Here is a 288,358-nt window from a genome sequence, read left to right on the forward strand (position 1 = left end):
TGTGGCGTCAAATATATTTTTCCCTGGTACCGCACATGTTTGCCACGGACTGATGACTTTCCTCATCGCCGATTTCAGGTTGTTTGCGATGCATTTCGCTATTATTTTATAGTCGGCGTTGAGGAGCGTAATCGGACGAAACTCTTCAATGCGGCGGGCGGGCGGCTCTCTTCTTAGGGATGAGTGTTATGGTCCCTTCGGTCAGCCCAGGTGGAATTGCCGCCCCATCGAGTATCTCGTTCACCATTTCCGTGAATTGCTCTCCTAGCACGTCCCAATATGCGAGGTAGAACTCGAGCGGGATGCCGTCGGCGCCGGGTGCTCTTCCTCTTGCACTGGTCCTCATCGTTTCTTTGATGTCATCCACGTCGACATTTTCTGTCAGCAACGCCCTGTCTGCGTCTGTGAGCACGCTCCTCGTCTGCTGGAGGATTTCAGCAGTTGCCGCGTCGTCTGTCGCTTCTCGACGGAACATGTCTCGGAAATAGTCCTCGATGTGTTTTGTTAACTCCGTTTTCGTCGTGAGCATCTTTCCTTGCTTGTCCTGAAGCTCATTTACACACTTTCCTGCGCCTCTCTCCCTTTCCCTATTTAGGTGGTGCATGGTGAGTGGCTCTTCATCCACATCGCCATATGTTTTACTTCTTGTGAGGACGCCTCTTATTTGCTGTTTCTTTATTTGAAGGAGTTTTGCCTTGATTCTCCTCACTCGCGGCAGGTATTGCTGGTCGTCTGCTGGTGCATCGAGTGCGTCTTTCAGGCACTGCTGGTAGAACTCGGCCGTGGTTCGCCTCCAGAATGACTTTTCCGCGCTGTATCTTATCAACAGGCTGCGCATTGTCGGCTTCGCTCGTGCCAGCCACCACTCGGTCGTGCTGCTGTAGCGTGCGGGACCGAGACTCGAACTCAGGACCTTTGACTATCGCGGGCAAGTGCTCTACCGACTGAGCTACCCAAGCACGACTCACGCCCCGTTCCCCCAGCTTTAATTCCGCCAGCACCTCGTCTCCTACCTTCCGAACTTCACAGAAGCTCTCCTGCGAACCTTGGAGAACTAGCACTCCTGGAAGAAAGGATATTGCGGAGACAGGGCTTAGCCACAGCCTGGGGGATGTTTCTGGAATGAAATTTTCACTCTACAGTGGAGTGTGCGCTGATATGAAACTTCCTGACAGATTAAAACTGTGTGCCGGACCGAGACTCGAACTCGGGACCTTTGCCTATCGCGGGCAAGTGCTCTACCTACTGAACAACTACCCAAGCACGATCCCACGCCCCGTCCCCACAGCTTTAATTCCGCCAGTGCCTCGTCTCCTACCTTCCAAACTTCACAGAAGCTCTCCTGCGAACCTTGGAGAACTAGCACTCCTGGAAGAAAGGACATTGCGGAGACATGGCTTAGCCACAGCCTGGGGGAATGTTTCTAGAATGAAATATTCACTCTACAGCGGAGTGTGCGCTGATACCAAACTTCCTGGCAGATTAAAACTGTGTGCCGGACCGAGACAGGCTGCGGCTAAGCCATGTCTTCGCAATATCCTTTCCTCCAGGACTGCTAGTTCTGCAAGGTTCGCAGGAGATCTTCTGTGAAGTTTGGAAGGTAGGAGACGTGGTACTGGCGGAAGTAAAGCTGTGGGGACGGGGCGTGAGTCGTGCTTGGGTAGCTCAGTCGGTTAGAGCACTTGTCCGCGGAAGGCAAAGGTCCCGAGTTCGAGTCTCGATCCGGCACACAATTTTAATCTGCCAGGACGTTTCAATCCGGATGTTTCTGGATCTGTGGTAATTAAAACTCAGCCATGTGAGGGTGGTTATGAAGCTCCTTGAACATCGGCAGGTGTCATACCAGTGACCTACAAGAGTGCGAAATGTGTATTTGCGTCTAAGCTCTGTAGGATACCGCCAGATGCGGCCTCCTGCGTGAGTGTAGGGCAGACGAGCGGAGGGGTGGTGGGCGGTTCCTGTGGAACGTCGGGGCGCTAATGAGACAACATTCAATTAACAGACATTCATCTTTTAGAGTTTTACATCCACTCCCTCTTTCCAGCGCTGCCTAGTAGCAGCCGTGTTGAGTCCGCATTGCACGAAGGCGCTTGGGAGCACGCCAGCGCCCGGCAAGGAATTCGCAGGCGCAGGCTCTGGCGTTATCTAAGGTGAGCGCCGTGATCCTACGCCCTGTCGTAGGAGGATCCGGCGGTTGGCGCGTCTCTGTAGCCTGGCTTGGCTGTGTACGTCTGTCGGAGTCTCAGCGCGCTCTTTGAGTGAAGCTGCGCTTAGACTCGGCCCAGAGATCTGCATGCCCCTGGTGTCAGTTGCCGAGATGGCGAGCACCCAAGAGTGACCTGAAGGACAGCCAGAGATGTGGTTCAAATGGCTCTAAGCACTATGGGACTTAACATCTGAGGTTATCAGTCCCCTAGACGTAGAACTACTTAAACCTAACTAACCTAAGGACATCACGCACATCCATGCCTGAGGCAGGATTCGATCCTGCGACCGTAGCAGCAGCGCGGTTCCGGACTGAAGCGCCTAGAACCGCTCGGCCACAACGCCTGAGATGTGGTCCCAAATGGTTCAAATGGCTCTGATCACTATGGGACTTAACATCTAAGGTCATCAGTTCCCTAGAACTTAGAACTACTTAAACCTAACTAACCTAAGGACATCACACACATCCATGCCCGAGGCAGGATTCGAACCTGCGGCCGTAGCAGCCGCGCAGATCCAGACTGAAGATGTGGTCCCAGCATACAGTCAGTAAGGTGATATTAGTACTGCCCAGGAGTGACAGTACAGGCGCCCAGCTCCCAAGTTTGACAGCTCGCAGACGGGAAGATCGGTTCCTCATTCACGGAAGATCGTCCTGGCGCTCATCTTCAGTCAGCCATCATTGTGACCGGCAGGAGTGGAGCTCACAAAGCCAGAAGGCTGTAGCAGTGGACTCCAGTGGCGGTGGCTGTAGACACCTCGTTGTATTCACCAGGGCACCCTGCAGCTAGTAGAGCCGACCTTCAATCGGCATCACTCGTGCAGACAGTCTTCGCTACTTTATGCAAAATTTGCAGCTCGAAAGGCATTCTTCTGTCACACCTAAGTAAAGTTACCACACGTAGCCACGTCACAAAAGAGCGTACCTGACGTTCTCTCTCACGCACTCTGAGGCAGTAAGCTATCTGTCTGTACATCAGTTCTTCCGAGTGTTGACAATGGTTACGCCATCGCTACGTACCCGGCAGACGTGTTTCACTTAGCGTCGTCCCAACCGGTTCTAATAAATTTTTATTGCTACTATTCTGCTGTGCAACAATGCTTCCCCCACTTCAAAATGGTTCAAAAAAATGGCTCTGAGCACTATGGGACTTAACATCTATGGTCATCAGTCCCCTAGAACTTAGAACTACTTAAACCTAACTAACCTAAGGACATCACACAACACCCAGTCATCACGAGGCAGAGAAAATCCCTGACCCCGCCGGGAATCGAACCCGGGAACCCGGCCGTGGGAAGCGAGAACGCTACCGCACGACCACGAGCTGCGGACCAAAATGGTTCAATTGGCTCTAAGCACCATGGGACTTAACATCTGAGGTCACCAGTCCCCAGGACTTAGAACTACTTAAACCTAACTAACCTAAGGACATCTCACACATCCATGCCAGACGCAGGATTCGAACCTGCGATCGTAGCAGCAGCGCGGTTACGGACTGAAGCGTCTAGAACCAATCGGCCACAGAGGCCGGCTTTCCTTTGCAGCCGCTGATACCATCATCAAGTAGAGGTTAACTTCTTGCTAACAGCTGTGAAATTATGTTAGCAGTTACTATGTGCTGCATGGATCAGAATGATTACTTCTTTCACTCGGTTAGTGCCTCAGGAGTACAAGCGCTAATTTAGACGCATTAATATAATGATCGCTTTATTTTTTGCTGCTGATGGCAGATACAAATAGATATGTTATAGAGATGTTAATTAGCAACTAGTTGAAGTGGTTTGCCTGTTTTCATAGGGGAGCAACAGTCCCTGACAACTTGTTGCGTGGGCAGTTGCCACACAGTGGAGGGACACGGCACACTCCATTCAAAGCAACTGACGACCAACAGTACGTTTTGTGGCTGTGTCTGAAATTAGTGACCTGGAAGTGGTTGCTATCTAGTATTTAAGTGAAGCAAAGAAGAAAACATGCGAAAGGAGACCCAGACAGCCAGTCAACAAATTTTGTGACCACGAAGGGGCATTTCATGTTCTTTACTGAGAACTGAAAGACAGTTCCGTTCTTCCGTTTTCGAATGTCCACAACCTTATTCGAAAAACTGCTAAACAATTTCATATCTGATGCTTTTAGCTTCAGTATTACGGCTTTAATTATTCAGTAAACCCTACTGCGCAGCCATTGTGGCCGGCCGGAGTGGCCGAGCGGTTCTAGGCGCTACAGTCTGGACCCGCGCGACCGCTACGGTCAGGTTCGAATACTGCCTCGGGCATGGATGTGTGTGATGTCTTTAGGTTAGTTAGGTTTAAGTAGTTCTAAGTTCTAGGGAACTGATGACCTCAGAAGTTAAGTCCCGTAGTGCTCAGAGCAATTTGAACATTTTTTGAAGCCATTGCTGAAAAATGTTTCCATGCGCTTCACTTACGAAACATTCTAAAACATAACAATGATTGTCAAGGTGGTTATAGTGTTGTTGTTGCTGTTGTGGTCTTCAGTCCTGAGACTGGTTTGATGCAGCTCTCCATGCTACTCTATCCTGTACAAGCTTCTTCATCTCCCAGTACCTACTGCAACCTACATCCTTCTGAATCTGCTTAGTGTATTCATCCCTTGGTCTCCCTCTACAATTTTTACCCTCCACGCTGCCCTCCAATACTAAATTGGTGATCCCTTGATGCCTCAGAACATGTCTTACCAACCGATCCCTTCTTCTAGTCAAGTTGTGCCACAAACTCCTCTTCTCCCCAATTCTATTCAATACCTCCTCACTAGTTACATGATCGACCTATCTAATCTTCAGCATTCTTCTGTAGCACCACATTTCGAAAGCTTCTATTCTCTTCTTGTCTAAACTATTTATCGCCCATGTTTCACTTCCATACATGGCTACGCTCCATACAAATACTTTCAGAAACGACTTCCTGACACTTAAATCTATACTTGATGTTAACAAATTTCTCTTCTTTAAAAACGCTTTCCTTGCCATTGCCAGTCTACATTTTATATCCTCTCTACTTCGACCATCATCAGTTATTTTACTCCCTAAATAGCAAAACTCCTTTACTACTTTAAGTGTCTCACTTCCTAATCTAATCCCCTCAGCATCACCCGACTTAATTCGACTACAATCCATTATCCTCGTTTTGCTTTTGTTGATGTTCATCTTATATCCTCCTTTCAAGACACTATCCATTCCGTTCAACTGCTCTTCCAAGTCCTTTGCTGTCTCTGACGGAATTACAATGTCATCGGCGAACCTCAACGTTTTTATTTCTTTTCCATGGATTTTAATACCTTTTGTTTCCTTCACTGCTTGCTCAATATACAGACTGAATAACATTGGGGATAAGCTACAACCCTGTCTCATTCCCTTCTCAACCACTGCTTCCCTTTCATGCCCCTCGACTCGTAACTGCCATCTGGTTTCTGTACAAATTGCAAATAGCCTTCCGCTCCCTGTATTTTACCTCTCCCATCTTCAGAATTTGAAAGAGAGTATTCCAGTCAACATTGTTACAGTCTTTCTCTAAGTCTACAAATACTAGAAACGTATGTTTGCCTTTTCTTAATCTAGCTTCTAACATAAGTCGTAGGGTCAGTATTGCCTCAAGTGTTCCAACATTTCTATGGAATCCAAACTGATCTTCCCCGAGGTCGGCTTCTACCAGTTTTTCCATTCGTCTGTAAAGAATTCGCGCTAGTATTTTGCGGCTGTGGCTTATTAAACTGATTGTTCAATAATTTTCACATCTGTCAACACCTGCTTTCTTTGGGATTGGCATTATTATATTCTTCTTGAAGTCTGAGGGGAATTCGCCTGTCTCATACATCTTGCTCACCAAATGGTAGAGTTTTGTCAGGACTGGCTCTCCCAAGGCCGTCAGTAGTTCTAATGGAATGTTGTCTACTCCTGGGACCTTGTTTCGACTTAGATCTTTCAGTGCTATGTCAAACTCTTCACGCAGTATCATATCTCCCATTTCATCTTCATCTACATCCTCTTCCCTTTCTATAACATTGCCCTCAAGTACATCGCCCTTGCATAGTCCCTCAATATACTCCTTCCACCTTTCTGCTTTCCCTTCTTCGCTTAGAACTGGGTTTCCTTCTCAGCTCTCGATATTCATACAAGTGGTTCTCTTTTCTCCAAAGGTCTCTTTAATTTTTCTGTAGGCAGTATCTATCTTACCCCTAGTGATGTATGCTTTTACAGCCTTACATTTGTCCTCTAGCCATCCCTGCTTAGCCATTTTGCACTTCCTGTCGATCTCATTTTTGAGACATTTGTATTCCTTTTTGCCTGCTTCATTTACTGAATTTTTATATTTTATCCTTTCATCAATTAAATTCAATATTTCTTCTGTTACCCAAGGATTTCTACTAACCCTCATCTTTTTGCCTACTTGATCCTCTGCTGCCTTCACTACTTCATCCCATTCTTCTTCTATTGTATTTCTTTCCCCCATTCCTGTCAATTGTTCCATTATGCTCTCCCTGAAACTCCGTACAACCTGTGGTTCTTTCAGTTTATCCAGTTCGCATCTTCTTAAATTTCCACCTTTTTGCAGTTTATTCAGTTTTAGTCTACAGTTCATAGCCAATAGATTGTGGTCAGAGTCCACATCTTCGCCTGGAAATGTCATACAATTCAAAACCTGGTTCCTAAATCTCTGTCTTACCATTATATAATCTATCTGATACCTTTTGGTATCTCCAGGGTTCTTCCATGTATACAACCTTCTTTTATGATTCTTGAACCAAGTGTTAGCTATGATTAAGTTGTGCTCTGTGCAAAATTCTACCAGGCGGCTTCCTCTTTCATTTCTTACCCCTAATCCATATTCACCTACTACGTTTCCTTCTCTCCCTTTTCCTACTGCCGAATTCCAGTCACCCATGACTATTAAATTTTCGTGTCCCTTGACTATCTGAATAATTTCTCTTATTTCATAATACCTTTCTTCAATTTCTTCGTCATCTGCAGAGCTAGTTGGCATATAAACTTCTGCTACTGTAGTAGGCGTGGGCTTTGTGTCTATCTTGGCCACAATAATGCGTTCACTATGCTGTTTGTAGTAGCTTACCCGCACTACTATTTTTTCATTCATTATTAAACCTACTCCTGCATTACCCCTAATTGATTTTGTATTTATAACCCTGTATTCGTCTGCCCAAAAGTCTTGTTCCTCCTGCCACCGAACTTCACTAATTCCCACTATATCTAACTTTAACCTATCCATTTCCCTTTTTAAATTTTCTAACCTACCTGCCCAATTAAGGGATCTGACATTCCACGCTCTGATCCGTAGAACGCCAGTTTTCTTTCTCCTGATAACGACATCCTCTTAAGTAGTCCCCGGCAGGAGATCCGAATGGGGGACTATTTTACCTCCGGAATATTTTACCCAAGAGGACGGCATCATCATTTAACCATACAGTAAAGCTGCATGCCCTCGGGAAAAACTACGACTGTAGTTTCAAATGGTTCAAATGGCTCTGAGCACTATGGGACTTAACATCTGAGTTTATCAGTCCCCTAGAACTTAGAACTACTTAAACCTTGTAAGTAGGCTGTTTTTGTTTTCTTATTGGCAACGTTATGTAGCGCTCTGTATGAAAATCACTGGCTATGCTGTGTGCAGTCTGTGGCTAGTTTGCATTGTTGTCTGCCATTGTGGTGTAGGGCAGCTGGATGTGAACAGCACGTAGCGTTGCGCAGTTGGAGGTGAGCCGCCAGCAGTGGTGGATGTGGGGAGAGAGATGGCGGAGTTTGGACATTTGTAAGACTGGATGTTATGAGCTGCGGGCCGGTGTGGCCGTGCGGTTAAAGGCGCTTCAGTCTGGAACCGCGTGACCGCTACGGTCGCAGGTTCGAATCCTGCCTTGGGCATGGATGTGTGTGATGTCCTTAGGTTAGTTAGGTTTAATTAGTTCTAAGTTCTAGGCGACTGATGACCTCAGAAGTTAAGTCGCATAGTGCTCAGAGCCATTTGAACCATTTGTTATGAGCTGATATATATAATATGACTTTTGAACAATATTAAGGTAAATACATTGTTTGTTCTCTATCAAAATCTTTCTTTTGCTAACTGTGCCTATCAGTAGTTAGTGCCTTCAGTAGTTTGAATCTTTTATTTAGCTGGCAGTAGTGGCGCTCGCTGTATTGCAGTAGTTCGAGTAGCGAAGATTTTTGTGAGGTAAGTGATTTGTGAAAGGTATAGGTTAATGTTAGTCAAGGCCATTCTTTTGTAGGGATTATTAAGTCAGATTGCGTTGCGCTAAAAATATTGAGTGTCAGTTTAAGCACAGTCATGTATAATTGTTCTGAGGGGACGTTTCATATGTCGACCCTTAGCCGAGGATACCTCACTGGAATCTTCTGATTTTTTCTTGTAGTTTGTGTAATTAGTGTAGCTTTAGTTTATTGCTAGCGCGTAATTGTAGAGAGAATCTCCTTTGTAGTTGCAGTCTTTCATTGTTGTACAGTAAAACAGTTGTGGCATGCATGTAAATTTGCACCAAGTATTTCGCAGCTGCGCTTGAAATCAACTAGATTTTTTTTCAGTGCTATGTTAATGTGTTCTCTTATTTTTGCTCTTCAAATTGTGCTTTTCTGTGTTATCGTGTGAAATATTGTGACAATAATGGCGTGTGAAAAACGTAACACTAGGCTCCAAAGTAAACTGAGAAATAATAGTGACGACGTGCGTAGCTTATCAGCACCACTGTGTAATGAATTAACTAATGTTCAAAGTAGTAATTTGGTAATTGTGCATAGGGAAATGGAGCGGGCGGCATATAATGGTCTAGACAGTGAAACAATTAGTGAACAGGGAAGCATTATCGATCGATCGGTCGGCAACAGCTCGCCTCAGGATTCCGAAATGACAGGACACAATATTGCAAATACTGTAGACTCAGGTTTTGGGTTCTCACCGTTTTCTCAAATGAGTCAAGACACATTTTCCACTTGTCAAAATGTGAATGTTGCCGGTGCAAATTCACTGCTGAAAAGCACTGAAGAACATGTTTCAGACACCAGTGCATTGTTATTACAGTTAATGCAACAAATGGGACAAAGGCCACAAAAGTTAGACACAATGGAACAAAATCTTCAAAAGTTAGACACAACGCTTGAACAAAATCAGAAACAAATGGGACAAAATCTTCAAAAGTTAGACGCAATGGAACAAAATCTTCACACCACACTTGAACAAACACATGAAGATTTAACTACTGAGTTACATAAAATCGAATCGAAATGTCAAAAAGTCCGTAACGACGTAAAAACACAAATTTGTGAGCATTTCCAACCTATTTTTTCGCGTCATGAAAATGCATTACAGAATCACGAAGCAGCCATAAAGGAACTGCAAACTATTGTTCATGAAAACATGAAAATCACGACATCTTGCAAGCTAAAATTGACTCAGCTGCATCTACCGATTCGGTTATGCAGCTTGCAAAAACTCAGGAAAACTTAAAAGACACAGTAGATACGATTTCAACACAAATGGACACTCTGAAACTTGGTTTAGAAAAACACACTGAAGAAATAAGTACACTATCGGATAAAGTAGCCGAACTTTCAGATCAGTTCACTAACTTATCTACAAAGGTAGATGATGATCTGAATGACACAAGACCTGTAGCCATCACTGACACAGAAGAGTATGAAAAAATTAAGAAATTCAGACAAAATCAGAATCAAATTAATACGCAACAGAAAAGAGAAATCCGGGAAGTACAAGATCAGTTGGTACAAGTAATACAAAAATTACATATTTCAGAGGACACTCGCGCACCAATACGGGAAGAGGGACTTAGAAATACGGAAAAGCCACAAAATAATAACACAGGACATTTCGGAAATTATGAAAGAAATTGGCAAGGTGCACCGAATTTTGAGATGGAACCGCCGACACGACGTAACAATGACCGATATGCTACTCGCCGACACGATGATTTTGACTATAAGCTGTTCATTACTATACGTAAATTCAAAACATTTAAGAATTCTGACAACGACATTCATCCACAAGCATTGCTTCATCAATTCTCTAATTGTTTTCCTCCCAACTGGTCATTGGAACACAGGTTAGAATTTATGTGTGGCTATTTAGAGAATGAACCAGCTGTAAGAATGCGATCGGTCATTCACGATTGTCAGCATATTGGTCTCAAGCTACACAAGACCGAGTAAAACATAGCATCATAATGATGAAACGCTTCGAACAATCTGAATTTTCCACTCTTATGAAATATTTTGAAGACATGTTGCATAAGAATCAGTATCTTTCATACCCATACAGCCCCTCAGAACTCATCCACATTTGCTTAATCAAATTGCCTGAACATTTACGACATATTATTTTAGCAGGACGTTGCAAAGACGACATTGAAGCTTTTCAGGGACTATTACAAGATCTGGAAATTGACACCGACAATCGCGGAACGCGAAAACAGGAAAACAACACTTACAGGTCACATCTGTCACAATTCCGCGATGACAGAAATAATACACGACAAGGTTATTCTTACAACGTAAATCGTGACCAAAACAGACACCACCCATATGACAACCACTGGCAGAGTAATAATAGTTACAGAGAAAGATTGCTTTTCCGTAGTAATGAATATGACAGAGATTACCACAGAAACAGACAATATGGGAACAAAAACAATTATTATCAAGGGAGACAGAATAACTTCAGACGCAACAGTTCAGCGCGCAGTTACGATTCTGGGAGAAATTCTCCAACACATGACCGACAAACAAGAAACTATGTAAACTACCGACAAAACGACAGACCTGAATTCCATCAGAACTGGCGGGATTCAAACAGAGCAGGGCACTTTCGACAAGGTGAATTTGTAGAAGTTAAGTCTCCTAATCCCAATAACGCCGCACGCCAACAAAGAGACAGACAATGACTCGCATCGCAGGCAGCCAAGTGCGCCGGCTGGGCTTGAGAAAAATAACATAGACGCTAACCTAGAGAAAAATTCCAGTGTTCCTTATCGACGTATACCGCATGATAATTGCGTTCAGGTAGAAACTCTGCGTACTAGGAAGAGTAAAGGATCGCACCACATTTCACATGTAAAACCGTTTATTGAAAAATAATCTGCTTTTTAACTTTGTCTTTGCCATGTAACTTTTCACTTCACGTTACTAGTACTCTTTGTCAGACTTAGAATCTGTTAACATGCAACAATGTTTGAAGTGAAATATCCAGTCAAGAACCAAGTGAACTTATTTAAACAGAAATTACGAATGCATTGTTATTGTGAACAGACGACACAGTGTTATTGTGTGTGTACATTCTTGCTTGTTAGTTGCACGATTACGTAATGACTATAAGGCTCACATACTTAGAACATTTACCAGTACTGCTAATGAGATTTTAATGCAACATTTTGGTTTACTTGAAAATACATTCTGGATTTAAAGTACTTTCTGTGAGATACCAGATGACACAGTGGTTAGTTTATGTGACAGCTACACGATTTTATCACGACGCTACTAATGAGTGACAATTTACAATGTTGCTTTTGCGGTGTTTCTGTTTCATATCTGCACAGTTTTTCTGAATTATTCTGGAAAGTAAAACATGTTTTAGTAGTAACTTTTGTGGTATAGCTACAATGTGACAGCCTTTTTCGTAGCACAACAATACAGTACAGTATAGTACTTTCTTGATCACGGTAATGTATGTAATAACTACGATATCTATACGCATAACATTTCACTTTTGTTTATCATGAGGTAAGTACATTGACTTCAGCAGAACTTTGCTTACAGAGGATGATAACTACGACACTTCAACAGAATTATCTTACAGCAAGACGCACATTTAGCGCTGCAGGACACGCATTACAGTGATTAATGTTGTACTTAAATCATTTATTTTTAAAGATTTTTGAATTACAAAGAAAGTTTTCCGTGATACATTTCATTCCATTGCTGTAATCTGTAACACCTGAGGGTATAATTACATTAATCCTCAGGGGGGTACACGTTTACTTTGTGTACCATGTGTTTGGCAAGCACAAGGTGCCCTAGCTAATATGGTATTTGCTTATACAACTTTACACAGTGGTACTTTATTTCTCCAACACAGAATTACACAGCTACCTGATTATTTAACAGAGAAACAAAGATTTTTTTTACTACATCAGTGACACATGTTTACGCAATTACACAGTTGGGTAACTTCACACTTACGAAATTGTATTTTGTCTGTACTTTGTGAACTGTTCATATTTTTTTGGACCCATTATGATATTATGAGAGCTTTGAATGATATATTTGGTATGGGATCACGATTTTTAAAGTACGTTTGAGGCAGATGACACTTCTGACATGAGCAGAGAATTTTTTTTAGGTTTTGAAATTATTGGAGGAAGCTACGACGATTTTGAGATTTGACTCAGGTGTTATGGTGTTATTATTATGATGACGATGTGTATTATGCTGCTGAGTTATGTTTATGATTAATAAGCTGATGCTATATGAGTTATTTGAGTACAAAACGTATCTGTTATGATGAAATATTGAAGAAGTGTCGACGAATAAGGTAAGGAACAATGGGTAGTGGTTAGGGACTCTGGTTTGTGAAAAAGGTTGTTGGAAACCAAGAATCGTACTTTAAGAGTTATGAAATGTATGTAAATGCGTGAATGTATTACAATGCCGACGAAAATTTTTTGGACACTGTTATATCAATACGATTGTGTTTCTACAGATTTGTAACGCAAATTCTTGACCTGGGAAATATTTTTATATGAGACTGTCACTGTAGTGGAAACTGCTGTCGTAAATATTTCGGAAAGAAAGTTAAGTGACCACATTCACGTAATGCGTCGTGGGCACCCAGCTGCACGACAATCGCCTGGATAAAAGCCATTAGTGTGTGCCTTTCAGAGGCACAGGTGGAGAAAAAAAAGGGGAGGCCATTATCCTCGCTATTGACATTCCTTTGTAGAAAGCATCGTAAATACGACACTCTCAAACTTGAAAACATGATTACACTGTAGAGTTCTTAATTTATTTCATGTCTATTGTCTTGCTAGTTGAAAGATTGTTTACTGCATTATGAAATGCCATATGGCTAGTGAATGACGTTTCACGCCTTGCTTTGCCTATTTTGTTTAATATCTAGTTTCTAGCTGCACTGCAGCATTGGTTAAAATAAAATTTTATAGATGTACTAATATAAATATTTTATGTCTACAGATCCAGTAAAAAATAACTTTATGATGGATGTACACCAAAAAAATGAGGGTGCACAAAAAGACATTTCCACTTCACAGGAATTGCATACATAATTTTTGTCAGTGACTTGGTAACTTGTCTGCTAGAGCAAGTTACAGTGATGCATCACTCTAGTGTTAAGATGTGACACAGGTATTAGACATGGCCATCTTTACTGTAATATTTTTTCTGCTTGAGCTTTTTCATGATTAGATATAAGTTATTGCATTTGCTGCTGCTGTTTGCCAGGCATAGTGTTATTAAATTTCACTTTGTATTACTCTGTTAATCTAGTTTTACTACTGATTTATTTTCTTGTTTGCTGCGCATTGCCTTATATTAGTTGTAATATTGCATTTGCTTTGCTAATTTTTGCTGCTTGCTTTGCCGTTTGTATTTTTTATCATTGCTGTTTGTGTTAATTGTTTTGTGCTGCTGCATTGCCTCGTTCCTTAGTTTAGCATCTGAGCTCAGTAGATTTAAGTTAGCTTAAGATGGGGTAGGCTGTATGAGAGAACGAGTTGTGATGAATTGGAAGAAATGCATTGAGAAGCTATAAGAAAATGGTTTGGCCAAAAAAGTATTTTGAAAGAGGATATGAGCAAAAAAGTAGGGTTTAGGGACAACAGGTTTACGTAGGATTTTCTTGGAAATAAATGATGAGGTAAGATAATGGAAAATAAATAATGAGGTAAGAAATATGTCAACATATAAATACAGAAAGCATGCTTGGATAGGATTTTTTTGGTGGAAACAAATGTTGAAATAAGACGAAAGATCTATGGAATGAAGTTTTAGGTTGGACTGCAGTACCAAATGTTAAACTGAAAACAAACCCTGCCCTTTCCTCTTGTGTTATTCTGCTATGCGTTTGTGTACTCTTGTATATTTGTGTTTTTCCTGTCTTTATGTGTTTAGCTGATATGAGTTACGTTGTAGAATTTTTCTAATACTATGTTATTTACTTTGTAAAGATGTTTAGACATTGTTTATCTGTTCTGTTTTGTTGCTCATATGTGAAGCTGATGTTTCAAAAGTTATTCTGATCTTTATGTATGTACTTATGTCATAATTCTTGTAACACTGTTGTGCATGTTTATTTCTATTCTTTTGTAAAGCCTGTTTTACTACAAATGTTATCTGTACTATTATGTTCTTTAATGATGTATTTTGTACCTTTGTTATTGTATTCTTATGTTATAAAATTGTAATTGACACCAGTTCATCAAATTAAGTAACTTGTAAGTTACAATTCACTGCACACGTTTCTGTTGGTCATAGTATATGGACAATATGTGAGAAGTAGGGACTGTTAGTGTTTGCACATGTGTTAATAATTCAACAAGGAACTGGATAACAGCATTGCTGGTTCTAAGGACAATTCCAAAAACTGTGTGAGTGCACAAGTGGTGGTTTATGGACTTGCTATATTCTCCGCAAGACTCTTCGATGTTGATTGTGCACCTGCACAGTCGCAGCAGATGGCTGCTGGCCATCTCTACAAGGACTACAGTGGGTCTACACCTTTGATGATCCATCAATACCATTATTTCTACAAGGACTGCAGTGGGTCTGCACCTCTGGTGGCCCACCAATACCGTAATCTCTACCAGGACTACGGTGGGTCTACTCTGTGATGACCTACCTACCGATATTCTTCACAACTTCGACTGACTCTGCGGTGGGTTTGCTCTGTTGTGGCCCATTACCTGTCTGCATGTCAAGAGTCAGCACTGTCTTTTCATTGGAAGGACAATACCACTTCTTCAAGACTGCATGGAAATCCACTACTTCTGTGTTCATTCTCTTTTACTGCTGAGACTTTGAGAAAAACACTGCAATTTTACTGTGATGAACGATCAGGACTGTCTTTATGGACTGTGAGAAAATTTTAGCTTTTGACCAACATTGTATCAATAAGTGTGTGCATTTGATTTCTTTGTTATTGTAATTATGAACAATTTTTTCAAATCTGTATTGGCCACTGCCCAAAACAATTTGTAAAATTTTTTGTGGGGAGCATGGGGGCTATGTAAGTAGGCTGTTTATGTTTTCTTATTGGCAACGTTACGTAGCGCTCTGTATGAAAATCACTGGCTGTGCTGTGTGCAGTCTGTGGCTAGTTTGCGTTGTTGTCTGCCATTGTAGTGTTGGGCAGCTGGATGTGAACAGCACGTAGCGTTGCGCAGTTGGAGGTGAGCCGCCAGCAGTGGTGGATGTGGGGGGAGAGATGGTGGAGTTTGGACATTTGTAAGACTGGATGTCATGAACTGATATATATATATATATATATATAATATGACTTTTGAACAATATTAAGGTAAATACATTGTTTGTTCTCTATCAAAATCTTTCTTTTGCTAACTGTGCCTATCAGTAGTTAGTGCCTTCAGTAGTTTGAATCTTTTATTTAGCTGGCAGTAGTGGCGCTCGCTGTATTGCAGTAGTTCGAGTAGCGAAGATTTTTGTGAGGTAAGTGATTTGTGAAAGGTATAGGTTAATGTTAGTCAGGGCCATTCTTTTGTAGGGATTATTAAGTCAGATTGCGTTGCGCTAAAAATATTGAGTGTCAGTTTAAGTACAGTCATGTATAATTGTTCTGAGGGGACGTTTCAACCTAACTAACCTAAGGACATCACACACATCCATGCCCGAGGCAAGATTTGAACCTGCGACCGTAGCGGTCGTGCGGTTCCAGACTGAAGCGCCTAGAACTGCTCGGCCACACCGGCCGGCTGGATGTAGTTTCCCCTTGCTTTCAGCCGTTCGCAGTACCAGTACAGCAAGGCCGTTTTGGTTAGTGTTACAAGGCCAGATCAGTCAATCATCCAGACTGTTGCCCCTGCAACTAGTGAAAAGGCTGCTGCCCCTCTTCATGAACCATACGTTTGTCTGGCCTCTCAACAGATACCCCTCCGTTGTGGTTGGACCTAGGGTACGGCTATCTGTATCGCTGAGGCACGCAAGCCTCATGGCTCATGTGGGAGGGGTGGAGGGAGTTATAGTGTACTACTGTTACTTACTACGTTTCCCATTAATTACTGCCTTGTGCAGAAGCAACTGTCTATTAAACCACATGATAAATCTACAGATTTCTTAATAAAAAGGTAATCTTCAGAAGACTGTTACGGTAACACACCACGAATATCCTGCTTATCTAAATATACGTGGCTTTACTGCAGTTCACACTTACGAGCCTGGAAACGTGCTCATCGAACCACATTCACTCTCTTTCTACAGTCCCTCTCTTGAACAGTGCGTGGGAAAAATAAACACTTAAAATCTCTCCGTACTAACTCTTATTTCCTTTCTTTTATTACGATGATAACCTCTCCCTGTGTAGATGGACATCAACAAAATATTTTCGCTTTCGGAGGAGAGAGCTGGAAATAGAAATTTCGTAAAAAGATATCGCCGAATCGAAAACGCCTTTGTTTTAATGATTGCCACCCCAACTCGTGTATTATATTCGTGACACTCTATTTCTCAGTGTATTTTCCGCTAATAGGTTCAAAAGGCACACTAAAGTAAATTCAGTATAGTATAATGATGTGAGTTCTCAGTAGTATTTACAACTGTTGATTTTTTTATTAATTACTTTAAATGTGGTCGAAGCGGGCGATAACTTAAAATGCGCTATGATCGCATAGTCATAGCCATCACACAACTAGGAATTGAAGAAATACATGGTCAAATGGCGGAAGATCGATGGCTTCATGAGTACAGATAATTCATATTCTACGTCTCTCACAGAATGAATATAGGCTATTATGTTTTACGCGTAGTTCTCACCATTGAAACTGCTGTCTACATTAGCTTCTGCGACTCCAAACTCTTGACCAAAGAAGTATTTGGAAAAAACCTTTCCGTGCAGAATGTGCCAGTAGGAGAGGTCGCAATATTTTATCTTGTGTAGAAAGGCATCGGCAGAGGTAGGAGTACACTCAAGCGCGCTACAGTGAAGTGTGTTGCGAGTCTTACTGCTCGTGATTGTATAATGATGGCCTCACAAAGAAGAATATTAACAGTATCTTCAGACTTTGCAGGTGATGCACTTATGCATAATGGAGTACTATCTAAAGAAGTTGCAAAAAATATCCTATCAGGCAACTTGATTTAAATGTTCCGTAAGACAGATTCACAAAACAAAAACGTGTGTTGCATTGACTACTATATCCATTAGTCACAAGTACAGTCGGTCAACTCATACAAGTAAATAGGTTAACAGTTTACGGGGATAAGAAATGGAATCGTCATATAGGCTCTTCCATTTAGACCCATTGGCATGCATCAGTTTGTTGGCAGGATACTAAAAAAACACAGGCTGCAGGAGATTGCTTGAAAAACGCTCCTGCGATCCATCCTTGAACATTGCTGAAGTGTGTGGGACTCGTAGATAGAGGACTAACCGGCAATGTTGAAAGCATATAAAGACAGCAAAAGTTTGTTTGACACACGGGACAGCATCACGGAAATACTGAAAAATGTGAACTGGCATAAGGCCCGTGAAAGCTTATTTGCAGTGTTTGAAGAACTAATACTAAGGTAGAAATCGACAGTAGGGATCGCAAACACTAGATTAGACTAAATATAGCGCGAAAAAGGGAATTAAATACTCATTCTGCTTGCGCTCCACACGAGAATCGAACGGGAAGAAACCCTAATTTGTCGTATGATGTTTTTCCCACTTAAGAGCACGAGCCTTGTCATCTACAGGGTGAATCACCTAAAATTTGCACCGCATATTGCGGGAACGGAAAGTGCTATTGGTGTGTGGTTTTCGCAGAATGGATTGGTAGTCAAGGGTTCGTATTGTTAGCCAAGAGATGGACTGTAATAATACTTAGAAAGTGTATTTTTTGTGCAAACATACCCTTTTTGTAATGGAACAATCCCTATGAACATTAACAAACTAAAAGTAGAGTACATTAGGATGTTAGTAGTATTTGTTGATACATACTTGTGCGAGTCGTATTGTGCAAAATTTCCACACCGACAGTTGTTTGTTTCATTCAAGCTGCATAGTTGCTATGTACGATGTTGTTATGTTTGCTTACAGTGTGTTTGTGTGTTCCTTAACTGCACTGAGACTTGCTAGTCGGTGTGTGACAGTCAATAGGTCGTGAGTAGGCTATGGGATTTACCAGTGCAGGAAAAGCCGACATACTCACGGTGTATGGAGAGTGTAGGAAGGATGCAGTTCGTTGTTGTACGGTGTATGCGGCAAGATATCCCAATAGATGTCAACCATCTTGTCAATTACTTATCAAAATCTTCAACCAGTTACGTGAAGGGGGTTGTGTAACCCCTAGACAACGTAACAGAAGGAAACAAGTGATGACAGAAGTGCGGGAAATTAATGTTCTCGCTGCTGTTGCAGTTAATTCGCACGTTAGGTCCCGCGCAATCGCACGAGGAAGTGGCATGGATCAGACAAGTGTCCTACTTATTGTCCATTGACATAGGTTCTATCCCCATCACATCTCTCTCCATCAAGAGCTGAATGGAAAAGTTTTTGAGAATCGTGCTAACTTCTGTACATCGGCATTAAGACAGAATACCTCAAATGTACCAAGTATATACATTAGTGATGGAGCCACATTTACTAATCTTGGCCAGATAAAGGGCCGAAACATGCATTATTGGTCTGTTGACAATCGCCGTTGGCTTCGTCAGGTGTAACATCAGCGTCCTTGGAACGTAAGCGTGTGGCATGGGGTGGCATACCATCAACACATAGGTCTGTTTTTCATAGACGGAACACTGGATGGGCCCAAATATCGCAGCCTCCAAACAGACCACCTTCCACGGATGATAGAGGACGTTCCGCTGTAGAATAGGGGCAACCTGTGGTACCAACATGAGGACTGTCCAGCCCATAGTCCACGAACTAATACAAAATTCTTCAAGAGTCGTTACCAAATCGTTGGATCGGACGTAGAGGACTTGTACCTTGGGCGGCCCGTTCCCTGGATTTGACGCCTGTAGATTTTTATCTGTGGAAAAAACTGATAGACCCTGTCTACAACGACGTATCAACTACATCCGATGATATAAAACGACGTATTACTGTAGCCTGTTCTGAAATGCTAGCACGTGTGCAGCAGTCGTCCCACACCAGACTGGAAACGTGTATTTCCACAGCCAGTGGTCATTTTGAACACAACCTGCGATGGTCAATTGTCTCGTTAGTGGTCAAAATCCACATAACTAGCGTATATAGTTGTGTTGTTCTTTAGTTTGTGTTACCACAGGTATTGTACAAGTGTCGGTATCGGAACTTTTCAAAATACGATATCTCGTAAACGACTCTCACAAGAATTTTGCAACAAACATCACTGCCATTGTAATTTACCTTACTTTTAGTTTATTAATGTCAATAGACATTGTTCCATTCAAGAAAGTGTATTTTTACACAATAATACACTTTCCAAGTATTATTACTACGTGTTGACTGGCTAACAATACGAGCCCCTTACTACCAATCCATTCTGTGAAAACCGCACATCAATAGCTCTTTCCATTTCCGCAATATTTGCGGTACAAGTTTTAGGTGATTACCATGTACATGAAAAACAACAGAATGAGTGATAGACTTGTCGACGTGTTAGTTAGTTAGTTGGTTGCGTGTTCCATTGATCAATCGCACGGTACGGTAGCCATTATGATATGGAACGTGTCAAGTGCACAAGAAACGCACATACGAAAAAAGATTTTTTAGTATATATATATATATATATATATATATATATATATATATATATATATATATATATATATATTACAATCGAGAGTTAAGGATTAATATTTCTGTTATTTACCCCGTTCCCTCAAATGGCACGAAATGCATATACCATATTTATAGATTTATTTATTCCTATTCAAGAATTCATCTATGGTATAGGAGGAGTTGTCATGGAGATATTATTTCAATTTATTTTTGAAGCTATTACTGCTGTATGTCAGACATTTTATTTCATCTGGTAATTTGTCGAAAATTTTTATAGCAGCATACTTTATCCCTTTTTGTGCCAAAAATACGTTGAATAAAAGATAGTGTAAGTCTTTCTTTTTTCTGGTATTATAATCATGAATGTCACTGTTGTTTTTAAACTGGTTCATGTTGTTGAGAACAAATTTCATTAGTGAGTATATGTAATGTGAGGCTGTTTTAAGAATTCCCAATCTTTTAAACAGATGCTTACAAGATGTGCGACTATGAACCCCACACATTATTCTAACCACTTTCTTTTGTGCAGTGAATACTTTTTGTCTAAATGTTGAGTTACCCCAAAATATTATTCCGTATGACATCAGAGAGTGAAAGTATGCAAAGTATGTTAGCTTACTAATTTCTATATCCTCAAAATTGGCAATTACTCTGATTGCAAGAGTTGCTGAACCTAGTCGCTTTAGAAGAACCAAAATATGAATTTTCCGATTAAGATTCTCATCTATGCGTACACCCAAAAACTTAGTATGCTCTACCCTGTCTACTGACTTCTGTTGATGTGTTATATTTATTGAAGGAACTGTACTTCTTGCAGCAGAAAATTGGATGTACTGTGTTTTTTAAAAGTTTACAACAAGTCCATTTGCAGAAAATCTACACTCCTGGAAATGGAAAAAAGAACACATTGGCACCGGTGTGTCAGACCCACCATACTTGCTCCGGACACTGCGAGAGGGCTGTACAAGCAATGATCACACGCACGGCACAGCGGACACACCAGGAACCGCGGTGTTGGCCGTCGAATGGCGCTAGCTGCGCAGCATTTGTGCACCGCCGCCGTCAGTGTCAGCCAGTTTGCCGTGGCATACGGAGCTCCATCACAGTCTTTAACACTGGTAGCATGCCGAGACAGCGTGGACGTGAACCGTATGTGCAGTTGACGGACTTTGAGCGAGGGCGTATAGTGGGCATGCGGGAGGCCGGGTGGACGTACCGCCGAATTGCTCAACACGTGGGGCGTGAGGTCTCCACAGTACATCGATGTTGTCGCCAGTGGTCGGCGGAAGGTGCACGTGCGCGTCGACCTGGGACCGGACCGCAGCGACGCACGGATGCACGCCAAGACCGTAGGATCCTACGCAGTGCCGTAGGGGACCGCACCGCCACTTCCCAGCAAATTAGGGACACTGTTGCTCCTGGGGTATCGGCGAGGACCATTCGCAACCGTCTCCATGAAGCTGGGATACGGTCCCGCACACCGTTAGGCCGTCTTCCGCTCACGCCCCAACGTCGTGCAGCCCGCTTCCAGTGGTGTCGTGACAGGCGTGAATGGAGGGACGAATGGAGACGTGTCGTCTTCAGCGATGAGAGTCGCTTCTGCCTTGGTGCCAATGATGGTCGTATGCGTGTTTGGCGCCGTGCAGGTGAGCGCCACAATCAGGACTGCATACGACCGAGGCACACAGGGCCAACACCCGGCATCATGGTGTGGGGAGCGATCTCCTACACTGGCCGTACACCACTGGTGATCGTCGAGGGGACACTGAATAGTGCACGGTACATCCAAACCGTCATCGAACCCATCGTTCTACCATTCCTAGACCGGCAAGGGAACTTGCTGTTCCAGCCGGACAATTCACGTCCGCATGTATCCCGTGCCACCCAACGTGCTCTAGAAGGTGTAAGTCAACTACCCTGGCCAGCAAGATCTCCGGATCTGTCCCCCATTGAGCATGTTTGGGACTGGATGAAGCGTCGTCTCACGCGGTCTGCACGTCCAGCACGAACGCTGGTCCAACTGAGGCGCCAGGTGGAAATGGCATGGCAAGCCGTTCCACAGGACTACATCCAGCATCTCTACGATCGTCTCCATGGGAGAATGGCAGCCTGCATTGCTGCGAAAGGTGGATATACACTGTACTAGTGCCGACATTGTGCATGCTCTGTTGCCTGTGTCTATGTGCCTGTGGTTCTGTCAGTGTGATCATGTGATGTACCTGACCGCAGGAATGTGTCAATAAAGTTTCCCCTTCCTGGGACAATGAATTCGCGGTGTTCTTATTTCAATTTCCAGGAGTGTATTAATGACTTTTCCAAAGACCTTATTCGTATCATTTTCAATTGGAGTTTCTATTACCAGATTAATAATGACGCTTGTGTCATCAGCAAACAGTGTCAGTTCACCTTCCTGTTTCAGATAGGAAGGGAGGTCGTTCACATACATCAAGAACAGAAGGGGACCCATGATTGAACCCTATGGAACACCTAATGTAATTTCACTCCAGTTAGATGAAGTGGCAAACTTATTTAAATCACCTGACCCATATAAGGAAACTTTTTGCTTCCTGTTCTGTAGGTACGACTTAAACCACTAATATGCTATTCCATTTATACCATAGAACTGTAGGTTCTGTAACATAATGTCATGGTTCACACGATCAAATGCTTTGGACAAGTCACAGAAAATTCCTATTGGTGACATTTTACTACTTAAAGACTTTATTATGTGGACAGGGAAATTGTATATTGCTGTCTGAGTGGAACAGCATTTTTGAAATCCGATCTGTGATATACTAAGTATCCCATTGCTGTTGAGATGGCTAACCACTCTTGAGTACATTACTTTCTCGAAGATTTTTGAAAATGCTGTAAGCAAGAATACTGGCTGATAATTATTGACATCTATGGTGTCGCCCTTTTTGTAGAGCGGCCTGACAATGGCATATTTCAACCTGTCTGGGAAAATACCATGAGTTAGTGATGTATTACATATGTGACTCAGAACATCAGCTGTAATTGCTCCACATTGTTTTAATATCTTATTAGAGGTGTCATTTACTCCAACAGAACATTTGTTTTTCAAAGATTGAGTAATTTTACTTATTTCACAACAGGTTGTTAGGTGAAACTTAATCTGACTATTTTTTTTCCAAACGCACTCTTCCATGTACTGCCTGGCTTTTTCTTTTGAACTGTTCTCACCAGTTCTTTCTCCTACGCTTAAGAAATGGCTGTTAAATACATTAGCTACTTGTGTACTGTTGGTTAGGATGGTCTCGTTCTCCTTAATTGTAATACTACCTACCCCACTGGTTACTTTTACTGTCTCCCTTCTAACAACATTCCATATTGACTTGATTTTACTGCCGGAGTTGTTAATTTCTTCTCTAACATACATATTTCTTGATTTCCTTACAATTTTTCTCAGTGTTGCGGAATCCTAGCATTTACCGTAAGCTCAAAATGCTAACTTATCTAAAACAAAGTCACACTTGTAATAAACTCTGACGATAACGATCACGGGAAGCAGAATTCGCTGTGTTGACGAACGGCCGCAAAGATGACGAATCAAGATGTGCAGATGGATTCGACGTTGATTCATTTCTAGACGCGTTTGATTCAGTTCTGTGAGGGAGCCAGCACTGCTTTAACGCGTGATCTACAGGGTGACAATCATTGAAGTATATGAAAAAAAACGAAAATTAGTTACGAACTACCGCTTGCACATACTTTCTTCAACATGTAAATGTCACTACGGATATTCGGAGTTAGGTTATGACATGTTCGATACGTCTGCCATCATTGGCGACGATGCGGCGCAGACGAATAGTGAAATCGTGCATGACCCACTAAAGTGGCGGAACATCGATACTGTCTGGCTATTTTCAGCTCAGAAATGGTTTAGAGCTATTGCTGTACACCTTGTCTTCAATACAGCTCCACAAAAAGAGTCGCATGTATTCAGATCCGGAGAATATGGCGGCCAATCCAGGCCGGTGCCAGTGGCCTCTGGGTACCCCAGAGCCAGAAAGCGGTTCCCAGAGTGCTCCTCCAGGACATCAAACACTCTCCTGCTTCGATGGGGTCGAGCTCCGTCTTGCATGAACCGCATCTTGTCGAAATCAGGGTCACTTAGGGTAATGGGGATGAAATCATCTTCCAAAACCTTCACGTATCTTTCAGTAGTCACCGATTATTCCGTGACAGGACATTTCACACCACACACTCGCCCGTTGGGGGTGAAGAGACTTCTGGTTCGCGAAATGTGGATTCTCGTCTCCCAACTGCGCCAGTTTTGCTTATTGACAAACCCATCCAAATGAAAATGGGCTTCGTCGCTAAAGCAAACCATTGTATTGTATGTTAACCGGGGACCTAGAATCGACGGAGAGGCTCCGTCCCCGCCGAAGCCGCAGTGGTCCACAACCCCACGACGACTACCGCAGTCCACTTCACCCCTCCGCCGCCCCACACCGAACCCAGGGTTATTGTGCGGTTCGGCCCCCCGGTGGACCCCCTACCCCTTCCTGCCGGGACAGAGAGAAATTCAGTTCCCTCAGAACGAATTATTCGCAAAGAGCTGTAAAAAAGCAAAAGACAAGAGATCGGGAAGTGGGCTGGAAAACGAATATGAGATCAGCATGAGGTACTTCCTGGTTGATCAGAAAAACCAACTGCCGCGTTGTCCTCAGTAGCACAGGAAACTGAACTTTATGGTGTCATGACAATACGCAGAATTGTTTAAATTCCTTTTAGTAGTTCTCAGAACCTGCAAATAAAGTCAGGTCATCTACACAATGGGCATATGTGCTTATTTCTCTTGCAACAGATGTCACAATTCACACACAAGACCATATAAGCTTTCAATCAGCGTAATTGTTTTATTTCGTTTGTGACAGTAGTTTCAACAGGGAAATACGTAGCAAACAGTACATGTACACGACAAATCACACAGTACACTTGTATCGCCGGCCGGAGTGGCCGTGCGGTTCTAGGCGCTACAGTCTGGAACCGCTCGCCCGCTATGGTCGCGGGTTCGAATCCCGCCTCGGGCATGGATGTGTGTGATGTCCTTAGGTTAGCTAGGTTTAAGCAGTTCTATGTTCTAGGGGACTGATGACCTCAGAAGTTAAGTCCCATAGTGCTCAGAGCCATTTGATTTTTACACTTGTATCATTTGTAATTAGTTGTCGTTGACGTTTACGAATTTATGTTGCGTAGCAGAAGAGGAGGAGGAGATAAGTGTTTAACGTCCCGTCGACAACTTAGTCATTAGAGACGGGGCACAAGCTCGGAGCCGGCCGCGGTGGCCGTGCGGTTCTAGGCACTTCAGTCCGGTCGTAGGTTCCAGTCCTGCCTAGGTGGTGGTGGTGGTTAGTGTTTAACGTCCCGTCGACAACGAGGTCATTAGAGACGGAGCGCAAGCTCGGGTTAGGAAAGGATTGGGAGGGAAATCGGCCGTGCCCTTTCAAAGGAACCATCCCGGCATTTGCCTGAAGCGATTTAGGGAAATCACGGGAAACCTAAATCAGGATGGCTGGAGACGGGATTGAACCGTCGTCCTCCCGAATGCGAGTCCAGTGTGCTAACCACTGCACCACCTCGCTCGGTTTCCTGCCTAGGGCATGGATGTGTGTGATGTCCTTAGGTTAGTTAGGTTTAAGTGGTTCTACGTTCTGGGGGACTGATGACCTCAGATGTTGAGTGCCGTAGTGCTCAGAGCCATTTTTGAACCACAAGCTCGGATTAGGAAAGGACGGGGTAGGAAAGCGGCCGTGCCCTTTCAAAGGAACCATTCCAGCATTTGCCTCAAGCGATTTAGGATAATCACGAAAAACTTACATAAGGACCTCCAGACGCGCAAGTGAACCGTCGTCCTCCCGAATGCGAGCGTTGCCATGAGAGCGCTATGTTTCGCTTAAATCTCCACACAAACCTTCTAGCCTAGTACTCGTTACGTTTCTGTTTTGCAAAGCAAGCATTACAGTCACAATACATGCGAGTTCCACATCGTCAAGTGTCTTAACTTTCGCTAACTGACGTGTACCGGGCATAAAGCCGGCCAGAGTGGCCGTGTGGTTCTAGGCGCTACAGTCTGGAAACGCGAGACCGCTGCGGTCGCAGGTTCGAATCCTGCCTCGGGCATGGATGTGTGTGGTGTCCTTAGGTTAGTTAGGTTTAAGTAGTTCTAAGTTCTAGGGGACTGATGACCTCAGATGTTAAGTCCCATAGTGCTCAGAGCCGAGAGCCGGGCATAAATATCGCTCAATAACACTGAGCCGTTATCGACTTTCGCTTAATTTGTTTTGTTGTGGTCTTCAGTCCTGAGACTAGTTTGATGCAGCTCTCCGTGCTACTCTATCCTGTGCAAGTTTCTTCATCTCCCAGTACCTACTGCAACCCACATCCTTCTGAATCTGCTTAGTGTATTCATCTCTTGGTCTACCTCTACGATTTTTACCCTCCACGCTGCCCTCCAATACTAAATTGGTGATCCCTTGATGCCTCAGAACATGTCCTACCAACCGATCCCTTCTTGTAGTCAAGTTGTGCCACAAACTCCTCTTCTCCCCAATTCTATTCAATATCTCCTCATTAGTTATGTGATCTACCCATCTAATCTTCAGCATTCTTCTGTAGCACTACATTTCGAAAGCTTCTATTCTCTTCTTGTCTAAACTATTTATCGTCCACGTTTCACTTCCATACATGGCTACACTCCATACAAATACTTTCAGATACGACTTCCTGACACTTAAATCTGTACTCGAAGTTAACAAATTTCTTTTCTTCAGAAACGCGTTCCTTGCCATTGCCAGTCTACATTTTATATCCTCTCTACTTCGACCATCATCAGTTATTTTGCTCCGCAAATAGCAAAACTCCTTCACTACTTTAAGTGTCTCATTCTGTAATCTAATTCCCTCAGCATCACTCGAGTTAACTCGACTACATTCCATTATCCTCGTTTTGCTTTTGTTGATGTTCATCTTATATCCTCCTTTCAAGACACTGTCCATTCCGTTCAACTGCTCTTCCAAATCCTTTGCTGTCTCTGACAGAATCACAATGTCATCGGCAAACCTCAAAGTTTTTATTCCTTCTCCATGGATTTTAATACCTACTCCGAATTTTTCTTTTGTTTCCTTTATTGCTTGCTCAATATGCAGATTGAATAACATCGGGGAGAGGCTACAACCCTGTCTCACTCTCTTCCCAACCACTGCTTCTCTTTCATGTCCCTCGACTCTTGTAACTGCCATCTGGTTTCTGTACAAATTGTAAATAGCCTTTCGCTCCCTGTATTTTACCCCTGCCACCTTTAGAATGTGAAAGAGAGTATTCCAGTCAACATTGTCAAAAGCTTCCTTTAAGTCTACAAATGCTTAAAATATTGAAATATTAATATACTGAAACGATATTATTACGTCAATACGACTGAGTGCATAATGGGCTCTTTGTGCAGAGTGGTCATCAGTCAAGAAATAAACTGACGGGAAAAAAACGCAACACCAAAAAAATAATTAATGTAGAGTAATAAAATTTCAGGAATACATTTATCTAGGTAATATATTTAAATGATAAACATTGCAAGATCACAGGTTAACGTAAGTGCGAGATAATTGATTGCAAATGTGAAATGCTGGTATATTATCGCTCTGACTGCCAGAATCTTGAATGCAAGCGTGTAAACGTGCATGCACTGTGTTGTATAGGTGCCGAATGTCAGTTTGTGGGATAGCGTCCCATGCCTGTTGCACTTGGGTCGGTCAATAAAGGGACGCTTAATGTTGTTTGTGCACGACGCTGGAGATGTCCCACATGTGCTCTATTGGGGACAGATCTGGTGTTCTAACAGGCCAAGATAACCTGTCGATACTCTGTAGAGCACGTTGGGCTACAAAGACGGTATGTGGCTGAGCGTTATCCTACTGGAAAACACCCCTAGCATGCTGTTAATGAATGGCAGCACAATAGGTCGAATCACGAGATTGAACTACAAATCTGAAGTCAAGGTTCATGAGATAACTACGACAGTGCTTCTGGTGTCATACGAAGTCGCACCCCAGACCATATATCCAGGTGTAGGTCCAGTGTGTTCGGCACGCAGACAGGTTGGTTGCAGGACCTCAACTGGCCTCCTAACCAACACACGGCCATGACTGGCACCGAGGCTGAACCACCCTGCGTCAGAAAACAAAACAGACCTCCACCTGGTCTCCCATGAGCTCTCGCCTGACGCCACTGAAGTCGCAGATGGCGGTGGTTTGGGGGTGGTGGTGTGCACGCTACAGGGCGTCTGGCTCGGAGCTGTCCGTGAAGGACCCGGTTTGTAACAGTTCGTTGTACCAACTGCTGCTCAAATTGCTGCTGCAGATGCAGTACGATGCGCCAAAGCCTTACGCCGAACACTATGATCTTCCCTGTCGGTAGTGCCACGTGGCTGTCCAGAGCCCAGACGTCTTGCGACCGTACGTTATCGTGACCACCGCTGCCAACAATCCTCTATAGTGACTACGAGGGTTGTTTTTTAAATAAGGGCCGTTCGCGCGTATAGTCCCGTAGTTCGCGCGGACGCCGCAACAAGCCACCGCGCCACTTGCCGGCATCCTTCCCGTTCACACTGATGCAAGTTGCAGCTCTGTAGCTGACGTGTACGCATCGCTGTGCTACTTTATAATGTTTACGATTATTGAATCGCCCGCCGCGTGTGAGATACGGTCAGTGATACGTTTTTTGACCGCGAGAAGCCTATCAGCTGCAGAAATTCATCGTCAGTTAACAGAAGTTTATGGCTTGAATGCAATGAGTGAAGGTAAAGTGCGTCAGTTGGTTAGAGAGTTAAAAAATGCCCGTCAAAACGTTCATGACGAAGAACGCTCAGGCCGACCCTCTGTGATCACTGATGATTTGGTGGCTGCAGTCGAAACAGAGATTCGTGAGGGCAGAAGATTCACAATTTCCACAAGTTTCAAGATCGGTTTTGTACAAAATTGTGTCTGAAAACCTTAACTTTAAGAAACTGTGTTCTCGGTGGGTACCCAGACTCCTCACAGAGGACCACAAAGGGAAGAGATTTGCCACTTCATTGGACTTTTTGATTCGTTACGAGGAAGAAGGGGATGACATGTTGAGTCAAATTTTCACTGGAGATGAAACGTGGGTATCCCATATCACTCCCAAAAGCAAACGACAATCGATGGAATGGCGACACACAACCTCACCCGTCAAGGTCAAAGCCAAACAGACGCTGTCAAAGCGCAAGATTATGGCAACTGTGTTCTGGGACCGGCGTGGTGTTTTGCTAGTGGACTTTATGCCACGAGGAACGACAGTCAACTCAGATGCCTACTGTGCAACTCTAAAGAACATAAGGCGCGGCATGCTGACAAAAGGAGTTTTGCTCCTGCACGATAACGCTAGGCCTCACATCATTCAAAAGACTCGGAATTTGATTGATTCTTTTGGCTGTGAAGTTTTGGACCATGCACCATACAGCCCCGACCTTGCTCCTAGCGATTTTCACCTTTTCCGGTACCTGAAACACCATCTTGGCGGCCAGCGCTTCAATGACGACGGTGAAGTGAAAGCGGCCGTGAACTCTTGACTGTCGGAGCAGGCGGCCGAATTCTTTGAAGAGGGAATTAAAAACTTAGTTGTACGGTATGACAAGTGCTTAAATAAGCAAGGCAACTATGTAGAAAAATAGGTAAAAGTGTGTAGAATCAGAAAATAAAAGTTTTTTTACAAAAGTATTTGTATCTTTTTTTAAAAATAAAAACGGCCCTTACTTAAAAAACAACCCTCGTACATTCCTGCCAAGTCTTCCTGCAATGTCGCACAAGGAACATCCAGCCTCTCGTAGCCCTGTTACACGACCGCGTTCAAACTCAGTGTTGATACTAACGTCTTTGTGGCCTTTGACGCATTCTTGACTAATATCAACCCACCACGTCCAATCTCAAAGGTAACTAACGCTCACGACCATTAGAACGTTTATTTAAAGCGTGCCTGATTTTTATCATCATATGCGAGTGGCGCGAAATTTGAATAGACGTCGTCTTTCAGGTGTAGAAGCACCAGCTTTCGTTTATGTCGCATAACTCATTCATTGTATTGTAATTTTTTCGGTCAGTGCTTACAGGGTGTCCCAGGAGGAATGTTCAGTTTTCAGGGATATGGCAGGAACGATCATTCGAAGCAAAAAAGTCTAGTTAGTAAACATACGTTCTAAAGTTCATGCAGCACAGCTCTTAAAGCTGTGAGCGTTTCTGCATCTTTGCAGCTGCGAAACAAATCTTTTTTACTGCAAGTCCTTTGCTTTTCATATTTTGGTCTGAGGTAGTATGGAGCAAAACAAGAAAAAATTGTCAAAGTAAACATGGCCTCTAAAGCGCATACTTTAAGCGTTATGAGCACTTGTCCAGTAGGTGAGATGCGTTTCACAGTAACGAAGACGAACAAGTGGTCACAGCTCTTAAGGTATGCGCTTTACACTCCATGTTTCCTGAACTTTTTTTCTCTGTTTTGGTCCATACTGCCAGTTCTCAAAATATGGAAATCAAAAGGTTTGCAGTAGAAAAAAATTGTTTCACAGTATCGAAGATGAAAAAATGCTCATAGCTGTTAAGGTATATATTTTAGAGCCCATGTTCATCAGAATTTTTTGCTTCGAAAATCTGAATATTGGCAATTTCTCCTGGAAGACCGTGCATAGCAATAAAATTACAAGACATTCATGTTTCGCGAAGGCAGTGTGTCTAGTTTGTGATAGTGAAAAACTTGAATTATTTTTCACACAGTCATCATCGATGACGTCTGTCACGATCACGCACCACACACCTTAGGCCACGTTGTGACTTAGCGGATGATGTTTTTCCGCTTTCCCTGTATGCGGTATAAATCTTCGATAAGGTGCCTCTTAAAATACGAAACGCTTTGGCTGCCTTTGTTACGGGAGTACCCACCATACTAGCACCAACAATTTGCCCACGTTCGAATTCACTTAGCTCCGACATAACGCACTTCACAATAACACAGAACACCGTTCTGACCGCGATTGACACGTGTAACACGAGGACGTTGCGCAGTTTTGCATCACTCCGGTTCCCAGAACTCCTGGATAGACGTTGATCGTGGATATTGTATCACAGACACAGTCCCTTTGACTGTTCAGAGATGTCACTAAACCCGCCCAAAGATGTAAACAACCATACATGAGCAGCGCCCATTACACGGAGGGGGTCCGACAGCCGATCAGTTCCAGTCATTCCACCGGGAAGGAAGGTACACGGCTCGTGCTGTCTGTGGTTCAACCATACCTAGACGGTCAATACCGCGGTTCGATCGCGTCCACATTGTTACTTCGTGTCAGGAAGGACTCTCAACAAGGGAACTGACCAGGCGTCTCGGAATGAACCAAAGCGATGTTGTTCGGACATGGAGAAGATACAGAGGGACAGGAACTGTCGATGGCATGCCTCGCTCAGGCTGCAGTGGATGACCGCTAACTACGGATTATGGCTCGGAGGAACCCTGACAGCAACGCCACCATGTTGAATAATGTTTTTCGCGCAGCCACAGGATGTCTTGTTACGACTCAGACTGTGTGCAGTTGGCTGCATCTTGCTCAACTTCACTACCGACGTCCATGGCGAGGTCTATCTTTGCAACCGCGACACCATGCAGCGTGGTACAGATGGGCCCAACAACATGCCGAATCGACCGCTCAGGATTGGCGTCACGTTCTCTTCACCGACGAGTGTCGCATATGCCTTCAACCAGACAATCGTTGGAGATGTGTTCTTTAGGCAACCCGGTCAGGCTGAACGCCTTAGACACACTGTCCAGCGAGTGCAGCAAGGTGGAGCTTCCCTGCTGTTTTGGTGTGGCATTATGTGGTCATGGAAGGCGCCATAACGTGAATACCGTCCTCCGACCGATAGGGCAACCATATCGGCAGCATACTGACGACGCATTCGTCTTCATGGACAATTCGCTCCCCCATCGTGCACATCTTGTGAATGACTTACTTCAGGATAACAACATCGCTCGACTAGAGTGGCCAGCATGTTCTCCAGACATGAATCCTATCGAACATGCCTGGGATAGGTTGAAAAGGACGTGACCAACCAACCACTCTGAGGCATCTACGCCGAATCGCCGTTGAGAAGTGGGACAATCTGGACCAACAGTACCTTGATGAACTCGTGGATAGTATGTCACGACGAATACAGGAATGCATCAGTGCAAGAGGGCGTGCTACTGGGTATTAGAAGTACCGGTGTGTACAGTAACCTGGACCACCACCTCTGAAGGTCTCGCTGTATGGTGGTAAAACATGCAATGCGTGGTTTTCATGAGCAATAAAAAGCGCAGAAATGATGTTTATGTTGATCTCTATTCCAATTTTCTGTACAGGTTCCGGAACTCTCGGAACCGAGGTGATGCAAAACATTTTTGATGTGTGTACAACAGCGCTGTCTGCAGCCTTGGCTGGCACCTGCGTTTATGTTCAAGCTTGCATTTCTCGCAGTGTTTCCATATATTGTCCAAACCCTGTGTCTGCATCAGCTGTGGAAAGCTTAAAGTTATTGTTAACATGTCTGGAAGGTCACTAATATACAAAATTAACGCAAGGGTCCCTACACACTTCACTGGGGCGTACTTGAAATTACTTTTACATATATCAATTACTCTCCATCCAAGAAAACCTTATTTCTGTCAGAAATTTCGTTGGAGGCCCCATCCGATCGAACTTTCGACAGTAGGCGATGGTGTGGTACTGAGTCAAATGCTTTTTGGATCTACCTGACTGTTCTTATCTACAATTTTCAGCGCGAGTTTGGATACAGACATCAATGTTTTTGGAATGCATGTTGCTGTTTGGCAGGGATGAGGTCATTTTGTTCGAGATACCTCATTACTTTGGAGGTTAGGTATATTTGAAGACTCTGCAACAAATGGATGTAAGAGATATTGGAAAGTAGTTTCGTGGTTCACTTCCGTTATCCTAGTTGTAGACCTGTGCCCTATTTCAGTCACTGGGCACGGTCTTGTGTTGCTGAAGCGTATCTGTTGAGTGCAGGTGACTGCAGAGACTGTATCGACAGTGCAGTGTTGTACTTCCGTTGTTGGGGATTAGAGAAGGGAGTATATGATTCCCGGTGCCAGTATCATAGGCTAGCTTTCTCGATTAGAACCATGTGGATCTCAGGGCTTAGCGTCCTCACCAGAAGAATGAATCAACATCACCGCTCACTTCATGGGACTCTGCAGATAGGTTCGGGATTTTAGTCAGGACAAAGAGGCAACGATGGGTGGTCAGGGACTTTGTGCTACCATCTGTTCTCCCCTTTCTGTCGAAATACTGGCTGTTAAAATTTCTTCCATCGCAAGTATTCGAAAAAATGTTGGTACATCCAGTTTGAAGACAAGGGATGGCGGTTCATAAAACCGACGGGATAAGGAGCTAAAAGATGGGACAAAAATGAGGGACGTAAATTTTCAAGCATTATTAACTGATTTATATGACCTGTTACGTGCAAAATTGGTACACTGGTTTAACTTTACTCAAAAGTACTGTTCTGTTTGTCAAAAGTACCTACTTTTGGCTGATAATAAAAGGTTTTTTCGCAATAAATGAAAGTGGATGTTTCATTCGACTTTGACTCATAAGTTCGTCTACAAAACATCCTGAATACAAAAAACCGTGAACTAAAGTGTTAAAGAAGAAGAAACATACGCTTAATAAAAGACTGTATGCTTTGCATTTCTGAAGAACACTAATGAAATTTGAAAACGTAAGACGGGGATGTTTGGATTTGTTAGCGTAGTTACTTAATATTCCTGACTAGCTTGGAGCTTCGTTCAAATAGTTTGTATTTACGATGTAGACAGGTGTTCTATAAATTAATTACCAGTCATATTTCCACTGACTGAACGAAGTGAGAACATCGACAGGCGTTGTGCAGACAACTACAAGTCACCTGCCTCAGGGGTTTTGTTTCTCACTAAAAACAAAAGCACGAAACGAACAACTGGGCGGACACGAGCGGCGGTGATCTCTATGGAAAGGAAATACAAAACTGACCGTCTCGCGAAGATAGGTATACATATGAGTACATCGGCATCATTTTTACAACAAATGGAAGAAGCATAGAAGGCATCACAAATGAAATTGGGCTAGGAAAAAGAGTAATTTGTCAGCTTAACTCTTTGGTATGGAGTGACAAACTTAATGAGGGAACGAAGGTCATGCTGCGCAACTCAGTCGTAGAGAGTACCGCCACATATGGCGCTGAAATATGGGAGATAGTAAACAGGAGAAAAATAAGTTGGTGTTCCATGAGACGGATTTTTGGCTAAGAAGTTATCGCGTCCCCAGATTGGAACACGGCAGAAATGACTAAATACCAGAGATTATAGAAGGAAAAAAACCACTATTATCGATGCCATACAAGCAAAATATTTACTTGGCACGGCCACCTCCAATGAATATACGATTATACGATAAACGATGGCCAAAAATAATCTACGAATGGACATTAACTGAGCGAAGAAAATGTAGAAGACCACCTAGAAGATGGATGGAAGACTTTAAAGATACGATGAATTCGCGAGGCCTTTAGGAAGAAGACTGGACAGATAGAAAACTATGGAAGTTGAGAAGTGCAATACGACGACCACTGTAAAAAAAGCCAGCTTATTACTTAAGGGCCTATGCGGTCAATGTTAAATAAGCTACGTTTACGTACCTTTATTTGTGGAACAAATTAAGATAAAAATCTAAAATATTACAGATAACTTATCCATTTTATTTATGTGCACTAAAGTAGAATTAATAGATAAGATGCCACAAAACGAGAGATGTAGGCCTAATGTTTTTAAATTATGCAGCTTTTTATTAAGAGTATTTGTACATGTGTGCCTCTAGATTCATATCCATTCATATGACTTCCACCATTGTGCTTCAGAATGTATTGTATGTTATACGAAAACAGAACACACAGTTTCGTTCAGCTATCACAAATAGTTTTTGATGTATAGGTACATAAAGTATTAAAAATAATAATTTAAAAAATGGATTTTAAGTGTAACATGATAAAAAAATCACTTATATTTTTAAATTGTGGTTCAAAAGCATCCAGCAGCATATTCAGCATTCTCTGAAAGCTTCAGCCTTTTGGTTGACCTTGCTTCTTTGGTGGTGAACTCGTGTGCACGCTGTGCCTCAGTAAATCTCGACATGTCTAATAATTTCAACCCCTTTGCAGTATGACAGCCTCGACTGATCTTAAGTTGTGCTAGAACTCTTATTCTCCCCATGTTTCAATCAGTAAATGTTAATACAGCAACACTGACTCCTTGTTTCACTGTGTTTAAACAAGAAAGACATTTTTGGGCACTCGTGTCCAGATAATGTTATTGAAAAACTCATTCAGACTGTGCAGACACTTTCGAAGGAGGTCTGGATGAGTTAGATTCCTATAAATTCGCCTGGTGGCTTCCATAGCAGACTCAGGAAGAAATTTCTTGTGTTCAAAACACAGATTTCAAAAATTTTGATTTTGTGGTGGCAGATCCTCTTAACATAAGTCGCATCCAGTCACTGGGCGAGAGGTAAGCAGAATTGGAAATACTGTTGGGGAAACACAGGGATTACCGTACTAATACAACATGGTAGCCAAGTAACTGAGCGTTTTCGAAACGTACGGTTCCGACTTACCCTGAGGCCTCCCTTTACTTCTGTGAAACAGTTTTCAACTATCCCCGTTGATATTTATCAAGGCCTGTAAGCAGCTAATGGTCTGGATTTCATTGTAATTTCATTCTTCGAGAGTTGTAAGATTCATATATACACTATGTGATCAAAAGTATCCGGACACACCCAAAAAAGAATACGTTTGTATATGTTATGTGCAGTGTGGTTCCACCTACTGGCAGGTACTCCAATCAGCGACCTCAGTAGTCATTAGACATCGTGAGAGAGCAGAATGGGGCGCTCCGCGGAATTCACGAACTTCGGGCGTGGCCAGGTGAATGGGCGTTACTTGTGTCATTCGTCTGTACGCGAGATTTCCACACTCCTAAACATCCCTAGGTCACTGTTTCCGATGTGATAGTGAAGTGAAAACGTGAAGGGACACGTACAGCACAAAAGCGTACAGGCCGACCTCGTCTGTTGACTGATAGAGACCGCTGACATTTGAAGAGGGTAGTAATGTGTAACAGGCAGACATCTATCCAGACCTTCACACAGGAATTCCAAACTGCATCAGGATCCACTCCAAGTACTATGAAAGTTGGGGGGGGGGGGGTGAGGTGAGAAAACTTGGATTTCATGGTCGAGCGGTTGCTCGCAAGCCACATATCACGCCGGTAAATGCCAAACGACTCCTCGCTTGGTGTAAGGAGAGTAAACATTTGACGATTGAACAGTGGAAAAACGTTGTGTGGAGTGACGAATCAAAGTACACAATGTGGCGATTCAATGGCAGGGTGTGGGTATGCCGAATGCCAGGTTAACGTAATCTGCCAGCGTGTGTAGTGCCAACAGTAAATGTCGGAGGCGGTGGTGCTATGGTGTGGTCGTGTATTTCATGGAAAGGACTTGCACCCCTTGTTGTTTTGCGTGGCACCATCACAGCATAGGCCCACACTGATGTATTAAGCACCCTCTTACTTCCCACTATTGAAGAGCAATGCGGGGATGGCGATTGCATCTTTCAACACGATCGAACACTTGTTCATAATGGCCTGCCTGTGGCGGAGTGGTTACACAGCAATAACATCCCTATAATGGACTGGTCGGCACAGAGTCGTGATCTGAATCCTATAGAGCACCTTTGGGATGTTTTGGAACGCCGACTTCGTGCCAGGCCTCACCAACCGACATCGATACCTCTCCTGAGTACAGCACTCCGTGAAGAATGGGCTGCCATTCCCCAAGAACCCTTCCACCATCTGATTGAACGTATGCTTGCGACTGAAAGCTGTCATCAAGGCTAAGGGCGGGCCAACAGCATATTGAATTCCAGCATTGCCGATGGAGGGCGCCACGAATTTGTAAGTCATTTTCAGCCAGGTGTCCAGACACGTTTGATCACATAGTGTATAAGGTTTACCGGCCAATGATCTTCTTCATTGCGAATGCACTCAGATTGCTCAACCTCTTACGGGAATCGGTAGATTGACTGCCGTGAGTAATGAATATAGAGGGCAGGGGCACTACAAATGTAGTGTGTGGACAGTAAGTTGGAAATGTGGGTCTCATGGGGAGCGTGCCAGAGATAAGGCCCAGCAATAGCACTACCCTCTGTGTCCTCGGCGACTCAGACGTATAGAGCGGCTGCCATGTAAGCAGGAGATCCCGGGTTCAAGCCCCGGTCGAGGCACACATTTTCAACGGTCCCCGTTGCTCTTTATCAACGCCTGTAAGCAGCTAATGCTCTGGATTTCATTGTAATTTCATCCCTTTACTTCATCGGCGTTTCGCACCCTCCTGGCGCACAGTATTCTTCTTCGATTAGCGCTATCGAAGAGTTCAGGAAGTCATTTTGTAAATTTCATGTAATCTACCGTTCTTTCAGTGAATAGATATTTCGGATTATTAACAGACCCCAAAAGTCGCAATATTTGGTGTCTCGCGTAAAGCTTACGTGGGACGGATTGTGACATCCCTAAAAATTGTGCCACACCCACGGAAATAGTTGCAAAAATGTTCAAATGTGTGTGAAATCTTATGGGACTTAACTGCTATGGCCATCAGTCCCTAAGCTTACACATTACTTCACCTAAATAATCCTAAGGACAAACACACACACCCATGCCCGAGGAAGGACTCGAACCTCCGCCGAGACCAGCCGCACAGTCCATGACTACAGCGCCCCAGACCGCTTGGCTAATCCAGCGCGGCAAAATAGTTAATCTGGCGACACCAACTCGAAGTGGCTGCTTCCGACCCGAGCACCACTGCACAAACATACGCTATCGAACTGTGCTTCCTGATGTGAACGTGTAATGAGAAGTTGCTGGAATGTCTTCCATTCACACTAACAGTGGGAGATGCTATTTTTGGCCGAACACAAAGCGCCTAATGCCTGTTTCCGCTTCTTACGATTAGTGAAATTCTCTCCATAATTTTACTGGATTTTAAGAACAGATTTCCAGGCGTTTGGAAGGAAGGTAGTGGATACAGTGGATTCGATCACATCTCTGTCTGGGCATCAAGATTTAGGTTCTCCATGCTTTTCTTATCCCTACTACGGCAAATACCGGGATGGCTCTGAGCACTATGGGACTTAACATCTTAGGTCATCAGTCCCCTTGAACTTAGAACTACTTAAATCTAACTAACCTAAGGACATCACACACATCCATGCCCGAGGCAGGATTCGAACCTGCGACCGTAGCAGCCCCGCGGTTCCGGACTGCAGCGCTAGAACCGCACGGCCACCGCGGCCGGCATACCGGGATGGCTGCCAAAAAAGGATACTGCTGGTTTCCTTGATCGTACTACCCCAATCAGAGTACGAGATCTCCCTCTACTGAACTCGTCGTGGATGGCTTCAGAAGCGACATGCTCAAGGTCGTGCAGGGTCTCAATTGCCCCTCGCGTCTAGCTCCTGAGAGGACACATATACTGTCCACTCAGATGAAAAGTACGGATGTATCTTGAGTCAGAAAATGAGCGTGTTTGGAGCGAGACATGTATCCTCTTGACAGTGAGAGGACGTTCGGAGCACTACAGCCTGTCAGCACGGCAACCTTTGTTGCGGCTTCCCTTGGAGCGTACACCGCAACCTTTGTTGCGGCTTCCCTTGGAGCGTACACCGACAACACTGAACACAGATGTCGTCCTTTCAGATGAGCTCGCATTCTGCTGCAGCATCACGATGGAGTGTCCGTGTTTGTTGGCTCCGGCTACAACGAAGTCGCCAGATAGGCATTCGTCATCGCCATGGGGGGCAACACATTGTTTGATGGTTTAGGACGCCATTTGGTACACAAAAAGTTCACTTCTGGTTCACAATAGCTGGCAATTTCGAGGGCAGCCGATACATTTCTTACGTTTTAAGGCCGGAGGCTGTGCCCTATGTCTGAGTTCTTCATGAAGTTATCTTTCGATAAAATAACGCAAGACCTATTGTTGCTCATACTTTGTTGACCTACCTCGACACAGAAAGTGTTAGGCCAGGGGTGGCCGAAATGATTATACCCATGATCTACTGACGAAACGCTGTGCGATTTATCACTTACACACTTCTTGAAATTTTAAATGAAACAGCATAGTTCAGTACGCAATTATGTAGTATTTTTTATTTTATTAAGAGGGAAAACAAAAAACTAACTACAGTAGTGTGAGAATTGCGTCTGAGCATCTCTCGCTAGATTAGCAAAGTCAGATTTGTATATGGAAATCGCCAACCTTAAAGAAGCCAACGTATGAGCGCCTGTCAGTCGAGAACAGTGTTCACTGTTTGTTTGTTTTAAGTAAGAAAATGCTGTTTCACGTAAATACGGTTTACCAAAACACGAATGCAGTTGTTCAACACATTTCTTCAAATTTGGGTATTTATCTTTGGAAACCAATGCCCAGAAATCTGGACCAAAGGATGATCTCGCATTTATTTAGATGTAACGCAGAGCGGAGTAATAATTTCGTTTTGCAGTATCATGTGTTCAATTTGAAATATATCTGCATTTTTAGCCGTTTCATAGACGTCGCTATGATCAATGGAATTATTAAACGGATAACTAATGAATTCCGTCAGATTCTCAATTTTTTTCAAGTCTCTTAGGAGAATTTCGAAGTCTGATACCACTGCCTTAATTTCTGCCGTGTACTCGCCAGGAACAAAATCGTAGGTGGGATATTGATGTTTACAAATTGTAGGAATTTTTTCTTCTCGATGTCACCTATCATAGGTGCTGTTTGACTTTGGGTGATGCAATAGAAATCATCATTTCTGCTGCTGTTTATTCTTGCCTTGTAATTCCAGATTTAACGTGCTCAGATTTTCGGTAAAACCTGCTAAAAGTGCTACATCACATTGCCAGTCAAAATCACGCTGTTGCTGATAATCGTCACCTCTCTCTTCAAGAAATTTTATTATTTCGTCCAATAGATCTCGAAAGTTTGCAAAAACTTGCTTCGACTCAGCCACCTCACGTCAGTGTGCAATGTCAAATCTGATTTCTCCTCGTCTAATTGCTGCGACTCTTTAAAGAGCAGCCTTTGCAGAGATTTTCCTTTTAAGGAATTTAAAATTTTGAGCCAAAAATTCCATTACATGTTTTGTGTTTCTTCTCTTACTAGCCAGTAGTTGTTGATGAGTTATGCAGTGGTAGCTAAAGAAGTCTGGGAGGTCTTCGTTTGAGTGACAAAGAGCGGTAAAACCATTAGAAATACCTGTCATTGCAGGAGACCCATCAGTTGCCACTGATACGAGTTTGTACAAAGGTAGCTTAATCTTGCTAATACATGTTTTGAATTACATAAGTAAATCAAGGTCACAGGTTCTCCCTTTTAAGGAAATCATTCTTAGCAGTTCTTCTTTCGTCGACAAATGTTCAAAGACCATCCGAATAAAAATAAGTAATTATGCGGTATCAGTGATATCTGTTGACTGGTCAAGTTATAGCGAAAAAGCAACGCAGCGGACATCTCTTTGTGGTTGCTCGTTTGTGATTTCACTCATCGTTTCGATCCGGCGCATCACCTTATTTCGAGATAGCTGTGAGCCATGAATAACTCTTCTAATTTCATTTTTATTTTTGAAATTCACGAACAGCGAATCTAAGAATTCTTCGAAAATTTCCTTGAGGTATTCTCCGTGTGAATACGGTTTGCACTTTAGTGCAATTCTGTAACTTACTTGGAAAGAAGCTTCAATTGCAGCCCTACTTTGCTCAATAGGCCTACAAAACATGTTTTCTTGGAGTGTTACTTACGATTTCAATGCTTACAATTTACTTTTTCTTATTTCGCTGTTAGGTGGTAAAGCTGTCTGATATTTACTATGAATTGTGTTAAATTTACCTCTAAATTTCCTTTTTTCGGCGTTGCCACGGATGTTTTGCATATTAAGCAGCAACAGCTTTCCTTAAACATAACAAAGAAGTAGTCTAGTTCCTATTCTTCGTGAAAGTGATAAGTTTTTGATTTTCTTGGAGCACCTTCGCTAAGGATCTACAAATATGAAATTAAAATGTCAGTAACATAATTCGTATAGTAATAAAAGTAGAGATACCCAACATAAATATGCATTAAATTTATTTTCTTAATGATGGCAAAAAGTTAGCGAGTGAATATTATTTCGAAGTTTTTATTTATTTACGCTTTTGGTCAAGCGGGATGACTTCGGACACCGGAGGAATTTCGGACAGTGTGGTTTATCTTCTCTTTCCCGCTGCATAGCAACGAATTGTCGCTAACAGTCGCCTCTGCGCGCTGCTTATGTTAAGCACGAGACTGTTTCCCGCGTTCTGCGACTTGTACGTTGGCCCGATTGTTTGCTTACGTAATTATCTGACGAAAAGTATCACTGTTGAAAGTTCACGCAGTATTATGAAGCGGCAACTTTCTATTGTTGCGGCCGGTGGAAAAGTATTGTAGCTGCTGTTGTCAAGTAGATCAGTAGCCTACGGCATTGTGACAATTGCGGTACGTGTTTGTCAAGATTATCGAGTAAAGTTATGGAATACCGAAGGTTTTTACAAAGTTATGTACTGGATGGAGTGATTTCGTTATAAATATACCTCACTGCTTCTGTAACAATGCAATCCAACAAAACCTGTGAAAGTTATGGTGAAAATAATCTCAAAAAAATGGTTCAAATGGCTCTGAGCACTATGGGACTCAACTGCTGAGGTCATTAGTCCCCTAGAACTTAGAACTAGTTAAACCTAACTAACCTAAGGACATGACGAACATCCATACCCGAGGCAGGATTCGAACCTGCGACCGTAGCGGTCTTGCGGTTCCAGACTGCAGCGCCTTTAACCGCACGGCCACTTCGGCCGGCAAATAATCTCAAAACCGTCTGTAATCACCTCGTTTGACTTAGTGGGTGGGTAATTCGCTTGATCCACCGGGTACAGTAATACTTAAAATATTATCTTACTTTATTTGATGAACCCTCAGAAGCATTTCTGTCTTCATTTGAAGTTCGTTCAGCCGGCCGGTGTGGCCGTGCGGTTCTAGGCGCTTCAGTCTGGAACTGCGTGACCGCTACGGTCGCAGGTTCGAATCCCGCCTCGGGCATGGATGTGTGTGATGTCCTTAGGTTAGATAGGTTTAAGTAGTTCTACGTTCTAGGGGACTGATGACCACAGATGTTAAGTCCCATAGTGCTCAGAGCCATTTGAACCATTTTTGAAGTTCGTTCAGCGTTTCTACTGAAGAGTGTAATCCTGCTTTACATCGGTACTCGTTGTCGTCGTACCTCCGCCAGTCCCTGTCGTCTACTGACGGATTGACACCAGCCCCACCCCCGCATCCCACACGCTTCCCGCCTATTTACATGACGTGCCGAAAATATAAAAGAGAGCTACAGCGTGGAAGAGAGGATAAATAAATAACGTGACGGCACAGCGATTGAAGAATTGTACAGGATTATGCGCACAGCAGTTAGTGATTACGTTGCGCAGTGTGTTCTACGTATTTTTACATATGACTATTGTTATTAGGCATATACATGTCTGTATCTTGTCACGATCGACTGGACTAATAATTAGGCTGACCAGATGCAATTGTTTAAAAACAGCTTCAAAAAGGAGGACAAAGGAAGAAAAAAGAGGACACATGAAACGGGTCAACTGCAGACGAGGATACACCCGTGAGCTTTGGACGGGTCACGTGACTGCCGGGAATTACCGGCAAAACTAGTAGTTAATTGTTACTGATGGTCAGCAACTGAGCAATATAAAAAAAATTAAAAACATTGATTGTGGTGACAGTGTGGCGTCAATTGTTTTTTTATGTCAAGAACACGGAATTGTTTACAAAGCGAAAAACGTAAGACCCGTCATCTGCCTTCATTCGACGCACCACTACAAACATCTACAATTCAAGCAGCAGCTGACGACATGTAAACTACACTTTAACCTTCCGAATACAAATACACTCCTGGAAATGGAAAAAAGAACACATTGATACCGGTGTGTCAGACCCACCATACTTGCTCCGGACACTGCGAGAGGGCTGTACAAGCAATGATCACACGCACGGCACAGCGGACATACCAGGAACCGCGGTGTTGGCCGTCGAATGGCGCTAGCTGCGCAGCATTTATGCACCGCCGCCGTCAGTGTCAGCCAGTTTGCCGTGGCATACGGAGCTCCATCGCAGTCTTTAACACTGGTAGCATGCCGCGACAGCGTGGACGTGAACCGTATGTACAATTGACGGACTTTGAGCGAGGGCGTATAGTGGGCATGCGGGAGGCCGGGTGGACGTACCGCCGAATTGCTCAACACGTGGGGCGTGAGGTCTCCACAGTACATCGATGTTGTCGCCAGTGGTCGGCGGAAGGTGCACGTGCCCGTCGACCTGGGACCGGACCGCAGCGACGCACGGATGCACGCCAAGACCGTAGGATCCTACGCAGTGCCGTAGGGGACCGCACCGCCACTTCCCAGCAAATTAGGGACACTGTTGCTCCTGGGGTATCGGCGAGGACCATTCGCAACCGTCTCCATGAAGCTGGGATACGGTCCCGCACACCGTTAGGCCGTCTTCCGCTCACGCCCCAACATCGTGAAGTCCGCTTCCAGTGGTGTCGCGACAGGCGTGAATGGAGGGACGAATGGAGACGTGTCGTCTTCAGCGATGAGAGTCGCTTCTGCCTTGGTGCCAATGATGGTCGTATGCGTGTTTGGCGCCGTGCAGGTGAGCGCCACAATCAGGACTGCATACGACCGAGGCACACAGGGCCAACACCCGGCATCATGGTGTGGGGAGCGATCTCCTACACTGGCCATACACCACTGGTGATCGTCGAGGGGACACTGAATAGTGCACGGTACATCCAAACCGTCATCGAACCCATCGTTCTACCATTTCTAGACCGGCAAGGGAACTTGCTGTTCCAGCAGGACAATGCACGTCCGCATGTATCCCGTGCCACCCAACGTGCTCTAGAAGGTGTAAGTCAACTACCCTGGCCAGCAAGATCTCCGGATCTGTCCCCAATTGAGCATGTTTGGGACTGGATGAAGCGTCGTCTCACGCGGTCTGCACGTCCAGCACGAACGCTGGTCCAACTGAGGCGCCAGGTGGAAATGGCATGGCAAGCCGTTCCACAGGACTACATCCAGCATCTCTACGATCGTCTCCATGGGAGAATAGCAGCCTGCATTGCTGCGAAAGGTGGATATACACTGTACTAGTGCCGACATTGTGCATGCTCTGTTGCCTGTGTCTATGTGCCTGTGGTTCTGTCAGTGTGATCATGTGATGTACCTGACCGCAGGAATGTGTCAATAAAGTTTCCCCTTCCTGGGACAATGAATTCACGGTGTTCTTATTTCAATTTCCAGGAGTGTAAATTGACTGAGTATGAAACAATGAAATAAAACCATGACAGTTAATCGGTCGAGTTATTTCTTACTTTTATTGGCCACTGAGACGTACGTTCCAGCTCCACATATCTTACATTCCGCTTCAAGTTCATTTCCCCCTTTCTGGAAAGCCAGATATTTGCAGGAAAGGACATCAGAAAATGTACACTTTCGTTTAGGCACAGCCAAATATTTTACGTTACTCACTCGGTTAAAAATTACACTCACAAATCACACGTGCGCTACAGGAAGCCAAGCCAATACAAAGCGAAGATACGAAACGAAAATTTTAAATAATCGATATTTGCATTCGCTTATAGGTCCATCAACGATAACATTGACGATCCAGGTGCCACCTACTAACACAGCCTTCGTGCGTGCTTATCACGAAGGCTGCGCCAATAGTTAAAGTATTTAAGAAAAGAGCAATAGAACGGGACGAATTGTAAATTTAACTGTATTACGCTCAACTTTGCGAAAAAGCCGGACACTGTAAAAATCCGCACGGTCCCGGACTAAGAGCTAAAAAGGAGGACATTTCGGGATTAATCTGGACTTCTGGTCACCCTATTAATAATAAATTATTCAAATTGACAGCCACAACTAACAGTCGCGCTCGAGCGGTCGATCACGCTCGACCGGTTGGCCATCCCTGTAGTTAGGCTCTTGCCCTACAGAGCTGATCAGCACATTCCCCAGATCTCTAACCCATTCATAACCTGTGTTGATAGGTTGGCGAGAGACTCGTCGCCACTACGACTAATGAAGAATCTGAAGACATACAGAATCTGGTAAGACGTACTCGTATCTGTAATCCACTACCAGTTCGATTCGACGCCCAGTCGTGTTAGAACCGTTGTTGCAGCCGTGTGGCAGCGTTCTGCAATATGTTTCACCTCCTTTAAACCCAAAAACACCTACAAATGTTATAACGTATTCTTCGTACTACGCCGTTTACACACAATTAATAACATTTCGTTTCTGACTATCTTTCCTGGTTTTTTGAGGTGGCGTTTTTCTGATGGCGTTGTGGGAGCTTCAGCAACGTCATCTGCAGCAGTCGACCACGAACGGAATTCCTAGTTGAATGGACGGTAAACTCCAATTTTGCATCCTTCATTGCCTGAGGTCAGCCAGTTTTATGGTTGACGTCACGGCTGTGGGCATCGAAGAGTGGGCTGCGGTGTGGCTCTGCTTCCTCGTGACTGGCTCTATACCCGTGATGGAGGAGAGCCTGATTTCATCACATGACTCTGTTTCCTCGATGTGGAAACCACAAACTTTTTCCTCATCATTTAACTTAAGTTGGTTGGTGCTATAAGGGGCGATGAAAACATTTCCGTTTGAGGGTGTTGCTGAATCGTGTATGCAACGTAGCGTGACCCCGATGCGGGTATATAAGCACCGACGTATAGGTAAAGGATTAGTGAGGCATTCGCGTACGGTACATGCGGGAACGTGATATGTGGCCATGTTATTGTGATGTTATTACCAAATGCGTCTAAACAGAAGCAACGTGCTGTTATCCTGTTCTTGGCTGCCAAGAGACAAACACTGCTTGACGTCTATCGGAGAATGAGGCAACTGAGGCGAAACGCTCGGGAAAAATTGCGACAAGGGTGCTCCTGCTTCGTGATATCGTATCTTTCCATATCATAAATGTCGTAACGGAGAAGTTATGCCAACTCAAGAGGGAGAGACTCGAGCACACGCCCTGTAGTCCTAATCTCTCTCCATGTGATTATGAGGCCTTAGGTCCCTTAGAAAAGGACCTGAATGGTCGACGATTTCTGTCGGATGAGGATGTGCAGCAGGCAGTTACCAACTTCTTCAGGCAGCAGGGCACGATGTTTTACCAAACGAGTATCTTCAGCCTGATTCTTCGGTGGGATGATTGTCTCAATGTTCACGGCTATTTTGCCTGATTGGACTGTACGGTCCTCGACCAGAAACTTCCTGATCGTCTCTTACATTTCAAAAAATAAATAAATAAATAAATAAATATATATATAAATAAATAAAAAAATAATAATATAGTACATCTTCCGGTGAATTCCTTGAAAATAATGCATAATGAGGCACGTTAAGTGTCATCTCCTTAAATAATGACTTTATGATAATAATAATAATAATAATAGTAATAATAACAATCTCGTGTGGCTCAGTGGCCATGTGCAGGACTTTCACTTGGACACCACTTCGGCAAACTGCATGTCTCTAATCTACCCCTATTATACAACTGGGAAATGGGGGCGCACAGTTTATCATGAAATCCGAACCGTGCCTTTACTGGCGACTACTCTCATCATTGAGAAGTGAAGGCTAGATTATCGGAAGACTGAAAACTTTCGTGGTCCAGCAGGGATCTGATCCCGCTATCTCTCGGTTACCAGGTACATGCTTTACCACTAGACCTACACGCCTGACTGTTTGTGATTGATGACCAGTTATTTAAATAAATGTTGTAAACCGTTGGAGTCAGGTATTTTTTTAAATGTTCAATATCCTCCGACAATTGTCCTTAGCCAGACGAACAACAAAGTCAGCACAGATGGATTGTTCTTTTCGAGAGTCTTCGTTTATACTGGATACTCGTATACGGCAAAACTTCACTAATTCGGACTTTACTGTTCCGGAATTCGCGATAATACGGACTGGCTTTTTATCGTGGAGTGAAGCCTTCCTGTACTGCGCGTCATTCGTTCCAAGCGCATTAACTGTGAAATACTGAATGCCTCTTCTCCCTTCTCATTTGCTTCAGATGTCGTCAATGTTGGTCATAGGCACACAACGAAATCAATGTTTACTCTAACCGCTAGCTGAAGCTTACATAAATTGTTTAAAATTCCATGTGTGTCATCGCTTAAAATGTCATACAGTACAATACAGTACCCAAGATGAATGTTAGGAGTTAATATAAATCGTTATGTTTAGGAGATAACATGAGAGTGATCAGTAGAATCCAGAGTGCTATGAGTTTATGACAGAATTTGATGGTCTGAGGGGTGCTGCTCCCCCCGTCGGAGGTTCGAGTCCTGCTTCTGGTATGGGTGTGTGTGTTGTCCTTAGGGTAAGTTAAAGTAGTGTTTAAGCTAAGGCACCGATGACCTCAGCAGTTTGGTACCACAGGAACTTACCACCACCACCACAAAGTTTGGCTGCTACGTCGATTTTCTACGACATTAAAAAGAGTTTCAGTAAAATTTGAAACTCTGTACTAAAAAAAAAAAGACGAACTAGCCGGAAAACTAAAATGGACACCTGGATCAAAACTGACAGCCATTGATAGATCTGATGCAAGCAACAATGCTCTGTCGAAGTTCCTGCAAGATGATGCGAACTACAGGCTACCACGGAAAGATTTGTAGACAAATTTGGTACAGGATTTCACATAATATTACTGTTCATCAATATTTTAACTTCCGATCAGTATTCTTAAAATTTTGTAAATATTACTGAGCTTTCGCTGTATTTCGTGTTAAGCTATTATGCATGAATGTCACCATATCTACGACAGCTGCCTCTGTACTGTGATCTCCCTCCACTCTGGCATCTGTGTAATGAGCTACTTACAGACCCACACACAATACGACGTTATTATTTGCTCTTCAGTGAGCAGTTCCTCTGTACGGCTCGATATTCAGATGAGAATCACTCTGTCCATGCTTTCATAGTGTAGGATGTGGTGTTTCAAAAGTGTAATCAGGAAACATCGCGTTTCTTTACCGCTTGAGCGACACCAGGTAAGAAATGTTAATATATATATATATATATATTATTTAAAAAGATTTTGTTTCTTTTCTTTCATGTCGAGCGTGGCAGCAAGATGAGCCAGTGGGGACTCCAGACGAGAACTAACCACTATCGCATCGTGGACGACGGCCGGCGGCTGGAGGAACCGTTGAAACATCATGCTGACCATTATTAATAGATGTTTTATGTTTTTTTTATTAAAGGAAAAGGAGTTGAATGTTGAATGTGGAATGATAAAGTTTGTAAGTGGATGTCAATTGGTTATCAACTGTTAAATAAACTTCGAGTCGGAAGTTAAAACAGTCAGTTGACATACATCGTAAATATTACTTACGTGTGAAATTTGCAAATTTTATTAAAATGCAGACTTCTTGAAGAGATTCTGGCAGAGTTTTATCAGGAGTGTGGCGATCTTCAATAGCTAACTAGTTTAAAAGTTTTATTAATGAGAACTCGACACGTATTGACATTTTGAAAATAATCGATACTGTGAAGTGTATTAAAATTCTGTTTTAAACTTTATCGGCGATTGTGGTCAAGAAGATCGGTTTTAAAGTGGAATATTTCGTTAAATGAAAACAAGATTGATTCTTTAGTGACATTAACTAATTATTTAAGGAAAAACTAGGAGAATTTCAATTTATTCTGGCAAAGATATCAAGGAGTGTCAGACCGCACAACGAACATATAAAAACTCTGTGACTTTGCAGAACTGTCAAAAAAATTTTTGACGGTAAAACTTTTCTACAACTAGGACTGGTGAATATTGCTGCGTCTTTCCTTATCTCATAGGTTGAATCTGCTACAGCTTAATGTTTTCCTTTATGGACTTTTCAAGTAACTGGGAAAAAAACTTACAATTTGATCTGCGGCGGACCGTCGATATTGGGTACACGGCTGTTATGAAGCCTGTTGGTTTGCAGATTACCTTTCTTTCCCCTGCTGCAGACATCGTTGCTGAGTTGCTGCGACAGGATCGGTGGTTCAGCGCAAGGATAAAATGTGTTGTAAACTTATTTCCTAGAATCTGTTACTATTATATTTCCGATTTTTCAGCAGACCTCTGGGATCTGCAGTCTACTGATGAACGGGACAGTTTCTAACAGAGACTCCAAATCACTTCTTTATCCTGTCCTTGTGTCATCCTGACTATCTGTTTTGTCATAATTCAATGCGTGGATGGCACTTTTCAGGTTTTTCATGGCAAACAGGTTGCGAAGAAACACTCTGAGTAAAATGTAGCTTCAATCAACGTGCGACTTCATTTCATTGATTGATTGTTTTGGGGAAGGAGAGCAGACAGCGAGGTCATCGGTCATTAGGGAAGGACGGGGAAGGAAGTCGGCCGTGCCCTTTGAAAGGAACCATCCCGGCATTAGCCTGGGGCGGTTTAGGGAAATCACGGAAAACCTAAATCAGGATGTCCGAACGCGGAATTGAAACGTCGTCCTCCCGAATGTGAGTAAAATGTATAACTTCATTTCATAGGGTCTTTTTGTTTTTTCAGTTTTCCTCCTGTAACAGCGCGTACCTTATTTAATAAGCTTCTAGTAAGTTAGGCCAGGAGCGGTGGTGTAATAATGAGTTAGGGAAGTAAGGAACGGAATTATCACAGTGGGTTTGCAGTTTGTAAAGCAACCGGTGGGCCACAACTTATTGATAAGATCGGGGGGAAATTTTGGTTTGCTTGCGAAGATTTATTTGTAAATCTTTATCCGTAGTTATTCTCAAATATTGATCAGCTGTATTAGGATTCTGAACAGGATGGATGTACCTTCGGAAATTGAAAAAACAATGAAAACGTTGATCAAAGCGACATTTCGCTCAAAGTATATGTGCTACCAAGATAAAGGTTCGGGGTTCAGTCCTCATTGGTGCAATTTTTTCTCTCAAATTTGCCTTGTTTCACACTTGCTAATTACATGGCTGTCACATTAATGTTTCTACTTGTCAAAAGACTGAAGTACATATGCTGCCATTCCAAAGGTTCAGGGTTCAGTACTGATTGATGCGATTTTTTCTCTCAAATTTGCATTGTTTCGCACTTGTTAATTACATGGCTGTCAGGTTAGTGTGACTACTTGTCAAAAGACTGAGGTACATATGCGGCCAGTCAAAAGGTTCAGGGTTCAGTCCTGATTGATGCAATTTTTTCTCTCAAATTTGTCTTCTTTCACACTTGTTAATTACATGACTGTCACATTAATTTGACTACTTGTCAAAAGCCTCAAGTACATACGCTATCGAACCAAGGGTTCGGGGTTCAGTCTTCATTGATGCGATTTTTTTCTCAAATTTGCTTTTTTCACACTTGTTAATTACATGGCTGTCACATTAATGCGACTACTTGTAAAAAGACTGAAGTACATATGCTGCCAATCCAAAGGTTCGGGATCAGTCCTCATTGATGCGATTTTTTCTCTCAAATTTGCCTTGTTTCACACTTGTCAATTACATGGCTGTCACATTAGTGTGACTATATGTCAAAAGACTGAAGTACATATGCTGCCAATCCAGAGGTTGGGGGTTCAGACCTCATTGATGCGACTCTTTCTCTCAAATTTGCCTTGTTTCACACTTGTTAATTACATGGCTGTCACATTAATGTGACTACTTGCCTAAGGACTGAGATACGTATGCTACCAAACCAAAGGTTCAGGATCTGTCCTCATTGATGAGATTTTTTCTCTCAAATTAGTCTTGTTTCATACTTGTTAAGTACATGGCTGTCACATTAACGTGACTACTTGTCGAAAGACTGAAGTACATATGGTGCCAATCCAAAAGTACAGGGTTCAGTCCTGATTGATGCGATTTTTTCTCTCAAATTTGCCTTGTTTCACACATGTTAATTACATGTCTGTCACATTAATGTGTCAATTTGTCAAGAGCCTCAAATACATATACTACCAAACCAAAGGTTCGCGGTTCGATTCTGATTGATGCGATTTTTTCTCTCAAACTAGTCTTGTTTCACACTTGTTAATTACATGGCTGTCACATTAATGTGAACACTTGTCAAAAGCTTCAAGTACGTACGCTACCAAACCAAAGGTTTGGGGTTCACTCCTCACTGATGCGATTTTTTCTCTCCAATTTGCCTTGTTTCACACTGGTTAATTACATGGCTGTCACATTATTGTGTCTATTTGTCAAGAGCCTCAAATACATATTCTACCAAACCAAAGGTACGCGGTTCGGTTCTGATTGATGCGGTTTTTTCTCTCAAATTTGCCTTCTTTCACACTTGTTAATTACATGGCTGTCACGTTAATGTGACTACCTGTCAAAAAGACTGAAGTACATATGCTGCCAATCCAAAGGCTCGGGTTCAGTCCTCATTGATGCGATTTTTTCTCTCAACTTTGCCTTGTTTCACAATTGTTAATTACATGGCTGTCACATTAATGTGACTCCTTGTCAAAAGACTGAAGTACATATTCTGCCATTCCAAAGGTTCGGGCTTCAGTTCTGATAGATGCGATTATTTCTCTCAACTTTGCCTTGTTTCACACTTTTTTGTTGAATGGCTGTCACATTAATCTGACTACTTATCAAAAGACTGAATTACATATGCTGCCAAACCAAAGCTTCGGGGTTCAGTCCTGATTGATGCGATTTTTTCTCTCAAATTTGCCTTGCTTCACACTTGTTAATTACATGGCTGTCACATTAATGTGACTACTTGGCAAAAGCTTCAAGTACATACACTACCAAACCAAGGCTTCACGGTTCAATCCTCATTGAAGCGATATTTTCTCTCAAATTTGCGTTGTTTCACACTTGTTAATTAGATGGTTGCCACATTAATGTGACTACTTGGCAAAAGACTGAAGGACATAAGCTGCCAAACTATAGGTTCGGGGTTCAGTCCCCATTTATGCAATTTTTCTCTCAAATTTGCCTTGTTTCACACTTCTTAATTACATAGCTGTCACATTAATGTGACTACTAGTAAAAAGACAGAAGTACATACGCTGCCAATCCATAGGTTCGGGGTTCACTCCTGATTGATGCGATTTTTTCTCTCAATTTTCCCTTGTTTCACACTTGTTAATGACATGGCTGTCACATTAATGTGACTACTTGTCAAAAGCCTCAAGTACACATCCTACCAAAAAAAGGTTCGGGGTTCAGTAGTCATTGATGCGATTTTTTCTCTCAAATTTGCCTTGTTTCACACTTATTAATTACATGGCTGTCACATTAACGTGACTACCAAAACAAATGTTTGGGGTTCAGTCCTCATTAATGCAATTTTTTCTCTCAAATTTGCCTTGTTTCACACTTGTTAATTACATGGCTGTCACATTAATATGACTACCTGTCAAAAAGACTGACTACATATGCTGCCAATCCTAAGGCTCGGGGTTCAAACCTCATTGATGCGATTTTATCTCTCAAATTTGCCTTGTTTCACAATTGTTAATTACATGGCTGTCACATTAATGTGACTATTTGTCAAAAGACTGAAATCATATGCTGCCATTTCAAAGGTTCGGGGGTCAGTTCTGATTGTTGCGATTTTTTCTCTCAACTTTGCCTTGTTTCACAATTTTTAATTACAGGGCTGTCACATTAACGTGACTACTTGTCAAAAGACTGAAGTACATATGTTGCCTATCCAAAGGTTCGGTGTTCAGTCCTCATTGATGCGATTTTTTCTCTCAAATTTGCCTTGTTTCACACTTGTTAATTACATGGCTGTCACATTAATGTGACTACTTGTCAAAAGCCTCAATTGAGTACGCTACCAAACCAAAGGTTCGGGGTCCAGTCCTCACTGATGCGATTTTGTCTCTCAAATTAGCTTTGTTTCACACTTGTTAATTACATGGCTGTCACATTAATGGGTCTACTTGTTAATAGCCTCAAGTACATACTCTACCAAACCAAAGGTTCCGGTTCGGTCCTGATTAATGCGATTTTTTCCCTCAAATTTGCCTTCTTTCACACATGTTAATTACATGGCTGTCACATTAATGTGACTACCTGTCAAAAAGACTGAAGTACATATGCTGCCAATCCAAAGGCTCGGGTTCAGTCCTCATTGATGCGATTTTTTCTCTCAACTTTGCCTTGTTTCACAATTGTTAATTACATGGCTGTCACATTAATGTGACTCCTTGTCAAAAGAGTGAAGTACATATTCTGCCATTCCAAAGGTTCGGGCGTCAGTTCTGATAGATGCGATTATTTCTCTCAACTTTGCCTTGTTTCACACTTTTTTGTTAAATGGCTGTCACATTAATCTGACTACTTATCAAAAGGCTGAATTACATATGCTGCCAAACCAAAGGTTCTGGGTTCAGTCCTGATTGATGCGATTTTTTCTCTCAAATTTGCCTTGTTTCACACTTGTTAATTATATGGCTGTCACATTAATGTGACTACTTGGCAAAAGCTTCAAGTACATACACTACCAAACCAAGGCTTCACGGTTAAATTCTCATTGATGCGATATTTTCTCTCAAATTTGCGTTGTTTCACACTTGTTAATTAGATGGTTGCCACATTAATGTGACTACTTGGCAAAAGACTGAAGGACATAAGCTGCCAAACTATAGGTTCGGGGTTCAGTCCCCATTCATGCAATTTTTCTCTCAAATTTGCCTTGTTTCACACTTCTTAATTACGAGGCTGTCACATTAATGTGACTACTAGTAAAAAGACAGAAGTACATACGCTGCCAATCCATAGCTTCGGGGTTCACTCCTGATTGATGCGATTTTTTCTCTCAATTTTCCCTTGTTTCACACTTGTTAATGACATGGCTGTCACATTAATGTGACTACTTGTCAAAAGCCTCAAGTACACATCCTACCAAGAAAAGGTTCGGGGTTCAGTAGTCATTGATGCGATTTTTTCTCTCAAATTTGCCTTGTTTCACACTTATTAATTACATGGCTGTCACATTAACGTGACTACCAAAACAACTGTTTGGGGTTGAGTCCTCATTAATGCAATTTCTTCTCTCAAATTTGCATTGTTTCACACATGTTAACTACATGGCTGTCACATTAATGTGACTACTTGTGAAAAGAATCAAGTACATACGCTACCAAACCAAAGGTTTGGGGTTCAGTCCTCATTGATGCGATTTTCTCTCTCTAATTTGCGTTGTGTCACACTTGTTAACTACATGGCTGTCACATTTATGTGACTACTTGTCAAGAGCCTCAAGTACATATCCTACCAAACCAACGTTAGGAGTTCAGTCCTCATTGATGCGATTCTTTGTCTCAAATTTGCATTGTCTCGCACATGTTAATTACATGGCTGTCACATTAATGTGGCCACTTGTCAAAACACTTAAGCACATGTGCTACCAAACGAAAGGTTTGGGGTTCAGTCCTCATTGATGCAATTGTTTCTCTCAAATTTGCCTTTTTTCACACATGTTAATTATATGGCTAACACATTAATTCGACTACTTGTCAAATGAACCCAAGTGCATATGTTACCAAACCCAAGATTGGGGCACTGTCCTCACTGATGCGATTTTTTTTCACAAATTTGCCCTGTTTCACACTTGTCAATAACATGGCTGTCACATTAATGTGGCGACTTGTCGAAAGACTGAAGTACATATGCTGCCAATCCAAATGTTCGGGGTTCAGTCCACATTGATGCGATTTTTCTCTCTAATTTGCCCTGTTTCACACTTGTTAATTACAAGGCTGTCACATTAATGTGACTACTTCTCAAAAGACTGAAGTACATACGCTGCCTATCTAAAGGTTCGGGGTTCAGTCCTGACTGATGCAATTTTTTCTCTCCAATTTGCCTTGTTTCACACTTGTTAATTACGAGGCTGTCACATTAATGTGACTACTTGTCAAAAGCCTCAAATTCATACACTACCAAACCAAAGGTTCGGGGTTCAGTCCTCATTGATGCGATATTATCTCTCAAATTTGCCTTGTTTCACACTTGTTAATTACATGGCTGTCACATTAATGTGACTACTTGTCAAAAGCCTCAAGTACATAAGCTACCAAAGCAAAGGTTCTGGGTTCAGTCCTCATTGATGCTATGTGTTCTCTAAAATGGTTCTTGTTTTACACTAGTTAATTACATGGCTGTCACATTAATGTGACTACTTGTCAAAAGCCTCCAGTACACACGCTATCAAACCAAGGGTTCGTTGTTCAGTCCTCATTGATGCGATTTTTTCTCTCATATTTGCCTTGTTTCACATTTGTTTATTACATGGCTGTCACATTAATGTGACTACTTGTCAAAAGACTCAAGTACACACGCTACCAAACCACGGGTTCGGGGTTCAGTCCTCATTGATGCAATTTTTTCTCTCAAATTTGCCTTTTTTCTCACTTGTTAATTACATGGCTGGTCACATTAATGTGACTACTTGTCAAAAGCCTCAAGTACGTTCGCTACCAAACCAAAGGTACGGGGTTCAGTCCTCATTGATGCGATTTTTTCTCTCAAATTTGCCTTGTTTCACACTTGTTAATTACATGGTTGTCACATTAATGTGACTACTTGTCAAAAGCCTCCAGTACACACGCTATCAAACCAAGGGTTCGTTGTTCAGTCCTCATTGATGCGATTTTTTCTCTCAAATTTGCCTTGTTTCACACTTGTTAATTACATGGTTGTCACATTAATGTGACTACTTGTCAAAAGCCTCCAGTACACACGCTATCAAACCAAGGGTTCGTTGTTCAGTCCTCATTGATGCGATTTTTTCTCTCAAATTTGCCTTGTTTCACACTTGTTAATTACATGGCTGTCACATTAATGTGACTACTTGTCAAAAGACTCAAGTATACACGCTACCAAACAACGGGTTCGGGGTTCAGTCCTGATTCATGCAATTTTTCAGTCAGATTTGCCTTGTTTCACACTTGTTAATTACATGGCTGTCACACAAATGTGACTACTTGTCAAAAGCTTCAAGTACGTACGCTAACAAACCAAAGCTCGGGGTTCAGTCCTCATTGATGCGATTTTTTATCTCAAATTTGCCTTGTTACACACTTGTTAATTACATGGCTGTCACATTAATGTGACTACTTGCCAAAGCCTCAATTACGTACACTACCAAACCAAAGGTTGGGGGTTCAGTCCTCACTGATGCGATTTTTTCTCTCAAATTTGCCTTGTTTCACACTTGTTAATTACATGGCTGTCACATTAATGTGACTACTTGTCAAAAGCCTCAAGTACGTACACTAGCAAACCAAAGTTTCGTGGTTCAGTCCTCAATGATGCGATTTTTTCTCTCAAATTTGCCTTGTTTCACACTTGTTAGTTACATGGCTGTCACATTAATGTGACTACTTGCCAGCCTCTAGTACGTACGCTACCAAACCGAAGGGTCGGGGTTCAGTCCTCACCGATGCGATTTTTTTCTCTCAAATTTGCCTTGTATCACACTTGCTAATTACATGGCTGTCACATTAATGTGACTACTTGTCAAAAGCCTCAAGTACATAAGCTACCAAAGCAAAGGTTCTGTGTTCACTCCTCATGGATGCTATGATTTCTCTGAAATGGGGCTTGATTCACACTTTTTAATTACATGGCTGTCTTATTAATGTGACCACTTGTCAAAAGACTGAAGTACATATGCTGCCAATCCAAAGGTTTGGGGTTCAGTCCTCATTGATGCAATTTTTTCTCTCAAATTTGCCTTTTTTCTCACTTGTTAATTACATGGCCCTCTCCATGAACCATGGACCTTGCCGTTGGTAGGGAGGCTTGCGTGCCTCAGCGATACAGATAGCCGTACTGTAGGTACAACCACAACGGGGGGTATCTGTTGAGAGGCCAGACAAACGTGTGGTTCCTGAAGAGGGGCAGCAGCCTTTTCAGTAGTTGCAAGGACAACAGTCTGGATGATTGACTGATCTGGCCTTGTAACAATAACCAAAACGGCCTTGCTGTGATGGCACTGCGAACGGCTGAAAGCAAGGGGAAACTACGGCCGTAATTTTTCCCGAGGGCATGCAGCTTTACTGTATGATTAAATGATGATGGCGTCCTCTTGGGTAAAATATTCTGGAGGTAAAATAGTCCCCCATTCCGATCTCCGGGCGGGGACTACTCAAGAGGATGTCGTTATCAGGAGAAAGAAAACTGACGTTCTACGGATCGGAGCGTGGAATGTCAGATCCCTTAACCGGGCAGGTAGGTTAGAAAATTTAAAAAGGGAAATGGATAGGTTGAAGTTAGATATAGTGGGAATTAGTGAAGTTCGGTGGCAGGAGGAACAAGACTTCTGGTCAGGTGACTACAGGGTTATAAACACAAAGGCAAATAGGGGTAATGCAGGAGTAGGTTTAATAATGAATAGGAAAATAGGAATGCGGGTAAGCTACTACAAACAGCATAGTGAACGCATTATTGTGGCCAAGATAGATACGAAGCCCACACCTACTACAGTAGTACAAGTTTATATGCCAACTAGCTCTGCAGATGACGAAGAAATTGAAGAAATGTATGACGAAATAAAAGAAATTATTCAGATAGTGAAGGGAGACGAAAATTTAATAGTCATGGGTGACTGGAATTCGTGTGTAGGAAAAGGGAGAGAAGGAAATGTAGTAGGTGAATATGGATTGGGGCTAAGAAATGAAAGAGGAAGCCGCCTTGTAGAATTTTGCACTGAGCATAACTTAATCATAGCTAACACTTGGTTTAAGAATCATGATAGAAGGTTGTATACATGGAAGAACCCTGGAGATACTAAAAGGTATCAGATAGATTATATAATGGTAAGACAGAGATTTAGGAACCAGGTTTTAAATTGTAAGACATTTCCAGGGGCAGATGTGGACTCTGACCACAATCTATTGGTTATGAGCTGTAGATTGAAACTGACGAAACTGCAAAAAGGTGGGAATTTAAGGAGATGGGACCTGGATAAACTGAAAGAACCAGAGGTTGTACAGAGTTTCAGGGAGAGCATAAGGGAACAATTGAAAGGAATGGGGGAAAGAAATACAGTAGAAGAAGAATGGGTAGCTCTGAGGGATGAAGTAGTGAAGGCAGCAGACGATCAAGTAGGTAAAAAGAAGAGGGTTAGTAGAAATCCTTGGGTAACAGAAGAAATATTGAATTTAATTGATGAAAGGGGAAAATATAAAAATGCAGTAAATGAAGCAGGCAAAAAGGAATACAAACGTCTCAAAAATGAGATCGATAGGAAGTGCAAAATGGCTAAGCAGGGATGGCTAGAGGACAAATGTAAGGATGTAGAGGCTTATCTCACTAGGGGTAAGATAGATACTGCCTACAGGAAAATTAAAGAGACCTTTGGAGATAAGAGAACCACATGTAGGAACATCAAGAACTCAGATGGAAACCCAGTTCTAAGCAAAGAAGGGAAAGCAGATAGGTGGAAGGAGTATATAGAGGGTCTATACAAGGGCAATGCACTTGAGGACAATATTATGGAAATGGAAGAGGATGTAGATGAAGATGAAATGGGAGATACGATACTGCGTGAAGAGTTTGACAGAGCATTGAAGGACCTGAGTCGAAACAAGGCCCCCGGAGTAGACAACATTCCATTGGAACTACTGACGGCCTTGGGAGAGCCAGTCCTGACAAAACTCTACCATCTGGTGAGCACGATGTATGAAACAGGCGAAATACCCTCAGTCTTCAAGAAGAATACAATAATTCCAATCCCAAAGAAAGCAGGTGTTGACAGATGTGAAAATTACCGAACAATCAGTTTAATAAGCCACAACTGCAAAGTACTAACACGAATTCTTTACAGACGAATGGAAAAACTAGTAGAAGCCGACCTCGGGGAAGATCAGTTTGGATTCCGGAGAAATACTGGAACACGTGAGGCAATACTGACCTTAGGACTTATCTTAGAAGAAAGATTAAGGAAAGGCAAACCTACGTTTCTAGCATTTGTAGACTTAGAGAAAGCTTTTGACAATGTTGACTCGAATAATCTCTTTCAAATTCTAAAGGTGGCAGGGGTAAAATACAGGGAGCGAAAGGCTATTTACAACTTGTACAGAAACCAGGTGGCAGTTATAAGAGTTGAGAGACATGAAAGGGAAGCAGTGGTTGGGAAGGGAGTAAGACAGGGTTGTAGCCTCTCCCAGATGTTATTCAATCTCTATATTGAGCAAGCAGTAAAGGAAACAAAAGAAAAATTTGGAGTAGGTATTAAAATCCATGGAGAAGAAATAAAAACTTTGAGGTTCGCCGATGACATTGTAATTCTGTCAGAGACAGCAAAGGACTTGGAAGAGCAGTTGAACGGAATGGATGGTGTCTTGAAGGGAGGATATAAGATGAACATCAACAAAAGCAAAACGAGGATAATGGAATGTAGTCGAGTTAAGTCGGGTGATGCTGAGGGTATTAGATTAGGAAATGAGACACTTAAAGTAGTAAAGGAGTTTTGCTGTTTGGGGAGCAAAATAACTGATGATGGACGAAGTAGAGAGGATATAAAATGTAGACTGGCAATGGCAAGGAAAGCGTTTCTGATGAAGAGAAATTTGTTAACATTGAGAATAGGTTTAAGTGTCAGGAAGTTATTTCTGAAAGTATTTGTATGGAGTGTAGCCATGTATGGAAGTGAAACATGGACGGTAAATAGTTTGGACAAGAAGAGAATAGAAGCTTTTGAAATGTGGTGCTACAGAAGAATGCTGAAGATTAGATGGGTAGATCACATACCTATTGAGGAAGTATTGAATAGGATTGGGGAGAAGAGAAGTTTGTGACACAACTTGACCAGAAGAAGGGATCGGTTGGTAGGACATGTTCTGAGGCATCAAGGGATCACCAATTTAGTATTGGAGGGCAGCGTGGAGGGTAAAAATCGTAGGGGGAGACCAAGAGATGAATACACTAAGCAGATTCAGAAGGATGTAGGTTGCAGTAGGTACTGGGAGATGAAGAAGCTTGCACAGGATAGAGTAGCATGGAGAGCTGCATCAAACCAGTCTCAGGACTGAAGACCACAACAACAGCAACACAATTACATGGCAGTCCCATTAATGTGACTACTTGTCAAAAGCCTCAAGTACGTACGCTACCAAACCAAAGGTACGGGGTTCAGTCCTCATTGATGCGATTTTTTCTCTCAAATTTGCCTAGTTTCACAGTTGTTAATTACATGGCTGCCACATTAATGTGACTAATTGTCAAAGACTGAAGTACATATGCTACCAAACCAAAGGTTCGAGGTTCAGTCCTCATTGATGCGACGTTTTTTTCTCAAATATGCCCTGTTTCACACATGCTAATTACATGGCTGCCACATTAATGTGACTACTTGTCAAAGACTGAAGTACATATGCTAACAAACCAAGGGTTCGGGGTTCAGTCCTCATTAATGCGATTTTTTCTCTCAAATTTTGCCTTGTTTCACACTTGTTAATTACATGGTTGTCACATTAACGTGACTACTTGTCAAAAGACAGAAGTACATACGCTACCAATCCAAGGGTCAGGGTTCAGTCCTGATTGATGCAATATTTTCTCTCAAATTCGCCTTGTTTCACGCTTGTTAATTACATGGCTGTCACATTAACGTGTTTACTTGTCAAAAGCCTCTGGTACATACATTACCAAACCAAAGGTTCAGGGTACAGTCGTCATTGATGCGATATTTTCTCCCAAATTTGTCTTGTATCACACTTGTTAATTACATGGCTGTCACATTAATGTGCCTACTTGTCAAAAGACTGAAGTACATTAGCTACCAAAGCGAAGGTTCGGGGCCCAGTCCTCACTGATGCGATTTTTTATCTCAAATTCGACTTGTTTCACACTTGTTAATTACATTGCTGTGACATTAATGTGACTACTTGTCAAAGCCTCAAGTAAGTACGCTACCAGACCAAAGGTTTTCGGTTCAGTCCTCACTGATGCGATTTTTTCTCTCAAATTTGCCTTGTTTCACACTTGTTAATTACATGGCTGTCACATTAATGTGACTACTTGTCAAACGCCTCCAGTACACACGCTATCAAACCAAGGGTTCGGGGTTCAGTCCTCATTAATGCGATATTTTCTCTCAAATTTGCCGTGTTTCACACTTGTTAATTACATGGCTACCACATTAATGTGACTACTTGACAAAAGACTGAAATACACATGATGCCAATCCAAAGGTTCGGGGTTCAGTCCACATTGATGCGATTTTCTCTCTCAAATTTGCCTTGTTTCATACTTGTTAATTACAAGGCTGTCACATTAATGTGACTACTTGTCAAAAGACAAAAGTACATACGCTACCAATCCAAAGGTTCGGGGATCAGTCCAGATTGATGCAATTTTTTCTTTCAAATTTGCCTTGTTTCACACTTGTTAATTACATGGCTGTCACATTAATGTGACTACTTGTCAAACGCCTCCAGTACACACGCTATCAAACCAAGGGTTCGGGGTTCAATCCTCATTAATGCGATATTTTCTCTCAAATTTGCCTTGTTTCACACTTGTTAATTACATGGCTACCACATTAATGTGACTACTTGACAAAAGACTGAAATACATATGCTGCCAATCCAAAGGTTGGGGGTTCAGTCCTCATTGATGCGATTTTCTCTCTCAAATTTGCCTTGTTTCATACTTGTTAATTACAAGGCTGTCACATTAATGTGACTACTTGTCGAAAGACAGAAGTACATACGCTACCAATCCAAAGGTTCGGGGATCAGTCCAGATTGATGCAATTTTTTCTTTCAATTTTTGCCTTGTTTCACACTTGTTAATTACATGGCTGTCACATTAATGTGACTACTTGCCAAAGCTTCAAGTACGTATGCAACCAAACCAAAGGTTCGGGGTTCAGACCTCACCGATGCGATTTCTCTCTCAAATTTGCCTTGTTTCCCAGTTGCTAATTCATGGCTGCCACATTAATGTGACTACTTGTCAAAAGCCTCAAGTACACACACTACCAAACTAAAGGTTCGGGGTTCAGTCCTCATTGATGCGATGTTTCTCTCGAATTTGTCTTGTGTCACACTTGTTAATTACATGGCTGTCACATTAATGTCCCTACTTGTCAAAAGACTGATGTACATATGCTACCAAAGCCAAGGTTCGGGGTTCAGTTCTCATTGATGCTATTTTTTCTCTCAAATTTGCCTTGTTTCACACTTGTTAATTACATGGCTGTCACATTAATGTGACTAGTTGCCAAAGCCTCAAGTACGTACGCTACCAAACCAAAGGTGCATGTTTCAGTCCTCACTGATGCGATTTTTTCTCTCAAATTTGCTTTGTTTCACACTTGTTAATTACATGGCTGTAACATTCATGTAACTACTTGTCAATGCCTCAAGTACGTACGCTACCAAACCAAAGGTTCGGGGTTCAGTCTTCACTGATGCGATTTTTTCTCTCAAATTTGCTTTGTTTCACACTTGTTAATTACATGGCTGTCACATTAATGTGACTACTTGTCAAAAGCCTCCTGTACACACGCTACCAAACCAAGGGTTCGGGGTTCAGTCCTCATTGATGCGATTTTTTCTCTCAAATTTGCCTTTTTTCACACTTGTTAATTACATGGCTACCACATTAATGTGACTACTTGTCAAAAGACAGAAATACATATGCTGCCAATCCAAAGGTTCAGGTTTCAGTCGTCATTTATGCGATTTTTTGTCTCAAATTTGCGTTGTTTCACACTTGTTAATTACATGGCTGCCACATTAATGTGACTACTTGTCAAAAGACTGAAATACATAAGCTGCCAATCCAAAGATTCGGCGTTCAGTCCACATTGATGCGATTTTTCTCTCAAATATGCCTTGTTTCACACTTGTTAACTACAAGTCTGTCACATTAATGTGACTACTTGTCAAAAGCCTCAAGTACGTAGGCTAGCAAACGAAAGGCTCGTTGTTCAGTCCTCATTGATGCGATTTTTTGTCTCAAATTTGCCTTGTTTCACACTTGTTAATTACATGGCTGTAACATTAATGTGACTACTTGTCAAAGGCCTCAAGTACATAAGTTACCAACACAAAGGTTCTGGGTTCAGTCCTAATTGATGCTATGTTTTCTTTGAAAAGGGTCTTGTTTCACACTTTTTAATTACATGGCTGTCACATTAATGTGACCACTTGTCAAAAGACTGAAGTACATATGTTGCCAATCCAAAGGTTTGGGGTTCAGTCCTCATTGATGCGATTTTTTGTCTCAAATTTGCCTTGTTTCACACTTGTTAATTACATGGCTGTCACATTAATGTGACTACTTGTCAAAAAACAGAAGTACATACGCTGCCAATCCAAGGGTCGGGGTTATGTCCTGACTGATGCAATTTTTTCTCTCAAATTTGCCTTGTTTAACACTTATTAATTACATGGCTATCACATTAATGTGACTACTTGTCAAAAGCCTCAAGTACATACATTACCAAACCAAAGGTTCAGGGGCAGTCGTCATTGATGCGATATTTTCTCTCAAGTTGGTCTTGTGTCACAATTCTTAATTACATGACTGTCACATTAATGTGCCTACATGTCAAAAGACTGGAGTACATATGCTGCCAAACCAAAAGTTTGGGGTTCAGTTATTATTTATGCAATTTTTTCACTCAAATTTGACTTGTTTCACACATGTTAATTACATGGCTGTCACATTAATGTGACTACTTCTCAAAAGACTGAATTACATATGCTACCAAACCAAAGGATCGGGCTTCCGTCCTCATTCATGCAATTTATACTCTCAAATTGGCTTTGGTTCACACTTGTTATTTACATGGCTGTCACATAGATGTGACTACTTGTGAAAAGACTAAAGTACATACGCTGCCAATCCAAAGGTCCAGGGTTCAGTCCTGATTGATGCGATTTTTTCTCTCAAAAAATGACTTGATTCACACTTGTTAATTACATGGCTGTCACATTAATGTGACTACTTGTCAAAAGCCTCAAGTTCGTGTGCTAGGAAACTAAAGGTTTGTGGTTCAGTCCTCATTGATGCGATTTTTTCTCTCAAATTTGCCTTGTTTCACACTTGTAATTACATTGCTGTCACAATAATGTGACTACTTGTCAAAAGACTGAAGTACATTTGCTACAAATGAAAAGTTTCGGGGTTCGGTCCTCATTGATGTGATTTTTTCCCTAAAACTTGCCTTGTTTCACATTTGGTAATTACATGGCTGTCACATTAATGCGACTACTTGTCAAAAACCTCAAGTACATACGCTACCTAAGAAAATGCGATGTTTTCACTCAAATTGAACTGTTTCACACTTTTTAATTACATGGCTGTCACATTAATGTGACTACTTGTCAAAAGACAGAAGTACATATGTTGCCAATCCAAAGGTTCGGGGTTCAGTCCTCATTGATCCCATTTTTTCTCTCAAATTTGCCTTGTTTCAGACTTTTTAATTACATGGCCGTCGCATTAATGTGACTACTTGTCAAAAGACTGAAGTACATATGCTGCCATTCCAAAGGGTTGGGGTTCAGTTCTGGTTCATGCCATTTTTTCTCTCAAATTTGGCTTGTTTCACACTTGTTTATTAAATGGCTGTCACATTAATGGGACGACTTGTAAAAAGACTGAATTACATATGCTGCCAATCGAAAGGTTCGGGGTTCGGTCCTCATTGATGCGATTTTTTCTCTCAAATTTGCCTTGTCTCACACTTGTTAATTACATGGCTGTCACATTAATGTGACTACTTGTCAAAAGCCTAAAGTACATACGCTTCCAAACCAAGGGTACAGATTTCAGTCGTCATTGATGCGATTTTTCTCTTAAATTTGCCTTGTTTCACACTTGTTAATTACATGGCTGTAACGTTAATGTGACTACTTGTCAAAAGACAGAAGTACATAAGCTGCCAATCCAAAAGTTCAGGGTTCAGTCCAGATTGATGCGATTTCATCTCTCAAATTTGCCTTGTTTCACACTTGTTAATTACATGGATGTCACATTGTGCTTACCAAAGTAAGAAAATGTATCGTGCTCCGCAAGCTCCTCCCTCCACTGTGATGCAACAGATGTCTTTTTCTCCAAAAATGTACTCAATGGGAGTGTAATGTTGCAACCACACACAAGTTGACCTACTGTGAGGAAATAACAAATTAGTACATTTCAAACATGAAAAAGGTCATTTTAAAGTCAACATAAAAAACCAAAATTCCAAAAGTATAAACCACAAAAAAATGCTTACCAATGGAAGAAAATGTGTCGTGCTTCTCTCCCTCCTCCCGCCCTGTGGTGCAACAGATGTCCCTTTCTCCAAAAATTTACTCAATGGGACCGTAGTGTTGCAACCACACACAAGTTGACCTGCTGTGAGGAAAAAACGAGTTAGTACATTTCAAACATGAAATAGGTCATTTTAAAGTCAACATAAAAAACCAAAATTCCAAAAGTATAAACCACAAAAAAATGCTTACCAATGAAACAAAATGTGTCGTGCTCCTCACCCTCCTCCCGCCCTGTGGTGCAACAGATGTCCCTTTCTCCAAAAATGTACTCAATGGGGCCGTAGTGTTGCAACCACACACAAGTTGACCTGCTGTGAGGAAAAAACGAGTTAGTACATTTGAAACATGAAATAGGTCATTTTAAAGTCAACATAAAAAACCAAAATTCCAAAAGTATAAACCACAAAAAAATGCTTACCAATGGAAGAAAATGTTCAGGCTTCTCTCCCTCCTCCCGCCCTGTGGTGCAACAGATGTCCCTTTCTCCAAAAATGTACTCAATGGGACCGTAGTGTTGCAACCACACACAAGTTGACCTGCTGTGTGGAAAAAACGAGTTAGTACATTTCAAACATGAAATAGGTCATTTTAAAGTCAACATAAAAAACCAAAATTCCAAAAGTATAAACCACAAAAAAATGCTTACCAATGAAACAAAATGTGTCGTGCTCCTCACCCTCCTCCCGCCCTGTGGTGCAACAGATGTCCCTTTCTCCAAAAATGTACTCAATGGGACCGTAGTGTTGCAACCACACACAAAATGACCTGCTGTGAGGAAAAAACGAGTTAGTACATTTCAAACATGAAATAGGTCATTTTAAAACCAACATAAAAAACCAAAATTCCAAAAGTATAAACCACAAAAAAATGCTTACCAATGGAAGAAAATGTGTCGTGCTTCTCTCCCTCCTCCCGCTCTGTGGTGCAACAGATGTCCCTTTCTCCAAAAATGTACTCAATGGGACCGTAGTGTTGCAACCACACACAAGTTGACCTGCTGTGAGGAAAATACAAGTTAGTACATTTCAAACATGAAATAGGTCATTTTAAAGTCAACATAAAAAACCAAAATTCCAAAAGTATAAACCACAAAAAAATGCTTACCAATGAAACAAAATATGTCGTGCTCCTCACCCTCCTCCCGCCCTGTGGTGCAACAGATGTCCCTTTCACCAAAAATGTACTCAATGGGACCGTAGTGTTGCAACCACACACAAGTTGACCTGCTGTGAGGAAATTACGAGTTAGTACATTTCAAACATGAAATAGGTCATTTTAAAGTCAACATAAAAAACCAAAATTCCAAAAGTATAAACCACAAAAAAATGCTTACCAATGGAAGAAAATGTGTCGTGCTTCTCTCCCTCCTCCCGCCCTGTGGTGCAACAGATGTCCCTTTCTCCAAAAATGTACTCAATGGGACCGTAGTGTTGCAACCACACACAAGTTGACCTGCTGTGAGGAAAATACGAGTTAGTACATTTGAAACATGAAATAGGTCATTTTAAAGTCAACATAAAAAACCAAAATTCCAAAAGTATAAACCACAAAAAAATGCTTACCAATGAAACAAAATGTGTCGTGCTCCTCACCCTCCTCCCGCCCTGTGGTGCAACAGATGTCCCTTTCTCCAAAAATGTACTCAATGGGACCGTAGTGTTGCAACCACACACAAGTTGACCTGCTGTGAGGAAAAAACGAGTTAGTACATTTCAAACATGAAATAGGTCATTTTAAAACCAACATATAAAACCAAAATTCCAAAAGTATAAACCACAAAAAAATGCTTACCAATGGAAGAAAATGTGTCGTGCTTCTCTCCCTCCTCCCGCCCTGTGGTGCAACAGATGTCCCTTTCTCCAAAAATGTACTCAATGGGACCGTAGTGTTGCAACCACACACAAGTTGACCTGCTGTGAGGAAATTACGAGTTAGTACATTTCAAACATGAAATAGGTCATTTTAAAGTCAACATAAAAAACCAAAATTCCAAAAGTATAAACCACAAAAAAATGCTTACCAATGAAACAAAATGTGTCGTGCTCCTCACCCTCCTCCCGCCCTGTGGTGCAACAGATGTCCCTTTCTCCAAAAATGTACTCAATGGGACCGTAGTGTTGCAACCACACACAAGTTGACCTGCAGTGAGGAAAAAACGAGTTAGTACATTTCAAACATGAAATAGGTCATTTTAAAACTAACATAAAAAACCAAAATTCCAAAAGTATAAACCACAAAAAAATGCTTACCAATGGAAGAAAATGTGTCGTGCTTCTCTCCCTCCTCCCGCCCTGTGGTGCAACAGATGTCCCTTTCTCCAAAAATGTACTCAATGGGACCGTAGTGTTGCAACCACACACAAGTTGACCTGCTGTGAGGAAAATACGAGTTAGTACATTTCAAACATGAAATAGGTCATTTTAAAGTCAACATAAAAAACCAAAATTCCAAAAGTATAAACCACAAAAAATGCTTACCAATGAAACAAAATGTGTCGTGCTCCTCACCCTCCTCCCGCCCTGTGGTGCAACAGATGTCCCTTTCTCCAAAAATGTACTCAATGGGACCGTAGTGTTGCAACCACACACAAGTTGACCTGCTGTGAGGGAAAAACGAGTTAGTACATTTCAAACATGAAATAGGTCATTTTAAAGTCAACATAAAAATCCAAAATTCCAAAAGTATAAACCACAATAAAAATGCTTACCAACGGAGGAAAATGTGTCGTTCTTCTCTCCCTCCTCCCGCCCTGTGGTGCAACAGATGTCCCTTTCTCCAAAAATGTACTCAATGGGACCGTAGTGTTGCAACCACACACAAGTTGACCTGCTGTGAGGAAAAAACGAGTTAGTACATTTCAAACATGAAATAGGTCATTTTAAAGTCAACATAAAAAACCAAAATTCCAAAAGTATAAACCACAAAAAAATGCTTACCAATGAAACAAAATGTGTCGTGCTCCTCACCCTCCTCCCGCCCTGTGGTGCAACAGATGTCCCTTTCTCCAAAAATGTACTCAATGGGACCGTAGTGTTGCAACCACACACAAAATGACCTGCTGTGAGGAAAAAACGAGTTAGTACATTTCAAACATGAAATAGGTCATTTTAAAACCAACGTAAAAAACCAAAATTCCAAAAGTATAAACCACAAAAAAATGCTTACCAATGGAAGAAAATGTGTCGTGCTTCTCTCCCTCCTCCCGCTCTGTGGTGCAACAGATGTCCCTTTCTCCAAAAATGTACTCAATGGGACCGTAGTGTTGCAACCACACACAAGTTGACCTGCTGTGAGGAAAATACGAGTTAGTACATTTCAAACATGAAATAGGTCATTTTAGAGTCAACATAAAAAACCAAAATTCCAAAAGTATAAACCACAAAAAAATGCTTACCAATGAAACAAAATGTGTCGTGCTCCTCACCCTCCTCCCGCCCTGTGGTGCAACAGATGTCCCTTTCTCCAAAAATGTACTCAATGGGACCGTAGTGTTGCAACCACACACAAGTTGACCTGCTGTGAGGAAAAAACGAGTTAGTACATTTCAAACATGAAATAGGTCATTTTAAAGTCAACATAAAGAACCAAAATTCCAAAAGTATAAACCACAATAAAAATGCTTACCAATGGAAGAAAATGTGTCGTGCTTCTCTCCCTCCTCCCGCCCTGTGGTGCAACAGATGTCCCTTTCTCCAAAAATGTACTCAATGGGACCGTAGTGTTGCAACCACACACAAGTTGACCTGCTGTGAGGAAAAAACGAGTTAGTACATTTCAAACATGAAATAGGTCATTTTAAAGTCAACATAAAAAACCAAAATTCCAAAAGTATAAACCACAAAAAAATGCTTACCAATGAAACAAAATGTGTCGTGCTCCTCACCCTCCTCCTGCCATGTGGTGCAACAGATGTCCCTTTCTCCAAAAATGTACTCAATGGGACCGTAGTGTTGCAACCACACACAAGTTGACCTGCTGTGAGGGAAAAACGAGTTAGTACATTTCAAACATGAAATAGGTCATTTTAAAGTCAACATAAAAATCCAAAATTCCAAAAGTATAAACCACAATAAAAATGCTTACCAACGGAGGAAAATGTGTCGTGCTTCTCTCCCTCCTCCCGCCCTGTGGTGCAACAGATGTCCCTTTCTCCAAAAATGTACTCAATGGGACCGTAGTGTTGCAACCACACACAAGTTGACCTGCTGTGAGGAAAAAACGAGTTAGTACATTTCAAACATGAAATAGGTCATTTTAAAGTCAACATAAAAAACCAAAATTCCAAAAGTATAAACCACAAAAAAATGCTTACCAATGAAACAAAATGTGTCGTGCTCCTCACCCTCCTCCCGCCCTGTGGTGCAACAGATGTCCCTTTCTCCAAAAATGTACTCAATGGGACCGTAGTGTTGCAACCACACACAAGTTGACCTGACGTGAGGAAAAAACGAGTTAGTACATTTCAAACATGAAATAGGTCATTTTAAAGTCAACATAAAAAACCAAAATTCCAAAAGTATAAACCACAAAAAAATGCTTACCAATGGAAGAAAATGTGTCGTGCTCCTCACCCTCCTCCCGCCCTGTGGTGCAACAGTAGTCCCTTTCTCCAAAAATGTACTCAATGGGACCGTAGTGTTGCAACCACACACAAGTTGACCTGCTGTGAGGAAAAAACGAGTTAGTACATTTCAAACATGAAATAGGTCATTTTAAAGTCAACATAAAAAACCAAAATTCCAAAAGTATAAACCACAAAAAAATGCTTACCAATGGAAGAAAATGTGTCGTGCTTCTCTCCCTCCTCCCGCCCTGTGGTGCAACAGATGTCCCTTTCTCCAAAAATGTACTCAATGGGACCGTAGTGTTGCAACCACACACAAGTTGACCTGCTGTGAGGAAAAAACGAGTTAGTACATTTCAAACATGAAATAGGTCATTTTAAAGTCGACATAAAAAACCAAAATTCCAAAAGTATAAACCACAAAAAAATGCTTACCAATGGAAGAAAAAGTGTCGTGCTCCTCACCCTCCTCCCTCCCTGTGGTGCAACAGATGTCCCTTTCTCCAAAAATGTACTCAATGGGACCGTAGTGTTGCAACCACACACAAGTTGACCTGCTGTGAGGAAAAAACGAGTTAGTACATTTCAAACATGAAATAGGTCATTTTAAAGTCAACATAAAAATCCAAAATTCCAAAAGTATAATCCACAATAAAAATGCTTACCAATGGAAGAAAATGTGCCGTGCTTCTCTCCCTCCTCCCGCCCTGTGGTGCAACAGATGTCCCTTTCTCCAAAAATGTACTCAATGGGACCGTAGTGTTGCAACCACACACAAGTTGACCTGCTGTGAGGAAAAAACGAGTTAGTACATTTCAAACATGAAATAGGTCATTTTAAAGTCAACATAAAAAACCAAAATTCCAAAAGTATAAACCACAAAAAAATGCTTACCAATGAAACAAAATGTGTCGTGCTCCTCACCCTCCTCCCGCCCTGTGGTGCAACAGATGTCCCTTTCTTCAAAAATGTACTCAATGGGACCGTAGTGTTGCAACCACACACAAGTTGACCTGCTGTGAGGGAAAAACGAGTTAGTACATTTCCAACATGAAATAGGTCATTTTAAAGTCAACATAAAAATCCAAAATTCCAAAAGTATAAACCACAATAAATATGCTTACCAATGGAAGAAAATGTGTCGTGCTTCTCTCCCTCCTCCCGCCCTGTGGTGCAACAGATGTCCCTTTCTCCAAAAATGTACTCAATGGGACCGTAGTGTTGCAACCACACACAAGTTGACCTGCTGTGAGGAAAAAACGAGTTAGTACATTTCAAACATGAAATAGGTCATTTTAAAGTCAACATAAAAAACCAAAATTCCAAAACTATAAACCACAATAAAAATGCTTCCCAATGGAAGAAAATGTGTCGTGCTTCTCTCCCTCCTCCCGCCCTGTGGTGCAACAGATGTCCCTTTCTCCAAAAATGTACTCAATGGGACCGTAGTGTTGCAACCACACACAAGTTGACCTGCTGTGAGGAAAAAACGAGTTAGTACATTTCAAACATGAAATAGGTTATTTTAAAGTCAACATAAAAAACCAAAATTCCAAAAGTATAAACCACAAAAAAATGCTTACCAATGAAACAAAATGTGTCGTGCTCCTCACCCTCCTCCCGCCCTGTGGTGCAACAGATGTCCCTTTCTCCAAAAATGTACTCAATGGGACCGTAGTGTTGCAACCACACACAAGTTGACCTGCTGTGAGGGAAAAACGAGTTAGTACATTTCCAACATGAAATAGGTCATTTTAAAGTCAACATAAAAATCCAAAATTCCAAAAGTATAAACCACAATAAATATGCTTACCAATGGAAGAAAATGTGTCGTGCTTCTCTCCCTCCTCCCGCCCTGTGGTGCAACAGATGTCCCTTTCTCCAAAAATGTACTCAATGGGACCGTAGTGTTGCAACCACACACAAGTTGACCTGCTGTGAGGAAAAAACGAGTTAGTACATTTCAAACATGAAATAGGTCATTTTAAAGTCAACATAAAAAACCAAAGTTCCAAAACTATAAACCACAATAAAAATGCTTACCAATGGAAGAAAATGTGTTGTGCTTCTCTCCCTCCTCCTGCCCTGTGGTGCAACAGATGTCCCTTTCTCCAAAAATGTACTCAATGGGACCGTAGTGTTGCAACCACACACAAGTTGACCTGCTGTGAGGAAAAAACGAGTTAGTACATTTCAAATATGAAATAGGTCATTTTAAAGTCAACATAAAAAACCAAAATTCCAAAAGTATAAACCACAAAAAAATGCTTACCAATGGAAGAAAATGTGTCGGGCTCCTCACCCTCCTCCCGCCCTGTGGTGCAACAGATGTCCCTTTCTCCAAAAATGTACTCAATGGGACCGTAGTGTTGCAACCACACACAAGTTGACCTGCTGTGAGGAAAAAACGAGTTAGTACATTTCAAACATGAAATAGGTCATTTTAAAGTCAACATAAAAAACCAAAATTCCAAAAGTATAAACCACAAAAAAATGCTTACCAATGGAAGAAAATGTGTCGTGCTTCTCTCCCTCCTCCCGCCCTGTGGTGCAACAGATGTCCCTTTCTCCAAAAATGTACTCAATGGGACTGTAGTGTTGCAACCACACACAAGTTGACCTGCTGTGAGGAAAAAACGAGTTAGTACATTTCAAACATGAAATAGGTCATTTTAAAGTCAACATAAAAACCCAAAATTCCAAAAGTATAAACCACAAAAAAATGCTTACCAATGGAAGAAAATGTGTCGTGCTTCTCTCCCTCCTCCCGCCCTGTGTTGCAACAGATGTCCCTTTCTCCAAAAATGTACTCAATGGGACCGTAGTGTTGCAACCACACACAAGTTGACCTGCTGTGAGGGAAAAACGAGTTAGTACATTTCAAACATGAAATAGGTCATTTTAAAGTCAACATAAAAAACTAAAATTCCAAAAGTATAAACCACAAAAAAATGCTTACAAATGAAACAAAATTTGTCGTGCTCCTCACCCTCCTCCCACCCTGTGGTGCAACAGATGTCCCTTTCTCCAAAAATGTACTCAATGGGACCGTAGTGTTGCAACCACACACAAGTTGACCTGCTGTGAGGAAAAAACGATTTAGTACATTTCAAACATGAAATAGGTCATTTTAAAGTCAACATAAAAAACCAAAATTCCAAAACTATAAACCACAATAAAAATGCTTACCAATGGAAGAAAATGTGTCGTGCTTCTCTCCCTCCTCCTGCCCTGTGGTGCAACAGATGTCCCTTTCTCCAAAAATGTACTCAATGGGACCGTAGTGTTGCAACCACACACAAGTTGACCTGCTGTGAGGAAAAAACGAGTTAGTACATTTCAAACATGAAATAGGTCATTTTAAAGTCAACATAAAAAACCAAAATTCCAAAACTATAAACCACAATAAAAATGCTTACCAATGGAAGAAAATGTGTCGTGCTTCTCTCCCTCCTCCCGCCCTGTGGTGCAACAGATGTCCCTTTCTCCAAAAATGTCCTCAATGGGACTATAGTGTTGCAACCACACACAAGTTGACCTGCTGTGAGGAAAAAACGAGTTAGTACATTTCAAACATGAAATAGGTCATTTTAAAGTCAACATAAAAACCCAAAATTCCAAAAGTATAAACCACAAAAAAATGCTTACCAATGGAAGAAAATGTGTCGTGCTTCTCTCCCTCCTCCCGCCCTGTGGTGCAACAGATGTCCCTTTCTCCAAAAATGTACTCAATGGGACCGTAGTGTTGCAACCACACACAAGTTGACCTGCTGTGAGGAAAAAACGAGTTAGTACATTTCAAACATGAAATAGGTCATTTTAAAGTCAACATAAAAAACCAAAATTCCAAAACTATAAACCACAATAAAAATGCTTACCAATGGAAGAAAATGTGTCGTGCTTCTCTCCCTCCTCCTGCCCTGTGGTGCAACAGATGTCCCTTTCTCCAAAAATGTACTCAATGGGACCGTAGTGTTGCAACCACACACAAGTTGACCTGCTGTGAGGAAAAAACGATTTAGTACATTTCAAACATGAAATAGGTCATTTTAAAGTCAACATAAAAAACCAAAATTCCAAAACTATAAACCACAATAAAAATGCTTACCAATGGAAGAAAATGTGTCGTGCTTCTCTCCCTCCTCCTGCCCTGTGGTGCAACAGATGTCCCTTTCTCCAAAAATGTACTCAATGGGACCGTAGTGTTGCAACCACACACAAGTTGACCTGCTGTGAGGAAAAAACGATTTAGTACATTTCAAACATGAAATAGGTCATTTTAAAGTCAACATAAAAAACCAAAATTCCAAAACTATAAACCACAATAAAAATGCTTACCAATGGAAGAAAATGTGTCGTGCTTCTCTCCCTCCTCCTGCCCTGTGGTGCAACAGATGTCCCTTTCTCCAAAAATGTACTCAATGGGACTGTAGTGTTGCAACCACACACAAGTTGACCTGCTGTGAGGAAAAAACGAGTTAGTACATTTCAAACATGAAATAGGTCATTTTAAAGTCAACATAAAAACCCAAAATTCCAAAAGTATAAACCACAAAAAAATGCTTACCAATGGAAGAAAATGTGTCGTGCTTCTCTCCCTCCTCCCGCCCTGTGGTGCAACAGATGTCCCTTTCTCCAAAAATGTACTCAATGGGACCGTAGTGTTGCAACCACACACAAGTTGACCTGCTGTGAGGAAAAAACGAGTTAGTACATTTCAAATATGAAATACGTCATTTTAAAGTCAACATAAAAAACCAAAATTCCAAAAGTATAAACCACAAAAAAATGCTTACCAATGGAAGAAAATGTGTCGGGCTCCTCACCCTAGTCCCGCCCTGTGGTGCAACAGATGTCCCTTTCTCCAAAAATGTACTCAATGGGACCGTAGTGTTGCAACCACACACAAGTTGACCTGCTGTGAGGAAAAAACGAGTTAGTACATTTCAAACATGAAATAGGTCATTTTAAAGTCAACATAAAAAACTAAAATTCCAAAAGTATAAACCACAAAAAATTCTTACAAATGAAACAAAATTTGTCGTGCTCCTCACCCTCCTCCCACCCTGTGGTGCAACAGATGTCCCTTTCTCCAAAAATGTACTCAATGGGACCGTAGTGTTGCAACCACACACAAGTTGACCTGCTGTGAGGAAAAAACGATTTAGTACATTTCAAACATGAAATAGGTCATTTTAAAGTCAACATAAAAATCCAAAATTCGAAAAGTATAAACCACAATAAAAATGCTTACCAATGGTAAAAAATGTGTCGTGCTTCTCTTGCTCCTCCCGCCCTGTGGTGCAACAGATGTCCCTTTCTCCAAAAATGTACTCAATGGGACCGTAGAGTTGCAACCACACACAAGTTGACCTGCTGTGAGGAAAAAACGAGTTAGTACATTTCAAACATGAAATAGGTCATTTTAAAGTCAACATAAAAAACCAAAATTCCAAAAGTATAAACCACAAAAAAATGCTTACCAATGGAAGAAAATGTGTCGTGCTTCTCTCCCTCCTCGCGCCCTGTGGTGCAACAGATGTCCCTTTCTCCAAAAATGTACTCAATGGGACCGTAGTGTTGCAACCACACACAAGTTGACCTGCTGTGAGGAAAAAACGAGTTAGTACATTTCAAACATGAAATAGGTCATTTTAAAGTCAACATAAAAAACCAAAATTCCAAAAGTATAAACCACAAAAAAATGCTTACCAATGAAACAAAATTTGTCGTGCTCCTCACCCTCCTCCCGCCCTGTGGTGCAACAGATGTCCCTTTCTCCAAAAATGTACTCAATGGGACCGTAGTGTTGCAACCACACACAAGTTGACCTGCTGTGAGGAAAAAACGAGTTAGTACATTTCAAACATGAAATAGGTCATTTTAAAGTCAACATAAAAATCCAAAATTCCAAAAGTATAAACCACAATAAAAATGCTTACCAATGGAAGAAAATGTGTCGTGCTTCTCTCCCTCCTCCCGCCCTGTGGTGCAACAGATGTCCCTTTCTCCAAAAATGTACTCAATGCGACCGTAGTGTTGCAACCACACACAAGTTGAGCTGCTGTGAGGAAAAAACGAGTTAGTACATTTCAAACATGATATAGGTCATTTTAAAGTCAACATAAAAAACCAAAATTCCAAAAGTATAAACCACAAAAAAATGCTTACCGATGGAATAAAATGTGTCGTGCTTCTCTCCCTCCTCTTGCCCTGTGGTGCAACAGATGTCCCTTTCTCCAAAAATGTACTCAATGGGACCGTAGTGTTGCAACCACACACAAGTTGACCTGCTGTGAGGAAAAAGCGAGTTAGTACATTTCAAACATGAAATAGGTCATTTTAAAGTCAACATAAAAAAACAAAATTCCAAAACTATAAACCACAAAAAAATGCTTACCAATGGAAGAACATGTGTCGTGCTTCTCTCCCTCCTCCTGCCCTGTGGTGCAACAGATGTCCCTTTCTCCAAAAATGTACTCAATGGGACCGTAGTGTTGCAACCACACACAAGTTGACCTGCTGTGAGGAAAAAACGAGTTAGTACATTTCAAACATGAAATAGGTCATTTTAAAGTCAACATAAAAATCCAAAATTCCAAAAGCATAAACCACAAAAAAATGCTTACCAATGAAACAAATTGTGTCGTGCTCCTCACCCTCCTCCCGCCCTGTGGTGCAACAGATGTCCCTTTCTCCAAAAATGTACTCAATGGGACCGTAGTGTTGCAACCACACACAAGTTGACCTGCTGTGAGGGAAAAACGAGTTAGTACATTTCCAACATGAAATAGGTCATTTTAAAGTCAACATAAAAATCCAAAATTCCAAAAGTATAAACCACAATAAATATGCTTACCAATGGAAGAAAATGTGTCGTGCTTCTCTCCCTCCTCCTGCCCTGTGGTGCAACAGATGTCCCTTTCTCCAAAAATGTACTCAATGGGACCGTAGTGTTGCAACCACACACAAGTTGACCTGCTGTGAGGAAAAAACGAGTTAGTACATTTCAAACATGAAATAGGTCATTTTAAAGTCAACATAAAAAACCAAAATTCCAAAAGTATAAACCACAAAAAAATGCTTACCAATGGAAGAAAATGTGTCGTGCTTCTCTCCCTCCTCCCGCCCTGTGGTGCAACAGATGTCCCTTTCTCCAAAAATGTACTCAATGGGACCGTAGTGTTGCAACCACACACAAGTTGACCTGCTGTGAGGAAAAAACGAGTTAGTACATTTCAAACATGAAATAGGTCATTTTAAAGTCAACATAAAAAACCAAAATTTCAAAAGTATAAACCACAAAAAAATGCTTACCAATGAAACAAAATTTGTCGTGCTCCTCACCCTCCTCCCGCCCTGTGGTGCAACAGATGTCCCTTTCTCCAAAAATGTACTCAATGGGACCGTAGTGTTGCAACCACACACAAGTTGACCTGCTGTGAGGAAAAAATGAGTTAGTACATTTCAAACATGAAATAGGTCATTTTAAAGTCAACATAAAAATCCAAAATTCCAAAAGTATAAACCACAATAAAAATGCTTACCAATGGAAGAAAATGTGTCGTGCTTCTCTCCCTCCTCCCGCCCTGTGGTGCAACAGATGTCCCTTTCTCCAAAAATGTACTCAATGCGACCGTAGTGTTGCAACCACACACAAGTTGAGCTGCTGTGAGGAAAAAACGAGTTAGTACATTTCAATCATGATATAGGTCATTTTAAAGTCAACATAAAAAACCAAAATTCCAAAAGTATAAACCACAAAAAAATGCTTACCAATGGAATAAAATGTGTCGTGCTTCTCTCCCTCCTCTTGCCCTGTGGTGCAACAGATGTCCCTTTCTCCAAAAATGTACTCAATGGGACCGTAGTGTTGCAACCACACACAAGTTGACCTGCTGTGAGGAAAAAGCGAGTTAGTACATTTCAAACATGAAATAGGTCATTTTAAAGTCAACATAAAAAACCAAAATTCCAAAACTATAAACCACAAAAAAATGCTTACCAATGGAAGAAAATGTGTCGTGCTTCTCTCCCTCCTCCTGCCCTGTGGTGCAACAGATGTCCCTTTCTCCAAAAATGTACTCAATGGGACCGTAGTGTTGCAACCACACACAAGTTGACCTGCTGTGAGGAAAAAACGAGTTAGTACATTTCAAACATGAAATAGGTCATTTTAAAGTCAACATAAAAAACCAAAATTCCAAAAGCATAAACCACAAAAAAATGCTTACCAATGAAACAAAATGTGTCGTGCTCCTCACCCTCCTCCCGCCCTGTGGTGCAACAGATGTTCCTTTCTCCAAAAATGTACTCAATGGGACCGTAGTGTTGCAACCACACACAAGTTGACCTGCTGTGAGGGAAAAACGAGTTAGTACATTTCCAACATGAAATAGGTCATTTTAAAGTCAACATAAAAAACCAAAATTCCAAAAGTATAAACCACAAAAAAATGCTTACCAATGGAAGAAAATGTGTCGTGCTTCTCTCCCTCCTCCTGCCCTGTGGTGCAACAGATGTCCCTTTCTCCAAAAATGTACTCAATGGGACCGTAGTGTTGCAACCACACACAAGTTGACCTGCTGTGAGGAAAAAACGAGTTAGTACATTTCAAACATGAAATAGGTCATTTTAAAGTCAACATAAAAAACCAAAATTCCAAAAGCATAAACCACAAAAAAATGCTTACCAATGAAACAAATTGTGTCGTGCTCCTCACCCTCCTCCCGCCCTGTGGTGCAACAGATGTCCCTTTCTCCAAAAATGTACTCAATGGGACCGTAGTGTTGCAACCACACACAAGTTGACCTGCTGTGAGGGAAAAACGAGTTAGTACATTTCCAACATGAAATAGGTCATTTTAAAGTCAACATAAAAATCCAAAATTCCAAAAGTATAAACCACAATAAATATGCTTACCAATGGAAGAAAATGTGTCGTGCTTCTCTCCCTCCTCCTGCCCTGTGGTGCAACAGATGTCCCTTTCTCCAAAAATGTACTCAATGGGACCGTAGTGTTGCAACCACACACAAGTTGACCTGCTGTGAGGAAAAAACGAGTTAGTACATTTCAAACATGAAATAGGTCATTTTAAAGTCAACATAAAAAACCAAAATTCCAAAAGTATAAACCACAAAAAAATGCTTACCAATGGAAGAAAATGTGTCGTGCTTCTCTCCCTCCTCCCGCCCTGTGGTGCAACAGATGTCCCTTTCTCCAAAAATGTACTCAATGGGACCGTAGTGTTGCAACCACACACAAGTTGACCTGCTGTGAGGAAAAAACGAGTTAGTACATTTCAAACATGAAATAGGTCATTTTAAAGTCAACATAAAAAACCAAAATTTCAAAAGTATAAACCACAAAAAAATGCTTACCAATGAAACAAAATTTGTCGTGCTCCTCACCCTCCTCCCGCCCTGTGGTGCAACAGATGTCCCTTTCTCCAAAAATGTACTCAATGGGACCGTAGTGTTGCAACCACACACAAGTTGACCTGCTGTGAGGAAAAAATGAGTTAGTACATTTCAAACATGAAATAGGTCATTTTAAAGTCAACATAAAAATCCAAAATTCCAAAAGTATAAACCACAATAAAAATGCTTACCAATGGAAGAAAATGTGTCGTGCTTCTCTCCCTCCTCCCGCCCTGTGGTGCAACAGATGTCCCTTTCTCCAAAAATGTACTCAATGCGACCGTAGTGTTGCAACCACACACAAGTTGAGCTGCTGTGAGGAAAAAACGAGTTAGTACATTTCAATCATGATATAGGTCATTTTAAAGTCAACATAAAAAACCAAAATTCCAAAAGTATAAACCACAAAAAAATGCTTACCAATGGAATAAAATGTGTCGTGCTTCTCTCCCTCCTCTTGCCCTGTGGTGCAACAGATGTCCCTTTCTCCAAAAATGTACTCAATGGGACCGTAGTGTTGCAACCACACACAAGTTGACCTGCTGTGAGGAAAAAGCGAGTTAGTACATTTCAAACATGAAATAGGTCATTTTAAAGTCAACATAAAAAACCAAAATTCCAAAACTATAAACCACAAAAAAATGCTTACCAATGGAAGAAAATGTGTCGTGCTTCTCTCCCTCCTCCTGCCCTGTGGTGCAACAGATGTCCCTTTCTCCAAAAATGTACTCAATGGGACCGTAGTGTTGCAACCACACACAAGTTGACCTGCTGTGAGGAAAAAACGAGTTAGTACATTTCAAACATGAAATAGGTCATTTTAAAGTCAACATAAAAAACCAAAATTCCAAAAGCATAAACCACAAAAAAATGCTTACCAATGAAACAAAATGTGTCGTGCTCCTCACCCTCCTCCCGCCCTGTGGTGCAACAGATGTTCCTTTCTCCAAAAATGTACTCAATGGGACCGTAGTGTTGCAACCACACACAAGTTGACCTGCTGTGAGGGAAAAACGAGTTAGTACATTTCCAACATGAAATAGGTCATTTTAAAGTCAACATAAAAATCCAAAATTCCAAAAGTATAAACCACAATAAATATGCTTACCAATGGAAGAAAATGTGTCGTGCTTCTCTCCCTCCTCCTGCCCTGTGGTGCAACAGATGTCCCTTTCTCCAAAAATGTACTCAATGGGACCGTAGTGTTGCAACCACACACAAGTTGACCTGCTGTGAGGAAAAAACGAGTTAGTACATTTCAAACATGAAATAGGTCATTTTAAAGTCAACATAAAAAACCAAAATTCCAAAAGTATAAACCACAAAAAAATGCTTACCAATGAAACAAAATGTGTCGTGCTCCTCACCCTCCTCCCGCCCTGTGGTGCAACAGATGTCCCTTTCTCCAAAAATGTACTCAATGGGACCGTAGTGTTGCAACCACACACAAGTTGACCTGCTGTGAGGAAAAAACGAGTTAGTACATTTCAAACATGAAATAGGTCATTTTAAAGTCAACATAAAAAACCAAAATTCCAAAAGTATAAACCACAAAAAAATGCTTACCAATGAAACAAAATGTGTCGTGCTCCTCACCCTCCTCCCGCCCTGTGGTGCAACAGATGTCCCTTTCTCCAAAAATGTACTCAATGGGACCGTAGTGTTGCAACCACACACAAAATGACCTGCTGTGAGGAAAAAACGAGTTAGTACATTTCAAACATGAAATAGGTCATTTTAAAACTAACATAAAAAACCAAAATTCCAAAACTATAAACCACAAAAAAATGCTTACCAATGGAAGAAAATGTGTCGTGCTTCTCTCCCTCCTCCTACCCTGTGGTGCAACAGATGTCCCTTTCTCCAAAAATGTACTCAATGGGACCGTAGTGTTGCAACCACACACAAGTTGACCTGCTGTGAGGAAAAAACGAGTTAGTACATTTCAAACATGAAATAGGTCATTTTAAAGTCAACATAAAAAAACCAAAATTCCAAAAGTATAAACCACAAAAAATGCTTACCAATGAAACAAAATGTGTCGTGCTCCTCACCCTCCTCCCGCCCTGTGGTGCAACAGATGTCCCTTTCTCCAAAAATGTACTCAATGGGACCGTAGTGTTGCAACCACACACAAGTTGACCTGCTGTGAGGAAAACACGAGTTAGTACATTTCAAACATGAAATAGGTCATTTTAAAGTCAACATAAAAAACCAAAATTCCAAAAGTATAAACCACAATAAAAATGCTTACCAATGGAAGAAAATGTGTCGTGCTTCTCTCCCTCCTCCCGCCCTGTGGTGCAACAGATGTCCCTTTCTCCAAAAATGTACTCAATGGGACCGTAGTGTTGCAACCACACACAAGTTGACCTGCTGTGAGGAAAAAACGAGTTAGTACATTTCAAACATGAAATAGGTCATTTTAAAGTCAACATAAAAAACCAAAATTCCAAAAGTATAAACCACAAAAAAATGCTTACCAATGAAACAAAATGTGTCGTGCTCCTCACCCTCCTCCCGCCCTGTGGTGCAACAGATGTCCCTTTCTCCAAAAATGTACTCAATGGGACCGTAGTGTTGCAACCACACACAAGTTGACCTGCTGTGAGGAAAAAACGAGTTAGTACATTTCAAACATGAAATAGGTCATTTTAAAGTCAACATAAAAAACCAAAATTCCAAAAGTATAAACCACAATAAAAATGCTTACCAATGGAAGAAAATGTGTCGTGCTTCTCTCCCTCCTCCTGCCCTTTGGTGCAACAGATGTCCCTTTCTCCAAAAATGTACTCAATGGGACCGTAGTGTTGCAACCACACACAAGTTGACCTGACGTGAGGAAAAAACGAGTTAGTACATTTCAAACATGAAATAGGTCATTTTAAAGTCAACATAAAAAACCAAAATTCCAAAAGTATAAACCACAAAAAAATGCTTACCAATGGAAGAAAATGTGTCGTGCTCCTCACCCTCCTCCCGCCCTGTGGTGCAACAGTAGTCCCTTTCTCCAAAAATGTACTCAATGGGACCGTAGTGTTGCAACCACACACAAGTTGACCTGCTGTGAGGAAAAAACGAGTTAGTACATTTCAAACATGAAATAGGTCATTTTAAAGTCAACATAAAAAACCAAAATTCCAAAAGTATAAACCACAAAAAAATGCTTACCAATGGAAGAAAATGTGTCGTGCTTCTCTCCCTCCTCCCGCCCTGTGGTGCAACAGATGTCCCTTTCTCCAAAAATGTACTCAATGGGACCGTAGTGTTGCAACCACACACAAGTTGACCTGCTGTGAGGAAAAAACGAGTTAGTACATTTCAAACATGAAATAGGTCATTTTAAAGTCAACATAAAAAACCAAAATTCCAAAAGTATAAACCACAAAAAAATGCTTACCAATGGAAGAAAATGTGTCGTGCTCCTCACCCTCCTCCCTCCCTGTGGTGCAACAGATGTCCCTTTCTCCAAAAATGTACTCAATGGGACCGTAGTGTTGCAACCACACACAAGTTGACCTGCTGTGAGGAAAAAACGAGTTAGTACATTTCAAACATGAAATAGGTCATTTTAAAGTAAACATAAAAATCCAAAATTCCAAAAGTATAAACCACAATAAAAATGCTTACCAATGGAAGAAAATGTGCCGTGCTTCTCTCCCTCCTCCCGCCCTGTGGTGCAACAGATGTCCCTTTCTCCAAAAATGTACTCAATGGGTCCGTAGTGTTGCAACCACACACAAGTTGACCTGCTGTGAGGAAAAAACGAGTTAGTACATTTCAAACATGAAATAGGTCATTTTAAAGTCAACATAAAAAACCAAAATTCCAAAAGTATAAACCACAAAAAAATGCTTACCAATGAAACAAAATGTGTCGTGCTCCTCACCCTCCTCCCGCCCTGTGGTGCAACAGATGTCCCTTTCTTCAAAAATGTACTCAATGGGACCGTAGTGTTGCAACCACACACAAGTTGACCTGCTGTGAGGGAAAAACGAGTTAGTACATTTCCAACATGAAATAGGTCATTTTAAAGTCAACATAAAAATCCAAAATTCCAAAAGTATAAACCACAATAAATATGCTTACCAATGGAAGAAAATGTGTCGTGCTTCTCTCCCTCCTCCCGCCCTGTGGTGCAACAGATGTCCCTTTCTCCAAAAATGTACTCAATGGGACCGTAGTGTTGCAACCACACACAAGTTGACCTGCTGTGAGGAAAAAACGAGTTAGTACATTTCAAACATGAAATAGGTCATTTTAAAGTCAACATAAAAAACCAAAATTCCAAAACTATAAACCACAATAAAAAAGCTTACCAATGGAAGAAAATGTGTCGTGCTTCTCTCCCTCCTCCCGCCCTGTGGTGCAACAGATGTCCCTTTCTCCAAAAATGTACTCAATGGGACCGTAGTGTTGCAACCACACACAAGTTGACCTGCTGTGAGGAAAAAACGAGTTAGTACATTTCAAACATGAAATAGGTCATTTTAAAGTCAACATAAAAAACCAAAATTCCAAAAGTATAAACCACAAAAAAATGCTTACCAATGAAACAAAATGTGTCGTGCTCCTCACCCTCCTCCCGCCCTGTGGTGCAACAGATGTCCCTTTCTCCAAAAATGTACTCAATGGGACCGTAGTGTTGCAACCACACACAAGTTGACCTGCTGTGAGGGAAAAACGAGTTAGTACATTTCCAACATGAAATAGGTCATTTTAAAGTCAACATAAAAATCCAAAATTCCAAAAGTATAAACGACAATAAATATGCTTACCAATGGAAGAAAATGTGTCGTGCTTCTCTCCCTCCTCCCGCCCTGTGGTGCAACAGATGTCCCTTTCTCCAAAAATGTACTCAATGGGACCGTAGTGTTGCAACCACACACAAGTTGACCTGCTGTGAGGAAAAAACGAGTTAGTACATTTCAAACATGAAATAGGTCATTTTAAAGTCAACATAAAAAACCAAAATTCCAAAACTATAAACCACAATAAAAATGCTTACCAATGGAAGAAAATGTGTCGTGCTTCTCTCCCTCCTCCTGCCCTGTGGTGCAACAGATGTCCCTTTCTCCAAAAATGTACTCAATGGGACCGTAGTGTTGCAACCACACACAAGTTGACCTGCTGTGAGGAAAAAACGAGTTAGTACATTTCAAATATGAAATAGGTCATTTTAAAGTCAACATAAAAAACCAAAATTCCAAAAGTATAAACCACAAAAAAATGCTTACCAATGGAAGAAAATGTGTCGGGCTCCTCACCCTCCTCCCGCCCTGTGGTGCAACAGATGTCCCTTTCTCCAAAAATGTACTCAATGGGACCGTAGTGTTGCAACCACACACAAGTTGACCTGCTGTGAGGAAAAAACGAGTTAGTACATTTCAAACATGAAATAGGTCATTTTAAAGTCAACATAAAAAACCAAAATTCCAAAAGTATAAACCACAAAAAAATGCTTACCAATGGAAGAAAATGTGTCGTGCTTCTCTGCCTCCTCCCGCCCTGTGGTGCAACAGATGTCCCTTTCTCCAATAATGTACTCAATGGGACTGTAGTGTTGCAACCACACACAAGTTGACCTGCTGTGAGGAAAAAACGAGTTAGTACATTTCAAACATGAAATAGGTCATTTTAAAGTCAACATAAAAACCCAAAATTCCAAAAGTATAAACCACAAAAAAATGCTTACCAATGGAAGAAAATGTGTCGTGCTTCTCTCCCTCCTCCCGCCCTGTGGTGCAACAGATGTCCCTTTCTCCAAAAATGTACTCAATGGGATCGTAGTGTTGCAACCACACACAAGTTGACCTGCTGTGAGGAAAAAACGAGTTAGTACATTTCAAACATGAAATAGGTCATTTTAAAGTCAACATAAAAAACTAAAATTCCAAAAGTATAAACCACAAAAAAATGCTTACAAATGAAACAAAATTTGTCGTGCTCCTCACCCTCCTCCCACCCTGTGGTGCAACAGATGTCCCTTTCTCCAAAAATGTACTCAATGGGACCGTAGTGTTGCAACCACACACAAGTTGACCTGCTGTGAGGAAAAAACGATTTAGTACATTTCAAACATGAAATAGGTCATTTTAAAGTCAACATAAAAACCCAAAATTCCAAAAGTATAAACCACAAAAAAATGCTTACCAATGGAAGAAAATGTGTCGTGCTTCTCTCCCTCCGCCCGCCCTGTGGTGCAACAGATGTCCCTTTCTCCAAAAATGTACTCAATGGGACCGTAGTGTTGCAACCACACACAAGTTGACCTGCTGTGAGGAAAAAACGAGTTAGTACATTTCAAACATGAAATAGGTCATTTTAAAGTCAACATAAAAACCCAAAATTCCAAAAGTATAAACCACAAAAAAATGCTTACCAATGGAAGAAAATGTGTCGTGCTTCTCTCCCTCCTCCCGCCCTGTGGTGCAACAGATGTCCCTTTCTCCAAAAATGTACTCAATGGGACCGTAGTGTTGCAACCACACACAAGTTGACCTGCTGTGAGGAAAAAACGAGTTAGTACACTTCAAACATGAAATAGGTCATTTTAAAGTCAACATAAAAAACCAAAATTCCAAAACTATAAACCACAATAAAAATGCTTACCAATGGAAGAAAATGTGTCGTGCTTCTCTCCCTCCTCCTGCCCTGTGGTGCAACAGATGTCCCTTTCTCCAAAAATGTACTCAATGGGACCGTAGTGTTGCAACCACACAAAAGTTGACCTGCTGTGAGGAAAAAACGATTGAGTACATTTCAAACATGAAATAGGTCATTTTAAAGTCAACATAAAAAACCAAAATTCCAAAACTATAAACCACAATAAAAATGCTTACCAATGGAAGAAAATGTGTCGTGCTTCTCTCCCTCCTCCTGCCCTGTGGTGCAACAGATGTCCCTTTCTCCAAAAATGTACTCAATGGGACTGTAGTGTTGCAACCACACACAAGTTGACCTGCTGTGAGGAAAAAACGAGTTAGTACATTTCAAACATGAAATAGGTCATTTTAAAGTCAACATAAAAATCCAAAATTCCAAAAGTATAAACCACAAAAAAATGCTTACCAATGGAAGAAAATGTGTCGTGCTTCTCTCCCTCCTCCCGCCCTGTGGTGCAACAGATGTCCCTTTCTCCAAAAATGTACTCAATGGGACCGTAGTGTTGCAACCACACACAAGTTGACCTGCTGTGAGGAAAAAACGAGTTAGTACATTTCAAACATGAAATAGGTCATTTTAAAGTCAACATAAAAAACCAAAATTCCAAAACTATAAACCACAATAAAAATGCTTACCAATGGAAGAAAATGTGTCGTGCTTCTCTCCCTCCTCCTGCCCTGTGGTGCAACAGACGTCCCTTTCTCCAAAAATGTACTCAATGGGACCGTAGTGTTGCAACCACACACAAGTTGACCTGCTGTGAGGAAAAAACGAGTTAGTACATTTCAAATATGAAATAGGTCATTTTAAAGTCAACATAAAAAACCAAAATTCCAAAAGTATAAACCACAAAAAAATGCTTACCAATGGAAGAAAATGTGTCGGGCTCCTCACCCTCCTCCCGCCCTGTGGTGCAACAGATGTCCCTTTCTCCAAAAATGTACTCAATGGGACCGTAGTGTTGCAACCACACACAAGTTGACCTGCTGTGAGGAAAAAACGAGTTAGTACATTTCAAACATGAAATAGGTCATTTTAAAGTCAACATAAAAAACTAAAATTCCAAAAGTATAAACCACAAAAAAATGCTTACAAATGAAACAAAATTTGTCGTGCTCCTCACCCTCCTCCCACCCTGTGGTGCAACAGATGTCCCTTTCTCCAAAAATGTACTCAATGGGACCGTAGTGTTGCAACCACACACAAGTTGACCTGCTGTGAGGAAAAAACGATTTAGTACATTTCAAACATGAAATAGGTCATTTTAAAGTCAACATAAAAATCCAAAATTCGAAAAGTATAAACCACAATAAAAATGCTTACCAATGGTAAAAATGTGTCGTGCTTCTCTTGCTCCTCCCGCCCTGTGGTGCAACAGATGTCCCTTTCTCCAAAAATGTACTCAATGGGACCGTTGAGTTGCAACCACACACAAGTTGACCTGCTGTGAGGAAAAAACGAGTTAGTACATTTCAAACATGAAATAGGTCATTTTAAAGTCAACATAAAAAACCAAAATTCCAAAAGTATAAACCACAAAAAAATGCTTACCAATGGAAGAAAATGTGTCGTGCTTCTCTCCCTCCTCCCGCCCTGTGGTGCAACAGATGTCCCTTTCTCCAAAAATGTACTCAATGGGACCGTAGTGTTGCAACCACACACAAGTTGACCTGCTGTGAGGAAAAAGCGAGTTAGTACATTTCAAACATGAAATAGGTCATTTTAAAGTCAACATAAAAAACCAAAATTCCAAAAGTATAAACCACAAAAAAATGCTTACCAATGAAACAAAATTTGTCGTGCTCCTCACCCTCCTCCCGCCCTGTGGTGCAACAGATGTCCCTTTCTCCAAAAATGTACTCAATGGGACCGTAGTGTTGCAACCACACACAAGTTGACCTGCTGTGAGGAAAAAACGAGTTAGTACATTTCAAACATGAAATAGGTCATTTTAAAGTCAACATAAAAATCCAAAATTCCAAAAGTATAAACCACAATAAAAATGCTTACCAATGGAAGAAAATGTGTCGTGCTTCTCTCCCTCCTCCCGCCCTGTGGTGCAACAGATGTCCCTTTCTCCAAAAATGTACTCAATGCGACCGTAGTGTTGCAACCACACACAAGTTGAGCTGCTGTGAGGAAAAAACGAGTTAGTACATTTCAAACATGATATAGGTCATTTTAAAGTCAACATAAAAAACCAAAATTCCAAAAGTATAAACCACAAAAAAATGCTTACCAATGGAAAAAATGTGTCGTGCTTCTCTCCCTCCTCTTGCCCTGTGGTGCAACAGATGTCCCTTTCTCCAAAAATGTACTCAATGGGACCGTAGTGTTGCAACCACACACAAGTTGACCTGCTGTGAGGAAAAAGCGAGTTAGTACATTTCAAACATGAAATAGGTCATTTTAAAGTCAACATAAAAAACCAAAATTCCAAAACTATAAACCACAAAAAAATGCTTACCAATGGAAGAAAATGTGTCGTGCTTCTCTCCCTCCTCCTGCCCTGTGGTGCAACAGATGTCCCTTTCTCCAAAAATGTACTCAATGGGACCGTAGTGTTGCAACCACACACAAGTTGACCTGCTGTGAGGAAAAAACGAGTTAGTACATTTCAAACATGAAATAGGTCATTTTAAAGTCAACATAAAAAACCAAAATTCCAAAAGCATAAACCACAAAAAAATGCTTACCAATGAAACAAAATGTGTCGTGCTCCTCACCCTCCTCCCGCCCTGTGGTGCAACAGATGTCCCTTTCTCCAAAAATGTACTCAATGGGACCGTAGTGTTGCAACCACACACAAGTTGACCTGCTGTGAGGGAAAAACGAGTTAGTACATTTCCAACATGAAATAGGTCATTTTAAAGTCAACATAAAAATCCAAAATTCCAAAAGTATAAACCACAAAAATATGCTTACCAATGGAAGAAAATGTGTCGTGCTTCTCTCCCTCCTCCTGCCCTGTGGTGCAACAGATGTCCCTTTCTCCAAAAATGTACTCAATGGGACCGTAGTGTTGCAACCACACACAAGTTGACCTGCTGTGAGGAAAAAACGAGTTAGTACATTTCAAACATGAAATAGGTCATTTTAAAGTCAACATAAAAAACCAAAATTCCAAAAGTATAAACCACAAAAAAATGCTTACCAATGAAACAAAATGTGTCGTGCTTCTCTCCCTCCTCCCGCCCTGTGGTGCAACAGATGTCCCTTTCTCCAAAAATGTACTCAATGGGACCGTAGTGTTGCAACCACACACAAGTTGACCTGCTGTGAGGAAAAAACGAGTTAGTACATTTCAAACATGAAATAGGTCATTTTAAAGTCAACATAAAAAACCAAAATTCCAAAAGTATAAACCACAAAAAAATGCTTACCAATGAAACAAAATTTGTCGTGCTCCTCACCCTCCTCCCGCCCTGTGGTGCAACAGATGTCCCTTTCTCCAAAAATGTACTCAATGGGACCGTAGTGTTGCAACCACACACAAGTTGACCTGCTGTGAGGAAAAAACGAGTTAGTACATTTCAAACATGAAATAGGTCATTTTAAAGTCAACATAAAAATCCAAAATTCCAAAAGTATAAACCACAATAAAAATGCTTACCAATGGAAGAAAATGTGTCGTGCTTCTCTCCCTCCTCCCGCCCTGTGGTGCAACAGATGTCCCTTTCTCCAAAAATGTACTCAATGCGACCGTAGTGTTGCAACCACACACAAGTTGAGCTGCTGTGAGGAAAAAACGAGTTAGTACATTTCAAACATGATATAGGTCATTTTAAAGTCAACATAAAAATCCAAAATTCCAAAAGTATAAACCACAAAAAAATGCTTACCAATGGAATAAAATGTGTCGTGCTTCTCTCCCTCCTCTTGCCCTGTGGTGCAACAGATGTCCCTTTCTCCAAAAATGTACTCAATGGGACCGTAGTGTTGCAACCACACACAAGTTGACCTGCTGTGAGGAAAAAGCGAGTTAGTACATTTCAAACATGAAATAGGTCATTTTAAAGTCAACATAAAAAACCAAAATTCCAAAACTATAAACCACAAAAAAATGCTTACCAATGGAAGAAAATGTGTCGTGCTTCTCTCCCTCCTCCTGCCCTGTGGTGCAACAGATGTCCCTTTCTCCAAAAATGTACTCAATGGGACCGTAGTGTTGCAACCACACACAAGTTGACCTGCTGTGAGGAAAAAACGAGTTAGTACATTTCAAACATGAAATAGGTCATTTTAAAGTCAACATAAAAAACCAAAATTTCAAAAGCATAAACCACGAAAAAATGCTTACCAATGAAACAAAATGTGTCGTGCTCCTCACCCTCCTCCCGCCCTGTGGTGCAACAGATGTCCCTTTCTCCAAAAATGTACTCAATGGGACCGTAGTGTTGCAACCACACACAAGTTGACCTGCTGTGAGGGAAAAACGAGTTAGTACATTTCCAACATGAAATAGGTCATTTTAAAGTCAACATAAAAATCCAAAATTCCAAAAGTATAAACCACAATAAATATGCTTACCAATGGAAGGAAATGTGTCGTGCTTCTCTCCCTCCTCCTGCCCTGTGGTGCAACAGATGTCCCTTTCTCCAAAAATGTACTCAATGGGACCGTAGTGTTGCAACCACACACAAGTTGACCTGCTGTGAGGAAAAAACGAGTTAGTACATTTCAAATATGAAATAGGTCATTTTAAAGTCAACATAAAAAACCAAAATTCCAAAAGTATAAACCACAAAAAAATGCTTACCAATGGAAGAAAATGTGTCGTGCTTCTCTGCCTCCTCCCGCCCTGTGGTGCAACAGATGTCCCTTTCTCCAATAATGTACTCAATGGGACTGTAGTGTTGCAACCACACACAAGTTGACCTGCTGTGAGGAAAAAACGAGTTAGTACATTTCAAATATGAAATAGGTCATTTTAAAGTCAACATAAAAAACCAAAATTCCAAAAGTATAAACCACAAAAAAATGCTTACCAATGGAAGAAAATGTGTCGTGCTTCTCTGCCTCCTCCCGCCCTGTGGTGCAACAGATGTCCCTTTCTCCAATAATGTACTCAATGGGACTGTAGTGTTGCAACCACACACAAGTTGACCTGCTGTGAGGAAAAAACGAGTTAGTACATTTCAAACATGAAATAGGTCATTTTAAAGTCAACATAAAAACCCAAAATTCCAAAAGTATAAACCACAAAAAAATGCTTACCAATGGAAGAAAATGTGTCGTGCTTCTCTCCCTCCTCCCGCCCTGTGGTGCAACAGATGTCCCTTTCTCCAAAAATGTACTCAATGGGACCGTAGTGTTGCAACCACACACAAGTTGACCTGCTGTGAGGAAAAAACGAGTTAGTACATTTCAAACATGAAATAGGTCATTTTAAAGTCAACATAAAAAACTAAAATTCCAAAAGTATAAACCACAAAAAAATGCTTACAAATGAAACAAAATTTGTCGTGCTCCTCACCCTCCTCCCACCCTGTGGTGCAACAGATGTCCCTTTCTCCAAAAATGTACTCAATGGGACCGTAGTGTTGCAACCACACACAAGTTGACCTGCTGTGAGGAAAAAACGATTTAGTACATTTCAAACATGAAATAGGTCATTTTAAAGTCAACATAAAAACCCAAAATTCCAAAAGTATAAACCACAAAAAAATGCTTACCAATGGAAGAAAATGTGTCGTGCTTCTCTCCCTCCTCCCGCCCTGTGGTGCAACAGATGTCCCTTTCTCCAAAAATGTACTCAATGGGACCGTAGTGTTGCAACCACACACAAGTTGACCTGCTGTGAGGAAAAAACGAGTTAGTACATTTCAAACATGAAATAGGTCATTTTAAAGTCAACATAAAAACCCAAAATTCCAAAAGTATAAACCACAAAAAAATGCTTACCAATGGAAGAAAATGTGTCGTGCTTCTCTCCCTCCTTCTGCCCTGTGGTGCAACAGATGTCCCTTTCTCCAAAAATGTACTCAATGGGACCGTAGTGTTGCAACCACACACAAGTTGACCTGCTGTGAGGAAAAAACGAGTTAGTACATTTCAAACATGAAATAGGTCATTTTAAAGTCAACATAAAAAACCAAAATTCCAAAACTATAAACCACAATAAAAATGCTTACCAATGGAAGAAAATGTGTCGTGCTTCTCTCCCTCCTCCTGCCCTGTGGTGCAACAGATGTCCCTTTCTCCAAAAATGTACTCAATGGGACCGTAGTGTTGCAACCACACACAAGTTGACCTGCTGTGAGGAAAAAACGATTTAGTACATTTCAAACATGAAATAGGTCATTTTAAAGTCAACATAAAAAACCGAAATTCCAAAACTATAAACCACAATAAAAATGCTTAGCAATGGAAGAAAATGTGTCGTGCTTCTCTCCCTCCTCCTGCCCTGTGGTGCAACAGATGTCCCTTTCTCCAAAAATGTACTCAATGGGACCGTAGTGTTGCAACCACACAAAAGTTGACCTGCTGTGAGGAAAAAACGATTGAGTACATTTCAAACATGAAATAGGTCATTTTAAAGTCAACATAAAAAACCAAAATTCCAAAACTATAAACCACAATAAAAATGCTTACCAATGGAAGAAAATGTGTCGTGCTTCTCTCCCTCCTCCTGCCCTGTGGTGCAACAGATGTCCCTTTCTCCAAAAATGTACTCAATGGGACTGTAGTGTTGCAACCACACACAAGTTGACCTGCTGTGAGGAAAAAACGAGTTAGTACATTTCAAACATGAAATAGGTCATTTTAAAGTCAACATAAAAATCCAAAATTCCAAAAGTATAAACCACAAAAAAATGCTTACCAATGGAAGAAAATGTGTCGTGCTTCTCTCCCTCCTCCCGCCCTGTGGTGCAACAGATGTCCATTTCTCCAAAAATGTACTCAATGGGACCGTAGTGTTGCAACCACACACAAGTTGACCTGCTGTGAGGAAAAAACGAGTTAGTACATTTCAAACATGAAATAGGTCATTTTAAAGTCAACATAAAAAACCAAAATTCCAAAACTATAAACCACAATAAAAATGCTTACCAATGGAAGAAAATGTGTCGTGCTTCTCTCCCTCCTCCTGCCCTGTGGTGCAACAGACGTCCCTTTCTCCAAAAATGTACTCAATGGGACCGTAGTGTTGCAACCACACACAAGTTGACCTGCTGTGAGGAAAAAACGAGTTAGTACATTTCAAATATGAAATAGGTCATTTTAAAGTCAACATAAAAAACCAAAATTCCAAAAGTATAAACCACAAAAAAATGCTTACCAATGGAAGAAAATGTGTCGGGCTCCTCACCCTCCTCCCGCCCTGTGGTGCAACAGATGTCCCTTTCTCCAAAAATGTACTCAATGGGACCGTAGTGTTGCAACCACACACAAGTTGACCTGCTGTGAGGAAAAAACGAGTTAGTACATTTCAAACATGAAATAGGTCATTTTAAAGTCAACATAAAAAACTAAAATTCCAAAAGTATAAACCACAAAAAAATGCTTACAAATGAAACAAAATTTGTCGTGCTCCTCACCCTCCTCCCACCCTGTGGTGCAACAGATGTCCCTTTCTCCAAAAATGTACTCAATGGGACCGTAGTGTTGCAACCACACACAAGTTGACCTGCTGTGAGGAAAAAACGATTTAGTACATTTCAAACATGAAATAGGTCATTTTAAAGTCAACATAAAAATCCAAAATTCGAAAAGTATAAACCACAATAAAAATGCTTACCAATGGTAAAAATGTGTCGTGCTTCTCTTGCTCCTCCCGCCCTGTGGTGCAACAGATGTCCCTTTCTCCAAAACTGTACTCAATGGGACCATTGAGTTGCAACCACACACAAGTTGACCTGCTGTGAGGAAAAAACGAGTTAGTACATTTCAAACATGAAATAGGTCATTTTAAAGTCAACATAAAAAACCAAAATTCCAAAAGTATAAACCACAAAAAAATGCTTACCAATGGAAGAAAATGTGTCGTGCTTCTCTCCCTCCTCCCGCCCTGTGGTGCAACAGATGTCCCTTTCTCCAAAAATGTACTCAATGGGACCGTAGTGTTGCAACCACACACAAGTTGACCTGCTGTGAGGAAAAAGCGAGTTAGTACATTTCAAACATGAAATAGGTCATTTTAAAGTCAACATAAAAAACCAAAATTCCAAAAGTATAAACCACAAAAAAATGCTTACCAATGAAACAAAATTTGTCGTGCTCCTCACCCTCCTCCCGCCCTGTGGTGCAACAGATGTCCCTTTCTCCAAAAATGTACTCAATGGGACCGTAGTGTTGCAACCACACACAAGTTGACCTGCTGTGAGGAAAAAACGAGTTAGTACATTTCAAACATGAAATAGGTCATTTTAAAGTCAACATAAAAATCCAAAATTCCAAAAGTATAAACCACAATAAAAATGCTTACCAATGGAAGAAAATGTGTCGTGCTTCTCTCCCTCCTCCCGCCCTGTGGTGCAACAGATGTCCCTTTCTCCAAAAATGTACTCAATGCGACCGTAGTGTTGCAACCACACACAAGTTGAGCTGCTGTGAGGAAAAAACGAGTTAGTACATTTCAAACATGATATAGGTCATTTTAAAGTCAACATAAAAAACCAAAATTCCAAAAGTATAAACCACAAAAAAATGCTTACCAATGGAATAAAATGTGTCGTGCTTCTCTCCCTCCTCTTGCCCTGTGGTGCAACAGATGTCCCTTTCTCCAAAAATGTACTCAATGGGACCGTAGTGTTGCAACCACACACAAGTTGACCTGCTGTGAGGAAAAAGAGAGTTAGTACATTTCAAACATGAAATAGGTCATTTTAAAGTCAACATAAAAAACCAAAATTCCAAAACTATAAACCACAAAAAAATGCTTACCAATGGAAGAAAATGTGTCGTGCTTCTCTCCCTCCTCCTGCCCTGTGGTGCAACAGATGTCCCTTTCTCCAAAAATGTACTCAATGGGACCGTAGTGTTGCAACCACACACAAGTTGACCTGCTGTGAGGAAAAAACGAGTTAGTACATTTCAAACATGAAATAGGTCATTTTAAAGTCAACATAAAAAACCAAAATTCCAAAAGCATAAACCACAAAAAAATGCTTACCAATGAAACAAAATGTGTCATGCTCCTCACCCTCCTACCGCCCTGTGGTGCAACAGATGTCCCTTTCTCCAAAAATGTACTCAATGGGACCGTAGTGTTGCAACCACACACAAGTTGACCTGCTGTGAGGGAAAAACGAGTTAGTACATTTCAAACATGAAATAGGTCATTTTAAAGTCAACATAAAAATCCAAAATTCCAAAAGTATAAACCACAATAAATATGCTTACCAATGGAAGAAAATGTGTCGTGCTTCTCTCCCTCCTCCTGCCCTGTGGTGCAACAGATGTCCCTTTCTCCAAAAATGTACTCAATGGGACCGTAGTGTTGCAACCACACACAAGTTGACCTGCTGTGAGGAAAAAACGAGTTAGTACATTTCAAACATGAAATAGGTCATTTTAAAGTCAACATAAAAAACCAAAATTCCAAAAGTATAAACCACAAAAAAATGCTTACCAATGAAACAAAATGTGTCGTGCTTCTCTCCCTCCTCCCGCCCTGTGGTGCAACAGATGTCCCTTTCTCCAAAAATGTACTCAATGGGACCGTAGTGTTGCAACCACACACAAGTTGACCTGCTGTGAGGAAAAAACGAGTTAGTACATTTCAAACATGAAATAGGTCATTTTAAAGTCAACATAAAAAACCAAAATTCCAAAAGTATAAACCACAAAAAAATGCTTACCAATGAAACAAAATTTGTCGTGCTCCTCACCCTCCTCCCGCCCTGTGGTGCAACAGATGTCCCTTTCTCCAAAAATGTACTCAATGGGACCGTAGTGTTGCAACCACACACAAGTTGACCTGCTGTGAGGAAAAAACGAGTTAGTACATTTCAAACATGAAATAGGTCATTTTAAAGTCAACATAAAAATCCAAAATTTCAAAAGTATAAACCACAATAAAAATGCTTACCAATGGAAGAAAATGTGTCGTGCTTCTCTCCCTCCTCCCGCCCTGTGGTGCAACAGATGTCCCTTTCTCCAAAAATGTACTCAATGCGACCGTAGTGTTGCAACCACACACAAGTTGAGCTGCTGTGAGGAAAAAACGAGTTAGTACATTTCAAACATGATATAGGTCATTTTAAAGTCAACATAAAAAACCAAAATTCCAAAAGTATAAACCACAAAAAAATGCTTACCAATGGAATAAAATGTGTCGTGCTTCTCTCCCTCCTCTTGCCCTGTGGTGCAACAGATGTCCCTTTCTCCAAAAATGTACTCAATGGGACCGTAGTGTTGCAACCACACACAAGTTGACCTGCTGTGAGGAAAAAGCGAGTTAGTACATTTCAAACATGAAATAGGTCATTTTAAAGTCAACATAAAAAACCAAAATTCCAAAACTATAAACCACAAAAAAATGCTTACCAATGGAAGAAAATGTGTCGTGTTTCTCTCCCTCCTCCTGCCCTGTGGTGCAACAGATGTCCCTTTCTCCAAAAATGTACTCAATGGGACCGTAGTGTTGCAACCACACACAAGTTGACCTGCTGTGAGGAAAAAACGAGTTAGTACATTTCAAACATGAAATAGGTCATTTTAAAGTCAACATAAAAAACCAAAATTCCAAAAGCATAAACCACAAAAAAATGCTTACCAATGAAACAAAATGTGTCGTGCTCCTCACCCTCCTCCCGCCCTGTGGTGCAACAGATGTCCCTTTCTCCAAAAATGTACTCAATGGGACCGTAGTGTTGCAACCACACACAAGTTGACCTGCTGTGAGGGAAAAACGAGTTAGTACATTTCCAACATGAAATAGGTCATTTTAAAGTCAACATAAAAATCCAAAATTCCAAAAGTATAAACCACAATAAATATGCTTACCAATGGAAGGAAATGTGTCGTGCTTCTCTCCCTCCTCCTGCCCTGTGGTGCAACAGATGTCCCTTTCTCCAAAAATGTACTCAATGGGACCGTAGTGTTGCAACCACACACAAGTTGACCTGCTGTGAGGAAAAAACGAGTTAGTACATTTCAAACATGAAATAGGTCATTTTAAAGTCAACATAAAAAACCAAAATTCCAAAAGTATAAACCACAAAAAAATGCTTACCAATGGAAGAAAATGTGTCGTGCTCCTCACCCTCCTCCCGCCCTGTGGTGCAACAGATGTCCCTTTCTCCAAAAATGTACTCAATGGGACCGTAGTGTTGCAACCACACACAAGTTGACCTGCTGTGAGGAAAAAACGAGTTAGTACATTTCAAACATGAAATAGGTCATTTTAAAGTCAACATAAAAACCCAAAATTCCAAAAGTATTAACCACAAAAAAATGCTTACCAATGGAAGAAAATGTGTCGTGCTTCTCTCCCTCCTCCCGCCCTGTGGTGCAACAGATGTCCCTTTCTCCAAAAATGTACTCAATGGGACCGTAGTGTTGCAACCACACACAAGTTGACCTGCTGTGAGGAAAAAACGAGTTAGTACATTTCAAACATGAAATAGGTCATTTTAAAGTCAACATAAAAAACTAAAATTCCAAAAGTATAAACCACAAAAAAATGCTTACCAATGAAACAAAATTTGTCGTGCTCCTCACCCTCCTCCCACCCTGTGGTGCAACAGATGTCCCTTTCCCCAAAAATGTACTCAATGGGACCGTAGTGTTGCAACCACACACAAGTTGACCTGCTGTGAGGAAAAAACGATTTAGTACATTTCAAACATGAAATAGGTCATTTTAAAGTCAACATAAAAATCCAAAATTCGAAAAGTATAAACCACAATAAAAATGCTTACCAATGGTAAAAAATGTGTCGTGCTTCTCTTGCTCCTCCCGCCCAGTGGTGCAACAGATGTCCCTTTCTCCAAAAATGTACTCAATGGGACCGTAGAGTTGCAACCACACACAAGTTGACCTGCTGTGAGGAAAAAACGAGTTAGTACATTTCAAACATGAAATAGGTCATTTTAAAGTCAACATAAAAAACCAAAATTCCAAAAGTATAAACCACAAAAAAATGCTTACCAATGGAAGAAAATGTGTCGTGCTTCTCTCCCTCCTCCCGCCCTGTGGTGCAACAGATGTCCCTTTCTCCAAAAATGTACTCATTGGGACCGTAGTGTTGCAACCACACACAAGTTGACCTGCTGTGAGGAAAAAACGAGTTAGTACATTTCAAACATGAAATAGGTCATTTTAAAGTCAACATAAAAAACCAAAATTCCAAAAGTATAAACCACAAAAAAATGCTTACCAATGAAACAAAATTTGTCGTGCTCCTCACCCTCCTCCCGCCCTGTGGTGCAACAGATGTCCCTTTCTCCAAAAATGTACTCAATGGGACCGTAGTGTTGCAACCACACACAAGTTGACCTGCTGTGAGGAAAAAACGAGTTAGTACATTTCAAACATGAAATAGGTCATTTTAAAGTCAACATAAAAATCCAAAATTCCAAAAGTATAAACCACAATAAAAATGCTTACCAATGGAAGAAAATGTGTCGTGCTTCTCTCCCTGCTCCCGCCCTGTGGTGCAACAGATGTCCCTTTCTCCAAAAATGTACTCAATGCGACCGTAGTGTTGCAACCACACACAAGTTGAGCTGCTGTGAGGAAAAAACGAGTTAGTACATTTCAAACATGATATAGGTCATTTTAAAGTCAACATAAAAAACCAAAATTCCAAAAGTATAAACCACAAAAAAATGCTTACCAATGGAATAAAATGTGTCGTGCTTCTCTCCCTCCTCTCGCCCTGTGGTGCAACAGATGTCCCTTTCTCCAAAAATGTACTCAATGGGACCGTAGTGTTGCAACCACACACAAGTTGACCTGCTGTGAGGAAAAAGCGAGTTAGTACATTTCAAACATGAAATAGGTCATTTTAAAGTCAACATAAAAAACCAAAATTCCAAAACTATAAACCACAAAAAAATGCTTACCAATGGAAGAAAATGTGTCGTGCTTCTCTCCCTCCTCCTGCCCTGTGGTGCAACAGATGTCCCTTTCTCCAAAAATGTACTCAATGGGACCGTAGTGTTGCAACCACACACAAGTTGACCTGCTGTGAGGAAAAAACGAGTTAGTACATTTCAAACATGAAATAGGTCATTTTAAAGTCAACATAAAAAACCAAAATTCCAAAAGTATAAACCACAAAAAAATGCTTACCAATGAAACAAAATGTGTCGTGCTCCTCACCCTCCTCCCGCCCTGTGGTGCAACAGATGTCCCTTTCTCCAAAAATGTACTCAATGGGACCGTAGTGTTGCAACCACACACAAGTTGACTTGCTGCGAGGGAAAAACGAGTTAGTACATTTCCAACATGAAATAGGTCATTTTAAAGTCAACATAAAAATCCAAAATTCCAAAAGTATAAACCACAATAAATATGCTTACCAATGGAAGAAAATTAGTCGTGCTTCTCTCCCTCCTCCTGCCCTGTGGTGCAACAGATGTCCCTTTCTCCAAAAATGTACTCAATGGGACCGTAGTGTTGCAACCACACACAAGTTGACCTGCTGTGAGGAAAAAACGAGTTAGTACATTTCAAACATGAAATAGGTCATTTTAAAGTCAACATAAAAAACCAAAATTCCAAAAGTATAAACCACAAAAAAATGCTTACCAATGGAAGAAAATGTGTCGTGCTCCTCACCCTCCTCCCGCCCTGTGGTGCAACAGATGTCCCTTTCTCCAAAAATGTACTCAATGGGACCGTAGTGTTGCAACCACACACAAGTTGACCTGCTGTGAGGAAAAAACGAGTTAGTACATTTCAAACATGAAATAGGTCATTTTAAAGTCAACATAAAAAACCAAAATTCCAAAAGTATAAACCACAAAAAAATGCTTACCAATGGAAGAAAATGTGTCGTGCTTCTCGCCCTCCTCCCGCCCTGTGGTGCAACAGATGTCCCTTTCTCCAAAAATGTACTCAATGGGACCGTAGTGTTGCAACCACACACAAGTTGTCCTGCTGTGAGGAAAAAACGAGTTAGTACATTTCAAACATGAAATAGGTCATTTTAAAATCAACATAAAAAACTAAAATTCCAAAAGTATAAACCACAAAAAAATGCTTACCAATGAAACAAAATTTGTCGTGCTCCTCACCCTCCTCCCACCCTGTGGTGCAACAGATGTCCCTTTCTCCAAAAATGTACTCAATGGGACCGTAGTGTTGCAACCACACACAAGTTGACCTGCTGTGAGGAAAAAACGATTTAGTACATTTCAAACATGAAATAGGTCATTTTAAAGTCAACATAAAAATCCAAAATTCCAAAAGTATAAACCACAATAAAAATGCTTACCAATGGTAAAAAATGTGTCGTGCTTCTCTTGCTCCTCCCGCCCTGTGGTGCAACAGATGTCCCTTTCTCCAAAAATGTACTCAATGGGACCGTAGAGTTGCAACCACACACAAGTTGACCTGCTGTGAGGAAAAAACGAGTTAGTACATTTCCAACATGAAATAGGTCATTTTAAAGTCACCATAAAAAACCAAAATTCCAAAAGTATAAACCACAATAAAAATGCTTACCAATGGAAGAAAATGTGTCGTGCTTCCGTCCCTCCTCCCGCCCTGTGGTGCAACAGATGTCCCTTTCTCCAAAAATGTACTCAATGGGACCGTAGTGTTGCAACCACACACAAGTTGACCTGCTGTGAGGAAAAAGCGAGTTAGTACATTTCAAACATGAAATAGGTCATTTTAAAGTCAACATAAAAAACCAAAATTCCAAAACTATAAACCACAAAAAAATGCTTACCAATGGAAGAAAATGTGTCGTGCTTCTCTCCCTCCTCCTGCCCTGTGGTGCAACAGATGTCCCTTTCTCCAAAAATGTACTCAATGGGACCGTAGTGTTGCAACCACACACAAGTTGACCTGCTGTGAGGAAAAAACGAGTTAGTACATTTCAAACATGAAATAGGTCATTTTAAAGTCAACATAAAAAACCAAAATTCCAAAAGCATAAACCACAAAAAAATGCTTACCAATGAAACAAAATGTGTCGTGCTCCTCACCCTCCTCCCGCCCTGTGGTGCAACAGATGTCCCTTTCTCCAAAAATGTACTCAATGGGACCGTAGTGTTGCAACCACACACAAGTTGACCTGCTGTGAGGGAAAAACGAGTTAGTACATTTCCAACATGAAATAGGTCATTTTAAAGTCAACATAAAAATCCAAAATTCCAAAAGTATAAACCACAATAAATATGCTTACCAATGGAAGAAAATGTGTCGTGCTTCTCTCCCTCCTCCTGCCCTGTGGTGCAACAGATGTCCCTTTCTCCAAAAATGTACTCAATGGGACCGTAGTGTTGCAACCACACACAAGTTGACCTGCTGTGAGGAAAAAACGAGTTAGTACATTTCAAACATGAAATAGGTCATTTTAAAGTCAACATAAAAAACCAAAATTCCAAAAGTATAAACCACAAAAAAATGCTTACCAATGAAACAAAATGTGTCGTGCTTCTCTCCCTCCTCCCGCCCTGTGGTGCAACAGATGTCCCTTTCTCCAAAAATGTACTCAATGGGACCGTAGTGTTGCAACCACACACAAGTTGACCTGCTGTGAGGAAAAAACGAGTTAGTACATTTCAAACATGAAATAGGTCATTTTAAAGTCAACATAAAAAACCAAAATTCCAAAAGTATAAACCACAAAAAAATGCTTACCAATGAAACAAAATTTGTCGTGCTCCTCACCCTCCTCCCGCCCTGTGGTGCAACAGATGTCCCTTTCTCCAAAAATGTACTCAATGGGACCGTAGTGTTGCAACCACACACAAGTTGACCTGCTGTGAGGAAAAAACGAGTTAGTACATTTCAAACATGAAATAGGTCATTTTAAAGTCAACATAAAAATCCAAAATTCCAAAAGTATAAACCACAATAAAAATGCTTACCAATGGAAGAAAATGTGTCGTGCTTCTCTCCCTCCTCCCGCCCTGTGGTGCAACAGATGTCCCTTTCTCCAAAAATGTACTCAATGCGACCGTAGTGTTGCAACCACACACAAGTTGAGCTGCTGTGAAGAAAAAACGAGTTAGTACATTTCAAACATGATATAGGTCATTTTAAAGTCAACATAAAAAACCAAAATTCCAAAAGTATAAACCACAAAAAAATGCTTACCAATGGAATAAAATGTGTCGTGCTTCTCTCCCTCCTCTTGCCCTGTGGTGCAACAGATGTCCCTTTCTCCAAAAATGTACTCAATGGGACCGTAGTGTTGCAACCACACACAAGTTGACCTGCTGTGAGGAAAAAGCGAGTTAGTACATTTCAAACATGAAATAGGTCATTTTAAAGTCAACATAAAAAACCAAAATTCCAAAACTATAAACCACAAAAAAATGCTTACCAATGGAAGAAAATGTGTCGTGCTTCTCTCCCTCCTCCTGCCCTGTGGTGCAACAGATGTCCCTTTCTCCAAAAATGTACTCAATGGGACCGTAGTGTTGCAACCACACACAAGTTGACCTGCTGTGAGGAAAAAACGAGTTAGTAGATTTCAAACATGAAATAGGTCATTTTAAAGTCAACATGAAAAACCAAAATTCCAAAAGCATAAACCACAAAAAAATGCTTACCAATGAAACAAAATGTGTCGTGCTCCTCACCCTCCTCCCGCCCTGTGGTGCAACAGATGTCCCTTTCTCCAAAAATGTACTCAATGGGACCGTAGTGTTGCAACCACACACAAGTTGACCTGCTGTGAGGGAAAAACGAGTTAGTACATTTCCAACATGAAATAGGTCATTTTAAAGTCAACATAAAAATCCAAAATTCCAAAAGTATAAACCACAATAAATATGCTTACCAATGGAAGGAAATGTGTCGTGCTTCTCTCCCTCCTCCTGCCCTTTGGTGCAACAGATGTCCCTTTCTCCAAAAATGTACTCAATGGGACCGTAGTGTTGCAACCACACACAAGTTGACCTGCTGTGAGGAAAAAACGAGTTAGTACATTTCAAACATGAAATAGGTCATTTTAAAGTCAACATAAAAAACCAAAATTCCAAAAGTATAAACCACAAAAAAATGCTTACCAATGGAAGAAAATGTGTCGTGCTCCTCACCCTCCTCCCGCCCTGTGGTGCAACAGATGTCCCTTTCTCCAAAAATGTACTCAATGGGACCGTAGTGTTGCAACCACACACAAGTTGACCTGCTGTGAGGAAAAAACGAGTTAGTACATTTCAAACATGAAATAGGTCATTTTAAAGTCAACATAAAAACCCAAAATTCCAAAAGTATAAACCACAAAAAAATGCTTACCAATGGAAGAAAATGTGTCGTGATTCTCTCCCTCCTCCCGCCCTGTGGTGCAACAGATGTCCCTTTCTCCAAAAATGTACTCAATGGGACCGTAGTGTTGCAACCACACACAAGTTGACCTGCTGTGAGGAAAAAACGAGTTAGTACATTTCAAACATGAAATAGGTCATTTTAAAGTCAACATAAAAAACTAAAATTCCAAAAGTATAAACCACAAAAAAATGCTTACCAATGAAACAAAATTTGTCGTGCTCCTCACCCTCCTCCCACCCTGTGGTGCAACAGATGTCCCTTTCCCCAAAAATGTACTCAATGGGATCGTAGTGTTGCAACCACACACAAGTTGACCTGCTGTGAGGAAAAAACGATTTAGTACATTTCAAACATGAAATAGGTCATTTTAAAGTCAACATAAAAATCCAAAATTCGAAAAGTATAAACCACAATAAAAATGCTTACCAATGGTAAAAAATGTGTCGTGCTTCTCTTGCTCCTCCCGCCCAGTGGTGCAACAGATGTCCCTTTCTCCAAAAATGTACTCAATGGGACCGTAGAGTTGCAACCACACACAAGTTGACCTGCTGTGAGGAAAAAACGAGTTAGTACATTTCAAACATGAAATAGGTCATTTTAAAGTCAACATTAGAAACCAAAATTCCAAAAGTATAAACCACAAAAAAATGCTTACCAATGGAAGAAAATGTGTCGTGCTTCTCTCCCTGCTCCCGCCCTGTGGTGCAACAGATGTCCCTTTCTCCAAAAATGTACTCAATGCGACCGTAGTGTTGCAACCACACACAAGTTGAGCTGCTGTGAGGAAAAAACGAGTTAGTACATTTCAAACATGATATAGGTCATTTTAAAGTCAACATAAAAAACCAAAATTCCAAAAGTATAAACCACAAAAAAATGCTTACCAATGGAATAAAATGTGTCGTGCTTCTCTCCCTCCTCTCGCCCTGTGGTGCAACAGATGTCCCTTTCTCCAAAAATGTACTCAATGGGACCGTAGTGTTGCAACCACACACAAGTTGACCTGCTGTGAGGAAAAAGCGAGTTAGTACATTTCAAACATGAAATAGGTCATTTTAAAGTCAACATAAAAAACCAAAATTCCAAAACTATAAACCACAAAAAAATGCTTACCAATGGAAGAAAATGTGTCGTGCTTCTCTCCCTCCTCCTGCCCTGTGGTGCAACAGATGTCCCTTTCTCCAAAAATGTACTCAATGGGACCGTAGTGTTGCAACCACACACAAGTTGACCTGCTGTGAGGAAAAAACGAGTTAGTACATTTCAAACATGAAATAGGTCATTTTAAAGTCAACATAAAAAACCAAAATTCCAAAAGTATAAACCACAAAAAAATGCTTACCAATGAAACAAAATGTGTCGTGCTCCTCACCCTCCTCCCGCCCTGTGGTGCAACAGATGTCCCTTTCTCCAAAAATGTACTCAATGGGACCGTAGTGTTGCAACCACACACAAGTTGACTTGCTGTGAGGGAAAAACGAGTTAGTACATTTCCAACATGAAATAGGTCATTTTAAAGTCAACATAAAAATCCAAAATTCCAAAAGTATAAACCACAATAAATATGCTTACCAATGGAAGAAAATTAGTCGTGCTTCTCTCCCTCCTCCTGCCCTGTGGTGCAACAGATGTCCCTTTCTCCAAAAATGTACTCAATGGGACCGTAGTGTTGCAACCACACACAAGTTGACCTGCTGTGAGGAAAAAACGAGTTAGTACATTTCAAACATGAAATAGGTCATTTTAAAGTCAACATAAAAAACCAAAATTCCAAAAGTATAAACCACAAAAAAATGCTTACCAATGGAAGAAAATGTGTCGTGCTCCTCACCCTCCTCCCGCCCTGTGGTGCAACAGATGTCCCTTTCTCCAAAAATGTACTCAATGGGACCGTAGTGTTGCAACCACACACAAGTTGACCTGCTGTGAGGAAAAAACGAGTTAGTACATTTCAAACATGAAATAGGTCATTTTAAAGTCAACATAAAAAACCAAAATTCCAAAAGTATAAACCACAAAAAAATGCTTACCAATGGAAGAAAATGTGTCGTGCTTCTCGCCCTCCTCCCGCCCTGTGGTGCAACAGATGTCCCTTTCTCCAAAAATGTACTCAATGGGACCGTAGTGTTGCAACCACACACAAGTTGTCCTGCTGTGAGGAAAAAACGAGTTAGTACATTTCAAACATGAAATAGGTCATTTTAAAATCAACATAAAAAACTAAAATTCCAAAAGTATAAACCACAAAAAAATGCTTACCAATGAAACAAAATTTGTCGTGCTCCTCACCCTCCTCCCACCCTGTGGTGCAACAGATGTCCCTTTCTCCAAAAATGTACTCAATGGGACCGTAGTGTTGCAACCACACACAAGTTGACCTGCTGTGAGGAAAAAACGATTTAGTACATTTCAAACATGAAATAGGTCATTTTAAAGTCAACATAAAAATCCAAAATTCCAAAAGTATAAACCACAATAAAAATGCTTACCAATGGTAAAAAATGTGTCGTGCTTCTCTTGCTCCTCCCGCCCTGTGGTGCAACAGATGTCCCTTTCTCCAAAAATGTACTCAATGGGACCGTAGAGTTGCAACCACACACAAGTTGACCTGCTGTGAGGAAAAAACGAGTTAGTACATTTCCAACATGAAATAGGTCATTTTAAAGTCACCATAAAAAACCAAAATTCCAAAAGTATAAACCACAATAAAAATGCTTACCAATGGAAGAAAATGTGTCGTGCTTCCGTCCCTCCTCCCGCCCTGTGGTGCAACAGATGTCCCTTTCTCCAAAAATGTACTCAATGGGACCGTAGTGTTGCAACCACACACACGTTGACCTGCTGTGAGGAAAAAACGAGTTAGTACATTTCAAACATGAAATAGGTCATTTTAAAGTCAACATAAAAAACCAAAATTCCAAAAGTATAAACCACAAAAAAATGCTTACCAATGGAGGAAAATGTGTCGTGCTCCTCACCCTCCTCCCGCCCTGTGGTGCAACAGATGTCCCTTTCTCCAACAATGTACTCAATGGGACCGTAGTGTTGCAACCACACACAAGTTGACCTGCTGTGAGGAAAAAACGAGTTAGTACATTTCAAACATGAAATAGGTCATTTTAAAGTCAACATAAAAATCCAAAATTCCAAAAGTAAAAACCACAATAAAAATGCTTACCAATGGAAGAAAATGTGTCGTGCTTCTCTCCCTCTTCCCGCCCTGTGGTGCAACAGATGTCCCTTTCTCCAAAAATGTACTCAATGCGACCGTAGTGTTGCAACCACACACAAGTTGAGCTGCTGTGAGGAAAAAACGAGTTAGTACATTTCAAACATGATATAGGTCATTTTAAAGTCAACATAAAAACCCAAAATTCCAAAAGTATAAACCACAAAAAAATGCTTACCAATGGAAGAAAATGTGTCGTGCTTCTCTCCCTCCTCCCGCCCTGTGGTGCAACAGATGTCCCTTTCTCCAAAAATGTACTCAATGGGACCGTAGTGTTGCAACCACACACAAGTTGTCCTGCTGTGAGGAATAAACGAGTTAGTACATTTCAAACATGAAATAGGTCATTTTAAAGTCAACATAAAAAACTAAAATTCCAAAAGTATAAACCACAAAAAAATGCTTACCAATGAAACAAAATTTGTCGTGCTCCTCACCCTCCTCCCACCCTGTGGTGCAACAGATGTCCCTTTCTCCAAAAATGTACTCAATGGGACCGTAGTGTTGCAACCACACACAAGTTGACCTGCTGTGAGGAAAAAACGATTTAGTACATTTCAAACATGAAATAGGTCATTTTAAAGTCAACATAAAAATCCAAAATTCCAAAAGTATAAACCACAATAAAAATGCTTACCAATGGTAAAAAATGTGTCGTGCTTCTCTTGCTCCTCCCGCCCTGTGGTGCAACAGATGTCCCTTTCTCCAAAAATGTACTCAATGGGACCGTAGAGTTGCAACCACACACAAGTTGACCTGCTGTGAGGAAAAAACGAGTTAGTACATTTCAAACATGAAATAGGTCATTTTAAAGTCAACATAAAAACCCAAAATTCCAAAAGTATAAACCACAAAAAAATGCTTACCAATGGAAGAAAATGTGATGTGCTTCTCTCCCTCCTCCCGCCCTGTGGTGCAACAGATGTCCGTTTCTCCAAAAATGTATTCAATGGGACCGTAGTGTTGCAACCACACACAAGTTGACCCGCTGTGAGGAAAAAACGAGTTAGTACATTTCAAACATGAAATAGGTCATTTTAAAGTCAACATAAAAAACTAAAATTCCAAAAGTATAAACCACAAAAAAATGCTTACCAATGAAACAAAATTTGTCGTGCTCCTCACCCTCCTCCCACCCTGTGGTGCAACAGATGTCCCTTTCTCCAAAAATGTACTCAATGGGACCGTAGTGTTGCAACCACACACAAGTTGACCTGCTGTGAGGAAAAAACGATTTAGTACATTTCAAACATGAAATAGGTCATTTTAAAGTCAACATAAAAATCCAAATTTCCAAAAGTATAAACCACAATAAAAATGCTTACCAATGGTAAAAAATGTGTCGTGCTTCTCTTGCTCCTCCCGCCCTGTGGTGCAACAGATGTCCCTTTCTCCAAAAATGTACTCAATGGGACCGTAGAGTTGCAACCACACACAAGTTGACCTGCTGTGAGGAAAAAACGAGTTAGTACATTTCAAACATGAAATAGGTCATTTTAAAGTCAACATAAAAAACCAAAATTCCAAAAGTATAAACCACAATAAAAATGCTTACCAATGGAAGAAAATGTGTCGTGCTTCTCTCCCTCCTCCCGCCCTGTGGTGCAACAGATGTCCCTTTCTCCAAAAATGTACTCAATGGGACCGTAGTGTTGCAACCACACACAAGTTGAGCTGCTGTGAGGAAAAAACGGGTTAGTACATTTCAAACAAGAAATAGGTCATTTTAAAGTCAACATAAAAAACCAAAATTCCAAAAGTATAAACCACAAAAAATGCTTACCAATGGAATAAAATGTATCGTGCTTCTCTCCCTCCTCCCACCCTGTGGTGCAACAGATGTCCCTTTCTCCAAAAATGTACTCAATGGGACCGTAGTGTTGCAACCACACACAAGTTGACCTGCTGTGAGGAAAAAACGAGTTAGTACATTTCAAACATGAAATAGGTCATTTTAAAATCAACATAAAAATCCAAATTTCCAAAAGTATAAAACACAATAAAAATGCTTACCAATGGTAAAAAATGTGTCGTGCTTCTCTTGCTCCTCCCGCCCTGTGGTGCAACAGATGTCCCTTTCTCCAAAAATGTACTCAATGGGACCGTAGAGTTGCAACCACACACAAGTTGACCTGCTGTGAGGAAAAAACGAGTTAGTACATTTCAAACATGAAATAGGTCATTTTAAAGTCAACATAAAAAACCAAAATTCCAAAAGTATAAACCACAACAAAAATGCTTACCAATGGAAGAAAATGTGTCGTGCTTCTCTCCCTCCTCCCGCCCTGTGGTGCAACAGATGTGCCTTTCTCCAAAAATGTACTCAATGGGACCGTAGTTTTGCAACCACACACAAGTTGAGCTGCTGTGAGGAAAAAACGGGTTAGTACATTTCAAACAAGAAATAGGTCATTTTAAAGTCAACATAAAAAACCAAAATTCCAAAAGTATAAACCACAAAAAATGCTTACCAATGGAATAAAATGTGTCGTGCTTCTCTCCCTCCTCCCACCCTGTGGTGCAACAGATGTCCCTTTCTCCAAAAATGTACTCAATGGGACCGTAGTGTTGCAACCACACACAAGTTGACCTGCTGTGAGGAAAAAACGAGTTAGTACATTTCAAACATGAAATAGGTCATTTTAAAGTCAACATAAAAAACCAAAATTCCAAGAGTATAAACCACAAAAAAATGCTTACCAATGGAAGAAAATGTGTCGTGCTTCTCTCCCTCCTCCCGCCCTGTGGTGCAACAGATGTCCCTTTCTCCAAAAATGTACTCAATGGGACCGTAGTGTTGCAACCACACACAAGTTGACCTGCTGTGAGGAAAAAACGAGTTAGTACATTTCAAACATGAAATAGGTCATTTTATAGTCAACATAAAAAACCAAAATTCCAAAAGTATAAACCACAAAAAAATGCTTACCAATGGAAGAAAATGTGTCGTGCTTCTCTCCCTCCTCCCGCCCTGTGGTGCAAGAGATGTCCATTTCTCCAAAAATGTACTCAATGGGACCGTAGTGTTGCAACCACACACAAGTTGACCTGCTGTGAGGGAAAAACGAGTTAGTACATTTCAAACATAAAATAGGTCATTTTAAAGTCAACATAAAAATCCAAAATTCCAAAAGTATAAACCACAATAAAAATGCTTACCAATGGAAGAAAATGTGTCGTGCTTCTCTCCCTCCTCCCGCCCTGTGGTGCAACAGATGTCCCTTTCTCCAAAAATGTACTCAATGGGACCGTAGTGTTGCAACCACACACAAGTTGACCTGCTGTGAGGAAAAAACGAGTTAGTACATTTCAAACATGAAATAGGTCATTTTAAAGTCAACATAAAAAACAAAATTCCAAAAGTATAAACCACAATAAAAATGCTTACCAATGGAAGAAAATGTGTCGTGCTTCTCTCCCTCCTCCTGCCCTGTGGTGCAACAGATGTCCCTTTCTCCAAAAATGTACTCAATGGGACCGTAGTGTTGCAACCACACACAAGTTGACCTGACGTGAGCAAAAAACGAGTTAGTACATTTCAAACATGAAATAGGTCATTTTAAAGTCAACATAAAAAACCAAAATTCCAAAAGTATAAACCACAAAAAAATGCTTACCAATGGAAGAAAATGTGTCGTGCTCCTCACCCTCCTCCCGCCCTGTGGTGCAACAGATGTCCCTTTCTCCAAAAATGTACTCAATGGGACCGTAGTGTTGCAACCACACACAAGTTGACCTGCTGTGAGGAAAAAACGAGTTAGTACATTTCAAACATGAAATAGGTCATTTTAAAGTCAACATAAAAAACCAAAATTCCAAAAGTATAAACCACAAAAAAATGCTTACCAATGGAAGAAAATGTGTCGTGCTTCTCTCCCTCCTCCCGCCCTGTGGTGCAACAGATGTCCCTTTCTCCAAAAATGTACTCAATGGGACCGTAGTGTTGCAACCACACACAAGTTGACCTGCTGTGAGGAAAATACGAGTTAGTACATTTCAAACATGAAATATGTCATTTTAAAGTCAACATAAAAAACCAAAATTCCAAAAGTATAAACCATAATAAAAATGCTTACCAATGGAAGAAAATGTGTCGTGCTTCTCTCCCTCCTCCCGCCCTGTGGTGCAACAGATGTCCCTTTCTCCAAAAATGTACTCAATGGGACCGTAGTGTTGCAACCACACACAAGTTGACCTGCTGTGAGGAAAAAACGAGTTAGTACATTTCAAACATGATATAGGTCATTTTAAAGTCAACATAAAAAACCAAAATTCCAAAAGTATAAACCACAAAAAAATGCTTACCAATGGAATAAAATGTGTCGTGCTTCTCTCCCTCCTCCCGCCCTGTGGTGCAACAGATGTCCCTTTCTCCAAAAATGTACTCAATGGGACCGTAGTGTTGCAACCACACACAAGTTGACCTGCTGTGAGGAAAAAGCGAGTTAGTACATTTCAAACATGAAATAGGTCATTTTAAAGTCAACATAAAAAACCAAAATTCCAAAACAATAAGCCAGAAAAAAATGCTTACCAATGGAAGAAAATGTGTCGTGCTTCTCTCCCTCCTCCCGCCCTGTGGTGCAACAGATGTCCCTTTCTCCAAAATACTCAATGGGACCGTAGTGTTGCAACCACACACAAGTTGACCTGCTGTGAAGAAAAAACGAGTTAGTACATTTCAAACATGAAATAGGTCATTTTAAAGTCAACATAAAAAACCAAAATTCCAAAAGTATAAACCAGAAAAAAATGCTTGCCAGTGAAAGAAAATGTGTCGTGCTCCTCACCCTCCTCCCGCCCTGTGGTGCAACAGATGTCCCTTTCTCCAAAAATGTACTCAATGGGACCGTAGTGTTGCAACCACACACAAGTAGACCTGCTGTGAGGGAAAAACGAGTTAGTACATTTCAAACATGAAATAGGTCATTTTAAAGTCAACATAAAAAACCAAAATTCCAAAAGTATAAACCACAAAAAAATGCTTACCAATGGAAGAAAATGTGTCGTGCTCCTCACCCTCCTCCCGCCCTGTGGTGCAACAGATGTCCCTTTCTCCAAAAATGTACTCAATGGGACCGTAGTGTTGCAACCACACACAAGTTGACCTGCTGTGAGGAAAAAACGAGTTAGTACATTTCAAACATGAAATAGGTCATTTTAAAGTCAACATAAAAAACCAAAATTCCAAAAGTATAAACCACAAAAAAATGCTTACCAATGGAAGAAAATGTGTCGTGCTTCTCTCCCTCCTCCCGCCCTGTGCTGCAACAGATGTCCCTTTCTCCAAAAATGTACTCAATGGGACCGTAGTGTTGCAACCACACACAAGTTGACCTGCTGTGAGGAAAATACGAGTTAGTACATTTCAAACATGAAATAGGTTATTTTAAAGTCAACATAAAAAACCAAAATTCCAAAAGTATAAACCACAAAAAAATGCTTACCAATGGAAGAAAATGTGTCGTGCTTCTCTCCCTCCTCCCGCCCTGTGGTGCAACAGATGTCCCTTTCTCCAAAAATGTACTCAGTGGGACCGTAGTGTTGCAACCACACACAAGTTGACCTGCTGTGAGGAAAAAACGAGTTAGTACATTTCAAACATGATATAGGTCATTTTAAAGTCAACATAAAAAACCAAAATTCCAAAAGTATAAACCACAAAAAAATGCTTACCAATGGAAGAAAATGTGTCGTGCTCCTCACCCTCCTCCCGCCCTGTGGTGCAACAGATGTCCCTTTCTCCAAAAATGTACTCAATGGGACCGTAGTGTTGCAACCACACACAAGTTGACCTGCTGTGAGGAAAAAACGTGTTAGTACATTTCAAACATGAAATAGGTCATTTTAAAGTCAACATAAAAAACCAAAATTCCAAAAGTATAAACCACAAAAAAATGCTTACCAATGGAAGAAAATGTGTCGTGCTTCTCTCCCTCCTCCCGCCCTGTGGTGCAACAGATGTCCCTTTCTCCAAAAATGTACTCAATGGGACCGTAGTGTTGCAACCACACACAAGTTGACCTGCTGTGAGGAAAAAACGAGTTAGTACATTTCAAACATGAAATAGGTCATTTTAAAGTCAACATAAAAAACCAAAATTCCAAAAGTATAAACCACAAAAAAATGCTTACCAATGGAAGAAAATGTGTCGTGCTTCTCTCCCTCCTCCCGCCCTGTGGTGCAACAGATGTCCCTTTCTCCAAAAATGTACTCAATGGGACCGTAGTGTTGCAACCACACACAAGTTGACCTGCTGTGAGGAAAAAACGAGTTAGTACATTTCAAACATGATATAGGTCATTTTAAAGTCAACATAAAAAACCAAAATTCCAAAAGTATAAACCACAAAAAAATGCTTACCAATGGAATAAAATGTGTCGTGCTTCTCTCCCTCCTCCCGCCCTGTGGTGCAACAGATGTCCCTTTCTCCAAAAATGTACTCAATGGGACCGTAGTGTTGCAACCACACACAAGTAGACCTGCTGTGAGGGAAAAACGAGTTAGTACATTTCAAACATGAAATAGGTCATTTTAAAGTCAACATAAAAATCCAAAATTCCAAAAGTATAAACCACAATAAAAATGCTTACCAATGGAAGAAAATGTGTCGTGCTGCTCTCCCTCCTCCCGCCCTGTGGTGCAACAGATGTCCCTTTCTCCAAAAATGTACTCAATGGGACCGTAGTGTTGCAACCACACACAAGTTGACCTGCTGTGAGGAAAAAACGAGTTAGTACATTTCAAACATGAAATAGGTCATTTTAAAGTCAACATAAAAACCCAAAATTCCAAGAGTATAAACCACAAAAAAATGCTTACCAATGGAAGAAAATGTGTCGTGCTTCTCTCCCTCCTCCTGCCCTGTGGTGCAACAGATGTCCCTTTCTCCAAAAATGTACTCAATGGGACTGTAGTGTTGCAACCACACACAAGTTGACCTGCTGTGAGGAAAAAACGAGTTAGTACATTTCAAACATGAAATAGGTCATTTTAAAGTCAACATAAAGAACCAAAATTCCAAAAGTATAAACCACAAAAAAATGCTTACCAATGGAAGAAAATGTGTCGTGCTCCTCACCCTCCTCCCGCCCTGTGGTGCAACAGATGTCCCTTTTTCCAAAAATGTACTCAATGGGACCGTAGTGTTGCAACCACACACAAGTTGACCTGCTGTGAGGAAAAAACGAGTTAGTACATTTCAAACATGAAATAGGTCATTTTAAAGTCAACATAAAAAACCAAAATTCCAAAAGTATAAACCACAAAAAAATGCTTACCAATGGAAGAAAATGTGTCGTGCTTCTCTCCCTCCTCCCGCCCTGTGGTGCAACAGATGTCCCTTTCTCCAAAAATGTACTCCATGGGACCGTAGTGTTGCAACCACACACAAGTTGACCTGCTGTGAGGAAAAAACGAGTTAGTACATTTCAAACATGAAATAGGTCATTTTAAAGTCAACATAAAAAAGCAAAATTCCAAAAGTATAAACCACAAAAAAATGCTTACCAATAAAACAAAATGTGTCGTGCTCCTCACTCTCCTTAGCCCTTTGGTGCAACAGATGTCCCTTTCTCCAAAAATGTACTCAATGGGACCGTAGTGTTGCAACCACACACAAGTTGACCTGCTGTGAGGAAAAAACGAGTTAGTACATTTCAAACATGAAATAGGTCATTTTAAAGTCAACATAAAAATCCAAAATTCCAAAAGTATAAACCACAATAAAAATGCTTACCAATGGAAGAAAATGTGTCGTGCTTCTCTCCCTCCTCCCGCCCTGTGGTGCAACAGATGTCCCTTTCTCCAAAAATGTACTCAATGGGACCGTAGTGTTGCAACCACACACAAGTTGACCTGCTGTGTGGAAAAAACGAGTTAGTACATTTCAAACATGAAATAGGTCATTTTAAAGTCAACATAAAAATCCAAAATTCCAAAAGTATAAACCACAATAAAAATGCTTACCAATGGAAGAAAATGTGTCGTGCTTCTCTCCCTCCTCCCGGCCTGTGGTGCAACAGATGTCCCTTTCTCCAAAAATGTACTCAATGGGACCGTAGTGTTGCAACCACACACAAGTTGACCTGCTCTGAGGAAAAAACGAGTTAGTACATTTCAAACATGGAATAGGTCATTTTAAAGTCAACATAAAAAACCAAAATTCCAAAAGTATAAACCACAATAAAAATGCTTACCAATGGAAGAAAATGTGTCGTGCTTCTCTCCCTCCTCCCGCCCTGTGGTGCAACAGATGTCCCTTTCTCCAAAAATGTACTCAATGGGACCGTAGTGTTGCAACCACACACAAGTTGACCTGCTGTGAGGAAAAAACGAGTTAGTACATTTCAAACATGAAATAGGTCATTTTAAAGTCAACATAAAAATCCAAAATTCCAAAAGTATAAACCACAAAAAAATGCTTACCAATGGAAGAAAATGTGTCGTGCTTCTCTCCCTCCTCCCGCCCTGTGGTGCAACAGATGTCAGTTTCTCCAAAAATGTACTCAATGGGACCGTAGTGTTGCAACCACACACAAGTTGACCTGCTGTGAGGAAAAAACGAGTTAGTACATTTCAAACATGAAATAGGTCATTTTAAAGTCAACATAAAAATCCAAAATTATAAAAGTATAAACCACAATAAAAATGCTTACCAATGGAAGAAAATGTGTCGTGCTTCTCTCCCTCCTCCCGCCCTGTGGTGCAACAGATGTCCATTTCTCCAAAAATGTACTCAATGGGACCGTAGTGTTGCAACCACACACAAGTTGACCTGCTGTGAGGAAAAAACGAGTTAGTACATTTCAAACATGAAATAGGTCATTTTAAAGTCAACATAAAAAACCAAAATTCCAAAAGTATAAACCACAATAAAAATGCTTACCAATGGAAGAAAATGTGTCGTGCTTCTCTCCCTCCTCCCGCCCTGTGGTGCAACAGATGTCCCTTTCTCCAAAAATGTACTCAATGGGACCGTAGTGTTGCAACCACACACAAGTTGACCTGCTGTGAGGAAAAAACGAATTAGTACATTTCAAACATGAAATAGGTCATTTTAAAGTCAACATAAAAATCCAAAATTCCAAAAGTATAAACCATAATAAAAATGCTTACCAATGGAAGAAAATGTGTCGTGCTTCTCTCCCTCCTCCCGCCCTGTGGTGCAACAGATGTCCCTTTCTCCAAAAATGTACTCAATGGGACCGTAGTGTTGCAACCACACACAAGTTGACCTGCTGTGAGGAAAAAACGAGTTAGTACATTTCAAACATGAAATAGGTCATTTTAAAGTCAACATAAAAATCCAAAATTCCAAAAGTATAAACCACAAAAAAATGCTTACCAATGGAAGAAAATGTGTCGTGCTTCTCTCCCTCCTCCCGCCCTGTGGTGCAACAGATGTCAGTTTCTCCAAAAATGTACTCAATGGGACCGTAGTGTTGCAACCACACACAAGTTGACCTGCTGTGAGGAAAAAACGAGTTAGTACATTTCAAACATGAAATAGGTCATTTTAAAGTCAACATAAAAATCCAAAATTATAAAAGTATAAACCACAATAAAAATGCTTACCAATGGAAGAAAATGTGTCGTGCTTCTCTCCCTCCTCCCGCCCTGTGGTGCAACAGATGTCCATTTCTCCAAAAATGTACTCAATGGGACCGTAGTGTTGCAACCACACACAAGTTGACCTGCTGTGAGGAAAAAACGAGTTAGTACATTTCAAACATGAAATAGGTCATTTTAAAGTCAACATAAAAAACCAAAATTCCAAAAGTATAAACCACAATAAAAATGCTTACCAATGGAAGAAAATGTGTCGTGCTTCTCTCCCTCCTCCCGCCCTGTGGTGCAACAGATGTCCCTTTCTCCAAAAATGTACTCAATGGGACCGTAGTGTTGCAACCACACACAAGTTGACCTGCTGTGAGGAAAAAACGAATTAGTACATTTCAAACATGAAATAGGTCATTTTAAAGTCAACATAAAAATCCAAAATTCCAAAAGTATAAACCATAATAAAAATGCTTACCAATGGAAGAAAATGTGTCGTGCTTCTCTCCCTCCTCCCGCCCTGTGGTGCAACAGATGTCCCTTTCTCCAAAAATGTACTCAATGGGACCGTAGTGTTGCAACCACACACAAGTTGACCTGCTGTGAGGAAAAAACGAGTTAGTACATTTCAAACATGAAATAGGTCATTTTAAAGTCAACATAAAAATCCAAAATTCCAAAAGTATAAACCACAATAAAAATGCTTACCAATGGAAGAAAATGTGTCGTGCTTCTCTCCCTCCTCCCGCCCTGTGGTGCAACAGATGTCCCTTTCTCCAAAAATGTACTCAATGGGACCGTAGTGTTGCAAGCACACACAAGTTGACCTGCTGTGAGGAAAATACGAGTTAGTACATTTCAAACATGAAATAGGTCATTTTAAAGTCAACATAAAAAACCAAAATTCCAAAAGTATAAACCACAAAAAAATGCTTACCAATGGAAGAAAATGTGTCGTGCTTCTCTCCCCCCTCCCGCCCTGTGGTGCAACAGATGTCCCTTTCTCCAAAAATGTACTCAATGGGACCGTAGTGTTGCAACCACACACAAGTTGACCTGCTGTGAGGAAAAAACGAGTTAGTACATTTCAAACATGAAATAGGTCATTTTAAAGTCAACATAAAAAACCAAAATTCCAAAACTATAAACCACAAAAAAATGCTTACCAATAAAACAAAATGTGTCGTGCTCCTCACTCTCCTTCGCCCTTTGGTGCAACAGATGTCCCTTTCTCCAAAAATGTACTCAATGGGACCGTAGTGTTGCAACCACACACAAGTTGACCTGCTGTGAGGAAAAAACGAGTTAGTACATTTCAAACATGAAATAGGTCATTTTAAAGTCAACATAAAAATCCAAAATTCCAAAAGTATAAACCACAATAAAAATGCTTACCAATGGAAGAAAATGTGTCGTGCTTCTCTCCCTCCTCCCGCCCTGTGGTGCAACAGATGTCCCTTTCTCCAAAAATGTACTCAATGGGACCGTAGTGTTGCAACCACACACAAGTTGACCTGCTGTGTGGAAAAAACGAGTTAGTACATTTCAAACATGAAATAGGTCATTTTAAAGTCAACATAAAAATCCAAAATTCCCAAAGTATAAACCACAATAAAAATGCTTACCAATGGAAGAAAATGTGTCGTGCTTCTCTCCCTCCTCCCGCCCTGTGGTGCAACAGATGTCCCTTTCTCCAAAAATGTACTCAATGGGACCGTAGTGTTGCAACCACACACAAGTTGACCTGCTGTGAGGAAAAAACGAGTTAGTACATTTCAAACATGGAATAGGTCATTTTAAAGTCAACATAAAAATCCAAAATTCCAAAAGTATAAACCATAATAAAAATGCTTACCAATGGAAGAAAATGTGTCGTGCTTCTCTCCCTCCTCCCGCCCTGTGGTGCAACAGATGTCCCTTTCTCCAAAAATGTACTCAATGGGACTGTAGTGTTGCAACCACACACAAGTTGACCTGCTGTGAGGAAAAAACGAGTTAGTACATTTCAAACATGAAATAGGTCATTTTAAAGTCAACATAAAAATCCAAAATTCCAAAAGTATAAACCACAAAAAAATGCTTACCAATGGAAGAAAATGTGTCGTGCTTCTCTCCCTCCTCCCGCCCTGTGGTGCAACAGATGTCAGTTTCTCCAAAAATGTACTCAATGGGACCGTAGTGTTGCAACCACACACAAGTTGACCTGCTGTGAGGAAAAAACGAGTTAGTACATTTCAAACATGAAATAGGTCATTTTAAAGTCAACATAAAAATCCAAAATTATAAAAGTATAAACCACAATAAAAATGCTTACCAATGGAAGAAAATGTGTCGTGCTTCTCTCCCTCCTCCCGCCCTGTGGTGCAACAGATGTCCATTTCTCCAAAAATGTACTCAATGGGACCGTAGTGTTGCAACCACACACAAGTTGACCTGCTGTGAGGAAAAAACGAGTTAGTACATTTCAAACATGAAATAGGTCATTTTAAAGTCAACATAAAAAACCAAAATTCCAAAAGTATAAACCACAATAAAAATGCTTACCAATGGAAGAAAATGTGTCGTGCTTCTCTCCCTCCTCCCGCCCTGTGGTGCAACAGATGTCCCTTTCTCCAAAAATGTACTCAATGGGACCGTAGTGTTGCAACCACACACAAGTTGACCTGCTGTGAGGAAAAAACGAATTAGTACATTTCAAACATGAAATAGGTCATTTTAAAGTCAACATAAAAATCCAAAATTCCAAAAGTATAAACCATAATAAAAATGCTTACCAATGGAAGAAAATGTGTCGTGCTTCTCTCCCTCCTCCCGCCCTGTGGTGCAACAGATGTCCCTTTCTCCAAAAATGTACTCAATGGGACCGTAGTGTTGCAACCACACACAAGTTGACCTGCTGTGAGGAAAAAACGAGTTAGTACATTTCAAACATGAAATAGGTCATTTTAAAGTCAACATAAAAATCCAAAATTCCAAAAGTATAAACCACAATAAAAATGCTTACCAATGGAAGAAAATGTGTCGTGCTTCTCTCCCTCCTCCCGCCCTGTGGTGCAACAGATGTCCCTTTCTCCAAAAATGTACTCAATGGGACCGTAGTGTTGCAACCACACACAAGTTGACCTGCTGTGAGGAAAATACGAGTTAGTACATTTCAAACATGAAATAGGTCATTTTAAAGTCAACATAAAAAACCAAAATTCCAAAACTATAAACCACAAAAAAATGCTTACCAATAAAACAAAATGTGTCGTGCTCCTCACTCTCCTTCGCCCTTTGGTGCAACAGATGTCCCTTTCTCCAAAAATGTACTCAATGGGACCGTAGTGTTGCAACCACACACAAGTTGACCTGCTGTGAGGAAAAAACGAGTTAGTACATTTCAAACATGAAATAGGTCAATTTAAAGTCAACATAAAAAACCAAAATTCCAAAACTATAAACCACAAAAAAATGCTTACCAATAAAACAAAATGTGTCGTGCTCCTCACTCTCCTTCGCCCTTTGGTGCAACAGATGTCCCTTTCTCCAAAAATGTACTCAATGGGACCGTAGTGTTGCAACCACACACAAGTTGACCTGCTGTGAGGAAAAAACGAGTTAGTACATTTCAAACATGAAATAGGTCATTTTAAAGTCAACATAAAAATCCAAAATTCCAAAAGTATAAACCACATAAAAAATGCTTACCAATGGAAGAAAATGTGTCGTGCTTCTCTCCCTCCTCCCGCCCTGTGGTGCAACAGATGTCCCTTTCTCCAAAAATGTACTCAATGGGACCGTAGTGTTGCAACCACACACAAGTTGACCTGCTGTGTGGAAAAAACGAGTTAGTACATTTCAAACATGAAATAGGTCATTTTAAAGTCAACATAAAAATCCAAAATTCCAAAAGTATAAACCACAATAAAAATGCTTACCAATGGAAGAAAATGTGTCGTGCTTCTCTCCCTCCTCCCGCCCTGTGGTGCAACAGATGTCCCTTTCTCCAAAAATGTACTCAATGGGACCGTAGTGTTGCAACCACACACAAGTTGACCTGCTGTGAGGAAAAAACGAGTTAGTACATTTCAAACATGGAATAGGTCATTTTAAAGTCAACATAAAAAACCAAAATTCCAAAAGTATAAACCACAATAAAAATGCTTACCAATGGAAGATAATGTGTCGTGCTTCTCTCCCTCCTCCCGCCTTGTGGTGCAACAGATGTCCCTTTCTCCAAAAATGTACTCAATGGGACCGTAGTGTTGCAACCACACACAAGTTGACCTGCTGTGAGGAAAAAACGAGTTTGTACATTTCAAACATGAAATAGGTCATTTTAAAGTCAACATAAAAATCCAAAATTCCAAAAGTATAAACCACAAAAAAATGCTTACCAATGGAAGAAAATGTGTCGTGCTTCTCTCCCTCCTCCCGCCCTGTGGTGCAACAGATGTCAGTTTCTCCAAAAATGTACTCAATGGGACCGTAGTGTTGCAACCACACACAAGTTGACCTGCTGTGAGGAAAAAACGAGTTAGTACATTTCAAACATGAAATAGGTCATTTTAAAGTCAACATAAAAATCCAAAATTATAAAAGTATAAACCACAATAAAAATGCTTACCAATGGAAGAAAATGTGTCGTGCTTCTCTCCCTCCTCCCGCCCTGTGGTGCAACAGATGTCCCTTTCTCCAAAAATGTACTCAATGGGACCGTAGTGTTGCAACCACACACAAGTTGACCTGCTGTGAGGAAAAAACGAGTTAGTACATTTCAGACATGAAATAGGTCATTTTAAAGTCAACATAAAAATCCAAAATTCCAAAAGTATAAACCATAATAAAAATGCTTACCAATGGAAGAAAATGTGTCGTGCTTCTCTCCCTCCTCCCGCCCTGTGGTGCAACAGATGTCCCTTTCTCCAAAAATGTACTCAATGGGACCGTAGTGTTGCAACCACACACAAGTTGACCTGCTGTGAGGAAAAAACGAGTTAGTACATTTCAAACATGAAATAGGTCATTTTAAAGTCAACATAAAAATCCAAAATTCCAAAAGTATAAACCCAATAAAAATGCTTACCAATGGAAGAAAATGTGTCGTGCTTCTCTCCCTCCTCCCGCCCTGTGGTGCAACAGATGTCCCTTTCTCCAAAAATGTACTCAATGGGACCGTAGTGTTGCAACCACACACAAGTTGACCTGCTGTGAGGAAAAAACGAGTTAGTACATTTCAACCATGAAATAGGTCATTTTAAAGTCAACATAAAAATCCAAAATTCCAAAAGTATAAACCACAATAAAAATGCTTACCAATGGAAGAAAATGTGTCGTGCTTCTCTCCCTCCTCCCGCCCTGTGGTGCAACAGATGTCCCTTTCTCCAGAAATGTACTCAATGGGACCGTAGTGTTGCAACCACACACAAGTTGACCTGCTGTGAGGAAAAAACGAGTTAGTGAATTTCAAACATGAAATAGGTCATTTTAAAGTCAACATAAAAACCAAAATTCCAAAAGTATAAATCACAATAAAAATGCTTACCAATGGAAGAAAATGTGTCGTGCTTCTCTCCCTCCTCCCGCCCTGTGGTGCAACAGATGTCCCTTTCTCCAGAAATGTACTCAATGGGACCGTAGTGTTGCAACCACACACAAGTTGACCTGCTGTGAGGAAAAAACGAGTTAGTACATTTCAAACATGAAATAGGTCATTTTAAAGTCAACATAAAAAACCAAAATTCCAAAAGTATAAACCATAATAAAAATGCTTACCAATGGAAGGAAATGTGTCGTGCTTCTCTCCCTCCTCCCGCCCTGTGGTGCAACAGATGTCCCTTTCTCCAAAAATGTACTCAATGGGACCGTAGTGTTGCAACCACACACAAGTTGACCTGCTGTGAGGAAAAAACGAGTTAGTACATTTCAAACATGAAATAGGTCATTTTAAAGTCAACATAAAAAACCAAAATTCCAAAAGTATAAACCACAATAAAAATGCTTACCAATGGAAGAAAATGTGTTGTGCTTCTCTCCCTCCTCCCGCCCTGTGGTGCAACAGATGTCCCTTTCTCCAAAAATGTACTCAATGGGACTGTAGTGTTGCAACCACACACAAGTTGACCTGCTGTGAGGAAAAAACGAGTTAGTACATTTCAAACATGAAATAGGTCATTTTAAAGTCAACATAAAAAACCAAAATTCCAAAAGTATAAACCACAATAAAAATGCTTACCAATGGAAGAAAATGTGTCGTGCTTCTCTCCCTCCTCCCGCCCTGTGGTGCAACAGATGTCCCTTTCTCCAAAAATGTACTCAATGGGACCGTAGTGTTGCAACCACACACAAGTTGACCTGCTGTGAGGAAAAAACGAGTTAGTACATTTCAAACATGAAATAGGTCATTTTAAAGTAAACATAAAAAACCAAAATTCCAAAAGTATAAACCACAAAAATATACTTACCAATGGAAGAAAATGTGTCGTGCTCCTCACCCTCCTCCCGCCCTGTGGTGCAACAGATGTCCCTTTCTCCAAAAATGTACTCAATGGGACCGTAGTGTTGCAACCACACACAAGTTGACCTGCTGTGAGGAAAATATGAGTTGGTACATTTCAAACATGAAATAGGTCATTTTAAAGTTAACATAAACAACCAAAATTCCAAAAGTATAAACCACAAAAAAATGCTTACCAATGGAAGAAAATGTGTTGTGCTTCTCTCCCTCCTCCCGCCCTGTGGTGCAACAGATGTCCCTTTCTCCAAAAATGTACTCAATGGGACCGTAGTGTTGCAACCACACACAAGTTGACCTGCTGTGAGGAAAAAACGAGTTAGTACATTTCAAACATGAAATAGGTCATTTTAAAGTCAACATAAAAAACCAAAATTCCAAAAGTATAAACCACAAAAAAATGCTTACCAATGAAACAAAATTTGTCTTGCTCCTCACCCTCCTCCCGCCCTGTGGTGCAACAGATGTCCCTTTCTCCAAAAATGTACTCAATGGGACCGTAGTGTTGCAACCACACACAAGTTGACCTGCTGTGAGGAAAAAACGAGTTAGTACATTTCAAACATGAAATAGGTCATTTTAAAGTCAACATAAAAAACCAAAATTCCAAAACTATAAACCACAAAAAAATGCTTACCAATAAAACAAAATGTGACGTGCTCCTCACTCTCCTTCGCCCTTTGGTGCAACAGATGTCCCTTTCTCCAAAAATGTACTCAATGGGACCGTAGTGTTGCAACCACACACAAGTTGAGCTGCTGTGAGGAAAAAACGAGTTAGTGCATTTCAAACATGAAATAGGTCATTTTAAAGTCAACATAAAAAACCAAAATTCCAAAAGTATAAACCACAAAAAAAAATTCTTACCAATGGAATAAAATGTGTCGTGCTTCTCTCCCTCCTCCCGCCCTGTGGTGCAACAGATGTCCCTTTCTCCAAAAATGTACTCAATGGGACCGTAGTGTTGCAACCACACACAAGTTGACCTGCTGTGAGGAAAAAACGAGTTAGTACATTTCAAACATGAAATAGGTCATTTTAAAGTCAACATAAAAAACCAAAATTCCAAAACTATAAACCACAAAAAAATGCTTACCAATGGAAGAAAATGTGTCGTGCTTCTCTCCCTCCTCCTGCCCTGTGGTGCAACAGATGTCCCTTTCTCCAAAAATGTACTCAATGGGACTGTAGTGTTGCAACCACACACAAGTTGACCTGCTGTGAGGAAAAAACGAGTTAGTACATTTCAAACATGAAATAGGTCATTTTACAGTCAACATAAAAAACCAAAATTCCAAAAGTATAAACCACCAAAAAATGATTACCAATGAAACAAAATGCTTCGTGCTCCTCACGCTCCTCCCGCCCTGTGGTGCAACAGACGTCCCTTTCTCCAAAAATGTACTCAATGGGACCGTAGTGTTGCAACCACACACAAGTTAACCTGCTGTGAGGAAAAAACGAGTTAGTACATTTCAAACATGAAATAGGTCATTTTAAAGTCAACATAAAAATCCAAAATTCCAAAAGTATAAACCACAATAAAAATGCTTACCAATGGAAGAAAATGTGTCGTGCTTCTCTCCCTCCTCCCGCCCTGTGGTGCAACAGATGTCCCTTTCTCCAAAAATGTACTCAATGGGACCGTAGTGTTGCAACCACACACAAGTAGACCTGCTGTGAGGGAAAAACGAGTTAGTACATTTCAAACATGAAATAGGTCATTTTAAAGTCAACATAAAAAACCAAAATTCCAAAAGTATAAACCACAAAAAAATGCTTACCAATGGAAGAAAATGTGTCGTGCTCCTCACCCTCCTCCCGCCCTGTGGTGCAACAGATGTCCCTTTCTCCAAAAATGTACTCAATGGGACCGTAGTGTTGCAACCACACACAAGTTGACCTGCTGTGAGGAAAAAACGAGTTAGTACATTTCAAACATGAAATAGGTCATTTTAAAGTCAACATAAAAAACCAAAATTCCAAAAGTATAAACCACAAAAAAATGCTTACCAATGGAAGAAAATGTGTCGTGCTTCTCTCCCTCCTCCCGCCCTGTGGTGCAACAGATGTCCCTTTCTCCAAAAATGTACTCAATGGGACCGTAGTGTTGCAACCACACACAAGTTGACCTGCTGTGAGGAAAAAACGAGTTAGTACATTTCAAACATGAAATAGGTCATTTTAAAGTCAACAAAAAAATCCAAAATTCCAAAAGTATAAACCACAAAAAAATGCTTACCAATGGAAGAAAATGTGTCGTGCTTCTCTCCCTCCTCCCGCCCTGTGGTGCAACAGATGTCCCTTTCTCCAAAAATGTACTCAATGGGACCGTAGTGTTGCAACCACACACAAGTTGACCTGCTGTGAGGAAAAAACGAGTTAGTACATTTCAAACATGAAATAGGTCATTTTAAAGTCAACATAAAAATCCAAAATTCCAAAAGTATAAACCACAATAAAAATGCTTACCAATGGAAGAAAATGTGTCGTGCTTCTCTCCCTCCTCCCGCCCTGTGGTGCAACAGATGTCCCTTTCTCCAAAAATGTACTCAATGGGACCGTAGTGTTGCAACCACACACAAGTTGACCTGCTGTGTGGAAAAAACGAGTTAGTACATTTCAAACATGAAATAGGTCATTTTAAAGTCAACATAAAAATCCAAAATTCCAAAAGTATAAACCACAATAAAAATGCTTACCAATGGAAGAAAATGTGTCGTGCTTCTCTCCCTCCTCCCGCCCTGTGGTGCAACAGATGTCCCTTTCTCCAAAAATGTACTCAATGGGACCGTAGTGTTGCAACCACACACAAGTTGACCTGCTGTGAGGAAAAAACGAGTTAGTACATTTCAAACATGAAATAGGTCATTTTAAAGTCAACATAAAAAACCAAAATTCCAAAAGTATAAACCACTATAAAAATGCTTACCAATGGAAGAAAATGTGTCGTGCTTCTCTCCCTCCTCCCGCCCTGTGGTGCAACAGATGTCCCTTTCTCCAAAAATGTACTCAATGGGACCGTAGTGTTGCAACCACACACAAGTTGACCTGCTGTGAGGAAAAAACGAGTTAGTACATTTCAAACATGAAATAGGTCATTTTAAAGTCAACATAAAAATCCAAAATTCCAAAAGTATAAACCACAAAAAAATGCTTACCAATGGAAGAAAATGTGTCGTGCTTCTCTCCCTCCTCCCGCCCTGTGGTGCAACAGATGTCAGTTTCTCCAAAAATGTACTCAATGGGACCGTAGTGTTGCAACCACACACAAGTTGACCTGCTGTGAGGAAAAAACGAGTTAGTACATTTCAAACATGAAATAGGTCATTTTAAAGTCAACATAAAAATCCAAAATTATACAAGTATAAACCACAATAAAAATGCTTACCAATGGAAGAAAATGTGTCGTGCTTCTCTCCCTCCTCCCGCCCTGTGGTGCAACAGATGTCCCTTTCTCCAAAAATGTACTCAATGGGACCGTAGTGTTGCAACCACACACAAGTAGACCTGCTGTGAGGAAAAAACGAGTTAGTACATTTCAAACATGAAATAGGTCATTTTAAAGTCAACATAAAAAACCAAAATTCCAAAAGTATAAACCACAATAAAAATGCTTACCAATGGAAGAAAATGTGTCGTGCTTCTCTCCCTCCTCCCGCCCTGTGGTGCAACAGATGTCCCTTTCTCCAAAAATGTACTCAATGGGACCGTAGTGTTGCAACCACACACAAGTTGACCTGCTGTGAGGAAAAAACGAATAAGTACATTTCAAACATGAAATAGGTCATTTTAAAGTCAACATAAAAATCCAAAATTCCAAAAGTATAAACCATAATAAAAATGCTTACCAATGGAAGAAAATGTGTCGTGCTTCTCTCCCTCCTCCCGCCCTGTGGTGCAACAGATGTCCCTTTCTCCAAAAATGTACTCAATGGGACCGTAGTGTTGCAACCACACACAAGTTGACCTGCTGTGAGGAAAAAACGAGTTAGTACATTTAAAACATGAAATAGGTCATTTTAAAGTCAACATAAAAATCCAAAATTCCAAAAGTATAAACCACAATAAAAATGCTTACCAATGGAAGAAAATGTGTCGTGCTTCTCTCCCTCCTCCCGCCCTGTGGTGCAACAGATGTCCCTTTCTCCAAAAATGTACTCAATGGGACCGTAGTGTTGCAACCACACACAAGGAGACCTGCTGTGAGGAAAAAACGAGTTAGTACATTTCAAACATGAAATAGGTCATTTTAAAGTCAACATAAAAATCCAAAATTATAAAAGTATAAACCACAATAAAAATGCTTACCAATGGAAGAAAATGTGTCGTGCTTCTCTCCCTCCTCCCGCCCTGTGGTGCAACAGATGTCCATTTCTCCAAAAATGTACTCAATGGGACCGTAGTGTTGCAACCACACACAAGTTGACCTGCTGTGAGGAAAAAACGAGTTAGTACATTTCAAACATGAAATAGGTCATTTTAAAGTCAACATAAAAAACCAAAATTCCAAAAGTATAAACCACAATAAAAATGCTTACCAATGGAAGAAAATGTGTCGTGCTTCTCTCCCTCCTCCCGCCCTGTGGTGCAACAGATGTCCCTTTCTCCAAAAATGTACTCAATGGGACCGTAGTGTTGCAACCACACACAAGTTGACCTGCTGTGAGGAAAAAACGAATTAGTACATTTCAAACATGAAATAGGTCATTTTAAAGTCAACATAAAAATCCAAAATTCCAAAAGTATAAACCATAATAAAAATGCTTACCAATGGAAGAAAATGTGTCGTGCTTCTCTCCCTCCTCCCGCCCTGTGGTGCAACAGATGTCCCTTTCTCCAAAAATGTATTCAATGGGACCGTAGTGTTGCAACCACACACAAGTTGACCTGCTGTGAGGAAAAAACGAGTTAGTACATTTCAAACATGAAATAGGTCATTTTAAAGTCAACATAAAAATCCAAAATTCCAAAAGTATAAACCACAATAAAAATGCTTACCAATGGAAGAAAATGTGTCGTGCTTCTCTCCCTCCTCCCGCCCTGTGGTGCAACAGATGTCCCTTTCTCCAAAAATGTACTCAATGGGACCGTAGTGTTGCAACCACACACAAGTTGACCTGCTGTGAGGAAAAAACGAGTTAGTACATTTCAAACATGAAATAGGTCATTTTAAAGTCAACATAAAAAACCAAAATTCCAAAAGTATAAACCACAATAAAAATGCTTACCAATGGAAGAAAATGTGTCGTGCTTCTCTCCCTCCTCCCGCCCTGTGGTGCAACAGATGTCCCTTTCTCCAGAAATGTACTCAATGGGACCGTAGTGTTGCAACCACACACAAGTTGACCTGCTGTGAGGAAAAAACGAGTCAGTGAATTTCAAACATGAAATAGGTCATTTTAAAGTCAACATAAAAACCAAAATTCCAAAAGTATAAACCACAATAAAAATGCTTACCAATGGAAGAAAATGTGTCGTGCTTCTCTCCCTCCTCCCGCCGTGTGGTGCAACAGATGTCCCTTTCTCCAGAAATGTACTCAATGGGACCGTAGTGTTGCAACCACACACAAGTTGACCTGCTGTGAGGAAAAAACGAGTTAGTACATTTCAAACATGAAATAGGTCATTTTAAAGTCAACATAAAAAACCAAAATTCCAAATGTATAAACCATAATAAAAATGCTTACCAATGGAAGGAAATGTGTCGTGCTTCTCTCCCTCCTCCCGCCCTGTGGTGCCACAGATGTCCCTTTCTCCAAAAATGTACTCAATGGGACCGTAGTGTTGCAACCACACACAAGTTGACCTGCTGTGAGGAAAAAACGAGTTAGTACATTTCAAACATGAAATAGGTCATTTTAAAGTCAACATAAAAAACCAAAATTCCAAAAGTATAAACCACAATAAAAATGCTTACCAATGGAAGAAAATGTGTCGTGCTTCTCTCCCTCCTCCCGCCCTGTGGTGCAACAGATGTCCCTTTCTCCAAAAATGTACTCAATGGGACCGTAGTGTTGCAACCACACACAAGTTGACCTGCTGTGAGGAAAAAACGAGTTAGTACATTTCAAACATGAAATAGGTCATTTTAAAGTCAACATAAAAAACCAAAATTCCAAAAGTATAAACCACAAAAAAATACTTACCAATGGAAGAAAATGTTTCGTGCTCCTCACCCTCCTCCCGCCCTGTGGTGCAACAGATGTCCCTTTCTCCAAAAATGTACTCAATGGGACCGTAGTGTTGCAACCACACACAAGTTGACCTGCTGTGAGGAAAATATGAGTTGGTACATTTCAAACATGAAATAGGTCATTTTAAAGTCAACATAAACAACCAAAATTCCAAAAGTATAAACCACAAAAAAATGCTTACCAATGGAAGAAAATGTGTTGTGCTTCTCTCCCTCCTCCCGCCCTGTGGTGCAACAGATGTCCCTTTCTCCAAAAATGTACTCAATGGGACCGTAGTGTTGCAACCACACACAAGTTGACCTGCTGTGAGGAAAAAACGAGTTAGTACATTTCAAACATGAAATAGGTCATTTTAAAGTCAACATAAAAAACCAAAATTCCAAAAGTATAAACCACAAAAAAATGCTTACCAATGAAGCAAAATTTGTCTTGCTCCTCACCCTCCTCCCGCCCTGTGGTGCAACAGATGTCCCTTTCTCCAAAAATGTACCCAATGGGACCGTAGTGTTGCAACCACACACAAGTTGACCTGCTGTGAGGAAAAAACGAGTTAGTACATTTCAAACATGAAATAGGTCATTTTAAAGTCAACATAAAAAACCAAAATTCCAAAACTATAAACCACAAAAAAATGCTTACCAATAAAACAAAATGTGTCGTGCTCCTCACTCTCCTTCGCCCTTTGGTGCAACAGATGTCCCTTTCTCCAAAAATGTACTCAATGGGACCGTAGTGTTGCAACCACACACAAGTTGAGCTGCTGTGAGGAAAAAACGAGTTAGTGCATTTCAAACATGAAATAGGTCATTTTAAAGTCAACATAAAAAACCAAAATTCCAAAAGTATAAACCACAAAAAAATGCTTACCAATGGAATAAAATGTGTCGTGCTTCTCTCCCTCCTCCCGCCCTGTGGTGCAACAGATGTCCCTTTCTCCAAAAATGTACTCAATGGGACCGTAGTGTTGCAACCACACACAAGTTGACCTGCTGTGAGGAAAAAACGAGTTAGTACATTTCAAACATGAAATAGGTCATTTTAAAGTCAACATAAAAAACCAAATTTCCAAAACTATAAACCACAAAAAAATGCTTACCAATGGAAGAAAATGTGTCATGCTTCTCTCCCTCCTCCCGCCCTGTGGTGCAACAGATGTCCCTTTCTCCAAAAATGTACTCAATGGGACCGTAGTGTTGCAACCACACACAAGTTGAGCTGCTGTGAGGAAAAAACGAGTTAGTACATTTCAAACATGAAATAGGTCATTTTAAAGTCAACATAAAAAACCAAAATTCCAAAAGTATAAACCACAAAAAAATGATTACCAATGAAACAAAATGCGTCGTGCTCCTCACGCTCCTCCCGCCCTGTGGTGCAACAGATGTCCCTTTCTCCAAAAATGTACTCAATGGGACCGTAGTGTTGCAACCACACACAAGTTGACCTGCTGTGAGGAAAAAACGAGTTAGTACATTTCAAACATGAAATAGGTCATTTTAAAGTCAACATAAAAATCCAAAATTCCAAAAGTATAAACCACAATAAAAATGCTTACCAATGGAAGAAAATGTGTCGTGCTTCTCTCCCTCCTCCCGCCCTGTGGTGCAACAGATGTCCCTTTCTCCAAAAATGTACTCAATGGGACCGTAGTGTTGCAACCACACACAAGTAGACCTGCTGTGAGGGAAAAACGAGTTAGTACATTTCAAACATGAAATAGGTCATTTTAAAGTCAACATAAAAAACCAAAATTCCAAAAGTATAAACCACAAAAAAATGCTTACCAATGGAAGAAAATGTGTCGTGCTCCTCACCCTCCTCCCGCCCTGTGGTGCAACAGATGTCCCTTTCTCCAAAAATGTACTCAATGGGACCGTAGTGTTGCAACCACACACAAGTTGACCTGCTGTGAGGAAAAAACGAGTTAGTACATTTCAAACATGAAATAGGTAATTTTAAAGTCAACATAAAAAACCAAAATTCCAAAAGTATAAACCACAAAAAAATGCTTACCAATGGAAGAAAATGTGTCGTGCTTCTCTCCCTCCTCCCGCCCTGTGGTGCAACAGATGTCCCTTTCTCCAAAAATGTACTCAATGGGACCGTAGTGTTGCAACCACACACAAGTTGACCTGCTGTGAGGAAAAAACGAGTTAGTACATTTCAAACATGAAATAGGTCATTTTAAAGTCAACATAAAAAACCAAAATTCCAAAAGTATAAACCACAAAAAAATGCTTACCAATGGAAGAAAATGTGTCGTGCTTCTCTCCCTCCTCCCGCCCTGTGGTGCAACAGATGTCCCTTTCTCCAAAAATGTACTCAATGGGACCGTAGTGTTGCAACCACACACAAGTTGACCTGCTGTGAGGAAAAAACGAGTTAGTACATTTCAAACATGATATAGGTCATTTTAAAGTCAACATAAAAAACCAAAATTCCAAAAGTATAAACCACAAAAAAATGCTTACCAATGAAACAAAGTTTGTCTTGCTCCTCACCCTCCTCCCGCCCTGTGGTGCAACAGATGTCCCTTTCTCCAAAAATGTACTCAATGGGACCGTAGTGTTGCAACCACACACAAGTTGACCTGCTGTGAGGAAAAAACGAGTTAGTACATTTCAAACATGAAATAGGTCATTTTAAAGTCAACATAAAGATCCAAAATTCCGAAAGTATAAACCACAATAAAAATGCTTACCAATGGAAGAAAATGGGTCGTGCTTCTCTCCCTCCTCCCGCCCTGTGGTGCAACAGATGTCCCTTTCTCCAAAAATGTACTCAATGGGACCGTAGTGTTGCAACCACACACAAGTTGAGCTGCTGTGAGGAAAAAACGAGTTAGTGCATTTCAAACATGAAATAGGTCATTTTAAAGTCAACATAAAAAACCAAAATTCCAAAAGTATAAACCACAAACAAATGCTTACCAATGGAATAAAATGTGTCGTGCTTCTCTCCCTCCTCCCGCCCTGTGGTGCAACAGATGTCCCTTTCTCCAAAAATGTACTCAATGGGACCGTAGTGTTGCAACCACACACAAGTTGACCTGCTGTGAGGAAAAAACGAGTTAGTACATTTCAAACATGAAATAGGTCGTTTTAAAGTCAACATAAAAAACCAAAATTCCAAAACTATAAACCACAAAAAAATGCTTACCAATGGAAGAAAATGTGTCATGCTTCTCTCCCTCCTCCCGCCCTGTGGTGCAACAGATGTCCCTTTCTCCAAAAATGTACTCAATGGGACCGTAGTGTTGCAAACCACACACAAGTTGAGCTGCTGTGAGGAAAAAACGAGTTAGTACATTTCAAACATGAAATAGGTCATTTTAAAGTCAACATAAAAAACCAAAATTCCAAAAGTATAAACCACAAAAAAATGATTACCAATGAAACAAAATGCGTCGTGCTCCTCACCCTCCTCCCGCCCTGTGGTGCAACAGATGTCCCTTTCTCCAAAAATGTACTCAATGGGACTGTAGTGTTGCAACCACACACAAGTTGACCTGCTGTGAGGAAAAAACGAGTTAGTACATTTCAAACATGAAATAGGTCATTTTAAAGTCAACATAAAAATCCAAAATTCCAAAAGTATAAACCACAATAAAAATGCTTACCAATGGAAGAAAATGTGTCGTGCTTCTCTCCCTCCTCCCGCCCTGTGGTGCAACAGATGTCCCTTTCTCCAAAAATGTACTCAATGGGACCGTAGTGTTGCAACCACACACAAGTAGACCTGCTGTGAGGGAAAAACGAGTTAGTACATTTCAAACATGAAATAGGTCATTTTAAAGTCAACATAAAAAACCAAAATTCCAAAAGTATAAACCACAAAAAAATGCTTACCAATGGAAGAAAATGTGTCGTGCTCCTCACCCTCCTCCCGCCCTGTGGTGCAACAGATGTCCCTTTCTCCAAAAATGTACTCAATGGGACAGTAGTGTTGCAACCACACACAAGTTGACCTGCTGTGAGGAAAAAACGAGTTAGTACATTTCAAACATGAAATAGGTCATTTTAAAGTCAACATAAAAAACCAAAATTCCAATAGTATAAACCACAAAAAAATGCTTACCAATGGAAGAAAATGTGTCGTGCTTCTCTCCCTCCTCCCGCCCTGTGGTGCAACAGATGTCCCTTTCTCCAAAAATGTACTCAATGGGACCGTAGTGTTGCAACCACACACAAGTTGTCCTGCTGTGAGGAAAAAACGAGTTAGTACATTTCAAACATGAAATAGGTCATTTTAAAGTCAACATAAAAAACCAAAATTCCAAAAGTATAAACCACAAAAAAATGCTTACCAATGGAATAAAATGTGTCGTGCTTCTCTCCCTCCTCCCGCCCTGTGGTGCAACAGATGTCCCTTTCTCCAAAAATGTACTCAATGGGACCGTAGTGTTGCAACCACACAGAAGTTGACCTGCTGTGAGGAAAAAACGAGTTAGTACATTTCAAACATGAAATAGGTCATTTTAAAGTCAACATAAAAAACCAAAATTCCAAAACTATAAGCCAGAAAAAAATGCTTACCAATGGAAGAAAATGTGTCGTGCTTCTCTCCCTCCTCCCGCCCTGTGGTGCAACAGATGTCCCTTTCTAAAAAAATGTACTCAATGGGACCGTAGTGTTGCAACCACACACAAGTTGACCTGCTGTGAGGAAAAAACGAGTTAGTACATTTCAAACATGAAATAGGTCATTTTAAAGTCAACATAAAAAACCAAAATTCCAAAAGTATAAACCACAAAAAAATGCTTGCCAATGAAACAAAATGTGTCGTGCTCCTCACCCTCCTCCCGCTCTGTGGTGCAACAGATGTCCCTTTCTCCAAAAATGTACTCAATGGGACTGTAGTGTTGCAACCACACACAAGTAGACCTGCTGTGAGGGAAAAACGAGTTAGTACATTTCAAACATGAAATAGGTCATTTTAAAGTCAACATAAAAATCCAAAATTCCAAAAGTATAAATCACAATAAAAATGCTTACCAATGGAAGAAAATGTGTCGTGCTTCTCTCCCTCCTCCTGCCCTGTGGTGCAACAGATGTCCCTTTCTCCAAAAATGTACTCAATGGGACCGTAGTGTTGCAACCACACACAAGTTGACCTGCTGTGAGGAAAAAACGAGTTAGTACATTTCAAACATGAAATAGGTCATTTTAAAGTCAACATAAAAAACCAAAATTCCAAAAGTATAAACCACAAAAAAATGCTTACCAATGGAAGAAAATGTGTCGTGCTTCTCTCCCTCCTCCTGCCCTGTGGTGCAACAGATGTCCCTTTCTCCAAAAATGTACTCAATGGGACTGTAGTGTTGCAACCACACACAAGTTGACCTGCTGTGAGGAAAAAACGAGTTAGTACATTTCAAACATGAAATAGGTCATTTTAAAGTCAACATAAAAAACCAAAATTCCAAAAGTATAAACCACAAAAAAATGCTTACCAATGGAAGAAAATGTGTCGTGCTCCTCACCCTCCTCCCGCCCTGTGGTGCAACAGATGTCCCTTTCTCCAAAAATGTACTCAATGGGACCGTAGTGTTGCAACCACACACAAGTTGACCTGCTGTGAGGAAAAAACGAGTTAGTACATTTCAAACATGAAATAGGTCATTTTAAAGTCAACATAAAAAACCAAAATTCCAAAAGTATAAACCACAAAAAAATGCTTACCAATGGAAGAAAATGTGTCGTGCTTCTCTCCCTCCTCCCGCCCTGTGGTGCAACAGATGTCCCTTTCTCTAAAAATGTACTCAATGGGACCATAGTGTTGCAACCACACACAAGTTGACCTGCTGTGAGGAAAAAACGAGTTAGTACATTTCAAACATGAAATAGGTCATTTTAAAGTCAACATAAAAAACCAAAATTCCAAAACTATAAACCACAAAAAAATGCTTACCAATAAAACAAAATGTGTCGTGCTCCTCACTCTCCTTCGCCCTTTGGTGCAACAGATGTCCCTTTCTCCAAAAATGTACTCAATGGGACCGTAGTGTTGCAACCACACACAAGTTGACCTGCTGTGAGGAAAAAACGAGTTAGTACATTTCAAACATGAAATAGGTCATTTTAAAGTCAACATAAAAATCCAAAATTCCAAAAGTATAAACCACAGTAAAAATGCTTACCAATGGAAGAAAATGTGTCGTGCTTCTCTCCCTCCTCCCGCCCTGTGGTGCAACAGATGTCCCTTTCTCCAAAAATGTACTCAACGGGACCGTAGTGTTGCAACCACACACAAGTTGACCTGCTGTGTGGAAAAAACGAGTTAGTACATTTCAAACATGAAATAGGTCATTTTAAAGTCAACATAAAAATCCAAAATTCCAAAAGTATAAACCACAATAAAAATGCTTACCAATGGAAGAAAATGTGTCGTGCTTCTCTCCCTCCTCCCGCCCTGTGGTGCAACAGATGTCCCTTTCTCCAAAAATGTACTCAATGGGACCGTAGTGTTGCAACCACACACAAGTTGACCTGCTGTGAGGAAAAAACGAGTTAGTACATTTCAAACATGAAATAGGTCATTTTAAAGTCAACATAAAAAACCAAAATTCCAAAAGTATAAACCACAATAAAAATGTTTACCAATGGAAGAAAATGTGTCGTGCTTCTCTCCCTCCTCCCGCACTGTGGTGCAACAGATGTCCCTTTCTCCAAAAATGTACTCAATGGGACCGTAGTGTTGCAACCACACACAAGTTGACCTGCTGTGAGGAAAAAACGAGTTAGTACATTTCTAACATGAAATAGGTCATTTTAAAGTCAACATAAAAATCCAAAATTCCAAAAGTATAAACCACAAAAAAATGCTTACCAATGGAAGAAAATGTGTCGTGCTTCTCTCCCTCCTCCCGCCCTGTGGTGCAACAGATGTCCCTTTCTCCAAAAATGTACTCAATGGGACCGTAGTGTTGCAACCACACACAAGTTGACCTGCTGTGAGGAAAAAACGAGTTAGTACATTTCAAACATGAAATAGGTCATTTTAAAGTCAACATAAAAAACCAAAATTCCAAAAGTATAAACCAGAATAAAAATACTTACCAATGGAAGAAAATGTGTCGTGCTTCTCTCCCTCCTCCCGCCCTGTGGTGCAACAGATGTCCCTTTCTCCAAAAATGTACTCAATGGGACCGTAGTGTTGCAACCACACACAAGTTGACCTGCTGTAAGGAAAAAACGAATTAGTACATTTCAAACATGAAATAGGTCATTTTAAAGTCAACATAAAAATCCAAAATTCCAAAAGTATAAACCATAGTAAAAATGCTTACCAATGGAAGAAAATGTGTCGTGCTTCTCTCCCTCCTCCCGCCCTGTGGTGCAACAGATGTCCCTTTCTCCAAAAATGTACTCAATGGGACCGTAGTGTTGCAACCACACACAAGTTGACCTGCTGTGAGGAAAAAACGAGTTAGTACATTTCAAACATGAAATAGGTCATTTTAAAGTCAACATAAAAATCCAAAATTCCAAAAGTATAAACCACAATAAAAATGCTTACCAATGGAAGAAAATGTGTCGTGCTTTTCTCCCTCCCCCCGCCCTGTGGTGCAACAGATCTCCCTTTCTCCAAAAATGTACTCAATGGGACCGTAGTGTTGCAACCACACACAAGTTGACCTGCTGTGAGGAAAAAACGAGTTAGTACATTTCAAACATGAAATAGGTCATTTTAAAGTCAACATAAAAAACCAAAATTCCAAAAGTATAAACCACAAAAAAATGCTTACCAATGAAACAAAATTTGTCTTGCTCCTCACCCTCCTCCCGCCCTGTGGTGCAACAGATGTCCCTTTCTCCAAAAATGTACTCAATGGGACCGTAGTGTTGCAACCACACACAAGTTGACCTGCTGTGAGGAAAAAACGAGTTAGTACATTTCAAACATGAAATAGGTCATTTTAAAGTCAACATAAAAAACCAAAATTCCAATAGTATAAACCACAAAAAAATGCTTACCAATGGAAGAAAATGTGTCGTGCTTCTCTCCCTCCTCCCGCCCTGTGGTGCAACAGATGTCCCTTTCTCCAAAAATGTACTCAATGGGACCGTAGTGTTGCAACCACACACAAGTTGTCCTGCTGTGAGGAAAAAACGAGTTAGTACATTTCAAACATGAAATAGGTCATTTTAAAGTCAACATAAAAAACCAAAATTCCAAAAGTATAAACCACAAAAAAATGCTTACCAATGGAATAAAATGTGTCGTGCTTCTCTCCCTCCTCCCGCCCTGTGGTGCAACAGATGTCCCTTTCTCCAAAAATGTACTCAATGGGACCGTAGTGTTGCAACCGCACAGAAGTTGACCTGCTGTGAGGAAAAAACGAGTTAGTACATTTCAAACATGAAATAGGTCATTTTAAAGTCAACATAAAAAACCAAAATTCCAAAACTATAAGCCAGAAAAAAATGCTTACCAATGGAAGAAAATGTGTCGTGCTTCTCTCCCTCCTCCCGCCCTGTAGTGCAACAGATGTCCCTTTCTAAAAAAATGTACTCAATGGGACCGTAGTGTTGCAACCACACACAAGTTGACCTGCTGTGAGGAAAAAACGAGTTAGTACATTTCAAACATGAAATAGGTCATTTTAAAGTCAACATAAAAAACCAAAATTCCAAAAGTATAAACCACAAAAAAATGCTTACCAATGAAACAAAATGTGTCGTGCTCCTCACCCTCCTCCCGCTCTGTGGTGCAACAGATGTCCCTTTCTCCAAAAATGTACTCAATGGGACTGTAGTGTTGCAACCACACACAAGTAGACATGCTGTGAGGGAAAAACGAGTTAGTACATTTCAAACATGAAATAGGTCATTTTAAAGTCAACATAAAAATCCAAAATTCCAAAAGTATAAACCACAATAAAAATGCTTACCAATGGAAGAAAATGTGTCATGCTTCTCTCCCTCCTCTTGCCCTGTGGTGCAACAGATGTCCCTTTCTCCAAAAATGTACTCAATGGGACCGTAGTGTTGCAACAACACACAAGTTGACCTGCTGTGAGGAAAAAACGAGTTAGTACATTTCAAACATGAAATAGGTCATTTTAAAGTCAACATAAAAAACCAAAATTCCAAAAGTATAAACCACAAAAAAATGCTTACCAATGGAAGAAAATGTGTCGTGCTTCTCTCCCTCCTCCTGCCCTGTGGTGCAACAGATGTCCCTTTCTCCAAAAATGTACTCAATGGGACTGTAGTGTTGCAACCACACACAAGTTGACCTGCTGTGAGGAAAAAACGAGTTAGTACATTTCAAACATGAAATAGGTCATTTTAAAGTCAACATAAAAAACCAAAATTCCAAAAGTATAAACCACAAAAAAATGCTTACCAATGGAAGAAAATGTGTCGTGCTCCTCACCCTCCTCCCGCCCTGTGGTGCAACAGATGTCCCTTTCTCCAAAAATGTACTCAATGGGACCGTAGTGTTGCAACCACACACAAGTTGACCTGCTGTGAGGAAAAAACGAGTTAGTACATTTCATACATGAAATAGGTCATTTTAAAGTCAACATAAAAAACCAAAATTCCAAAAGTATAAACCACAAAAAAATGCTTACCAATGGAAGAAAATGTGTCGTGCTTCTCTCCCTCCTCCCGCCCTGTGGTGCAACAGATGTCCCTTTCTCCAAAAATGTACTCAATGGGACCATAGTGTTGCAACCACACACAAGTTGACCTGCTGTGAGGAAAAAACGAGTTAGTACATTTCAAACATGAAATAGGTCATTTTAAAGTCAACATAAAAAACCAAAATTCCAAAACTATAAACCACGAAAAAATGCTTACCAATAAAACAAAATGTGTCGTGCTCCTCACTCTCCTTCGCCCTTTGGTGCAACAGATGTCCCTTTCTCCAAAAATGTACTCAATGGGACCGTAGTGTTGCAACCACACACAAGTTGACCTGCTGTGAGGAAAAAACGAGTTAGTACATTTCAAACATGAAATAGGTCATTTTAAAGTCAACATAAAAATCCAAAATTCCAAAAGTATAAACCACAGTAAAAATGCTTACCAATGGAAGAAAATGTGTCGTGCTTCTCTCCCTCCTCCCGCCCTGTGGTGCAACAGATGTCCCTTTCTCCAAAAATGTACTCAACGGGACCGTAGTGTTGCAACCACACACAAGTTGACCTGCTGTGTGGAAAAAACGAGTTAGTACATTTCAAACATGAAATAGGTCATTTTAAAGTCAACATAAAAATCCAAAATTCCAAAAGTATAAACCACAATAAAAATGCTTACCAATGGAAGAAAATGTGTCGTGCTTCTCTCCCTCCTCCCGCCCTGTGGTGCAACAGATGTCCCTTTCTCCAAAAATGTACTCAATGGGACCGTAGTGTTGCAACCACACACAAGTTGACCTGCTGTGAGGAAAAAACGAGTTAGTACATTTCAAACATGAAATAGGTCATTTTAAAGTCAACATAAAAAACCAAAATTCCAAAAGTATAAACCACAATAAAAATGCTTACCAATGGAAGAAAATGTGTCGTGCTTCTCTCCCTCCTCCCGCACTGTGGTGCAACAGATGTCCCTTTCTCCAAAAATGTACTCAATGGGACCGTAGTGTTGCAACCACACACAAGTTGACCTGCTGTGAGGAAAAAACGAGTTAGTACATTTCTAACATGAAATAGGTCATTTTAAAGTCAACATAAAAATCCAAAATTCCAAAAGTATAAACCACAAAAAAATGCTTACCAATGGAAGAAAATGTGTCGTGCTTCTCTCCCTCCTCCCGCCCTGTGGTGCAACAGATGTCCCTTTCTCCAAAAATGTACTCAATGGGACCGTAGTGTTGCAACCACACACAAGTTGACCTGCTGTGAGGAAAAAACGAGTTAGTACATTTCAAACATGAAATAGGTCATTTTAAAGTCAACATAAAAAACCAAAATTCCAAAAGTATAAACCAGAATAAAAATACTTACCAATGGAAGAAAATGTGTCGTGCTTCTCTCCCTCCTCCCGCCCTGTGGTGCAACAGATGTCCCTTTCTCCAAAAATGTACTCAATGGGACCGTAGTGTTGCAACCACACACAAGTTGACCTGCTGTAAGGAAAAAACGAATTAGTACATTTCAAACATGAAATAGGTCATTTTAAAGTCAACATAAAAATCCAAAATTCCAAAAGTATAAACCATAGTAAAAATGCTTACCAATGGAAGAAAATGTGTCGTGCTTCTCTCCCTCCTCCCGCCCTGTGGTGCAACAGATGTCCCTTTCTCCAAAAATGTACTCAATGGGACCGTAGTGTTGCAACCACACACAAGTTGACCTGCTGTGAGGAAAAAACGAGTTAGTACATTTCAAACATGAAATAGGTCATTTTAAAGTCAACATAAAAATCCAAAATTCCAAAAGTATAAACCACAATAAAAATGCTTACCAATGGAAGAAAATGTGTCGTGCTTTTCTCCCTCCCCCCGCCCTGTGGTGCAACAGATCTCCCTTTCTCCAAAAATGTACTCAATGGGACCGTAGTGTTGCAACCACACACAAGTTGACCTGCTGTGAGGAAAAAACGAGTTAGTACATTTCAAACATGAAAGAGGTCATTTTAAAGTCAACATAAAAAACCAAAATTCCAAAAGTATAAACCACAATAAAAATGCTTACCAATGGAAGAAAATGTGTCGTGCTTCTCTCCCTCCTCCCGCTCTGTGATGCAACAGATGTCCCTTTCTCCAAAAATGTACTCAATGGGACCGTAGTGTTGCAACCACACACAAGTTGACCTGCTGTGAGGAAAAAACGAGTTAGTACATTTCAAACATGAAATAGGTCATTTTAAAGTCAACATAAAAAACCAAAATTCCAAAAGTATAAACCACAATAAAAATGGTTACCAATGGAAGGAAATGTGTCGTGCTTCTCTCCCTCCTCCCGCCCTGTGGTGCAACAGATGTCCCTTTCTCCAAAAATGTACTCAATGGGACCGTAGTGTTGCAACCACACACAAGTTGACCTGCTGTGAGGAAAAAATGAGTTAGTACATTTCAAACATGAAATAGGTCATTTTAAAGTCAACATAAAAAACCAAAATTCCAAAAGTATAAACCACAATAAAAATGCTTACCAATGGAAGAAAATGTGTCGTGCTTCTCTCCCTCCTCCCGCCCTGTGGTGCAACAGATGTCCCTTTCTCCAAAAATGTACTCAATGGGACTGTAGTGTTGCAACCACACACAAGTTGACCTGCTGTGAGGAAAAAACGAGTTAGTACATTTCAAACATGAAATAGGTCATTTTAAAGTCAACATAAAACACCAAAATTCCAAAAGGATAAACCACAATAAAAATGCTTACCAATGGAAGAAAATGTGTCGTGCTTCTCTCCCTCCTCCCGCCCTGTGGTGCAACAGATGTCCCTTTCTCCAAAAATGTACTCAATGGGACAGTAGTGTTGCACCACACACAACTTGACCTGCTGTGAGGAAAAAACGAGTTAGTACATTTCAAACATGAAATAGGTCATTTTAAAGTCAACATAAAAAACCAAAATTCCAAAAGTATAAACCACAATAAAAATGCTTACCAATGGAAGAAAATGTGTCGTGCTTCTCTCCCTCCTCCCGCCCTGTGGTGCAACAGATGTCCCTTTCTCCAAAAATGTACTCAATGGGACCGTAGTGTTGCAACCACACACAAGTTGACCTGCTGTGAGGAAAAAACGAGTTAGTACATTTCAAACATGAAATAGGTCATTTTAAAGTCAACGTAAAAAACCAAAATTCCAAAAGTATAAACCATAATAAAAATGCTTACCAATGGAAGGAAATGTGTCGTGCTTCTCTCCCTCCTCCCGCCCTGTGGTGCAACAGATGTCCCTTTCTCCAAAAATGTACTCAATGGGACCGTAGTGTTGCAACCACACACAAGTTGACCTGCTGTGAGGAAAATATGAGTTGGTACATTTCAAACATGAAATAGGTCATTTTAAAGTCAACATAAACAACCAAAATTCCAAAAGTATAAACCACAAAAAAATGCTTACCAATGGAAGAAAATGTGTTGAGCGTCTCTCCCTCCTCCCGCCCTGTGGTGCAACAGATGTCCCTTTCTCCAAAAATGTACTCAATGGGACCGTAGTGTTGCAACCACACACAACTTGACCTGCTGTGAGGAAAAAACGAGTTAGTACATTTCAAACATGAAATAGGTCATTTTAAAGTCAACATAAAAAACCAAAATTCCAAAAGTATAAACCACAAAAAAATACTTACCAATGGAAGAAAATGTGTCGTGCTCCTCACCCTCCTCCCGCCCTGTGGTGCAACAGATGTCCCTTTCTCCAAAAATGTACTCAATGGGACCGTAGTGTTGCAACCACACACAAGTTGACCTGCTGTGAGGAAAATATGAGTTGGTACATTTCAAACATGAAATAGGTCATTTTAAAGTCAACATAAACAACCAAAATTCCAAAAGTATAACCCACAAAAAAATGCTTACCAATGGAAGAAAATGTGTTGTGCTTCTCTCCCTCCTCCCGCCCTGTGGTGCAACAGATGTCCCTTTCTCCAAAAATGTACTCAATGGGATCGTAGTGTTGCAACCACACACAAGTTGACCTGCTGTGAGGAAAAAACGAGTTAGTACATTTCAAAAATGAAATAGGTCATTTTAAAGTCAACATAAAAAACCAAAATTCCAAAAGTATAAACCACAAAAAAATGCTTCCCAATGAAACAAAATTTGTCTTGCTCCTCACCCTCCTCCCGCCCTGTGGTGCAACAGATGTCCCTTTCTCCAAAAATGTACTCAATGGGACCGTAGTGTTGCAACCACACACAAGTTGACCTGCTGTGAGGAAAAAACGAGTTAGTACATTTCAAACATGAAATAGGTCATTTTAAAGTCAACATAAAGATCCAAAATTCCAAAAGTATAAACCACAATAAAAATGCTTACCAATGGAAGAAAATGTGTCGTGCTTCTCTCCCTCCTCCCGCCCTGTGGTGCAACAGATGTCCCTTTCTCCAAAAATGTACTCAATGGGACCGTAGTGTTGCAACCACACACAAGTTGAGCTGCTGTGAGGAAAAAATGAGTTAGTGCATTTCAGACATGAAATAGGTCATTTTAAAGTCAACATAAAAAACCAAAATTCCAAAAGTATAAACCACAAAAAAATGCTTACCAATGGAATAAAATGTGTCGTGCTTCTCTCCCTCCTCCCGCCCTGTGGTGCAACAGATGTCCCTTTCTCCAAAAATGTACTCAATGGGACCGTAGTGTTGCAACCACACACAAGTTGAGCTGCTGTGAGGAAAAAACGAGTTAGTACATTTCAAACATGAAATAGGTCATTTTAAAGTCAACATAAAAAACCAAAATTCCAAAAGTATAAACCACAAAAAATGATTACCAATGAAACAAAATGCGTCGTGCTCCTCCCCCTCCTCCCGCCCTGTGGTGCAACAGATGTCCCTTTCTCCAAAAATGTACTCAATGGGACCGTAGTGTTGCAACCACACACAAGTTGACCTGCTGTGAGGAAAAAACGAGTTAGTACATTTCAAACATGAAATAGGTCATTTTAAAGTCAACATAAAAAACCAAAATTCCAAAAGTAAAAACCACAAAAAAATGCTTACCAATGGAAGAAAATGTGTCGTGCTTCTCTACCTCCTCCCGCCCTGTGGTGCAACAGATGTCCCTTTCTCCAAAAATGTACTCAATGGGACCGTAGTGTTGCAGCCACACACAAGTTGACCTGCTGTGAGGAAAAAACGAGTTAGTACATTTCAAACATGAAATAGGTCATTTTAAAGTCAACATAAAAAACCAAAATTCCAAAAGTATAAACCACAAAAAAATGCTTACCAATGAAAGAAAATGTGTCGTGCTTCTCTCCCTCCTCCCGCCCTGTGGTGCAACAGATGTCCCTTTCTCCAAAAATGTACTCAATGGGACCGTAGTGTTGCAACCACACACAAGTTGACCTGCTGTGAGGAAAAAACGAGTTAGTACATTTCAAACATGATATAGGTCATTTTAAAGTCAACATAAAAAACCAAACTTCCAAAAGTATAAACCACAAAAAAATGCTTACCAATGGAATAAAATGTGTCGTGCTTCTCTCCCTCCTCCCGCCCTGTGGTGCAACAGATGTCCCTTTCTCCAAAAATGTACTCAATGGGACCGTAGTGTTGCAACCACACACAAGTTGACCTGCTGTGAGGAAAAAACGAGTTAGTACATTTCAAACATGAAATAGGTCATTTTAAAGTCAACATAAAAAACCAAAATTCCAAAACTATAAGCCAGAAAAAAATGCTTACCAATGGAAGAAAATGTGTCGTGCTTCTCTCCCTCCTCCCGCCCTGTGGTGCAACAGATGTCCCTTTCTAAAAAAATGTACTCAATGGGACCGTAGTGTTGCAACCACACACAAGTTGACCTGCTGTGAGGAAAAAACGAGTTAGTACATTTCAAACATGAAATAGGTCATTTTAAAGTCAACATAAAAAACCAAAATTCCAAAAGTATATACCACAAAAAAATGCTTACCAATGAAACAAAATGTGTCGTGCTCCTCACCCTCCTCCCGCCCTGTGGTGCAACAGATGTCCCTTTCTCCAAAAATGTACTCAATGGGACCGTAGTGTTGCAACCACACACAAGTAGACCTGCTGTGAGGGAAAAACGAGTTAGTACATTTCAAACATGAAATAGGTCATTTTAAAGTCAACATAAAAACCCAAAATTCCAAAAGTATAAACCACAATAAAAATGCTTACCAATGGAAGAAAATGTGTCGTGCTTCTCTCCCTCCTCCCACCCTGTGGTGCAACAGATGTCCCTTTCTCCAAAAATGTACTCAATGGGACCGTAGTGTTGCAACCACACACAAGTTGACCTGCTGTGAGGAAAAAACGAGTTAGTACATTTCAAACATGAAATAGGTCATTTTAAAGTCAACATAAAAAACCAAAATTCCAAAAGTATAAACCACAAAAAAATGCTTACCAATGGAAGAAAATGTGTCGTGCTTCTCTCCCTCCTCCTGCCCTGTGGTGCAACAGATGTCCCTTTCTCCAAAAATGTACTCAATGGGACTGTAGTGTTGCAACCACACACAAGTTGACCTGCTGTGAGGAAAAAACGAGTTAGTACATTTCAAACATGAAATAGGTCATTTTAAAGTCAACATAAAAAACCAAAATTCCAAAAGTATAAACCACAAAAAAATGCTTACCAATGGAAGAAAATGTGTCGTGCTCCTCACCCTCCTCCCGCCCTGTGGTGCAACAGATGTCCCTTTCTCCAAAAATGTACTCAATGGGACCGTAGTGTTGCAACCACACACAAGTTGACCTGCTGTGAGGAAAAAACGAGTTAGTACATTTCAAACATGAAATAGGTCATTTTAAAGTCAACATAAAAAACCAAAATTCCAAAAGTATAAACCACAAAAAAATGCTTACCAATGGAAGAAAATGTGTCGTGCTTCTCTCCCTCCTCCCGCCCTGTGGTGCAACAGATGTACCTTTCTCCAAAAATGTACTCAAAGGGACCATAGTGTTGCAACCACACACAAGTTGACCTGCTGTGAGGAAAAAACGAGTTAGTACATTTCAAACATGAAATAGGTCATTTTAAAGTCAACATAAAAAACCAAAATTCCAAAACTATAAACCACAAAAAAATGCTTACCAATAAAACAAAATGTGTCGTGCTCCTCACTCTCCTTCGCCCTTTGGTGCAACAGATGTCCCTTTCTCCAAAAATGTACTCAATGGGACCGTAGTGTTGCAACCACACACAAGTTGACCTGCTGTGAGGAAAAAACGAGTTATTACATTTCAAACATGAAATAGGTCATTTTAAAGTCAACATAAAAATCCAAAATTCCAAAAGTATAAACCACAGTAAAAATGCTTACCAATGGAAGAAAATGTGTCGTGCTTCTCTCCCTCCTCCCGCCCTGTGGTGCAACAGATGTCCCTTTCTCCAAAAATGTACTCAATGGGACCGTAGTGTTGCAACCACACACAAGTTGACCTGCTGTGTGGAAAAAACGAGTTAGTACATTTCAAACATGAAATAGGTCATTTTAAAGTCAACATAAAAATCCAAAATTCCAAAAGTATAAACCACAATAAAAATGCTTACCAATGGAAGAAAATGTGTCGTGCTTCTCTCCCTCCTCCCGCCCTGTGGTGCAACAGATGTCCCTTTCTCCAAAAATGTACTCAATGGGACCGTAGTGTTGCAACCACACACAAGTTGACCTGCTGTGAGGAAAAAACGAGTTAGTACATTTCAAACATGAAATGGGTCATTTTAAAGTCAACATAAAAAACCAAAATTCCAAAAGTATAAACCACAATAAAAATGCTTACCAATGGAAGAAAATGTGTCGTGCTTCTCTCCCTCCTCCCGCCCTGTGGTGCAACAGATGTCCCTTTCTCCAAAAATGTACTCAATGGGACCGTAGTGTTGCAACCACACACAAGTTGACCTGCTGTGAGGAAAAAACGAGTTAGTACATTTCAAACATGAAATAGGTCATTTTAAAGTCAACATAAAAATCCAAAATTCCAAAAGTATAAACCACAATAAAAATGCTTACCAATGGAAGAAAATGTGTCGTGCTTCTCTCTCTCCTCCCGCCCTGTGGTGCAACAGATGTCCCTTTCTCCAAAAATGTACTCAATGGGACCGTAGTGTTGCAACCACACACAAGTTGACCTGCTGTGAGGAAAAAACGAATTAGTACATTTCAAACATGAAATAGGTCATTTTAAAGTCAACATAAAAATCCAAAATTCCAAAAGTATAAACCATAATAAAAATGCTTACCAATGGAAGAAAATGTGTCGTGCTTCTCTCCCTCCTCCCGCCCTGTGGTGCAACAGATGTCCCTTTCTCCAAAAATGTACTCAATGGGACCGTAGTGTTGCAACCACACACAAGTTGACCTGCTGTGAGGAAAAAACGAGTTAGTACATTTCAAACATGAAATAGGTCATTTTAAAGTCAACATAATTATCCAAAATTCCAAAGGTATAAACCACAATAAAAATGCTTACCAATGGAAGAAAATGTGTCGTGCTTCTCTCCCTCCTCCCGCCCTGTGGTGCAACAGATGTCCCTTTCTCCAAAAATGTACTCAATGGGACCGTAGTGTTGCAACCACACACAAGTTGACCTGCTGTGAGGAAAAAACGAGTTAGTACATTTCAAACATGAAATAGGTCATTTTAAAGTCAACATAAAAAACCAAAATTCCAAAAGTATAAACCACAATAAAAATGCTTACCAATGGAAGAAAATGTGTCGTGCTTCTCTCCCTCCTCCCGCCCTGTGGTGCAACAGATGTCCCTTTCTCCAAAAATGTACTCAATGGGACCGTAGTGTTGCAACCACACACAACTTGACCTGCTGTGAGGAAAAAACGAGTTAGTACATTTCAAACATGAAATAGGTCATTTTAAAGTCAACATAAAAAACCAAAATTCCAAAAGTATAAACCACATAAAAATACTTACCAATGGAAGAAAATGTGTCGTGCTCCTCACCCTCCTCCCGCCCTGTGGTGCAACAGATGTCCCTTTCTCCAAAAATGTACTCAATGGGACCGTAGTGTTGCAACCACACACAAGTTGACCTGCTGTGAGGAAAAAATGAGTTGGTACATTTCAAACATGAAATAGGTCATTTTAAAGTCAACATAAACAACCAAAATTCCAAAAGTATAAACCACAAAAAAATGCTTACCAATGGAAGAAAATGTGTTGAGCGTCTCTCCCTCCTCCCGCCCTGTGGTGCAACAGATGTCCCTTTCTCCAAAAATGTACTCAATGGGACCGTAGTGTTGCAACCACACACAAGTTGACCTGCTGTGAGGAAAAAACGAGTTAGTACATTTCAAACATGAAATAGGTCATTTTAAAGTCAACATAAAAAACCAAAATTCCAAAAGTATAAACCACAAAAAAATGCTTACCAATGAAACAAAATTTGTCTTGCTCCTCACCCTCCTCCCGCCCTGTGGTGCAACAGATGTCCCTTTCTCCAAAAATGTACTCAATGGGACCGTAGTGTTGCAACCACACACAAGTTGACCTGCTGTGAGGAAAAAACGAGTTAGTGCATTTCAAACATGAAATAGGTCATTTTAAAGTCAACATAAAAAACCAAAATTCCAAAAGTATAAACCACAAAAAAATGCTTACCAATGGAATAAAATGTGTCGTGCTTCTCTCCCTCCTCCCGCCCTGTGGTGCAACAGATGTCCCTTTCTCCAAAAATGTACTCAATGGGACCGTAGTGTTGCAACCACACACAAGTTGACCTGCTGTGAGGAAAAAACGAGTTAGTACATTTCAAACATGAAATAGGTCATTTTAAAGTCAACATAAAAAACCAAAATTCCAAAACTATAAACCACAAAAAAATGCTTACCAATGGAAGAAAATGTGTCATGCTTCTCTCCCTCCTCCCGCCCTGTGGTGCAACAGATGTCCCTTTCTCCAAAAATGTACCCAATGGGACCGTAGTGTTGCAACCACACACAAGTTGAGCTGCTGTGAGGAAAAAACGAGTTAGTACATTTCAAACATGAAATAGGTCATTTTAAAGTCAACATAAAAAACCAAAATTCCAAAAGTATAAACCACAAAGAAATGCTTACCAATGAAACAAAATGCGTCGTGCTCCTCACCCTCCTCCCGCCCTGTGGTGCAACAGATGTCCCTTTCTCCAAAAATGTACTCAATTGGACCGTAGTGTTGCAACCACACACAAGTTGACCTGCTGTGAGGAAAAAACGAGTTAGTACATTTCAAACATGAAATAGGTCATTTTAAAGTCAACATAAAAATCCAAAATTCCAAAAGTATAAACCACAATAAAAATGCTTACCAATGGAAGAAAATGTGTCGTGCTTCTCTCCCTCCTCCCGCCCTGTGGTGCAACAGATGTCCCTTTCTCCAAAAATGTACTCAATGGGACCGTAGTGTTGCAACCACACACAAGTTGACCTGCTGTGAGGAAAAAACGAGTTAGTACATTTCAAACATGAAATAGGTCATTTTAAAGTCAACATAAAAAACCAAAATTCCAAAAGCATAAACCACAATAAAAATGCTTACCAATGGAAGAAAATGTGTCGTGCTTCTCTCCCTCCTCCTGCCCTGTGGTGCAACAGATGTCCCTTTCTCCAAAAATGTACTCAATGGGACCGTAGTGTTGCAACCACACACAAGTTGACCTGCTGTGAGGAAAAAACGAGTTAGTACATTTCAAACATGAAATAGGTCATTTTAAAGTCAACATAAAAAACCAAAATTCCAAAAGTATAAACCACAAAAACATGCTTACCAATGGAAGAAAATGTGTCGTGCTCCTCACCCTCCTCCCGCCCTGTGGTGCAACAGATGTCCCTTTCTGCAAAAATGTACTCAATGGGACAATAGTGTTGCAACCACACACAAGTTGACCTGCTGTGAGGAAAAAACGAGTTAGTACATTTCAAACATGAAATAGGTCAATTTAAAGTCAACATAAAAAACCAAAATTCCAAAAGTATAAACCACAAAAAAATGCTTACCAATGGAAGAAAATGTGTCGTGCTTCTCTCCCTCCTCCCGCCCTGTGGTGCAACAGATGTCCCTTCCTCCAAAAATGTACTCAATGGGACCGTAGTGTTGCAACCACACACAAGTTGACCTGCTGTGAGGAAAATACGAGTTAGTACATTTCAAACATGAAATAGTTAATTTTAAAGTCAGCATAAAAAACCAAAATTCCAAAAGTATAAACCTCAAAAAAATGCTTACCAATGGAAGAAAATGTGTCGTGCTTCTCTCCCTCCTCCCGCCCTGTGGTGCAACAGATGTCCCTTTCTCCAAAAATGTACTCAATGGGACCGTAGTGTTGCAACCACACACAAGTTGACCTGCTGTGAGGTAAAAACGAGTTAGTACATTTCAAACATGAAATAGGTCATTTTAAAGTCAACATAAAAAACCAAAATTCCAAAAGTATAAACCACAATAAAATGCTTACCAATGAAACAAAATTTGTTGTGCTCCTCACCCTCCTCCCGCCCTGTGGTGCAACAGATGTCCCTTTCTCCAAAAATGTACTCAATGGGACCATAGTGTTGCAACCACACACAAGTTGACCTGCTGTGAGGAAAAAACGAGTTAGTACATTTCAAACATGAAATAGGTCATTTTAAAGTCAACATAAAAAACCAAAATTCCAAAAGTATATACCACAAAAAAATGCTTACCAATGAAACAAAATGTGTCGTGCTCCTCACCCTCCTCCCGCCCTGTGGTGCAACAGATGTCCCTTTCTCCAAAAATGTACTCAATGGGACCGTAGTGTTGCAACCACACACAAGTTGACCTGCTGTGAGGAAAAAACGAGTTAGTACATTTCAAACATGAAATAGGTCATTTTAAAGTCAACATAAAAAACCAAAATTCCAAAAGTATATACCACAAAAAAATGCTTACCAATGAAACAAAATGTGTCGTGCTCCTCACCCTCCTCCCGCCCTGTGGTGCAACAGATGTCCCTTTCTCCAAAAATGTACTCAATGGGACCGTAGTGTTGCAACCAGACACAAGTAGACCTGCTGTGAGGGAAAAACGAGTTAGTACATTTCAAACATGAAATAGGTCATTTTAAAGTCAACATAAAAACCCAAAATTCCAAAAGTATAAACCACAATAAAAATGCTTACCAATGGAAGAAAATGTGTCGTGCTTCTCTCCCTCCTCCCACCCTGTGGTGCAACAGATGTCCCTTTCGCCAAAAATGTACTCAATGGGACCGTAGTGTTGCAACCACACACAAGTTGACCTGCTGTGAGGAAAAAACGAGTTAGTACATTTCAAACATGAAATAGGTCATTTTAAAGTCAACATAAAAAACCAAAATTCCAAAAGTATAAACCACAAAAAAATGCTTACCAATGGAAGAAAATGTGTCGTGCTTCTCTCCCTCCTCCTGCCCTGTGGTGCAACAGATGTCCCTTTCTCCAAAAATGTACTCAATGGGACTGTAGTGTTGCAACCACACACAAGTTGACCTGCTGTGAGGAAAAAACGAGTTAGTACATTTCAAACATGAAATAGGTCATTTTAAAGTCAACATAAAAAACCAAAATTCCAAAAGTATAAACCACAAAAAAATGCTTACCAATGGAAGAAAATGTGTCGTGCTCCTCACCCTCCTCCCGCCCTGTGGTGCAACAGATGTCCCTTTCTCCAAAAATGTACTCAATGGGACCGTAGTGTTGCAACCACACACAAGTTGACCTGCTGTGAGGAAAAAACGAGTTAGTACATTTCAAACATGAAATAGGTCATTTTAAAGTCAACATAAAAAACCAAAATTCCAAAAGTATAAACCACAAAAAAATGCTTACCAATGGAAGAAAATGTGTCGTGCTTCTCTCCCTCCTCCCGCCCTGTGGTGCAACAGATGTACCTTTCTCCAAAAATGTACTCAAAGGGACCATAGTGTTGCAACCACACACAAGTTGACCTGCTGTGAGGAAAAAACGAGTTAGTACATTTCAAACATGAAATAGGTCATTTTAAAGTCAACATAAAAAACCAAAATTCCAAAACTATAAACCACAAAAAAATGCTTACCAATAAAACAAAATGTGTCGTGCTCCTCACTCTCCTTCGCCCTTTGGTGCAACAGATGTCCCTTTCTCCAAAAATGTACTCAATGGGACCGTAGTGTTGCAACCACACACAAGTTGACCTGCTGTGAGGAAAAAACGAGTTATTACATTTCAAACATGAAATAGGTCATTTTAAAGTCAACATAAAAATCCAAAATTCCAAAAGTATAAACCACAGTAAAAATGCTTACCAATGGAAGAAAATGTGTCGTGCTTCTCTCCCTCCTCCCGCCCTGTGGTGCAACAGATGTCCCTTTCTCCAAAAATGTACTCAATGGGACCGTAGTGTTGCAACCACACACAAGTTGACCTGCTGTGTGGAAAAAACGAGTTAGTACATTTCAAACATGAAATAGGTCATTTTAAAGTCAACATAAAAATCCAAAATTCCAAAAGTATAAACCACAATAAAAATGCTTACCAATGGAAGAAAATGTGTCGTGCTTCTCTCCCTCCTCCCGCCCTGTGGTGCAACAGATGTCCCTTTCTCCAAAAATGTACTCAATGGGACCGTAGTGTTGCAACCACACACAAGTTGACCTGCTGTGAGGAAAAAACCAGTTAGTACATTTCAAACATGAAATGGGTCATTTTAAAGTCAACATAAAAAACCAAAATTCCAAAAGTATAAACCACAATAAAAATGCTTACCAATGGAAGAAAATGTGTCGTGCTTCTCTCCCTCCTCCCGCCCTGTGGTGCAACAGATGTCCCTTTCTCCAAAAATGTACTCAATGGGACCGTAGTGTTGCAACCACACACAAGTTGACCTGCTGTGAGGAAAAAACGAGTTAGTACATTTCAAACATGAAATAGGTCATTTTAAAGTCAACATAAAAATCCAAAATTCCAAAAGTATAAACCACAATAAAAATGCTTACCAATGGAAGAAAATGTGTCGTGCTTCTCTCTCTCCTCCCGCCCTGTGGTGCAACAGATGTCCCTTTCTCCAAAAATGTACTCAATGGGACCGTAGTGTTGCAACCACACACAAGTTGACCTGCTGTGAGGAAAAAACGAATTAGTACATTTCAAACATGAAATAGGTCATTTTAAAGTCAACATAAAAATCCAAAATTCCAAAAGTATAAACCATAATAAAAATGCTTACCAATGGAAGAAAATGTGTCGTGCTTCTCTCCCTCCTCCCGCCCTGTGGTGCAACAGATGTCCCTTTCTCCAAAAATGTACTCAATGGGACCGTAGTGTTGCAACCACACACAAGTTGACCTGCTGTGAGGAAAAAACGAGTTAGTACATTTCAAACATGAAATAGGTCATTTTAAAGTCAACATAATTATCCAAAATTCCAAAGGTATAAACCACAATAAAAATGCTTACCAATGGAAGAAAATGTGTCGTGCTTCTCTCCCTCCTCCCGCCCTGTGGTGCAACAGATGTCCCTTTCTCCAAAAATGTACTCAATGGGACCGTAGTGTTGCAACCACACACAAGTTGACCTGCTGTGAGGAAAAAACGAGTTAGTACATTTCAAACATGAAATAGGTCATTTTAAAGTCAACATAAAAAACCAAAATTCCAAAAGTATAAACCACATAAAAATACTTACCAATGGAAGAAAATGTGTCGTGCTCCTCACCCTCCTCCCGCCCTGTGGTGCAACAGATGTCCCTTTCTCCAAAAATGTACTCAATGGGACCGTAGTGTTGCAACCACACACAAGTTGACCTGCTGTGAGGAAAAAATGAGTTGGTACATTTCAAACATGAAATAGGTCATTTTAAAGTCAACATAAACAACCAAAATTCCAAAAGTATAAACCACAAAAAAATGCTTACCAATGGAAGAAAATGTGTTGAGCGTCTCTCCCTCCTCCCGCCCTGTGGTGCAACAGATGTCCCTTTCTCCAAAAATGTACTCAATGGGACCGTAGTGTTGCAACCACACACAAGTTGACCTGCTGTGAGGAAAAAACGAGTTAGTACATTTCAAACATGAAATAGGTCATTTTAAAGTCAACATAAAAAACCAAAATTCCAAAAGTATAAACCACAAAAAAATGCTTACCAATGAAACAAAATTTGTCTTGCTCCTCACCCTCCTCCCGCCCTGTGGTGCAACAGATGTCCCTTTCTCCAAAAATGTACTCAATGGGACCGTAGTGTTGCAACCACACACAAGTTGACCTGCTGTGAGGAAAAAACGAGTTAGTGCATTTCAAACATGAAATAGGTCATTTTAAAGTCAACATAAAAAACCAAAATTCCAAAAGTATAAACCACAAAAAAATGCTTACCAATGGAATAAAATGTGTCGTGCTTCTCTCCCTCCTCCCGCCCTGTGGTGCAACAGATGTCCCTTTCTCCAAAAATGTACTCAATGGGACCGTAGTGTTGCAACCACACACAAGTTGACCTGCTGTGAGGAAAAAACGAGTTAGTACATTTCAAACATGAAATAGGTCATTTTAAAGTCAACATAAAAAACCAAAATTCCAAAACTATAAACCACAAAAAAATGCTTACCAATGGAAGAAAATGTGTCATGCTTCTCTCCCTCCTCCCGCCCTGTGGTGCAACAGATGTCCCTTTCTCCAAAAATGTACCCAATGGGACCGTAGTGTTGCAACCACACACAAGTTGAGCTGCTGTGAGGAAAAAACGAGTTAGTACATTTCAAACATGAAATAGGTCATTTTAAAGTCAACATAAAAAACCAAAATTCCAAAAGTATAAACCACAAAAAAATGCTTACCAATGAAACAAAATGCGTCGTGCTCCTCACCCTCCTCCCGCCCTGTGGTGCAACAGATGTCCCTTTCTCCAAAAATGTACTCAATTGGACCGTAGTGTTGCAACCACACACAAGTTGACCTGCTGTGAGGAAAAAACGAGTTAGTACATTTCAAACATGAAATAGGTCATTTTAAAGTCAACATAAAAATCCAAAATTCCAAAAGTATAAACCACAATAAAAATGCTTACCAATGGAAGAAAATGTGTCGTGCTTCTCTCCCTCCTCCCGCCCTGTGGTGCAACAGATGTCCCTTTCTCCAAAAATGTACTCAATGGGACCGTAGTGTTGCAACCACACACAAGTTGACCTGCTGTGAGGAAAAAACGAGTTAGTACATTTCAAACATGAAATAGGTCATTTTAAAGTCAACATAAAAAACCAAAATTCCAAAAGCATAAACCACAATAAAAATGCTTACCAATGGAAGAAAATGTGTCGTGCTTCTCTCCCTCCTCCTGCCCTGTGGTGCAACAGATGTCCCTTTCTCCAAAAATGTACTCAATGGGACCGTAGTGTTGCAACCACACACAAGTTGACCTGCTGTGAGGAAAAAACGAGTTAGTACATTTCAAACATGAAATAGGTCATTTTAAAGTCAACATAAAAAACCAAAATTCCAAAAGTATAAACCACAAAAACATGCTTACCAATGGAAGAAAATGTGTCGTGCTCCTCACCCTCCTCCCGCCCTGTGGTGCAACAGATGTCCCTTTCTGCAAAAATGTACTCAATGGGACAATAGTGTTGCAACCACACACAAGTTGACCTGCTGTGAGGAAAAAACGAGTTAGTACATTTCAAACATGAAATAGGTCAATTTAAAGTCAACATAAAAAACCAAAATTCCAAAAGTATAAACCACAAAAAAATGCTTACCAATGGAAGAAAATGTGTCGTGCTTCTCTCCCTCCTCCCGCCCTGTGGTGCAACAGATGTCCCTTCCTCCAAAAATGTACTCAATGGGACCGTAGTGTTGCAACCACACACAAGTTGACCTGCTGTGAGGAAAATGCGAGTTAGTACATTTCAAACATGAAATAGTTAATTTTAAAGTCAGCATAAAAAACCAAAATTCCAAAAGTATAAACCTCAAAAAAATGCTTACCAATGGAAGAAAATGTGTCGTGCTTCTCTCCCTCCTCCCGCCCTGTGGTGCAACAGATGTCCCTTTCTCCAAAAATGTACTCAATGGGACCGTAGTGTTGCAACCACACACAAGTTGACCTGCTGTGAGGAAAAAACGAGTTAGTACATTTCAAACATGAAATAGGTCATTTTAAAGTCAACATAAAAAACCAAAATTCCAAAAGTATAAACCACAATAAAATGCTTACCAATGAAACAAAATTTGTTGTGCTCCTCACCCTCCTCCCGCCCTGTGGTGCAACAGATGTCCCTTTCTCCAAAAATGTACTCAATGGGACCATAGTGTTGCAACCACACACAAGTTGACCTGCTGTGAGGAAAAAACGAGTTAGTACATTTCAAACATGAAATAGGTCATTTTAAAGTCAACATAAAAAACCAAAATTCCAAAAGTATAAACCACAAAAAAATGCTTAGCAATGGAAGAAAATGTGTCGTGCTTCTCTCCCTCCTCCCGCCCTGTGGTGCAACAGATGTCCCTTTCTCCAAAAATGTACTCAATGGGACCGTAGTGTTGCAACCACACACAAGTTGACCTGCTGTGAGGAAAATACGAGTTAGTACATTTCAAACATGAAATAGGTCATTTTAAAGTCAACATAAAAAACCAAAATTCCAAAAGTATAAACCTCAAAAAAATGCTTACCAATGGAAGAAAATGTGTCGTGCATCTCTCCCTCCTCCCGCCCTGTGGTGCAACAGATGTCCCTTTCTCCAAAAATGTACTCATTGGGACCGTAGTGTTGCAACCACACACAAGTTGACCTGCTGTGAGGAAAAAACGAGTTAGTACATTTCAAACATGAAATAGGTCATTTTAAAGTCAACATAAAAAACCAAAATTCCAAAAGTATAAACCACAATAAAATGCTTACCAATGAAACAAAATTTGTTGTGCTCCTCACCCTCCTCCCGCCCTGTGGTGCAACAGATGTCCCTTTCTCCAAAAATGTACTCAATGGGACCGTAGTGTTGCAACCACACACAAGTTGACCTGCTGAGAGGAAAAAACGAGTTAGTACATTTCAAACATGAAATAGGTCATTTTAAAGTCAACATAAAAAACCAAAATTCCAAAAGTATAAACCACAAAAAAATGCTTACCAATGGAAGAAAATGTGTCGTGCTCCTCACCCTCCTCCCGCCCTGTGGTGCAACAGATGTCCCTTTCTCCAAAAATGTACTCAATGGGACCGTAGTGTTGCAACCACACACAAGTTGACCTGCTGTGAGGAAAAAACGAGTTAGTACATTTCAAACATGAAATAGGTCATTTTAAAGTCAACATAAAAAACCAAAATTCCAAAAGTATAAACCACAAAAAAATGCTTACCAATGGAATAAAATGTGTCGTGCTTCTCTCCCTCCTCCCGCCCTGTGGTGCAACAGATGTCCCTTTCTCCAAAAATGTACTCAATGGGACCGTAGTGTTGCAACCACACACAAGTTGACCTGCTGTGAGGAAAAAACGAGTTAGTACATTTCAAACATGAAATAGGTCATTTTAAAGTCAACATAAAAAACCAAAATTCCAAAAGTATAAACCACAATAAAAATGCTTACCAATGAAACAAAATTTTTTGTGCTCCTCACCCTCCTCCCGCCCTGTGGTGCAACAGATGTCCCTTTCTCCAAAAATGTACTCAATGGGACCGTAGTGTTGCAACCACACACAAGTTGACCTGCTGTGAGGAAAAAACGAGTTAGTACATTTCAAACATGAAATAGGTCATTTTAAAGTCAACATAAAAAACCAAAATTCCAAAAGTATAAACCACAAAAAAATGCTTACCAATGGAAGAAAATGTGTCGTGCTCCTCACCCTCCTCCCGCTCTGTGGTGCAACAGATGTCCCTTTCTCCAAAAATGTACTCAATGGGACCGTAGTGTTGCAACTACACACAAGTTGAGCTGCTGTGAGGAAAAAACGAGTTAGTACATTTCAAACATGAAATAGGTCATTTTAAAGTCAACATAAAAAACCAAAATTCCAAAAGTATAAACCACAAAAAAACGCTTACCAATGGAATAAAATGTGTCGTGCTTCTCTCCCTCCTCCCGCCCTGTGGTGCAACAGATGTCCCTTTCTCCAAAAATGTACTCAAAGGGACCGTAGTGTTGCAACCACACACAAGTTGACCTGCTGTGAGGAAAAAACGAGTTAGTACATTTCAAACATGAAATAGGTCATTTTAAAGTCAACACAAAAAACCAAAATTCCAAAACTATAAACCACAAAAGAATGCTTACCAATGGAATAAAATTTGTCGTGCTTCTCTCCCTCCTCCCGCCCTGTGGTGCAACAGATGTCCCTTTCTCCAAAAATGTACTCAATGGGACCTTAGTGTTGCAACCACACACAAGTTGACCTGCTGTGAGGAAAAAACGAGTTAGTACATTTCAAACATGAAATAGGTCATTTTAAAGTCAACATAAAAAACCAAAATTCCAAAAGTATAAAGCACAAAAAAATGCTTACCAATGAAACAAAATGTGTCGTGCTCCTCACCCTCCTCCCGCCCTGTGGTGCAACAGATGTCCCTTTCTCCAAAAATGTACTCAATGGGACCGTAGTGTTGCAACCACACACAAGTTGACCTGCTGTGAGGGAAAAACGAGTTAGTACATTTCAAACATGAAATAGGTCATTTTAAAGTCAACATAAAAAACCAAAATTCCAAAAGTATAAACCACAAAAAAATGCTTACCAATGAAACAAAATGTGTCGTGCTCTTCACTCTCCTCCCTCCCTGTGGTGCAACAGATGTCCCTTTCTCCAAAAATGTACTCAATGGGACCGTAGTGTTGCAACCACAAACAAGTTGACCTGCTGTGAGGAAAATACGAGTTAGTACATTTCAAACATGAAATAGGTCATTTTAAAGTCAACATAAAAAACCAAAACTCCAAAAGTATAAACCACAATAAAAATGCTTACCAATGGAAGAAAATGTGTCGTGCTTCTCTCCCTCCTCCCGTCCTGTTGTGCAACAGATGTCCCTTTCTCCAAAAATGTACTCAATGGGACCGTAGTGTTGCAACCACACACAAGTTGACCTGCTGTGAGGAAAAAACGAGTTAGTACATTTCAAACAGGAAATAGGTCATTTTAAAGTCAACATAAAAAACCAAAATTCCAAAAGTATAAACCACAAAAAAATGCTTACCAATGAAACAAAATGTGTCGTGCTCCTCACCCTCCACCCGCCCTGTGGTGCAACAGATGTCCCTTTCTCCAAAAATGTACTCAATGGGACCGTAGTGTTGCAACCACACACAAGTTGACCTGCTGTGAGGAAAAAACGAGTTAGTACATTTCAAACATGAAATAGGTCATTTTAACGTCAACATAAAAAACCAAAACTCCAAAAGTATAAACCACTATAAAAATGCTTACCAATGGAAGAAAATGTGTCGTGCTTCTCTCCCTCCTCCCGCCCTGTTGTGCAACAAATGTCCCTATCTCCAAAAATGTACTCAATGGGACCGTAGTGTTGCAACCACACACAAGTTGACCTGCTGTGAGGAAAAAACGAGTTAGTACATTTCAAACATGAAATAGGTCATTTTAAAGTCAACATAAAAAACCAAAATTCCAAAAGTATAAACCACAAAAAAATGCTTACCAATGGAAGAAAATGTGTCGTGCTCCTCACCCTCCTCCCGCCCTGTGGTGCAACAGATGTCCCTTTCTCCAAAAATGTACTCAATGGGACCGTAGTGTTGCAACCACACACAAGTTGACCTGCTGTGAGGAAAAAACGAGTTAGTACATTTCAAACATGAAATAGGTCATTTTAAAGTCAACATAAAAAACCAAAATTCCAAAAGTATAAACCACAAAAAAATGCTCACCAATGGAAGAAAATGTGTCGTGCTTCTCTCCCTCCTCCCGCCCTGTGGTGCAACGGATGTCCCTTTCTCCAAAAATGTACTCAATGGGACCGTAGTGTTGCAACCACACACAAGTTGACCTGCTGTGAGGAAAATACGAGTTAGTACATTTCAAACATGGAATAGGTCATTTTAAAGTCAACATAAAAAACCAAAATTCCAAAAGTATAAACCACAAAAAAATGCTTACCAATGGAAGAAAATGTGTCGTGCTTCTCTCCCTTCTCCCGCCCTGTGGTGCAACAGATGTCCCTTTCTCCAAAAATGTACTCAATGGGACCGTAGTGTTGCAACCACACACAAGTTGACCTGCTGTGAGGAAAAAACGAGTTAGTACATTTCAAACATGAAATAGGTCATTTTAAAGTCAACATAAAAAACCAAAATACCAAAAGTATAAACCACAAAAAGATGCTTACCAATGAAACAAAATGTGTCGTGCTCCTCAACCTCCTCCCGCCCTGTGGTGCAACAGATGTCCCTTTCTCCAAAAATGTACTCAATGGGACCGTTGTGTTGCAACCACACACAAGTTGACCTGCTGTGAGGAAAAAAGGAGTTAGTACATTTCAAACATGAAATAGGTCATTTTAAAGTCAACATAAAAAACCAAAATTCCAAAAGTATAAACCACAAAAAAATGCTTACCAATGAAACAAAATGTGTCATGCTCCTCAACCTCCTCCCTCCCTGTGGTGCAACAGATGTACCTTTCTCCAAAAATGTACTCAATGGGACCGTAGTGTTGCAACCACACACAAGTTGACCTGCTGTGAGGAAAATACGAGTTAGTACATTTCAAACATGAAATAGGTCATTTTAAAGTCAACATAAAAAACCAAAACTCCAAAAGTATAAACCACAATAAAAATGCTTACCAATGGAAGAAAATGTGTCGTGCTTCTCTATCTCCTCCCGCCCTGTTGTGCAACAAATGTCCCTATCTCCAAAAATGTACTCAATGGGACCGTAGTGTTGCAACCACACACAAGTTGACCTGCTGTGCGGAAAAAACGAGTTAGTACATTTCAAACATGAAATAGGTCATTTTAAAGTCAACATAAAAAACAAAATTCCAAAAGTATAAACCACAAAAAAATGCTTACCAATGGAAGAAAATGTGTCGTGCTCCTCACCCTCCTCCCGCCCTGTGGTGCAACAGATGTCCCTTTCTCCAAAAATGTACTCAATGGGACCGTAGTGTTGCAACCACACACAAGTTGACCTGCTGTGAGGAAAAAACGAGTTAGTACATTTCAAACATGAAATAGGTCATTTTAAAGTCAACATAAAAAACCAAAATTCCAAAAGTATAAACCACAAAAAAATGCTTACCAATGGAAGAAAATGTGTCGTGCTCCTCACCCTCCTCCCGCCCTGTGTTGCAACAGATGTCCCTTTCTCCAAAAATGTACTCAATGGGACCGTAGTGTTGCAACCACACACAAGTTGACCTGCTGTGAGGAAAAAACGAGTTAGTACATTTCAAACATGAAATAGGTCATTTTAAAGTCAACATAAAAAACCAAAATTCCAAAAGTATAAACCACAAAAAAATGCTTACCAATGAAACAAAATGTGTCGTGCTCCTCACCCTCCTCCCTCCATGTGGTGCAACAGATGTACCTTTTTCCAAAATTGTACTCAATGGGACCGTAGTGTTGCAACCATACACAAGTTGACCTGCTGTGAGGAAAATACGAGTTAGTACATTTCAAACATGAAATAGGTCATTTTAAAGTCAACATAAAAAACCAAAATTCCAAAAGTATAAACCACAAAAAAATGCTTACCAATGAAACAAAATGTGTCGTGCTCCTCACCCTCTTCCCGCCCTGTGGTGCAACAGATGTCCCTTTCTCCAAAAATGTACTCAATGGGACCGTAGTGTTGCAACCACACACAAGTTGACCTGCTGTGAGGAAAAAACGAGTTAGTACATTTCAAACATGAAATAGGTCATTTTAAAGTCAACATAAAAAATCAAAATTCCAAAAGTATAAACCACAAAAAAATGCTTACCAATGAAACAAAATGTGTCGTGCTCCTCACTTTCCTCCCTCCCTGTGGTGCAACAGATGCCCCTTTCTCCAAAAATGTACTCAATGGGACCGTAGTGTTGCAACCACACACAAGTTGACCTGCTGTGAGGAAAATACGAGTTAGTACATTTCAAACATGAAATAGGTCATTTTAAAGTCAACATAAAAAACCAAAATTCCAAAAGTATAAACCACAAAAAAATACTTACCAATGAAACAAAATGTGTCGTGCTCTTCACCCTCCTCCCTCCCTGTGGTGCAACAGATGTCCCTTTCTCCAAAAATGTACTCGATGGGACCGTAGTGTTGCAACCACACACAAGTTGACCTGCTGTGAGGAAAATACGAGTTAGTACATTTCAAACATGAAATAGGTCATTTTAAAGTCAACATAAAAAACCAAAATTCCAAAAGTATAAACCACAAAAAAATGCTTACCAATGGAAGAAAATGTGTCGTGCTCCTCACCCTCCTACCTCCCTGTGGTGCAACAGATGTCCCTTTCTCCAAAAATGTACTCAATGGGACCATAGTGTTGCAACCACACACAAGTTGACCTGCTGTGAGGAAAAAACGAGTTAGTACATTTCAAACATGAAATAGGTCATTTTAAAGTCAACATAAAAAACCAAAATTCCAAAAGTATAAACCACAAAAAAATGCTTACCAATGAAACAAAATGTGTCGTGCTCCTCACCCTCCTCCCTCCCTGTGGTGCAACAGATGTCCCTTTCTCCAAAAATGTACTCAATGGGACCGTAGTGTTGCAACCACACACAAGTTGACCTGCTGTGAGGAAAAAACGAGTTAGTACATTTCAAACATGAAATAGGTCATTTTAAAGTCAACATAAAAAACCAAAATTCCAAAAGTATAAACCACAATAAAAATGCTTACCAATGGAAGAAATGTGTCGTGCTTCTCTCCCTCCTCCTGCCCTGTGGTGCAACAGATGTCCCTTTCTCCAAAAATGTACTCAATGGGACCGCAGTGTTGCAACCACACACAAGTTGACCTGCTGTGAGGAAAAAACGAGTTAGTACATTTCAAACATGAAATAGGTCATTTTAAAGTCAACATAAAAAACCAAAATACCAAAAGTATAAACCACAAAAAAATGCTTACCAATGAAACAAAATGTGTCGTGCTCCTCAACCTCCTCCCGCCCTGTGGTGCAACAGATGTCCCTTTCTCCAAAAATGTACTCAATGGGACCGTAGTGTTGCAACCACACACAAGTTGACCTGCTGTGAGGAAAAAACGAGTTAGTACATTTCAAACATGAAATAGGTCATTTTAAAGTCAACATAAAAAACCAAAATTCCAAAAGTATAAACCACAAAAAAATGCTTACCAATGAAACAAAATGTGTCGTGCTCCTCACCCTCCTCCCTCCCTGTGGTGCAACAGATGTCCCTTTCTCCAAAAATGTACTCAATGGGACCGTAGTGTTGCAACCACACACAAGTTGACCTGCTGTGAGGAAAATACGAGTTAGTACATTTCAAACAGGAAATAGGTCATTTTAAAGTCAACATAAAAAACCAAAATTCCAAAAGTATAAACCACAAAAAAATGCTTACCAATGAAACAAAATGTGTCGTGCTCCTCACCCTCCTCCTGCCCTGTGGTGCAAAAGATGTCCCTTTCTCCAATAATGTACTCAATGGGACCGTAGTGTTGCAACCACACACAAGTTGACCTGCTATGAGGAAAATACGAGTTAGTACATTTCAAACATGAAATAGGTCATTTTAAAGTCAACATAAAAAACCAAAATTCCAAAAGTATAAACCACAAAAAAATGCTTACCAATGAAACAAAATGTGTCGTGCTCTTCACCATCCTCCCTCCCTGTGGTGCAACAGATGTCCCTTTCTCCAAAAATGTACTCAATGGGACCGTAGTGTTGCAACCACACACAAGTTGACCTGCTGTGAGGAAAAAACGAGTTAGTACATTTCAAACATGAAATAGGTCATTTTAAAGTCAACATAAAAAACCAAAATTCCAAAAGTATAAACCACAAAAAAATGCTTACCAATGAAACAAAATGTGTCGTGCTCTTCACCCTCCTCCCTCCCTGTGGTGCAACAGATGTCCCTTTCTCCAAAAATGTACTCAATGGGACCGTAGTGTTGCAACCACACACAAGTTGACCTGCTGTGAGGAAAATACGAGTTAGTACATTTCAAACATGAAATAGGTCATTTTAAAGTCAACATAAAAAACCAAAATTCCAAAAGTATAAACCACAAAAAAATGCTTACCAATGGAAGAAAATGTGTCGTGCTCCTCACCCTCCTACCTCCCTGTGGTGCAACAGATGTCCCTTTTTCCAAAAATGTACTCAATGGGACCGTAGTGTTGCAACCACACACAAGTTGACTTGCTGTGAGGAAAAAACGAGTTAGTACATTTCAAACATGAAATAGGTCATTTTAAAGTCAACATAAAAAACCAAAACTCCAAAAGTATCAACCACAATAAAAATGCTTACCAATGGAAGAAAATGTGTCGTGCTTCTCTCCCTCCTCCCGTCCTGTTGTGCAACAGATGTCCCTTTCTCCAAAAATGTACTCAATGGGACCGTAGTGTTGCAACCACACACAAGTTGACCTGCTGTGAGGAAAAAACGAGTTAGTACATTTCAAACATGAAATAGGTCATTTTAAAGTCAACATAAAAAACCAAAATTCCAAAAGTATAAACCACAAAAAAATGCTTACCAATGAAACAAAATGTGTCGTGCTTCTCACCCTCCTCCTGCCCTGTGGTGCAACAGATGTCCCTTTCTCCAAAAATGTACTCAATGGGACCGTAGTGTTGCAACCACACACAAGTTGACCTGCTGTGAGGAAAAAACGAGTTAGTACATTTCAAACATGAAATAGGTCATTTTAAAGTCAACATAAAAAACCAAAATTCCAAAAGTATAAACCACAAAAAAATGCTTACCAATGAAACAAAATGTGTCGTGCTCTTCACCCTCCTCCCTCCCTGTGGTGCAACAGATGTCCCTTTCTCCAAAAATGTACTCATTGGGACCGTAGTGTTGCAACCACACACAAGTTGACCTGCTGTGAGGAAAATACGAGTTAGTACATTTCAAACATGAAATAGGTCATTTTAAAGTCAACATAAAAAACCAAAATTCCAAAAGTATAAACCACAAAAAAATGCTTACCAATGAAACAAAATGTGTCGTGCTCTTCACCCTCCTCCCTCCCTGTGGTGCAACAGATGTCCCTTTCTCCAAAAATGTACTCAATGGGACCGTAGTGTTGCAACCACACACAAGTTGACCTGCTGTGAGGAAAATACGAGTTAGTACATTTCAAACATGAAATAGGTCATTTTAAAGTCAACATAAAAAACCAAAATTCCAAAAGTATAAACCACAAAAAAATGCTTACCAATGGAAGAAAATGTGTCGTGCTCCTCACCCTCCTACCTCCCTGTGGTGCAACAGATGTCCCTTTCTCCAAAAATGTACTCAATGGGACCGTAGTGTTGCAACCACACACAAGTTGACCTGCTGTGAGGAAAAAACGAGTTAGTACATTTCAAACATGAAATAGGTCATTTTAAAGTCAACATAAAAAACCAAAACTCCAAAAGTATAAACCACAATAAAAATGCTTACCAATGGAAGAAAATGTGTCGTGCTTCTCTCCCTCCTCCCGTCCTGTTGTGCAACAGATGTCCCTTTCTCCAAAAATGTACTCAATGGGACCGTAGTGTTGCAACCACACACAAGTTGACCTGCTGTGAGGAAAAAACGAGTTAGTACATTTCAAACATGAAATAGGTCATTTTAAAGTCAACATAAAAAACCAAAATTCCAAAAGTATAAACCACAAAAAAATGCTTACCAATGAAACAAAATGTGTCGTGCTCCTCACCCTCCTCCCGCCCTGTGGTGCAACAGATGTCCCTTTCTCCAAAAATGTACTCAATGGGACCGTAGTGTTGCAACCACACACCAGTTGACCTGCTGTGAGGAAAAAACGAGTTAGTACATTTCAAACATGAAATAGGTCATTTTAAAGTCAACATAAAAAACCAAAACTCCAAAAGTATAAACCACAATAAAAATGCTTACCAATGGAAGAAAATGTGTCGTGCTTCTCTCCCTCCTCCCGCCCTGTTGTGCAACAAATGTCCCTATCTCCAAAAATGTACTCAATGGGACCGTAGTGTTGCAACCACACACAAGTTGACCTGCTGTGAGGAAAAAACGAGTTAGTACATTTCAAACATGAAATAGGTCATTTTAAAGTCAACATAAAAAACCAAAATTCCAAAAGTATAAACCACAAAAAAATGCTTACCAATGGAAGAAAATGTGTCGTGCTCCTCACCCTCCTCCCGCCCTGTGGTGCAACAGATGTCCCTTTCTCCAAAAATGTACTCAATGGGACCGTAGTGTTGCAACCACACACAAGTTGACCTGCTGTGAGGAAAAAACGAGTTAGTACATTTCAAACATGAAATAGGTCATTTTAAAGTCAACATAAAAAACCAAAATTCCAAAAGTATAAACCACAAAAATATGCTTACCAATGGAAGAAAATGTGTCGTGCTTCTCTCCCTCCGCCCGCCTTGTGGTGCAACGGATGTCCCTTTCTCCAAAAATGCACTCAATGGGACCGTAGTGTTGCAACCACACACAAGTTGACCTGCTGTGAGGAAAAAACGAGTTAGTACATTTCAAACATGAATTAGGTCATTTTAAAGTCAACATAAAAAACCAAAACTCCAAAAGTATAAACCACAACAAAAATGCTTACCAATGGAAGAAAATGTGTCGTGCTTCTCTCCCTCCTCCCGCCCTGTTGTGCAACAAATGTCCCTATCTCCAAAAATGTACTCAATGGGACCGTAGTGTTGCAACCACACACAAGTTGACCTGCTGTGAGGAAAAAACGAGTTAGTACATTTCAAACATGAAATAGGTCATTTTAAAGTCAACATAAAAAACCAAAATTCCAAAAGTATAAACCACAAAAAAATGCTTACCAATGAAACAAAATGTGTCGTGCTCCTCACCGTCCTCCCTCCCTGTGGTGCAACAGATGTCCCTTTCTCCAAAAATGTACTCAATGGGACCGTAGTGTTGCAACCACACACAAGTTGAGCTGCTGTGAGGAAAAAACGAGTTAGTACATTTCAAACATGAAATAGGTCATTTTAAAGTCAACATAAAAAACCAAAATTCCAAAAGTATAAACCACAATAAAAATGCTTACCAATGGAAGAAATGTGTCGTGCTTCTCTCCCTCCTCCTGCCCTGTGGTGCAACAGATGTCCCTTTCTCCAAAAATGTACTCAATGGGACCGCAGTGTTGCAACCACACACAAGTTGACCTGCTGTGAGGAAAAAACGAGTTAGTACATTTCAAACATGAAATAGGTCATTTTAAAGTCAACATAAAAAACCAAAATACCAAAAGTATAAACCACAAAAAAATGCTTACCAATGAAACAAAATGTGTCGTGCTCCTCAACCTCCTCCCGCCCTGTGGTGCAACAGATGTCCCTTTCTCCAAAAATGTACTCAATGGGACCGTAGTGTTGCAACCACACACAAGTTGACCTGCTGTGAGGAAAATACGAGTTAGTACATTTCAAACATGAAATAGGTCATTTTAAAGTCAACATAAAAAACCAAAATTCCAAAAGTATAAACCACAAAAAAATGCTTACCAATGAAACAAAATGTGTCGTGCTCCTCACCCTCCTCCTGCCCTGTGGTGCAAAAGATGTCCCTTTCTCCAATAATGTACTCAATGGGACCGTAGTGTTGCAACCACACACAAGTTGACCTGCTATGAGGAAAATACGAGTTAGTACATTTCAAACATGAAATAGGTCATTTTAAAGTCAACATAAAAAACCAAAATTCCAAAAGTATAAACCACAAAAAAATGCTTACCAATGGAAGAAAATGTGTCGTGCTCTTCACCCTCCTCCCTCCCTGTGGTGCAACAGATGTCCCTTTCTCCAAAAATGTACTCAATGGGACCGAAGTGTTGCAACCACACACAAGTTGACCTGCTGTGAGGAAAATACGAGTTAGTACATTTCAAACATGAAATAGGTCAATTTAAAGTCAACATAAAAAACCAAAATTCCAAAAGTATAAACCACAAAAAAATGCTTACCAATGAAACAAAATGTGTCGTGCTCTTCACCCTCCTCCCTCCCTGTGGTGCAACAGATGTCCCTTTCTCCAAAAATGTACTCAATGGGACCGTAGTGTTGCAACCACACACAAGTTGACCTGCTGTGAGGAAAATACGAGTTAGTACATTTCAAACATGAAATAGGTCATTTTAAAGTCAACATAAAAAACCAAAATTCCAAAAGTATAAACCACAAAAAAATGCTTACCAATGGAAGAAAATGTGTCGTGCTCCTCACCCTCCTACCTCCCTGTGGTGCAACAGATGTCCCTTTCTCCAAAAATGTACTCAATGGGACCGTAGTGTTGCAACCACACACAAGTTGACCTGCTGTGAGGAAAAAACGAGTTAGTACATTTCAAACATGAAATAGGTCATTTTAAAGTCAACATAAAAAACCAAAACTCCAAAAGTATAAACCACAATAAAAATGCTTACCAATGGAAGAAAATGTGTCGTGCTTCTCTCCCTCCTCCCGTCCTGTTGTGCAACAAATGTCCCTTTCTCCAAAAATGTACTCAATGGGACCGTAGTGTTGCAACCACACACAAGTTGACCTGCTGTGAGGAAAAAACGAGTTAGTACATTTCAAACATGAAATAGGTCATTTTAAAGTCAACATAAAAAACCAAAATTCCAAAAGTATAAACCACAAAAAAATGCTTACCAATGAAACAAAATGTGTCGTGCTCCTCACCCTCCTCCTGCCCTGTGGTGCAACAGATGTCCCTTTCTCCAAAAATGTACTCAATGGGACCGTAGTGTTGCAACCACACACAAGTTGACCTGCTGTGAGGAAAAAACCAGTTAGTACATTTCAAACATGAAATAGGTCATTTTAAAGTCAACATAAAAAACCAAAATTCCAAAAGTATAAACCACAAAAAAATGCTTACCAATGAAACAAAATGTGTCGTGCTCTTCACCCTCCTCCCTCCCTGTGGTGCAACAGATGTCCCTTTCTCCAAAAATGTACTCAATGGGACCGTAGTGTTGCAACCACACACAAGTTGACCTGCTGTGAGGAAAATACGAGTTAGTACATTTCAAACATGAAATAGGTCATTTTAAAGTCAACATAAAAAACCAAAATTCCAAAAGTATAAACCACAAAAAAATGCTTACCAATGAAACAAAATGTGTCGTGCTCTTCACCCTCCTCCCTCCCTGTGGTGCAACAGATGTCCCTTTCTCCAAAAATGTACTCAATGGGACCGTAGTGTTGCAACCACACACAAGTTGACCTGCTGTGAGGAAAATACGAGTTAGTACATTTCAAACATGAAATAGGTCATTTTAAAGTCAACATAAAAAACCAAAATTCCAAAAGTATAAACCACAAAAAAATGCTTACCAATGGAAGAAAATGTGTCGTGCTCCTCACCCTCCTACCTCCCTGTGGTGCAACAGATGTCCCTTTCTCCACAAATGTACTCAATGGGACCGTAGTGTTGCAACCACACACAAGTTGACCTGCTGTGAGGAAAAAACGAGTTAGTACATTTCAAACATGAAATAGGTCATTTTAAAGTCAACATAAAAAACCAAAACTCCAAAAGTATAAACCACGATAAAAATGCTTACCAATGGAAGAAAATGTGTCGTGCTTCTCTCCCTCCTCCCGTCCTGTTGTGCAACAGATGTCCCTTTCTCCAAAAATGTACTCAATGGGACCGTAGTGTTGCAACCACACACAAGTTGACCTGCTGTGAGGAAAAAACGAGTTAGTACATTTCAAACATGAAATAGGTAATTTTAAAGTCAACATAAAAAACCAAAACTCCAAAAGTATAAACCACAATAAAAATGCTTACCAATGGAAGAAAATGTGTCGTGCTTCTCTCCCTCCTCCCGCCCTGTTGTGCAACAAATGTCCCTATCTCCAAAAATGTACTCAATGGGACCGTAGTGTTGCAACCACACACAAGTTGACCTGCTGTGAGGAAAAAACGAGTTAGTACATTTCAAACATGAAATAGGTCATTTTAAAGTCAACATAAAAAACCAAAATTCCAAAAGTATAAACCACAAAAAAATGCTTACCAATGGAAGAAAACGTGTCGTGCTCCTCACCCTCCTCCCGCCCTGTGGTGCAACAGATGTCCCTTTCTCCAAAAATGTACTCAATGGGACCGTAGTGTTGCAACCACACACAAGTTGAGCTGCTGTGAGGAAAAAACGAGTTAGTACATTTCAAACATGAAATAGGTCATTTTAAAGTCAACATAAAAAACCAAAATTCCAAAAGTAGAAACCACAAAAAAATGCTTACCAATGGAAGAAAATGTGTCGTGCTTCTCTCCCTCCGCCCGCCCTGTGGTGCAACGGATGTCCCTTTCTCCAAAAATGTACTCAATGGGACCGTAGTGTTGCAACCACACACAAGTTGACCTGCTGTGAGGAAAAAACGAGTTAGTACATTTCAAACATGAAATAGGTCATTTTAAAGTCAACATAAAAAACCAAAACTCCAAAAGTATAAACCACAATAAAAATGCTTACCAATGGAAGAAAATGTGTCGTGCTTCTCTCCCTCCTCCCGCCCTGTTGTGCAACATATGTCCCTATCTCCAAAAATGTACTCAATGGGACCGTAGTGTTGCAACCACACACAAGTTGACCTGCTGTGAGGAAAAAACGAGTTAGTACATTTCAAACATGAAATAGGTCATTTTAAAGTCAACATAAAAAACCAAAATTCCAAAAGTATAAACCACAAAAAAATGCTTACCAATGGAAGAAAATGTGTCGTGCTCCTCACCCTCCTCCCGCCCTGTGGTGCAACAGATGTCCCTTTCTCCAAAAATGTACTCAATGGGACCGTAGTGTTGCAACCACACACAAGTTGACCTGCTGTGAGGAAAAAACGAGTTAGTACATTTCAAACATGAAATAGGTCATTTTAAAGTCAACATAAAAAACCAAAATTCCAAAAGTATAAACCACAAAAAAATGCTTACCAATGGAAGAAAATGTTTCGTGCTTCTCTCCCTCCGCCCGCCCTGTGGTGCAAGGGATGTCCCTTTCTCCAAAAATGTACTCAATGGGACCGTAGTGTTGCAACCACACACAAGTTGACCTGCTGTGAGGAAAATACGAGTTAGTACATTTCAAACATGGAATAGGTCATTTTAAAGTCAACATAAAAAACCAAAATTCCAAAAGTATAAACCACAAAAAAATGCTTACCAATGGAAGAAAATGTGTCGTGCTTCTCTCCCTCCTCCCGCCCTGTGGTGCAACAGATGTCCCTTTCTCCAAAAATGTACTCAATGGGACCGTAGTGTTGCAACCACACACAAGTTGACCTGCTGTGAGGAAAAAACGAGTTAGTACATTTCAAACATGAAATAGGTCATTTTAAAGTCAACATAAAAAACCAAAATATCAAAAGTATAAACCACAAAAAAATGCTTACCAATGAAACAAAATGTGTCGTGCTCCTCAACCTCCTCCCGCCCTGTGGTGCAACAGATGTCCCTTTCTCCAAAAATGTACTCAATGGGACCGTAGTGTTGCAACCACACACATGTTGACCTGCTGTGAGGAAAAAACGAGTTAGTACATTTCAAACATGAAATAGGTCATTTTAAAGTCAACATAAAAAACCAAAATTCCAAAAGTATAAACCACAAAAAAATGCTTACCAATGAAACAAAATGTGTCGTGCTCTTCACCCTCCTCCCTCCCTGTGGTGCAACAGATGTCCCTTTCTCCAAAAATGTACTCAATGGGACCGTAGTGTTGCAACCACACACAAGTTGACCTGCTGTGAGGAAAATACGAGTTAGTACATTTCAAACATGAAATAGGTCATTTTAAAGTCAACATAAAAAACCAAAATTCCAAAAGTATAAACCACAAAAAAATGCTTACCAATGAAACAAAATGTGTCGTGCTCTTCACCCTCCTCCCTCCCTGTGGTGCAACAGATGTCCCTTTCTCCAAAAATGTACTCAATGGGACCGTAGTGTTGCAACCACACACAAGTTGACCTGCTGTGAGGAAAATACGAGTTAGTACATTTCAAACATGAAATAGGTCATTTTAAAGTCAACATAAAAAACCAAAATTCCAAAAGTATAAACCACAAAAAAATGCTTACCAATGGAAGAAAATGTGTCGTGCTCCTCACCCTCCTACCTCCCTGTGGTGCAACAGATGTCCCTTTCTCCAAAAATGTACTCAATGGGACCGTAGTGTTGCAACCACACACAAGTTGACCTGCTGTGAGGAAAAAACGAGTTAGTACATTTCAAACATGAAATAGGTCATTTTAAAGTCAACATAAAAAACCAAAACTCCAAAAGTATAAACCACAATAAAAATGCTTACCGATGGAAGAAAATGTGTCGTGCTTCTCTCCCTCCTCCCGTCCTGTTGTGCAACAGATGTCCCTTTCTCCAAAAATGTACTCAATGGGACCGTAGTGCTGCAACCACACACAAGTTGACCTGCTGTGAGGAAAAAACGAGTTAGTACATTTCAAACATGAAATAGGTCATTTTAAAGTCAACATAAAAAACCAAAATTCCAAAACTATAAACCACAAAAAAATGCTTACCAATAAAACAAAATGTGTCGTGCTCCTCACCCTCCTCCCGCCCTGTGGTGCAACAGATGTCCCTTTCTCCAAAAATGTACTCAATGGGACCGTAGTGTTGCAACCACACACAAGTTGACCTGCTGTGAGGAAAAAACGAGTTAGTACATTTCAAACATGAAATAGGTCATTTTAAAGTCAACATAAAAAACCAAAACTCCAAAAGTATAAACCACAATAAAAATGCTTACCAATGGAAGAAAATGTGTCGTGCTTCTCTCCCTCCTCCCGCCCTGTTGTGCAACAAATGTCCCTATCTCCAAAAATGTACTCAATGGGACCGTAGTGTTGCAACCACACACAAGTTGACCTGCTGTGAGGAAAAAACAAGTTAGTACATTTCAAACTTGAAATAGGTCATTTTAAAGTCAACATAAAAAACCAAAATTCCAAAAGTATAAACCACAAAAAAATGCTTACCAATGGAAGAAAATGTGTCGTGCTCCTCACCCTCCTCCCGCCCTGTGGTGCAACAGATGTCCCTTTCTCCAAAAATGTACTCAATGGGACCGTAGTGTTGCAACCACACACAAGTTGACCTGCTGTGAGGAAAAAACGAGTTAGTACATTTCAAACATGAAATAGGTCATTTTAAAGTCAACATAAAAAACCAAAATTCCAAAAGTATAAACCACAAAAAAATGCTTACCAATGGAAGAAAATGTGTCGTGCTTCTCTCCCTCCGCCCGCCCTGTGGTGCAACGGATGTCCCTTTCTCCAAAAATGCACTCAATGGGACCGTAGTGTTGCAACCACACACAAGTTGACCTGCTGTGAGGAAAAAACGAGTTAGTACATTTCAAACATGAAATAGGTCATTTTAAAGTCAACATAAAAAACCAAAACTCCAAAAGTATAAACAGCAATAAAAATGCTTACCAATGGAAGAAAATGTGTCGTGCTTCTCTCCCTCCTCCCGCCCTGTTGTGCAACAAATGTCCCTATCTCCAAAAATGTACTCAATGGGACCGTAGTGTTGCAACCACACACAAGTTGACCTGCTGTGAGGAAAAAACGAGTTAGTACATTTCAAACATGAAATAGGTCATTTTAAAGTCAACATAAAAAACCAAAATTCCAAAAGTATAAACCACAAAAAAATGCTTACCAATGAAACAAAATGTGTCGTGCTCCTCACCCTCCTCCCTCCCTGTGGTGCAACAGATGTCCCTTTCTCCAAAAATGTACTCAATGGGACCGTAGTGTTGCAACCACACACAAGTTGAGCTGCTGTGAGGAAAAAACGAGTTAGTACATTTCAAACATGAAATAGGTCATTTTAAAGTCAACATAAAAAACCAAAATTCCAAAAGTATAAACCACAATAAAAATGCTTACCAATGGAAGAAATGTGTCGTGCTTCTCTCCCTCCTCCTGCCCTGTGGTGCAACAGATGTCCCTTTCTCCAAAAATGTACTCAATGGGACCGTAGTGTTGCAACCACACACAAGTTGACCTGCTGTGAGGAAAAAACGAGTTAGTACATTTCAAACATGAAATAGGTCATTTTAAAGTCAACATAAAAAACCAAAATACCAAAAGTATAAACCACAAAAAAATGCTTACCAATGAAACAAAATGTGTCGTGCTCCTCAACCTCCTCCCGCCCTGTGGTGCAACAGATGTCCCTTTCTCCAAAAATGTACTCAATGGGACCGTAGTGTTGCAACCACACACAAGTTGACCTGCTGTGAGGAAAAAACGAGTTAGTACATTTCAAACATGAAATAGGTCATTTTAAAGTCAACATAAAAAACCAAAATTCCAAAAGTATAAACCACAAAAAAATGCTTACCAATGAAACAAAATGTGTCGTGCTCCGCACCCTCCTCCCTCCCTGTGGTGCAACAGATGTCCCTTTCTCCAAAAATGTACTCAATGGGACCGTAGTGTTGCAACCACACACAAGTTGACCTGCTGTGAGGAAAATACGAGTTAGTACATTTCAAACATGAAATAGGTCATTTTAAAGTCAACATAAAAAACCAAAATTCCAAAAGTATAAACCACAAAAAAATGCTTACCAATGAAACAAAATGTGTCGTGCTCCTCACCCTCCTCCTGCCCTGTGGTGCAAAAGATGTCCCTTTCTCCAATAATGTACTCAATGGGACCGTAGTGTTGCAACCACACACAAGTTGACCTGCTATGAGGAAAATACGAGTTAGTACATTTCAAACATGAAATAGGTCATTTTAAAGTCAACATAAAAAACCAAAATTCCAAAAGTATAAACCACAAAAAAATGCTTACCAATGAAACAAAATGTGTCGTGCTCTTCACCCTCCTCCCTCCCTGTGGTGCAACAGATGTCCCTTTCTCCAAAAATGTACTCAATGGGACCGTAGTGTTGCAACCACACACAAGTTGACCTGCTGTGAGGAAAATACGAGTTAGTACATTTCAAACATGAAATAGGTCATTTTAAAGTCAACATAAAAAACCAAAATTCCAAAAGTATAAACCACAAAAAAATGCTTACCAATGAAACAAAATGTGTCGTGCTCTTCACCCTCCTCCCTCCCTGTGGTGCAACAGATGTCCCTTTCTCCAAAAATGTACTCAATGGGACCGTAGTGTTGCAACCACACACAAGTTGACCTGCTGTGAGGAAAATACGAGTTAGTACATTTCAAACATGAAATAGGTCATTTTAAAGTCAACATAAAAAACCAAAATTCCAAAAGTATAAACCACAAAAAAATGCTTACCAATGGAAGAAAATGTGTCGTGCTCCTCACCCTCCTACCTCCCTGTGGTGCAACAGATGTCCCTTTCTCCAAAAATGTACTCAATGGGACCGTAGTGTTGCTACCACACACAAGTTGACCTGCTGTGAGGAAAAAACGAGTTAGTACATTTCAAACATGAAATAGGTCATTTTAAAGTCAACATAAAAAACCAAAACTCCAAAAGTATAAACCACAATAAAAATGCTTACCAATGGAAGCAAATGTGTCGTGCTTCTCTCCCTCCTCCCGTCCTGTTGTGCAACAGATATCCCTTTCTCCAAAAATGTACTCAATGGGACCGTAGTGTTGCAACCACACACAAGTTGACCTGCTGTGAGGAAAAAACGAGTTAGTACATTTCAAACATGAAATAGGTCATTTTAAAGTCAACATAAAAAACCAAAATTCCAAAAGTATAAACCACAAAAAAATGCTTACCAATGAAACAAAATGTGTCGTGCTCCTCACCCTCCTCCTGCCCTGTGGTGCAACAGATGTCCCTTTCTCCAAAAATGTACTCAATGGGACCGTAGTGTTGCAACCACACACAAGTTGACCTGCTGTGAGGAAAAAACGAGTTAGTACATTTCAAACATGAAATAGGTCATTTTAAAGTCAACATAAAAAACCAAAATTCCAAAAGTATAAACCACAAAAAAATGCTTACCAATGAAACAAAATGTGTCGTGCTCTTCACCCTCCTCCCTCCCTGTGGTGCAACAGATGTCCCTTTCTCCAAAAATGTACTCAATGGGACCGTAGTGTTGCAACCACACACAAGTTGACCTGCTGTGAGGAAAATACGAGTTAGTACATTTCAAACATGAAATAGGTCATTTTAAAGTCAACATAAAAAACCAAAATTCCAAAAGTATAAACCACAAAAAAATGCTTACCAATGAAACAAAATGTGTCGTGCTCTTCACCCTCCTCCCTCCCTGTGGTGCAACAGATGTCCCTTTCTCCAAAAATGTACTCAATGGGACCGTAGTGTTGCAACCACACACAAGTTGACCTGCTGTGAGGAAAATACGAGTTAGTACATTTCAAACATGAAATAGGTCATTTTAAAGTCAACATAAAAAACCAAAATTCCAAAAGTATAAACCACAAAAAAATGCTTACCAATGGAAGAAAATGTGTCGTGCTCCTCACCCTCCTACCTCCCTGTGGTGCAACAGATGTCCCTTTCTCCAAAAATGTACTCAATGGGACCGTAGTGTTGCAACCACACACAAGTTGACCTGCTATGAGGAAAAAACGAGTTAGTACATTTCAAACATGAAATAGGTCATTTTAAAGTCAACATAAAAAACCAAAACTCCAAAAGTATAAACCACAATAAAAATGCTTACCAATGGAAGAAAATGTGTCGTGCTTCTCTCCCTCCTCCCGTCCTGTTGTGCAACAGATGTCCCTTTCTCCAAAAATGTACTCAATGGGACCGTAGTGTTGCAACCACACACAAGTTGACCTGCTGTGAGGAAAAAACGAGTTAGTACATTTCAAACATGAAATAGGTCATTTTAAAGTCAACATAAAAAACCAAAATTCCAAAAGTATAAACCACAAAAAAATGCTTACCAATGAAACAAAATGTGTCGTGCTCCTCACCCTCCTCCCGCCCTGTGGTGCAACAGATGTCCCTTTCTCCAAAAATGTACTCAATGGGACCGTAGTGTTGCAACCACACACAAGTTGACCTGCTGTGAGGAAAAAACGAGTTAGTACATTTCAAACATGAAATAGGTCATTTTAAAGTCAACATAAAAAACCAAAACTCCAAAAGTATAAACCACAATAAAAATGCTTACCAATGGAAGAAAATGTGTCGTGCTTCTCTCCCTCCTCCCGCCCTGTTGTGCAACAAATGTCCCTATCTCCAAAAATGTACTCAATGGGACTGTAGTGTTGCAACCACACACAAGTTGACCTGCTGTGAGGAAAAAACGAGTTAGTACATTTCAAACATGAAATAGGTCATTTTAAAGTCAACATAAAAAACCAAAATTCCAAAAGTATAAACCACAAAAAAATGCTTACCAATGGAAGAAAATGTGTCGTGCTCCTCACCCTCCTCCCGCCCTGTGGTGCAACAGATGTCCCTTTCTCCAAAAATGTACTCAATGGGACCGTAGTGTTGCAACCACACACAAGTTGAGCTGCTGTGAGGAAAAAACGAGTTAGTACATTTCAAACATGAAATAGGTCATTTTAAAGTCAACATAAAAAACCAAAATTCCAAAAGTATAAACCACAAAAAAATGCTTACCAATGGAAGAAAATGTGTCGTGCTTCTCTCCCTCCGCCCGCCCTGTGGTGCAACGGATGTCCCTTTCTCCAAAAATGTACTCAATGGGACCGTAGTGTTGCAACCACACACAAGTTGACCTGCTGTGAGGAAAAAACGAGTTAGTACATTTCAAACATGAAATAGGTCATTTTAAAGTCAACATAAAAAACCAAAACTCCAAAAGTACAAACCACAATAAAAATGCTTACCAATGGAAGAAAATGTGTCGTGCTTCTCTCCCTCCTCCCGCCCTGTTGTGCAACAAATGTCCCTATCTCCAAAAATGTACTCAATGGGACCGTAGTGTTGCAACCACACACAAGATGACCTGCTGTGAGGAAAAAACGAGTTAGTACATTTCAAACATGAAATAGGTCATTTTAAAGTCAACATAAAAAACCAAAATTCCAAAAGTATAAACCACAAAAAAATGCTTACCAATGGAAGAAAATGTGTCGTGCTCCTCACCCTCCTCCCGCCCTGTGGTGCAACAGATGTCCCTTTCTCCAAAAATGTACTCAATGGGACCGTAGTGTTGCAACCACACACAAGTTGACCTGCTGTGAGGAAAAAACGAGTTAGTACATTTCAAACATGAAATAGGTCATTTTAAAGTCAACATAAAAAACCAAAATTCCAAAAGTATAAACCACAAAAAAATGCTTACCAATGGAAGAAAATGTGTCGTGCTTCTCTCCCTCCGCCCGCCCTGTGGTGCAAGGGATGTCCCTTTCTCCAAAAATGTACTCAATGGGACCGTAGTGTTGCAACCACACACAAGTTGACCTGCTGTGAGGAAAATACGAGTTAGTACATTTCAAACATGGAATAGGTCATTTTAAAGTCAACATAAAAAACCAAAATTCCAAAAGTATAAACCACAAAAAAATGCTTACCAATGGAAGAAAATGTGTCGTGCTTCTCTCCCTCCTCCCGCCCTGTGGTGCAACAGATGTCCCTTTCTCCAAAAATGTACTCAATGGGACCGTAGTGTTGCAACCACACACAAGTTGACCTGCTGTGAGGAAAAAACGAGTTAGTACATTTCAAACATGAAATAGGTCATTTTAAAGTCAACATAAAAAACCAAAATACCAAAAGTATAAACCACAAAAAAATGCTTACCAATGAAACAAAATGTGTCGTGCTCCTCAACCTCCTCCCGCCCTGTGGTGCAACAGATGTCCCTTTCTCCAAAAATGTACTCAATGGGACCGTAGTGTTGCAACCACACACATGTTGACCTGCTGTGAGGAAAAAACGAGTTAGTACATTTCAAACATGAAATAGGTCATTTTAAAGTCAACATAAAAAACCAAAATTCCAAAAGTATAAACCACAAAAAAATGCTTACCAATGAAACAAAATGTGTCGTGCTCCTCACCCTCCTCCCTCCCTGTGGTGCAACAGATGTACCTTTCTCCAAAAATGTACTCAATGGGACCGTAGTGTTGCAACCACACACAAGTTGACCTGCTGTGAGGAAAATACGAGTTAGTACATTTCAAACATGAAATAGGTCATTTTAAAGTCAACATAAAAAACCAAAATTCCAAAAGTATAAACCACAAAAAAATGCTTACCAATGATACAAAATGTGTCGTGCTCCTCACCCTCCTCCCGCCCTGTGGTGCAACAGATGTCCCTTTCTCCAAAAATGTACTCAATGGGACCGTAGTGTTGCAACCACACACAAGTTGACCTGCTGTGAGGAAAAAACGAGTTAGTACATTTCAAACATGAAATAGGTCATTTTAAAGTCAACATAAAAAATCAAAATTCCAAAAGTATAAACCACAAAAAAATGCTTACCAATGAAACAAAATGTGTCGTGCTCCTCACTTTCCTCCCTCCCTGTGGTGCAACAGATGCCCCTTTCTCCAAAAATGTACTCAATGGGACCGTAGTGTTGCAACCACACACAAGTTGACCTGCTGTGAGGAAAATACGAGTTAGTACATTTCAAACATGAAATAGGTCATTTTAAAGTCAACATAAGAAACCAAAATTCCAAAAGTATAAACCACAAAAAAATGCTTACCAATGAAACAAAATGTGTCGTGCTCCTCACCCTCCTCCTGCCCTGTGGTGCAAAAGATGTCCCTTTCTCCAATAATGTACTCAATGGGACCGTAGTGTTGCAACCACACACAAGTTGACCTGCTATGAGGAAAATACGAGTTAGTACATTTCAAACACGAAATAGGTCATTTTAAAGTCAACATAAAAAACCAAAATTCCAAAAGTATAAACCACAAAAAAATGCTTACCAATGAAACAAAATGTGTCGTGCTCTTCACTCTCCCATCTCCCTGTGGTGCAACAGATGTCCCTTTCTCCAAAAATGTACTCAATGGGACCGTAGTGTTGCAACCACACACAAGTTGACCTGCTGTGAGGAAAATACGAGTTAGTTCATTTCAAACATGAAATAGGTCATTTTAAAGTCAACATAAAAAACCAAAATTCCAAAAGTATAAACCACAAAAAAATGCTTACCAATGGAAGACAATGTGTCGTGCTCCTCACCCTCCTACCTCCCTGTGGTGCAACAGATGTCCCTTTCTCCAAAAATGTACTCAATTTGACCATAGTGTTGCAACCACACACAAGTTGACCTGCTGTGAGGAAAAAACGAGTTAGTACATTTCAAACATGAAATAGGTCATTTTAAAGTCAACATAAAAAACCAAAATTCCAAAAGTGTAAACCACAAAAAAATGCTTACCAATGAAACAAAATGTGTCGTGCTCCTCACCCTCCTCCCTCCCTGTGGTGCAGCAGATGTCCCTTTCTCCAAAAATGTACTCAATGGGACCGTAGTGTTGCAACCACACACAAGTTGAGCTGCTGTGAGGAAAAAACGAGTTAGTACATTTCAAACATGAAATAGGTCATTTTAAAGTCAACATAAAAAACCAAAATTCCAAAAGTATAAACCACAATAAAAATGCTTACCAATGGAAGAAATGTGTCGTGCTTCTCTCCCTCCTCCTGCCCTGTGGTGCAACAGATGTCCCTTTCTCCAAAAATGTACTCAATGGGACCGCAGTGTTGCAACCACACACAAGTTGACCTGCTGTGATGAAAAAACGAGTTAGTACATTTCAAACATGAAATAGGTCATTTTAAAGTCAACATAAAAAACCAAAATTCCAAAAGTATACACCACAAAAAAATGCTTACCAATGGAAGAAAATGTGTCGTGCTCCTCACCCTCCTCCCGCCCTGTGGTGCAACAGATGTCCCTGTCTCCAAAAATGTACTCAATGGGACCGTAGTGTTGCAACCACACACAAGTTTACCTGCTGTGAAGAAAAAATGAGTTAGTACATTTCAAACATGAAATAGGTCATTTTAAAGTCAACATAAAAAACCAAAATTCCAAAAGTATAAACCACAAAAAAATGCTTACCAATGGAAGAAAATGTGTCGTGCTTCTCTCCCTCCTCCCGCCCTGTGGTGCAACAGATGTCCCTTTCTCCAAAAATGTACTCAATGGGACCGTAGTGTTGCAAATACACACATGTTGACCTGCTGTGAGGAAAATACGAGTTAGTACATTTCAAACATGAAATAGGTCATTTTAAAGTCAACATAAAAAACCAAAATTCCAAAAGTATAAACCACAAAAAAATGCTTACCAATGGAAGAAAATGTGTCGTGCTTCTCTCCCTCCTCCCGCCCTGTGGTGCAACAGATGTCCCTTTCTCCAAAAATGTACTCAATGGGACCGTAGTGTTGCAACCACACACAAGTTGACCTGCTGTGAGGAAAAAACGAGTTAGTACATTTCAAACATGAAATAGGTCATTTTGAAGTCGACATAAAAAACCAAAATTCCAAAAGTATAAACCACAAAAAAATGCTTACCAATGAAACAAAATTTGTTGTGCTCCTCACCCTCCTCCCGCCCTGTGGTGCAACAGATGTCCCTTTTTCCAAAAATGTACTCAATGGGACCGTAGTGTTGCAACCACACACAAGTTGACCTGCTGTGAGGAAAAAACGAGTTAGTACATTTCAAACATGAAATAGGTCATTTTAAAGTCAACATAAAAAACCAAAATTCCAAAAGTATAAACCACAATAAAAATGGTTACCAATGGAAGAAAATGTGTCGTGCTTCTCTCCCTCCTCCTGCCCTGTGGTGCAACAGATGTCCCTTTCTCCAAAAATGTACTCAATGGGACCGTAGTGTTGCAACCACACACAAGTTGACCTGCTGTGAGGAAAAAACGAGTTAGTACATTTCAAACATGAAATAGGTCATTTTAAAGTCAACATAAAAAATCAAAATTCCAAAAGTATAAACCACAAAAAAATGCTTACCAATGAAACAAAATGTGTCGTGCTCCTCACTTTCCTCCCTCCCTGTGGTGCAACAGATGCCCCTTTCTCCAAAAATGTACTCAATGGGACCGTAGTGTTGCAACCACACACAAGTTGACCTGCTGTGAGGAAAATACGAGTTAGTACATTTCAAACATGAAATAGGTCATTTTAAAGTCAACATAAGAAACCAAAATTCCAAAAGTATAAACCACAAAAAAATGCTTACCAATGAAACAAAATGTGTCGTGCTCCTCACCCTCCTCCTGCCCTGTGGTGCAAAAGATGTCCCTTTCTCCAATAATGTACTCAATGGGACCGTAGTGTTGCAACCACACACAAGTTGACCTGCTGTGAGGAAAATACGAGTTAGTTCATTTCAAACATGAAATAGGTCATTTTAAAGTCAACATAAAAAACCAAAATTCCAAAAGTATAAACCACAAAAAAATGCTTACCAATGGAAGACAATGTGTCGTGCTCCTCACCCTCCTACCTCCCTGTGGTGCAACAGATGTCCCTTTCTCCAAAAATGTACTCAATGGGACCATAGTGTTGCAACCACACACAAGTTGACCTGCTGTGAGGAAAAAACGAGTTAGTACATTTCAAACATGAAATAGGTCATTTTAAAGTCAACATAAAAAACCAAAATTCCAAAAGTATAAACCACAAAAAAATGCTTACCAATGAAACAAAATGTGTCGTGCTCCTCACCCTCCTCCCTCCCTGTGGTGCAGCAGATGTCCCTTTCTCCAAAAATGTACTCAATGGGACCGTAGTGTTGCAACCACACAGAAGTTGAGCTGCTGTGAGGAAAAAACGAGTTAGTACATTTCAAACATGAAATAGGTCATTTTAAAGTCAACATAAAAAACCAAAATTCCAAAAGTATAAACCACAATAAAAATGCTTACCAATGGAAGAAATGTGTCGTGCTTCTCTCCCTCCTCCTGCCCTGTGGTGCAACAGATGTCCCTTTCTCCAAAAATGTACTCAATGGGACCGCAGTGTTGCAACCACACACAAGTTGACCTGCTGTGAGGAAAATACGAGTTAGTTCATTTCAAACATGAAATAGGTCATTTTAAAGTCAACATAAAAAACCAAAATTCCAAAAGTATAAACCACAAAAAAATGCTTACCAATGGAAGACAATGTGTCGTGCTCCTCACCCTCCTACCTCCCTGTGGTGCAACAGATGTCCCTTTCTCCAAAAATGTACTCAATGGGACCATAGTGTTGCAACCACACACAAGTTGACCTGCTGTGAGGAAAAAACGAGTTAGTACATTTCAAACATGAAATAGGTCATTTTAAAGTCAACATAAAAAACCAAAATTCCAAAAGTATAAACCACAAAAAAATGCTTACCAATGAAACAAAATGTGTCGTGCTCCTCACCCTCCTCCCTCCCTGTGGTGCAGCAGATGTCCCTTTCTCCAAAAATGTACTCAATGGGACCGTAGTGTTGCAACCACACACAAGTTGAGCTGCTGTGAGGAAAAAACGAATTAGTACATTTCAAACATGAAATAGGTCATTTTAAAGTCAACATAAAAAACCAAAATTCCAAAAGTATAAACCACAATAAAAATGCTTACCAATGGAAGAAATGTGTCGTGCTTCTCTCCCTCCTCCTGCCCTGTGGTGCAACAGATGTCCCTTTCTCCAAAAATGTACTCAATGGGACCGCAGTGTTGCAACCACACACAAGTTGACCTGCTGTGAGGAAAAAACGAGTTAGTACATTTCAAACATGAAATAGGTCATTTTAAAGTCAACATAAAAAACCAAAATTCCAAAAGTATACACCACAAAAAAATGCTTACCAATGGAAGAAAATGTGTCGTGCTCCTCACCCTCCTCCCGCCCTGTGGTGCAACAGATGTCCCTGTCTCCAAAAATGTACTCAATGGGACCGTAGTGTTGCAACCACACACAAGTTGACCTGCTGTGAAGAAAAAATGAGTTAGTACATTTCAAACATGAAATAGGTCATTTTAAAGTCAACATAAAAAACCAAAATTCCAAAAGTATAAACCACAAAAAAATGCTTACCAATGGAAGAAAATGTGTCGTGCTTCTCTCCCTCCTCCCGACCTGTGGTGCAACAGATGTCCCTTTCTCCAAAAATGTACTCAATGGGACCGTAGTGTTGCAAATACACACATGTTGACCTGCTGTGAGGAAAATACAAGTTAGTACATTTCAAACATGAAATAGGTCATTTTAAAGTCAACATAAAAAACCAAAATTCCAAAAGTATAAACCACAAAAAAATGCTTACCAATGGAAGAAAATGTGTCGTGCTTCTCTCCCTCCTCCCGCCCTGTGGTGCAACAGATGTCCCTTTCTCCAAAAATGTACTCAATGGGACCGTAGTGTTGCAACCACACACAAGTTGACCTGCTGTGAGGAAAAAACGAGTTAGTACATTTCAAACATGAAATAGGTCATTTTAAAGTCGACATAAAAAACCAAAATTCCAAAAGTATAAACCACAAAAAAATGCTTATTAATGAAACAAAATTTGTTGTGCTCCTCACCCTCCTCCCGCCCTGTGGTGCAACAGATGTCCCTTTCTCCAAAAATGTACTCAATGGGACCGTAGTGTTGCAACCACACACAAGTTGACCTGCTGTGAGGAAAAAACGAGTTAGTACATTTCAAACATGAAATAGGTCATTTTAAAGTCAACATAAAAATCCAAAATTCCAAAAGTATAAACCACAATAAAAATGCTTACCAATGGAAGAAAATGTGTCGTGCTTCTCTCCCTCCTCCCGCCCTGTGGTGCAACAGATGTCCCTTTCTCCAAAAATGTACTCAATGGGACCGTAGTGTTGCAACCACACACAAGTTGACCTGCTGTGAGCAAAAAACGAGTTAGTACATTTCAAACATGAAATAGGTCATTTTAAAGTCAACATAAAAAACCAAAATTCCAAAAGTATAAACCACAATAAAAATGCTTACCAATGGAAGAAAATGTGTCATGCTTCTCTCCCTCCTCCCGCCCTGTGGTGCAACAGATGTCCCTTTCTCCAAAAATGTACTCAATGGGACCGTAGTGTTGCAACCACACACAAGTTGACCTGCTGTGAGGAAAAAACGAGTTAGTACATTTCAAACATGAAATAGGTCATTTTAAAGTCAACATAAAAAACCAAAATTCCAAAAGTATAAACCACAAAAAAATGCTTACCAATGGAAGAAAATGTGTCATGCTCCTCACCCTCCTCCCGCCCTGTGGTGCAACAGATGTCCCTTTCTCCAAAAATGTACTCAATGGGGCCGTAGTGTTGCAACCACACACAAGTTGAGCTGCTGTGAGGAAAAAACGAGTTAGTACATTTCAAACATGAAATAGGTCATTTTAAAGTCAACATAAAAAACCAAAATTCCAAAAGTATAAACCACAAAAAAATGCTTACCAATGGAAGAAAATGTGTCGTGCTTCTCTCCCTCCTCCCGACCTGTGGTGCAACAGATGTCCCTTTCTCCAAAAATGTACTCAATGGGACCGTAGTGTTGCAAATACACACATGTTGACCTGCTGTGAGGAAAATACGAGTTAGTACATTTCAAACATGAAATAGGTCATTTTAAAGTCAACATAAAAAACCAAAATTCCAAAAGTATAAACCACAAAAAAATGCTTACCAATGGAAGAAAATGTGTCGTGCTTCTCTCCCTCCTCCCGCCCTGTGGTGCAACAGATGTCCCTTTCTCCAAAAATGTACTCAATGGGACCGTAGTGTTGCAACCACACACAAGTTGACCTGCTGTGAGGAAAAAACGAGTTAGTACATTTCAAACATGAAATAGGTCATTTTAAAGTCGACATAAAAAACCAAAATTCCAAAAGTATAAACCACAAAAAAATGCTTATTAATGAAACAAAATTTGTTGTGCTCCTCACCCTCCTCCCGCCCTGTGGTGCAACAGATGTCCCTTTCTCCAAAAATGTACTCAATGGGACCGTAGTGTTGCAACCACACACAAGTTGACCTGCTGTGAGGAAAAAACGAGTTAGTACATTTCAAACATGAAATAGGTCATTTTAAAGTCAACATAAAAATCCAAAATTCCAAAAGTATAAACCACAATAAAAATGCTTACCAATGGAAGAAAATGTGTCGTGCTTCTCTCCCTCCTCCCGCCCTGTGGTGCAACAGATGTCCCTTTCTCCAAAAATGTACTCAATGGGACCGTAGTGTTGCAACCACACACAAGTTGACCTGCTGTGAGCAAAAAACGAGTTAGTACATTTCAAACATGAAATAGGTCATTTTAAAGTCAACATAAAAAACCAAAATTCCAAAAGTATAAACCACAATAAAAATGCTTACCAATGGAAGAAAATGTGTCATGCTTCTCTCCCTCCTCCCGCCCTGTGGTGCAACAGATGTCCCTTTCTCCAAAAATGTACTCAATGGGACCGTAGTGTTGCAACCACACACAAGTTGACCTGCTGTGAGGAAAAAACGAGTTAGTACATTTCAAACATGAAATAGGTCATTTTAAAGTCAACATAAAAAACCAAAATTCCAAAAGTATAAACCACAAAAAAATGCTTACCAATGGAAGAAAATGTGTCATGCTCCTCACCCTCCTCCCGCCCTGTGGTGCAACAGATGTCCCTTTCTCCAAAAATGTACTCAATGGGACCGTAGTGTTGCAACCACACACAAGTTGACCTGCTGTGAGGAAAAAACGAGTTAGTACATTTCAAACATGAAATAGGTGATTTTAAAGTCAACATAAAAAACCAAAATTCCAAAACTATAAACCACAAAAAAATGCTTACCAATGGAATAAAATTTGTCGTGCTTCTCTCCCTCCTCCCGCCCTGTGGTGCAACAGATGTCCCTTTCTCCAAAAATGTACTCAATGGGACCGTAGTGTTGCAACCACACACAAGTTGACCTGCTGTGAAGAAAAAACGAGTTAGTACATTTCAAACATGAAATAGGTCATTTTAAAGTCAACATAAAAAACCAAAATTCCAGAAGTATAAACCACAAAAAAATGCTTACCAATGAAACAAAATGTGTCGTGCTCCTCACCCTCCTCCCGCCCTGTGGTGCAACAGATGTCCCTTTCTCCAAAAATGTACTCAATGGGACCGTAGTGTTGCAACCACACACAAGTTGACCTGCTGTGAGGGAAAAACGAGTTAGTACATTTCAAACATGAAATAGGTCATTTTAAAGTCAACATAAAAAACCAAAATTCGAAAAGTATAAACCACAAAGAATGTTTACCAATGGAAGAAAATGTGTCGTGCTCCTCACCCTCCTCCCGCCCTGTGGTGCAACAGATGTCCCTTTCTCCAAAAATGTACTCAATGGGACCGTAGTGTTGCAACCACACACAAGTTGACCTGCTGTGAGGAAAAAACGAGTTAGTACATTTCAAACATGAAATAGGTCATTTTAAAGTCAACATAAAAAACCAAAATTCCAAAAGTATAAACCACAAAAAAATGCTTACCAATGGAAGAAAATGTGTCGTGCTTCTCTCCCTCCTCCCGCCCTGTGGTGCAACAGAAGTCCCTTTCTCCAAAAATGTACTCAATGGGACCGTAGTGTTGCAACCACACACAAGTTGACCTGCTGTGAGGGAAATACGAGTTAGTACATTTCAAACATGAAAAAGGTCATTTTAAAGTCAACATAAAAAACCAAAATTCCAAAAGTATAAACCACAAAAAAATGCTTACCAATGGAAGAAAATGTGTCGTGCTTCCCTCCCTCCTCCCGCCCTGTGGTGCAACTGATGTCCCTTTCTCCAAAAATGTACTCAATGGGATCGTAGTGTTGCAACCACATACAAGTTGACCTGCTGTGAGGAAAAAACGAGTTAGTACATTTCAAACATGAAATAGGTCATTTTAAAGTCAACATAAAAAACCAAAATTCCAAAACTATAAACCACAAAAAAATGCTTACCAATGGAATAAAATGTGTCGTGCTTCTCTCCCTCCTCCCGCCCTGTGGTGCAACAGATGTCCCTTTCTCCAAAAATGTACTCAATGGGACCGTAGTGTTGCAACCACACACAAGTTGACCTGCTGTGAGGAAAAAACGAGTTAGTACATTTCAAACATGAAATAGGTCATTTTAAAGTCAACATAAAAAATCAAAATTCCAAAAGTATAAACCACAAAAAAATGCTTACCAATGAAACAAAATGTGTCGTGCTCCTCACTTTCCTCCCTCCCTGTGGTGCAACAGATGCCCCTTTCTCCAAAAATGTACTCAATGGGACCGTAGTGTTGCAACCACACACAAGTTGACCTGCTGTGAGGAAAATACGAGTTAGTACATTTCAAACATGAAATAGGTCATTTTAAAGTCAACATAAGAAACCAAAATTCCAAAAGTATAAACCACAAAAAAATGCTTACCAATGAAACAAAATGTGTCGTGCTCCTCACCCTCCTCCCGCCCTGTGGTGCAAAAGATGTCCCTTTCTCCAATAATGTACTCAATGGGACCGTAGTGTTGCAACCACACACAAGTTGACCTGCTGTGAGGAAAATACGAGTTAGTTCATTTCAAACATGAAATAGGTCATTTTAAAGTCAACATAAAAAACCAAAATTCCAAAAGTATAAACCACAAAAAAATGCTTACCAATGGAAGACAATGTGTCGTGCTCCTCACCCTCCTACCTCCCTGTGGTGCAACAGATGTCCCTTTCTCCAAAAATGTACTCAATGGGACCATAGTGTTGCAACCACACACAAGTTGACCTGCTGTGAGGAAAAAACGAGTTAGTACATTTCAAACATGAAATAGGTCATTTTAAAGTCAACATAAAAAACCAAAATTCCAAAAGTATAAACCACAAAAAAATGCTTACCAATGAAACAAAATGTGTCGTGCTCCTCACCCTCCTCCCTCCCTGTGGTGCAGCAGATGTCCCTTTCTCCAAAAATGTACTCAATGGGACCGTAGTTTTGCAACCACACAGAAGTTGAGCTGCTGTGAGGAAAAAACGAGTTAGTACATTTCAAACATGAAATAGGTCATTTTAAAGTCAACATAAAAAACCAAAATTCCAAAAGTATAAACCACAATAAAAATGCTTACCAATGGAAGAAATGTGTCGTGCTTCTCTCCCTCCTCCTGCCCTGTGGTGCAACAGATGTCCCTTTCTCCAAAAATGTACTCAATGGGACCGCAGTGTTGCAACCACACACAAGTTGACCTGCTGTGAGGAAAATACGAGTTAGTTCATTTCAAACATGAAATAGGTCATTTTAAAGTCAACATAAAAAACCAAAATTCCAAAAGTATAAACCACAAAAAAATGCTTAGCAATGGAAGACAATGTGTCGTGCTCCTCACCCTCCTCCCGCCCTGTGGTGCAACAGATGTCCCTTTCTCCAAAAATGTACTCAATGGGACCGTAGTGTTGCAACCACACACAAGTTGACCTGCTGTGAGGGAAAAACGAGTTAGTACATTTCAAACATGAAATAGGTCATTTTAAAGTCAACATAAAAATCCAAAATTCCAAAAGTATAAACCACAATAAAAATGCTTACCAATGGAAGAAAATGTGTCGTGCTTCTCTCCCTCCTCCCGCCCTGTGGTGCAACAGATGTCCCTTTCTCCAAAAATGTACTCAATGGGACCGTAGTGTTGCAACCACACACAAGTTGACATGCAGTGAGGAAAAAATGAGTTAATACATTTCAAACATGAAATAGGTCATTTTAAAGTCAACATAAAAAACCAAAATTCCAAAAGTATAAACCACAATAAAAATGCTTACCAATGGAAGAAAATGTGTCGTGCTTCTCTCCCTCCTCCCGCCCTGTGGTGCAACAGATGTCCCTTCCTCCAAAAATGTACTCAATGGGACCGTAGTGTTGCAACCACACACAAGTTGACCTGCTGTGAGGAAAAAACGAGTTAGTACATTTCAAACATGAAATAGGTCATTTTAAAGTCAACTTAAAAAACCAAAATTCCAAAAGTATAAACCACAAAAAAATGCTTACCAATGAAACAAAATGTGTCGTACTCCTCACCCTCCTCCCGCCGTGTGGTGCAACAGATGTCCCTTTCTCCAAAAATGTACTCAATGGGACCGTAGTGTTGCAATCACACACAAGTTGACCTGCTGTGAGGGAAAAACGAGTTAGTACATTTCAAACATGAAATAGGTCATTTCAAAGTCAACATAAAAATCCAAAATTCCAAAAGTATAAATTACAATAAAAATGCTTACCAATGGAAGAAAATGTGTCCTGCTTCTCTCCCTCCTCCCGCCCTGTGGTGCAACAGATGTCCCTTTCTCCAAAAATGTACTCAATGGGACCGTAGTGTTGCAACCACATACAAGTTGACCTGCTGTGAGGAAAAAACGAGTTAGTACATTTCAAACATGAAATAGGTCATTTTAAAGTCAACATAAAAAACCAAAATTCCAAAAGTATAAACCACAATAAAAATGCTTACCAATGGAAGAAAATGTGTCGTGCTTCTCTCCCTCCTCCCGCCCTGTTGTGCAACAGATGTCCCTTTCTCCAAAAATGTACTCAATGGGACCGTAGTGTTGCAACCACACACAAGTTGACCTGCTGTGAGGAAATAACGAGTTAGTACATTTCAAACATGAAATAGGTCATTTTAAAGTCAACATAAAAAACCAAAATTCGAAAAGTATAAACCACAAAGAATGTTTACCAATGGAAGAAAATGTGTCGTGCTCCTCACCCTCCTCCCGCCCTGTGGTGCAACAGATGTCCCTTTCTCCAAAAATGTACTCAATGGGACCGTAGTGTTGCAACCACACACAAGTTGACCTGCTGTGAGGAAAAAACGAGTTAGTACATTTCAAACATGAAATAGGTCATTTTAAAGTCAACATAAAAAACCAAAATTCCAAAAGTATAAACCACAAAAAAATGCTTACCAATGGAAGAAAATGTGTCGTGCTTCTCTCCCTCCTCCCGCCCTGTGGTGCAACAGATGTCCCTTTCTCCAAAAATGTACTCAATGGGACCGTAGTGTTGCAACCACACACAAGTTGACCTGCTGTGAGGGAAATACGAGTTAGTACATTTCAAACATGAAAAAGGTCATTTTAAAGTCAACATAAAAAACCAAAATTCCAAAAGTATAAACCACAAAAAAATGCTTACCAATGGAAGAAAATGTGTCGTGCTTCCCTCCCTCCTCCCGCCCTGTGGTGCAACTGATGTCCCTTTCTCCAAAAATGTACTCAATGGGATCGTAGTGTTGCAACCACATACAAGTTGACCTGCTGTGAGGAAAAAACGAGTTAGTACATTTCAAACATGAAATAGGTCATTTTAAAGTCAACATAAAAAACCAAAATTCCAAAACTATAAACCACAAAAAAATGCTTACCAATGGAATAAAATGTGTCGTGCTTCTCTCCCTCCTCCCGCCCTGTGGTGCAACAGATGTCCCTTTCTCCAAAAATGTACTCAATGGGACCGTAGTGTTGCAACCACACACAAGTTGACCTGCTGTGAGGAAAAAACGAGTTAGTACATTTCAAACATGAAATAGGTCATTTTAAAGTCAACATAAAAAATCAAAATTCCAAAAGTATAAACCACAAAAAAATGCTTACCAATGAAACAAAATGTGTCGTGCTCCTCACTTTCCTCCCTCCCTGTGGTGCAACAGATGCCCCTTTCTCCAAAAATGTACTCAATGGGACCGTAGTGTTGCAACCACACACAAGTTGACCTGCTGTGAGGAAAATACGAGTTAGTACATTTCAAACATGAAATAGGTCATTTTAAAGTCAACATAAGAAACCAAAATTCCAAAAGTATAAACCATAAAAAAATGCTTACCAATGAAACAAAATGTGTCGTGCTCCTCACCCTCCTCCCGCCCTGTGGTGCAAAAGATGTCCCTTTCTCCAATAATGTACTCAATGGGACCGTAGTGTTGCAACCACACACAAGTTGACCTGCTGTGAGGAAAATACGAGTTAGTTCATTTCAAACATGAAATAGGTCATTTTAAAGTCAACATAAAAAACCAAAATTCCAAAAGTATAAACCACAAAAAAATGCTTACCAATGGAAGACAATGTGTCGTGCTCCTCACCCTCCTACCTCCCTGTGGTGCAACAGATGTCCCTTTCTCCAAAAATGTACTCAATGGGACCATAGTGTTGCAACCACACACAAGTTGACCTGCTGTGAGGAAAAAACGAGTTAGTACATTTCAAACATGAAATAGGTCATTTTAAAGTCAACATAAAAAACCAAAATTCCAAAAGTATAAACCACAAAAAAATGCTTACCAATGAAACAAAATGTGTCGTGCTCCTCACCCTCCTCCCTCCCTGTGGTGCAGCAGATGTCCCTTTCTCCAAAAATGTACTCAATGGGACCGTAGTTTTGCAACCACACAGAAGTTGAGCTGCTGTGAGGAAAAAACGAGTTAGTACATTTCAAACATGAAATAGGTCATTTTAAAGTCAACATAAAAAACCAAAATTCCAAAAGTATAAACCACAATAAAAATGCTTACCAATGGAAGAAATGTGTCGTGCTTCTCTCCCTCCTCCTGCCCTGTGGTGCAACAGATGTCCCTTTCTCCAAAAATGTACTCAATGGGACCGCAGTGTTGCAACCACACACAAGTTGACCTGCTGTGAGGAAAATACGAGTTAGTTCATTTCAAACATGAAATAGGTCATTTTAAAGTCAACATAAAAAACCAAAATTCCAAAAGTATAAACCACAAAAAAATGCTTAGCAATGGAAGACAATGTGTCGTGCTCCTCACCCTCCTACCTCCCTGTGGTGCAACAGATGTCCCTTTCTCCAAAAATGTACTCAATGGGACCATAGTGTTGCAACCACACACAAGTTGACCTGCTGTGAGGAAAAAACGAGTTAGTACATTTCAAACATGAAATAGGTCATTTTAAAGTCAACATAAAAAACCAAAATTCCAAAAGTATAAACCACAAAAAAATGCTTACCAATGAAACAAAATGTGTCGTGCTCCTCACCCTCCTCCCTCCCTGTGGTGCAGCAGATGTCCCTTTCTCCAAAAATGTACTCAATGGGACCGTAGTGTTGCAACCACACACAAGTTGAGCTGCTGTGAGGAAAAAACGAGTTAGTACATTTCAAACATGAAATAGGTCATTTTAAAGTCAACATAAAAAACCAAAATTCCAAAAGTATAAACCACAATAAAAATGCTTACCAATGGAAGAAATGTGTCGTGCTTCTCTCCCTCCTCCTGCCCTGTGGTGCAACAGATGTCCCTTTCTCCAAAAATGTACTCAATGGGACCGCAGTGTTGCAACCACACACAAGTTGACCTGCTGTGAGGAAAAAACGAGTTAGTACATTTCAAACATGAAATAGGTCATTTTAAAGTCAACATAAAAAACCAAAATTCCAAAAGTATACACCACAAAAAAATGCTTACCAATGGAAGAAAATGTGTCGTGCTCCTCACCCTCCTCCCGCCCTGTGGTGCAACAGATGTCCCTGTCTCCAAAAATGTACTCAATGGGACCGTAGTGTTGCAACCACACACAAGTTGACCTGCTGTGAAGAAAAAATGAGTTAGTACATTTCAAACATGAAATAGGTCATTTTAAAGTCAACATAAAAAACCAAAATTCCAAAAGTATAAACCACAAAAAAATGCTTACCAATGGAAGAAAATGTGTCGTGCTTCTCTCCCTCCTCCCGACCTGTGGTGCAACAGATGTCCCTTTCTCCAAAAATGTACTCAATGGGACCGTAGTGTTGCAAATACACACATGTTGACCTGCTGTGAGGAAAATACGAGTTAGTACATTTCAAACATGAAATAGGTCATTTTAAAGTCAACATAAAAAACCAAAATTCCAAAAGTATAAACCACAAAAAAATGCTTACCAATGGAAGAAAATGTGTCGTGCTTCTCTCCCTCCTCCCGCCCTGTGGTGCAACAGATGTCCCTTTCTCCAAAAATGTACTCAATGGGACCGTAGTGTTGCAACCACACACAAGTTGACCTGCTGTGAGGAAAAAACGAGTTAGTACATTTCAAACATGAAATAGGTCATTTTAAAGTCGACATAAAAAACCAAAATTCCAAAAGTATAAACCACAAAAAAATGCTTATTAATGAAACAAAATTTGTTGTGCTCCTCACCCTCCTCCCGCCCTGTGGTGCAACAGATGTCCCTTTCTCCAAAAATGTACTCAATGGGACCGTAGTGTTGCAACCACACACAAGTTGACCTGCTGTGAGGAAAAATCGAGTTAGTACATTTCAAACATGAAATAGGTCATTTTAAAGTCAACATAAAAATCCAAAATTCCAAAAGTATAAACCACAATAAAAATGCTTACCAATGGAAGAAAATGTGTCGTGCTTCTCGCCCTCCTCCCGCCCTGTGGTGCAACAGATGTCCCTTTCTCCAAAAATGTACTCAATGGGACCGTAGTGTTGCAACCACACACAAGTTGACCTGCTGTGAGCAAAAAACAAGTTAGTACATTTCAAACATGAAATAGGTCATTTTAAAGTCAACATAAAAAACCAAAATTCCAAAAGTATAAACCACAATAAAAATGCTTACCAATGGAAGAAAATGTGTCGTGCTTCTCTCCCTCCTCCCGCCCTGTGGTGCAACAGATGTCCCTTTCTCCAAAAATGTACTCAATGGGACCGTAGTGTTGCAACCACACACAAGTTGACCTGCTGTGAAGAAAAAACGAGTTAGTACATTTCAAACATGAAATAGGTCATTTTAAAGTCAACATAAAAAACCAAAATTCCAAAAGTATAAACCACAAAAAAATGCTTACCAATGAAACAAAATGTGTCGTGCTCCTCACCCTCCTCCCGCCCTGTGGTGCAACAGATGTCCCTTTCTCCAAAAATGTACTCAATGGGACCGTAGTGTTGCAACCACACACAAGTTGACCTGCTGTGAGGGAAAAACGAGTTAGTACATTTCAAACATGAAATAGGTCATTTTAAAGTCAACATAAAAATCCAAAATTCCAAAAGTATAAACCACAATAAAAATGCTTACCAATGGAAGAAAATGTGTCGTGCTTCTCTCCCTCCTCCCGCCCTGTGGTGCAACAGATGTCCCTTTCTCCAAAAATGTACTCAATGGGACCGTAGTGTTGCAACCACACACAAGTTGACATGCAGTGAGGAAAAAATGAGTTAGTACATTTCAAACATGAAATAGGTCATTTTAAAGTCAACATAAAAAACCAAAATTCCAAAAGTATAAACCACAATAAAAATGCTTACCAATGGAAGAAAATGTGTCGTGCTTCTCTCCCTCCTCCCGCCCTGTGGTGCAACAGATGTCCCTTCCTCCAAAAATGTACTCAATGGGACCGTAGTGTTGCAACCACACACAAGTTGACCTGCTGTGAGGAAAAAACGAGTTAGTACATTTCAAACATGAAATAGGTCATTTTAAAGTCAACTTAAAAAACCAAAATTCCAAAAGTATAAACCACAAAAAAATGCTTACCAATGAAACAAAATGTGTCGTACTCCTCACCCTCCTCCCGCCGTGTGGTGCAACAGATGTCCCTTTCTCCAAAAATGTACTCAATGGGACCGTAGTGTTGCAACCACACACAAGTTGACCTGCTGTGAGGGAAAAACGAGTTAGTACATTTCAAACATGAAATAGGTCATTTCAAAGTCAACATAAAAATCCAAAATTCCAAAAGTATAAATTACAATAAAAATGCTTACCAATGGAAGAAAATGTGTCCTGCTTCTCTCCCTCCTCCCGCCCTGTGGTGCAACAGATGTCCCTTTCTCCAAAAATGTACTCAATGGGACCGTAGTGTTGCAACCACACACAAGTTGACCTGCTGTGAGGAAAAAACGAGTTAGTACATTTCAAACATGAAATAGGTCATTTTAAAGTCAACATAAAAAACCAAAATTCCAAAAGTATAAACCACAATAAAAATGCTTACCAATGGAAGATAATGTGTCGTGCTTCTCTCCCTCCTCCCGCCCTGTTGTGCAACAGATGTCCCTTTCTCCAAAAATGTACTCAATGGGACCGTAGTGTTGCAACCACACACAAGTTGACCTGCTGTGAGGAAATAACGAGTTAGTACATTTCAAACATGAAATAGGTCATTTTAAAGTCAACATAAAAAACCAAAATTCGAAAAGTATAAACCACAAAGAATGTTTACCAATGGAAGAAAATGTGTCGTGCTCCTCACCCTCCTCCCGCCCTGTGGTGCAACAGATGTCCCTTTCTCCAAAAATGTACTCAATGGGACCGTAGTGTTGCAACCACACACAAGTTGACCTGCTGTGAGGAAAAAACGAGTTAGTACATTTCAAACATGAAATAGGTCATTTTAAAGTCAACATAAAAAACCAAAATTCCAAAAGTATAAACCACAAAAAAATGCTTACCAATGGAAGAAAATGTGTCGTGCTTCTCTCCCTCCTCCCGCCCTGTGGTGCAACAGATGTCCCTTTCTCCAAAAATGTACTCAATGGGACCGTAGTGTTGCAACCACACACAAGTTGACCTGCTGTGAGGGAAATACGAGTTAGTACATTTCAAACATGAAAAAGGTCATTTTAAAGTCAACATAAAAAACCAAAATTCCAAAAGTATAAACCACAAAAAAATGCTTACCAATGGAAGAAAATGTGTCGTGCTTCCCTCCCTCCTCCCGCCCTGTGGTGCAACTGATGTCCCTTTCTCCAAAAATGTACTCAATGGGATCGTAGTGTTGCAACCACATACAAGTTGACCTGCTGTGAGGAAAAAACGAGTTAGTACATTTCAAACATGAAATAGGTCATTTTAAAGTCAACATAAAAAACCATAATTCCAAAACTATAAACCACAAAAAAATGCTTACCAATGGAATAAAATGTGTCGTGCTTCTCTCCCTCCTCCCGCCCTGTGGTGCAACAGATGTCCCTTTCTCCAAAAATGTACTCAATGGGACCGTAGTGTTGCAACCACACACAAGTTGACCTGCTGTGAGGAAAAAACGTGTTAGTACATTTCAAACAAGAAATAGGTCATTTTAAAGTCAACATAAAAAACCAAAATTCCAAAAGTATAAACCACAAAAAAATGCTTACCAATGAAACAAAATGTGCCGTACTCCTCACCCTCCTCCCGCCGTGTGGTGCAACAGATGTCCCTTTCTCCAAAAATGTACTCAATGGGACCGTAGTGTTGCAACCACACACAAGTTGACCTGCTGTGAGGGAAAAACGAGTTAGTACATTTCAAACATGAAATAGGTCATTTTAAAGTCAACATAAAAATCCAAAATTCCAAAAGTATAAATTACAATAAAAATGCTTACCAATGGAAGAAAATGTGTCCTGCTTCTCTCCCTCCTCCCGCCCTGTGGTGCAACAGATGTCCCTTTCTCCAAAAATGTACTCAATGGGACCGTAGTGTTGCAACCACACACAAGTTGACCTGCTGTGAGGAAAAAACTAGTTAGTACATTTCAAACATGAAATAGGTCATTTTAAAGTCAACATAAAAAACCAAAATTCCAAAAGTATAAACCACAATAAAAATGCTTACCAATGGAAGAAAATGTGTCGTGCTTCTCTCCCTCCTCCCGCCCTGTTGTGCAACAGATGTCCCTTTCTCCAAAAATGTACTCAATGGGACCGTAGTGTTGCAACCACACACAAGTTGACCTGCTGTGAGGAAAAAACGAGTTAGTACATTTCAAACATGAAATAGGTCATTTTAAAGTCAACATAAAAAACCAAAATTCCAAAAGTATAAACCACAAAGAATGTTTACCAATGGAAGAAAATGTGTCGTGCTCCTCACCCTCCTCCCGCCCTGTGGTGCAACAGATGTCCCTTTCTCCAAAAATGTACTCAATGGGACCGTAGTGTTGCAACCACACACAAGTCGACCTGCTGTGAGGAAAAAACGAGTTAGTACATTTCAAACATGAAATAGGTCATTTTAAAGTCAACATAAAAAACCAAAATTCCAAAAGTATAAACCACAAAAAAATGCTTACCAATGGAAGAAAATGTGTCGTGCTTCTCTCCCTCCTCCCGCCCTGTGGTGCGACAGATGTCCCTTTCTCCAAAAATGTACTCAATGGGACCGTAGTGTTGCAACCACACACAAGTTGACCTGCTGTGAGGGAAATACGAGTTAGTACATTTCAAACATGAAAAAGGTCATTTTAAAGTCAACATAAAAAACCAAAATTCCAAAAGTATAAACCACAAAAAAATGCTTACCAATGGAAGAAAATGTGTCGTGCTTCCCTCCCTCCTCCCGCCCTGTGGTGCAACAGATGTCCCTTTCTCCAAAAATGTACTCAATGGGACCGTAGTGTTACAACCACACACAAGTTGACCTGCTGTGAGGAAAAAACGAGTTAGTACATTTCAAACATGAAATAGGTCATTTTAAAGTCAACATAAAAAACCAAAATTCCAAAAGTATAAACCACAAAAAAATGCTTACCAATGAAACAAAATGTGTCGTGCTCCTCACCCTCCTCCCGCCCTGTAGTGCAACAGATGTCCCTTTCTCCAAAAATGTACTCAATGGGACCGTAGTGTTGCAACCACACACAAGTTGACCTGCTGTGAGGAAAAAACGAGTTAGTACATTCAAACATGAAATAGGTCATTTTAAAGTCAACATAAAAAACCAAAATTCCAAAAGTATAAACCACAAAAAAATGCTTACCAATGAAACAAAATGTGTCGTGCTCCTCACCCTCCTCCCTCCCTGTGGTGCAACAGATGTCCCTTTCTCCAAAAATGTACTCAATGGGACCGTAGTGTTGCAACCACACACAAATTGACCTGCTGTGAGGAAAATACGAGTTAGTACATTTCAAACATGAAATAGGTCATTTTAAAGTCAACATAAAAAACCAAAATTCCAAAAGTATAAACCACAAAAAAATGCTTACCAATGAAACAAAATGTGTCGTGCTCCTCACCCTCCTCCCTCCCTGTGGTGCAACAGATGTCCCTTTCTCCAAAAATGTACTCAATGGGACCGCAGTGTTGCAACCACACACAAGTTGACCTGCTGTGAAGAAAAAACGAGTTAGTACATTTCAAACATGAAATAGGTCATTTTAAAGTCAACATAAAAAACCAAAATTCCAAAAGTATAAACCACAAAAAAATGCTTACCAATGAAACAAAATGTGTCGTGCTCCTCACCCTCCTCCCGCCCTGTGGTGCAACAGATGTCCCTTTCTCCAAAAATGTACTCAATGGGACCGTAGTGTTGCAACCACACACAAGTTGACCTGCTGTGAGGAAAAAACGAGTTAGTACATTTCAAACATGAAATAGGTCATTTTATAGTCAACATAAAAAACCAAAATTCCAAAAGTATAAACCACAAAAAAATGCTTACCAATGAAACAAAATGTGTCGTGCTGCTCACCCTCCTCCCTCCCTGTGGTGCAACAGATGTCCTTTCCTCCAAAAATGTACTCAATGGGACTGTAGTGTTGCAACCACACACAAGTTGACCTGCTGTGAGGAAAAAAAGAGTTAGTACATTTCAAACATGAAATAGGTCATTTTAAAATCAGCATAAAAACCAAAATTCCAAAAGTATAAACCACAAAAAAATGCTTACCAATGAAACAAAATGTGTTGTGCTCCTCACCCTCCTCCCGCCCAGTGGTGCAACAGATGTCCCTTTCTCCAAAAATGTACTCAATGGGACCGTAGTGTTGCAACCACACACAAGTTGACCTGCTGTGAGGAAAATACGAGTTAGTACATTTCAAACATGAAATAGGTCATTTTAAAGTCAACATAAAAAACCAAAATTCCAAAAGTATAAACCACAAAAAAATGCTTACCAATGGAAGAAAATGTGTCGTGCTCCACACCCTCCTACCTCCCTGTGGTGCAACAGATGTCCCTTTCTCCAAAAATGTACTCAATGGGGCCGTAGTGTTGCAACCACACACAAGTTGACCTGCTGTGAGGAAAAATCGAGTTAGTACATTTCAAACATGAAATAGGTCATTTTAAAGTCAACATAAAAAACCAAAATTCCAAAAGTATAAACCACAAAAAAATGCTTACCAATGAAACAAAATGTGTCGTGCTCCTCACCCACCTCCCTCCCTGTGGTGCAACAGATGTCCCTTTCTCCAAAAATGTACTCAATGGGACCGTAGTGTTGCAACCACACACAAGTTGACCTGCTGTGAGGAAAATACGAGTTAGTACATTTCAAACATGAAATAGGTTATTTTAAAATCAACATAAAAAACCAAAATTCCAAAAGTATAATCCACAAAAATATGCTTACCAATGGAAGAAAATGTATCGTGCTCCTCACCCTCCTACCTCCCTGTGGTGCAACAGATGTCACTTTCTCCAAAAATGTACTCAATAGGACCGTAGTGTTGCAACCACACACAAGTTGACCTGCTGTGAGGAAAATGCGAGTTAGTACATTTCAAACATGAAATAGGTCATATTGAAAACAACACAAAAAACCAAAATTCCAAAAGTATAAACCACAAAAAAATGCTTACCAATGAAACAAAATGTTTTGTGCTCCTCACCCTCCTCCCTCCCTGTGGTGCAACAGATGTCCCTTTCTCCAAAAATGTACTCAATGGGACCGTAGCGTTGCAACCACACACAAGATGACCTGCTGTGAGGAAAAAACGAGTTAGTACATTTCAAACATGAAATAGGTCATTTTAAAGTCAACATAAAAACCCAAAATTCCAAAATTATAAACCACAAAAAAATGCTTACCAACGAAACAAAATGTGTCGTGCTCCTCACCCACCTGCCTCCCTGTGGTGCAACAGATATCCCTTCCTCCAAAAATGTACTCAATGGGACTGTAATGTTGCAACCACACACAAGTTGACCTGCTGTGAGGAAAAAACGAGTTAGTACATTTCAAACATGAAATAGGTCATTTTAAAATCAACATAAAAACCAAAATTCCAAAAGTATAAACCACAAAAAAATGCTTACCAATGAAACAAAATGTGTCGTGCTCCTCACCCTCCTCCCGCCCTGTGGTGCAACAGATGTCCCTTTCTCCAAAAATGTACTCAATGGGACCGTAGTGTTGCAACCACACACAAGTTGACCTGCTGTGAGGAAAATACGAGTTAGTACATTTCAAACATGAAATAGGTCATTTTAAAGTCAACATAAAAAACCAAAATTCCAAAAGTATAAACCACAAAAAACTGCTTACCAATGGAAGAAAATGTGTCGTGCTCCTCACCCTCCTACCTCCCTGTGGTGCAACAGATGTCCCTTTCTCCAAAAATGTACTCAATGGGACCGTAGTGTTGCAACCACACACAAGTTGACCTGCTGTGAGGAAAATACGAGTTAGTACATTTCAAACATGAAATAGGTCATTTTAAAGTCAACATAAAAAACCAAAATTCCAAAAGTATAAACCACAAAAAAATGCTTACCAATGAAACAAAATGTGTCGTGGTCCTCACCCTCCTCCCGCCCTGTGGTGCAACAGATGTCCCTTTCTCCAAAAATGTACTCAATGGGACCGTAGTGTTGCAACCACACACAAGATGACCTGCTGTGAGGAAAATACGAGTTAGTACATTTCAAACATGAAATAGGTCATTTTAAAGTCAACATAAAAAACCAAAATTCCAAAAGTATAAACCACAAAAAACTGCTTACCAATGAAACAAAATGTGTCGTGCTCCTCACCCTCCTCCCTCCCTGTGGTGCAACAGATGTCCCTTTCTCCAAAAATGTACTCAATGGGACCGTAGTGTTGCAACCACACACAAGTTGACCTGCTGTGAGGAAAAAACGAGTTAGTACATTTCAAACATGAAATTGGTCATTTTATAGTCAACATAAAAAACCAAAATTCCAAAAGTATAAACCACAAAAAAATGCTTACCAATGAAACAAAATGTGTCGTGCTGCTCACCCTCCTCCCTCCCTGTGGTGCAACAGATGTCCTTTCCTCCAAAAATGTACTCAATGGGACTGTAGTGTTGCAACCACACACAAGTTGACCTGCTGTGAGGAAAAAAAGAGTTAGTACATTTCAAACATGAAATAGGTCATTTTAAAATCAGCATAAAAACCAAAATTCCAAAAGTATAAACCACAAAAAAATGCTTACCAATGAAACAAAATGTGTTGTGCTCCTCACCCTCCTCCCGCCCAGTGGTGCAACAGATGTCCCTTTCTCCAAAAATGTACTCAATGGGACCGTAGTGTTGCAACCATACACAAGTTGACCTGCTGTGAGGAAAATACGAGTTAGTACATTTCAAACATGAAATAGGTCATTTTAAAGTCAACATAAAAAACCAAAATTCCAAAAGTATAAACCACAAAAAAATGCTTACCAATGGAAGAAAATGTGTCGTGCTCCGCACCCTCCTACCTCCCTGTGGTGCAACAGATGTCCCTTTCTCCAAAAATGTACTCAATGGGGCCGTAGTGTTGCAACCACACACAAGTTGACCTGCTGTGAGGAAAAATCGAGTTAGTACATTTCAAACATGAAATAGGTCATTTTAAAGTCAACATAAAAAACCAAAATTCCAAAAGTATAAACCACAAAAAAATGCTTACCAATGAAACAAAATGTGTCGTGCTCCTCACCCACCTCCCTCCCTGTGGTGCAACAGATGTCCCTTTCTCCAAAAATGTACTCAATGGGACCGTAGTGTTGCAACCACACACAAGTTGACCTGCTGTGAGGAAAATACGAGTTAGTACATTTCAAACATGAAATAGGTTATTTTAAAATCAACATAAAAAACCAAAATTCCAAAAGTATAATCCACAAAAATATGCTTACCAATGGAAGAAAAGGTGTCGTGCTCCTCACCCTCCTACCTCCCTGTGGTGCAACAGATGTCCCTTTCTCCAAAAATGTACTCAATAGGACCGTAGTGTTGCAACCACACACAAGTTGACCTGCTGTGAGGAAAATGCGAGTTAGTACATTTCAAACATGAAATAGGTCATATTGAAAACAACATAAAAAACCAAAATTCCAAAAGTATAAACCACAAAAAAATGCTTACCAATGAAACAAAATGTGTCGTGCTCCTCACCCTCCTCCCTCCCTGTGGTGCAACAGATGTCCCTTTCTCCAAAAATGTACTCAATGGGACCGTAGCGTTGCAACCACACACAAGATGACCTGCTGTGAGGAAAAAACGAGTTAGTACATTTCAAACATGAAATAGGTCATTTTAAAGTCAACATAAAAAACCAAAATTCCAAAATTATAAACCACAAAAAAATGCTTACCAATGAAACAAAATGTGTCGTGCTCCTCACCCACCTGCCTCCCTGTGGTGCAACAGATGTCCCTTCCTCCAAAAATGTACTCAATGGGACTGTAATGTTGCAACCACACACAAGTTGACCTGCTGTGAGGAAAAAACGAGTTAGTACATTTCAAACATGAAATAGGTCATTTTAAAATCAACGTAAAAACCAAAATTCCAAAAGTATAAACCACAAAAAAATGCTTACCAATGAAACAAAATGTGTCGTGCTCCTCACCCTCCTCCCGCCCTGTGGTGCAACAGATGTCCCTTTCTCCAAAAATGTACTCAATGGGACCGTAGTGTTGCAACCACACACAAGTTGACCTGCTGTGAGGAAAATACGAGTTAGTACTTTTCAAACATGAAATAGGTCATGTTAAAGTCAACATAAAAAACCAAAATTCCAAAAGTATAAACCACAAAAAAATGCTTACCAATGGAAGAAAATGTGTCGTGCTCCTAACCCTCCTACCTCCCTGTGGTGCAACAGATGTCCCTTTCTCCAAAAATGTACTCAATGGGACCGTAGTGTTGCAACCACACACAAGTTGACCTGCTGTGAGGAAAAAACGAGTTAGTACATATCAAACATGAAATAGGTCATTTTAAAGTCAACATAAAAAACCAAAATTCCAAAAGTATAAACCACAAAAAAATGCTTACCAATGAAACAAAATGTGTCGTGCTCCTCACCCTTCTCCCTCCCTGTGGTGCAACAGATGTCCCTTTCTCCAAAAATGTACTCAATGGGACCATAGTGTTGCAACCACACACAAGTTGACCTGCTGTGAGGAAAATACGAGTTAGTACATTTCAAACATGAAATAGGTCATTTTAAAGTCAACATAAAAAACCAAAATTCCAAAAGTATAAACCACAAAAAAATGCTCACCAATGAAACAAAATGTGTCGTGCTCCTCACCCTCCTCCCTCCCTGTGGTGCAACAGATATCCCTTTCTCCAAAAATGTACTCAATGGGTCCGTAGTGTTGCAACCACACACAAGTTGACCTGCTGTGAGGAAAATACGAGTTAGTACATTTCAAACATGAAATAGGTCATTTTAAAATCAACATAAAAAACCAAAATTCCAAAAGTATAAACCACAAAAAATGCTTACCAATGAAACAAAATGTGTCGTGCTCCTCACCCTCCTCCCTCCCTGTGGGGCAACAGATGTCCCTTTCTCCAAAAATGTACTCAATGGGACCGTAGTATTGCAACCACACACAAGTTGACCTGCTGTGAGGAAAATACGAGTTAGTACATTTCAAACATGAAATAGGTCATTTTAAAATCAACATAAGAAACCAAAATTCCAAAAGTATAAACCACAAAAATATGCTTACCAATGGAAGAAAATGTGTCGTGCTCCTCACCCTCCTACCTCCCTGTGCTGCAACAGATGTCCCTTTCTCCAAAAATGTACTCAATAGGACCGTAGTGTTGCAACCACACACAAGTAGACCTGCTGTGAGGAAAATGCGAGTTAGTACATTTCAAACATGAAATAGGTCATTTTAAAATCAACATAAAAAACCAAAATTCCAAAAGTATAAAGCACAAAAATATGCTTACCAATGGAAGAAAATGTGTCGTGCTCCTCACCCTCCTACCTCCCTGTGCTGCAACAGATGTCCCTTTCTCCAAAAATGTACTCAATGGGTCCGTAGTGTTGCAACCACACACAAGTTGACCTGCTGTGAGGAAAATACGAGTTAGTACATTTCAAACATGAAATAGGTCATTCTAAAATCAACATACAAAACCCAAATTCCAAAAGTATAAACCACAAAAAAATGCTTACCAATGAAACAAAATGTGTCGTGCTCCTCACCCACCTGCCTCCCTGTGGTGCAACAATTGTCCCTTCCTCCAAAAATGTACTCAATGGGACTGTAATGTTGCAACCACTCACAAGTTGACCTGCTGTGAGGAAAAAACGAGTTAGTACATTTCAAACATGAAATAGGTCATTTTAAAATCAACATAAAAAACCAAAATTCCGAAAGTATAAACCACAAAAAAATGCTTACCAATGGAAGAAAATGTGTCGTGCTCCTCACCCTCCTCCCGCCCTGTGGTGCAACAGATATCCCTTTCTCCAAAAATGTACTCAATGGGACCGTAGTGTTGCAACCACACACAAGTTGACCTGATGTGAGGAAAAAACGAGTTAGTACATTTCAAACATGAAATAGGTCATTTTAAAGTCAACATAAAAAACCAAAATACCAAAAGTATAAACCACAAAAAAATGGTTACCAATGAAACAAAATGTGTCGTGCTCCTCAACCTCCTCCCGCCCTGTGGTGCAACAGATGTCCCTATCTCCAAAAATGTACTCAATGGGACCGTAGTGTTGCAACCACACACATGTTGACCTGCTGTGAGGAAAAAACGAGTTAGTACATTTCAAACATGAAATAGGTCATTTTAAAGTCAACATAAAAAACCAAAATTCCAAAAGTATAAACCACAAAAAAATGCTTACCAATGAAACAAAATGTGTCGTGCTCCTCACCCTCCTCCCTCCCTGTGGTGCAACAGATGTACCTTTCTCCAAAAATGTACTCAATGGGACCGTAGTGTTGCAACCACACACAAGTTGACCTGCTGTGAGGAAAATACGAGTTAGTACATTTCAAACATGAAATAGGTCATTTTAAAGTCAACATAAAAAACCAAAATTCCAAAAGTATAAACCACAAAAAAATGCTTACCAATGATACAAAATGTGTCGTGCTCCTCACCCTCCTCCCGCCCTGTGGTGCAACAGATGTCCCTTTCTCCAAAAATGTACTCAATGGGACCGTAGTGTTGCAACCACACACAAGTTGACCAGCTGTGAGGAAAAAACGAGTTAGTACATTTCAAACATGAAATAGGTCATTTTAAAGTCAACATAAAAAATCAAAATTCCAAAAGTATAAACCACAAAAAAATGCTTACCAATGAAACAAAATGTGTCGTGCTCCTCACTTTCCTCCCTCCCTGTGGTGCAACAGATGCCCCTTTCTCCAAAAATGTACTCAATGGGACCGTAGTGTTGCAACCACACACAAGTTGACCTGCTGTGAGGAAAATACGAGTTAGTACATTTCAAACATGAAATAGGTCATTTTAAAGTTAACATAAGAAACCAAAATTCCAAAAGTATAAACCACAAGAAAATGCTTACCAATGAAACAAAATGTGTCGTGCTCCTCACCCTCCTCCTGCCCTGTGGTGCAAAAGATGTCCCTTTCTCCAATAATGTACTCAATGGGACCGTAGTGTTGCAACCACACACAAGTTGACCTGCTATGAGGAAAATACGAGTTAGTACATTTCAAACACGAAATAGGTCATTTTAAAGTCAACATAAAAAACCAAAATTCCAAAAGTATAAACCACAAAAAAATGCTTACCAATGGAAGAAAATGTGTCGTGCTCCTAACCCTCCTACCTCCCTGTGGTGCAACAGATGTCCCTTTCTCCAAAAATGTACTCAATGGGACCGTAGTGTTGCAACCACACACAAGTTGACCTGCTGTGAGGAAAAAACGAGTTAGTACATATCAAACATGAAATAGGTCATTTTAAAGTCAACATAAAAAACCAAAATTCCAAAAGTATAAACCACAAAAAAATGCTTACCAATGAAACAAAATGTGTCGTGCTCCTCACCCTTCTCCCTCCCTGTGGTGCAACAGATGTCCCTTTCTCCAAAAATGTACTCAATGGGACCATAGTGTTGCAACCACACACAAGTTGACCTGCTGTGAGGAAAATACGAGTTAGTACATTTCAAACATGAAATAGGTCATTTTAAAGTCAACATAAAAAACCAAAATTCCAAAAGTATAAACCACAAAAAAATGCTCACCAATGAAACAAAATGTGTCGTGCTCCTCACCCTCCTCCCTCCCTGTGGTGCAACAGATATCCCTTTCTCCAAAAATGTACTCAATGGGTCCGTAGTGTTGCAACCACACACAAGTTGACCTGCTGTGAGGAAAATACGAGTTAGTACATTTCAAACATGAAATAGGTCATTTTAAAATCAACATAAAAAACCAAAATTCCAAAAGTATAAACCACAAAAAATGCTTACCAATGAAACAAAATGTGTCGTGCTCCTCACCCTCCTCCCTCCCTGTGGGGCAACAGATGTCCCTTTCTCCAAAAATGTACTCAATGGGACCGTAGTATTGCAACCACACACAAGTTGACCTGCTGTGAGGAAAATACGAGTTAGTACATTTCAAACATGAAATAGGTCATTTTAAAATCAACATAAGAAACCAAAATTCCAAAAGTATAAACCACAAAAATATGCTTACCAATGGAAGAAAATGTGTCGTGCTCCTCACCCTCCTACCTCCCTGTGCTGCAACAGATGTCCCTTTCTCCAAAAATGTACTCAATAGGACCGTAGTGTTGCAACCACACACAAGTAGACCTGCTGTGAGGAAAATGCGAGTTAGTACATTTCAAACATGAAATAGGTCATTTTAAAATCAACATAAAAAACCAAAATTCCAAAAGTATAAAGCACAAAAATATGCTTACCAATGGAAGAAAATGTGTCGTGCTCCTCACCCTCCTACCTCCCTGTGCTGCAACAGATGTCCCTTTCTCCAAAAATGTACTCAATGGGTCCGTAGTGTTGCAACCACACACAAGTTGACCTGCTGTGAGGAAAATACGAGTTAGTACATTTCAAACATGAAATAGGTCATTCTAAAATCAACATACAAAACCCAAATTCCAAAAGTATAAACCACAAAAAAATGCTTACCAATGAAACAAAATGTGTCGTGCTCCTCACCCACCTGCCTCCCTGTGGTGCAACAATTGTCCCTTCCTCCAAAAATGTACTCAATGGGACTGTAATGTTGCAACCACTCACAAGTTGACCTGCTGTGAGGAAAAAACGAGTTAGTACATTTCAAACATGAAATAGGTCATTTTAAAATCAACATAAAAAACCAAAATTCCGAAAGTATAAACCACAAAAAAATGCTTACCAATGGAAGAAAATGTGTCGTGCTCCTCACCCTCCTCCCGCCCTGTGGTGCAACAGATATCCCTTTCTCCAAAAATGTACTCAATGGGACCGTAGTGTTGCAACCACACACAAGTTGACCTGATGTGAGGAAAAAACGAGTTAGTACATTTCAAACATGAAATAGGTCATTTTAAAGTCAACATAAAAAACCAAAATACCAAAAGTATAAACCACAAAAAAATGGTTACCAATGAAACAAAATGTGTCGTGCTCCTCAACCTCCTCCCGCCCTGTGGTGCAACAGATGTCCCTATCTCCAAAAATGTACTCAATGGGACCGTAGTGTTGCAACCACACACATGTTGACCTGCTGTGAGGAAAAAACGAGTTAGTACATTTCAAACATGAAATAGGTCATTTTAAAGTCAACATAAAAAACCAAAATTCCAAAAGTATAAACCACAAAAAAATGCTTACCAATGAAACAAAATGTGTCGTGCTCCTCACCCTCCTCCCTCCCTGTGGTGCAACAGATGTACCTTTCTCCAAAAATGTACTCAATGGGACCGTAGTGTTGCAACCACACACAAGTTGACCTGCTGTGAGGAAAATACGAGTTAGTACATTTCAAACATGAAATAGGTCATTTTAAAGTCAACATAAAAAACCAAAATTCCAAAAGTATAAACCACAAAAAAATGCTTACCAATGATACAAAATGTGTCGTGCTCCTCACCCTCCTCCCGCCCTGTGGTGCAACAGATGTCCCTTTCTCCAAAAATGTACTCAATGGGACCGTAGTGTTGCAACCACACACAAGTTGACCAGCTGTGAGGAAAAAACGAGTTAGTACATTTCAAACATGAAATAGGTCATTTTAAAGTCAACATAAAAAATCAAAATTCCAAAAGTATAAACCACAAAAAAATGCTTACCAATGAAACAAAATGTGTCGTGCTCCTCACTTTCCTCCCTCCCTGTGGTGCAACAGATGCCCCTTTCTCCAAAAATGTACTCAATGGGACCGTAGTGTTGCAACCACACACAAGTTGACCTGCTGTGAGGAAAATACGAGTTAGTACATTTCAAACATGAAATAGGTCATTTTAAAGTTAACATAAGAAACCAAAATTCCAAAAGTATAAACCACAAGAAAATGCTTACCAATGAAACAAAATGTGTCGTGCTCCTCACCCTCCTCCTGCCCTGTGGTGCAAAAGATGTCCCTTTCTCCAATAATGTACTCAATGGGACCGTAGTGTTGCAACCACACACAAGTTGACCTGCTATGAGGAAAATACGAGTTAGTACATTTCAAACACGAAATAGGTCATTTTAAAGTCAACATAAAAAACCAAAATTCCAAAAGTATAAACCACAAAAAAATGCTTACCAATGAAACAAAATGTGTCGTGCTCTTCACTCTCCTATCTCCCTGTGGTGCAACAGATGTCCCTTTCTCCAAAAATGTACTCAATGGGACCGTAGTGTTGCAACCACACACAAGTTGACCTGCTGTGAGGAAAATACGAGTTAGTTCATTTCAAACATGAAATAGGTCATTTTAAAGTCAACATAAAAAACTAAAATTCCAAAAGTATAAACCACAAAAAAATGCTTACCAATGGAAGACAATGTGTCGTGCTCCTCACCCTCCTACCTCCCTGTGGTGCAACAGATGTCCCTTTCTCCAAAAATGTACTCAATGGGACCATAGTGTTGCAACCACACACAAGTTGACCTGCTGTGAGGAAAAAACGAGTTAGTACATTTCAAACGAGAAATAGGTCATTTTAAAGTCAACATAAAAAACCAAAATTCCAAAAGTATAAACCACAAAAAAATGCTTACCAATGAAACAAAATGTGTCGTGCTCCTCACCCTCCTCCCTCCCTGTGGTGCAGCAGATGTCCCTTTCTCCAAAAATGTACTCAATGGGACCGTAGTGTTGCAACCACACACAAGTTGAGCTGCTGTGAGGAAAAAACGAGTTAGTACATTTCAAACATGAAATAGGTCATTTTAAAGTCAACATAAAAAACCAAAATTCCAAAAGTATAAACCACAATAAAAATGCTTACCAATGGAAGAAATTTGTCGTGCTTCTCTCCCTCCTCCTGCCCTGTGGTGCAACAGATGTCCCTTTCTCCAAAAATGTACTCAATGGGACCGCAGTGTTGCAACCACACACAAGTTGACCTGCTGTGATGAAAAAACGAGTTAGTACATTTCAAACATGAAATAGGTCATTTTAAAGTCAACATAAAAAACCAAAATTCCAAAAGTATACACCACAAAAAAATGCTTACCAATGGAAGAAAATGTGTCGTGCTCCTCACCCTCCTCCCGCCCTGTGGTGCAACAGATGTCCCTGTCTCCAAAAATGTACTCAATGGGACCGTAGTGTTGCAACCACACACAAGTTTACCTGCTGTGAAGAAAAAATGAGTTAGTACATTTCAAACATGAAATAGGTCATTTTAAAGTCAACATAAAAAACCAAAATTCCAAAAGTATAAACCACAAAAAAATGCTTACCAATGGAAGAAAATGTGTCGTGCTTCTCTCCCTCCTCCCGCCCTGTGGTGCAACAGATGTCCCTTTCTCCAAAAATGTACTCAATGGGACCGTAGTGTTGCAAATACACACATGTTGACCTGCTGTGAGGAAAATACGAGTTAGTACATTTCAAACATGAAATAGGTCATTTTAAAGTCAACATAAAAAACCAAAATTCCAAAAGTATAAACCACAAAAAAATGCTTACCAATGGAAGAAAATGTGTCGTGCTTCTCTCCCTCCTCCCGCCCTGTGGTGCAACAGATGTCCCTTTCTCCAAAAATGTACTCAATGGGACCGTAGTGTTGCAACCACACACAAGTTGACCTGCTGTGAGGAAAAAACGAGTTAGTACATTTCAAACATGAAATAGGTCATTTTGAAGTCGACATAAAAAACCAAAATTCCAAAAGTATAAACCACAAAAAAATGCTTACCAATGAAACAAAATTTGTTGTGCTCCTCACCCTCCTCCCGCCCTGTGGTGCAACAGATGTCCCTTTCTCCAAAAATGTACTCAATGGGACCGTAGTGTTGCAACCACACACAAGTTGACCTGCTGTGAGGAAAAAACGAGTTAGTACATTTCAAACATGAAATAGGTCATTTTAAAGTCAACATAAAAAACCAAAATTCCAAAAGTATAAACCACAATAAAAATGGTTACCAATGGAAGAAAATGTGTCGTGCTTCTCTCCCTCCTCCCGCCCTGTGGTGCAACAGATGTCCCTTTCTCCAAAAATGTACTCAATGGGACCGTAGTGTTGCAACCACACACAAGTTGACCTGCTGTGAGGAAAAAACGAGTTAGTACATTTCAAACATGAAATAGGTCATTTTAAAGTCAACATAAAAAATCAAAATTCCAAAAGTATAAACCACAAAAAAATGCTTACCAATGAAACAAAATGTGTCGTGCTCCTCACTTTCCTCCCTCCCTGTGGTGCAACAGATGCCCCTTTCTCCAAAAATGTACTCAATGGGACCGTAGTGTTGCAACCACACACAAGTTGACCTGCTGTGAGGAAAATACGAGTTAGTACATTTCAAACATGAAATAGGTCATGTTAAAGTCAACATAAGAAACCAAAATTCCAAAAGTATAAACCACAAAAAAATGCTTACCAATGAAACAAAATGTGTCGTGCTCCTCACCCTCCTCCTGCCCTGTGGTGCAAAAGATGTCCCTTTCTCCAATAATGTACTCAATGGGACCGTAGTGTTGCAACCACACACAAGTTGACCTGCTATGAGGAAAATACGAGTTAGTACATTTCAAACACGAAATAGGTCATTTTAAAGTCAACATAAAAAACCAAAATTCCAAAAGTATAAACCACAAAAAAATGCTTACCAATGAAACAATATGTGTCGTGCTCTTCACCCTCCTCCCTCCCTGTGGTGCAACAGATGTCCCTTTCTCCAAAAATGTACTCAATGGGACCGTAGTGTTGCAACCACGCACAAGTTGACCTGCTGTGAGGAAAATACGAGTTAGTTCATTTCAAACATGAAATAGGTCATTTTAAAGTCAACATAAAAAACCAAAATTCCAAAAGTATAAACCACAAAAAAATGCTTACCAATGGAAGACAATGTGTCGTGCTCCTCACCCTCCTACCTCCCTGTGGTGCAACAGATGTCCCTTTCTCCAAAAATGTACTCAATGGGACCATAGTGTTGCAACCACACACAAGTTGACCTGCTGTGAGGAAAAAACGAGTTAGTACATTTCAAACATGAAATAGGTCATTTTAAAGTCAACATAAAAAACCAAAATTCCAAAAGTATAAACCACAAAAAAATGCTTACCAATGAAACAAAATGTGTCGTGCTCCTCACCCTCCTCCCTCCCTGTGGTGCAGCAGATGTCCCTTTCTCCAAAAATGTACTCAATGGGACCGTAGTGTTGCAACCACACAGAAGTTGAGCTGCTGTGAGGAAAAAACGAGTTAGTACATTTCAAACATGAAATAGGTCATTTTAAAGTCAACATAAAAAACCAAAATTCCAAAAGTATAAACCACAATAAAAATGCTTACCAATGGGAGAAATGTGTCGTGCTTCTCTCCCTCCTCCTGCCCTGTGGTGCAACAGATGTCCCTTTCTCCAAAAATGTACTCAATGGGACCGCAGTGTTGCAACCACACACAAGTTGACCTGCTGTGAGGAAAATACGAGTTAGTTCATTTCAAACATGAAATAGGTCATTTTAAAGTCAACATAAAAAACCAAAATTCCAAAAGTATAAACCACAAAAAAATGCTTACCAATGGAAGACAATGTGTCGTGCTCCTCACCCTCCTACCTCCCTGTGGTGCAACAGATGTCCCTTTCTCCAAAAATGTACTCAATGGGACCATAGTGTTGCAACCACACACAAGTTGACCTGCTGTGAGGAAAAAACGAGTTAGTACATTTCAAACATGAAATAGGTCATTTTAAAGTCAACATAAAAAACCAAAATTCCAAAAGTATAAACCACAAAAAAATGCTTACCAATGAAACAAAATGTGTCGTGCTCCTCACCCTCCTCCCTCCCTGTGGTGCAGCAGATGTCCCTTTCTCCAAAAATGTACTCAATGGGACCGTAGTGTTGCAACCACACACAAGTTGAGCTGCTGTGAGGAAAAAACGAGTTAGTACATTTCAAACATGAAATAGGTCATTTTAAAGTCAACATAAAAAACCAAAATTCCAAAAGTATAAACCACAATAAAAATGCTTACCAATGGAAGAAATGTGTCGTGCTCCTCACCCTCCTCCCTCCCTGTGGTGCAACAGATGTACCTTTCTCCAAAAATGTACTCAATGGGACCGCAGTGTTGCAACCACACACAAGTTGACCTGCTGTGAGGAAAAAACGAGTTAGTACATTTCAAACATGAAATAGGTCATTTTAAAGTCAACATAAAAAACCAAAATTCCAAAAGTATACACCACAAAAAAATGCTTACCAATGGAAGAAAATGTGTCGTGCTCCTCACCCTCCTCCCGCCCTGTGGTGCAACAGATGTCCCTGTCTCCAAAAATGTACTCAATGGGACCGTAGTGTTGCAACCACACACAAGTTGACCTGCTGTGAAGAAAAAATGAGTTAGTACATTTCAAACATGAAATAGGTCATTTTAAAGTCAACATAAAAAACCAAAATTCCAAAAGTATAAACCACAAAAAAATGCTTACCAATGGAAGAAAATGTGTCGTGCTTCTCTCCCTCCTCCCGACCTGTGGTGCAACAGATGTCCCTTTCTCCAAAAATGTACTCAATGGGACCGTAGTGTTGCAAATACACACATGTTGACCTGCTGTGAGGAAAATACGAGTTAGTACATTTCAAACATGAAATAGGTCATTTTAAAGTCAACATAAAAAACCAAAATTCCAAAAGTATAAACCACAAAAAAATGCTTACCAATGGAAGAAAATGTGTCGTGCTTCTCTCCCTCCTCCCGCCCTGTGGTGCAACAGATGTCCCTTTCTCCAAAAATGTACTCAATGGGACCGTAGTGTTGCAACCACACACAAGTTGACCTGCTGTGAGGAAAAAACGAGTTAGTACATTTCAAACATGAAATAGGTCATTTTAAAGTCAACATAAAAAACCAAAATTCCAAAAGTATAAACCACAAAAAAATGCTTATTAATGAAACAATATTTGTTGTGCTCCTCACCCTCCTCCCGCCCTGTGGTGCAACAGATGTCCCTTTCTCCAAAAATGTACTCAATGGGACCGTAGTGTTGCAACCACACACAAGTTGACCTGCTGTGAGGAAATAACGAGTTAGTACATTTCAAACATGAAATAGGTCATTTTAAAGTCAACATAAAAATCCAAAATTCCAAAAGTATAAACCACAATAAAAATGCTTACCAATGGAAGAAAATGTGTCGTGCTTCTCGCCCTCCTCCCGCCCTGTGGTGCAACAGATGTCCCTTTCTCCAAAAATGTACTCAATGGGACCGTAGTGTTGCAACCACACACAAGTGGACCTGCTGTGAGGAAAAAACGAGTTAGTACATTTCAAACATGAAATAGGTCATTTTAAAGTCAACATAAAAAACCAAAATTCCAAAAGTATAAACCACAAAAAAATGCTTACCAATGGAATAAAATGTGACGTGCTTCTCTCCCTCCTCCCGCCCTGTGGTGCAACAGATGTCCCTTTCTCCAAAAATGTACTCAATGGGACCGTAGTGTTGCAACCACACACAAGTTGACCTGCTGTGAGGAAATAACGAGTTAGTACATTTCAAACATGAAATAGGTGATTTTAAAGTCAACATAAAAAACCAAAATTCCAAAACTATAAACCACAAAAAAATGCTTACCAATGGAATAAAATTTGTCGTGCTTCTCTCCCTCCTCCCGCCCTGTGGTGCAACAGATGTCCCTTTCTCCAAAAATGTACTCAATGGGACCGTAGTGTTGCAACCACACACAAGTTGACCTGCTGTGAAGAAAAAACGAGTTAGTACATTTCAAACATGAAATAGGTCATTTTAAAGTCAACATAAAAAACCAAAATTCCAAAAGTATAAACCACAAAAAAATGCTTACCAATGAAACAAAATGTGTCGTGCTCCTCACCCTCCTCCCGCCCTGTGGTGCAACAGATGTCCCTTTCTCCAAAAATGTACTCAATGGGACCGTAGTGTTGCAACCACACACAAGTTGACCTGCTGTGAGGGAAAAACGAGTTAGTACATTTCAAACATGAAATAGGTCTTTTTAAAGTCAACATAAAAATCCAAAATTCCAAAAGTATAAACCACAATAAAAATGCTTACCAATGGAAGAAAATGTGTCGTGCTTCTCTCCCTCCTCCCGCCCTGTGGTGCAACAGATGTCCCTTTCTCCAAAAATGTACTCAATGGGACCGTAGTGTTGCAACCACACACAAGTTGACATGCAGTGAGGAAAAAATGAGTTAGTACATTTCAAACATGAAATAGGTCATTTTAAAGTCAACATAAAAAACCAAAATTCCAAAAGTATAAACCACAATAAAAATGCTTACCAATGGAAGAAAATGTGTCGTGCTTCTCTCCCTCCTCCCGCCATGTGGTGCAACAGATGTCCCTTCCTCCAAAAATGTACTCAATGGGACCGTAGTGTTGCAACCACACACAAGTTGACCTGCTGTGAGGAAAAAATGAGTTAGTACATTTCAAACATGAAATAGGTCATTTTAAAGTCAACTTAAAAAACCAAAATTCCAAAAGTATAAACCACAAAAAAATGCTTACCAATGAAACAAAATGTGTCGTACTCCTCACCCTCCTCCCGCCGTGTGGTGCAACAGATGTCCCTTTCTCCAAAAATGTACTCAATGGGACCGTAGTGTTGCAACCACACACAAGTTGACCTGCTGTGAGGGAAAAACGAGTTAGTACATTTCAAACATGAAATAGGTCATTTCAAAGTCAACATAAAAATCCAAAATTCCAAAAGTATAAATTACAATAAAAATGCTTACCAATGGAAGAAAATGTGTCCTGCTTCTCTCCCTCCTCCCGCCCTGTGGTGCAACAGATGTCCCTTTCTCCAAAAATGTACTCAATGGGACCGTAGTGTTGCAACCACACACAAGTTGACCTGCTGTGAGGAAAAAACGAGTTAGTACATTTCAAACATGAAATAGGTCATTTTAAAGTCAACATAAAAAACCAAAATTCCAAAAGTATAAACCACAATAAAAATGCTTACCAATGGAAGAAAATGTGTCGTGCTTCTCTCCCTCCTCCCGCCCTGTTGTGCAACAGATGTCCCTTTCTCCAAAAATGTACTCAATGGGACCGTAGTGTTGCAACCACACACAAGTTGACCTGCTGTGAGGAAATAACGAGTTAGTACATTTCAAACATGAAATAGGTCATTTTAAAGTCAACATAAAAAACCAAAATTCGAAAAGTATAAACCACAAAGAATGTTTACCAATGGAAGAAAATGTGTCGTGCTCCTCACCCTCCTCCCGCCCTGTGGTGCAACAGATGTCCCTTTCTCCAAAAATGTACTCAATGGGACCGTAGTGTTGCAACCACACACAAGTTGACCTGCTGTGAGGAAAAAACGAGTTAGTACATTTCAAACATGAAATAGGTCATTTTAAAGTCAACATAAAAAACCAAAATTCCAAAAGTATAAACCACAAAAAAATGCTTACCAATGGAAGAAAATGTGTCGTGCTTCTCTCCCTCCTCCCGCCCTGTGGTGCAACAGATGTCCCTTTCTCCAAAAATGTACTCAATGGGACCGTAGTGTTGCAACCACACACAAGTTGACCTGCTGTGAGGGAAATACGAGTTAGTACATTTCAAACATGAAAAAGGTCATTTTAAAGTCAACATAAAAAACCAAAATTCCAAAAGTATAAACCACAAAAAAATGCTTACCAATGGAAGAAAATGTGTCGTGCTTCCCTCCCTCGTCCCGCCCTGTGGTGCAACTGATGTCCCTTTCTCCAAAAATGTACTCAATGGGATCGTAGTGTTGCAACCACATACAAGTTGACCTGCTGTGAGGAAAAAACGAGTTAGTACATTTCAAACATGAAATAGGTCATTTTAAAGTCAACATAAAAAACCAAAATTCCAAAACTATAAACCACAAAAAAATGCTTACCAATGGAATAAAATGTGTCGTGCTTCTCTCCCTCCTCCCGCCCTGTGGTGCAACAGATGTCCCTTTCTCCAAAAATGTACTCAATGGGACCGTAGTGTTGCAACCACACACAAGTTGACCTGCTGTGAGGAAAAAACGAGTTAGTACATTTCAAACAAGAAATAGGTCATTTTAAAGTCAACATAAAAAACCAAAATTCCAAAAGTATAAACCACAATAAAAATGCTTACCAATGGAAGAAAATGTGTCGTGCTTCTCTCCCTCCTCCCGCCCTGTTGTGCAACAGATGTCCCTTTCTCCAAAAATGTACTCAATGGGACCGTAGTGTTGCAACCACACACAAGTTGACCTGCTGTGAGGAAAAAACGAGTTAGTACATTTCAAACATGAAATAGGTCATTTTAAAGTCAACATAAAAAACCAAAATTCCAAAAGTATAAACCACAAAGAATGTTTACCAATGGAAGAAAATGTGTCGTGCTCCTCACCCTCCTCCCGCCCTGTGGTGCAACAGATGTCCCTTTCTCCAAAAATGTACTCAATGGGACCGTAGTGTTGCAACCACACACAAGTCGACCTGCTGTGAGGAAAAAACGAGTTAGTACATTTCAAACATGAAATAGGTCATTTTAAAGTCAACATAAAAAACCAAAATTCCAAAAGTATAAACCACAAAAAAATGCTTACCAATGGAAGAAAATGTGTCGTGCTTCTCTCCCTCCTCCCGCCCTGTGGTGCGACAGATGTCCCTTTCTCCAAAAATGTACTCAATGGGACCGTAGTGTTGCAACCACACACAAGTTGACCTGCTGTGAGGGAAATACGAGTTAGTACATTTCAAACATGAAAAAGGTCATTTTAAAGTCAACATAAAAAACCAAAATTCCAAAAGTATAAACCACAAAAAAATGCTTACCAATGGAAGAAAATGTGTCGTGCTTCCCTCCCTCCTCCCGCCCTGTGGTGCAACAGATGTCCCTTTCTCCAAAAATGTACTCAATGGGACCGTAGTGTTACAACCACACACAAGTTGACCTGCTGTGAGGAAAAAACGAGTTAGTACATTTCAAACATGAAATAGGTCATTTTAAAGTCAACATAAAAAACCAAAATTCCAAAAGTATAAACCACAAAAAAATGCTTACCAATGAAACAAAATGTGTCGTGCTCCTCACCCTCCTCCCGCCCTGTAGTGCAACAGATGTCCCTTTCTCCAAAAATGTACTCAATGGGACCGTAGTGTTGCAACCACACACAAGTTGACCTGCTGTGAGGAAAAAATGAGTTAGTACATTCAAACATGAAATAGGTCATTTTAAAGTCAACATAAAAAACCAAAATTCCAAAAGTATAAACCACAAAAAAATGCTTACCAATGAAACAAAATGTGTCGTGCTCCTCACCCTCCTCCCTCCCTGTGGTGCAACAGATGTCCCTTTCTCCAAAAATGTACTCAATGGGACCGTAGTGTTGCAACCACACACAAATTGACCTGCTGTGAGGAAAATACGAGTTAGTACATTTCAAACATGAAATAGGTCATTTTAAAGTCAACATAAAAAACCAAAATTCCAAAAGTATAAACCACAAAAAAATGCTTACCAATGAAACAAAATGTGTCGTGCTCCTCACCCTCCTCCCTCCCTGTGGTGCAACAGATGTCCTTTCCTCCAAAAATGTACTCAATGGGACTGTAGTGTTGCAACCACACACAAGTTGACCTGCTGTGAGGAAAAAACGAGTTAGTACATTTCAAACATGAAATAGGTCATTTTAAAGTCAACATAAAAAACCAAAATTCCAAAAGTATAAACCACAAAAAAATGCTTACCAATGAAACAAAATGTGTCGTGCTCCTCACCCTCCTCCCGTCCTGTAGTGCAACAGATGCCCCTTTCTCCAAAAATGTACTCAATGGGACCGTAGTGTTGCAACCACACACAAGTTGACCTGCTGTGAGGAAAAAATGAGTTAGTACATTCAAACATGAAATAGGTCATTTTAAAGTCAACATAAAAAACCAAAATTCCAAAAGTATAAACCACAAAAAAATGCTTACCAATGAAACAAAATGTGTCGTGCTCCTCACCCTCCTCCCTCCCTGTGGTGCAACAGATGTCCCTTTCTCCAAAAATGTACTCAATGGGACCGTAGTGTTGCAACCACACACAAATTGACCTGCTGTGAGGAAAATACGAGTTAGTACATTTCAAACATGAAATAGGTCATTTTAAAGTCAACATAAAAAACCAAAATTCCAAAAGTATAAACCACAAAAAAATGCTTACCAATGAAACAAAATGTGTCGTGCTCCTCACCCTCCTCCCTCCCTGTGGTGCAACAGATGTCCCTTTCTCCAAAAATGTACTCAATGGGACCGCAGTGTTGCAACCACACACAAGGTGACCTGCTGTGAAGAAAAAACGAGTTAGTACATTTCAAACATGAAATAGGTCATTTTAAAGTCAACATAAAAAACCAAAATTCCAAAAGTATAAACCACAAAAAAATGCTTACCAATGAAACAAAATATGTCGTGCTCCTCACCCTCCTCCCGCCCTGTGGTGCAACAGATGTCCCTTTCTCCAAAAATGTACTCAATGGGACCGTAGTGTTGCAACCACACACAAGATGACCTGCTGTGAGGAAAATACGAGTTAGTACATTTCAAACATGAAATAGGTCATTTTAAAGTCAACATAAAAAACCAAAATTCCAAAAGTATAAACCACAAAAAACTGCTTACCAATGAAACAAAATGTGTCGTGCTCCTCACCCTCCTCCCTCCCTGTGGTGCAACAGATGTCCCTTTCTCCAAAAATGTACTCAATGGGACCGTAGTGTTGCAACCACACACAAGTTGACCTGCTGTGAGGAAAAAACGAGTTAGTACATTTCAAACATGAAATAGGTCATTTTATAGTCAACATAAAAAACCAAAATTCCAAAAGTATAAACCACAAAAAAATGCTTACCAATGAAACAAAATGTGTCGTGCTGCTCACCCTCCTCCCTCCCTGTGGTGCAACAGATGTCCTTTCCTCCAAAAATGTACTCAATGGGACTGTAGTGTTGCAACCACACACAAGTTGACCTGCTGTGAGGAAAACAAGAGTTAGTACATTTCAAACATGAAATAGGTCATTTTAAAATCAGCATAAAAACCAAAATTCCAAAAGTATAAACCACAAAAAATGCTTACCAATGAAACAAAATGTGTTGTGCTCCTCACCCTCCTCCCGCCCAGTGGTGCAACAGATGTCCCTTTCTCCAAAAATGTACTCAATGGGACCGTAGTGTTGCAACCACACACAAGTTGACCTGCTGTGAGGAAAATACGAGTTAGTACATTTCAAACATGAAATAGCTCATTTTAAAGTCAACATAAAAAACCAAAATTCCAAAAGTATAAACCACAAAAAAATGCTTACCAATGGAAGAAAATGTGTCGTGCTCCACACCCTCCTACCTCCCTGTGGTGCAACAGATGTCCCTTTCTCCAAAAATGTACTCAATGGGGCCGTAGTGTTGCAACCACACACAAGTTGACCTGCTGTGAGGAAAAATCGAGTTAGTACATTTCAAACATGAAATAGGTCATTTTAAAGTCAACATAAAAAACCAAAATTCCAAAAGTATAAACCACAAAAAAATGCTTACCAATGAAACAAAATGTGTCGTGCTCCTCACCCACCTCCCTCCCTGTGGTGCAACAGATGTCCCTTTCTCCAAAAATGTACTCAATGGGACCGTAGTGTTGCAACCACACACAAGTTGACCTGCTGTGAGGAAAATACGAGTTAGTACATTTCAAACATGAAATAGGTTATTTTAAAATCAACATAAAAAACCAAAATTCCAAAAGTATAATCCACAAAAATATGCTTACCAATGGAAGAAAATGTATCGTGCTCCTCACCCTCCTACCTCCCTGTGGTGCAACAGATGTCACTTTCTGCAAAAATGTACTCAATAGGACCGTAGTGTTGCAACCACACACAAGTTGACCTGCTGTGAGGAAAATGCGAGTTAGTACATTTCAAACATGAAATAGGTCATATTGAAAACAACATAAAAAACCAAAATTCCAAAAGTATAAACCACAAAAAAATGCTTACCAATGAAACAAAATGTGTTGTGCTCCTCACCCTCCTCCCTCCCTGTGGTGCAACAGATGTCCCTTTCTCCAAAAATGTACTCAATGGGACCGTAGCGTTGCAACCACACACAAGATGACCTGCTGTGAGGAAAAAACGAGTTAGCACATTTCAAACATGAAATAGGTCATTTTAAAGTCCACATAAAAACCCAAAATTCCAAAATTATAAACCACAAAAAAATGCTTACCAATGAAACAAAATGTGTCGTGCTCCTCACCCACCTGCCTTCCTGTGGTGCAACAGATGTCCCTTCCTCCAAAAATGTACTCAATGGGACTGTAATGTTGCAACCACACACAAGTTGACCTGCTGTGAGGAAAAAACGAGTTAGTACATTTCAAACATGAAATAGGTCATTTTAAAATCAACATAAAAACCAAAATTCCAAAAGTATAAACCACAAAAAAATGCTTACCAATGAAACAAAATGTGTCGTGCTCCTCACCCTCCTCCCGCCCTGTGGTGCAACAGATGTCCCTTTCTCCAAAAATGTACTCAATGGGACCGTAGTGTTGCAACCACACACAAGTTGACCTGCTGTGAGGAAAATACGAGTTAGTACATTTCAAACATGAAATAGGTCATTTTAAAGTCAACATAAAAAACCAAAATTCCAAAAGTATAAACCACAAAAAAATGCTTACCAATGGAAGAAAATGTGTCGTGCTCCTCACCCTCCTACCTCCCTGTGGTGCAACAGATGTCCCTTTCTCCAAAAATGTACTCAATGGGACGGTAGTGTTCCAACCACACACAAGTTGACCTGCTGTGAGGAAAATACGAGTTAGTACATTTCAAACATGAAATAGGTCATTTTAAAGTCAACATAAAAAACCAAAATTCCAAAAGTATAAACCACAAAAAAATGCTTACCAATGAAACAAAATGTGTCGTGCTCCTCACCCTCCTCCCGCCCTGTGGTGCAACAGATGTCCCTTTCTCCAAAAATGTACTCAATGGGACCGTAGTGTTGCAACCACACTCAAGATGACCTGCTGTGAGGAAAATACGAGTTAGTACATTTCAAACATGAAATAGGTCATTTTAAAGTCAACATAAAAAACCAAAATTCCAAAAGTATAAACCACAAAAAACTGCTTACCAATGAAACAAAATGTGTCGTGCTCCTCACCCTCCTCCCTCCCTGTGGTGCAACAGATGTCCCTTTCTCCAAAAATGTACTCAATGGGACCGTAGTGTTGCAACCACACACAAGTTGACCTGCTGTGAGGAAAAAACGAGTTAGTACATTTCAAACATGAAATAGGTCATTTTATAGTCAACATAAAAAACCAAAATTCCAAAAGTATAAACCACAAAAAAATGCTTACCAATGAAACAAAATGTGTCGTGCTGCTCACCCTCCTCCCTCCCTGTGGTGCAACAGATGTCCTTTCCTCCAAAAATGTACTCAATGGGACTGTAGTGTTGCAACCACACACAAGTTGACCTGCTGTGAGGAAAAAAAGAGTTAGTACATTTCAAACATGAAATAGGTCATTTTAAAATCAGCATAAAAACCAAAATTCCAAAAGTATAAACCACAAAAAAATGCTTACCAATGAAACAAAATGTGTTGTGCTCCTCACCCTCCTCCCGCCCAGTGGTGCAACAGATGTCCCTTTCTCCAAAAATGTACTCAATGGGACCGTAGTGTTGCAACCACACACAAGTTGACCTGCTCTGAGGAAAATACGAGTTAGTACATTTCAAACATGAAATAGGTCATTTTAAAGTCAACATAAAAAACCAAAATTCCAAAAGTATAAACCACAAAAAAATGCTTACCAATGGAAGAAAATGTGTCGTGCTCCGCACCCTCCTACCTCCCTGTGGTGCAACAGATGTCCCTTTCTCCAAAAATGTACTCAATGGGGCCGTAGTGTTGCAACCACACACAAGTTGACCTGCTGTGAGGAAAAATCGAGTTAGTACATTTCAAACATGAAATAGGTCATTTTAAAGTCAACATAAAAAACCAAAATTCCAAAAGTATAAACCACAAAAAAATGCTTACCAATGAAACAAAATGTGTCGTGCTCCTCACCCACCTCCCTCCCTGTGGTGCAACAGATGTCCCTTTCTCCAAAAATGTACTCAATGGGACCGTAGTGTTGCAACCACACACAAGTTGACCTGCTGTGAGGAAAATACGAGTTAGTACATTTCAAACATGAAATAGGTTATTTTAAAATCAACATAAAAAACCAAAATTCCAAAAGTATAATCCACAAAAATATGCTTACCAATGGAAGAAAATGTGTCGTGCTCCTCACCCTCCTACCTCCCTGTGGTGCAATAGATGTCCCTTTCTCCAAAAATGTACTCAATAGGACCGTAGTGTTGCAACCACACACAAGTTGACCTGCTGTGAGGAAAATGCGAGTTAGTACATTTCAAACATGAAATAGGTCATATTGAAAACAACATAAAAAACCAAAATTCCAAAAGTATAAACCACAAAAAAATGCTTACCAATGAAACAAAATGTGTCGTGCTCCTCACCCTCCTCCCTCCCTGTGGTGCAACAGATGTCCCTTTCTCCAAAAATGTACTCAATGGGACCGTAGCGTTGCAACCACACACAAGATGACCTGCTGCTAGGAAAAAACGAGTTAGTACATTTCAAACATGAAATAGGTCATTTTAAAGTCAACATAAAAAACCAAAATTCCAAAATTATAAACCACAAAAAAATGCTTACCAATGAAACAAAATGTGTCGTGCTCCTCACCCACCTGCCTCCCTGTGGTGCAACAGATGTCCCTTCCTCCAAAAATGTACTCAATGGGACTGTAATGTTGCAACCACACACAAGTTGACCTGCTGTGAGGAAAAAACGAGTTAGTACATTTCAAACATGAAATAGGTCATTTTAAAATCAACATAAAAACCAAAATTCCAAAAGTATAAACCACAAAAAAATGCTTACCAATGAAACAAAATGTGTCGTGCTCCTCACCCTCCTCCCGCCCTGTGGTGCAACAGATGTCCCTTTCTCCAAAAATGTACTCAATGGGACCGTAGTGTTGCAACCACACACAAGTTGACCTGCTGTGAGGAAAATACGAGTTAGTACATTTCAAACATGAAATAGGTCATGTTAAAGTCAACATAAAAAACCAAAATTCCAAAAGTATAAACCACAAAAAAATGCTTACCAATGGAAGAAAATGTGTCGTGCTCCTAACCCTCCTACCTCCCTGTGGTGCAACAGATGTCCCTTTCTCCAAAAATGTACTCAATGGGACCGTAGTGTTGCAACCACACACAAGTTGACCTGCTGTGAGGAAAAAACGAGTTAGTACATTTCAAACATGAAATAGGTCATTTTAAAGTCAACATAAAAAACCAAAATTCCAAAAGTATAAACCACAAAAAAATGCTTACCAATGAAACAAAATGTGTCGTGCTCCTCACCCTTCTCCCTCCCTGTGGTGCAACAGATGTCCCTTTCTCCAAAAATGTACTCAATGGGACCATAGTGTTGCAACCACACATAAGTTGACCTGCTGTGAGGAAAATACGAGTTAGTACATTTCAAACATGAAATAGGTCATTTTAAAGTCAACATAAAAAACCAAAATTCCAAAAGTATAAACCACAAAAAAATGCTCACCAATGAAACAAAATGTGTCGTGCTCCTCACCCTCCTCCCTCCCTGTGGTGCAACAGATATCCCTTTCTCCAAAAATGTACTCAATGGGTCCGTAGTGTTGCAACCACACACAAGTTGACCTGCTGTGTGGAAAATACGAGTTAGTACATTTCAAACATGAAATAGGTCATTTTAAAATCAACATAAAAAACCAAAATTCCAAAAGTATAAACCACAAAAAATGCTTACCAATGAAACAAAATGTGTCGTGCTCCTCACCCTCCTCCCTCCCTGTGGGGCAACAGATGTCCCTTTCTCCAAAAATGTACTCAATGGGACCGTAGTATTGCAACCACACACAAGTTGACCTGCTGTGAGGAAAATACGAGTTAGTACATTTCAAACATGAAATAGGTCATTTTAAAATCAACATAAAAAACCAAAATTCCAAAAGTATAAACCACAAAAATATGCTTACCAATGGAAGAAAATGTGTCGTGCTCCTCACCCTCCTACCTCCCTGTGCTGCAACAGATGTCCCTTTCTCCAAAAATGTACTCAATAGGACCGTAGTGTTGCAACCACACACAAGTAGACCTGCTGTGAGGAAAATGCGAGTTAGTACATTTCAAACATGAAATAGGTCATATTGAAAACAACATAAAAAACCAAAATTCCAAAAGTATAAACCACAAAAAAATGCTTACCAATGAAACAAAATGTGTCGTGCTCCTCACCCTCCTCCCTCCCAGTGGTGCAACAGATGTCCCTTTCTCCAAAAATGTACTCAATGGGACCGTAGTGTTGCAACCACACACAAGTTGACCTGCTGTGAGGAAAAAACAAGTTAGTACATTTCAAACATGAAATAGGTCATTTTAAAGTCAACATACAAAACCCAAATTCCAAAAGTATAAACCACAAAAAAATGCTTACCAATGAAACAAAATGTGTCGTGCTCCTCACCCACCTGCCTCCCTGTGGTGCAACAATTGTCCCTTCCTCCAAAAATGTACTCAATGGGACTGTAATGTTGCAACCACTCACAAGTTGACCTGCTGTGAGGAAAAAACGAGTTAGTACATTTCAAACATGAAATAGGTCATTTTAAAATCAACATAAAAAACCAAAATTCCGAAAGTATAAACCACAAAAAAATGCTTACCAATGGAAGAAAATGTGTCGTGCTCCTCACCCTCCTCCCGCCCTGTGGTGCAACAGATGTCCCTTTCTCCAAAAATGTACTCAATGGGACCGTAGTGTTGCAACCACACACAAGTTGACCTGATGTGAGGAAAAAACGAGTTAGTACATTTCAAACATGAAATAGGTCATTTTAAAATCAACATAAAAACCAAAATTCCAAAAGTATAAACCACAAAAAAATGCTTACCAATGAAACAAAATGTGTCGTGCTCCTCACCCTCCTTCCTCCCTGTGGGGCAACAGATGTCACTTTCTCCAAAAATGTACTCAATGGGACCGTAGTGTTGCAACCACACACAAGTTGACCTGCTGTGAGGAAAATACGGGTTAGTACATTTCAAACATGAAATAGGTCATTTTAAAATCAACATAAAAAACCAAAATTCCAAAAGTGTAAACCACAAAAAAATGCTTACCAATGGAAGAAAATGTGTCGTGCTCCTCACCCACCTCCCTCCCTGTGGTGCAACAGATGTCCCTTTCTCCAAAAATTGTACTCAATGGGACCGTAGTGTTGCAACCACACACAAGTTGACCTGCTGTGAGGAAAAAACGAGTTAGTACATTTCAAACATGAAATAGGTCATTTTAAAGTCAACATAAAAAACCAAAATTCCAGAAGTATAAACCACAAAAAAATGCTTACCAATGAAACAAAATGTGTCGTGCTCCTCACCCTCCTTCCTCCCTGTGGGGCAACAGATGTCACTTTCTCCAAAAATGTACTCAATGGGACCGTAGTGTTGCAACCACACACAAGTTGACCTGCTGTGAGGAAAATACGGGTTAGTACATTTCAACATGAAATAGGTCATTTTAAAATCAACATAAAAAACCAAAATTCCAAAAGTGTAAACCACAAAAAAATGCTTACCAATGGAAGAAAATGTGTCGTGCTCCTCACCCACCTCCCTCCCTGTGGTGCAACAGATGTCCCTTTCTCCAAAAATGTACTCAATGGGACCGTAGTGTTGCAACCACACACAAGTTGACCTGCTGTGAGGAAAATACGAGTTAGTACATTTCAAACATGAAATAGGTCATTTTAAAATCAACATAAAAAACCAAAATTCTAAAAGTATAAACCACAAAAAAATGCTTACCAATGGAAGAAAATTTGTCATGCTCCTCACCCTCCTCCCTCCCTGTGGTGCAACAGATGTCCCTTTCTCCAAAAATGTACTCAATGGGACCGTAGTGTTGCAACCACACACAAGTTGACCTGCTGTGAGGAAAATACGAGTTAGTACATTTCAAACATGAAATAGGTCATTTTAAAGTCAACATAAAATACCAAAATTCCAAAAGTGTAATCCACAAAAAAATGCTTACCAATGAAACAAAATGTGTCGTGCTCCTCACCCTCCTCCCTCCCTGTGGTGCAACAGATGTCCCTTTCTCCAAAAATGTACTCAATGAGACCGTAGTGTTGCAACCACACACAAGTTGACCTGCTGTGAGGAAAATACGAGTTAGTACATTTCAAACATGAAATAGGTCATTTTAAAGTCAACATAAAAAACCAAAATTCCAAAAGTATAAACCACAAAAAAATGCTTACCAATGGAAGAAAATGTGTCGTGCTCCTCACCCTCCTCCCTCCCTGTGGTGCAACAGATGTCCCTTTCTCCAAAAATGTACTCAATGGGACCGTAGTGTTGCAACCACACACAAGTTGACCTGCTGTGAGGAAAATACGAGTTAGTACATTTCAAACATGGAATACGTCATTTTAAAGTCAACATAAAAAACCAAAATTCCAAAAGTGTAATCCACAAAAAAATGCTTACCAATGGAAGAAAATGTGTCGTGCTCCTCACCGTCCTCCCTCCCTGTGGTGCAACAGATGTCCCTTTCTCCAAAAATGCACTCAATGGGACCGTAGTGTTGCAACCACACACAAGTTGACCTGCTGTGAGGAAAATACGAGTTAGTACATTTCAAACATGAAATAGGTCATTTTAAAGTCAACATAAAAAACCAAAATTCCAAAAGTATAAACCACAAAAAAATGCTTACCAATGAAACAAAATGTGTCGTGCTCCTCACCCTCCTCCCGCCCTGTGGTGCAACAGATGTCCCTTTCTCCAAAAATGTACTCAATGGGACCGTAGTGTTGCAACCACACACAAGTTGACCTGCTGTGAGGAAAATACGAGTTAGTACATTTCAAACATGAAATAGGTCATTTTAAAGTCAACATAAAAAACCAAAATTCCAAAAGTATAAACCACAAAAAAATCCTTACCAATGAAACAAAATGTGTCGTGTTCCTCACCCTCCTCCCTCCCTGTGGTGCAGCAGATGTCTCTTTCTCCAAAAATGTACTCAATGAGACCGTAGTGTTGCAACCACACACAAGTTGACCTGCTGTGAGGAAAATACGAGTTAGTACATTTCAAACATGAAATAGGTCATTTTAAAATCAACATAAAAAACCAAAATTCCAAAAGTATAAACCACAAAAAAACGCTTACCAATGAAACAAAATGTGTCGTGCTCCTCACCCTCCTCCCTCCCTATGGTGCAACAGATGTCCCTTTCTCCAAAAATGTACTCAATGGGACCGTAGTGTTGCAACCACACACAAGTTGACCTGCTGTGAGGAAAATACGAGTTAGTACATTTCAAACATGAAATAGGTCATTTTAAAATCAACATAAAAAACCAAAATTCCAAAAGTATAAACCACAAAAAAATGCTTAACAATGAAACAAAATGTGTCGTGCTCCTCACCCTCCTCCCTCCCTGTGGTGCAACAGATATCCGTTTCTCCAAAAATGTACTCAATGGGACCGTAGTGTTGCAACCACACACAAGTTGACCTGCTGTGAGGAAAATACGAGTTAGTACATTTCACACATGAAATAGGTCATTTTAAAGTCAACATAAAAAACCAAAATTCCAACAGTATAAACCACAAAAAAATGCTTACCAATGGAAGAAAATGTGTCGTGCTCCTCACCCTCCCCCCTCCCTGTGGTGCAACAGATGTCCCTTTCTCCAAAAATGTACTCAATGGGACCGTAGTGTTGCAACCACACACAAGTTGACCTGCTGTGAGGAAAATACGAGTTAGTACATTTCAAACATGAAATAGGTCATTTTAAAGTCAACATAAAAAACCAAAATTCCAAAAGTATAAACCACAAAAAAATGCTCACCAATGGAGGAAAATGTGTCATGCTCCTCACCCTCCTCCCTCCCTGTGGTGCAACAGATGTCCCTTTCTCCAAAAATGTACTCAATGGGAGCGTAGTGTTGCAACCACACACAAGTTGACCTGCTGTGAGGAAAATACGAGTTAGTACATTTCAAACATGAAATAGGTCATTTTAAAGTCAACATAAAAAACCAAAATTCCAAAAGTATAAACCACAAAAAAATGCTTACCAATGAAACAAAATGTGTCGTACTCCTCACCCTCCTCCCTCCCTGTGGTACAACAGATGTCCCTTTCTCCAAAAATGTACTCAATGGGACCGTAGTGTTGCAACCACACACAAGTTGACCTGCTGTGAGGAAAATACGAGTTAGTACATTTCAAACATGAAATAGGTCATTTTAAAGTCAACATAAAAAACCAAAATTCCAAAAGTATAAACCACAAAAAAATGCTTACCAATGGAAGAAAATGTGTCGTGCTCCTCACCCTCCTCCCTCCCTGTGGTGCAACAGATGTCCCTTTCTCCAAAAATGTACTCAATGGGAACGTAGTGTTGCAACCACACACAAGTTGACCTGCTGTGAGGAAAATACGAGTTAGTACATTTCAAACATGAAATAGGTCATTTTAAAATCAACATAAAAAACCAAAATTCTAAAAGTATAAACCACAAAAAAATGCTTACCAATGGAAGAAAATTTGTCATGCTCCTCACCCTCCTCCCTCCCTGTGGTGCAACAGATGTCCCTTCCTCCAAAAATGTACTCAATGGGACCGTAGTGTTGCAACCACACACAAGTTGACCTGCTGTGAGGAAAATACGAGTTAGTACATTTCAAACATGAAATAGGTCATTTTAAAGTCAACATAAAATACCAAAATTCCAAAAGTGTAATCCACAAAAAAATGCTTACCAATGAAACAAAATGTGTCGTGCTCCTCACCCTCCTCCCTCCCTGTGGTGCAACAGATGTCCCTTTCTCCAAAAATGTACTCAATGAGACCGTAGTGTTGCAACCACACACAAGTTGACCTGCTGTGAGGAAAATACGAGTTAGTACATTTCAAACATGAAATAGGTCATTTTAAAATCAACATAAAAAACCAAAATTCCAAAAGTATAAACCACAAAAAAATTCTTACCAATGGAAGAAAATGTGTCGTGCTCCTCACCCTCCTCCCTCCCAGTGGTGCAACAGATGTCCCTTTCTCCAAAAATGTACTCAATGGGACCGTAGTGTTGCAACCACACACAAGTTACCTGCTGTGAGGAAAATACGAGTTAGTACATTTCAAACATGAAATAGGTCATTTTAAAGTCAACATAAAAAACCAAAATTCCAAAAGTATAAACCACAAAAAAATGCTTACCAATGGAAGAAAATGTGTCGTGCTCCTCACCCTCCTCCCTCCCTGTAGTGCAACAGATGTCCCTCTCTCCAAAAATGTACTCAATGGGACCGTAGTGTTGCAACCACACACAAGTTGACCTGCTGTGAGGAAAATACGAGTTAGTACATTTCAAACATGGAATACGTCATTTTAAAGTCAACATAAAAAACCAAAATTCCAAAAGTGTAATCCACAAAAAAATGCTTACCAATGGAAGAAAATGTGTCGTGCTCCTCACCGTCCTCCCTCCCTGTGGTGCAACACATGTCCCTTTCTCCAAAAATGCACTCAATGGGACCGTAGTGTTGCAACCACACACAAGTTGACCTGCTGTGAGGAAAATACGAGTTAGTACATTTCAAACATGAAATAGGTCATTTTAAAGTCAACATAAAAAACCAAAATTCCAAAAGTATAAACCACAAAAAAATGCTTACCAATGAAACAAAATGTGTCGTGCTCCTCACCCTCCTCCCGCCCTGTGGTGCAACAGATGTCCCTTTCTCCAAAAATGTACTCAATGGGACCGTAGTGTTGCAACCACACACAAGTTGACCTGCTGTGAGGAAAATACGAGTTAGTACATTTCAAACATGAAATAGGTCATTTTAAAGTCAACATAAAAAACCAAAATTCCAAAAGTATAAACCACAAAAAAATCCTTACCAATGAAACAAAATGTGTCGTGCTCCTCACCCTCCTCCCTCCCTGTGGTGCAGCAGATGTCTCTTTCTCCAAAAATGTACTCAATGAGACCGTAGTGTTGCAACCACACACAAGTTGACCTGCTGTGAGGAAAATACGAGTTAGTACATTTCAAACATGAAATAGGTCATTTTAAAATCAACATAAAAAACCAAAATTCCAAAAGTATAAACCACAAAAAAACGCTTACCAATGAAACAAAATGTGTCGTGCTCCTCACCCTCCTCCCTCCCTATGGTGCAACAGATGTCCCTTTCTCCAAAAATGTACTCAATGGGACCGTAGTGTTGCAACCACACACAAGTTGACCTGCTGTGAGGAAAATACGAGTTAGTACATTTCAAACATGAAATAGGTCATTTTAAAATCAACATAAAAAACCAAAATTCCAAAAGTATAAACCACAAAAAAATGCTTAACAATGAAACAAAATGTGTCGTGCTCCTCACCCTCCTCCCTCCCTGTGGTGCAACAGATATCCGTTTCTCCAAAAATGTACTCAATGGGACCGTAGTGTTGCAACCACACACAAGTTGACCTGCTGTGAGGAAAATACGAGTTAGTACATTTCACACATGAAATAGGTCATTTTAAAGTCAACATAAAAAACCAAAATTCCAACAGTATAAACCACAAAAAAATGCTTACCAATGGAAGAAAATGTGTCGTGCTCCTCACCCTCCTCCCTCCCTGTGGTGCAACAGATGTCCCTTTCTCCAAAAATGTACTCAATGGGACCGTAGTGTTGCAACCACACACAAGTTGACCTGCTGTGAGGAAAATACGAGTTAGTACATTTCAAACATGAAATAGGTCATTTTAAAGTCAACATAAAAAACCAAAATTCCAAAAGTATAAACCACAAAAAAATGCTCACCAATGGAGGAAAATGTGTCATGCTCCTCACCCTCCTCCCTCCCTGTGGTGCAACAGATGTCCCTTTCTCCAAAAATGTACTCAATGGGAGCGTAGTGTTGCAACCACACACAAGTTGACCTGCTGTGAGGAAAATACGAGTTAGTACATTTCAAACATGAAATAGGTCATTTTAAAGTCAACATAAAAAACCAAAATTCCAAAAGTATAAACCACAAAAAAATGCTTACCAATGAAACAAAATGTGTCGTACTCCTCACCCTCCTCCCTCCCTGTGGTACAACAGATGTCCCTTTCTCCAAAAATGTACTCAATGGGACCGTAGTGTTGCAACCACACACAAGTTGACCTGCTGTGAGGAAAATACGAGTTAGTACATTTCAAACATGAAATAGGTCATTTTAAAGTCAACATAAAAAACCAAAATTCCAAAAGTATAAACCACAAAAAAATGCTTACCAATGGAAGAAAATGTGTCGTGCTCCTCACCCTCCTCCCTCCCTGTGGTGCAACAGATGTCCCTTTCTCCAAAAATGTACTCAATGGGACCGTAGTGTTGCAACCACACACAAGTTGACCTGCTGTGAGGAAAATACGATTTAGTACATTTCAAACATGAAATAGGTCATTTTAAAGTCAACATAAAAAACCAAAATTCCAAAAGTATAAACCACAAAAAAATGCTTACCAATGGAAGAAAATGTGTCGTGCTCCTCACCCTCCTCCCTCCCTGTGGTGCAACAGATGTCACTTTCTCCAAAAATGTACTCAATGGGACCGTAGTGTTGCAACCACACACAAGTTGACCTGCTGTGAGGAAAATACGAGTTAGTACATTTCAAACATGAAATAGGTCATTTTAAAATCAACATAAAAAACCAAAATTCCAAAAGTATAAACCACAAAAAAATGCTCACCAATGGAAGAAAATGTGTCGTGCTCCTCACCCACCTCCCTCCCTGTGGTGCAACAGATGTCCCTTTCTCCAAAAATGTACTCAATGGGAGCGTAGTGTTGCAATCACACACAAGTTGACCTGATGTGAGGAAAAAACGAGTTAGTACATTTCAACCATGAAATAGGTCATTTTAAAATCAACATAAAAACCAAAATTCCAAAAGAATAAACCACAAAAAAATGCTTACCAATGAAACAAAATGTGTCGTGCTCCTCACCCTCCTCCCGCCCTGTGGTGCAACAGATGTCCCTTTCTCCAAAAATGTACTCAATGGGACCGTAGTGTTGCTACCACACACAAGTTGACCTGTTGTGAGGAAAATACGAGTTAGTACATTTCAAACATGAAATAGGTCATTTTAAAGTCAACATAAAAAACCAAAATTCCAAAAGTATAAACCACAAAAAATGCTTACCAATGGAAGAAAATGTGTCTTGCTCCTCACCCTCCTACTTCCCTGTGGTGCAACAGATGTCCCTTTCTCCAAAAATGTACTCAATGGGACCGTAGTGTTGCAACCACACACAAGCTGACCTGCTGTGAGGAAAAAACGAGTTAGTACATTTCAACCATGAAATAGGTCATTTTAAAGTCAACATAAAAAACCAAAATTCCAAAAGTATAAACCACAAAAAAATGCTTACCAATGAAACAAAATGTGTCGTACTCCTCACCCTCCTCCCACCCTGTGGTGCAACAGATGTCCCTTTCTCCAAAAATGTTCTCAATGTGACCGTAGTGTTGCAACCACACACAAGTTGACCCGCTGTGAGGAAAATACGAGTTAGTACATTTCAAACATGAAATAGGTCATTTTAAAGTCAACATAAAAAACCAAAATTCCAAAAGTATAAACCACAAAAAAATGCTTACCAATGAAACAAAATGTGTCGTGCTCCTCACCCTTCTCCCTCCCTGTGGTGCAACAGATGTCCCTTTCTCCAAAAATGTACTCAATGGGACCGTAGTGTTGCAACCACACACAAGTTGACCTGCTGTGAGGAAAATACGAGTTAGTACATTTCAAACATGAAATAGGTCATTTTAAAGTCAACATAAACAACCAAAATTCCAAAAGTATAAACCACAAAAAAATGCTTACCAATGGAAGAAAATGTGTCGTGCTTCTCTCCCTCCTCCTGCCCTGTGGTGCAACAGATGTCCCTTTCTCCAAAAATGTACTCAATGGGACCGTAGTGTTGCAACCACACACAAGTTGACCTGCTGTGAGGAAAATACGAAATAGTACATTTCAAACATGAAATAGGTCATTTTAAAATCAACAGAAAAAACCAAAATTCCAAAAGTATAAGTCACAAAAAAATGCTTACCAATGGAAGAAAATGTGTCGTGCTCCTCACCCTCCTCCCTCCCTGTGGTGCAACAGATGTCCCTTTCTCCAAAAATGTACTCAATGTGCCCGTAGTGTTGCAGCCACACACAAGTTGACCTGCTGTGAGGAAAATACGAGTTAGTACATTTCAAACATGAAATAGGACATTTTAAAATCAACATAAAAAACCAAAATTCCAAAAGTATAAACCACAAAAAAATGCTTACCAATGAAACAAAATGAGTCGTGCTCCTCACCCTCCTCCCTCCCTGTGGTGCAACAGATGTCCCTTTCTCCAAAAATGTACTCAATGAGACCGTAGTGTTGCAACCACACACAAGTTGACCTGCTGTGAGGAAAATACGAGTTAGTACATTTCAAACATGAAATAGGTCATTTTAAAGTCAACATAAAAAACCAAAATTCCAAAAGTATAAACCACAAAAAAATGCTTACCAATGAAACAAAATGTATCGTACTCCTCACCCTCCTCCCTCCCTGTGGGGCAACAGATGTCACTTTCTCCAAAAATGTACTCAATGGGACCGTAGTGTTGCAACCACACACAAGTTGACCTGCTGTGAGGAAAATACGAGTTAGTACATTTCAAACATGAAATAGGTCATTTTAAAATCAACATAAAAAACCAAAATTCCAAAAGTATAAACCACAAAAAAATGCTTACCAATGGAAGAAAATGTGTCGTGCTCCTCACCCACCTCCCTCCCTGTGGTGCAACAGATGTCCCTTTCTCCAAAAACGTACTCAATGGGACCGTAGTGTTGCAACCACACACAAGTTGACCTGCTGTGAGGAAAATACGAGTTAGTACATTTCAAACATGAAATAGGTCATTTTAAAGTCAACATAAAAAACCAAAATTCCAAAAGTATAAACCACAAAATAATGCTTACCAATGGAAGAAAATTTGTCATGCTCCTCACCCTCCTCCCTCCCTGTGGTGCAACAGATGTCCCTTTCTCCAAAAATGTACTCAATGGGACCGTAGTGTTGCAACCACACACAAGTTGACCTGCTGTGAGGAAAATACGAGTTAGTATATTTCAAACATGAAATAGATCATTTTAAAGTCAACATAAAAAACCAAAATTCCAAAAGTATAAACCACAAAAAAATGCTTACCAATGAAACAAAATGTGTCGTGCTCCTCACCTTCCTCCCTCCCTGTGGTGCATCGGATGTCCCTTTCTCCAAAAATGTACTCAATGAGACCGTAGTGTTGCAACCACACACAAGTTGACCTGCTGTGAGGAAAATACGAGTTAGTACATTTCAAACATGAAATAGGTCATTTTAAAGTCAACATAAAAAACCAAAATTCCAAAAGTATAAACCACAAAAAAATGCTCACCAATGGAGGAAAATGTGTCATGCTCCTCACCCTCCTCCCTCCCTGTGGTGCAACAGATGTCCCTTTCTCCAAAAATGTACTCAATGGGAGCGTAGTGTTGCAACCACACACAAGTTGACCTGCTGTGAGGAAAATACGAGTTAGTACATTTCAAACATGAAATAGGTCATTTTAAAGTCAACATAAAAAACCAAAATTCCAAAAGTATAAACCACAAAAAAATGCTTACCAATGAAACAAAATGTGTCGTACTCCTCACCCTCCTCCCTCCCTGTGGTACAACAGATGTCCCTTTCTCCAAAAATGTACTCAATGGGACCGTAGTGTTGCAACCACACACAAGTTGACCTGCTGTGAGGAAAATACGAGTTAGTACATTTCAAACATGAAATAGGTCATTTTAAAGTCAACATAAAAAACCAAAATTCCAAAAGTATAAACCACAAAAAAATGCTTACCAATGGAAGAAAATGTGTCGTGCTCCTCACCCTCCTCCCTCCCTGTGGTGCAACAGATGTCCCTTTCTCCAAAAATGTACTCAATGGGACCGTAGTGTTGCAACCACACACAAGTTGACCTGCTGTGAGGAAAATACGAGTTAGTACATTTCAAACATGAAATAGGTCATTTTAAAGTCAACATAAAAAACCAAAATTCCAAAAGTATAAACCACAAAAAAATGCTTACCAAAGGAAGAAAATGTGTCGTGCTCCTCACCCTCCTCCCTCCCTGTGGTGCAACAGATGTCCCTTTCTCCAAATATGTACTCAATGGGACCGTAGTGTTGCAACCACACACAAGTTGACCTGCTGTGAGGAAAATACGAGTTAGTACATTTCAAACATGAAATAGGTCATTTTAAAGTCAACATAAAAAACCAAAACTCCAAAAGTATAAACCACAAAAAAATGCTTACCAATGAAACAAAATGTGTCCTGCTCCTCACCCTCCTCCCTCCCTGTGGTGCAACAGATGTCACTTTCTCCAAAAATGTACTCAATGGGACCGTAGTGTTGCAACCACACACAAGTTGACCTGCTGTGAGGAAAATACGAGTTAGTACATTTCAAACATGAAATAGGTCATTTTAAAATCAACATAAAAAACCAAAATTCCAAAAGTATAAACCACAAAAAAATGCTCACCAATGGAAGAAAATGTGTCGTGCTCCTCACCCACCTCCCTCCCTGTGGTGCAACAGATGTCCCTTTCTCCAAAAATGTACTCAATGGGAGCGTAGTGTTGCAACCACACACAAGTTGACCTGATGTGAGGAAAAAACGAGTTAGTACATTTCAACCATGAAATAGGTCATTTTAAAATCAACATAAAAACCAAAATTCCAAAAGAATAAACCACAAAAAATGCTTACCAATGAAACAAAATGGGTCGTGCTCCTCACCCTCCTTCCGCCCTGTGGTGCAACAGATGTCCCTTTCTCCAAAAATGTACTCAATGGGACCGTAGTGTTGCAACCACACACAAGTTGACCTGCTGTGAGGAAAATACGAGTTAGTACATTTCAAACATGAAATAGGTCATTTTAAAGTCAACATAAAAAACCAAAATTCCAAAAGTATAAACCACAAAAAATGCTTACCAATGGAAGAAAATGTGTCTTGCTCCTCACCCTCCTACTTCCCTGTGGTGCAACAGATGTCCCTTTCTCCAAAAATGTACTCAATGGGACCGTAGTGTTGCAACCACACACAAGCTGACCTGCTGTGAGGAAAAAACGAGTTAGTACATTTCAACCATGAAATAGGTCATTTTAAAGTCAACATAAAAAACCAAAATTCCAAAAGTATAAACCACAAAAAAATGCTTACCAATGAAACAAAATGTGTCGTACTCCTCACCCTCCTCCCACCCTGTGGTGCAACAGATGTCCCTTTCTCCAAAAATGTTCTCAATGTGACCGTAGTGTTGCAACCACACACAAGTTGACCCGCTGTGAGGAAAATACGAGTTAGTACATTTCAAACATGAAATAGGTCATTTTAAAGTCAACATAAAAAACCAAAATTCCAAAAGTATAAACCACAAAAAAATGCTTACCAATGAAACAAAATGTGTCGTGCTCCTCACCCTTCTCCCTCCCTGTGGTGCAACAGATGTCCCTTTCTCCAAAAATGTACTCAATGGGACCGTAGTGTTGCAACCACACACAAGTTGACCTGCTGTGAGGAAAATACGAGTTAGTACATTTCAAACATGAAATAGGTCATTTTAAAGTCAACATAAAAAACCAAAATTCCAAAAGTATAAACCACAAAAAAATGCTTACCAATGGAAGAAAATGTGTCGTGCTTCTCTCCCTCCTCCTGCCCTGTGGTGCAACAGATGTCCCTTTCTCCAAAAATGTACTCAATGGGACCGTAGTGTTGCAACCACACACAAGTTGACCTGCTGTGAGGAAAATACGAGTTAGTACATTTCAAACATGAAATAGGTCATTTTAAAATCAACAGAAAAAACCAAAATTCCAAAAGTATAAGTCACAAAAAAATGCTTACCAATGGAAGAAAATGTGTCGTGCTCCTCACCCTCCTCCCTCCCTGTGGTGCAACAGATGTCCCTTTCTCCAAAAATGTACTCAATGTGACCGTAGTGTTGCAGCCACACACAAGTTGACCTGCTGTGAGGAAAATACGAGTTAGTACATTTCAAACATGAAATAGGACATTTTAAAATCAACATAAAAAACCAAAATTCCAAAAGTATAAACCACAAAAAAATGCTTACCAATGAAACAAAATGAGTCGTGCTCCTCACCCTCCTCCCTCCCTGTGGTGCAACAGATGTCCCTTTCTCCAAAAATGTACTCAATGAGACCGTAGTGTTGCAACCACACACAAGTTGACCTGCTGTGAGGAAAATAGGAGTTAGTACATTTCAAACATGAAATAGGTCATTTTAAAGTCAACATAAAAAACCAAAATTCCAAAAGTATAAACCACAAAAAAATGCTTACCAATGAAACAAAATGTGTCGTACTCCTCACCCTCCTCCCTCCCTGTGGGGCAACAGATGTCACTTTCTCCAAAAATGTACTCAATGGGACCGTAGTGTTGCAACCACACACAAGTTGACCTGCTGTGAGGAAAATACGAGTTAGTACATTTCAAACATGAAATAGGTCATTTTAAAATCAACATAAAAAACCAAAATTCCAAAAGTATAAACCACAAAAAAATGCTTACCAATGGAAGAGAATGTGTCGTGCTCCTCACCCACCTCCCTCCCTGTGGTGCAACAGATGTCCCTTTCTCCAAAAACGTACTCAATGGGACCGTAGTGTTGCAACCACACACAAGTTGACCTGCTGTGAGGAAAATACGAGTTAGTACATTTCAAACATGAAATAGGTCATTTTAAAGTCAACATAAAAAACCAAAATTCCAAAAGTATAAACCACAAAATAATGCTTACCAATGGAAGAAAATTTGTCATGCTCCTCACCCTCCTCCCTCCCTGTGGTGCAACAGATGTCCCTTTCTCCAAAAATGTACTCAATGGGACCGTAGTGTTGCAACCACACACAAGTTGACCTGCTGTGAGGAAAATACGAGTTAGTATATTTCAAACATGAAATAGATCATTTTAAAGTCAACATAAAAAACCAAAATTCCAAAAGTATAAACCACAAAAAAATGCTTACCAATGAAACAAAATGTGTCGTGCTCCTCACCTTCCTCCCTCCCTGTGGTGCATCGGATGTCCCTTTCTCCAAAAATGTACTCAATGAGACCGTAGTGTTGCAACCACACACAAGTTGACCTGCTGTGAGGAAAATACGAGTTAGTACATTTCAAACATGAAATAGGTCATTTTAAAGTCAGCATAAAAATCCGAAATTCCAAAAGTATAAACCACAAAAAAATGCTTACCAATGAAACAAAATGTGTCGTGCTCCTCACCCTCCTCCCGCCCTGTGGTGCAACAGATGTCCCTTTCTCCAAAAATGTACTCAATGGGACCGTAGTGTTGCAACCACACACAAGTTGACCTGCTGTGAGGAAAATACGAGTTAGTACATTTCAAACATGAAATAGGTCATTTTAAAGTCAACATAAAAAACCAAAATTCCAAAAGTATAAACCACAAAAAAATGCTTACCAATGGAAGAAAATGTGTCTTGCTCCTCACCCTCCTACCTCCCTGTGGTGCAACAGATGTCCCTTTCTCCAAAAATGTACTCAATGGGACCGTAGTGTTGCAACCACACACAAGCTGACCTGCTGTGATGAAAAAACGAGTTAGTACATTTCATACATGAAATAGGTCATTTTAAAGGCAACATAAAAAATCAAAATTCCAAAAGTATAAACCACAAAAAAATGCTTACCAATGAAACAAAATGTGTGGTACTCCTCACCCTCCTCCCTCCCTGTGGTGCAACAGATGTCCCTTTCTCCAAAAGTGTACTCAATGGGACCGTAGTGTTGCAACCACACACAAGTTGACCTGCTGTGAGGAAAATACGAGTTAGTACATTTCAAACATGAAATAGGTCATTTTAAAGTCAACATAAAAAACCAAAATTCCAAAAGTATAAACCACAAAAAAATGCTTACCAATGGAAGAAAATGTGTCGTGCTTCTCTCCCTCCTCCTGCCCTGTGGTGCAACAGATGTCCCTTTCTCCAAAAATGTACTCAATGGGACCGTAGTGTTGCAACCACACACAAGTTGACCTGCTGTGAGGAAAATACGAGTTAGTACATTTCAAACATGAAATAGGTCATTTTAAAATCAACATAAAAAACCAAAATTCCAAAAGTATAAACCACAAAAAAATGCTTACCAATGGAAGAAAATGTGTCGTGCTCCTCACCCTCCTCCCTCCCTGTGGTGCAACAGATGTCCCTTTCTCCAAAAATGTACTCAATGGGACCGTAGTGTTGCAGCCACACACAAGTTGACCTGCTGTGAGGAAAATACGAGTTAGTACATTTCAAACATGAAATAGGACATTTTAAAATCAACATAAAAAACAAAATTCCAAAAGTATAAACCACAAAAAAATGCTTACCAATGAAACAAAATGTGTCGTGCTCCTCACCCTCCTCCCTCCCTGTGGTGCAACAGATGTCCCTTTCTCCAAAAATGTACTCAATGGGACCGTAGTGTTGCAACCACACACAAGTTGACCTGCTGTGAGGAAAATACGAGTTAGTACATTTCAAACATGAAATAGGTCATTTTAAAGTCAACATAAAAAACCAAAATTCCAAAAGTATAAACCACAAAAAAATGCTTACCAATGAAACAAAATGTGTCGTGCTCCTCACCCTCCTCCCTCCCTGTGGGGCAACAGATGTCACTTTCTCCAAAAATGTACTCAATGGGACCGTAGTGTTGCAACCACACACAAGGTGACCTGCTGTGAGGAAAATACGAGTTAGTACATTTCAAACATGAAATAGGTCATTTTAAAGTCAACATAAAAAACCAAAATTCCAAAAGTATAAACCACAAAAAAATGCTTACCAATGGAAGAAAATGTGTCGTGCTCCTCACCCACCTCCCTCCCTGTGGTGCAACAGATGTCCCTTTCTCCAAAAATGTACTCAATGGGACCGTAGTGTTGCAACCACACACAAGTTGACCTGCTGTGAGGAAAATACGAGTTAGTACATTTCAAACATGAAATACGTCATTTTAAAGTCAACATAAAAAACCAAAATTCCAAAAGTATAAACCACAAAAAAATGCTTACCAATGGAAGATAATTTGTCATGCTCCTCTCCCTCCTCCCTCCCTGTGGTGCAACAGATGTCCCTTTCTCCAAAAATGTACTCAATGGGACCGTAGTGTTGCAACCACACACAAGTTGACCTGCTGTGAGGAAAATACGAGTTAGTACATTTCAAACATGAAATAGATCATTTTAAAGTCAACATAAAAAACCAAGATTCCAAAAGTATAAACCACGAAAAAATGCTTACCAATGAAACAAAATGTGTCGTGCTCCTCACCCTCCTCCCTCCCTGTGGTGCAACAGATGTCCCTTTCTCCAAAAATGTACTCAATGAGACCGTAGTGTTGCAACCACACACAAGTTGACCTGCTGTGAGGAAAATACGAGTTAGTACATTTCAAACATGAAATAGGTCATTTTAAAATCAACATAAAAAACCAAAATTTCAAAAGTATAAACCACAAAAAAATGCTTACCAATGGAAGAAAATGTGTCTTGCTCCTCACCCTCCTCCCTCCCTGTGGTGCAACAGATGTCCCTTTCTCCAAAAATGTACTCAATGGGACCGTAGTGCTGCAACCACACACAAGTTGACCTGCTGTGAGGAAAATACGAGTTAGTACATTTCAAACATGAAGTAGGTCATTTTAAAGTCAACATAAAAAACCAAAATTCCAAAAGTATAAACCAAAAAAAAATGCTTACCAATGGAAGAAAATGTGTCGTGCTCCTCACCCTCCTCATTCCCTGTGGTGCAACAGATGTCCCTTTCTCCAAAAATGTACTCAATGGGACCGTAGTGGTGCAACCACACACAAGTTGACCTGCTGTGAGCAAAATACGAGTTAGTACATTTCAAACATGAAATAGGTCATTTTAAAGTCAACATAAAAAACCAAAATTCCAAAAGTATAATCCACAAAAAAATGCTTACCAATGGAAGAAAATGTGTCGTGCTCCTCACCGTCCTCCCACCCTGTGGTGCAACAGATGTCCCTTTCTCCAAAAATGTACTCAATGGGACCGTAGTGTTGCAACCACACACAAGTTGACCTGCTGTGAGGAAAATACGAGTTAGTACATTTCAAACATGAAATAGGTCATTTTAAAGTCAACTTAAAAAACCAAAATTCCAAAAGTATAAACCACAAAAAAATGCTTACCGATGAAACAAAATGTGTCGTGCTCCTCACCCTCCTCCCTCCCTGTGGTGCAACAGAAGTCCGTTTCTCCAAAAATGTACTCAATGGGACCGTAGTGTTGCAATCACACACAAGTTGACCTGCTGTGAGGAAAATACGAGTTAGTACATTTCAAACGTGAAATAGGTCATTTTAAAGTCAACATAAAAAACCAAAATTCCAAAAGTATAAACCACAAAAAAATGCTTACTAATGGAAGAAAATGTGCCGTGCTCCTCACCTTCCTCCCTCCCTGTGGTGCAACAGATGTCCCTTTCTCCAAAAATGTACTCAATAGGACCGTAGTGTTGCAACCACACACAAGTTGACCTGCTGTGAGGAAAATACGAGTTAGTACATTTCAAACATCAAATAGGTCATTTTAAAGTCAACATAAAAAACCAAAATTCGAAAAGTATAAACCACAAAAAAATGCTCACCAATGGAAGAAAATGTGTCGTGCTCCTCACCCTCCTCCCTCCCTGTGGTGCAACAGATGTCCCTTTCTCCAAAAATGTACTCAATGGGAGCGTAGTGTTGCAACCACACACAAGTTGACCTGCTGTGAGGAAAATACGAGTTAGTACATTTCAAACATGAAATAGGTCATTTTAAAGTCAACATAAAAAACCAAAATTCCAAAAGTATAAACCACAAAAAAATGCTTACCAATGAAACAAAATGTGTCGTGCTCCTCACCCTCCTCCCTCCCTGTGGTGCAACAGAAGTCCGTTTCTCCAAAAATGTACTCAATGGGACCGTAGTGTTGCAATCACACACAAGTTGACCTGCTGTGGGAAAATACGAGTTAGTACATTTCAAACGTGAAATAGGTCATTTTAAAGTCAACATAAAAAACCAAAATTCCAAAAGTATAAACCACAAAAAAATGCTTACTAATGGAAGAAAATGTGCCGTGCTCCTCACCCTCCTCCCTCCCTGTGGTGCAACAGATGTCCCTTTCTCCAAAAATGTACTCAATGGGAGCGTAGTGTTGCAACCACACACAAGTTGACCTGCTGTGAGGAAAATACGAGTTAGTACATTTCAAACATCAAATAGGTCATTTTAAAGTCAACATAAAAAACCAAAATTCCAAAAGTATAAACCACAAAAAAATGCTTACCAATGAAACAAAATGTGTCGTGCTCCACACCCTCCTCCCTCCCTGTGGTACAACAGATGTCCCTTTCTCCAAAAATGTACTCAATGGGATCGTAGTGTTGCAACCACACACAAGTTGACCTGCTGTGAGGAAAATACGAGTTAGTACATTTCAAACATGAAATAGGTCATTTTAAAGTCAACATAAAAAACCAAAATTCCAAAACTATAAACCACAAAAAAATGCTTACCAATGGAGGAAAATGTGTCGTGCTCCTCACCCTCCTCCCTCCCTGTGGTGCAACAGATGTCCCTTTCTCCAAAAATGTACTCAATGGGACCGTAGTGTTGCAACCACACACAAGTTGACCTGCTGTGAGGAAAATACGAGTTAGTACATTTCAAACATGAAATAGGTCATTTTAAAGTCAACATAAAAAACCAAAATTCCAAAAGTATAAACCACAAAAAAATGCTTACCAAAGGAAGAAAATGTGTCGTGCTCCTCACCCTCCTCCCTCCCTGTGGTGCAACAGATGTCCCTTTCTCCAAAAATGTACTCAATGGGACCGTAGTGTTGCAACCACACACAAGTTGACCTGCTGTGGGGAAAATACGAGTTAGTACACTTCAAACATGAAATAGGTCATTTTAAAGTCAACATAAAAAACCAAAATTCCAAAAGTATAAACCACAAAAAAATGCTTACCAATGGAAGAAAATGTGTCGTGCTCCTCACCCTCCTCCCTCCCTGTGGTGCAACAGATGTCCCTTTCTCCAAAAATGTACTCAATGGGACCATAGTGTTGCAACCACACACAAGTTGACCTGCTGTGAGGAAAATACGAGTTAGTACATTTCAAACATGAAATAGGTCATTTTAAAGTCAACATAAAAAACCAAAATTCCAAAAGTATAAACCACAAAAAAATGCTTACCAATGAAACAAAATGTGTCGTGCTCCTCACCCTTATCCCGCCCTGTGGTGCAACAGATGTTCCTTTCTCCAAAAATGTACTCAATGGGACCGTAGTGTTGCAACCACACACAAGTTGACCTGCTGTGAGGAAAATACGAGTTAGTACATTTCAAACATGAAATAGGTCATTTTAAAGTCAACATAAAAAACCAAAATTCCAAAAGTATAAACCACAAAAAAATGCATACCAATGGAAGAAAATGTGTCGTGCTCCTCACCCTCCTCCCTCCCTGTGGTGCAACAGATGTCCCTTTCTCCAAAAATGTACTCAATGGGACCGTAGTGTTGCAACCACACACAAGTTGACCTGCTGTGAGGAAAATACGTGTTAGTACATTTCAAACATGAAATAGGTCATTTTAAAGTCAACATAAAAAACCAAAATTCCAATAGTATAAACCACAAAAAAATGCTTACCAATGGAAGAAAATGTGTCGTGCTCCTCACCCTCCTCCCTCCCTGTGGTGCAACAGATGTCCCTTTCTCCAAAAATGTACTCAATGGGAACGTAGTGTTGCAACCACACACAAGTTGACCTGCTGTGGGGAAAATACGAGTTAGTACATTTCAAACATGAAATAGGTCATTTTAAAGTCAACATAAAAAACCAAAATTCCAAAAGTATAAACCACAAAAAAATGCTTACCAATGGAAGAAAATGTGTCGTGCTCCTCACCCTCCTCCCTCCCTGTGGTGCAACAGATGTCCCTTTCTCCGAAAATGTACTCAATGGGACCGTAGTGTTGCAACCACACACAAGTTGACCTGCTGTGAGGAAAATACGAGTTAGTACATTTCAAACATGAAATAGGTCATTTTAAAGTCAACATAAAAAACCAAAATTCCAAAAGTATAAACCACAAAAAAATGCTTACCAATGAAACAAAATGTGTCGTGCTCCTCACCCTCCTCCCGCCCTGTGGTGCAACAGATGTTCCTTTCTCCAAAAATGTACTCAATTGGACCGTAGTGTTGCAACTACACACAAGTTGACCTGCTGTGAGGAAAATACGAGTTAGTACATTTCAAACATGAAATAGGTCATTTTAAAGTCAACATAAAAAACCAAAATTCCAAAAGTATAAACCACAAAAAAATGCTTACCAATGGAAGAAAATGTGTCGTGCTCCTCACCCTCCTCCCTCCCTGTGGTGCAACAGATGTCTTTTTCTCCAAAAATGTACTCAATGAGACCGTAGTGTTGCAACCACACACAAGTTGACCTGCTGTGAGGAAAATACGAGTTAGTACATTTCAAACATGAAATAGGTCATTTTAAAATCAACATAAAAAACCAAAATTTCAAAAGTATAAACCACAAAAAAATTCTTACCAATGGAAGAAAATGTGTCTTGCTCCTCACCCTCCTCCCTCCCTGTGGTGCAACAGATGTCCCTTTCTCCAAAAATGTACTCAATGGGACCGTAGTGTTGCAACCACACACAAGTTGACCTGCTGTGAGGAAAATACGAGTTAGTACATTTCAAACATGAAGTAGGTCATTTTAAAGTCAGCATAAAAAACCAAAATTCCAAAAGTATAAACCACAAAAAAATGCTTACCAATGGAAGAAAATGTGTCGTGCTCCTCACCCTCCTCCCTCCCTGTGGTGCAACAGATGTCCCTTTCTCCAAAAATGTACTCAATGGGACCGTAGTGGTGCAACCACACACAAGTTGACCTGCTGTGAGCAAAATACGAGTTAGTACATTTCAAACATGAAATAGGTCATTTTAAAGTCAACATAAAAAACCAAAATTCCAAAAGTATAATCCAGAAAAAAATGCTTACCAATGGAAGAAAATGTGTCGTGCTCCTCACCGTCCTCCCTCCCTGTGGTGCAACAGATGTCCCTTTCTCCAAAAATGTACTCAATGGGACCGTAGTGTTGCAACCACACACAAGTTGACCTGCTGTGAGGAAAATACGAGTTAGTACATTTCAAACATGAAATAGGTCATTTTAAAGTCAACATAAAAAACCAAAATTCCAATAGTATAAACCACAAAAAAATGCTTACCAATGAAACATAATGTGTCGTGCTCCTCACCCTCCTCCCGCCCTGTGGTGCAACAGAAGTCCGTTTCTCCAAAAATGTACTCAATGGGACCGCAGTGTTGCAACCACACACAAGTTGACCTGCTGTGAGGAAAATACGAGTTAGTACATTTCAAACATGAAATAGGTCATTTGAAAGTCAACATAAAAAACCAAAATTCCAAAAGTATAAACCACAAAGAAATGCTTACTAATGGAAGAAAATGTGCCGTGCTCCTCACCCTCCTCCCTCCCTGTGGTGCAACAGATGTCCCTTTCTCCAAAAATGTACTCAATGGGACCGTAGTGTTCCAGCCACACACAAGTTGACCTGCTGTGAGGAAAATACGAGTTGGTACATTTCAAACATGAAATAGGTCATTTTAAAGTCAACATAAAAAACCAAAATTCCAAAAGTATAAACCACAAAAAAATGCTCACCAATGGAAGAAAATGTGTCGTGCTCCTCACCCTCCTCCCTCCCTGTGGTGCAACAGATGTCCCTTTCTCCAAAAATGTACTCAATGGGAGCGTAGTCTTGCAACCACACACAAGTTGACCTGCTGTGAGGAAAATACGAGTTAGTACATTTCAAACATGAAATAGGTCATTTTAAAGTCAACATAAAAAACCAAAATTCCAAAAGTATAAACCACAAAAAAATGCTTACCAATGAAACAAAATGTGTCGTGCTCCTCACCCTCCTCCCTCCCTGTGGTACAACAGATGTCCCTTTCTCCAAAAATGTACTCAATGGGACCGTAGTGTTGCAACCACACACAAGTTGACCTGCTGTGAGGAAAATACGAGTTAGTACATTTCAAACATGAAATAGGTCATTTTAAAGTCAACATAAAAAACCAAATATCCAAAAGTATAAACCACAAAAAAATGCTTACCAATGGAAGAAAATGTGTCGTGCTCCTCACCCTCCTCCCTCCCTGTGGTGCAACAGATGTCCCTTTCTCCAAAAATGTACTCAATGGGACCGTAGTGTTGCAACCACACATAAGTTGACCTGCTGTGGGGAAAATACGAGTTAGTACATTTCAAACATGAAATAGGTCATTTTAAAGTTAACATAAAAAAAAAAAATTCCAAAAGTATAAACCACAAAAAAATGCTTACCAATGGAAGAAAATGTGTCGTGCTCCTCACCCTCCTCCCTCCCTGTGGTGCAACAGATGTCCCTTTCTCCAAAAATGTACTCAATGGGACCGTAGTGTTGCAACCACACACAAGTTGACCTGCTGTGAGGAAAATACGAGTTAGTACATTTCAAACATGAAATAGGTCATTTTAAAGTCAACATAAAGAACCAAAATTCCAAAAGTATAAACCACAAAAAAATGCTTACCAATGAAACAAAATGTGTCGTGCTCCTCACCCTTATCCCGCCCTGTTGTGCAACAGATGTTCCTTTCTCCAAAAATGTACTCAATGGGACCGTAGTGTTGCAACCACACACAAGTTGACCTGCTGTGAGGAAAATATGAGTTAGTACATTTCAAACATGAAATAGGCCATTTTAAAGTCAACATAAAAAAACAAAATTCCAAAAGTATAAACCAAAAAAAAATGCTTACCAATTGAAGAAAATGTGTCGTGCTCCTCACCCTCCTCCCTCCCTGTGGTGCAACAGATGTCCCTTTCTCCAAAAATGTACTCAATGGGACCGTAGTGTTGCAACCACACACAAGTTGACCTGCTGTGAGGAAAATACGAGTTAGTACATTTCAAACATGAAATAGGTCATTTTAAAGTCAACATAAAAAACCAAAATTCCAAAAGTATAAACCACAAAAAAATGCTTACCAATGGAAGAAAATGTGTCGTGCTCCTCACCCTCCTCCCTCCCTGTGGTGCAACAGATGTCCCTTTCTCCAAAAATGTACTCAATGGGACCGTAGTGTTGCAACCACACACAAGTTGACCTGCTTTGGGGAAAATACGAGTTAGTACATTTCAAACATGAAATAGGTCATTTTAAAGTCAACATAAAAAACCAAAATTCCATAAGTATAAACCACAAAAAAATGCTTACCAATGGAAGAAAATGTGTCGTGCTCCTCACCCTCCTCCCTCCCTGTGGTGCAACAGATGTCCCTTTCTCCAAAAATGTACTCAATGGGACCGTAGTGTTGCAACCACACACAAGTTGACCTGCTGTGAGGAAAATACGAGTTAGTACATTTCAAACATGAAATAGGTCATTTTAAAGTCAACATAAAAAACCAAAATTCCAAAAGTATAAACCACAAAAAAATGCTTACCAATGAAACAAAATGTGTCGTGCTCCTCACCCTCCTCCCGCCCTGTGGTGCAACAGATGTCCCTTTCTCCAAAAATGTACTCAATGGGACCGTAGTGTTGCAACCACACACAAGTTGACCTGCTGTGGGGAAAATACGAGTTAGTACATTTCAAACATGAAATAGGTCATTTTAAAGTCAACATAAAAAAAAAAAAATTCCAAAAGTATAAACCACAAAAAAATGCTTACCAATGGAAGAAAATGTGTCGTGCTCCTCACCCTCCTCCCTCCCTGTGGTGCAACAGATGTCCCTTTCTCCAAAAATGTACTCAATGGGACCGTAGTGTTGCAACCACACACAAGTTGACCTGCTGTGAGGAAAATACGAGTTAGTACATTTCAAACATGAAATAGGTCATTTTAAAGTCAACATAAAGAACCAAAATTCCAAAAGTATAAACCACAAAAAAATGCTTACCAATGAAACAAAATGTGTCGTGCTCCTCACCCTTATCCCGCCCTGTGGTGCAACAGATGTTCCTTTCTCCAAAAATGTACTCAATGGGACCGTAGTGTTGCAACCACACACAAGTTGACCTGCTGTGAGGAAAATACGAGTTAGTACATTTCAAACATGAAATAGGCCATTTTAAAGTCAACATAAAAAAACAAAATTCCAAAAGTATAAACCACAAAAAATTGCTTACCAATGGAAGAAAATGTGTCGTGCTCCTCACCCTCCTCCCTCCCTGTGGTGCAACAGATGTCCCTTTCTCCCAAAATGTACTCAATGGGACCGTAGTGTTGCAACCACACACAAGTTGACCTGCTGTGGGGAAAATACGAATTAGTACATTTCAAACATGAAATAGGTCATTTTAAAGTCAACATAAAAAAAAAAAATTTCAAAAGTATAAACCACAAATAAATGCTTACCAATGGAAGAAAATGTGTCGTGCTCCTCACCCTCCTCCCTCCCTGTGGTGCAACAGATGTCCCTTTCTCCAAAAATGTACTCAATGGGACCGTAGTGTTGCAACCACACACAAGTTGACCTGCTGTGAGGAAAATACGAGTTAGTACATTTCAAACATGAAATAGGTCATTTTAAAGTCAACATAAAGAACCAAAATTCCAAAAGTATAAACCACAAAAAAATGCTTACCAATGAAACAAAATGTGTCGTGCTCCTCACCCTTATCCCGCCCTGTGGTGCAACAGATGTTCCTTTCTCCAAAAATGTACTCAATGGGACCGTAGTGTTGCAACCACACACAAGTTGACCTGCTGTGAGGAAAATACGAGTTAGTACATTTCAAACATGAAATAGGCCATTTTAAAGTCAACATAAAAAAACAAAATTCCAAAAGTATAAACCACAAAAAAATGCTTACCAATGGAAGAAAATGTGTCGTGCTCCTCACCCTCCTCCCTCCCTGTGGTGCAACAGATGTCCCTTTCTCCAAAAATGTACTCAATGGGACCGTAGTGTTGCAACCACACACAAGTTGACCTGCTGTGAGGAAAATACGAGTTAGTACATTTCAAACATGAAATAGGTCATTTTAAAGTCAACATAAAAAACCAAAATTCCAAAAGTATAAACCACAAAAAAATGCTTACCAATGAAACAAAATGTGTCGTGCTCCTCACCCTCCTCCCTCCCTGTGGTGCAACAGATGTCCCTTTCTCCAAAAATGTACTCAATGGGACCGTAGTGTTGCAACCACACACAAGTTGACCTGCTGTGGGGAAAATACGAGTTAGTACATTTCAAACATGAAATAGGTCATTTTAAAGTCAACATAAAAAACCAAAATTCCATAAGTATAAACCACAAAAAAATGCTTACCAATGGAAGAAAATGTGTCGTGCTCCTCACCCTCCTCCCTCCCTGTGGTGCAACAGACGTCCCTTTCTCCGAAAATGTACTCAATGGGACCGTAGTGTTGCAACCACACACAAGTTGACCTGCTGTGAGGAAAATACGAGTTAGTACATTTCAAACATGAAATAGGTCATTTTAAAGTCAACATAAAAAACCAAAATTCCAAAAGTATAAACCACAAAAAAATGCTTACCAATGAAACAAAATGTGTCGTGCTCCTCACCCTCCTCCCGCCCTGTGGTGCAACAGATGTTCCTTTCTCCAAAAATGTACTCAATTGGACCGTAGTGTTGCAACCACACACAAGTTGACCTGCTGTGAGGAAAATACGAGTTAGTACATTTCAAACATGAAATAGGTCATTTTAAAGTCAACATAAAAAACCAAAATTCCAAAAGTATAAACCACAAAAAATTGCTTACCAATGGAAGAAAATGTGTCGTGCTCCTCACCCTCCTCCCTCCCTGTGGTGCAACAGATGTCCCTTTCTCCAAAAATGTACTCAATGGGACCGTAGTGTTGCAACCACACACAAGTTGACCTGCTGTGAGGAAAATACGAGTTAGTACATTTCAAACATGAAATAGGTCATTTTAAAGTCAACATAAAAAACCAAAATTCCAAAAGTATAAACCACAAAAAAATGCTTACCAATGAAACAAAATGTGTCGTGCTTCTCACCCTTATCCCGCCCTGTGGTGCAACAGATGTCCCTTTCTCCAAAAATGTACTCAATGGGACCGTAGTGTTGCAACCACACACAAGTTGACCTGCTGTGAGGAAAATACGAGTTAGTACATTTCAAACATGAAATAGGTCATTTTAAAGTCAACATAAAAAACCAAAATTCCAAAAGTATAAACCACAAAAAAATGCTTACCAATGGAAGAAAATGTGTCGTGCTCCTCACCCTCCTCCCTCCCTGTGGTGCAACAGATGTCCCTTTCTCCAAAAATGTACTCAATGGGACCGTAGTGTTGCAACCACACACAAGTTGACCTGCTGTGAGGAAAATACGAGTTAGTACATTTCAAACATGAAATAGGTCATTTTAAAGTCAACATAAAAAACCAAAATTCCAAAAGTATAAACCACAAAAAAATGCTTACCAATGAAACAAAATGTGTCGTGCTCCTCACCCTCCTCCCGCCCTGTGGTGCAACAGATGTTCCTTTCTCCAAAAATGTACTCAATTGGACCGTAGTGTTGCAACCACACACAAGTTGACCTGCTGTGAGGAAAATACGAGTTAGTACATTTCAAACATGAAATAGGTCATTTTAAAGTCAACATAAAAAACCAAAATTCCAAAAGTATAAACCACAAAAAATTGCTTACCAATGGAAGAAAATGTGTCGTGCTCCTCACCCTCCTCCCTCCCTGTGGTGCAACAGATGTCCCTTTCTCCAAAAATGTACTCAATGGGACCGTAGTGTTGCAACCACACACAAGTTGACCTGCTGTGAGGAAAATACGAGTTAGTACATTTCAAACATGAAATAGGTCATTTTAAAGTCAACATAAAAAACCAAAATTCCAAAAGTATAAACCACAAAAAAATGCTTACCAATGAAACAAAATGTGTCGTGCTTCTCACCCTTATCCCGCCCTGTGGTGCAACAGATGTCCCTTTCTCCAAAAATGTACTCAATGGGACCGTAGTGTTGCAACCACACACAAGTTGACCTGCTGTGAGGAAAATACGAGTTAGTACATTTCAAACATGAAATAGGTCATTTTAAAGTCAACATAAAAAACCAAAATTCCAAAAGTATAAACCACAAAAAAATGCTTACCAATGGAAGAAAATGTGTCGTGCTCCTCACCCTCCTCCCTCCCTGTGGTGCAACAGATGTCCCTTTCTCCAAAAATGTACTCAATGGGACCGTAGTGTTGCAACCACACACAAGTTGACCTGCTGTGAGGAAAATACGAGTTAGTACATTTCAAACATGAAATAGGTCATTTTAAAGTCAACATAAAAAACCAAAATTCCAAAAGTATAAACCACAAAAAAATGCTTACCAATGGAAGAAAATGTGTCGTGCTCCTCACCCTCCTCCCTCCCTGTGGTGCAACAGATGTCCCTTTCTCCAAAAATGTACTCAATGGGACCGTAGTGTTGCAACCACACACAAGTTGACCTGCTGTGGGGAAAATACGAGTTAGTACATTTCAAACATGAAATAGGTCATTTTGAAGTCAACATTAAAAACCAACATTCCAAAAGTATAAACCACAAAAAAATGCTTACCAATGGAAGAAAATGTGTTGTGCTCCTCACCCTCCTTCCTCCCTGTGGTGCAACAGATGTCCCTTTCTCCAAAAATGTACTCAATGGGACCGTAGTGTTGCAACCACACACAAGTTGACCTGCTGTGAGGAAGATACGAGTTAGTACATTTCAAACATGAAATAGGTTATTTTAAAGTCAACATAAAAAACCAAAATTCCAAAAGTATAAACCACAAAAAAATGCTTACCAATGAAACAAAATGTGTCGTGCTCCTCACCCTCCTCCCGCCCTGTGGTGCAACAGATGTTCCTTTCTCCAAAAATGTACTCAATTGGACCGTAGTGTTGCAACCACACACAAGTTGACCTGCTGTGAGGAAAATACGAGTTAGTACATTTCAAACATGAAATAGGTCATTTTAAAGTCAACATAAAAAACCAAAATTCCAAAAGTATAAACCACAAAAAAATGCTTACCAATGGAAGAAAATGTGTCGTGCTCCTCACCCTCCTCCCTCCCTGTGGTGCAACAGATGTCCCTTTCTCCAAAAATGTACTCAATGGGACCGTAGTGTTGCAACCACACACAAGTTGACCTGCTGTGAGGAAAATACGAGTTAGTACATTTCAAACATGAAATAGGTCATTTTAAAGTCAACATAAAAAACCAAAATTCCAAAAGTATAAACCACAAAAAAAATGCTTACCAATGAAACAAAATGTGTCGTGCTCCTCACCCTCCTCCCTCCCTGTGGTGCAACAGATGTCCCTTTCTCCAAAAATGTACTCAATGGGACCGTAGTGTTGCAACCACACACAAGTTGACCTGCTGTGAGGAAAATACGAGTTAGTACATTTCAAACATGAAATAGGTCACTTTAAAGTCAACATAAGAAACCACAATTCCATAAGTATAAACCACAAAAAAATGCTTACCAATGGAAGAAAATGTGTCGTGCTCCTCACCCTCCTTCCTCCCTGTGGTGCAACAGATGTCCCTTTCTCCAAAAATGTACTCAATGGGAGCGTAGTGTTGCAACCACACACAAGTTGACCTGCTGTGAGGAAAATACGAGTTAGTACATTTCAAACATGAAATAGGTCATTTTAAAGTCAACATAAAAAACCAACATTCCAAAAGTATAAACCACAAAAAAATGCTTACCAATGGAAGAAAATGTGTCGTGCTCCTCACCCTCCTCCCTCCCTGTGGTACAACAGATGCCCCTTTCTCCAAAAATGTACTCAATGGGACCGTAGTGGTGCAACCACACACAAGTTGACCTGCTGTGAGGAAAATACGAGTTAGTACATTTCAAACATGAAATAGGTCATTTTAAAGTCAACATAAAAAACCAAAATTACAAAAGTATAAACCACAAAAAAATGCTTAACAATGGAAGAAAATGTGTCGTGCTCCTCACCCTCCTCCCTCCCTGTGGTGCAACAGATGCCCCTTTCTCCAAAAATGTACTCAATGGGACCGTAGTGGTGCAACCACACACAAGTTGACCTGCTGTGAGGAAAATACGAGTTAGTACATTTCAAACATGAAATAGGTCATTTTAAAGTCAACATAAAAAACCAAAATTCCAAAAGTATAAACCACAAAAAAATGCTTACCAATGGAAGAAAATGTGTCGTGCTCCTCACCCTCCTCCCTCCCTGTGGTGCAACAGATGTCCCTTTCTCCAAAAATGTACTCAATGGGACCGTAGTGTTGCAACCACACACAAGTTGACCTGCTGTGAGGAAAATACGGGTTAGTACGTTTCAAACATGAAATAGGTCATTTTAAAGTCAACATAAAAAACCAAAATTCCAAAAGTATAAACCACAAAAAAATGATTACCAATGAAACAAAATGTGTCGTGCTCCTCACCCTCCTCCCTCCCTGTGGTGCAACAGATGTCACTTTCTCCAAAAATGTAGTCAATGGGACCGTACTGTTGCAACCACACACAAGTTGACCTGCTGTGAGGAAAATACGAGTTAGTACATTTCAAACATGAAATAGGTCATTTTAAAATCAACATAAAAAACCAAAATTCCAAAAGTATAAACCACAAAAAAATGCTTACCAATGAAACAAAATGTGTCGTGCTCCTCACCCTCCTCCCGCCCTGTGTTGCAACAGATGTCCGTTTCTCCAAAAATGTACTCAATGGGACCGTAGTGTTGCAACCACACACAAGTTGACCTGCTGTGAGGAAAATACGAGTTAGTACATTTCAAACATGAAATAGGTCATTTTAAAGTCAACATAAAAAACGAAAATTCCAAAAGTATAAACCACAAAAAAATGCTCACCAATGGAAGAAAATGTGTCGTGCTCCTCACCCTCCTCCCTCCCTGTGGTGCAACAGATGTCCCTTTCTCCAAAAATGTACTCAATGGGACCGTAGTGTTGCAACCACACACAAGTTGAGCTGCTGTGAGGAAAAAACGAGTTAGTACATTTCAAACATGAAATAGGTCATTTTAAAGTCAACATAAAAAACCAAAATTCCAAAAGTATGAACCACAAAAAAATGCTTACGAATGAAACAAAATGTGTCGTGCTCCTCACCCTCCTCCCTCCCTGTGGTGCAACAGATGTCCCTTTCTCCAAAAATGTACTCAATGGGACCGTAGTGTTGCAACCACACGCAAGTTGACCTGCTGTGAGGAAAATACGAGTTAGTACATTTCAAACATGAAATAGGTCATTTTAAAGTCAACATAAAAAACCAAAATTCCAAAAGTATAAACCACAAAAAAATGCTTACCAATGAAACAAAATGTGTCGTGCTCCTCACCCTCCTCCCTGCCTGTGGTGCAACAGATGTCACTTTCTCCAAAATTGTACTCAATGGGACCGTAGTGTTGCAACCACACACAAGTTGACCTGCTGTGAGGAAAATACGAGTTAGTACATTTCAAACATGAAATAGGTCATTTTAAAGTCAACATAAAAAACCAAAATTCCAAAAGTATAAACCACAAAAAAATGCATACCAATGAAACAAAATGTGTCGTGCTCCTCACCCTCCTCCCTCCCTGTGGTGCAACAGTTGTCCCTTTCTCCAAAAGTGTACTCAATGGGACCGTAGTGTTGCAACCACACACAAGTTGACCTGCTGTGAGGAAAATACGAGTTAGTACATTTCAAACATGAAATAGGTCATTTTAAAGTCAACATAAAAAACCAAAATTCTAAAAGTATAAACCACAAAAAAATGCTTACCAATGAAACAAAATGTGTCGTGCTCCTCACCCTCCTCCCTCCCTGTGGTGCAACAGTTGTCCCTTTCTCCAAAAATGTACTCAATGGGACCGTAGTGTTGCAACCACACACAAGTTGACCTGCTGTGAGGAAAATACGAGTTAGTACATTTCAAACATGAAATAGGTCATTTTAAAGTCAACATAAAAAACCAAAATTCCAAAAGTATAAACCACAAAAAAATGCTTACCAATGAAACAAAATGTGTCGTGCTCCTCACCCTCCTCCCGCCCTGTGGTGCAACAGATGTTCCTTTCTCCAAAAATGTACTCAATGGGACCGTAGTGTTGCAACCACACACAAGTTGACCTGCTGTGAGGAAAATACGAGTTAGTACATTTCAAACATGAAATAGGTCATTTTAAAGTCAACATAAAAAACCAAAATTCCAAAAGTATAAACCACAAAAAAATGCTTACCAATGGAAGAAAATGTGTCGTGCTACTCACCCTCCTCCCTCCCTGTGGTGCAACAGATGTCCCTTTCTCCAAAAATGTACTCAATGGGAGCGTAGTGTTGCAACCACACACAAGTTGACCTGCTGTGAGGAAAATACGAGTTAGTACATTTCAAACACGAAATAGGTCATTTTAAAGTCAACATAAAAAACCAAAATTCCAAAAGTATAAACCACAAAAAAATGCTTACCAATGAAACAAAATGTGTCGTGCTCCTCACCCTCCTCCCTCCCTGTGGTGCAACAGATGTCCCTTTCTCCAAAAATGTACTCAATGGGACCGTAGTGTTGCAACCACACACAAGTTGACCTGCTGTGAGGAAAATACGAGTTAGTACATTTCAAACATGAAATAGGTCATTTTAAAGTCAACATAAGCAACCAAAATTCCATAAGTATAAACCACAAAAAAATGCTTACCAATGGAAGAAAATGTGTCGTGCTCCTCACCCTCCTCCCTCCCTGTGGTGCAACAGATGTCCCTTTCTCCAAAAATGTACTCAATGGGACCGTAGTGTTGCAACCACACACAAGTTGACCTGCTGTGAGGAAAATACGAGTTAGTACATTTCAAACATGAAATAGGTCATTTTAAAGTCAACATAAAAAACCAAAATTCCAAAAGTATAAACCACAAAAAAATGCTTACCAATGGAAGAAAATGTGTCGTGCTCCTCACCCTCCTCCCTCCCTGTGGTGCAACAGATGTCCCTTTCTCCAAAAATGTACTCAATGGGACCGTAGTGTTGCAACCACACACAAGTTGACCTGCTGTGAGCAAAATACGAGTTAGTACATTTCAAACATGAAATGGGTCATTTTAAAGTCAACATAAAAAACCAAAATTCCAAAAGTATAATCCACAAAAAAATGCTTACCAATGGAAGAAAATGTGTCGTGCTCCTCACCCTCCTCCCTCCCTGTGGTGCAACAGATGTCCCTTTCTCCAAAAATGTACTCAATGGGACCGTAGTGTTGCAACCACACACAAGTTGACCTGCTGTGAGGAAAATACGAGTTAGTACATTTCAAACATGAAATAGGTCATTTTAAAGTCAACATAAACAACAAAAATTCCAAAAGTATAAACCACAAAAAAATGCTTACCAATGGAAGAAAATGTGTCGTGCTCCTCACCCTCCTCCCTCCCTGTGGTGCAACAGATGTCCCTTTCTCCAAAAATGTACTCAATGGGACCGTAGTGTTGCAACCACACACAAGTTGACCTGCTGTGAGGAAAATACGAGTTAGTACATTTCAAACATGAAATAGGTCATTTTAAAGTCAACATAAAAAACCAAAATTCCAAAAGTATAAACCACAAAAAAAATGCTTACCAATGAAACAAAATGTGTCGTGCTCCTCACCCTCCTCCCTCCCTGTGGTGCAACAGATGTCCCTTTCTCCAAAAATGTACTCAATGGGACCGTAGTGTTGCAACCACAGACAAGTTGACCTGCTGTGAGGAAAATACGAGTTAGTACATTTCAAACATGAAATAGGTCACTTTAAAGTCAACATAAGAAACCACAATTCCATAAGTATAAACCACAAAAAAATGCTTACCAATGGAAGAAAATGTGTCGTGCTCCTCACCCTCCTTCCTCCCTGTGGTGCAACAGATGTCCCTTTCTCCAAAAATGTACTCAATGGGAGCGTAGTGTTGCAACCACACACAAGTTGACCTGCTGTGAGGAAAATACGAGTTAGTACATTTCAAACATGAAATAGGTCATTTTAAAGTCAACATAAAAAACCAACATTCCAAAAGTATAAACCACAAAAAAATGCTTACCAATGAAACAAAATGTGTCGTGCTCCTCACCCTCCTCCCTCCCTGTGGTACAACAGATGTCCCTTTCTCCAAAAATGTACTCAATGGGACCGTAGTGTTGCAACCACACACAAGTTGACCTGCTGTGAGGAAAATACGAGTTAGTACATTTCAAACATGAAATAGGTCATTTTAAAGTCAACATAAAAAACCAAAATTACAAAAGTATAAACCACAAAAAAATGCTTACCAATGGAAGAAAATGTGTCGTGCTCCTCACCCTCCTCCCTCCCTGTGGTGCAACAGATGCCCCTTTCTCCAAAAATGTACTCAATGGGACCGTAGTGGTGCAACCACACACAAGTTGACCTGCTGTGAGGAAAATACGAGTTAGTACATTTCAAACATGAAATAGGTCATTTTAAAGTCAACATAAAAAACCAAAATTCCAAAAGTATAAACCACAAAAAAATGCTTACCAATGGAAGAAAATGTGTCGTGCTCCTCACCCTCCTCCCTCCCTGTGGTGCAACAGATGTCCCTTTCTCCAAAAATGTACTCAATGGGACCGTAGTGTTGCAACCACACACAAGTTGACCTGCTGTGAGGAAAATACGGGTTAGTACGTTTCAAACATGAAATAGGTCATTTTAAAGTCAACATAAAAAACCAAAATTCCAAAAGTATAAACCACAAAAAAATGCTTACCAATGAAACAAAATGTGTCGTGCTCCTCACCCTCCTCCCTCCCTGTGGTGCAACAGATGTCACTTTCTCCAAAAATGTAGTCAATGGGACCGTACTGTTGCAACCACACACAAGTTGACCTGCTGTGAGGAAAATACGAGTTAGTACATTTCAAACATGAAATAGGTCATTTTAAAATCAACATAAAAAACCAAAATTCCAAAAGTATAAACCACAAAAAAATGCTTACCAATGAAACAAAATGTGTCGTGCTCCTCACCCTCCTCCCGCCCTGTGTTGCAACAGATGTCCGTTTCTACAAAAATGTACTCAATGGGACCGTAGTGTTGCAACCACACACAAGTTGACCTGCTGTGAGGAAAATACGAGTTAGTACATTTCAAACATGAAATAGGTCATTTTAAAGTCAACATAAAAAACGAAAATTCCAAAAGTATAAACCACAAAAAAATGCTCACCAATGGAAGAAAATGTGTCGTGCTCCTCATCCTCCTCCCTCCCTGTGGTGCAACAGATGTCCCTTTCTCCAAAAATGTACTCAATGGGACCGTAGTGTTGCAACCACACACAAGTTGACCTGCTGTGAGGAAAATACGAGTTAGTACATTTCAAACATGAAATAGGTCATTTTAAAGTCAACATAAAAAACCAAAATTCCAAAAGTATAAACCACAAAAAAATGCTTACCAATGAAACAAAATGTGTCGTGCTCCTCACCCTCCTCCCTCCCTGTGGTGCAACAGATGTCCCTTTCTCCAAAAATGTACTCAATGGGACCGTAGTGTTGCAACCACACGCAAGTTGACCTGCTGTGAGGAAAATACGAGTTAGTACATTTCAAACATGAAATAGGTCATTTTAAAGTCAACATAAAAAACCAAAATTCCAAAAGTATAAACCACAAAAAAATGCTTACCAATGAAACAAAATGTGTCGTGCTCCTCACCCTCCTCCCTGCCTGTGGTGCAACAGATGTCACTTTCTCCAAAATTGTACTCAATGGGACCGTAGTGTTGCAACCACACACAAGTTGACCTGCTGTGAGGAAAATACGAGTTAGTACATTTCAAACATGAAATAGGTCATTTTAAAGTCAACATAAAAAACCAAAATTCCAAAAGTATAAACCACAAAAAAATGCATTCCAATGGAAGAAAATGTGTCGTGCTCCTCCCCCCCCTCCCTCCCTGTGGTGCAACAGATGTCCCTTTCTCCAAAAGTGTACTCAATGGGACCGTAGTGTTGCAACCACACACAAGTTGACCTGCTGTGAGGAAAATACGAGTTAGTACATTTCAAACATGAAATAGGTCATTTTAAAGTCAACATAAAAAACCAAAATTCCAAAAGTATAAACCACAAAAAAATGCTTACCAATGGAAGAAAATGTGTCGTGCTCCTCACCCTCCTCCCTCCCTGTGGTGCAACAGATGTCCCTTTCTCCAAAAATGTACTCAATGGGACCGTAGTGTTGCAACCACACACAAGTTGACCTGCTGTGAGGAAAATACGAGTTAGTACATTTCAAACATGAAATAGGTCATTTTAAAGTCAACATAAAAAACCAAAATTCTAAAAGTATAAACCACAAAAAAATGCTTACCAATGAAACAAAATGTGTCGTGCTCCTCACCCTCCTCCCTCCCTGTGGTGCAACAGTTGTCCCTTTCTCCGAAAATGTACTCAATGGGACCGTAGTGTTGCAACCACACACAAGTTGACCTGCTGTGAGGAAAATACGAGTTAGTACATTTCAAACATGAAATAGGTCATTTTAAAGTCAACATAAAAAACCAAAATTCCAAAAGTATAAACCACAAAAAAATGCATACCAATGAAACAAAATGTGTCGTGCTCCTCACCCTCCTCCCGCCCTGTGGTGCAACAGATGTTCCTTTCTCCAAAAATGTACTCAATGGGACCGTAGTGTTGCAACCACACACAAGTTGACCTGCTGTGAGGAAAATACGAGTTAGTACATTTCAAACATGAAATAGGTCATTTTAAAGTCAACATAAAAAACCAAAATTCCAAAAGTATAAACCACAAAAAAATGCATACCAATGGAAGAAAATGTGTCGTGCTCCTCACCCTCCTCCCTCCCTGTGGTGCAACAGATGTCCCTTTCTCCAAAAATGTACTCTATGGGAGCGTAGTGTTGCAACCACACACAAGTTGACCTGCTGTGAGGAAAATACGAGTTAGTACATTTCAAACATGAAATAGGTCATTTTAAAGTCAACATAAAAAACCAAAATTCCAAAAGTATAAACCACAAAAAAATGCTTACCAATGAAACAAAATGTGTCGTGCTCCTCACCCTCCTCCCTCCCTGTGGTGCAACAGATGTCCCTTTCTCCAAAAATGTACTCAATGGGACCGTAGTGTTGCAACCACACACAAGTTGACCTGCTGTGAGCAAAATACGAGTTAGTACATTTCAAACATGAAATGGGTCATTTTAAAGTCAACATAAAAAACCAAAATTCCAAAAGTATAATCCACAAAAAAATGCTTACCAATGGAAGAAAATGTGTCGTGCTCCTCACCCTCCTCCCTCCCTGTGGTGCAACAGATGTCCCTTTCTCCAAAAATGTACTCAATGGGACCGTAGTGTTGCAACCACACACAAGTTGACCTGCTGTGAGGAAAATACGAGTTAGTACATTTCAAACATGAAATAGGTCATTTTAAAGTCAACATAAACAACAAAAATTCCAAAAGTATAAACCACAAAAAAATGCTTACCAATGGAAGAAAATGTGTCGTGCTCCTCACCCTCCTCCCTCCTTGTGGTGCAACAGATGTCCCTTTCTCCAAAAATGTACTCAATGGGACCGTAGTGTTGCAACCACACACATGTTGACCTGCTGTGAGGAAAATACGAGTTAGTACATTTCAAACATGAAATACGTCATTTTAAAGTCAACATAAAAAACCAAAATTCCAAAAGTATAAACCACAAAAAAATGCTTACCAATGAAACAAAATGTGTCGTGCTCCTCACCCTCCTCCCTCCCTGTGGTGCAACAGATGTCCCTTTCTCCAAAAATGTACTCAATGGGACCGTAGTGTTGCAACCACACACAAGTTGACCTCCTGTGAGGAGAATACGAGTTAGTACATTTCAAACATGAAATACGTCATTTTAAAGTCAACATAAAAAACCAAAATTCCAAAAGTATAAACCACAAAAAAATGCTTACCAATGAAACAAAATGTGACGTGCTCCTCACCCTCCTCCCGCCCTGTGGTGCAACAGATGTCCCTTTCTCCAAAAATGTACTCAATGGGACCGTATTGTTGCAACCACACACAAGTTGACCTGCTGTGAGGAAAATACGAGTTAGTACATTTCAAACATGAAATAGGTCATTTTAAAGTCAACATAAAAAACCAAAATTCCAAAAGTATAAACCACAAAAAAATGCTTACCAATGGAAGAAAATGTGTCGTGCTCCTCACCCTCCTCCCTCCCTGTGGTGCAACAGATGTCCCTTTCTCCAAAAATGTACTCAATGGGACCGTAGTGTTGCAACCACACACAAGTTGACCTGCTGTGAGGAAAATACGGGTTAGTACGTTTCAAACATGAAATAGGTCATTTTAAAGTCAACATAAAAAACCAAAATTCCAAAAGTATAAACCACAAAAAAATGCTTACCAATGAAACAAAATGTGTCGTGCTCCTCACCCTCCTCCCTCCCTGTGGTGCAACAGATGTCACTTTCTCCAAAAATGTAGTCAATGGGACCGTACTGTTGCAACCACACACAAGTTGACCTGCTGTGAGGAAAATACGAGTTAGTACATTTCAAACATGAAATAGGTCATTTTAAAATCAACATAAAAAACCAAAATTCCAAAAGTATAAACCACAAAAAAATGCTTACCAATGAAACAAAATGTGTCGTGCTCCTCACCCTCCTCCCGCCCTGTGTTGCAACAGATGTCCGTTTCTACAAAAATGTACTCAATGGGACCGTAGTGTTGCAACCACACACAAGTTGACCTGCTGTGAGGAAAATACGAGTTAGTACATTTCAAACATGAAATAGGTCATTTTAAAGTCAACATAAAAAACGAAAATTCCAAAAGTATAAACCACAAAAAAATGCTCACCAATGGAAGAAAATGTGTCGTGCTCCTCATCCTCCTCCCTCCCTGTGGTGCAACAGATGTCCCTTTCTCCAAAAATGTACTCAATGGGACCGTAGTGTTGCAACCACACACAAGTTGACCTGCTGTGAGGAAAATACGAGTTAGTACATTTCAAACATGAAATAGGTCATTTTAAAGTCAACATAAAAAACCAAAATTCCAAAAGTATAAACCACAAAAAAATGCTTACCAATGAAACAAAATGTGTCGTGCTCCTCACCCTCCTCCCTCCCTGTGGTGCAACAGATGTCCCTTTCTCCAAAAATGTACTCAATGGGACCGTAGTGTTGCAACCACACGCAAGTTGACCTGCTGTGAGGAAAATACGAGTTAGTACATTTCAAACATGAAATAGGTCATTTTAAAGTCAACATAAAAAACCAAAATTCCAAAAGTATAAACCACAAAAAAATGCTTACCAATGAAACAAAATGTGTCGTGCTCCTCACCCTCCTCCCTGCCTGTGGTGCAACAGATGTCACTTTCTCCAAAATTGTACTCAATGGGACCGTAGTGTTGCAACCACACACAAGTTGACCTGCTGTGAGGAAAATACGAGTTAGTACATTTCAAACATGAAATAGGTCATTTTAAAGTCAACATAAAAAACCAAAATTCCAAAAGTATAAACCACAAAAAAATGCATTCCAATGGAAGAAAATGTGTCGTGCTCCTCCCCCCCCTCCCTCCCTGTGGTGCAACAGATGTCCCTTTCTCCAAAAGTGTACTCAATGGGACCGTAGTGTTGCAACCACACACAAGTTGACCTGCTGTGAGGAAAATACGAGTTAGTACATTTCAAACATGAAATAGGTCATTTTAAAGTCAACATAAAAAACCAAAATTCCAAAAGTATAAACCACAAAAAAATGCTTACCAATGGAAGAAAATGTGTCGTGCTCCTCACCCTCCTCCCTCCCTGTGGTGCAACAGATGTCCCTTTCTCCAAAAATGTACTCAATGGGACCGTAGTGTTGCAACCACACACAAGTTGACCTGCTGTGAGGAAAATACGAGTTAGTACATTTCAAACATGAAATAGGTCATTTTAAAGTCAACATAAAAAACCAAAATTCTAAAAGTATAAACCACAAAAAAATGCTTACCAATGAAACAAAATGTGTCGTGCTCCTCACCCTCCTCCCTCCCTGTGGTGCAACAGTTGTCCCTTTCTCCGAAAATGTACTCAATGGGACCGTAGTGTTGCAACCACACACAAGTTGACCTGCTGTGAGGAAAATACGAGTTAGTACATTTCAAACATGAAATAGGTCATTTTAAAGTCAACATAAAAAACCAAAATTCCAAAAGTATAAACCACAAAAAAATGCATACCAATGAAACAAAATGTGTCGTGCTCCTCACCCTCCTCCCGCCCTGTGGTGCAACAGATGTTCCTTTCTCCAAAAATGTACTCAATGGGACCGTAGTGTTGCAACCACACACAAGTTGACCTGCTGTGAGGAAAATACGAGTTAGTACATTTCAAACATGAAATAGGTCATTTTAAAGTCAACATAAAAAACCAAAATTCCAAAAGTATAAACCACAAAAAAATGCATACCAATGGAAGAAAATGTGTCGTGCTCCTCACCCTCCTCCCTCCCTGTGGTGCAACAGATGTCCCTTTCTCCAAAAATGTACTCTATGGGAGCGTAGTGTTGCAACCACACACAAGTTGACCTGCTGTGAGGAAAATACGAGTTAGTACATTTCAAACATGAAATAGGTCATTTTAAAGTCAACATAAAAAACCAAAATTCCAAAAGTATAAACCACAAAAAAATGCTTACCAATGAAACAAAATGTGTCGTGCTCCTCACCCTCCTCCCTCCCTGTGGTGCAACAGATGTCCCTTTCTCCAAAAATGTACTCAATGGGACCGTAGTGTTGCAACCACACACAAGTTGACCTGCTGTGAGCAAAATACGAGTTAGTACATTTCAAACATGAAATGGGTCATTTTAAAGTCAACATAAAAAACCAAAATTCCAAAAGTATAATCCACAAAAAAATGCTTACCAATGGAAGAAAATGTGTCGTGCTCCTCACCCTCCTCCCTCCCTGTGGTGCAACAGATGTCCCTTTCTCCAAAAATGTACTCAATGGGACCGTAGTGTTGCAACCACACACAAGTTGACCTGCTGTGAGGAAAATACGAGTTAGTACATTTCAAACATGAAATAGGTCATTTTAAAGTCAACATAAACAACAAAAATTCCAAAAGTATAAACCACAAAAAAATGCTTACCAATGGAAGAAAATGTGTCGTGCTCCTCACCCTCCTCCCTCCTTGTGGTGCAACAGATGTCCCTTTCTCCAAAAATGTACTCAATGGGACCGTAGTGTTGCAACCACACACATGTTGACCTGCTGTGAGGAAAATACGAGTTAGTACATTTCAAACATGAAATACGTCATTTTAAAGTCAACATAAAAAACCAAAATTCCAAAAGTATAAACCACAAAAAAATGCTTACCAATGAAACAAAATGTGTCGTGCTCCTCACCCTCCTCCCTCCCTGTGGTGCAACAGATGTCCCTTTCTCCAAAAATGTACTCAATGGGACCGTAGTGTTGCAACCACACACAAGTTGACCTCCTGTGAGGAGAATACGAGTTAGTACATTTCAAACATGAAATACGTCATTTTAAAGTCAACATAAAAAACCAAAATTCCAAAAGTATAAACCACAAAAAAATGCTTACCAATGAAACAAAATGTGACGTGCTCCTCACCCTCCTCCCGCCCTGTGGTGCAACAGATGTCCCTTTCTCCAAAAATGTACTCAATGGGACCGTATTGTTGCAACCACACACAAGTTGACCTGCTGTGAGGAAAAAACGAGTTAGTACATTTCAAACATGAAATAGGTCATTTTAAAGTCAACATAAAAAATCAAAATTCCAAAAGTATAAACCACAAAAAAATGCTTACCAATGAAACAAAATGTGTCGTGCTCCTCACCCTCCTCCCTCCCTGTGATGCAACAGATGCCCCTTTCTCCAAAAATGTACTCAATGGGACCGTAGTGTTGCAACCACACACAAGTTGACCTGCTGTGAGGAAAATACGAGTTAGTACATTTCAAACATGAAATAGGTCATTTTAAAGTCAACATAAAAAACCAAAATTCCAAAAGTATAAACCACAAAAAAATGCTTACCAATGAAACAAAATGTGTCGTGCTCCTCACCCTCCTCCCTCCCTGTGGTGCAACAGATGTCCCTTTCTCCAAAAATGTACTCAATGGGACCGTAGTGTTGCAACCACACACAAGTTGACCTGCTGTGAGGAAAAAACGAGTTAGTACATTTCAAACATGAAATAGGTCATTTTATAGTCAACATAAAAAACCAAAATTCGAAAAGTATAAACCACAAAAAAATGCTTACCAATGAAACAAAATGTGTCGTGCTCCTCACCCTCCTCCCTCCCTGTGGTGCAAAAGATGTCCCTTTCTCCAAAAATGTACTCAATGGGACTGTAGTGTTGCAACCACACACAAGTTGACCTGCTGTGAGGAAAAAAAGAGTTAGTACATTTCAAACATGAAATAGGTCATTTTAAAGTCAACATAAAAAACCAAAAGTATAAACCACAAAAAAATGCTTACCAATGGAAGAAAATGTGTCGTGCTCCTCACGCTCCTACCTCCCTGTGGTGCAACAGATGTCCCTTTCTCCAAAAATGTACTCAATGGGACCGTAGTGTTGCAACCACACACAAGTTGACCTGCTGTGAGGAAAAAACGAGTTAGTATATTTCAAACATGAAATAGGTCATTTTAAAGTCAACATAAAAAACCAAAATTCCAAAAGTATAAACCACAAAAAAATGCTTACCAATGAAACAAAATGTGCCGTGCTCCTCACCCACCTCCCTCCCTGTGGTGCAACAGATGTCCCTTTCTCCAAAAATGTACTCAATAGGACCGTAGTGTTGCAACCACACTCAAGTTGACCTGCTGTGAGGAAAATGCGAGTTAGTACATTTCAAACATGAAATAGGTCATATTGAAAACAACATAAAAAACCAAAATTCCAAAAGTATAAACCACAAAAGAAATGCTTACCAATGAAACAAAATGTGTCGTGCTCCTCACCCTCCTCCCTCCCTGTGGTGCAACAGATGTCCCTTTCTCCAAAAATGTACTCAATGTGACCGTAGTGTTGCAACCACACACAAGATGACCTGCTGTGAGGAAAAAACGAGTTAGTACATTTCAAACATGAAATAGATCATTTTAAAGTCAACATAAAAAACCAAAGTTCCAAAATTATAAACCGCAAAAAAATGCTTACCAATGAAACAAAATGTGTCGTGCTCCTCACCCACCTGCCTCCCTGTGGTGCAACAGATGTCCCTTCCTCCAAAAATGTACTCAATGGGACTGTAATGTTGCAACCACACACAAGTTGACCTGCTGTGTGGAAAAAACGAGTTAGTACATTTCAAACATGAAATAGGTCATTTTAAAATCAACATAAAAACCAAAATTCCAAAAGTATAAACCACAAAAAAATGCTTCCCAATGAAACAAAATGTGTCGTGCTCCTCACCCTCCTCCCGCCCTGTGGTGCAACAGATGTCCCTTTCTCCAAAAATGTACTCAATGGGACCGTAGTGTTGCAACCACACACAAGTTGACCTGCTGTGAGGAAAATACGAGTTAGTACATTTCAAACATGAAATAGGTCATTTTAAAGTCAACATAAAAAACCAAAATTCCAAAAGTATAAACCACAAAAAAATGCTTACCAATGAAACAAAATGTGTCTTGCTCCTCACCCTCATCCCTCCTTGTGGTGCAACAGATGTCCCTTTCTCCAAAAATGTACTCAATGGGACCGTAGTGTTGCAACCACACACAAGTTGACCTGCTGTGGGGAAAATACGAGTTAGTACATTTCAAACATGAAATAGGTCATTTTAAAGTCAACATAAAAAACCAAAATTCCAAAAGTATAAACCACAAAAAAATGCTCACCAATGAAACAAAATGTGTCGTGCTCCTCACCCTCCTCCCTCCCTGTGGTGCAACAGATGTCCCTTTCTCCAAAAATGTACTCAATGGGACCGTAGTATTGCAACCACACACAAGTTGACCTGCTGTGAGGAAAATACGAGTTAGTACATTTCAAACATGAAATAGGTCATTTTAAAATCAACATAAAAAACCAAAATTCCAAAAGTATAAACCACAAAAATATGCTTACCAATGGAAGAAAATGTGTCGTGCTCTTCACCCTCCTACCTCCCTGTGGTGCAACAGATGTCCCTTTCTCCAAAAATGTACTCAATAGGACCGTAGTGTTGCAACCACACACAAGTTGACCTGCTGTGAGGAAAATGCGAGTTAGTACATTTCAAACATGAAATAGGTCATATTGAAAACAACATAAAAAACCAAAATTCCAAAAGTATAAACCACAAAAAAATGCTTACCAATGAAACAAAATGTGTCGTGCTCCTCACCCTCCTCCCTCCCAGTGGTGCAACAGATGTCCCTTTCTCCAAAAATGTACTCAATGGGACCGTAGTGTTGCAACCACACACAAGTTGACCTGCTGTGAGGAAAAAACAAGTTAGTACATTTCAAACATGAAATAGGTCATTGTAAAGTCAACATAAAAAACCCAAATTCCAAAAGTATCAACCACAAAAAATGCTTACCAATGAAACAAAATGTGTCGTGCTCCTCACCCACCTGCCTCCCTGTGGTGCAACAATTGTCCCTTCCTCCAAAAATGTACTCAATGGGACTGTAATGTTGCAACCACACACAAGTTGACCTGCTGTGAGGAAAAAACGAGTTAGTACATTTCAAACATGAAATAGGTCATTTTAAAGTCAACATAAAAAACCAAAATTCCAAAAGTATAAACCACAAAAAAATGCTTACCAATGGAAGGAAATGTGTCGTGCTCCTCACCCTCCTCCCGCCCTGTGGTGCAACAGATGTCCCTTTCTCCAAAAATGTACTCAATGGGACCGTAGTGTTGCAACCACACACAAGTTGACCTGCTGTGAGGAAGATACGAATTAGTACATTTCAAACATGAAATAGGTCATTTTAAAGTCAACATAAAAAACCAAAATTCCAAAAGTATAAACCACAAAAAAATGCTTACCAATGGAAGAAAATGCGTCTTGCTCCTCACCCTCCTACCTCCCTGTGGTGCAACAGATGTCCCTTTCTCCAAAAATGTACTCAATGGGACCGTAGTGTTGCAACCACACACAAGCTGACCTGCTGTGAGGAAAAAACGAGTTAGTACATTTCAAACATGAAATAGGTCATTTTAAAGTCAACATAAAAAACCAAAATTCCAAAAGTATAAACCACAAAAAAATTCTTACCAATGAAACAAAATGTGTCGTACTCCTCACCCTCCTCCCTCCCTGTGGTGCAACAGATGTCCCTTTCTCCAAAAATGTAGTCAATGTGACCGTAGTGTTGCAACCACACACAAGTTGACCTGCTGTGAGGAAAATACGAGTTAGTACATTTCAAACATGAAATAGGTCATTTTAAAGTCAACATAAAAAACCAAAATTCCAAACGTATAAACCACATATAAATGCTTACCAATGGAAGAAAATGTGTCGTGCTCCTCACCCTCCTCCCTCCCTGTGATGCAACAGATGTCCCTTTCTCCAAAAATGTACTCAATGGGACCGTAGAATTCAACCACACACAACTTGACCTGCTGTGAGGAAAACACGAGTTAGTACATTTCAAACATCAAATAGGTCATTTTAAAATCAACATAAAAAACCAAAATTCAAAAGTATAAACCACAAAAAAATGCTTACCAATGAAACAAAATGTGTCGTGCTCCTCACCCTCCTCCCTCCCTGTGGTGCAACAGATGTCCCTTTCTCCAAAAATGTACTCAATGGGACCGTAGTGTTGCAACCACACACAAGTTGACCTGCTGTGAGGAAAATACGAGTTAGTACATTTCAAACATGAAATAGGTCATTTTAAAATCAACATAAAAAACCAAAATTCCAAAAGTATAAACCACAAAAAAATGCATACCAATGGAAGAAAATGTGTCGTGCTACTCACCCTCCACCCTCCCTGTGGTGCAACAGATGTCCCTTTCTCCAAAAATGTACTCAATGGGACCGTAGTGTTGCAGCCACACACAAGTTGACCTACTGTGAGGAAAATACGAGTTAGTACATTTCAAACATGAAATAGGACATTTTAAAATCAACATAAAAAACCAAAATTCCAAAAGTATAAACCACAAAAAAATGCTTACCAATGAAACAAAATGTGTCGTGCTCCTCACCCTCCTCCTTCCCTGTGGTGCAACAAATGTCCCTTTCTCCAAAAATGTACTCAATGGGACCGTAGTGTTGCAACCACACACAAGTTGACCTGCTGTGAGGAAAATACGAGTTAGTACATGTCAAACATGAAATAGGTCATTTTAAAGTCAACATAAAAAACCAAAATTCCAAAAGTATAAACCACAAAAAAAAGCTTACCAATGAAACAAAATGTGTCGTGCTCCTCACCCACCTCCCTCCCTGTGGGGCAACAGATGTCACTTTCTCCAAAAATGTACTCAATGGGACCGTAGTGTTGCAACCACACACAAGTTGACCTGCTGTGAGGAAAATACGAGTTAGTACATTTCAAACACGAAATAGGTCATTTTAAAATCAACATAAAAAACCAAAATTCCAAAAGTATAAACCACAAAAAAATGCTTACCAATGGAAGAAAATGTGTCGTGCTCCTCACCCACCTCCCTCGCTGTCGTGCAACAGATGTCCCTTTCTTCAAAAATGTACTCAATGGGACCGTAGTGTTGCAACCACACACAAGTTGACCTGCTGTGAGGAAAATACGAGTTAGTACATTTCAAACATGAAATAGGTCATTTTAAAGTCAACATAAAAAACCAAAATTCCAAAAGTATAAACCACAAAATAATGCTTACCAATGGAAGAAAATTTGTCATGCTCCTCACCCTCCTAACTCCCTGTGGTGCAACAGATGTCCCTTTCTCCAAAAATGTACTCAATGGGACTGTAGTGTTGCAACCACACACAAGTTGACCTGCTGTGAGGAAAATACGAGTTAGTACATTTCAAACATGAAATAGGTCATTTTAAAGTCAACATAAAAAACCAAAATTCCAAAAGTATAAACCACAAAAAAATGCTTACCAATGAAACAAAATGTGTCGTGCTCCTCACCCTCCTCCCTCCCTGTGGTGCAACAGATGTCCCTTTCTCCAAAAATGAACTCAATGAGACCGTAGTGTTGCAACCACACACAAGTTGACCTGCTGTGAGGAAAATACGAGTTAGTACATTTCAAACATGACATAAGTCATTTTAAAATCAACTTAAAAAACAAAAATTCCAAAAGTATAAACCACAAAAAAATGCTTACCAATGGAAGAAAATGTGTCGTGCTCCTCACCCTCCTCCCTCCCTGTGGTGCAACAGATGTCCCTTTCTCCAAAAATGTACTCAATGGGACCGTAGTGTTGCAACCACACACAAGTTGACCTGCTGTGAGGAAAATACGAGTTAGTACATTCCAACATGAAATAGGTCATTTTAAAGTCAACATAAAAAACCAAAATTCCAAAAGTATAAACCACAAAAAAATGCTTTCCAATGGAAGAAAATGTGACGTGCTCCTCACCCTGCTCCCTCCCTGTGGTGCAATAGATTTCCCTTTCCCCAAAAATGTACTCAATGGGACCGTAGTGTTGCAACCACATACAAGTTGACCTGCTGTGAGCAAAATACGAGTTAGTACATTTCAAACATGAAATACGTCATTTTAAAGTCAACATAAAAAACCAAAATTCCAAAAGTATAATCCACAAAAAAATGCTTACCAATGGAAGAAAATGTGTCGTGCTCCTCACCGTCCTCCCTCCCTGTGGTGCAACAGATGTCCCTTTCTCCAAAAATGTACTCAATGGGACCATAGTGTTGCAACCACACACAAGTTGACCTGCTGTGAGGAAAATACGAGTTAGTACATTTCAAACATGAAATAGGTCATTTTAAAGTCAACATAAAAAACCAAAATTCCAAAAGTATAAACCACAAAAAAATGCTTACCAATGAAACAAAATGTGTCGTGCTCCTCACCCTCCTCCCGCCCTGTGGTGCAACAGATGTCCCTTTCTCCAAAAATGTACTCAATGGGACCGTAGTGTTGCAACCACACCCAAGTCGACCTGCTGTGAGGAAAATATGAGTTAGTACATTTCAAACATGAAATAGGTCATTTTAAAGTCAACATAAAAAACCAAAATTCCAAAAGTATAAACCACAAAAAAATGCTTACCAATGAAGCAAAATGTGTCGTGCTCCTCACCCTCCTCCCTCCCTGTGGTGCAACAGATGTCCCTTTCTCCAAAAATGTACTCAATGAGACCGTAGTGTTGCAACCACACACAAGTTGACCTGCTGAGAGGAAAATATAAGTTAGTACATTTCAAACATGAAATAGGTCACCTTAAAGTCAACATAAAAAACCAAAATTCCAAAAGTATAAACCACAAAAAAATGCTTACCAATGAAACAAAATGTGTCGTGCTCCTCACCCTCCTCCCTCCCTGTGGTGCAGCAGATGTCCCTTTCTCCAAAAATGTACTCAATGAGACCGTAGTGTTGCAACCACACACAAGTTGACCTGCTGTGAGGAAAATACGAGTTAGTACATTTCAAACATGAAATAGGTCATTTTAAAATCAACATAAAAAACCAAAATTCCAAAAGTATAAACCACAAAAAAATGCTTACCAATGGAAGAAAATGTGTCGTGCTCCTCACCCTCCTCCCTCCCTGTGGTGCAACAGATGTCCCTTTCTCCAAAAATGTACTCAATGGGACCGTAGTGTTGCAACCACACACAAGTTGACCTGCTGTGAGGAAAATACGAGTTAGTACATTTCAAACATGAAATTGGTCATTTTAAAGTCAACATAAAAAACCAAAATTCCAAAAGTATAAACCACAAAAAAATGCTTACCAATGGAAGAAAATGTGTCGTGCTCCTCACCCTCCTCCCTCCCTGTGGTGCAACAGATGTCCCTTTCTACAAAAATGAACTCAATGGGACCGTAGTGTTGCAACCACACACAAGTTGACCTGCTGTGAGGAAAATACGAGTTAGTAAATTTCAAACATGAAATAGGTCATTTTAAAATCAACATAAAAAACCAAAATTCCAAAAGTATAAACCACAAAAAAATGCTTACCAATGAAACAAAATGTGTCGTTCTCCTCACCCTCCTCCCTCCTTGTGGTGCAACAGATGTCCCTTTCTCCAAAAATGTACTCAATGGGACCGTAGTGTTGCAACCACACACAAGTTGACCTGCTGTGAGGAAAATACGAGTTAGTACATTTCAAACATGAAATAGGTCATTTTAAAGTCAACATAAAAAACCAAAATTCCAAAAGTATAAACCACAAAAAAATGCTTACCAATGGAAGAAAATGTGTCGTGCTCCTCACCCTCCTCCCTCCCTGTGGTGCAACAGATGTCCCTTTCTCCAAAAATGTACTCAATGGGACCGTAGTGTTGCAACCACACACAAGTTGACCTGCTGTGAGGAAAATACGAGTTAGTACATTTCAAACATGAAATTGGTCATTTTAAAGTCAACATAAAAAACCAAAATTCCAAAAGTATAAACCACAAAAAAATGCTTACCAATGGAAGAAAATGTGTCGTGCTCCTCACCCTCCTCCCTCCCTGTGGTGCAACAGATGTCCCTTTCTTCAAAAATGAACTCAATGGGACCGTAGGGTTGCAACCACACACAAGTTGACCTGCTGTGAGGAAAATACGAGTTAGTACATTTCAAACATGAAATAGGTCATTTTAAAATCAACATAAAAAACCAAAATTCCAAAAGTATAAACCACAAAAAAATGCTTACCAATGAAACAAAATGTGTCATTCTCCTCACCCTCCTCCCTCCCTGTGGTGCAACAGATGTCCCTTTCTCCAAAAATGAACTCAATGGGACCGTAGTGTTGCAACCACACACAAGTTGACCTGCTGTGAGGAAAATACGAGTTAGTACATTTCAAACATGAAATAGGTCATTTTAAAATCAACATAAAAAACCAAAATTCCAAAAGTATAAACCACAAAAAAATGCTTACCAATGAAACAAAATGTGTCGCGCTCCTCAACCTCCTCCCGCCCTGTGGTGCAACAGATGTCCGTTTCTCCAAAAATGTACTCAATGGGACCGTAGTGTTGCAACCACACACAAGTTGACCTGCTGTGAGGAAAATACGAGTTAGTACATTTCTAACATGAAATAGGTCATTTTAAAGTCAACATAAAAAACCAAAATTCCAAAAGTATAAACCACAAAAAAATGCTTACCAATGGAAGAAAATGTGTCGTGCTCCTCACCCTCCTCCCTCCCTGTGGTGCAACAGATGTCCCTTTCTCCAAAAATGTACTCAATGGGACCGTTGTGTTGCAACCACACACAAGTTGACCTGCTGTGAGGAAAATACGAGTTAGTACATTTCAAACATAAAATAGGTCATTTTAAAGTCAACATAAAAAACCAAAGTTCCAAAAGTATAAACCACAAAAAAATGCTTACCAATGAAAAAAATGTGTCGTGCTCCTCACCCTCCTCCCTCCCTGTGGTGCAACAGATGTCACTTTCTCCAAAAATGTACTCAATGGGTCCGTAGTGTTGCAACCACACACAAGTTGACCTGCTGTGAGGAAAATACGAGTTAGTACATTTCAAACATGAAATAGGTCATTTTAAAATCAACATAAAAAACCAAAATTCCAAAAGTATAAACCACAAAAAAAACTTACCAATGAAACAAAATGTGTCGTGCTCCTCACCCTCCTCCCGCCCTGTGGTGCAACAGATGTCCGTTTCTCCAAAAATGTACTCAATGGGACCGTAGTGTTGCAACCACACACAAGTTGTCCTGCTGTGAGGAAAATACGAGTTAGTACATTTTAACATGAAATAGGTCATTTTAAAGTCAACATAAAAAACCAAAATTCCAAAAGTATAAACCACAAAAAAATGCTTACCAATGGAAGAAAATGTGTCGTGCTCCTCACCCTCCTCCCTCCCTGTGGTGCAACAGATGTCCCTTTCTCCAAAAATGTACTCAATGGGACCGTAGTGTTGCAACCACACACAAGTTGACCTGCTGTGAGGAAAATACAAGTTAGTACATTTCAAACATGAAATAGGTCATTTTAAAGTCAACATAAAAAACCAAAATTCCAAAAGTATAAACCACAAAAAAATGCTCACCAATGGAAGAAAATGTGTCGTGCTCCTCACCCTCCTCCCTCCCTGTGGTGCAACAGATGTCCCTTTCTCCAAAAATGTACTCAATGGGAGCGTAGTGTTGCAACCACACACAAGTTGACCTGCTGTGAGGAAAATACGAGTTAGTACATTTCAAACATGAAATAGGTCATTTTAAAGTCAACATAAAAAACCAAAATTCCAAAAGTATAAACCACAAAAAAATGCTTACCAATGAAACAAAATGTGTCGTGCTCCTCACCCTCCTCCCTCCCTGTGGTACAACAGATGTCCCTTTCTCCAAAAATGTACTCAATGGGACCGTAGTGTTGCAACCACACACAAGTTGACCTGCTGTAAAGGAAAATACGAGTTAGTACATTTCAAACATGAAATAGGTCATTTTAAAGTCAACATAAAAAACCAAAATTCCAAAAGTATAAACCACAAAAAAATGCTTACCAATGGAAGAAAATGTGTCGTGCTCCTCACCCTCCTCCCTCCCTGTGGTGCAACAGATGTCCCTTTCTCCAAAAATGTACTCAATGGGACCGTAGTGTTGCAACCACACACAAGTTGACCTGCTGTGAGGAAAATACGAGTTAGTACATTTCAAACATGAAATAGGACATTTTAAAGTCAACATAAAAAACCAAAATTCCAAAAGTATAAACCACAAAAAAATGCTTACCAATGGAAGAAAATGTGTCGTGCTCCTCACCCTCCTCCCTCCCTGTGGTGCAACAGATGTCCCTTTCTCCAAAAATGTACTCAATGGGACCGTAGTGTTGCAACCACACACAAGTTGACCTGCTGTGAGGAAAATACGAGTTAGTACATTTCAAACATGAAAGAGGTCATTTTAAAGTCAACATAAAAAACCAAAATTCCAAAAGTATAAACCACAAAAAAATGCTTACCAATGAAACAAAATGTGTCGTGCTCCTCACCCTCCTCCCTCCCTGTGGTGCAACAGATGTCCCTTTCTCCGAAAATGTACTCAATGGGACCGTAGGGTTGCAACCACACACAAGTTGACCTGGTGTGAGGAAAATACGAGTTAGTACATTTCAAACATGAAATAGGTCATTTTAAAGTCAACATAAAAAACCAAAATTCCAAAAGTATAAACCACAAAAAAATGCTTACCAATGAAACAAAATGTGTCGTGCTCCTCACCCTCCTCCCTCCCTGTGGTGCAACAGATGTCCCTTTCTCCAAAAATGTACTCAATGGGACCGTAGTGTTGCAACCACACACAAGTTGACCTGCTATGAGCAAAATACGAGTTAGTACATTTCAAACATGAAATGGGTCATTTTAAAGTCAACATAAAAAACCAAAATTCCAAAAGTATATTCCACAAAAAAATGCTTACCAATGGAAGAAAATGTGTCGTGCTCCTCACCCTCCTCCCTCCCTGTGGTGCAACAGATGTCCCTTTCTCCAAAAATGTACTCAATGGGACCGTAGTGTTGCAACCACACACAAGTTGACCTGCTGTGAGGAAAATATGAGTTAGTACATTTCAAACATGAAATAGGTCATTTTAAAGTCAACATAAAAAACCAAAATTCCAAAAGTATAAACCACAAAAAAATGCTTACCAATGGAAGAAAATGTGTCGTGCTCCTCACCCTCCTCCGTCCCTGTGGTGCAACAGCTGTCCCTTTCTCCAAAAATGTACTCAATGGGACTGTAGTTTTGCAACCACACACAAGTTGACCTGCTGTGAGGAAAATACGAGTTAGTACATTTCAAACATGAAATAGGTCATTTTAAAATCAACATAAAAAACCAAAATTCAAAAAGTATAAACCACAAAAAAATGCTTACCAATGAAACGAAATGTGTCGTGCTCCTCACTCTCCTCCCGCCCTGTGGTGCAACAGATGTCCCTCTCTCCAAAAATGTACTCAATGGGACCGTAGTGTTGCAACCACACACAAGTTGACCTGCTGTGAGGAAAATACGAATTAGTACATTTCAAACATGAAATAGGTCATTTTAAAGTTAACATAAAAATCCAAAATTCCAAAAGTATAAACCACAAAAAAATGCTTACCAATGAAACAAAATGTGTCGTGCTCCTCACCCTGCTCCCTCCCTGTGGTGCAACAGATGTCCCTTTCTCCAAAAATGTACTCAATGGCACCGTAGTGTTGCAACCACACACAAGTTGACCCGCTGTGAGAAAAAATACGAGTTAGTACATTTCAAACATGAAATAGGTCATTTTAAATTCAACATAAAAAACCAAAATTCCAAAAGTATAAACCACAAAAAAATGCTTACCAATGAAACAAAATGTGTCGTGCTCCTCACCCTCCTCCCTCCCTGTGGTGCAACAGATGTCCCTTTCTCCAAAAATGTAGTCAATGGGACCGTAGTGTTGCAACCACACACAAGTTGACCTGCTGTGAGGAAAATACGTGTTAGTACATTTCAAACATGAAATAGGTCATTTTAAAGTCAACATAAAAAACCAAAATTCCAAAAGTATAAACCACAAAAAAATGCTTACCAATGAAACAAAATGTGTCGTGCTCCTCACCCTCCTCCCGCCCTGTGGTGCAACAGATGTCCCTTTCTCCAAAAATGTACTCAATGGGACCGTAGTGTTGCAACCACACCCAAGTTGACCTGCTGTGAGGAAAATACGAGTTAGTACATTTCAAACATGAAATAGGTCATTTTAAAGTCAACATAAAAAACCAAAATTCCAAAAGTATAAACCACAAAAAAATGCTTACCAATGGAAGAAAATGTGTCGTGCTCCTCACCCTCCTCCCTCCCTGTGGTGCAACAGACGTCCCTTTCTCCAAAAATGAACTCAATGAGACCGTAGTGTTACAACCACACACAAGTTGACCTGCTGTGAGGAAAATATAAGTTAGTACATTTCAAACATGAAATAGGTCACTTTAAAGTCAACATAAAAAACCAAAATTCCAAAAGTATAAACCACAAAAAAATGCTTACCAATGAAACAAAATGTGTCGTGCTCCTCACCCTCCTCCCTCCCTGTGGTGCAGCAGATGTCCCTTTCTCCAAAAATGTACTCAATGAGACCGTAGTGTTGGAACCACACACAAGTTGACCTGCTGTGAGGAAAATACGAGTTAGTACATTTCAAACATGAAATAGGACATTTTAAAATCAACATAAAAAACCAAAATTCCAAAAGTATAAACCACAAAAAAATGCTTACCAATGAAACAAAATGTGTCGTGCTCCTCACCCTCCTCCTTCCCTGTGGTGCAACAAATGTCCCTTTCTCCAAAAATGTACTCAATGGGACCGTAGTGTTGCAACCACACACAAGTTGACCTGCTGTGAGGAAAATACGAGTTAGTACATGTCAAACATGAAATAGGTCATTTTAAAGTCAACATAAAAAACCAAAATTCCAAAAGTATAAACCACAAAAAAAAGCTTACCAATGAAACAAAATGTGTCGTGCTCCTCACCCTCCTCCCTCCCTGTGGGGCAACAGATGTCACTTTCTCCAAAAATGTACTCAATGGGACCGTAGTGTTGCAACCACACACAAGTTGACCTGCTGTGAGGAAAATACGAGTTAGTACATTTCAAACATGAAATAGGTCATTTTAAAATCAACATAAAAAATCAAAATTCCAAAAGTATAAACCACAAAAAAATGCTTACCAATGGAAGAAAATGTGTCGTGCTCCTCACCCACCTCCCTCGCTGTCGTGCAACAGATGTCCCTTTCTTCAAAAATGTACTCAATGGGACCGTAGTGTTGCAACCACACACAAGTTGACCTGCTGTGAGGAAAATACGAGTTAGTACATTTCAAACATGAAATAGGTCATTTTAAAGTCAACATAAAAAACCAAAATTCCAAAAGTATAAACCACAAAATAATGCTTACCAATGGAAGAAAATTTGTCATGCTCCTCACCCTCCTAACTCCCTGTGGTGCAACAGATGTCCCTTTCTCCAAAAATGTACTCAATGGGACTGTAGTGTTGCAACCACACACAAGTTGACCTGCTGTGAGGAAAATACGAGTTAGTACATTTCAAACATGAAATAGGTCATTTTAAAGTCAACATAAAAAACCAAAATTCCAAAAGTATAAACCACAAAAAAATGCTTACCAATGAAACAAAATGTGTCGTGCTCCTCACCCTCCTCCCTCCCTGTGGTGCAACAGATGTCCCTTTCTCCAAAAATGAACTCAATGAGACCGTAGTGTTGCAACCACACACAAGTTGACCTGCTGTGAGGAAAATACGAGTTAGTACATTTCAAACATGACATAAGTCATTTTAAAATCAACTTAAAAAACAAAAATTCCAAAAGTATAAACCACAAAAAAATGCTTACCAATGGAAGAAAATGTGTCGTGCTCCTCACCCTCCTCCCTCCCTGTGGTGCAACAGATGTCCCTTTCTCCAAAAATGTACTCAATGGGACCGTAGTGTTGCAACCACACACAAGTTGACCTGCTGTGAGGAAAATACGAGTTAGTACATTCCAACATGAAATAGGTCATTTTAAAGTCAACATAAAAAACCAAAATTCCAAAAGTATAAACCACAAAAAAATGCTTTCCAATGGAAGAAAATGTGACGTGCTCCTCACCCTGCTCCCTCCCTGTGGTGCAATAGATTTCCCTTTCCCCAAAAATGTACTCAATGGGACCGTAGTGTTGCAACCACATACAAGTTGACCTGCTGTGAGCAAAATACGAGTTAGTACATTTCAAACATGAAATACGTCATTTTAAAGTCAACATAAAAAACCAAAATTCCAAAAGTATAATCCACAAAAAAATGCTTACCAATGGAAGAAAATGTGTCGTGCTCCTCACCGTCCTCCCTCCCTGTGGTGCAACAGATGTCCCTTTCTCCAAAAATGTACTCAATGGGACCATAGTGTTGCAACCACACACAAGTTGACCTGCTGTGAGGAAAATACGAGTTAGTACATTTCAAACATGAAATAGGTCATTTTAAAGTCAACATAAAAAACCAAAATTCCAAAAGTATAAACCACAAAAAAATGCTTACCAATGAAACAAAATGTGTCGTGCTCCTCACCCTCCTCCCGCCCTGTGGTGCAACAGATGTCCCTTTCTCCAAAAATGTACTCAATGGGACCGTAGTGTTGCAACCACACCCAAGTCGACCTGCTGTGAGGAAAATATGAGTTAGTACATTTCAAACATGAAATAGGTCATTTTAAAGTCAACATAAAAAACCAAAATTCCAAAAGTATAAACCACAAAAAAATGCTTACCAATGAAGGAAAATGTGTCGTGCTCCTCACCCTCCTCCCTCCCTGTGGTGCAACAGATGTCCCTTTCTCCAAAAATGTACTCAATGAGACCGTAGTGTTGCAACCACACACAAGTTGACCTGCTGAGAGGAAAATATAAGTTAGTACATTTCAAACATGAAATAGGTCACTTTAAAGTCAACATAAAAAACCAAAATTCCAAAAGTATAAACCACAAAAAAATGCTTACCAATGAAACAAAATGTGTCGTGCTCCTCACCCTCCTCCCTCCCTGTGGTGCAGCAGATGTCCCTTTCTCCAAAAATGTACTCAATGAGACCGTAGTGTTGCAACCACACACAAGTTGACCTGCTGTGAGGAAAATACGAGTTAGTACATTTCAAACATGAAATAGGTCATTTTAAAATCAACATAGAAAACCAAAATTCCAAAAGTATAAACCACAAAAAAATGCTTACCAATGGAAGAAAATGTGTCGTGCTCCTCACCCTCCTCCCTCCCTGTGGTGCAACAGATGTCCCTTTCTCCAAAAATGTACTCAATGGGACCGTAGTGTTGCAACCACACACAAGTTGACCTGCTGTGAGGAAAATACGAGTTAGTACATTTCAAACATGAAATTGGTCATTTTAAAGTCAACATAAAAAACCAAAATTCCAAAAGTATAAACCACAAAAAAATGCTTACCAATGGAAGAAAATGTGTCGTGCTCCTCACCCTCCTCCCTCCCTGTGGTGCAACAGATGTCCCTTTCTACAAAAATGAACTCAATGGGACCGTAGTGTTGCAACCACACACAAGTTGACCTGCTGTGAGGAAAATACGAGTTAGTAAATTTCAAACATGAAATAGGTCATTTTAAAATCAACATAAAAAACCAAAATTCCAAAAGTATAAACCACAAAAAAATGCTTACCAATGAAACAAAATGTGTCGTTCTCCTCACCCTCCTCCCTCCTTGTGGTGCAACAGATGTCCCTTTCTCCAAAAATGTACTCAATGGGACCGTAGTGTTGCAACCACACACAAGTTGACCTGCTGTGAGGAAAATACGAGTTAGTACATTTCAAACATGAAATAGGTCATTTTAAAGTCAACATAAAAAACCAAAATTCCAAAAGTATAAACCACAAAAAAATGCTTACCAATGGAAGAAAATGTGTCGTGCTCCTCACCCTCCTCCCTCCCTGTGGTGCAACAGATGTCCCTTTCTCCAAAAATGTACTCAATGGGACCGTAGTGTTGCAACCACACACAAGTTGACCTGCTGTGAGGAAAATACGAGTTAGTACATTTCAAACATGAAATTGGTCATTTTAAAGTCAACATAAAAAACCAAAATTCCAAAAGTATAAACCACAAAAAAATGCTTACCAATGGAAGAAAATGTGTCGTGCTCCTCACCCTCCTCCCTCCCTGTGGTGCAACAGATGTCCCTTTCTTCAAAAATGAACTCAATGGGACCGTAGGGTTGCAACCACACACAAGTTGACCTGCTGTGAGGAAAATACGAGTTAGTACATTTCAAACATGAAATAGGTCATTTTAAAATCAACATAAAAAACCAAAATTCCAAAAGTATAAACCACAAAAAAATGCTTACCAATGAAACAAAATGTGTCGTTCTCCTCACCCTCCTCCCTCCCTGTGGTGCAACAGATGTCCCTTTCTCCAAAAATGAACTCAATGGGACCGTAGTGTTGCAACCACACACAAGTTGACCTGCTGTGAGGAAAATACGAGTTAGTACATTTCAAACATGAAATATTTCATTTTAAAATCAACATAAAAAACCAAAATTCCAAAAGTATAAACCACAAAAAAATGCTTACCAATGAAACAAAATGTGTCGCGCTCCTCAACCTCCTCCCGCCCTGTGGTGCAACAGATGTCCGTTTCTCCAAAAATGTACTCAATGGGACCGTAGTGTTGCAACCACACACAAGTTGACCTGCTGTGAGGAAAATACGAGTTAGTACATTTCTAACATGAAATAGGTCATTTTAAAGTCAACATAAAAAACCAAAATTCCAAAAGTATAAACCACAAAAAAATGCTTACCAATGGAAGAAAATGTGTCGTGCTCCTCACCCTCCTCCCTCCCTGTGGTGCAACAGATGTCCCTTTCTCCAAAAATGTACTCAATGGGACCGTTGTGTTGCAACCACACACAAGTTGACCTGCTGTGAGGAAAATACGAGTTAGTACATTTCAAACATAAAATAGGTCATTTTAAAGTCAACATAAAAAACCAAAGTTCCAAAAGTATAAACCACAAAAAAATGCTTACCAATGAAACAAAATGTGTCGTGCTCCTCACCCTCCTCCCTCCCTGTGGTGCAACAGATGTCACTTTCTCCAAAAATGTACTCAATGGGACCGTAGTGTTGCAACCACACACAAGTTGACCTGCTGTGAGGAAAATACGAGTTAGTACATTTCAAACATGAAATAGGTCATTTTAAAATCAACATAAAAAACCAAAATTCCAAAAGTATAAACCACAAAAAAAACTTACCAATGAAACAAAATGTGTCGTGCTCCTCACCCTCCTCCCGCCCTGTGGTGCAACAGATGTCCGTTTCTCCAAAAATGTACTCAATGGGACCGTAGTGTTGCAACCACACACAAGTTGTCCTGCTGTGAGGAAAATACGAGTTAGTACATTTTAACATGAAATAGGTCATTTTAAAGTCAACATAAAAAACCAAAATTCCAAAAGTATAAACCACAAAAAAATGCTTACCAATGGAAGAAAATGTGTCGTGCTCCTCACCCTCCTCCCTCCCTGTGGTGCAACAGATGTCCCTTTCTCCAAAAATGTACTCAATGGGACCGTAGTGTTGCAACCACACACAAGTTGACCTGCTGTGAGGAAAATACGAGTTAGTACATTTCAAACATGAAATAGGTCATTTTAAAGTCAACATAAAAAACCAAAATTCCAAAAGTATAAACCACAAAAAAATGCTCACCAATGGAAGAAAATGTGTCGTGCTCCTCACCCTCCTCCCTCCCTGTGGTGCAACAGATGTCCCTTTCTCCAAAAATGTACTCAATGGGAGCGTAGTGTTGCAACCACACACAAGTTGACCTGCTGTGAGGAAAATACGAGTTAGTACATTTCAAACATGAAATAGGTCAATTTAAAGTCAACATAAAAAACCAAAATTCCAAAAGTATAAACCACAAAAAAATGCTTACCAATGAAACAAAATGTGTCGTGCTCCTCACCCTCCTCCCTCCCTGTGGTACAACAGATGTCCCTTTCTCCAAAAATGTACTCAATGGGACCGTAGTGTTGCAACCACACACAAGTTGACCTGCTGTAAAGGAAAATACGAGTTAGTACATTTCAAACATGAAATAGGTCATTTTAAAGTCAACATAAAAAACCAAAATTCCAAAAGTATAAACCACAAAAAAATGCTTACCAATGGAAGAAAATGTGTCGTGCTCCTCACCCTCCTCCCTCCCTGTGGTGCAACAGATGTCCCTTTCTCCAAAAATGTACTCAATGGGACCGTAGTGTTGCAACCACACACAAGTTGACCTGCTGTGAGGAAAATACGAGTTAGTACATTTCAAACATGAAATAGGACATTTTAAAGTCAACATAAAAAACCAAAATTCCAAAAGTATAAACCACAAAAAATGCTTACCAATGGAAGAAAATGTGTCGTGCTCCTCACCCTCCTCCCTCCCTGTGTTGCAACAGATGTCCCTTTTTCCAAAAATGTACTCAATGGGACCGTAGTGTTGCAACCACACACAAGTTGACCTGCTGTGAGGAAAATACGAGTTAGTACATTTCAAACATGAAAGAGGTCATTTTAAAGTCAACATAAAAAACCAAAATTCCAAAAGTATAAACCACAAAAAAATGCTTACCAATGAAACAAAATGTGTCGTGCTCCTCACCCTCCTCCCTCCCTGTGGTGCAACAGATGTCCCTTTCTCCGAAAATGTACTCAATGGGACTGTAGGGTTGCAACCACACACAAGTTGACCTGGTGTGAGGAAAATACGAGTTAGTACATTTCAAACATGAAATAGGTCATTTTAAAGTCAACATAAAAAACCAAAATTCCAAAAGTATAAACCACAAAAAAATGCTTACCAATGAAACAAAATGTGTCGTGCTCCTCACCCTGCTCCCTCCCTGTGGTGCAACAGATGTCCCTTTCTCCAAAAATGTACTCAATGGGACCGTAGTGTTGCAACCACACACAAGTTGACCTGCTGTGAGCAAAATACGAGTTAGTACATTTCAAACATGAAATGGGTCATTTTAAAGTCAACATAAAAAACCAAAATTCCAAAAGTATATTCCACAAAAAAATGCTTACCAATGGAAGAAAATGTGTCGTGCTCCTCACCCTCCTCCCTCCCTGTGGTGCAACAGATGTCCCTTTCTCCAAAAATGTACTCAATGGGACCGTAGTGTTGCAACCACACACAAGTTGACCTGCTGTGAGGAAAATATGAGTTAGTACATTTCAAACATGAAATAGGTCATTTTAAAGTCAACATAAAAAACCAAAATTCCAAAAGTATAAACCACAAAAAAATGCTTACCAATGGAAGAAAATGTGTCGTGCTCCTCACCCTCCTCCGTCCCTGTGGTGCAACAGCTGTCCCTTTCTCCAAAAATGTACTCAATGGGACTGTAGTGTTGCAACCACACACAAGTAGACCTGCTGTGAGGAAAATACGAGTTAGTACATTTCAAACATGAAATAGGTCATTTTAAAATCAACATAAAAAACCAAAATTCAAAAAGTATAAACCACAAAAAAATGCTTACCAATGAAACGAAATGTGTCGTGCTCCTCACTCTCCTCCCGCCCTGTGGTGCAACAGATGTCCCTCTCTCCAAAAATGTACTCAATGGGACCGTAGTGTTGCAACCACACACAAGTTGACCTGCTGTGAGGAAAATACGAATTAGTACATTTCAAACATGAAATAGGTCATTTTAAAGTTAACATAAAAATCCAAAATTCCAAAAGTATAAACCACAAAAAAATGCTTACCAATGAAACAAAATGTGTCGTGCTCCTCACCCTGCTCCCTCCCTGTGGTGCAACAGATGTCCCTTTCTCCAAAAATGTACTCAATGGCACCGTAGTGTTGCAACCACACACAAGTTGACCCGCTGTGAGAAAAAATACGAGTTAGTACATTTCAAACATGAAATAGGTCATTTTAAATTCAACATAAAAAACCAAAATTCCAAAAGTATAAACCACAAAAAAATGCTTACCAATGAAACAAAATGTGTCGTGCTCCTCACCCTCCTCCCTCCCTGTGGTGCAACAGATGTCCCTTTCTCCAAAAATGTAGTCAATGGGACCGTAGTGTTGCAACCACACACAAGTTGACCTGCTGTGAGGAAAATACGTGTTAGTACATTTCAAACATGAAATAGGTCATTTTAAAGTCAACATAAAAAACCAAAATTCCAAAAGTATAAACCACAAAAAAATGCTTACCAATGAAACAAAATGTGTCGTGCTCCTCACCCTCCTCCCTCCTTGTGGTGCAACAGATGTCCCTTTCTCCAAAAATGTACTCAATGGGACCGTAGTGTTGCAACCACACACAAGTTGACCTGCTGTGAGGAAAATACGAGTTAGTACATTTCAAACATGAAATAGGTCATTTTAAAGTCAACATAAAAAACCAAAATTCCAAAAGTATAAACCACAAAAAAATGCTTACCAATGGAAGAAAATGTGTCGTGCTCCTCACCCTCCTCCCTCCCTGTGGTGCAACAGATGTCCCTTTCTCCAAAAATGTACTCAATGGGACCGTAGTGTTGCAACCACACACAAGTTGACCTGCTGTGAGGAAAATACGAGTTAGTACATTTCAAACATGAAATTGGTCATTTTAAAGTCAACATAAAAAACCAAAATTCCAAAAGTATAAACCACAAAAAAATGCTTACCAATGGAAGAAAATGTGTCGTGCTCCTCACCCTCCTCCCTCCCTGTGGTGCAACAGATGTCCCTTTCTTCAAAAATGAACTCAATGGGACCGTAGGGTTGCAACCACACACAAGTTGACCTGCTGTGAGGAAAATACGAGTTAGTACATTTCAAACATGAAATAGGTCATTTTAAAATCAACATAAAAAACCAAAATTCCAAAAGTATAAACCACAAAAAAATGCTTACCAATGAAACAAAATGTGTCGTTCTCCTCACCCTCCTCCCTCCCTGTGGTGCAACAGATGTCCCTTTCTCCAAAAATGAACTCAATGGGACCGTAGTGTTGCAACCACACACAAGTTGACCTGCTGTGAGGAAAATACGAGTTAGTACATTTCAAACATGAAATAGGTCATTTTAAAATCAACATAAAAAACCAAAATTCCAAAAGTATAAACCACAAAAAAATGCTTACCAATGAAACAAAATGTGTCGCGCTCCTCAACCTCCTCCCGCCCTGTGGTGCAACAGATGTCCGTTTCTCCAAAAATGTACTCAATGGGACCGTAGTGTTGCAACCACACACAAGTTGACCTGCTGTGAGGAAAATACGAGTTAGTACATTTCTAACATGAAATAGGTCATTTTAAAGTCAACATAAAAAACCAAAATTCCAAAAGTATAAACCACAAAAAAATGCTTACCAATGGAAGAAAATGTGTCGTGCTCCTCACCCTCCTCCCTCCCTGTGGTGCAACAGATGTCCCTTTCTCCAAAAATGTACTCAATGGGACCGTTGTGTTGCAACCACACACAAGTTGACCTGCTGTGAGGAAAATACGAGTTAGTACATTTCAAACATAAAATAGGTCATTTTAAAGTCAACATAAAAAACCAAAGT

The 288,358-nt window shown here is 40.1% G+C and overlaps 1 non-coding gene across 1 annotated transcript; it reads right to left on the reverse strand.

Annotated features, from left to right (window-relative positions):
* Nucleotides 1-25,729: 25,729 nt before the first annotated feature.
* On the reverse strand, nucleotides 25,730-25,802 carry Trnaa-cgc. Its single transcript has one exon. It is a non-coding gene; the product is annotated as a tRNA-Ala (tRNA).
* Between the last annotated feature and the right edge of the window lie 262,556 nt (nucleotides 25,803-288,358).

This window comes from Schistocerca piceifrons, chromosome 4 (assembly GCF_021461385.2).
Source record: "Schistocerca piceifrons isolate TAMUIC-IGC-003096 chromosome 4, iqSchPice1.1, whole genome shotgun sequence".
In the NCBI taxonomy this organism is placed as follows: domain Eukaryota; kingdom Metazoa; phylum Arthropoda; class Insecta; order Orthoptera; family Acrididae; genus Schistocerca; species Schistocerca piceifrons.